At 40.3% G+C, this 288,358-nt stretch overlaps 1 protein-coding gene across 4 annotated transcripts; it reads left to right on the top strand.

The window, feature by feature from the left end:
- Positions 1-107,132: 107,132 nt before the first annotated feature.
- On the top strand, positions 107,133-273,960 carry EPHA7 (EPH receptor A7). 4 transcript variants are annotated; one of them, XM_083497506.1, is made up of 17 exons: positions 107,140-107,503; positions 113,062-113,126; positions 118,215-118,884; positions 165,631-165,786; positions 166,689-167,024; positions 238,327-238,451; positions 243,032-243,200; positions 245,948-246,056; positions 247,028-247,083; positions 253,812-253,937; positions 256,580-256,765; positions 257,357-257,418; positions 258,615-258,824; positions 261,491-261,640; positions 267,906-268,099; positions 270,023-270,178; positions 271,474-273,960. In XM_083497506.1, exons 1-17 carry the CDS (start codon positions 107,407-107,409, stop codon positions 271,586-271,588), a joined length of 2,982 nt encoding a protein of 993 aa, XP_083353632.1. In that variant the 5' UTR covers positions 107,140-107,406; the 3' UTR covers positions 271,589-273,960. The 4 variants fall into 4 exon arrangements, with proteins under 4 accessions (XP_083353635.1, XP_083353632.1, XP_083353633.1 ...); XM_083497507.1 differs by having other exon boundaries at positions 107,141-107,503; positions 253,824-253,937; XM_083497508.1 differs by lacking the exon at positions 107,140-107,503 and adding an exon at positions 111,997-112,399.
- The last annotated feature ends 14,398 nt before the right edge of the window (positions 273,961-288,358 follow it).

Raw genomic sequence — 288,358 nt, 5'->3', positions numbered from 1 at the left:
TCCTTCGTTTTCATGGACTTTGCTTCCTGCGTTGTCAGTTTTCTTGTTATCAGTATCCTGTTGTACCATGCAAGGGATTTCAAGTTGTTGCTGCCTAATTTTAAAAATGCTTTTAACAGCGGTATCAAACAAAGCCACAGTGGAGAACAGAAAATGAAAAAGGAACTGGGATATCCTGCTACTACATAAAATTGATAATAGCAACTGAAGAAGTTGAAAGCCTGCAACAATAGCAGTGATTGAATAACTGTACAGCAGGTATGACATTAACGAACAGCAAACACTAGTAAAATATCCCGTGTTCAATGTCTATTAAGCTGCAAGTACCCATCTATACAGTAAAATTATTCCTTCTCAGTCCTTTGATGGGCTCTTTTTTGTTTCTGCTCATGTCTTTACATAGAAATAGAAATCAATATAAAAATGTGCATTGTATGTCAAGGAGCTGTCACATCATACCTATGAAAATGCTTAATTTAATAACAGGCCTGCTTAACAAAACAAAACAAAAAGATGCTGTGACAAAGCTGCCTCCTTTTCTTTCAGCTAAAAGGATGTTTGCACTGGCATTCTGCCCCCACCTTCAAGATTGGTTGTGAATTGTGAATGGTATTACGCTGACCTCAGGAGACCACTATGGTCTAAAACTGAGGAAAAGTCCAAAGATCTTCACCAGGCTTCCTCAAACTCGGCCCTCCAGATGTTTTTAGCCTACAACTCCCATGATCCCTAGCTAGCAGGACCAGTGATCAAGGGTGATGGGAATTGTAGTCTCAAAACATCTGGAGGGCCAAGTTTGAGGAAGCCTGATCTTCATAGTGAGGCGATCTTTATTTAACCACCCACCACAAATCCCTGCAGCATCGTGGCCAGTAAATGTGCCACTACTAGAAGAATGCCCAATGTGAATGTTGACATTGGAGTGTACAATCTCACTCCTTGTTCAGACATTTACTGAACACATATCAAGTGGAGCCTCTGTCACTGATTTAATCACACCACTGCCTTCTGAGTTGTTTCTAAACTGGTGTTGGTGCAGTTGCCCCATGTTACTCTTGCTTTAAAAAATGGGTTTGGTAGGAGTATGCATATTTAAAAGGAGAAAAGTGTGAGTGTGGATTTTCATCCCTGGTTATTCTTGCTGAAAGCTCTTGCAAAGAGTGCACTGCAGTGATCCAACCTTGAAGTCAGCAATGCCTGAAGTCCTGCAGTCAAGCTCTCCCAGTCAAGGAATGGCAGTAGCCTTTGCACAAGATGCAGCTCGTCAGAGTAAAGGGAGGAAGGAGGAGCTGCTTCTAAAAAGGAGCCAATATGTCTCCAGTTCTTGCACAGTGTCACATGTTCTCATAAATTTACACTGCTGTCTTCAAGATAACCTGACTGTTATTCTTATAGGAGAAGCTAAATAGGTAAAACCAGCCATTGAATCCTCTGTCTGGCGTAAATTATTTTGGCATTGTGTGAATTATGAAAGTGTGGACTGTTTGCATGCTTTGTTTGTTATCATTTCCATCCACAGAGTCTGTGGTTATGTAATTTCACAATCCTACACCATCACTGTGACAGCTGCGGCAGCCAATTGTAATCATGTGACAAGTGCATAGCAAAGTCTCTTGATTAAATGAAGGTGCATGTGAATCTGTCATGGTCAAATGAAGCATTTCTTTATAATGAAATGAATGTAAACACCTACAAGTCAGCAGATAACTGCTTCCCCTGAACCATTAGAGGGGGTCCTTGCCATGAAAGGACAAATCTTGGCCGGCAGACTAATCACACAACATGAGGAAGCCCACATACCCCCACCACCATCTTTGACTCAAATGAGAGATTGGCAGCAAATGTTGAAATTTCATTTTCCCCTGATGCTAGCTGTGAATTGTTCTATCATGTTATTTTTGCTCTAAACTCCCCCCTCCCCGCTGCTATTCCTTGTTGTTTCTTAAATGTCAGTATCGTGAATATCTATTAAAATGCAGCACACCCAGCAATTCACTTGAGATAAAGGGGTGAGGGTGGAAAGGAGTGGGATGCTTTCAAATATTGACCGAAGCTATTGACACATATTCTCTACGTCTTAACTAACTAAATTGCAGGGTGAGGTATACAGTCTTAGGGCGGCTACACAGCATGAGCCTCTGCATAACATGACTGAGAAAAGTGGCCATGGGGTGTGTTATGCAGAGGTGTGCTTCTAAATATAGCCGTGGCATTCCCTTTCATGTATGCATCTCTCTGCATGGGAGAGAACCTTGCAAAAAAGAGAGAGAAAGAGGGAGAGAGAGGAAGAAAAGAGAAAGGAAGCCCAAAAATGCACATGCAATACAACTTTACACAAATCCACAAGATAGCTGCAATTATCACACACTGTAGGCAGAAAATATCTTCTGCCTCTGTCAAAGGGCTCCAAAATATATCCGCTGTTTCATGTCAAGAAGGTGCCATTTGAAAGCACATGCCATGCGGACAACGAAGACATACTTTAAATTAATTGGAGTTGTTAGTTAATCTAACAATTCAAAATCAATCGTCTCTGAGGTTCTGACTTAACATCAGGAAAAGCTTTCTGATGGAAAGAGCTGTATGACAGCAGAACAGACTCCCTCAGAAGGTGGTGGACTCTTCTTGCTTGGAGATTTTTAAACAGACGTTGGATGGCCATCTGTCATGGATGCTTTAGCTGACACTCCTGCACTGCAGGGGGTTAGACTAGATCCTCAGGGTTCCATCCAACTCTACAATTCTATTATACTACTCCTTAGCTCTCAGCTGCCTAACTCTCTGAAAAGGGCAAAAAACTGTCATTCCTCTCTGACCAGGTCCACTGCATCACTGGAACAGGTTATTACTAAGCCACCCCCTGCCACTTTCCATTCATCTCTTTGAATAACTCAGCTTTCCGAAGACCTTTTTCTTTCTCTCACTATTTCACTTCCTAGAAGGGAAACCTGGTCATCCAACTCTATGCTACAGTATAAAATGCATCAGCTAGAGCTCGTTTGCCCTGATAAATTCCAGAAATGGCTTTGTTGAGCCATAATTAGGATTGTTATTTTTATTTAGTTCACACACACTCATTTCTATGTACATATTTTTCCAGTCAAGATAAGGATGCCAGGTCTCCATTTTCTTCAAGAGAATCCCCCTCTGTCTGTTTTTCCCTTCTCCTTGGAGAAGGAGACTAGCTAACACCCAGTGGAAGGCAGGGGGCTGGAACCCACAGTAGGCTGCATCTATCTTGTATTGTGTCAGGCCTTTGGTCTATCTGTCTCAGCATTTTCTACACTTCCGTGCAATGGCTCTCCATGGTTTTGGACGAGACACAGTCCCAGTCCTACCACAAGATTCCATGAATTGAATTGAGGAACCTCTGCATGCAAAGCAGATGTTCTACCCTGAGTTATGGCATTTCAAACTCTCTCTCCATCCCTTATACTAGTTACTAATTTATCAAAAATTTATAAATGGATTGTCAAGTCAAACTGGTTTTTCTTCTTCAGCAAACATAGCATATATTATATACTATGTAAGAATGATGTGTAGATATTGATTCTTTTCTATCTAGGATTTCCCAGTTATATAGGGGGGGGTGTTTTTATTCCCTTGGACTATATTGAAATCTGTGTCCTATGTCACACTCCTCATCAACATGCCACACTGCATCATGTCATTTTATGCAGCACAAATGTGACAGATGCAGTTCCAAAATGATGCATCATCATATCCCTGGCCTTGAGGAAATATGAAAATAAATACATTTCCGAATTTGTTTTCTATATGCCAAAGTCAAGAAAAGAAATATAAATTTGTGTGGACTGATTTGGAATACAGGGCAGGGAGCTTCCTGGTGATGCAGGCCAATAACAAAACAGTTGCTAGCTATTAGTATTTATCTATATATTTATGTATTGAAGAAATTAACTTTAAGAAAGATGCATCTTTCCATGTGCACTGGCTTTCAACAACCTTTAAATAGCTAAGACAAGTTTGCCAGACATTCATATTGCAATGCAAGCACACGAAGAAAATCTAAGAAAGATGCACTGGAAAACTTCTGTTTTCTATTTAACATATAACAAATACCTTTTTGGAAATGGGTCTTTTCTCCATTCTTAGCCTACTCCGTAAGTAATTCAGGAAATTCTGATCATTTGGCCAAGCATCTGACAGAAACTCGGGAAATAATACAGCATCAAAATTAGGTTCAGAGTCGTTCCTATTCCTACCGCAGTACTTGCCACAAGCCCTTTCTATCATTCCTTTATTTAACTTATGGAGTTATGGTTTGGGGTGTGGGTGCAGAATATTAAGTAGGACTTGCATAGAACTAGTGTCTCTTATGTCTTGGAAGCTGCTGAGAGATGGTACCTGTAGGGAAGCTGGTTCCACGCATGGTGTGTATGAATGTGAGAGTGAGTGAGTGAGTGAGTGAGTGAGTGAGTAAAGGGGGGGGGGAGAGGTTGCATCCAGATGTCCTGTTCATTGACCAATCATACTGATGGTTTTGCATGGAGATTATTTCATGGAAATTAAATGTTATTCCGCATCTTCCAGAAGGCCCATTTCCCCATCACTTTCCTTTTCACAAAAAGTCTTATATTTGGGTGAGAGCAGGGTTGGTGTAAAGGATTTAGTCCAAGCCTCTGCATTTGTGCAACATGAGTTTTTCCAGGATGTGACCAAAAGTAGCAACCATCGGGACGTGCTCAGAAAGAGAGAGAGGAAGAGATTAAGGGGCCTCCAGTCTCTTATACAACATTTGGTTATGAAAACAATTCTTCCTCTATAGTAATAATAGAATGACTTAGAGGGAAAATACCTGAACTTCTTGAATCTCAAGAAGACCAGTTTGACTTTGTCTTTCCCAGGTGATGCTAATAGCCTGCATTTCTTTTACTTTAAGCCCTTCAGGAATGCATTTATTAGTAAATTCTTGTGTCATTCAGATTCTGGTGATCTCTCTTAGGACACCTGAGAAGGAGAAGAATTGGCTGTTTCTCAGTGGTGAATAAAGAAAAAGATATAAGCAATTCTAGGGAAGGAGGGTGCATTATTTTGTCTGACTTTGCACAAAACTATTGAAGAGCTTTCCTGAAATTGGGAGGTAGCCACTCCATACTCTGCCAAGATTCATATTTTCAGGGAAGGGGGAAATATGTCTGCTTTGAATATGGCTTTGTCAAAATGTTGTTGGGCTTCAGAAATGAGTGAAGAAGAGGAAATGCGGAGAGGGAGCTGATTTGGAAGAGGTCTTAATTAGGAACCCAGCACTATAAAGACTAATATTGCTTTCTGTTCCCATTCTGTTCATTCTGTTTGTAATAGGGAATAATGACATACCAATTGTATATCATTATGGAGAGCTATTTAGGGAACTGAATTTTGCCTCTACGCTTAATTATGCTTTCTATACTAGGTTAGAATTTGATTGCTACTGTGGTGCTTAAGCTATTTTTATTTCTCTCTCTCTCTCCTTTTTTCTTTTTTGTTAAGCCTCAAATTGATGGTTGCTTTATTCCTCATGGCTTCTGTCCATGGCTTTCTTCTGATGCATTAATATCTCTGATATCTAGTGACCAAACATGACCCACCCAAGGTCTTTGGGAATGAATGAACCACCAGCCACTAGAGCTGTATGGCATTGCCTTCCATGCGTCTTCTCCCAGAGACCTGTAAATAGGGCTTATGTGGCAGTGCTATTTGTTGAATTCCTGTCTGTTAACAAAACAGATTGGTTATAGACAATTTATTCCAAGCTAGTGGTGAAGAACCTTTTTCAGTCTGAGGGCCACTTTTCCTAATGGACAACCTTACAGAGGCCACATACCAAGAGTGGGCAAGACTAGAAACAAATTGGTTGGTGACATTCTTTAGCAGACCAAATTCTAGCCACACAAATCCCAGAGATTTCTACGTGCACCTCACCATTCTCCACCCAGGTAAGTAAGAGGTACCATCACAGTTCAAGAAAAAGTTCCAACAAGAACTGCAACATTACAGGCTTTTCACACTGCTTTTGATTCACACAAAAAGAGCTGCCACCGCCACCACGTGAAATTGCAGGCCAGCTCAAAGCACACACACACACACGACATGCACTGGTCATCTAAAAATTGATATGTTAGAGAATTCCATCAGAAACAGAAATTGCTGCAATTTGCAGGTACACCTCAGGTTAGGAATGGGAATTACACAAGTGAATATGAACAGTGTTTACACTATTTTTTTAGTAAACAGAAGTTGCACGAAGGAACACGAATCCAATATCCGAGATTCCAGGGGTTCCAAGCACTTACCCGAGGTTCATGTTTCCTTTTTAGACTGAGGCACAGCAGAGATTGTGGTAACTTTATGATATATGATTTATATACACATAACTGAGCCTACGAAGGAGGGGCTCACACCATTAACACCACAAGAGGTTGTTGCTTCCCCTTTGGTTGCAGCCTTGTATTCAAACAGAAATCAAACATCGCTTGATCTCTCGGTCTTCTCAGCTTGCTGCTTTTCTCCTAATTCACATCACTTCACACTCTGCTCTCAACTCTGTCACTGTCCTAACTTTTTGCAAGTTGAGCGAGCGGGCCCCACCCACTGGCTGTCTTGCACAGAGCCTCTTTCCCTTGTTCCCCTTGATGGCTTCCCCTTGAAGTCAGCCTGGCTATTCCAAGAACTAGAAAGGGGCCCGTGCATTCAGCCTACCCACCCCCCAAACTCATAACAATACTTTGCACTCGTTAGTTGAACCTGCTCCTCGGTCTTTACAATTTCTAGCACTTGGTTCTTTAATGCAAGGAGACATATAGCCAGGGAATGAGATCATATGCATGAAACTGTGCGTTAATTCATTTGATATAGTTACTGGAATAGTTGCTTCTACTTAATCAAGACTTTTTATGGTAATGAAGTTCTCTCTGTGTGCTTCATTTATGTTGATTATTTCTGTTTGCTGCCATAGCAGTAACCCATAAGGCTGGTGATTACCTAGCTTTCTGCAAAGCCTTTCTTTGCATGGTTCTGAATTATCTTCAAACTAGGTATTTTCTTTTCCCATGTCCCCAACTATTTCCCTAAAAATAAAAAAAATAAAAACTTACCCATGGCATTTATCAGAATAATAAACTTCAATAAAATGCACTGGGGAAACACAAAGATTACAGAGCTTTTAAGTTAGACGATATATATTATAGCCCTGTTCATTATCCAGTGCTCTGCTTCTGGAGCAAACAGAATCAAATTTAAAGTCCTTCCATTGGTATTAGACCACATACAAATGCATTACCATTTGCCACACACCTTTTCATTAGGATGCATCAAGAACTGTGGTACAAGTGTGTCAGATGGTTCCATTTACATAGATTCTATGAAGGTCAGAACTGGTGTTGGATAAGGCAGTGGCGTAGCGTGGGTTGTCAGCACCCGGGGCAAGGCAAGTAATTTGCGCCCCCTAACCCGTGGATTTGCGCCCCCTAACCCTAACCCCCAGATGTTGCGCCCGGTGCGGCCGGCCCCCCCTGCACCCCCCACGCTACGCCACTGGGATAAGGGTAGAGGCATAGGAATGGATAGCTGGGAGATACAAGGGTCCTGTTCAGTATAGGATGGCACTAAACAAAGCAAATACTAGTGATTCTCTTATGTGATTTGACGTGCACTGTGTATTGGTCCAACAGTTGCACAGTAGCAGCTAAAACAAAATTGGATCCATAGAATCAAGCTGTCCCAGGTCCATTTGCCACCAACATACTTCAGTTCATAGTTGCTCATAAACTCAGTGGGTAGTATCTGAAAAGATTTGGAAGAGTGTCTTAAAGTCTGGTCGTGGTTGTATGAGTGTCCCAACACCACAATTATATTATGATGGTGCAATTTTAGCATTATTGGAAGGCTGGGATTGGGAGGAAAGCAGAAATTGCCACCCCACGTGAGGAATCTTAGAAAATATCCATCCACCACTAGCTCCAGTGCAGTCTTCTCTGACAAATGTCTCATCAGAATGATTTTTAATTCCCTCAGAATTCTTTGGATATTTCACTGGACCCAATTCACTTCAAAATTTCTCTTTAGGAGAAATTCAGTAGCAATTTGGTCTCTGGTGTCTTCACTAGAAGTTGTATTAGGTCAATAGTTCTGAGATGGATCTGAAGAGATTGTGGAAGCAATGACTCCCACAGTGTGATATGCTACAAGACGATAATTTCTGCCACACTTCTGAGATGGATGCAGTGGAAAAATTCCTCTAGAGAACCCAGTAGCTTACTACGAATAGCTTATTGCCAACTAGCCTCAAGGTGCCTTTCAGTAAAAAATGCAAATAATAACTTTTAAAAGTCCGCTGGAAAAAACCAGATAAATAGCAGATAAGGCAATAATGACATCCCATAACATCCAGGATAAAGCATTACTACCACAAGAAATACTGGTGGCCACCAACTTGGATGGCTTTAAAGGGGGAGTTAGCCTTATCCTTCCTGAATTTGCCTATCAATGGCAACTAGGCACAATGCCTACATTTACAACCACTATCAGAGGATACACAGCTCTTAGTACCAGTTGCTGGGGGAAAGGAGTGAGAAAGTGCTATTGCATCTGTGTCCTGCTTGTTAGCTTCCCATAGGCATCTAACTGGCCAGGGTGAGGACACAATAGTTGTTTTAATCGAGCAGGGCTCTTTTTATCAATTTTTTAAAAAAATGGAAAGGCAATTAAAAGGGCCCTTTAAAAAACATTAAAAAGCATTTCAGGTGTGAACAGGACCGATTTCACCTGGTGCCTGAAGGAGGAGCAGGAAGATGGCCAGGGCAGATGTCTGGAGAGGTAGTTTCACATGGAAAGGCAAGGCACACAGAGAAGGATCTGTGAAGCTGATCTCAAGTGGCAGCTACATTCTTGTGAACAGAGCAGTCCCTTTTCATGACACGATGGCATTCACCTGCTAGGTTTCTGAACGCCACACTGTTGTGGGAGACAGAAAAAAGGGCCTCGGGCCTGGTTCAGCAATATATCTAAATATGTCATTTTTTCTTTGACTAGAAATAAAGCGTTCCAGAAACAATGTACATTATTTTTCATAGATATTTTACAGCACATTAATATCCGCAAATGATTTTTATTTATAGGGCCCTTGAGGAAAAGTATCTTCAGAATAAGTTAGGCCACTAAGTGTTTAATTATGGGCACCTTTGAAAACTGTATCAGTCTACTATATATGTATAATGAATACCTGTCCTTAATGCACTGAGATAAGTATTATTATTATTATTATTATTATTATTATTATTATTATTATTATTATTATCAGCACAACATTAATCTTGTTTCTGATGAGAGAAAGCTTTTTGTTCTCATTTTTATATGCTCACAAGCCCTTTGACAGGCATGAACTATGCCTCTTACAAGTATTTTGATGTATAAGCCAGTAAATAACTCTTGGTTTGGTATTCTGTCATCAGTGCAGAATGTATTGGAATCAATCATGTTTTAGATAGTCACACAACATGCACTGATATGTAAAGTCACATAGCACCCTTGTAAACTGCACACTGCGTTAAGCCATTTTGCTTCTATTATACAAAGTATCCCAGCTCTTTGTGATGAGGTTCATCACGCTACATGCAGTTTAGGACAGGCATAGGCAAACTTGGCCCTCCAGATGTTTTGGGACTACAATTCCCATCATCCCTGAGCACTGGTCCTGTTAGCTAGGGATGATGGGAGTTGTAGTCCCAAAACATCTGGAGGGCCGAGTTTGCCTATGCCTGGTTTAGGAAAACCAAGAGGGAGCTACAACCAAATGTTGCAGTGCAATCTCACCTCCTAACATAAGTGCTCCTTCCCAAGCAGTGCTTTCTCCAAGCTACTCCGTTCTATCCTTCCTTTCCGTTCTTCTTTAACAACCATCAATCAATATTCTTCTGTTGAATATGCTCAATCCTCATTAAGCTTCCTTTTTGGATGAAGGTACACCCTTAAGTTTTTTAATGCATGTTGTGACATAAAATATATTTATGTACAGTTTCCTGAGCATATTGATACCACCATCTTATTTCTCACTGGCCCTTTTTTGGTTTCAGTACTGTTGTCATTAACCACCTGAGTTTGCTATTGGAAAGATGGCTGCTTTTTTATTACTAGAAAAAAGTATGTGATTGATCACAGCATTTTTCAAGATGAGTGACACACAGAAATCTTAAGCCAAGGCCTTCATTTTCTACTTAGACCCCTACTCTTCTAAATTAAATCTGGTCACTGACACTTGAGCAAGTCATGCACACAATATGTTAGAATTCTTAAACCATGATATTCTGCCAACACATCAACCTCAGATGTGATAGGCTAGGCCTCCAAAGTGAAATTATGTCACCATCAGTCCCAGTGAGGTGATGAGAGTCCATCTCATTCTAGGTCTTTTTGACCTGAGAACCTTCTGTGAGAACACGAGCAAAACTCTAGCTGGGATGTATCATTTCAGGCTTCAAGTGGGAGACAGGATAATAGAGGAACACTTTCCACATAACTCCTTGTTACGCGCAAAAAGAAGGTTTCTAAGAGTACTGTGCTCCCTAGAAGGCCACTTGCCTGTTTTTCTAAGGGACGTCAAATATCCAATTCTGCACTTCCATGCTGAACGGATGCAGTTGAGAGATACCTGTACTGCATGGTTTTTCAGGTTGTATAGATTGTCTTAGATGTCATATAGGCAGGGGAATGAGGACTGAAGCACTGGGGGGGAAGGGCTATTCCTGAAAGCAGGCACAATCAGGTAAGGGAAGAAGTTTTGCAGCTTCTTAGGGGTTGTGAAAGCTCTTCTCTTCCTAACTACCTCCAGCAGTTCCAGGAAAACACAGCCAGAGAGTTTGTCGGCATTTATTTCAATGGTCTTTAGTTGTCCTCTCCCTTTTCCTGCACCGTCGGGCCAGTGGCGGGAGGGTGCTCTGACTCCCTCAGAGCATTGTGCCTTCCCCCATAAGCTGGGCACAAGCTTCCCAGGCCTTGGGAAGGGGGTTCCAGGACTCTGACAGGATCCAGGAGTCCTGCTGCCTCCTTTCTAAACCCGGGCAGGCTTTGGGAAGGTGGGCAACTAACCCTAACTGTTCCCCTATGAAAAATACCACTGCATGCTAAGTTTCTCCCCTCTTTTTTACAAGTCACGTGAATGCACCACTGTCCTCTCATTAACCCATTCGCAGCTGTTTCCCATCCCACCCAGGAAGAAGACTCAAGAGACAGAGTAATTGGTGGAAAGGTTATAATTATTTACAGTATAACTAGTCGATCTGCCAAAGAATAATGAGATGGTGCGAGTATGGACAGGTGGGTTGAATTACTATGTCCTGTAGGCATGTTAACACAGCCAGGTGATGTGGCTGCCCAGCCAAGAAATGAAAGAAAATTATCCCTCCTTACTAAAAAAAAAAGCCTTGCGTATGTGAACCTGACATCCGCACCCAGGTCCCACTGTCCAGCATTCACCAAGTCATGCACACCAGGCATAAGGGGCACTCATAATGTCCCCTAAGATGAAGGCTATGAAAAGTGACTCAATATCACCTTTTAACCCAATGCCGCCTCAATTTACCTGTGATAAAGGTCTTAATTTCCTCACCTACCTGCACTGTATTGCAAACAGGACAAATCATCAGAACAATAACAAAATAACACAGTGTGACGTAGGTGAAAAAGAGGAGTCTCTAAGGCCAATCAGGGGATTCCCCCTAATTCCTATATAGCCACACACACCCCACACAAAGAAAATGTGACTGGTCAAAATCTATTCTGTAGGGGGAGTGGGAAGGCATTATGGAAGAGAGGAAGGGTGCTGAAGAAGACTTCACGGTCTTAGAAAACCACCCAAATGCCTGCCTGTGACTAGGCACACCTGCCCACTTGAGACTAAGTCTCCATTCCCCCCTGGGAGAGGCCAAGTTGTGTATTCTCCTCAAATGAACCTTCTGTGGCTAAAGAGCTGGTATGGTATTCCCCCAACATTCTCCAAGCTTTCCTTGTCACATGAGATTAGGGAAATGACTGAAACAAGACTGCCACATCCGCTCTGCCTTCTGCCATTGGATATGATGCGATCTCATCATAGGGAAAACCTGCAGAAAATGTTTCATAACACCTGACTTCCACATGAAGGCACCTGCACAAAAGCATAATCTTTTAGTGGTGCTGTTAAAGCAAATCAGTTTAAACTCCCTACCCCACTTTTCAATATAATTCTATTCTATTTAATTTCAGAGTGAACGTTTTGAAATTAATCGGCTACACACCAATGTAATTATTTCAATGATTTCTTCCCATTAGTATCTACTGCTGTTTACTGTGTTGTGTATTAGTATCTCTGTCCATTATTTTAATAATGCTTAAATAGCTAAAGTGAGTTTAAGCTACTTATGATGAACATCTAGGGAAATTCACTAGATGAGGCCAGAATTGCCATGATGATAAATTGCAAAATAAATACAAAGGAAGTGGGCACAATTGCAAGCTATAAACACATAAATCTGGCCAGAGAAGTGGTGCTAAGGAGACTGACATACACCGAGTTCAACTGTCTTACTCCCAAGTAAATGAGTATAGCATTACAGTCTATTTACTCTGTAAACCAAGAACCCACCCATATCTGGGAAGCCATGCCCACCCGCTGCAGAGTGGACTAAATCTGCCAAGTTTCAGGCAAATAGGTCCAGGGATGTTTGAGAGGGAGGGGAAAGTAAGAGGTTTGTACTTTTCTTCATGTTTTTGAGGGGGAGAGCAAGTGTTTGTGTGTGTGTGTGTTGCTCTTTCTTACATCAAAATAATTAAGAAGTGGCTAAGTGGTGTATATTCTTGCTTGTATGTTGTTTGAAACTTTGCAGCTTGACATCTGAGTCTTTCTAGTGCTAGGCCAAGCTGTGGATGTCTAGAATGCTGTCCAAGGAGTTCTGAAGAGCTCTGAGCTTGTTGTTCTTGTTAGAAGAGAGCAAAATAGCATTTTTTAATTTTTAAAAAAATACTTAGCATTAAAATCTTTTTTTAAACAAACTTCCCCTTCTGTACCTTTGCTTCCTGGCCTTTTCTACTGTGGTTTTAACAACATCCTGCTAGCCAAACATTTAACAGGTGATGGTCAAGCCCCTGCCCAGCCCCAGTCGTGCACCCCTGTCATCTTGGACATAGGTTTCCTGGTATGGTGGTGAAAACTTCACCTGCTTCATTTTGGGGTTTCTGTCCATTCTTAAAGCCACATGAACAAACCTCATTAAAAAAAAGTTGTTGCTCTAGCTGATAGTTGACCTGACAAGCAGAATCATGACAGGGAGAAAATATTATACTTTTCCCACTGGTACTTGCTTTCCTCATTTGAAATCACAACAGCAAGAATAACTGGCATGTCAGCCATGAAACCAAGTTAAAACTATAGCGACAAAATTAAACTTCTAGTTAGGGAGAGTAATACCTGACGATCAGCAATATCTGCCAGTATGCAGACTCCGAGAAGAAAGTGCAGACTATTTTTTGACAAAAATCTCACTCCAGCTGTGTAGCCTTAGCACTTTTATATATATATAAAATGCTTTTGTAGGAAAAAGAAGATTTTCCCGCTTGAATTTCCCCTACCAAGTATTTTCATCAGATAATTTTGGCAGCTCGAGGAGTTTTCCCTTTCAGCGCAACAAAAGAAGCCAAACAGTCTAAGTAGCTTATTTTGTATATAAAGAGTTCCTGTCCAAGCCACACAGCTGGCATTTCTCAATCAAGTTGTCACCTACATAGCTCTTCAGCATAACCCACCACCACCCCACAAACATGCGCTTTGAAGATAATGGTGCAGCTAAATGCACATCTGCTGAAACAGTATGCATCGCACTGGAACATCTTTGTATGTGCTCGTTTGGAATCAAGCACTTTGCTCGAAGTATTTTATGGCCTGTCCTTCATCGGGAGGCTCAGAAATAATTTATAAGCCTTGCTGCTACAGCTAATGGAGTTTCTACTTTCCTTCATTTGATGAAGTCACTCCTTTTGGCTCCAAGGGGTCTTCAGTTCAGCAAGCGGAAGAGCCAGATTCCTCACATAACATGGCATGAGCCTTAAAGTATTCATGAGCTCTTAAAAGTGACAACAAAAGAGATTGTTTCTAAGTGTCTGCTGTTAGACAATTCATGCCAATCACAAATCCTTGAGAAAATATCATTTACTGCCCAGGGATATTCAAGAGCGTGAAACTCAGAAGCAGTACTATACAGGAGTTTGAGAAAGGTGATCAAAGCAAAGACAAATCCTCATTTTCAAGTTATGGCAAAGATAATTAAAGGTGGGAAGCACTGGCCATTTAACTGAGTCTACAATAAGCAGCCATTGTACAAGTGGTACTTTCAGTGGAAATGATGACATCAAGTTCTACTAGTTTATTCCAGTTTTCCAGGTGCCCAATATAAAGTTGGAGCAATTTAAATTTACTCACAAAAATTATATATGTAAACAATTACTAAATTGAGTAATGTCCACTCCAGGTTGACTGAACATTGCTGGGAAATAATAGGATTTTTTTTAATTATCATTTAGAATGTTCTATTTAGGTCACTCCACATGTCAACTTAATTATCAAATGCCAACTGAAATGGCCTCCTTCTGGAATTATCTTTCCACCACTTCCTTAATGTGGAGATCTGTATCTCATGCAGCACTTTTCATACCAATGTCATCTCTCCTCTGAAATGGGCAATGCTGGTGTATTTTAAATTTTTTTTTTTTATTGCGTTTCTTTTCATAGATTCACAAGTTTATTTACATGACAACATTCAAGAAACATTTTTTATATATGAAGAAAAATAGAAAAAGAAGAAAAAGTTGAATATGTTTCACATCATCTTTTGACGACTTACATTCTTTTGGACCTCCTCACATCCACCCAACATTGCATTCATCGTTCTGACCTAATCAGCAATTTGTTACCTTGTTTCACCACTTATTATATCTTTAAATTTATTATGTTACCAATTTCAAAAGTTTGTAGTTTGATTTTAGTGCCTTTGCAATAAACATAATATATTTGTTTCAAATTTGTTTCCTTTTCTTTTTTATCTAGACTTACTTTATCATTTACTTAAATGAGTTGCAGAAGCATAACGTTTCCTAATCTTGCACAGTCTTAACATTCAAACAACTTATAGTATTTTTGCAAGTATTCCTTGAATTTTTTCCAGTCCTCCTCTATTGTTTCTTCGCTCAGATCTCGGATTCTGCCAGTCATTTCTGCCAACTCCATGTAGTCCATCAACTGCGTCTGCCAGTCCTCCAGTGTGGGTAAATCTGGTGTCTTCCAGTACTTTGCGATAAGGATCCTTGCTGCTGTTGTTTGCTGGGCAATGCTGGTGTAGAACAGAGGTCACTAGGGAGTAGAATGACTGTAGGACTCAGGTGGAACACTTGGGAGCTGCTGCTGCTGGATCACATACATTCCAGCACCTGTAGGGATGGCCTTGGTGTTACAGGATTTGGGGATCCATATGAAGTATTATTAAACTCCCCCCCAAAAAATGTTTTGAGACACTTCTAGAAAGTTCTCAGCAAATATCAGTACCCATAATTCATAGTGTTAAAGGAAAAGATTCTTAAGTTCCATTGGTTTTCATTGGAGAGAAGTACAGTGGTACCTTGGTTCTCAAACTTAATCCGTTCTGGGAGTCTGTTCCACTCCCAAAACTGTTCGAAAACCAAGGCACAGCTTCCAATTGGTTGCAGGAGCTTCCTGCACTCAATTGGAAGCCATGTAAACTGTGTCGGACGTTCGGCTTCTGACAAACGTTCACAAACTGAAACACTTACTTCCAGGTTTGCGGCATTCGGGAGCCGATTTGTTTGGGAGCCAAGCCGTTTGAGTACCAAGGTACCACTGAAAGTGTTTAAGGCTAAAATCCAGCACACATGTACTTAGCAGCAGGTTAACTTGAACTCAATAGGGCTTCCTTGTCATGTACAGGATTGCCCTATAACTCTCCCACTAAAATCAATGGGACCAGAAAGTCCTTAATGTTGACTGGATTGTGCTCATTGCATTTTCTTACCAAGTTCCCACTCGGCGGTGGCAGGTGACTGTTTATAACAAATACAGCTGAAAAGGTTTTAATGGATTAAACAATAAATTTAATTCATTAATCAAGCAGCAGTTAAATTTATTAATCAGTGGGAGTGAATTTTAATCAATGGTGACAATTTTAATTGGTGTGGCTTAAGACTGAAGGGTATACTTATTTTGAAGCCATTTAGCCTCTGATGCGTTAACCACAAGAGGAAATGAAATGGGACCTAATAAAAGGGGCAGAAAGACGCACCAAAAGGCAACTTATTGCTTGTTTATTGTAGTAAATTATGCCCGACCATCACCAATAACTGCAAAAGGTGCCTGTATTGAGCTTCTCATAATGTGCAAATATATTTAAATTTGATTGGCTAATTACTGAATTAATTGGCTAAAAAGGTAGGTGGTTCATCAACACCACCAACAAAATCTTTAGGACATTGGCAGACCTAATGAGAAAGCTCACAGTTCATTGATAGTGTAGAAATATGATTTAAACGCTGCCTTATTTCAGCACCTAGGAAGTCAGTGCATTATTCTATATCACAATAAATACCATAAAGTAAAGGCGAGGTACGGCAGAACAGACAGAAGGAAAAGCATGTGGAAAATGAGATAATATAATGGGCAATAATAGGAGAGCATCAGATGTGCTCGTTAAAACCTTTCTCTGGCTTTGCTTATGGTTGGTCTTTCTCCTCCTCCCCCATCCTTTACGAGAGTCCCACGCTCCTTTCTGTCCTGGTTCCTCTTCTCTTTCATGCCAGCCCTGGGTTATCTTACTGGCTGCATGCCTTTCACACTCAAAGCCACACTAATGACTCACAAATCTTTTCACTTCCTGACCGGGCTCACTCAGTTGAATCCAGACACTTCCACGTTAAGGCGGCGATTTGTGGGTTAAGCTGCAATAAGCATACAAGCAGGTTCAGCTCAGGCAGAAGAGTGAGCTCAAAGGGAGAGGCACAAAGTTTTCCTGTGTAATTTGTGCCCCACAGCTAGACCGAGCCAAAGCCAGCATGTAAAAAAAAAAATCGGCAATTAAGCCCCAAAGCAAAAAATACCAATTAATTATGATGATTAGCTATGTCTTCATTAGCAGCCCATAAATAAATCATGTACTGCATCATGTAGCTACTATTACTGCCGCACCAAAAGAATGAAATAAAACTTTTAGCAGGATTGGTGGGGGGGGGGAGAAGTTGAATTAATTATACACAGTATCCTAACCTGGTATGCGCACTGCACTTTCAGCATGGGCTGTGTTCCATTCTGTATGTTGATTAGCATATGTTTGCCATTATATTTAAAATATGCTTCTCTGCCAAGCACAAAAAGAACATAAAGCCATAATGAAAACAAAAATAAATAATATATCAAAAGCGGGCTTTATAAATGATATAAATGTTTACATGGAACAAACCTTTTTTTTCCACCCTTCTGTAGCCACCCCTAAAGTTCTTTAATGTTTTTAGCACAATAGTTCTGCATTTGACAGTATCATGTAGAATATGAGAGGGCTGTATCCAGTGGTGTCCCCTGTATACAACCAAAGTGGTTCCAGAGTCTTGGGGGACCATTCAATGTGAGAAGTGACAAGGGGGACTGCAGTGCAGAGGGAGCTGGCAAAAACTGGATTCCTTCCCCCACCAGCTAATGAAAACCTCTACTGGTTCAAAGTGCCTTCCATCAGCAGATTATCTGAAATGAGATACGGATGCTAAACACAGAAACATACAATGTTTTTTTTCTTAATTAATCACCTTCCGTGCAAGTCCCAAGCCAATGTACAAAAGATTTTAAAAAAAAACAGCTAAAAACAAGAGAGTTTCAAAACAGAAGACAGGTTTAAAACTGAATGCTGGTAGACCATTCCCAAACACAAAACAGCTGTTTAGGTAAATACTGTAAAGGCAAGAATGTGTGAATCTGCTACCCAGATAAAGAAATGCTATAACAATTGTTGAGATTCTATATGGAAGTCCTGTGTTTTTTCAGCAGAGGTTACTCCCAAGTAAGTGTACACTCTCTCATTTACACTGCATCCAGTGTGCTCCTCCTGTTAATTTGAGAAGCGTTAGAGCTGTACACATTATGTTAGCCACAATCCATATCTGTCTGCATCTATTCTGTTGTTTCTTATGAAATAATGCATTTTGATACGTTTGTCCGTGATCCAGCTTTGATTCAAACTGAGGACAACAACCTAGCTGTGTTTTCATATTGCAATGTGTACACAGCCTAAGCATGCTCAAGTCTTCCTCCACATGCCCCAATGCTGCAGACAGTGCATGAATGGAATGAGCCTTCACTGTGCACTCCCTAGGCTGGATTCAGAGCCATCCATGACCAGTGGCAGAGCTTCATGCTCCAGCACCGGGGGGCGGAGAGCAGACGGGGGCAGGGCTGGTGAGCATCCCGGGGGTGTGGCACACCTTCCGCAGGGGCGTGATGCGCATCCTGGGGGCGGTGCACGCTGCCAGCGCGGGCAGAGGGGCAGCCGCAATGGCACCCCACTGGGATCACACTGCCAGGGGCGGTGCACTCCCCCCACACTCCTCTTCCTCCGCCAATGTCCATGACAAAGGGTTCCACACACGCATTCTCTAAGAGTAGTTCCCATTAGCCTCCCGAATGTTAGTGTGCTTTGCAAGATAAATTTGTAGAGGGCAGGTTACAAATAAACACAGGAAGAAATGTGGCAGCTAATACTAAATGCCCAGTGGTCCCAAAAAGTTCTTAAAGTCAGGGAACTTTTCAGTAGCAAGTGAGGCAGACCCTTCTTCACCTTTCTATTCTCCTACCTTAATCTTGGATTTTAAGCATTATAGGCTGTTTGCAGTGTTCTTATGTGCACTGATACATATTCTGAGGTTTGTGCAATGACCTCTCCCCTGGGGTGTGTCATGTACAAAGGTTATTGGCATTATGCCAACAAGTGAAGATTTCAGTGAGTCTCCTCTGGGTATGGCTAAGATTGTTTATCACCCACACAGAATGAGAAGTTCCCATCCAACTGCCTGTCTTTTACATATAGGTATTATCAGTGCTTTTTTCTAAAAATAAATAAATGCTTAGGGGTACTCTCATTTTTCTACTCATATTGAAATACTGCCCCTCAATGAGGCCAAACTTAGATTCACAAAATGTTTAGGGGTATGCATACCCCTGCCTCCCCCCCCCCCCCGAAAAAAGAGCACTGGGTATTATATTGAATGTTGCATTATGTTATTCCCCTTCCATTTAATCTTAATTATGCCAGATTCTAAGCAAGATGTTACATTTCTTGAAATACATTTAAATAATGCAAAGGTTTAATATGATTCACTTGGTGAGATTGTTTGAGGTTTGAATAGCGATAGTGTTCAGAAATCATAAATCTGACAATGAGACTTTTCCATACGGATTTAACTGTTTGATTTTATAGCAAACGTCCTCCATTCGCAGCTTGTAGTTTCAAACCAGCAATTGTGTGACTGTGTAATTGTGTGGTAATGTAGAATGACACAAAGCCAGTCTGAGTGGGTGCAATCCCAGAACCCAGGCAACCTACTAAATTCTGGTGCCTCCAGCAATGAGCAATTAAAAAAGTAAAAGGAAAAATGTTCCGTACACATATTCAGTTTGATGAGTGGGCCTACAGCATTCATTGACTCCCATGGGCTTTGCATTAGAAAATTTTGCCATATTTGTACCAAATACATACAGTGATATATTTGAAACTAAATTGATAGGTCCAGCCTGATAACCCTCTGGCCTGATCTTTAAGCTGCTTTGCTGTCAAACCAGCATATAGAGCTGGGGCTATACAGTAATTCTGAGGCCAAGCTGCTCACCCCCTTGCAAGAGCCTTGAGATCCAGCCTCCATCCCAAGACATTAGCACCTATCAGCCAAAGTTGTGTATGCCCTTGACTGCAAGGGAGGACAGCAGCGCCAAGCAATGACACAAGTTACTTTGCAAAGTGCCATGTACACTGTTGCTGCATATAATAAATAATAACAATGGAAATGACAACATAAATAACACGCCCCAAATGTAAGGCTGTACTTAACTTATAACTTTGATGGTTAAAAGAAGAAAAAATGCATTTGCATAATATTTGTTGTTCAAGCCATATATGCAATACATTAAAGCTGGATATACATCTGACATATAATCAATCCTCTAGAATGCTTTTCAGGTTAAAATGCTTTTTGAAAATTAAACAGTGAACTCTAAGGAAATGAAAACAGAGATCTAATTCAAAAATTCACTAAGGCATGTTTGAAGTAATTTAAGGGATGTACCATCTCAGGTATGCTCACGTGTTTCTGATTCCTGAAGATCACGGAGATTGGCAGGCTTTCCTACAGATCTCAATCAACCTTTGTTTTAATCTAGGCTATTATTATTTTTAAACAAACCAACCAACCTGTGCCTCACAACGTTCTGTGAATTAGTTTATCTTTCAGTTTCCAGTTTTTAAAGCTTGTGGATCTGGTAGTTTCTTTTATTAGTAATAAAGGTAAAGGGACCCCTGACCATTAGGTCCAGTTGTGGCGAACAAGAGCAGCGCACGGAAACGCCATTTACCTTCCCACCGGAGTGGTATCTATTTATCTACTTGCACTTTGACGTGCTTTCGAACTGCTAGGTTGGCAGGAGCAGAGACCAAGCAACGGGAGCTCACCCCGTCGCGCGGATTCGAACTGCCGACGTTCTGATCAGCAAGCCCTAGGCTCTGTGGTTTAACCCACAGTGCCAGCCGCGTCCCTTTCAAACTTCTAGATTGGTTCTAAACCTCAATTACCTCTCTATAAAATGGGAACACGGGTGCTCACCCCGTCGCGGGTATTCGAACCGCCAACCTTCTGATCAGCAAGTCCTAGGCTCTGTGGTTTAAGTAAGCACTTAATTATATTCTGATCTAGACATTCATATTGGCTGAAGGAACTGCAAAACATGTGTGCAGCTTCTTGCCATATATATAAAAAATGACTTCTCCATTCACTCCAGTGGACAGAAGCATTCCACACTTGCAAAGAGAAACCTGCTCCTTCTGTTGAAATGAATGGGAAACCAACTTTTGAAAAGAGCACTGTCCTCATCATGTGAGGAAAGCAGTCGGAAGTTCTCAAATAGCAAGACTTCATGCTCATTTGGCAGAAGCTGTTAATGTGCAATGTAGTGTATTTGAAATATATTGTGTAAATCCAAGACATAATTATGCACATTTTACAAGCCAAGATCAGCATTTCTTAATCCGACAGGTTGACCCTGTTTAAGGCTACTGAATTACGCCAAGGATGAAGTGTGCATTATTTCACAATCAAGCTGACCCTGCTACCTATTATTCTGGCTTCTTAGTGGCCAGGAGCTTGGAGGTCATTTTCCGAGCTAGTGATGTTCTTTTGATATTCAAGCAGAGATCTATATCATAAACTGTGAAAGTTGAGACAAAGATTTTTATCTTGAGGTGTTAAGGAGCCAGACCTCCTTTCTCCCTTAAATTGGCAGTTTGTGACAAGCAGGGAAGGGGGAAATTCTGAAGCTAACCGGGTCTCATTTCACAAATCCTTTCCAGTTAGTCTTCCGTCTTGCTCAACAGGCTAACAGAAGATGCAGTGTAACCTAAGGAGGCCTGTTGTCAAACCAATTGTTGACTTCTGCTGGTTTAGCCAGTGAGACCAGAAAGAGTTTAATTGGCTATCATATTGCAGAGCAGGAGAAAGCAGAATGAATCACCTATTGTTTGCAGATTCTATCTGACAATATGCTTTCCTATGTCTATGTATATGTGCAGGAGGGGAGAAAGCACAGGAAAAAAATCTATTCACATAAGAAAGAAATGTATTTTCTTCCTTAGATTGACAGGGTTTCCAGATGGGTACTGTGGGTGGGTGCTCCTCATGCATACATTCGTGTGTGTGGGTGAGTGGGTGGTATTGACACAGTGTTGTTTCCATTATTAGATTAGTCTGTATCCCCCACCCCAAATTTATTATTTTATAGCCTTTAAAAAATATTAGGGGTGTATTGTATTGTATTGTTTTGTTTTGTTTTCATTTTAACTATTTATTTTGTGTTTCTATCCTGTATTTTTATCTTCTGAATCACCCTGAGATCTTTGGATGAAGAGCAGTTTATAATTTTAATAATAATGGTGGTGGTGGTGTTATAAATATCTCCATACTCTTAAGTGTGCAGTCAAAAGCCTAGTTAAAATATGCTTCAGGTTTTCGTTTAATGATTAAAGTTTTATCTGTGTGGGAGACTAGGGGTGAGGGAGAAAGAAATATTTGGAATGGAACCACTGTAGAAAGCAAGTCCACTATCCTCCCCTGGACAGCTACGTCAAGAGTGATGAGAGAGTGAAGCATTCTGGGACATGGTTTCTGTTTCTTATATAAAACACATTCACAGCCTTGTTTATATAAGGTTTTGCATTATTTACCAGGGCATTCCACACTGCATGACAAATGAACATACAGAATGATACATATGCACACAAATGCAAAGTGTACCATAGCTTGTATTTTCTCTAAAGCTGCTGTGAATAAAATATCAGTCTTCATGTTTTTTATTACATACTTCCTTGTCCTTTTCCCGTAAAGTAAAAATATATAGAAATCAGGGGGGTGGGGTGTACCAAAGATGAAGAAATAGCGGTAGCAGTTTTGTGGATAGATATTAACATACTCTGCAAATTCATTTTCTCCTTGAAGTGCTTCCAGCAAAATACTGAGCAGGACCAGCGCTGCTTTGCTTACAAAATCTGACATGATCACAGCCCTTGGCAATTTAGTATTTTTTTGTTGTCGTTACATTTGTTGAAGCTCTAAGAATCAAATTAACAAAAAGCAAAATCCAGCCTAAATCTTCAGTGTGATATGAAAGAACACGACTTCACCAAGCTGTCTGATTACACAATGATTTAAATAATAATAAAAAGTTTTAAAATGATCATGCACAGATTTATATTGCCAATAATTTCCAGATGTAGTTTGAATTGTTCCTTTTCTGATGGTACCTATTCCAGGTTGTTCCTCTATGAAGTGTAGTTACCTATTTTGTGTTGTGGTGTAAAGCTGGGGGTAAAGAACTTCCAGCTCAGGGTTCCGATGCAGCCCTCCAAGCTTTTCTGTCTAGCCCTCAACCACCTGGTCTTTCCCCAGGCCACAGCTCTGCCCAGCCCTGCTTTGCACCCTCCTTGAGTGTTTTTGTCTGGCTTGAATATGTCACTGCCTGGCTAGAGGATAGAGAACAGAGGGTGAGTGTGTATAATAATAATCATCATCATCATCATCTATTATTGTATAAACTAGGCTGCTCTACATTCTTTGTTCCACCCACTTCTCCCTGGTGCAATCCTATGTGTGCCTACCCAGAAGTGTATAGGAGAGCAGTTTTACTGTGCAATCCTATGCCTGTCAACTTTGACTTCAGTGGAACTAGAATCATAGAATCATAGAGTTGGAAGAGACCACAAGGGCCATCGAGTCCAACCCCCTGCCAAGCAGGAAACACCACCAGAGCACTCCTGACATATGGTTGTCAAGCCTCTGCTTAAAGACCTCCAAAGAAGGAGACTCCACCACACTCCTTGGCAGCAAATTCCACTGTCGAACAGCTCTTACTGTCAGGAAGTTCTTCCTAATTCCCATCTAAGTGTGCAGAGACATTGGGAAGGGTGGGATAAATTCTAATACCCACTGGGTAGATATGTGAGGTTGTTATGTTGGCTGAGGAACCAGGGGATTTCAGTTTTCTTTTACTGAAAATCAGTTTTGCCATTGATTTAAATAGTGGAGGAACTACAATAATCCACAGACCAGCAGCATTCCTCACTGGTAATAGAACAGTCCAATAAAGGTGTTTCTGCAACCTGCTTAGAACTGGGAAAGAAGACTTTTCAGGCATGACTTATTGGGTTACATTCAGCTTGGTACCTCATGTTAGGCCCTACTGAATTACACAACTTATGGACATACATTAGTATGTAAGAATGCATTAATTTCCATTCTACCCTGTATTCATTGCATGCGGTACTGTTTCCATTCTGCTGCTGTTTTGCTTCTGTAAAAAAAATGATGTCATTCATTTCACTGTCTGCTGTAGTAAATTTTTAATGATATTATCATTACATTATTCCACACCATTCATTTCAATACAAAGGTAATTTATTTAAATGCAAAGGAAACCCAATTCAAAGTGGGGGTTGGCATCATCCATTACATATCATTTGCAGAATGAAAACAATATAGGTATGTGAAAGGATGCTAATTATTAATCCTAGAGACCCACATGTAGTGGTTAGCAAACAAAGAAATCAGCTTACCACCTGTATTCAAAAACACAGGTCTGATTGAATTTAGCAGAGTTTTAATCTCAAAATTATGCAGCAGTATAGCATCAATAATATGAGCTAATAAACTTTATTTGATCCTAATTTAGCTGCATGAAGCAACTGACCCTCTTTACACCCCTTCTACAACAAACAGACCAAACAAGTAATTTTAAAACTTTTACTTACATAATCCAAGGTCTTATTCGTGCATCATTCAATGCCACCAGAATAACTATTGCAGGCAAAATATTCTTGGGTAGCAATCACAGAAAGATAGATTCAGGCATGTGTCTGAAGCTGAAAGGTGTTTTTAGGCACATCCACCTCCATGGCTTGCAGAGCGAAAAGAGAGGGAAAGTGAAAAGAACAGGAAAGAGGGGATGTGACCTCACTAATCCTGCTCTATGGTCCTTAACCCCTTCATATACTAACTAGCAAAATATGTGTGCTAAACAGTGGGTGCTGATTGTATTTGCTGGATTAATTTCCGTTTCAGACACGGAATGAATAAGTGAACACTGGCAATTTCCACTGTTGCCCCCATTTCCATAGGAATTCTCTGACATCCCCAGACTCACCTCTCAGAAATTTAATCTAGCAGATCAATAGAACAAATATTGCTATTCCACCTAAAGTTAGATAAACTTTCCACCTGTGATTTCATTACCAAAACTAATATGTGGATCCGTAAGACGCACACAGTGCTTTTTCTTTTTTTAAAGGACAACCTATTATCCCACATCTTCATTCATCACTGAGGAATGATTAAAGTAACGCCCCTATGGAATTAAAGACAGGGCTCAACTTTATTATCTTCTCATTTTACTGAGATAAATTAGAGAGACATCCATTTAATCAATCAATCAGATTTCCTTTCCCTACAAGTTTCATCCAAAGTAATCCCACTCTTAGCTGAAAGGTAACTCTTACTTAGGAAGATATTAGGGAAAGCATCCCCTCAAATTTACTGAGATATCTTTCTGCCTGTTTTCTTGTTTTTCATTGAAGCGTTGAGAATTAGTTTAGAGCTGGCTGGTAATGCTTTCTGATTCCTGCTCTAACTTTCAGCACATTTCCTCAGCAAGTCATGGAACTTTCAGTGTGATCTGTCTTGTTCTTGAAGCCTTTGCTTCTCGTTCTAATGTCTGAGCAGGGAATGCAGGTCTTATTTGCAAACACCCAGCCTAGCCTTCTGTGACGAGTCACTCATTGTCAGTAGACCATTTACAAAATACAGAGTGAATATAAATCAGCGGTAATCTGGATGTATTCAGAGACATCTGTGGGCATTACAAAAACAGAACGGGAAGCAACGTGAGACTGCATAGTTCAGTCTTGGAGGCTAGTTCCCTGTTGATCTCAGGCTATTCCCTGTAGCATGAGAATCTAAAGATGTGGTTGAATGATTTTTATTTTATTTTTAAAATCTGACTAGATATATGAACTTCACATTCTATCTCCCAGTGGCTTAACAGAGAAGAGAGTACACTTACTCAACATCTTGTAAGTTTCTGAAGTTCTTACTGATTTCTTTCCTCTCCCTCCCTTTTATTTTTAGATTGTGTTTTATTGAACACCGTTTTTTTCCTGGTCTTGCTGAAACACTGTTAAAGGTTAATAACCCATAGTGTTTCCATGCACTTTCTCACCCTACTGTTTCCGAAATGGGAGTTTGCTGACCATGTCGTTATGTTTTTCTTCGTTTGCATTTTTATGTGCATGACTATAGCTCAAACTCAGAGGCAGCACTGTTGCTGTGACAGTGAATCATAGTGACGGAGAGTGTGGGTTTTGATCCACCAACACACAGAAATCTGTACCTTGCCAAATAACTTACTAGATAGTATTATTGGGTCTGTGGCTTATGTAGGACTGAGTGTTGGATGGATTAATAACAAAATTGATGTGATACACTTTGAATGGCCAAACCTATTGCAAATGCAAAGTATTATTCTGTAACCCAACTGGTGTTGGGGGCAACTGAAATGACAGGGGGCTAACAGATTCTGCCCAAAGAACTGCTGACAGTGTAACCTAAATGGTCTAATGATCTGACTTGGTATAAGGCAGCTTCCTGTTTGTTTTCAGGAGTGATTCAATTTAAGTTATAAAGCTGTGTATGATTTTAGGCCAGCATATTTTAAAGGTCACCTCCACTGAGGCGATTGAGACCACCATTTTCTTTCCAGAGTTTCAGCTATGAGAAAAGGGCACCTACCATATTTTTCACTCTATAAGACGCACCAGACCATAGGACGCACCTAGTTTTCGGAGGAGGAAAACAAGAAAAAAAATATATTCTGAATCCCAGAAGCCAGAACAGCAAGAGGGATCTGGCTTCTAGGATAGCCTCTTGATGTCTTGGCTTATGGGATAGCCACACACAGCCTCTCCCGGGCAGTGGGATGAAGGCAGGAGCCAGGACAGCAAGCGGGATCGCTGCGTGGTAGGCAGCCCATCTCCCTCCTTGGGGAAAAGCCCCACACCTTGGGGAAAAGCCATGCTCCACACGGCTCTTTAAAGGGAGTGCTGAGCAGAGCCACGCGCCTGCATTCGCTCCATAAGACGCACACACATTTCCCCTTACTTTTTAGGAGGGGAAAAGTGTGTCTTATAGAGTGAAAAATACAGTGCCTTCAGAAGCCTGATTTACCAAGGAAGCTGTTTGATAGGATTTCAGGAAATACTCTCCCCCCATAATGGTTAAGCCAATGCCACGTTTTGAAATATATATTATGTTGCATATATGTGTGTTTTACATGATTTGTATTAACTATATACATTCACACAGAGACCTGTTTGGGTAGCTGGTAGACCAGATCTTTGTTGTTAAGAGCTGCACTCTGAAAGTGACATTTCAGAAGCTTTCAAATGTGCTGTGAACGTTATGTCTTGCATGCTCAAGCACTGAAATGGAAGATCTGCCAAAGATCCACAACATGCCCCCAGGCAATGCCTCCAAAAGGAAATGCAGAAGAAGAGGATACAACTTTGCTGCCTAGCACATAGCACCTATTTGCCAGCTGTGGATGTTTAAAGTGTAAAGAGGGGAAGTCAGATCTGTGTTGTCCCTGTGTTTAACCTCACTGACCAGCAGGAAAATAAAACCACCTGGAACTGACTTAAGTGACTTTTTCCTGCTGGTGGTTGCCTAGTTGTCTCAGCCTATTATTTCACACTGCTAATGTTGCTTTACAAGATGCTCAGTGTGTGACAGATGGCATGCCCCAAGGGCTTCCACATGCTACCTAAAACCTGATTGTCCTATATCATGCATTTACTAGGACTGTTCTTCTCTGTGCCTTCAAACTCACTCTCAGATGTATAAAAAGAGCCTTTCCCTTGCTGGGAACCAGAGCTACCTTTATTCATTTATTTACTTCTAAAAATATTTATATACCACTGTTCATTAAGAAAAAACCAGAGCAGTTTACAAGTGTAAAACATAAAACCATATAATAAAAAACATCACATTTAAAATCTAATAACCACTTATTTATTTGTAAAAATATGCATGTACCGCTATTCATAAAGAAATATCAGGGCAGTTTACAACATTAAAATATCAAACCATACACTGTGTGTGTGTGTTTTGTGTGTGTGTGTGTACACACCCCTAGATCAGGACTTTCTTGCACATGCCTAATTTTGGATTGTAAATTTTGATATAAAGCATTATTTTTTTAGTTGTCTTTTTCCAGCAAAGTGTTTACAAACTTGTACCACTGTACCACCATGGACATTTGCTGCCTTGCTGTAAAAACCAGCAAGGAGAAACCTAGTGAGCTAGTAATAATAAGTTGGTGGTGGGCCATTTCCATGGATTTTCCTGGTTTCTAAATAAAACACTGCCTTCCAAATGAGCTATTCCTTCCTTTCCGTACAAGAATGGCAGGCCTTTCCAAGAGATATGATTCTAGACTATGCAGCTGGAAACATTGCTGAATGTGAGGTTGAAAAATATCAAGTGGGATACCATCGCTCCACCACCCTAAAGAGAAAGCTGGTACTGTCCCAGTTCATGTTGCTAAGCCATGACTCAATTGCTTTTGCTGATTTGATTGAAGATGCTGCTGCTTTCCTCCTAGGGACTGGTCTTGTTACTTTAGACACAACTGCAGCTAACTATCTTTTGTTAATCTTCAGCTGGCACTGTCCAAGTTCTTGCTGCCAATTCATAACGCAATTGCTCTTGCTGGTTGGAGATGCTCCTACTTTCTTCACGGTGACTAATTTTTGTCACTTTCCCTGTTCCTCTGGATGCAGAGTATTTGGCTTCTGGCCATAGCTGTCAACTTACAGATTTGAAAATAAGGGACCAGCAGCCTCAAAAATAAGGGATTAGCAGCCAAAATAAGGGATTTTCCAAGCACAGGTATGTTCAGCTTCTGAGCCCCTCCAGGCCAAAGGCAGAAAGCCCAGCCAGCACCCAAACGAAGCCTCAAGCGGTGGTTCTCACAGCACAGCAACCCGGCAAAGGGGATGCAGCAAGGAAAACCACTGTCACCTCTCAGCTGGGAAGCGCTGAGCAAAGGCGAGTCCCCAGGCAACACGGCCGATTTGATTGGCATAATAATAATAATAATAAATTTTATTTGTATCCCGCCCTCCCCAGCCGAAGCCGGGCTCAGGGCGGCTAACAACAATAAAACAGTACAACAGTACAACACAACACTCTAAAATCATTCATTATAAAATTAATTCAAATCAAACCAACGGCAACCATTGGGCCAGAGCTCCGCGAAGATTGCCGAAGGAGGGAGTCAGGCTGTGCCCCGGCCAAAGGCATGCAAGCTCCACCCCCCCAGTCGTTCTTGGCCGGCAGGGAGGGAGGGAGAGGAGCTGCTTCCTTTGAAACCCGGGAACTTTAAGGGACAGCAGCGGGACACAGCGCTGGGATAAGGGACTTTCCCGCCAAATAAGGGACGGTTTGACAGCTATGCTTCTGGCCATGTCTCTTTCCTCAACCTCTGTATTCATTGCAAACTGTAAACAAACCATATATCAGGGTTACTGACCCTTTTAGGCTCAAGGACCCATTTGGATTCTTGAGGTACAGGCACCACCCCTTGGGGTCACATCCTGCCCCCTCTCCTGGATCAGCCCCCATAGTGTGAGAGAAGGAACACACGCCCTTTTCCAAGGGATCTGTGTAAAGGTCAGATCCAGTAGTGTTAACATGAGCCTTGGAAAGCACATAGAGCTGAATGAAGTGGAAAAGATCACCACTCTTCTAACTTCCTGCTTTAGCTCCAGTCACCTTTTTCTCTCATGAAAAGTGCAAACAGTCACCACCTCATGACCAAGGAGGCAGTGACAGGGAGATGCTGAGAGGCTTTGAGAGTGCCAGCAGAAGACCTCAAGGGTGGCATGATGTCCCGGGGATCAACAATGGCGGCCTACTGATCAGGAATGCAACAGCTTTAGATGACTTATTACAGGGGGGAGCCTGCATCCAGCATTCTGACCCATCTGGGTCTAAGCATGCATTCTCTTTCAGTTATCATCTGAAATGAGTTACACAGTACAAGGAATGAAGCCATGGACCCACATGAAGTCACAACACCTTGCCATTTGTTTTCTTGGTGTCTGTCTGTTGATGCAGCGAGGCAGGTAAAGCCATTTTCACTGGAGCAATTTTTCAGATAGGTATTTGTATTATTAATTGTGTTGCAAAATAAGCACATCAAAATGACCTTGGGAAGCCAAGGAGACAAATTAAAAGAGGATTTGAAAACATTTCTCACTCCTTGTTACAGATATTCTATTTGCCTTCATTAATGGCAAACTTGCGGAGAAGATTTATTTTGTGTTATTTTGCTACCTAATCTTTTTCTTCCCTTTCTTTCCTCCCACCTATCCCTTTTATACATGATGTTCAGTCCAAACAAATGATCCCTGGGCACAGAAGCTTAGCAAAAGATGTTTGTCAGGTGAGTTGTCCCTCGCTCTCCCAGCTCCCATTCCATCAAATGATTGCAGCCACAAACCGCTGACAGAAAGTAGGAATTATCCAAATCAACAGAGGCCTCGCAGAGAAAGACTAAACATAAGAATAAAGCTTACAGATGCTTGGAAAATAATCATTAGCAATCAGAGGCTAATAAAGTAGCACTTTAAACAGCAGCTGTTGCCAGGGGAATAGATGACAAATATTAAATTCCCTTCAGCCCACACCTAAGTCACTTAAGCAATTAAGCATATTTCCACTTTTGGAGTTTTCATAGGTACTTATTAGTATTGTGGAAGAGTGTGCTAAGCAACCCACAGGATCTATCAGAGGCCTTTTTGTGTCAATTACTTAGTATTACTGTAAACTGCAGAGCTTCCAGCGATTATTGGAGCATTTCTTTCCCGTCCTTTCTTAGAACTGGAAGTGCATTGATTTATCCTACTTCGTAAAGGGCACGGGTGCATTTCTACCCAAACGACTTATGCAAAAATTGGCTACTCCCCCTGCTCTATGTGTAGGCAGCAAAGCTTCTCAAAATGTCACAGAGGTCAAAATGGGATGAGTGACTATCTAAAGAGGAAGGAAGTAAATGAAAATGGTACATGCAGCTGTTGTGTTTCCTTTCCTCATTCCTCCTCCAGCCTCCTTGATCACCCATGCCATGAAAGAAAATTAGGCATAGCACAGAGGGACACAAGAAGGAAAAGGGAAAGGGAGGGTGACTCTGTCAATTTCAGTTTCACATTTCTCAGTTTTTCCAGTATAAAGATCTATTCTTGACATTTCCACATCCATTGGGGATTTGGGTGCAAATTTCTACTAATACACATATTAGTATGCAATTTTCTGCCTGATATACACATTGCCACAAAGCCATTTGTCTTAATATAATGCTTTTTTGTTTATTTTGACCAACTTGTGCATTTTTATGCATACTTACTCTTAGCATATGCACTTGTGTACCCATTATTTGGGTCAGAGATCTGGATTACAAAATTTGGGGAAATGCAAATTTCAAAAGTCTGTTGTGTTTCAGCCTATGTATTGTTTCAGAAAGTGCAAAATTGACAGGCTCACAATGGGGATTGAGTGGAATTTATTCACCATTGCTATATAGGAATAAGAGCAGCGGTGGTTTCATTCTACTTCAGTCCCTCACAGCATTTGAAGGTACAGACAACACCGAAGGGGCTGAGAACTATGTTAAGTTTATATCAAAAAGAATACTCCAAATCACCTTGCTGTGCCTTGTTGCATTCTGAGCAAATTTACTGTTCTTCAGAGGCAATAGCATTTTGTTATTCTGTTCTCCGGCAAATCATAGTGGAGTACCCACTCAGTCCTGGACCAAGCTATGGTTTCTTGAACAAGGAAGATTCCATATGGTCCCATGCTCTGTTTTGTCCTTCCTCTTGCCTTCATTTCTTAAGCCACAGCTTTCTAATCCAGGCATCATGGGAAACAGGGATTTTAAAAAACCGAAAACAGCCAGATGCCAAAGGAAGGAAAAGAAAGCGTGAGAAGGGATTATATGGGCATAAGACCTATTCCATGGTTTATTGAACTAGCATTGTTTTGTCTGAACCGGGCCTGTGAGATACCTTACAAATCCCATATACTGTAACTCTATTCAGAAAGGGACAGATAACAAATAAATCTGTTTTGAATGTTAAGACTCAGCGTTGAAATTTGGCAGGCAGTAATGAAGAAGATGCCTCTCAACATGTCCAGAACGTTGTCTACATCTTGGTATCAGTAAGATCAGGTTCCTTGTTGGAGAACAACTCGAACCACTCTAGATCTCAATTGAAAATTAACCATTGCCTCCACCTGAGCAATGTAAATGCTGCCTAGAGTCCAAGTTGATATCAGATCCTTCAGCCCTCACTGCTGTCACCTTAAAAAAAAAAGAATCACCAGCCTTTGTTCACCCGTCTAGAACCAGCCTATAGAGAAATAATAGATGAAATCTGCAGAAAGTCATACTTTGTCCTACTCTCCAACCCCCTACCATTTCTTACATATAATACTTTTGTTGCTTGCTTGCTTTGTTTGTTTGTATGTTACTATTGTACTAAAATCATTGCTGGCTGGAGTTTTAAGAATTTCCTTTAATTATCCTAAATCCTTTTTTTGAAAATATACTGACACTTTTTGTTCCTGACAGATGTTGACAGATCTGTACACAATACAAGATTAATACTAGTTATTATGCATGGTTGGGATTTTAGACTTTCCAAAATGAGCACTTTCTGACACTGTGAGCGTGGATGGGGGGAAGAAAGGTAAAAGCAAACAATAAAGGTTCTAAAAACAGTCTCCTTTCATGTCTCTCTTTCAACTTAAGAATATTTAGCACAATATGAGCACCGCCTGCTGTTTGGGGACTATCCAGCTTTATACATATGGAAATTAAAAAGCTAAACAAAGCAGGCTTAATATACCACAAATCAATTCAGGTAATAGAACCAAACTGGTCAACAGTGTATGAAAAGAAAGTACATCCCCATCAAATTGCCTACGCTGGTTTTCCTCTGTGAATTGCCCTTTGGTGGATTTGTGCACTGACCAGGAAAGGGATACAACTGCAAATGATCTTTTCATGTCCTTTTAAAATGATAAAAATAAGATAGTCTCCAGGTGGTCTTTTTTCATAAATCTCTTTTAAGCTTCAGGGCTACCCTGTGTGGCATTCTGACAGGCCGACAATAAAGAAGTGCTTATGATGGTCTGGAGGGGGGTTGTTCCAAAGCTTCCCCCTACTGTTAAGCAGTAAATCGGGGACTGACAGGATTCCTCACCTGCCACCTCCTGCCAGGGTGACATTAAATCTACACTATATACTCTAATCTCCTTCTAACCACTAGAATCAGGAATATGGGGGAAAGTTAGATTGAGATATCTGGATTCCAAGGTGTTTCGGTAATGGTAAAATCTGCCCGTCCCAAGGCAATGTTCCAATATAAATGTGCTGGGGAAGTAAATAAAAGTTAAAACTCTTCTGAAGGATTTTATGTCTCGGCAGTCTTATCGCTCTCATTTATTTATATTATAATAATATATAATAAGAGAACAAGTCTCCTGAATGGGTCACTTGGCCCTAGTTTACCTGAGGAAGCAGGTGGACTTTACTTCTAATAGAATAAAAATGAAGGCATTTTTTTAATTTTTAAAAAAACCCAAAGCAATTATGCATGGCTGGTGATCCGAAACAAGGTAACGCCAAACGCTTCACATGTTTCAAGCAGGTGTGTATATGTGTGTGTGTGTGTGTGTGTGTGTGTGTGTGTGTGTGGTGTTGTTGTTTTTCTGTGTATATATCCTCTAACAATATTTCTCTAACAATTTTCCATATTTCCCCCCTTCCTCCCCTGGACTTCCCTCATATTCCCATTTTGTTTTATTTCCATATTACTCACCCTGCGTGTTGTTTCCCCAAAATTTCCCAATATATATAATCTTACTTTTTGTTATATACAATTGTGTTTGTTTATTCAAACCCTGCCAGTGAGTCAAATTCTTCATGTTGTTTCTTCATATATGTGTTTCAAGCAAGTTTAATGGGTATCTGTAATTTTTACATGGACTTTTATAGATTTCATGCACTGTCGTCACCATTAACACTCTACCATTCTTTTTCATGACCCTTTAGTTTATATGGAAGCAAGGTGTGCCATTGCGGTCAATGTGGCATCCTCCAGATGTTGATGGATTACAACTCCTACCATTTTGTGAGTCAGAAACTACAACAAATCCAGAATGCGGCAGCTAGACTGGTGACTCAGAGTGGCCACTGAGACCATATAACACCAGTACTGAAAGACCTACATTGGCTCCCAGTACGTTTCCAAGCACAATTCAGTGCTGACCTTTAAAGCCCTAAATGGCCTCAGTCCAGTAAACGTGAAGGACCTCGTTCAGCCTGGACACTGAGGTCCAGCACCGAGGGCCTTCTGGCAGTTCCCTCACTGCGAGAAGTGAAGTTAGAGGGAACCAGTCAGAGGGCCTTTTCGGTAGTGGCGCACGCCCTGTGGAATGCCCTCCCATCAGTTCATAAGGAAATAACCAGGCATATGAAACTTAGTAGGGTTGGTGCCTGCCTTGTTTCTCATAGGAGGCATTTCCATATAGTTGGGCCCACTACAATGAATGCACAGCATCTTATTGACATGAGTTACGCTTCTGGTCTATTGATGGGGGACTACAAATAGTGTTTGCCCAGATGATCTCAGCTTGGGATATACCAAGCCATTTCCTCCTTTGCCCCTTTAAAGTTTTAATCAGTAATGGATGATGTGATGTTATTTCCTGAGTCCTCACCCCTGTAGTCCGTGGCAGTTGATACTGTTGCTGTGGGGCTGGCCTAGTGATGTCACATCCCATGCTTCCTTACTAAATGCTACAGGGAGAAAAGGGGGAAACAAATAACATTTTCTGCAGTGAATCACATCACATCTGATTTCACTCAGACTAGTATACTTCAGTTTATTACTTGACCAAAGAAAATGGGAGATGCATTTCTGGTCTTTTCTCTGAAGTCTCTCAGCCCCACTCACCTCACAGAGTGTTTGTTGTAGGTGAGGAAGGGAAAGGAGAATGTTAGCCGCTTTGAGACTCCTTCGGGTAGTGATAAAGCGGGATATCAAATCCAAACTCTTCTTCTTCTTCTTCTTTTCAGCAGGTGGGTAAACAACTGACTTCTGCAACTGACTTCTGCAAGAAACATGCAAAAGCACATCATGTGGTGAGGAGAAAGGAGAAAAGGGCAAATTAATAATGGTAGATGACTGTTTCCATTTTTATTTGTTTTTGTTTTTGTCAAAGGCTAGCGTTCAGAGAGCATGATTCAGTTTAGACGACTTTCAGCAAGATATCCCCACTGCTAGAATTAAAGTGAGAAAGGGACGCTGACTCTTGGCTTTCCATGGGGCGTCTGGCAGGCTAAGGCACCAACGCTGCTTTAATAAACAGGAAGAACCTTAACGCTTCTCTTGAGTCCTACCAAAGCTGAGGATTTGCAACAATGAAGATGAAAGCACATTAGATCTGTTGTGTTTCTGTGTGATCCTGTCCAAAGCCCTTATAATCCTTTTGTTCCCCACTGAAGGAAGAAAGAAAGAAAAAAGAAAGAAAGAAAGAATCTTTATCCAGAGCCATTTTAACCCAGTCCAAAGAACGTCGTAAAGAGAGCCAGTGTGGAGTAGTGGTTAAGAGCAGTAGTCTTGTAATCTGGTGAACTGGGTTCGGGTCTCCGCTCCTCCACATGCAGCTGCTGGGTGACCTTGGTCTAGTCACGCTTCTTTGAAGTCTCTCGGCCCCACTCACCTCACAGAGTGTTTGTTGTGGGGGAGGAAGGGAAAGGAGAATGTTAGCCGCTTTGAGACTCCTTAAAGGGAGTGAAAGGCAGGATATCAAATCCAAACGCTTCTTCTTGCTGAACTGCTGCAGCCTTTAATTTGCTCTCAGGTGCAAATCCAATTTGTCAGTTGCGGCTCAATACCTTTCTCCCTAAAATCATCACATACAGTATTCATAGTAGTAAAATGAATCTAACAGGCATCCTTTCCAGTCTCTTTTTGTGAGGCAGGATCTTGCACATATGTATATATGAAATTTCCTGCATGTTCCTGTAATTTGATCATCTCTCCCCACTCCCCACCCCGTGTCCCCTTCCTCTGTGTATTCTGTGCTATATCTGCATTCCAGCTTCAGCTGCTATTGTAGATTGGTTAGTTAGCTAATGCCAGACTTCTTGGTCTGGCCTTCATAATCCCATTAAGTTCTGGAAATATCTTCTTTTTGAAAGCTGGGATGCCTTGCACTCATAGTTCAAGGGCATAAATCACTTAGCTAGAATTTCTACAAGTGCTAATGTAATTTAGCATCGAAGTAAAGACAACAGTTTGTGTAGCCCACCACATAGGGCTTGCAATCCCACCCACCAGTTCCTATGTTGGTGTAAATAAGGGACTGAACTAAAAGATGTGACAGAAATAGTGAGGGTCTGGTTGGGCAAGAAAATATGCTTTTCATTTATTTTGAGTTCCACCTGGGATTTCCTTTACCATTTCATGCATATAATAAATAGTAGCTGTCAGCTTTGCTGAATTTATTACTTATTCACAAAGGACTTATTTATAACCCTTCTAATTTCATAGTCACTCGTTAGGAAGACTAGCCAACCAACTTTCATCCTAAACCCAGTGGAATTAAGAAGGCCATTTGTTGCTTTGTTTGTTTTAACTTTTGTGTGTGTGTGAATTTAACATGCTTGCTGTTTTAAAATGCTCTTAGCTACTACAGGAGTTCTTGACTAAGAAATGAGATAGAAATAAGCAATCAAACAAATACTATGATCTAATCAAACTAACACCAGGTTGTGCTTTAAAATAGATCATGCAAACTACTTGGAAGTAAACAATGTTGAAATTTAATGCTGGTTCCTGGGTATGTGTTTGACAGAAGAATCCTGTTCATGTTTATTGTTTATTTTATTAAAAAATGTTTATCCCGATTCATGCATATTTCTCCAAAGAGACTGAAGATGGCAAACAAACAGTAAGAGAAATAGAATAAAACAAAACAATCCCTGAAAAACTCCAGTATGCATTCCAACAGATAAATTGACCTCCCGTTTAGCAAATTCAAGCAGCACAAAAGTAGCCCAGAACTGAGCCAGCAGGCAATTTCACAATTAACCAAAAGCCTTTATAAAAATTTATTTTAAAAAATTGTCAAGGCTTCATCTTCACCAGCTGCCTGAAGCAAAACAGTGATGGAGCTTGACAGACCTTGCTCAGTAAGATATTCCACAAAGTAGATGTCACAACAGAAAAGACCTCACTCCTGGTTAACACCAGGTTTTCCTCCCCAGTTTAATGGACTTGGAGTAGGGCACTGGATGACAGCAGCAAGAGCTGTTGTGCGTACACCTTAGCAAGATTGCAATCTGAGACTGGGATACCCCTAGTCATGAATAATATTACCAAAATCAATGTAATCAGTTGCAGACGGCGTGATGAGGTGCCTCTACTTACTTGACCTCCAGTCAGCTGTGTTGCTGCTGCTTACCAAGAGCTAGAGAGGGGTGGAGAAGGTGGTATAAAGGTTGCAAGGATATTTGTAAATGCACTGGCTGGAGTATCAGCTTGGCTCCACTGGTGGATTTACACCACACCAAACTCATTACTGGTGACCTCTCAGTAAACAGCAACAATGCAACCAGCCAGAGATGAGGTGAGCAGTTGCAGCTCACCATACCATCTGCTATGGAATGGAATTGAATGTATTAATGAACCACCATCACGTTGATCCTGACCAAAAAAATGGGCAAACATTTAATCACAGAGACAATAGGAGGTTAAAGATTTGATCCCTGGCATGCTATAATTTTTATGGAAGCAAATTAGTCAATTGGTGGAGAAAAGATACATTGATTTACCATGCTCTTAGGTTGCATTCCTATTCTTGTATTCGCTGATTGCAAATTCCTTTCTCAGCTCTGCCAGAGAGATGTAAACTTAATGAACTGAAGTGACAGGTTTTTGCATCCTAGGTTAGGCAACCTGACAGCAAAGTTGTGTTTATGTATATGCCTGCAGATTATATATGTGTGTGTGTGCCAGGAAGGCAAATAAAAATTTTGCGGCGCTGCTGGAGGTGCAATCAATAAAATCACAGATATGCTTCTTAATTCAATGAAATCCATAGGGAATTCTTTTTGATGCATGGTGCAGTTTAAAAGGAGAAAACAAAATAGCTCCCTAAAAATCTTGCATATATCTCAATTACCATCAGCATTGTGTTCTATTTGAATATGTTTTCAACAAATTGGTTAATAAATAAGGCAATTGGAGTGTGACTAAGAAATATCTCTGCAACCTATCTTGCCTTAAAGCAAGGAGAGGGGGAGTTTAACCCTAAAACTACTAAGCTAGGACAGAGAAAATGCTGAACTCACAGAACACACACACACATTGTTGTGAGATTCTAAAACACCAAAAATGTATTATGGCAGATATGCCATATAAAAGTGTTGGGGGCTATATTTTTCATTTTCTGGAGCAAATATGTTTGGCTTGCTTTTTTCAGGTGCAATCTAGATAAGGATATACTGTGATCCATAACACTAATAATTGTAATCTAGGCCTGACTTCTCCTTTTAGCAAGTACTGTCATAGGACAGGAGTCAGCTTTGCCTGCTGAACAACAGCCTGAAGTGGGAGAAGGTGGAGCGACTCCACCTGCAGCTGATCAACATACAAGGTTACAGAGGGGAAGGCACTGATGCGAACCAGCTGGCTTCAGCCTTCTTCAGCAGAGCTTCCAGCAGCAGTCAGGTCCTGGTAACAATGCTTATAGTTCCTGATATGACTCTGCTGCTTCCTGCTCATCTTGACCCAGATAGATAGATAGATAGATAGATAGATAGATAGATAGATAGATAGATTCTTTATTGTCATTACACTAGTGCAACATTGCACAAGTGCAACGAAATTGGATGCCATCCCTTAAAAACAACAAAAGCAAAACAACAGCAACAACCAAACAAACCACCTTCCAACCACACCCACACCCACACCCATCAAACTCCCAGGTCTCACTATCGAGTTACAGCATTCAAAAAGGCCACAGCTCTTGGATAGAAACTGTTTTTCAGTCTATTTGTCCTTGACTTGATGTTTCTATACCTCCTGCCAGAAGGCAGTAGTGCAAACAGACTGTATCCCGGGTGAGATGGATCCTGCAGGATGTTGTTTGCTTTCCTAAGGCAACGGGAACCGTACAGTTCTTCCAAAGGTGGGAGAGGGTGACCAATAATCTTTGGATTCCCTGACCCCTGGACCATCTGACCATGTGGATTGCTGTTCATCTGACCCTAGGACCTGACTTTGGATGCTGATTCCGCCTCCAGGCAAGTACACCTCAGGGACTCTTCTGGTTGGCTGGCCTCTCAGTCCACTGAGCTCTGAATGTGGTTGCTCAGCAATGAGACTATAACATGTAGACATCTGGATTTCTTCAGCGCCACACAATTCTATTTTCCATACATTCAGTGCATGCACATCTGGGCAGTGGTGGCATCACAGCAGCAGGCTTCAACTTCATTGTGCACATGTTCATTTGCATGTCTGCAATGTATCCACATGCATACACTTATATTACAAAGTACTAATTCATACAATTGGGAGCCCTGACTTTTTAGGGATCCTGATCACATGTATATGTTAAATATGCTACATATATGCCAATCAACAGTTGTGCCTGGTGGAATGGAATCTGCCAATCTCCAACCCTAACGTGTGTTCACTGTATGTGTCAGACAGTCTTTCAAATGCTTGGTGGTGGTGGTAGCTTGGGTGAAAGTGACTTCTTCATTGCTAAAGTTTTTGTTGATATCCCTTATGATGTCTGCCAACGTGGTCCTAACTTCAAGCTCCTCTTCACTTTTAGAATGCATTTTGCTTGCTTCATCTTATTGTCTACTTCCCTAGAAGTGGTTCAGCAATTTCCAGCAGTAGAAATATTACTTACTCCCAAGGAAACCTCAGTAGGATTGTACTGTAAGTCCCATTGTGTCAAGTGCAGCATACTCAGTAGCAAAACGTTTAGGACTGTTTCCCCCCTGGGTTGTGACTCATGCTATGTATTTGATCTTGGAATTCCCCAGCTGTTTCCTTCCTCCTTTTACACACTCAAGTAGCTGACACAAAGTGATCCTTTTTTTTCTTCTTCAATGGAACACGCATAAAAAAATAATAATCATCCATCCACAATTCTGAAAGGAAGGGGCGTATGGGCGAGAAACACATGAACAGCAGCTGCAGAACAAAATAACAAAATATGAGAGGGCCTGGATAATATAATTTCTTCAGATGTGTTTCTTGATTGGTATCTGCCCTAAATGTTTCAGCTTTCCTTTATGTCTTGTTTACCAGTTCTTTTCACTTCTTCCCTCAATTATACCGCATCCATTTTCTGACTGCTTGAAAGTTCTGCCAGTCCCTCTATCAAAGAGCAAGGGGAGAACTTGATCATTTAACTGCAAAATAGCAGAGAGAATGGGCTGGATCCGGAAAAGATGTACACAAAACAAAGCTGGCAGAAGCTGACTTCCCTGTCACCACAGACCACCGCTGACCACCGTATCTCTTGACGGTTGGGGTCTCTGCTGAATGGAACAGGCAATGGTAATTGGGGGGCCTGAGAGAGAAAGGGAGAGCTCACTTGAAGAGGTTGCTTCCCTCCACCCAACTTTCAGGGATCTCCCCTTCTTTCACAGCCTTTGCACCAAACTTCACTCAAGTCCCTCAATCCATTAGCTGCTGCTGCTTTACACCTGCATTTTCCTGGATCCAGCACCATCTAATGAAGTTTTGCTTGTGTGACAAAGAATACTCACCGATAATCCTGGGAGGTTGGCGACTGTGGACAGGCACAGCTGTGGCTGTTTGAGCCCTCATTCAATGAGATGCACATTGGAGAACGTCATCCTCCTCTGGGAGCTGTGTGGGCCCCCAGGAGCATGCACATTTTAATTGGCCAATCGCAAGCAGGCTGGGGGGGAGTGAAGCCTGGCTGACAGACCTGGGAGTACTACGCTTCACTCAGACCCATAGCTATCAACTTTTCCCTTTTCTTGCGAGGAATCCTATTCGGAATAAGGGAATTTCCCTTAAAAAAGGGGGAAAGTTGACAGCTATTCTCAGACCTGCTGGCTACCCATATATAGTGGCTTTTTCTTCCAATTTTTAAGTATTGGAATAATTCTAGGGAGCACATGAAAAACTGTAGCGAGAGAGCTCCTTTGCACAGAACTACTATATGCTTCCTTTTATGGAGAATAAAATAATTATATTAGGTTATATCTCAAAGAAATAAACAATGGGTGTAACGTTCAAAGTCCATGTCCAGCCAGCTTTCATTGTGAGAGGCTCTGAGTGAAGCCGGAAGTTTGTTTCTGTTGGTTCAATTCTGTGTGTCATTCCTGACAGGATAAGGACTTCACAAGCATGGCAAAGGCCAGACTCATTTTCTCTCCCTTTGCAGAGAGCTGTGAAGAGACGTTTGAAACAGAAAGTTGCCAAAGAATTCTAATTTGAGAAATCCCACAACAGGTTCAGTCGGTTTCTTTTTGTTTTAGTCTAATCTCCAGATACAAGAACTCGGAGCAGGCTTTGTAATAGGGTTAAGATTATGTGCAATATGGTATGCAAATGTTGCTGCTGCAGAGGGCATGGGATAATACCTAATCTGTGCTAATGATTATGTGACTAGAAAAGTACATTAAGCAAATGTTTTGCATGGAAATAATGTCATGGCTTTGCCAATTTACAGATATTAATGGATTATGCTTTGTACTTAGCTAGAAAATCAGACTAAGTACTTCTACATAAACTTTATTAGTAGCCTTTATTTAACAAAAGCCATGGGTCTAGCCTATTTATGTATCACACTTTTTCATGCAGCTATTTGCTTCTTGATCACTATGGGGGAAATGTGTCAGCTCATGGCCAGGCAGTTATATGCATCTACCACCATACAGAAGATCGTTTTTGTTCCCCCATGAGCATCAGCAAATGCAGTATTTGCAGCGGTATTCTAGTTGAGGCAGGTTTACAGCTATCGTGGTTTAGTTCTGCCCAGACCTAGAGTCTCCACAGCAAACAACAACACTTTAGACTTCACCATTCCAATTATAGGATTATATGTCTCCAAATAAGCTGTCCAGATTCCCCCCACCCTTCCAACCTACAGGGGACAGTGAGTTGGGTGCTTAAGGGCTGCTAGTGAAGTGCCCAGCTACTGGCATGAAACTACACCTTCATGTGATAGTACATGGGAAGAGAGAAGAAGCCCATACCTGTGCATTCCTGAACCAGGGTTCAGCTGTGGACCTAGAAGTAGAAGAACCTCTATCAATTGGGGCTCTCTGCTATGATCCAAATTTCAGTGCAGGCCCAGCCAGGTGTTATACCAGTGAGTATAATCAGAACAGAGGAAATGGACAATATATATAAGGTTTCATAGAAACACAGAGTTAGGAAACATCTATTTCACAGGCTCATATGTGTATTAACTCTAATCCTCTCTCATTTACAAGCTTTGCTTCATTTCATAATCTGAGTACAAAAATATAATCTTAGGAGAATAGCTTTCCTCAACCAATCAAAAGTTCACTTAGACTAGCTTTCTGTTTCCAACAAGAGTTAGCAGCCAGAAGTCTCTCAAACAGAAGACCAGGCCTGAAGGTGATTGCCATTCCCTGGCGTTTGTTCCCAGATAATAATCTGTTCATAGTCACTGAAAAATCAAATCCATTCAAATGTTCATAAAAATTGAGAAGCCCATGCACTATTTTCTGGTGAGGGGGATAGAATGAACAAGGCTTTCTGACATCCATTTATGTCTCTTGAAGTAGAATCAGAAGATGTTCCCTTTGATGTGATTTTTCTCTCACCTAAACATCATAGTTCTTTCTTCACAGGACTGACTTTCTAGATTCTTGGGTATCTTTGTTGCCAACAACCTGAACTGGATATAGTATCCTTTTCGATCCCTTTTGCCCGATTCTGGTGTATATGAAGTTGCAGTCTTACGGATTGATAGCATAAACTTTACAATGCATAGCTTGTCAGTGGAAAACTAAATTCTGTTAATTTTAAGAATACCCAGGGGCTGCTTCTGCCACAGTGAAGGGTGGATTACATGTTAATATTCAAAGGAACTGAAAGGTTTAATTTCCCATTTTTAAGGAACTATTAGTGTTTCCAAGCAACAGGTAAAGTTATCACATCCTTGAAATAGACTATGCAAAGCTTTCTTCTGCTAAATTACATTATTCCTACTTTATTCTTATAAGGCGTATTCTCTCTGAAGGGCAGCAGATGGTCATTATCTGAGGCAATGGATTTTTCATATAAGATGTGTACATGGACAACTAACCACAGTGCCGAAGCTACAGGATGGTTAGCTGCGGGTTTTTTGCCCTGAGTGAAGCCGCCAGAGACTCCCAGCCTGTGTGTGTGTGTGTGTGTGTGTGTGTGTGTGTGTGTGTGCAAATGCCTGAGGAGTGTGTGTGCTAAACAGGGTGAAATACAGCCTCGTTTTGCCGAATCTTCCCCTAATGCACTACATTTCTATTTGCAGGGGATGTTTTGTTTAAAAGAGCTTTCAAACTTGTGAAGTGGCACTACACAGACACTAACTTGCTCAGAATTAGGCTACAGATGCTGTTCTTTCTCTTTTTTTGTTATTTTTTATGTTTTGGAATCAAGCTGTGGTAATCACTACAATAAATATAAAAATAGCAAATTGGATGCCTTGTGTTTGAGGCGGCACTCCAGAAATAATACATTTTGAGGGTGTGGGGCATTTTTTAACAATCAAGTGGTGTATAAATTTTATGAAATTTTTGAAATAAATATATAAATACTAATTCCACTGAGAAAGTGTGCAACAAATACAACTGGGGAAAGTAACTCTTTATCAAATAATAGTAGGTTGATAGCCAGGAAACATGGTTCCCCCAGCAACTTTATTCAAAAGTCTCCATTTTGGCTGGAAGAATGAGAGCTAGCATTGGATTGGCCACAAAGAGGAAAAGGGTTCCATGCGTACCACTAACTGTTCTCTACTGAATGAGCTTTCCCCATCCTCTATTTAGCAGGTATAGAGCCTCTGAAATGTGTAGGTACCCTACCTGAGTTCCAATATAATGAACTCCCATTGCTCCTCTGTGATATTGGCTAAGAGAGTTCTCAGAGTCATAGAAGGCAAGATATATGCAGAAGGCCCTGGGGAAACCCACTGCTAGAACACTATCATGAATGCATTAGTTTAGAAACCTGCAGCAAAGAGGGAAAAGGTCAAGGTTTCCTTGGAAATAATTTCCCCCCAGAACACCATACCACTTGACCTAAATTTCCCCAAGCATTTGTGTTCTGGAAGGACTTATTCTCTGAACATGGAAAAGCAGTGTACATATATGTTTCAAAGCACTTGTCCTGAGCAACTGTGGTATCGGGAGATATGTGTAATTCAGAAGAAAAGGCAGTAGTCTGATCAGGGTTAAGCAGTGCTGCACAACTGATGACTCACCAAGCTGAACACAGACCATTAATCATGTATCTCCCCCCACCCCTGGACCTTGCTGTATCACCTTTTCCTCTGCCTGACACTGCAGGTACAACAGTGCTGTCAAGCACCTGGCAGTCGCATGGTCCTAAAGTTAAGAAACACCTTTCTACCTTGAGATCTGATTATTGTGTTCACCTGAAAGATGAGAGGTGGTTAGCTTCCTTCCACCTTCAGCTGTTGCCTTTTAAGGCTGTCTTGTAACTCTACATCTTTGGCATTTTATCTTAACACATCACCTCCATGCAATCTATCAAAAAAATGCCAGCCACAAAGCTCCATCTGTCTCCTTCTCCCACTTGCATGCATTTCTCCCCTCCTTTGCGCAAAAGATACTCTATTCATTCCTGCCTTCCACAAGAAATTCCTACATAAAGATTAAAAGGTGACTTCGCTGAGCAAATGGTAGGTTCAGTTTCTTCTCTCTTTTTTTAATGTCTTGGTAGCTCTTTGTTCCATTTCTAAAGTCAGAGAAGAATCCTGGTCAAAGTAAGGTTTCTGTTTTCTAACTTGTATGAAGTGAGTCTGAGGTTTATCTTCCTTTCTCCCACGCCCCACGCCATACTCCCAGGCATAAAGTGAGGCAGGACCAAAGCATTACTAAGTTTATCTGTACCCATGATTTCCCTGAATCTGTTATTCATGCCTAGAATGAAAGAAGCTCACTTATCTCTCATACTAGGTAGGAAAATGTTTGTTTGGCCTGGGCCAAGGTATAAGAAAGCCTCTCTCTGTCTTGGAAAAACAGTCTGGTTCCATGCCTACACTCCAACATACATAGTCATCCATTGATATGCAATGTATCTGATATTTTCAAACAGTTTTTTATTAGGAATATATTGTTATAGGTCTGTGGGTTCTAAATGCCTGGATATAATAAATGTTAGACTTTAATTAGAAATGGTATGTTAAAAAGGAATGTCAGAGCATTGTGTCTTAAGATAGATCTGAGTGTGTATTAGGTTGTGTGTGACACCCACTTCAAAACCGCTGGAATGAGCATGTGCAAAAGCTAATGAAGTTAGGCAGACTACATAAGTTGTGTATTAGACCCTGTCTATATTGTTACCATCCATCAGTCTTGGGGGACAATGGAAGAATGTGCCTTTGAGTTTGAAGGTTGCAGCGCCTGCTGTGGATGTAATGGGAAATGGGAGAGCTTGGCACAGATGAAGGCATCTGGTTGTGCTGCTGTAGATGCAACTCTATATCCACATGGTTTAAGTGGGAAGTGAGCCATTAAGCCAGGCTTCCTCAACCTCAGCCCTCCAGATGTTTTGAGACTACAATTCCCATCATCCCTGACCACTGATCCTGCTAGCTAGGGATCATGGGAGTTGTCCAGAGGGCCGAGTTTGAGGAAGCCTGCATTAAGGCAACAGAAGATTAACAAATCAACACATCACGGGAGTGGAGGCCACTCCCTGTGTTACAAATGTCTATGGCTTAGGCGGAGCAGGAATGCTGCTGCTTTTGGAAGGTGGTGCTACTTGCAGTGTGATGCTCAGAACCCCCTCCAAATTAGGCACAGGTTATATATATATATGTGTCGGTATGCCATACTTTGTAAAGACACCACAGGCTCCACTGTGCCTCGTTGTCCTAAAGGGAACACAGACCATGGCAAGCATGCCTGGTACCCCTGGAATCTCACACCACTCAGATTGGGATGGCATGTATCCATATGCTACATGTCAAATAAGCAGAAGTGTGGACAAAACTACACACAGATACAGCCACAGCTGGATACAGAAGGCTGTTTTTACCACACATTTTACCTATAGTTAGTCCTGATGTGTGTAAGAATTCTTAGTGCTTGGCAAGGCAATACAGACAGCTAAGTTACCAAGTGGCTGCATCCATTGCATGTTGACTTGGAATCTGGTAAATGGTTGTCTGAATCCACCCAGCAATTTCTATAATTGCGATGGCTGGAAAAGTTGCTGCTGTTGAAATCACTGAAATGTCTGCCAGCTGTATCTGTATACAATCCAGTTCACACTTATGTTTCCACATGATCAATAGAGAGTGGCTGAGATGTCTCTTATGGCTATTAGTCACTGCACACAGCTTGAGAAGAGCTAGATGGAAAAGTTGGTTGCAACCTGAGTTTCTTGCGTTCCTTTGTCAGCATTTCATGGTGAAATAAATAGGCTTTGCTGAATGACAAATTAATTGAGAATCAAATTAATGACCCAATCTTTCTCTTTAATTAACGGGAAGGCTTCCAGACCCTCTGGGGAGTTCAAACAAAGCAAAAAATATATAGGTACATCATCTCAGCATATCTCCAAATGTCTTCTGAGATTTTGACAGGTGCATACATGTGAAACCATTACCTCCTCCCTCCCTGCTTTTCCCCCTAGCTCCATGATTGCCTGAAGCCTATTTGAAGCTCTCTCCTCATGCCCCAAACATGGCAGAATATTTTCCTCAGAGTAATGATGCAAATTATGTCAGATTTAAAAACCTCAAAGCTGAGAGGGGCTAACCCCCCCCCCCGCACACACACAAAATGCTTGGTTTGGCTGTGCGAGGGAGAAAGGCTTGAGATGGGGGTTGCTGCAAAAGGAAGCAGAAAGTCAAATGAAGGTTAGTGATGGTCAATGAGAAGCTCTCATAGCTGATAGGCAGATAATTGGAGCACATGAGGACTTTAACTTATCAGAGCCCAACAGCCAGAGGAAGGCAAGGGTCCGTGCCAGCAATAGATCTAACACTTGACTGGGTGTGTTAGATACAGTACAATGATCACAGAATTGGGTGCAGTCAGCATTTAACACCCTGCAGCTGTGGAAACAGTAAAATGATCCCAACTTGTCATTGTGAGAAAAAGTAACGTTCCAACAGTCGTTCCTCTCGGCCTCCTTAGAAGAAACAAAACAATGCCTCTTGCACTTTGAGAGTACAGTTGGGTGGATTTTTTTTTAAAAAAGAAAAATCTACCCATACTTTTTAAGAATATTCTTCAAAGGCCAGTGCTCTATCAAAGCCTAGGCAATTGCATCACAAGAACAATAGGTTCTGGGAAGGCAGAACTTGTGCTAAAAGGCTAAAAACAATTTTGAAAGGCAGAGTTCCATATTTGAGGCTGAGAAAGAAGTCCCCAAGTTCAAGTGCAGTCTTTTCCTCATGTCTTCTCATAGGTAAAACACTAACTTTGGCTGCCTTGATTTCCTTTCACTACATATCTTACCCCTTGCTCACTTCCGCTCACATTCTACAATAAAACATTATATTATGTTGTTGCTGCTGCTGCTTTTTGCTTTTTTGAAGCACTCTGGGTTCCACAAGCACCATGATTAGATATATCTTTCTTCTCCTAAATCCTACATCACAAACCCTGTTTGGACTGAGACTGTAGTGCAAGCGGGCTTCCTCCAATCCATTTTCCCAATGCAAATTCTCTCTCTCCCCCCCTCCCCCTTTCTCTCTCCCCCCCCCCTTCTATTACGCAAGGAAGGGGTAATATAACTGGGATTTTTTGGTCTCTGCAAATTCCTTGCAGAGTTGTTATAGAGATAGTCAAGTAAAGGTAAGAGCATAAGAAGGTGAGCACTGCTGGATCAGACCAGTGGTTCATCTTGTCCCCCATCCAGTTTCCCACAGTGGCCATATGGATGCCACTGAAAGATTCAGGACAAAAGAAACTAGTTATTTACATGATGCATAACTGAACTATGGGATTCACTCCCTCAAGAAGCAGTGACAGCCATCGACTCGAATGGCTGTAAAATGCATGGATAAAGTTGGTGGCTATGTTCTAGAACCACTGTTAGAAGCAGTAAGCCTCTGCATGCCAGTTACTGGGATTCACAACCGAGGAGAGCGCTTTTGAGCTCAGGTCTTGCTTTGGAGCTTCCTTTAGGTATCTGGTTGGCCACTGAGAACAGGACACTGGGCTAGATGAGCCATTGTTCTTATACCTCTGGAAGCCCACAAACAGGTCTTGAAGGCAATAGCCCTCTCCTGTTGCTGCTCCCCACCAACTGGTGTTTAGGGTGCCTCATAAGTAGTAGCTACAGTCTTTCTCCAGGAGCTCATCTAACAGAGGGTTGCGCCCAGACCCTGTCAAGCTGATTCCCTGAATTTTACACACTTTTAAACCTGCCCTCTCTTTGCACAATGGCACCAATCCAAACTCTCCAACCATAGAATTCCCATGAAACCTGCAGTTTCACTCTTACAATAGCCCTTGTTAGATCTGACCATTTTAATAACACTGTAATCCAGGCAGGGATCTGAGGTTTGCCTATGGCCATCCAGTGAGCTCATAGCTGAGGTGAGACTTTATTTGGAGATTTTTCAATTACAAGAAAGTAATAGGGTGACCAACATTTCATTAAACAACATTTCATGAACCAGTCGTTTCAAATAGGAAAACCAATTTTCACTTACGTATTCTCTTTTCAGAGTTATCAAATATCAAATTAACAGAAAACATAACATACAATATCTTACAAATTTGTAATGCCGTCCCCAACATTTTTTCAATTCAGTTTATTATTTTTTTGTGTTTATCAATGTAAGTATCACAATATAAATGCATGACTGTGCCCAGCATAAAAAACTAAATACAGGAATTGAATCTTTTTCACCTTCTCCCTTTTGTGCAGTTTGACCCAGGCTCTTCCTGTTGTATGGCTTGTGCACACACTTATCTGTTATGACTCGTCAACTCTCTTAGGCACTAAGGGGCACAGTGAGCATGATGGGAGTGATTCATATTCAATTACAAAAGCATAGTACCAGAACTAAAATTTAATCATTCATTTCAAATATAAGAATCAATTTTCATTTACAGGACTCGGAATCAAATGGTCAGGAAGGATCCTTAGTCAGGATCTCCCAAAAGTGTGTTTTATTTGTTTATTTGTAGCAGCTGCCAGAGTGAATGTGGGTGGGAGTAAATCTGAACAAAACCTTCACACAAGAAGATGGTGAGAGGTAACACCTAACTTCAATGCTGCCTTTCTAATTATAGTCCATTTCCGAAGGTCCTATTTGCCCCTCGGGTGTCATGCTGCTTACATGCCACATTTAGATCTACCCTAACACCTGGATGGTTTGCAGTAATTGCAAAGGCTCTGTTCCAGACCCTCCAAGTATCCCTATTTTCCAGGGACAGTCCTGGATTTACAGAAGCAGTCCCAGATTCTGATATGATTCTGGAATTTCCCACTTTTCCTTAAGACGGCCCTATTTTCATATGCTGGATAAGATGGTAGGATGTTCCTAGTTTCATTGGAGAGAAATGTTGGAGGGTATGGAGTTATGTGACCCCCTGAGCCAAGGAGATAAGCAATTATACAGCCTTTAGAAGACATCTGAAGGTGGCCCTGTATAGGGAAGTTGTGTGTGTGTGTGTGTACATGTTTTATGTTTTTTTATGTTATGTTTCTTTATATGATGGAAGCCATCTAGAGTGGCTGCTGGGGCAACCCATTAAAATGGACAGGTATAAACAAGAAAATGGTGATGATAGAATAGGACGACCCTATTTTCATCAGAAAAATGCTGGAGGGTATGCTATTAATGTGTTACTCATGTGTAAAATGATGCTGTGGTTACCTTGGAGGTGGGCTGCACTTTCCCCCCTGCCCCCAGTGTTGGGGAAGACATCAAAATATTCCCAAATTAACATGGCAGGAAAAGGCTAGGCTAAAATCTTATTTCTAACATTATGGTTTTGCAGAGGTATAGTTCCCCCTCCCCAACATGGGGATTCATAATGTCAAGCATATGTTAAGTGTGGCATTCGCCATCCATTACACAGCAGGACTGCACAACTTGTGACTCGCTTTGACAACCACATCCCACCTACCATGAGATGGGTGGCCTATTAGGGCTTCTGTTTTTGCTGCCTGCCTGGAATTGCATAAAGATGAAGGTTGTCAAGCTCCTCGCAGACCACAAGGTAGGTGGGCTGCATTTGGCTTGGCAGGTCACATACAAGTTATGCAGGCCTACTCAACGGGTTATATTTGGAGCACATTTCCCCCCTGCCAATCTGCTCAGACTTAATACATTTTGTGCAAGGATCAGCAACACACCCTTTCCTGTACTGTTAGGATTAGCTTATGATAGGAATGCATTCTATTTGTTTGCTTTTTATTTTAGAAGTCATAGAACAGAACTAAGTATGATGAGCAATCAGCTGAAGAGATTTCTGAGAATTGTATAAAAGCAAAGAAAAGGCTGGCATTAAGTGGTCCAAGTAATTGGGTAGACTGCTGTTTACTTTCATGGGTTTGGAATTATACACCCTGAGTGAGCAAAGGAAATGATGATTGTAGCACTTCTACAAACAGAGGAGAGCAACTCTAACGTTGCTCTTGATCTAGATTTTGTTGCCCAAGAGACAATGATTACAGTTCATACACATTTTATATTTTAAAAAGAGCCTTTTCTTCCCTCTTAAATTAGTATTAATGATGCCCTACTTCACCATTAATATTTTGTCTCTCTGCAATAGATATTGAAGTGATGTTTTTCTGTAACTTGAAGAAATATGTTGGAAAATAGGACTGCTTTATGACTTATTATCAGGCTTCAAATCCTATTTTATTTCTTCAGTTCTAAACTCCCCTTCACCTGATATTCCAGGGCACTTTACAAACACAATCTTTACATAAAAACAATAACAATTAATACAGAATACTTAAAATTATAATGAAAATATTCTACAAAATACAGTCCAGTGAGTGAATCATCAACAAAAGTTCCAAACCTTAGTGCATCCATTTTCACCCAAGGCCTGGATGAAATTGTGTGTGTGTGTGTGTGTAGTCAGTGCAGAACTAAAAAATTAAAGTGTTTGGAAAGACTGTAAATTACAGTAAAAACAAGCTGCACTATAGCCAAATTTGGACCAATCCTTCAATATAGAAGTATAGAGTTTGTGAGCAAGCATAGCTACTGCAGTTTCTAGTTTAAGACCCTTAACCACTGCTTCCCAACAAGCTTGCTAGCATGGCCTTTGCTTTTCAAAGACTTCTCACAGTGTATGGAAGGTTTTCACTCTGTAGGCCCCTGTTGGAGCTGTGGTTTCATATATGATTTGTCTGGACCATGAGGCACCAGCTCATATTCTTTTTTTTCCATTCAGAGTGGATTTAACATTCCTTCTAATCAGGAACTCGGGTACTAAGATCTCACTGGCTTGGAACCAAAATGGGACTAAAGACAAATGAGAATCCTTAAGGGACACTGAGGTCTGTAAAGCTAAAAGCACACACACACGATTAAGAAAAGCCTAAAGGTGGCCAAAGCAGCCATAACTCCAAAGGAAAGTCCAATGATTAATTAATTAATATACTGCTTATATGTCGAAATGGCTTGTAAGTGGTTTACAACTATACATACATAATTGAAGTGCACAATAACAATTCTGCCAAAGTATTAAAGCTTCCCTAATTAAAATGCACAATAAAAGAAGCCAGTTAAAAAGCATGGCAATTAAAACAGTTAAAAGACAGCTAAATCATTCAGATCAGAAGGTCAGTTCAGGGCAATACTTGCCTTCAAGAGCTGGCAGATGGCCAATACTGATGAGGGTCTTTCATATTACAGCAGGGAAGGTATCCCATGACACTAGTCTGCCTTTTGTTACCACAAGCCAATCAGCATGCCATGGCAAAACTAAACAGGTGCTAATAGTGGAGTGCAATGCCCTTGGAGGGGAAGACAGCTTTTTGGTAACTTTTTTCAAAGTTATTCGGGGCTTTTTATGTGAGTTGCAGAAACAACAGCTAGTGCAGTTCCCTCAGCACTGGCATGATATACGCCCAATATGGAGCACCACTCATGATTTGGGCTTCAGAGTTCTGCACCTGCTATAGCCTCCAGATCAGCTGCAAGGGAAGCCCAACGGAGAGCATGTTCCAATAGTCCAGTTCTAAGGCTACCCACACATGTGTCACAGTGGCCAAATTTTTCCTGTTCAGGAAATAGGTGCTCTTCACCACAGCAGCCACTTGAACTCATGGACAAAAATTGTTGAAAGAGCATCCCTAAGCTGTGTACTTGTTATTTCAGAGGGAGGGCAACACCATCAAGAACAACGAGTCCTAATTTCTTGGACCCGGCAACCACTTGCTCAGTGTCTTTGTCTTAGCAGGATTCAACTTCAGTCTGTTTCCCCTTGTCCAGGCACTGATTCAGTTTACACAAGGCCTCTAGTCACCCAGATTTAATAGAAGAATAGAGCTGAATGTCATCAGCATTCTGATAAAATGCATATGTATCATGCACACCCATACACATATATGCCAATACCGTTTAATGTGTTGTTTCTTGGGAAAATTTCATTCCAGTAGGAGTCATTAAGCTGTTCTTAATTCAAATTTATCCAAGGTGTGAACATATTTGCAAAAGCCTTTCCTCTGGCTGGGGGTGGTCCTACACAGAGCTGTCTTAAGTATATTCGGCACCGAAATGCAAAGATCCGTCCGGCGCCCCCCCCCCCGGTTGCCCAGTCCCAGGCGCACAGGAGGGCGGAGCTGGCTGGCCAGCTCAGCATCTCACTGGCTCGGTTGCCCCTGAACTTGTGGAGCAGAGCTGCCCACAGCAGAAGAGCCCGCTGCAGCGCCCTGACTGACGGGAGGACTCTTCCCCGGGCTTAACTCTCAGGCCCTGGACTCTCAGCCTGGTGCCCCTGAGAAGCCAGTGCCTGGGTGCCCTGCACCCCTATCACCTATGGGTAAGACGGCCCTGGTTCTACATGGGTGATGCCAATGTGGGCATGTACAGAATTGGAGTCTCCTACTTCTGTTCCTCTCCCTTATGGGGACTGCTTGCTTGAGCCCTGATCAGAGCCAGCAGCTCAATTAACTCTGCCTCCATAGTTGGATTATTGGTGATTGGTGCTTAACCACTCAGATTAATTACTTTCCAACAGTGACTGTCTGCTATTAATCAAGTTTCCTCAGGAATGCATGTCATTTGATTCATTCTCAACCTGACACCTTTGAGTAGGAAAAGAGCCCTCTATGTGCAGCACCATTTGAGTTCCACATAATCTTCTGAAACATCACATACCTTTACTACAATTGATTGACTTGGCCCCTGCTTGATTACCTGCATTTTGAGTCATAAATATCTCCTTAATCCTGCCTCATTTTCAGGGCTAGCCACCCATGAGGCAGGCTGAATCAGCTAAACTCTGCGGGACAGGCACCCTGCCCACTCCTGCTGCCACCGACAGGGTTCCTTTTATAAACATAGTTGAATATTGGGAAGTTAGATATGGGTGGCCTCATGGAGGACTAGTGCCCTGCAAGTCTGAGACAATGGCAGTCAATAAGCAGTGCATAATATAAAAATGTAGATGAACAGCTAAAATATGCAAAATGATTACAAAACAGATATATATTATAATTATCATTAAAACTCATAAAGGCTTCATGTCCAAGAAATAAAAAGGTATCCATTATCAGAGTAACAAGCCCATCTGCATACCTCAAGAAGCTGTATGATGTCAGCAAATGTACAAGTGCCAGGTAGGCAAAGTGTGTCACCTATTTATGCAAGCAGCAATGACAACATTGTCACAGCTGTAGTACTTCATTGCACAAGAGGGCCAGCAACTCCTGTTGAAACATCCTTCGCATCCTCGTACAAACGGTCAGTGTTCCAACCCCGGTAGGTGTTTACACTATAAGCATTCACGGACTGCTCCGCTGCTAAAGGCTGCTTTCTGTTTTCCATGCCGTCATTTGGCTTGTAACTCTGATGTTAGACCAGGAGAACGGTTTGGTAACAGATCGTTAATTGAGCGTGGATTTAAGAAATGGAAAGAGTGCAACATACATTAAACCAGCCATAGCTGGGGGTGGCAACAACGAGGCACAGACATCCTCCAGCAAATTACTTTGCCTCCATGCTGGGGAGAGGAGATGTGTTCCAAATGTTCTCCCAGTTTCTTAGGCACAAATGTTTAGATGAGAGAGAGAGTGAAATTTTATATTTATGAATATCTAAGTGGTTAAATATTTGGTGCACGTAACAATGGCACAGCTGTGATGCAGTCGACATTCAGCATATCTAAATAACACTGCTCTTAACAAGCAATTTAACATATGCATAAAAGTGGTTAACTTTGGCTGGCTTCTATGGTGGTGGTTCTTGTTGTTTTTAACATGACACTTTCGAAAGCTCTGGGTGATACAATCCTGCAGGTTCCTTTTAATGGGCTTGTGGAGATGATTATAGAAGAGGTCGTTTTTCCACATAGCAACATATTTTGAAGTCTGTGGGTAAACTCATTATCACTATAAGAAAAGTAAAATCATATTGTATTGTGTTGCAAGTTGAGTCCCTATTACAAGCATCACACACACCCCAACACATTTTTAAGACAGCTGCCACAACCTACACCACTACATTGCTAAAAGAAATACATTGTAAATGGAGAGGAGTAGTTGATTCTCTCAGCGCATGAAGAAAAAATAATATTATTGGTAAACATCGTGTTGCAGGTTGCAGATTGGCATATAAAAATCAGGGTGTTGGCTTGCAGTGAGTCATGTGCAAAACTGCTGTATTGTTCCAAAATTAGAACAAGGAAAATATCTTCTTACTGCCTCTGACTGTTTTTCCACCTCTTCATTTATTATATGTATTGTCAATAAAGATCTAATATTGGACTACTAAGTCTTTAGTAAGTCTTCCTTGGACCTGGGCTGTACTACTTTGATCTGCATACAGAAGCCCACATTATATGCACAAAGATTTTCTGTACCTAGAAACCTTGGTGTGGCGTAGTGGTTAAGAGCGGTAGTCTTGCAATCTGGGGAACCGGGTTCGCGTCTCCGCTCCTCCACATGCAGCTGCTAGGTGACCTTGGGCCAGTCACACTTCTCTGAAGTCTCTCAGCCCCACTCACCTCACAGAGTGTTTGTTGTGGGGGAGGAAGGGAAAGGAGAATGTTAGCCACTTTGAGACTCCTTAGGGTAGTGATAAAGCGGGATATCAAATCCAAACTCTTCTTCTTCTTCTTGGTGTTGTGAGAAAGGTTCTAGCCTAGCCTTCTCCCTGACGTGCTCATTTTCTTATGTGCAGAATCTGTTGGATAGTGGAGGGAAACATTTCAACATCTGAAGCAGAACAGGAGCAGGTTTTGCCATCCCACTGAGATCCCAAGGCCAAAGACTATGGCAAGGTGGCAACAAGCCTTGCTTGTTAAAGGTAGCTTCTACAATGAAAATGGCGAGTGACACCTAGATTTTAAGAGGATATATTGTTAAGTAGGTCACAACATAAATTTTCAGTTTTGTGCTGCAGTGTGTCCATTGTTGTACTGTTTTCATGAGATTGGTTTATTATGTATTTTAATTATGTGTTTCTAATTATTCTGTATTTTAAGTTGTACAGTTGGTTTCTGTGTTTTGTAAGCCCATCAGAAGTCATTTGAGCATTAAGTGGTATATAAATTCAGAATATATCTATTTAAAGTGCCTCTGGATTTTACAATACAATCTTAGTATCCTTAGAAAACTGGAAAATGAAGAAAAGGCAACAAGACAAGCATATGAATGAAATCAGAGCAAGATGCATGAGTTTTCTAGCAAAGAGAAATATAGGAGTATATCACTCAGTATTTTGTTGTTTTTTTACATGGTGAGAGAGAACAAGGCAGGGAAGTGTTTTAGAGCATTTCAAAATCCATAACCCTATATCCTTTTAAATAAGTGTCTGGTGAAAGGAACTTCTCTTCTGAAACTGTATTTAATATTTCACTGTGGTTTTCACAAGATCAGTGGCTATTGGCTTTGTCCAAAATCTCCTGGAAGCTGGGGGAATAAGAGGTAGAGTAAACATTAAGAACAGGATTATTTTTTTATTAGCCTGCTACTTTACTTTGATGTGAAAACACAAATCTAGCCTTTCTGTGAATCATGTTGGCTTGAGTTGAGAATCCTGTTGGTTTGAATCTGTCTCACCGCCCTCATGTAGCTTGATCCAAATCAGGCCCTCCTCATCTGCCTTTTCCCCAATAAATGTGGCTGAGCTTCTCATAAACCTGCCGTCTCAAAGGAAGGTGCCTTATGCAAAATGAGACCATTTTGTTTGTTACATTTATATCTCACCTTTCTTCCAAGGCACAGTTCTTCTACGCCTTGTTTAATCCACACAACAACCCTGTGAAGTAGGTTTGGCTAAGAGGCAGTGACTGGTCCAAGATCACCCAGTGAGCTTCATGACTGGGTGGGGACTAGAATTCTGGTCTCCAGGGGACCTCATCTGACACTCTAACCACTACATCATACTGCTGGTCCATCTAGCTCAGCATTGTTCATACCTATTGGCAGTGGCTCTCCGGGATTTCAGATAGAATTTCAGCTCTACCTGGAGATTGAAACTAGGGCCTCCTGAATGGAAAACCGATGCTCTACCACAGAGATACATCTCCCTCAGTCCATTCCTTCTTGACTCATATTTATTTCCCTTTTCTCAGGGACGTACACAGACTGCCATCTCCCCATCACATCCAGTGTAATTTGCAGTCACATATTGGTGTGTGTCAATAAGTGCACATGGCAGAGAACGTGTGGGTGGCCCTGTCCACCCAAGGCACCAGCCATGGCAGATGGTATGTGGGTCCATGAGTGAATATGTGTGTGTGTCAGGGATTGGACTCAAGGGGACGAAATAGGAGGAGGAGTGGTGGGATTCACCCTACCCCCACCCCATTCTCCTGATGCTGCATTGATTTACAGCAGGGGTTTGGGGAGGATCACAGCTCAGAGATAGATGAACAGAAAAGTTGTGAAGTATTAGAAGGAGGAGGGGGGAGAGACACAGGCAGAGTAGTCAGCTGACACGTTGTCACTGGAGAGTATTTCTAGCCCCCCTTCTCCCAGAATTCAGTGTTAAGAGTACAGGAACAAAGGACTCGGAGACAAATGGCCATGAGTGGCCATCACAAGGGGAAATGCTGTTGCTGGGGGGGGGGAGCCCAGTTGGAGCAACGCCATTGTTAGGGCTTGCTGCGTTCTTTTGTTTCTCGCTATTATGAATGAATAAACAAGGACTCTACCTTGTTCTCTCTGCTTCTTGCTGTCACTGGGGGAGGAACAGACTTCCCAAAGCCTTGACAGTGTGTAGGATTGAGTGTGTGTGTGAGAGAGAGAGCGAAAGTGTGTGTGTGAGAGAGGAGGAGTGTGGGAGAGAGAGAATGAGTGAGTAAATCACCCTACCTACCAATGGCACCCGTCACAACCATCTTAAAACAAGGTACGTCATGGGATACTTTTCGTGGCTGAGATAGCCATTCTACAATTATGTAGATATCATTTCATATCTCAAGGTGATAATGAATGCAGAACCATAAGCATAGGAAAGAGCAGCTGCTTTTTCCTCTGGGCCCATAATTCCGTAATAGAGCACATGCTTGGACTGCAGAAGATCCCAAGTTCAACCCCTGCTATTTCCAACCCTTAAAAGCATCATGTAGCAGCTGATGTAAAGACTATCTCTGTTAGTATGGCAGACAATGCTGTCTATAGAGATGACCTGATAATAGGCACATTCCTGTAATTCTTTCTCCTCCCAGGACTGGGAGTTTCTGGCATTTCAAAGCAGTACTTATCAGGCAAGAAGCCCTTGTATTATGTTGCTGGCAACCCTTCCTTTTACGTTCTTGTGATCTGGATTACATTTTTGCATTTTGGAGCAAGTGGGAGGACCCTCCATTTACCAGGTAATTACACCTGCGATGTTTCCCCGCCAGCATTCCAGTCTATAGTTAGGTGTACATTTGCTGAGAATAGAAGGAAAGCACTTCCTTAAAAAAAGAGAACAGGCTAAAATGAAGAGCAGCTGAAGAAGTATGTATTATCCATAGTTCTTTTGTTATTGTCAGACTGCGAAATCTAGGACAGAAGGTTTTATCTCTGTGCCTCAGTTCCACCAACTGTATATTGCGGGTGGTGACATGTTCTCCTTGGAGTTATATCAGGGGTGGTGACATGTGCTCCTTTGATACGCACAGCTGAAAAGCCCGAAATTATGATACACTTATTAGAGCCTTAGAGCTCTCACCATTGCAGTAAAAGAGACCTCTGTTGTGTATTGATTGCATGAAAAGTCAGTTTGTTCTTGATGAAACTTCCAAGCTTTGTGAACAAGCAGATTGATTTTTTATTTTTTATTTTGCCCTTAGATTTCTTTGCAGAGGGATTCCCCTACCCATATACCATTCATTTCAAGTGCAACACATAGAGGTAGTTTTTCACTTCATTAGCGTTAATCTCTTTAGGCTTCAACGTTAAAACTGTGTGGGAGGTGCAGCATAAAAAACACTGGTTTCGGTTAGTTATCATTCTCAAAACCTTCTTGTTTTCTCTCCTGTGGTTTCAGCATTTCTGTAGCTGCTGTGAATCCAACCCTAGCTGGTAGCAGGAGCAAGCTACACTCTGACATGAGTACACAGACACATTTCAGAGAAGTGAGGCATACAAGTTCAGTTCATCAGCCTTGTGTCCTTAGATGCTATTGGATTGCAAGTACCATTATTCCTAGACTGCTTAGTCAATAGCCAGGGATGATGGGAGTTGTACTCCAGCAGAATCTGGGGACCCAAGGTCTATAGCCTCATTATAGAGTTTGATTTTACAAAGAGTTTTAGGTTCTTGGAAACTATGGAGGGAAAAGAAAGACCTGGACTTGGGGGCAGAAGTTGAAATCTTAGCTTGATTTATGTTGCAGTGGTGCCCCGCAAGACGAATGCCTCGCAAGACGGAAAACCCGCTAGACGAAAGGGTTTTCCATTTTTGAGCTGCTTCGCAAGACGATTTTCCCTATGGGCTTGCTATGCAAGACGAAAACGTCTTGCGAGTGTTCCGATTTTTTTCCGCTTTCCCCCCCTTTTTCTAAGCCGCTAAGCCGCTAATAGCCTTTTAGCCGCTAATCCGCTAAGCCTTTAATAGCCGCTAAGCCTTTAATAGCCACTAAGCTAATAGCCGCTAAGCCGCTAATAGGGTTGCTTCGCAAGACTAAAAAACCACTAGATGAAGAGACTCGCGGAACGGATTAATTTCGTCTTGCGAGGCACCACTGTACTAACAAAAGACCAGGAGCAAACTACCAAAGCTATTGTATGTCACAACTGAACTACACATTATGTCCAAACAGGGTTTAATTTGTAAAGCAAAACTGCTGCATCACTCAGTAACTTGGCCAAATCTTCTCCCTTTAACTATCTGTTTCCTGTGCCGCTGTCTCCCAGCATCTAATGGTGGAGCTATCCCTGCACAGCACTGTGATGTAGCATTAAAATATAACTATCATAACTAAATCTCTTCACTGCACTGCTTTGCTTAAATTTAACCTTGAATGTATCAACAAGCAGACCTTTAAATATTGCTTGGAATCTTGCCCCAAACCACTGAAATCTGAAATGGCATTCTGGAGGGAAAACATATAGGAAATAGAGAGCCAATGGATGCCTCTAGCCTTGCCGCTTCACTTTCCACAGAGCAGGCAGTCCAAATGCTCTGGGGAGGCTTGAGCCAGAAAACAAAATCTATTTTAAACCTCCATAGCCTGCTTTCAATAAATAATTTTAGTCCACGGTAGAATTTGCACCATCTGCTTTCTGAGAAGCATGAGTTCAAGTGATACAGTGGTACCTTGCAAGACGAATGCCTCGCAAGACGAAAAACGCGCAAGACGAAAGAGTTTTCCAATTTTTGAGTCGTTCCGCAAGATGAATTTCCCTATGGGCTTGCTTCGCAAGACGAAACGTCTTGCGAGTTCTTGCGAGTTTGTTTCCTTTTTCTTAAAGCCGCTAAGCCGTTAATAGCCGCTAAGCCGTTAATAGCCGCTAATAGCCACTTAGCCGCTAAGCCGCTAAGCCGCTAATAGCCGTGCTTCGCAAGACGAAAAAACCGCAAGACGAAGAGACTCACAGAACGGATTAATTTTGTCTTGTGGGGCACCACTGTATTTGATTGTAGATTCATTGGGCAGTGTGCTTCCCTTTTGTGAAAGGAAGGCACTTGCAAACCAGCAGCACCAAGCAGGATCAGAGAGCTGTTAACTAGGGGGATTCAATCCTGCATGGTGCTGGTACATCCCCTCCGGCCTTTTTTTAAACCCTATTTTAACTTTATTTTATTGCGTTGATATCCCACCTTTTTCTCTAATGAGCTCAAGGTGGCATGCAATTCCCTTCCAACTCTGCAATTCTATAAATCTATCTGTTTATAATCTATTTAATCCTCACAGCAATCTGTGAGGTAGGTTAGGCTGACAGACAGAGACTGGCCAAAGGTCACCCAGTGAGCTTCATGGCTGAGTGGAGATTTGAACCCTTATATCCCAGGTCCTAATCAAACACTTTGTGTTTAAAACTCCCTTTAAAAACACTTAAACCAACCACCAAATTGTTTCTGGGGTGGATTTGGAGTAGCACAGGGAAGATCTGCTGAATCCATGGGCCACAGGGCAGATGGGAGGCATGCACATTCCTAGCTTTGATGCTGCAAGCCGATGAACAGTGACAAAAATAACTATTTGATACCATTAAAGGCTAAAGTGAAGGGGGATACTTACAAGTGCCTGGTGACAAATTCTGTACTGTGTGTTCTGCCAACCTAGTGTAGCTGCAGGCACTGGGCTTTTCATAATTGGGACACCACACTAATGCATTAATGTCTGGAATTATATGGCAGTTATCACATTTTCAATTACATAGCGCATTTGGCAATTAACATTTTGTTAATCATCCAGTTCCCAATTTCATGTTACTTTTGAAAAGAAGTATCTTACCCTCCACCTATGTACAATTACTGTTTATCATCAAGGAATACATAATTAGAGTTGAAGTTTTGCACTTAGAGCAGCTTCTAGTATTTATTCCTCCAGTAGAATTCAATATACTTACTCCCATTCTTTCTTTGTTGTTTTTCTTTTGAGTTTAGCTCAATTTACAACCTGCAATTTCCTGCTCATGCATTGGGCAACATTGTGGCTATAGTCAACATGTAGTAAGAATGCAGGATTGCTCCTGTCCAGCCAGCTGCTGGCCTGACTTCCATCTGATAAACGTAATGTGTATGCATAGCCTAGGCCTGATTATACTCTTTGCACATACACAGCCTTTCTGGATGGGCATTGCATATGGGCCCACTTGAAGATCAGTATTACACGTTACAGGGACTTTCAGGAAAAATGAGAAGCCACCTTGAGTTCCTCAAAAATTAGGAGGGGTGCAAGTTTTTAAAATAAATGGCATGCAGGTCCTATCTTGAGTTATGGTAGTCTGATCAAGATAATTGGTGTTCATTGGTAGCCTTGGGAAAGTTTTTCCATCCTGATCTTAGTTACCACATGTAAAATGGGTCTCTGAGTAGCATACATCTCATGGTTGTGAAGAACAGAATAATAAAATGTGAGTCATTTCATGTACTAAAAATATAGTGCCACTTTCTGACTGAAAATATAATTAAGAGAAATAATTCTGGTTTATGTCCTTTTCTAAAGCAGGCAGCAAAAGGCTTAGATGGAACATTCTATAACAATAGAAGCATCTAGGTCTTACTCTGAGCGTCAGCCAAATGTATTTTTGAAGGAAACGTGGAACATGGCTTATCCATGAGATCTTAGATGATGAGAGGGTTCATACTAGGAGAGGCCTACCCTCAGATATGCTGTGTCTAGGCTATATAAGGCTTCAGAAGTCATAAGCAGTTATGCTGCTAATGTATTCCAACACCTAGCTTGACATCTACTTGTGGTAAATGGTACTGGACTTGCCATCAATGAAATCTCCATTACTGTAGGAGAATGAAAAAGTCAGATGGAATGAAATCATCTGAGAACTTTTTATTCTGATTCAGAGAGCAGTTGACATGCAGCTGCCTTTCCTGCAGGCAAACTTCAACATTCATTCTTTTCCAGCAGAACTGTCATCTGGTAGTTTCTGCTAATATAGAACCACATTGCACAGTACAGTTACTCATGTCAAACCAGGAGAGTATTTAATCATCAGTTAGGTCATTTAATTAACTGTGGCATACTTATGCCTAAGTTTTCAATGGATATTAAAGAAATGGATATTAAAGAATGATTATATGAAATGTGTGTCTAAACTCTCCTGGATTGTAATACTATACATTTCAAAAACAGAACAAGATCTGCATGCCCACCTGTCTCTTCATCTGAAATTGCAGTTATTTGAAAGCGTGGCAATGTGTTTGGTGGTCCTGAGCAAATTACCTGGCCACTTCACAGGAGGAAGGGACCAAGAAGGGAGAGCAATAGGATACTGCATGGTGGCAGAAGAAGCTGGAAGACGGCAAGTGTTGCACAATTCAGTCTATGCACATTCAGAATGACTAGCAGCTGACACACAGGCTGATTATATCATTGGGCACCGAGGGCCACACACTAGCACACTCAGTACCAATTAAGACCTGGTGTAGATATGTACATTCATCACTTAACCACTGCAGCATTCAGCAGTGACATGCATATGAGAATGAACCATCACACACACAATGGGACAAACAGAACATTTGTATCCTATGATACAGTTGTCCAAAAGAGTCAGTTGCACATACTGGCTTCCAGTCATCAAAGGTTTAGTTCATACATACATGTCCATCATTTTAGTTCATACATACATGTCCGTCACTTTAGTATCCAGTGGTAACTGCAATGTGTGAATGTGTAATTACAGATATAACATCCCAAAGATGAGACTTTCATATCAGTTCAACGAAAAGGGTTTACCTGTTTAGCTAATAGCAATTAACAATCCTTAACCATGTCTACTCAAAATTCAGTGCTGCTGTCTTCCAGGTAATTGGTGTTAGGACTGCAGCCTTAATTAATCAAATGTGGTAAAATCTAACGATGAACATGATTCTATGTACATTTGAACCAGCCATCCCTTTGAAAACAATGGACTGGGATCTAACCAGAGACCTTGTTAATACCACAACTTCTTTTATACAGTGGTACTTCGGGTTACAGACGCTTCAGGTTACGACTCCACTAACCCAGAAATAGTACCTCGGGTTAAGGACTTTACTTCAGGATGAGAACAGAAATCGCTTGGCAGCAGCGCGGCGGCAGCAGGAGACCCCATTAGCTAAAGTGGTACCTCAGGTTAAGAACAGTTTCAGGTTAAGAACGGACCTCCAGAACGAATTAAGTTATTAACCCGAGATACCACTGTACATGTATTTATTTCTTAGGTTTCTTACCTGCCTGTGTGAGTTACTATAAGAAAAACACTGGGGGCTAATTTGATGAGTTGGATGTCTGGCATCTGGTGGGCGGGGCTTTTGTGTTATGCTCCGGAATCAGCGCCTCCCTTCAGGTGTTCAGTTAAGTTAGAGAGACTAACTGTCATTCTTGCCTCATGTTGTTTTAGTTTCTCTCAGACATTACTGTATGTTATTGTGTTACATTACAGTTTTCTTTATTATTAAAGCTTTGTTTGACATATACGTGAGCCACTTACTTTGCTGAAAGAAAAGAAACTCTGCTGAAGAATGGTGGAATATTCTAAACTGGGTGAATAAGGGGATATTCCCAGTCTGACAAGAGGATTGATTTTTTTTTTTAAATCACCCCACCCTCCACAATAGTTACAACAACAACATGTACAACTGAAGAAGAAAAGACCACCACACAAACAGTCAAATGTAAAAACAATCAAAAGCCATTTTATATGTAAAACAATTCTCTCTTTTTAAAACCTTGTTTTGGGGGATTTTGCCCAGCACAACCTCTTTAATAAAACAGATTTACTTGACACACAACCCTTCAAGATTGATGCCAAACTTCTACCTACATACCTTTATCCCCAAATCCCCAAATGAAAGTAGACCCCCAAATGGAAGTAGAGCTACAGATCAACCCTGCCTGCTTGCCTGCCAGGTGCCTGAAAAATCCCAAAGCAAGTTGCAGTGTATTCAGTCTATTTTGTTAAAATTGCTTGATACAGAAGAATCTGTAAAGAAAAGCTATCTCGTTGAAGCAAGTGAACATGTGTGGAAGTGATTCTGCCTGCTAAGGTATCTTGCCATTTCAAGATTAATTTTGCAGTCCACGCTTGGTTGTCTAGTTAGTGAAGAAAGCTGTAGATATCCTGTACAATCCATCAGGATAGTAGAAATAAACTGTCACTACCAATCTAGGATGTGAATATGTTTATGTATGAGCTGTTCTGCTGAAACCAAAAGGAGCAGAGACCTAGAGAGTGATGGAAAAAACAGGGTATTTGATATGTTATATGTTAAACAGAAGCTAATAGAAAACATGGGAGGGAGACATTTTGAATCACTTTTCAATTACAAAGTTAAGCTTATTATCAAGAAGTTTGGGTCGTATATTTTACCTACGGAGAAAAAATGATACAATTGGCCATGGGTGGCACCTGAATTTGAAATGTGTATGTAGTGCATCTTATTGTTTTAAATTAAGCAACCCATTACAAGCAAAAGTATCACCCAATCTGTGACACAATGCTTGTTCTGCTTTTGCAGAGATAGCCATATTGCATATGTAGTTCTTAGATATACCGACATGCATATGATTTCATGTACTGGGGAAGAAAAATAATTTCCAAGCAGTACTCTAATGGGAAGAGTAAATCATGTTTTAAAAACACCTGAACATCTCCTATAGCGTGCTAATCAGAAGTGAGGCTGGAGGGGGTATCTAACACTGTCTACTCAGCATCACTATCATTTCTGATTACTAAACAGGTAAGTCAATAAAGCTACTTGAAATTTCAAGCCAATCCACAGTTTCGGATTCATTTATATTTGACTGTGTTTCTTTCATTTAAGTGAGCATTCTCAGATGGGGTAACTCTCCACCTCACAGGAAGTGATACAACCAGCTATGAAACAGGTACTTTGTGCTATGACTAATGAGAGTGAATTCAGGGCTAATTCCGAAAGGCTTACCCTCTGAGTGGGAAGTGGGAAGAGTATTTGCAGAAGCAGAGAGCCTGCATTGCTGCAACACATGGGAATGTGGATAGATGAATCCAGCAAAATGCAGATGCACAAATGGAAACACTGAATTGTCTCTACAGCAGTGTTTCCCAACCTTTTTTGGGCAAAGGCACACTTGTTTCATGAAAAAAATCTCGAGGCACACCACCATTACAGCCCTGTGACGTCAGCGCGCAGCGTCACGCCGGGAGGGACATGAATTGCTAGCAAATTACATAATCACCTCCTTGAGGGCTGGCTCATCTTCTCTGAAGGCAGAACCCCATTAATTAACAGCACAGATTCACACCATAGCCAAGACGAGGGGGGAAAACCTCAGTCATGCACAGTCATGCACATGTGGGGGCTAAATGAGGACGAAGACCGGGCAGAGAGCAGGGTTCAAATCACCCCACCTGGCCAGGACAATCCCTGGGTGCTCCCTTGGGCCACTCGCCTGACCCACCTCGCAGGGCTGTTGTTGCGAGGATAACACGGGGAGAACCACGCACGCCCCCGGGAGCTCCTTGGAGGAGAAAGCGGGTGATGAAACGTAGTTCGCGCACCCCGCACGGGCGCGGAGCCCAAGGGCGAGGGGACTACGGATCCCGGCAGCCCCCGTGCCGGGGACGGAGGGGGAGGGGCCGGGTGCAGGGATGGAGGGACGGGTGGGCGAGCGAGTGAGTGAGTGGCAGCCGCCAAGCCTTGGCCGAGAGCCAGGAAGGGCCTCCCCGGAGGAGGAGGAGGAGGGAGGCGCAGAGCGGGAGGGAGGGAGGGAACCCCAGGGGTCATCTAGTGACGGCGCCCCAATCGAAAATTTGACTTTAAAAAAAAAATCTTTCGAATTTTTTAATTTTTCCCGCGGCACACCAGGCAACATCTCGCGGCACACTAGTGTGCCGCGGAACAGTGGTTGGGAAACACTGCTCTACAGGTGTGTTTGCACCACACTGACCTTACCACCACCTCATCCTCTCCTCACTTTTCTGGACATGAGAGTTTCAAGAGGCTCAGTAGACCCAAAGTCATGCAGGCAGGATAACCCACCTGTGAAGGCTAGTGAGCTGTAGCCCCAGGATTTCCCTTTGAGTTGGTGGAGTAGCCAAATTTCATGAAATGGTTGGGAAAGCAAGAAGCTAGGGAATCAGGGACATTGTTTCAGAAGAGTAAGAGAAAGCCAGCATGGTGTAGTGGTTAGAGTGCTGCACTAGGACATGGAAGACCAGGGTTCAAATCCCCACTTGGCTATGGAGCTCACTGGGATGACCTTGGCCCAGTTACTGTCTCCTAGCCCAGTGTTTCCCAACCACTGTTCCGCGGCACACTAGTGTGCCGCGAGATGTTGCCTGGTATGCCGTGGGAAAAATTAAAAAATTCGAAAGATTTTTTTTTTAAAAAAAAGTCAAATTTTCGATTGGGGCGCCGTCACTAGATGACTCCTGGGGTTCCCTCCCTCCCTCCCGCTCTGCGCCTCCCTCCTCCTCCTCCGGGGAGGCCCTTCCTGGCTCTCGGCCAAGGCTTGGCGGCTGCCACTCACTCACTCGCTCGCCCACCCGTCCCTCCATCCCTGCACCCGGCCTCTCCCCCTCCGTCCCCGGTGCGGGGGCTGCCGGGATCTGTAGTCCCCTCGCCCTTGGGCTCCGCGCCCGCACGGGGTGCGCAAACTACGTTTCCCAGCGTGGCCTGGCGGGCCGGGCGTTTTGTTTGAAGCGCTCTTCTCCCGGCCATGGAATGAGCGCAGCGGCGGCGGCCGGGCAGGCAGGCAGGGGCTCTTCCGCGCAGACCCCGCGCAGCCTGCCTGCGCCCCCGCGGAGATCGGGCGGCAGGATGGAGCCCGGGGATCCCCGCGGAGGCGGAGCGGCGGAGGCGGAGGCTGCCCCCCAGGTAGGGCTGCGTCGGGGGGGGTTTATTTTTGCAATGCTGCATCCGCGCCGGAGGGGACGCATCGGACCGCGGGGAGACCCCTTGGCAGGCGTGCAAGGCAATGCATGCGTGCAGGTGTTGCATGGAGTGCAGTGCAATGCAATGGCAACGCAGCGCCCTGCATGCATGCATGCAACTTCCACCGGCGCTCCGGACTTGGCAAGTGAGGGGGGTCCCCAGTGGGCGGCAGAGAGAGCCGGGAGGGCGAAGGGGAGCCGGGGGGAGCAGCGCTGCTCCCCGAGCCGAGCCTGGGGGAAAACTTCGGCGTCGTTGCACCGGGTGTTGGAAGCGGAGGCTGGCGGGGGCCCCTCACCTGCAAAACCTGGTCGCCTCTCATATATTTCGTGCATTGCATTCATCGCCCGCTTTCTCCTCCAAGGAGCTCCCGGGGGCGCACGTGGTTCTCCCCGTGTTATCCTCGCAACAACAGCCCTGCGAGGTGGGTCAGGCGAGTGGCCCAAGGGAGCACCCAGGGATTGTCCTGGCCAGGTGGGGTGATTTGAACCCTGCTCTCTGCCCGGTCTTCGTCCTCATTTAGCCCCCACATGTGCATGACTGTGCATGACTGAGGTTTTCCCCCCTCGTCTTGGCTATGGTGTGAGTCTGTGCTGTTAATTAATGGGGTTCTGCCTTCGGAGAAGATGAGCCAGCCCTCAAGGAGGTGATTATGTAATTTGCTAGCAATTCATGTCCCTCCCGGTGTGACGCTGCGCGCTGACGTCACGGGGCTGTAATGGTGGTGTGCCTCGAGATTTTTTTCATGAAACAAGTGTGCCTTTGCCCAAAAAAGGTTGGGAAACACTGTCCTAGCCTAACCTACCTCACAGGGCTGTTGTGAGGATCAACTAATGAAGGGGAGAACCAACTTGAACTTCTTGAAGGAAAGGTGGACTATTAAATAAATCTTCTATCCTTCTGTGCTTCAGATCATAAGTGATTATTCAATAGGAGCATTGAAATTTAGCTACCTTTTCTCTTTTTGAGAACTATATCCATGCCACTTATATAGTGCTGTCAGTCAACAGAACTACATATCCTACATGAACTCAGAAGTACTTAATTCATTCTGTGTGCTTAGTCCCAAGTAAGTGTACATAGTTGTTTTAATAGAGTAGACTTTGAAGAGGAACGCATTTTCTTTTCTGTTGGAGCTTCAGACCCATCCATTACCTTCCCTCATCTCTATAGGGCTGCGAAACCAGAAGAGTCACAGCATGCTCCAAGGCTGAACTCCTCTGCCCAAGGCATAAATGGAATACATTAAAAACTGTATGCAACCCCAACAGAAAGAGACAGGAAATTATCAGCTGGATGAAGCCTTGTTTCCATAGAATAGAATGAGCACTGGTGCAGTACCGCATCTGAGTTGCATTCAAAAGGGTCCTGAGGGAGGTGGGGAGTAGATAAGGATTGTGATTCACATGGTGCTTCCAGAAAACTCATTTATTGAGTATTCATTCCAATTTTTTTCTGGGGATATTAGATGATGTTAGCTGTTTAAAGAGCATTCGTTCTGAGTTGTTTGTGGGTTAATTGATGTTGCATCATAGCAAGTGTCATTCCACACTTTCCAGCATATTTCTCCATTCTTTTCATTATCGCAAAAAGTTGTGATCTTTTTTGGGGGGGTGGAGAAGTGGGTTTGTTGCACAAGAACTCCCAATCACCTATAATTCTGGGACCTAAATTTGCCAGCATGTGATTTACTCCTACATGAAAATAGCAACAGTCTGGGAGCACCAGTAAACTAATGCACACTATAGATCCAGAATCATTTCAAAGGAGGTGGTATAAGTTGCAAGGATGCTTTCTCCAGAAAGACTGCCAAAGGGTAATTTCTAGAATTTAGTACTTTGCCTAAAAGCAATATAGAGCTCCACAAAAAAAAAGGTTGAAATACAGATGGTGACACTTGACCACCATCCAGAGACCAACCATACCAGAGAATTCTCTTGTCGGCCTGGTATTGAAAAAGGGACCAACTCCCACCACTCCTTCCTGATGGTGTTAAGCAACTCTTAAATCAATATGATGCAGCCATTATTTATTGATTTCCTTTTTTTTGTCCTTCTTCCTTGTCTGTCAGTATAGTGACAGTCCAAAAACAGATCCTATGCACTAAGACAGAGTAAAGCAAGTGCTGCATTAGCTCATTTATACACACTCTATTGAAGGACAGAGATGATGGCCATCTGTGAATGTTGTATTTACATCTTGTGAAGATGGTATCGCTTTCTGGGAGAGAGGGAAAAGAGGGAAGGGCAAATCTGACACTTTTGGTTTCTCTCGGTTTCTCATTTTTCCAATCATAAGTTTGGTTCTCCGTATCAGTTTGCAATTAAACAAGAAAGTTCTCAGGAAAATTCATCAGCATTTTAGTAGGGATTCTACCTAATGTATACAGTGGTACCTCGGGTTAAGTACTTAATTCGTTCCGGAGGTCCGTACTTAACATGAAACTGTTCTTAACCTGAAGCACCACTTTAGCTAATGGGGCCTCCTGCTGCTGCTGCACTGCCGGAGCACGATTTCTGTACTCATCCTGAAGCAAAGTTCTTAACCTGAAGCATTATGTCTGGGTTAGCGGAGTCTGTAACCTGAAGCGTATGTAACCTGAAGCGTATGTAACCCGAGGTACCACTGTACATTGTTATGTGCAATTTTGCCTAGCACACTTTTTTTTTTTACAAAGCAATTTTGCTTAACAAAACAATTTTGGTATGTCATTTTCGATAATATTTGCATTTCTATGTGCACTTTATCCCAGGATATATATATGTTTCTGTACACATTGCTTGGCTGGAGATCAGCACTGCAAAATTCAGGGAATTGGGTAAGCCGGCCTTTAAATGGAAACTCAAACAATTTTCTCCCCCATCTCTAGGGCTAGGAAGCATCAGGATCCTTGCTAAAGTGGTGGGATGAGATCAAAATATTAATCTATCAACATGAATGAGTTGTTATCTTTATTTCCAGCTGTCTCAAAACCTAAGTACTTCTTTAATCTCTTTCTATTTTACTCATGCAGCAAATCCAAAAGTCTCACTGAGTTCAATGAGACTTTCATCCTGCTGTGAGTGCTTGGAACCTTAAAACACTGGTAAAAACAGAGACCATGGGAGTGGCACTATTGCTCTAGACCAGGGATAAGCTAGCAGTCACCTGTAAGGTGGAACGATTTTCTCAGTCATTTGGTGTTTCTCTGTTCCAGAAGGGCAGAATAAGACAGCCTATGAGAATACAGAAGTTGTCCACTTATTCTTTACTACTATGACACAGTAATAGAGTGTCTCCTTTGCATAATAACCCAGAATACAGTTTGTTGATTCTACTATTAACTGAAATGCATTGTGCGCTCTGATGCATAATACTCATATCAGTATAACCCTTCAAAAACCAGAGCACCACCTTTTCCCAGTCTGTCATAGCAGATATCACAGTATAGCCAGCTTTAGTTCTCCTGGAATTGCCAACAATGGCTACTGATAATAATAGTAATTCATCTCCATAGGAACACAATGCATTCTGTTTTAATGGAAACAAGTCATAACCAATGGAAATGGTTTGTGACAAATTTATAAGAATTTGCAGAGCTACATAAATAAAAGCAATCATTGTGTTAAGAAAGGACACAGATTCAATTGAATTTTAGTAACTAATATTAGCATCATTCACAAGGCAGAATGTTTCATTTTTATTAAATAGAAAGAACATTAAATCATAAAACTAATGTTTGAGGTCAAAGGTTTATCTGAAGTTTGGGGAAAGTTCAATCTTTCATTCAAGGACATAACTGTAGTTAAAGGTTTTGTTTATCAATTAATGGTCAATAAATTTTAGGTTAAGGAATGTGTAATCATGATAAGCTGAATGTCATGGTAAGGATAGTTGTAAAACTTGATGTATTGATGTTAAAGGTCTGAGAATGTTTATAAATGATAAAATAGCTTAGAGTGGATTGTGAGCCTAATTTATGAGACAGTGAGCTATTATTTTCTCATGATAAGATTCTGAGAAACTTTATAAATATGCTCTAAAGTTTGAACTACCAATTTCCTACGATACAAAGCTCACTTGCCTAAGCCTATGCTTGCAGCATCTTACAAGAGATAGCAAGGCCAAGAAACTTGGACTGCTCTCCTACTTTGAACAATGGAATTCTTAAGATCTAGACTTTGGAACAAGAAATGTTTAAGTAGTACTATTGCTTACCTTAAGCTATATATAGATTCAAGTCTTTTGACGAAGGAGTCCTAGAATCATAGAACTGTAGAGTTGGAAGGGACCACCAGTCAATCAATCAATATTTATTGTATATAGCCAAAGAGAATACAATGGATGACAGAGAATAAAAGGAAACTTCCATCAAAAACCATACACGTAACCTGTAGCAGTTTACAATATAAAAGAAATTTACAACATTAAGACTTAAAATTGGAGTGCATTCACATAGCTGGAATGGAGCTTCTTGGCTGCCAGTGCAAATTTGATGTGTCATATATAGATATTTATCTGCTAGGAATTCAACTGTCACTTCCTGTGCGGATCGACCTGGAAGCCAATTAAGAACTCCCCTCTAAATATGTTGAGGGCATCTGTTGAAATCTTAGCTCTACAAAGTCCCCGCATAGTTATGAAAAGGTTAGAGTCTCAAGGTAATGGGGCCTTGAGTGATTGGTCTTAATTTCGGGGTACCAAGTAGAGTAGCAGGCAGCAGTGACGGATACACTGTCTTGGTTGGCATCCTGATCAAAAATCCAATTTCTGAGGTCACATGGGCTAAGGGCTAAGTAGTTCTCCATTTGGAGATTATAAGCCCTAAACTTATCTTGGCACTTTTGTGCCCAGCTCCATGTCCTTAGTTGCTCTAACCAGCAGAGCTTAGTAAGAGTATGATCTTCCAAGGCGTTTAGCCTGTGCCAGTATCTCAGGTAGACTAGATCAATTCTGGCTGCTAGCAAGGGAAGGCCCAACTAGGCTGTGAGGTGGGCTGCTGGTGTCCCACAGGGAAGCCCCCAAATCTGCCTCATAAATTTATTTTGTAGGACTTCCATTTCAGATTTGACACCAATTTCCCCTATCTCAGCCCCATAGAGCATTTGAGTGATGATTTTAGAGACAAAGATCTTGACAGCTGGGTTGGTTAACTGTCTACCCTTTGAATGGAAGAACCTATATAGCTGCCCAGTAGAATGGCCAAATATTAGCTTAATTGCTTCCAGATGGGATTTCCATGATGACTTCCCATTGATAAGTAATCCTAGATATTTAAATCTGGGTACTTGATAACGGTGTGACCGCCTAGAGTCTACCTGGACTTGGTAGTCTTCTTGCCAAATAAGAGTGAACTTGGTTTTATCGTAGTTAATTTTTGGGTGCTCTTTTTTACACAGCTGTCCAAACTTAACCATCAACCTTCTAAGTCCGCTTTTATTCTGGGATAACAAAGCTAAGTCATTGGTGTAGAGCAAAATTGGCACTTTACGATTCCCAAGGGTGGGAACAAAGAAGGATGGGGATGCCATCTCAGGAATGAGATTATTTATATAGTAATTAAATGGGAGGAATGCCAGTATACAGCCTTGCTTGACATCTCTGTTAATTAGAATTGCTTGTGAGAGGGTGCCTTGAAGGCCCAGTCTCACTTGCATGAGGTTCCCTCAAGGTAGTTGTTGGAAGAGCCAGAGAAGTCTTTTATTGATATTTGAATGGGCCAGTTTGTTCCACAGCTGTTCCCTGTCTATTAAATCAAAGGCTGAGGAGAAGTCAATGAAGGCAACATAGAGAGTCTTATGTGGGCTTTTGGTGAATTTACAGATTATGTGGTACAAAACAAAAACTTGGCCTATGGTGCACCTGCCCTTTTTAAATCCTGCTTGTTCTTCATGGATGAAGACTTGTCCCATTCCAGAATTTTATTTAGTAGATACTGTGAGTATAATTTGGAAGCCACATCTAGGAGACTAATGGGTCTACAGTTATGGGGATCTGATCTGTCTCCTTTGGGGGGGGGGCGTTGCCACGACTATGCTGCTGCGCCACCTCAAGGGGAAATCTCCAGTCATGTTTATGTGAGTAAATAGTTCAGCCAAAATTGGGGCCCACCAATTTACGTCTGAGGAGAATATCTCAGGAGGGATCATATTTTCACCCAGTGCTTTCCCAGGATGCAGTGACATAATCGGTTCTCCAATCTCTGTAGTGGAAACAGGTGGCCAGCCAGGGTGGTTTGAAGAGTTTTCTGACCTGAAAAGGATTAAGTTCATTTCACTGCCATTGATGTCACTAAAGTGGGTCACCCATGTTTCAGGTGTTATGAAGGGTACAAGGCAGAAAGGTTTATCTGATAGCCCTCCTTGAACTAGGCTCTAAAACTTAGTTTTGTTCCCCTTGATGAGAGCAAGGCCGAGACATTTTCAGCTATTTTCACAGTATGCCCTTTTCCCCTCCCTTATCAGAGTTTTGTACTCTCGTCATCTCCGTTGTAAGAGAGTAATGGCCTCGTCTGATTGAACAAACTGGACTTGTTGGGTCAATTTGGTCAGTTCTTTTTTCTGGGACCTACAGTCCCTGTTAAACCAGCTCCAAGCGCTAGCAGGAATTTTAAGTTGGGAGGTGGCAATCAGGAGTGGTCTGAACAACTCACAAATGTTCCTGGTCCCTTCTAGGGCTTGGAAACGTAGCCTTTGGAGTTTTTCCGTGACCATTCTCCGCTTGATGCTACAAGCAATTTGGTGGGACCATTACAGTAAGCCTCCTCTCTCCATGTAAGTGACCCGCCATTTTAGTTTCTGTTAAGGCTTTTGATCAAATGTGCTTCATTTGGAGCTATATATAGATGCTATATATGTATTATTAGAGGCATTTATTTTAAAAAGTGAACTTCAAGATTATCTAACACTGCAAAATACTGTTTTATGAAATCTAAACTGAACCCTCAACAATTCTATGTCTACACTTTCTTGAAGTGGATTAATCAGTTATAGGCAGTAACTGCAACCTAGGGCTGGTAATATAAATTGCTAACACTGATATTTTGATTCTGGAAAACAATGTCATCACATCCTGAGCTATATGCATGTATCTGAATTAAATGGTTCTATCTGCATATGGTGCTACCTTGCTGTTTTCATTTACTAATCGGCAATGTTTCAAACACTAGTCATATCCATCAAAATCTTAACACCTGAAAATATAAATATATTGTAAGTCGAGCACCAATGGACTTCACCTTCATCCTCCTCCTGACTGTAGGTCAAATTTATTTGTCGCTGTAAATTCTTGTGAGAATAACAGCTATGAGGAGCTAATTGTTATTAATGTGCTAATGTGCCTTATCTGAGCTAAGGTTTTACTATAACATATGCAGCATTTGCCTAAGCTGCTGGCCAACAATGTCATTTAAAGGTTCATTTTTATATGCTGCAAACAGTGGAATTAATTCCTTCATTATTAAAATATTATGTGCCCGATATTTCTCATGTTATATGACATGACAAATACAAAGAGGGCTTTAGAAGAATGTAACAGAGTAGGCCCTTGGCTTTCTGCCATTCAAAGCTAAAGGACTGTGGAAATCCAAAGAATGCAGTGACAGCAAGAGCTGAGATTTCCTGTGCAACAAAAGCGAAATATATTTTAGAACAGCAGCAGTCTTGGGCTGTTTGATCACTTAATTGCACTGATGCATTTGGAATGATGCCCCCATCACACCCAGAATCTATTGGAAGTAATAGAAGTATCATTTCTATTTACAGAAAAAGACTGGAGAGCTGCACTAGGAATAAAGCCCAGTGAATTTAATAGGAATAAATCCTTGGTTAGTATATTTAAGATTACACTCAATGCTGAATTTTAGAATATCCCCTATGTAGGATGGTCTATTGGGACACGGGTGGCGCTGTGGGTTAAACCACAGAGCCTAGGACTTGCCAATCAGAAGGTCAGCGGTTCGAATCCCCACGACGGGGTGAGCTCCCATTGCTCAGTCCCTGCTCCTGCCAACCTAGCAGTTCGAAAGCACATCAAAGTGCAAGTAGATAAATAGGTACCGCTCTGGTGGGAAGGTAAACGGTGTTTCCATGCACTGCTCTGGTTCGCCAGAAGCGGCTTAGTCATGCTGGCCACATGACCCGGAAGCTGTACGCTGGCTCCCTCAGCCAATAAAGCAAGATGAGCGCCGCAACCCCAGAGTCAGTCACAACTGGACCTAATGGTCAGGGGTCCCTTTACCTAGGATGGTCTATTGCTACCTTCATCACTGGCAAATGATTATTGAAAGAAAACAAAATCATACATATATTATTTATACATAATCTCTTTACTCCAATCAATAGGTTTACATTTATGCTAATGGGTTCAATTTTTCATCCCAATATAAATGTTTCACTTTCCTGTGTTTTTCCCCTTAACATTATCAAATGTAATATGAGAGGGTCCCACCCATCACAATACAAAATCCAAAGATATTGAGTTGGATCCAGGTTAAATTAACTGCATTTCCTATCCCACATACCTAGGAATAAGTCCATGTGAATTCAGTAAGACTTACTTCCAAGTAGACATGGTTAGTATCATGTTGCCAGTTCCCATTGAAGTTAATGAGACTTAAGTTAGAGCCTGGAACCTAAGTTAATGTACTTAGACTAGAGGCAACCCGTGCTTTTGTAAAACTTTGACTTTATAGAATGTACAATTTTACAGAGCAATTCAGAATATTTTCCCCAAGCACTGTTTTAACATTGGGCTCCTTTGGGAGGAAAGGCAAGACATAAGTTGAATAACTAAATAAAAATGTGATTATGAAATTATAGTAAATAATGAACATTACAGAGAGATATATTATTTCCTTTTCTTCCCAATACTAAATGTATGGGATTTGGCTGTCTAAGAACTATAGTGTTGATATTCACAACTTGGGGTGGCTTACAGAATTGCTGCTCATTGTGCACTGTTCTAGCAAATTTGGAATCCTAATGTTCAAACATATCCCCTGGACCTACACAAACAGATGGCGCTCACCAAATCACCTTGGCCGTTCCTCTCTGATGGATTAGTATGCTGAATCTGTCAAAAGCAATGGCCTTCAAGATATTATGTGCACAAGGCGCATAATGCAGTAAAGGAGAGGGGTTTTATGTGGTGTCAGTTTGAAAGACAGGTCCCCATTTGCCATTTTGCACACATTACATTTGATCCAGGATATTTGCATGCATCTGTTTTATATGCCACTTTGGCTTTTTGCATAAATGCATATACCAGCTTCATTATGAGTTTTCCAGGCAATCATGACACATGCTCATTTCTGTGGCAGTCAGCATGGAAGGACACATCAAACCAAGATATTCATTAATGTTATGTGTGCCTTTGTGAACTGGACAATCCTGTCTATGACTCTGGAGACATATATTCCATTTCATATGTATGGAAGGACATGTACACAATGGAGTTTGTTATTACACACACACACACACACACACACACACACACACACACACACACTTCAGCAGAGTGCAGAAACAAATAGTCTCATAAGACTGTTGGTTGAAAGAATAAAGAAACTTAAGGTTTATTATTCCTGGCAAAACAAAGCCATTCTGAGTACTAGTTCACTTGTGGTCATTACAGTGTCATGAGGCTAAACAAAATGGCTTTAACACCAGGATGTACAGAGAAAGACTGACTGGAGGAGGAGAAGGAGGAAGGAAGTAAAGCCTGAGATACAAACAATCTACAAGAAGAAATTAGCGAGGGAAGAACAGGTTGCCTTTCTGTTGGTTCCCTGCCCCCCCTGCCCCCCGCCCCCAAACTGGTTAAGGTAACTTATTGCAAGTGTTGCTGCTTTACTCCCAACAGTTTGAATCAAGGCGTATCTGTGATGTTAGGAATAGATGCATAAAGTAACTTATAAGTGTCAGCTTGGACAACCATTATTGTCTACATTATTATCTTGAGAAACACATGAGGTTTGTTATGTGAATTAGAGTGTCTGATGTTGCACTCTTCCTCACATATCAAACTTCACAAGACATTGCAAAATGGCACCCCACCACTATTGAAGATGTCTAGTACCTTCTTCCCCCACATGGAGTGGTCACAATACAACCTCCATCAAGGCAGCAGGCACCACCTCCTCATGCAAAAACACATTCACCACACCCTGGACTCACTCAACTATCACCTTCTAGAGGGGACCACCAACCCCAGGCAAGGTACAGAATTTGAATTCCTCATAAAATGCAATTTCCTATGATGGCTATGAAATAGTCGTGAGAGAGTTAGAGTGGGTGGAGTTGAGAGAAAGAGAGAGAGATTTGCTTCATAAAATTTATATACAGCTTGACTGTATAAAACCTTAAAGCAGTTTACAGAAGAGGCCAACAAAAGAGATGTTTGTTACCTCCTTGGCAATCACTGTTTCCCATATCCACCACCATTGTTGATCCTCCACCTCCCACTGTGTGTTACACTGCCAGTCACCACCTCTCTTGCTGCTTCACCCCACACACACATTTGTGCCTAATTATCCCTTTCCCATACCATCCCCACTGGGGCAATTAGTCCAGCCCACATATTGTACCCATTCAAGGAAGCAGCACACACAGAAGCATTATTTATTGAAAGCCTATATCTGTAGCTGTGCAGGTGTGCATTGAGAAGTAGTATTAGAAGAAGAAGACGACACCAATAAGACCATCATTAATAAGAAGTAGCATTTGAAATATGACTATTTGGTTGATGGGATGTAACAGAAGATAAAGCCCACAGATTCAATGTAAGGTTAAACTTCACATTTTTTTTTAGAGATTTCCCATTTAGTTTGAGTTTAGTTCTGATGAAGATATGGGAACAATCCTTGAATCCCATCTATGAGCTCAATCCCATGTGAGTCTAAATACCATCTGGGTGGCTATGAGGCATAGCATCCTTTGTTGATTTAAATGAGAGCTATGGGTTCTTTACATCCTATCGTAAATAGGGGATTTTCGTTAGCCTTACGGAATCAGCAAAACTATTGTTCTTCATGGCACTCTTCTCATGGTTTTTGGTCTACATGCTCTCTCACATTTCAGAACTGCTTCACCAGGAACATTCTCTTAGGTCTTTAATTTCAATTTGGTCTGAGACCACAAAACGCACTCTGTGCTATTTCTCACCTCAAACTAGACAGCAACTTGGCTGAAGAAAATACCCAGCCGCTGTTTTTTCACTCACCGTTCAATGCAGGCACCTATTAAAACCATTCACAGTGCAGTTTTATGAAACAAAAGGTGCATTATTGGCTGAGAGCCATCCAACATAAATATTCCTTGGTCAAGATCTCATAAAGTAGAACATCCTGACTAACGTTAAAAGAACCATGTAACAAGATTTGTATGTCAGATTACATAAAAGTGAAAGTTTAAAGCAGATTAATTGAAAATTATTGTAGCATATGAAGAGAATTTTGCTGATATATATAAAAGCAAACCACAGACATGCATGCAGGGAGATGCGTTATCGATTCCACATGTGCCTACAATTTCCTCGAGTGGAAAAAGCCTCTGTAGATTTCATGTTGACTTTTTCATAGGAGGGAAAAGGTGGTTTTCTGCACAAACACGATTTGTAAACATTTAGTAGCTAGTTTCATTTCTGCAGTCACCACCATTTTTGTCTGTGACACTGTGGGTACAAAATGTCAGCACACATGAGAAATTCTAGTTAGCTTGAGGTTCATACTTAAAGCAGAGCTTGCCTTGAGAGAAGCTGACGGGCCGGGAAGGAGGGAGATCTGTATTTTAAGCAAATTGGGAAATCACAAGACAAAGAAGAATGGAATATATCAGGCACTTCATCCATCAGCTGTCATCTGCCAGCAAATAGGAACTTCAAAGAAAAACAGGAGGTACTCTAGAGAAGAAATATTACAGGCCTTCTGTTATTGGTTTTGTGAGCTCCCTCTGCGCTGACCCTCCTCTCTGGCCTAGTCGTGATTAGCATGGGGACTGGCAGAGTTGTGTAGTGTATATACCTGGCTTCCATTATTCATGCAGCAGTGACCTGCAGGAGAGGTACCTGCTCATCTATGACCTTGGGTCCCTGGGTGACCTTGCTGGAGATGAGGGTGGCGTGACCTCATGGTAGTGATTATTTTGAATGGCTAAGCAGAGGAGATAGGCAGAAGCATCTAGGGAGCCTCTCAGTCAATGTAAATGTATTAATAATGTACAGTGGTACCTCGGGGTAAGAACTTAATTCGTTCTGGAGGTCCGTTCTTAACCTGAAACTGTTCTTAACCTGAAGCACCACTTTAGCTAATGGGGCCTCCTGCTGCCACCGTGCCGCCATTGTGCAATTTCTGTTCTCATCCTGAAGCAAAGTTCTTAAGCCGAGGTACTATTTCTGGGTTAGCAGAGTCTGTGACCTGAAGCGTCTGTAACCCGAGGTACCACTGTATTTGGGTGAAAACAGAAAGACTGGGCTATGACTGTGGAGGTTTGGGGCGGTTTCAGAATCTTGGGAGGACTGTGCCCCACTTTGCCCCACAGAGGAGCCTCCACTGGCTGTATCAGGTGGTGGATATATTCTGCTACATGTCATTGTTGCCATAATACAGTGGTACCTCTGGTTACAAACTTAATTCATTCCGGAGGTCCGTTCTTACCCTGAAACCATTCTTGACCTGAGGAGCTCCATAAACTGGGTGCTGTAATTGCCGAGGTTCCAGCCAACTCTGCTTCTGAAATAGTGGAACGCATAGCAGAACTTCCAATATTCAACACAGCAGATGAACAGGATCATACGGGAGGAGGCGGTTCCAAACTATTCAGGGTTTTGTAGTTAAAAAAAACAGCAACCAGGAACTTACTGGAAGCACATGGCAGCAGAATACTGCTATTACAGTGGTACCTCTGGTTACGAACTTAATTCATTCCGGAGCTCTGTTCTTAACCTGAAACCATTCTTAACCTGAGGTACCACTTTAGCTAATGGGGTCTCCCACTGCCACTGCCACGCAATTTCTGTGTTCATCCTGAGGTAAAGTTTTTAACCCGAGGTACTACTTCTGGGCTAGCGGAGTTTGTAAGCCGAAGTGTTTGTAACCCAAGGTGTTTGTAACCTGAGGTACCACTGTGGTGTATTAGTGGTGGAGTTATACTAGAACTTTCACACATCATGACAGGCCGGTGGCCCTGAGTTGGCATTGGGCTTGAATTCCCATAATTCCTGACCATTAGCCATGTTGCCTGGGACTGATGTGAGTTCAACAACATCTGTAGGGCCAGGGGTTCTCCATTCTTGAGCTAAATCATCATTTTTAAGGGGGGACCATCATTTTAGATACTTAGAGAAGAAAGCTTTAAACATACTGAGTGGAGTTCAACTTCAAGCTGTTCACTGAACTGTCCCAATGGAACAGTGACACAAGACAGTTCTTAACGTGACAGCTCAGAGCTGTCATGTAAGAGCAGTGAAACCAATTGCCAAATAATTTGTGACAAGCCTAAAGATATAAAAGAAGACCTGCCACTAAGGAACAAATCTTTCTTCTATGCCTAAATCCAATAACTTTCAGCAGAAGCTAGCTACCCAGGTGCTGAACAATACAAGCTTTAAGAAGTCAGCTATTAGTTTTTTAATGAATAATATTAACGCTGTACATAGCAAGTGCACGGCAGGCGGTTTCTGTGGAAAAGATGCATCTCGTTTATTATGCAGCAATGAAGGCAAAAGGGGGGGAACACTATAAGGTAGCCTATTTACCATATTCAATATGATTGCCATTGTGGAAGTAATCTGAGGTAACCTTTATAAGTAAAAGTAAAGGCAAAAAGGCATATGTTCCTCAATAGATAATGTTGGGGATATTGCTAAATGGATGGAAAGGGAAAGAACGTTCTGGGAATCAGTGAACTATATAATTAGAAGAAAGTAAGAATAATGGTTACAGTCCAGCCAAACTGAAGCACATTTAAGCCCCATTTGAGAAAGCTAAGTACACCCTGTTGCGATCTGGGTTTAACTTTGTTTTAGACCAAGAAACACTGTGTGGCACTGTGTGAGTTGCTCAGCCGAATGTGCCTCCACAGGTTTCTTGTAAGGATATAATGGGGAGAGGACTCCCTCTGTCTGTCACGATATACTGTATTATATGGTCTATACTAGGAATGGTGGAATACAGCCACAGTAACAATAATAGCTAAAGCATGTTGCTTTATTGAAATATTTATGGCATCCAAAACATCCCTCAAAAAATCTAAGCAGTGTATGAAAAGATAAAAAGGCATACAATACCAACAACCAAAACATAACAGGACAAAGCACAGTTCAAACTTCACAGAGAACATCAAGATATAATAAAATGCATGGCCAACAGCTTCATGGTAGAAGTAGTGAGATCAGGAGGTGATGAAACCCATGAAGAGCTACCTGTATATCAAGACTGTACACCAGGAATGGGGAGTCTCCAGCCTGCATGCTAAATTAGTCCTAGCATTTCGGCCCAGTCACACCCATCAGGCAAAGATGCAGCTGCAAAGGGAAACCTTCAGGTGTACTCTCAATTGTTCACTGGTTGACAGCGTTTGCATTTAGCAACATTAAATATGGCACCCATTGCAAGCTCTTCTGGGGTTGGTTCCACTTGGGAGCTACTGATTAGTTGCTTCTGAATGCAGGCGATCCCTGCTGAAACTGGGGACTGCAGGAGGCACTGAATTTAAATCTGGCACTGACTGCAAGCCCTGCTTTAGGAGGAATCTTTCCTTGCAGCCTGAAATGTTCCTTTGCAGATGCCGATAACAGTAACTTAGTAACTATAGTAACTTAGTAACAGTAACAGTAACTATAACTTAATAGCCATTATAGACTACTGTGCTGTAAGTATTTAAAGCTTGTACAAGATGATACAGTTGCTAAACCCTATACTGATTTATTGTATCATTTTCTGAACTGTTTGAGGTAAATGAATTTGATGCAATATCCCCATATCATTCATGGGTTGACAACTGATCTCATTTACCCATTTCAGGAATTTGTCAGTCAATGGTTTATAAAAGAATTACTTGATCCAGCTATGTATGTTTGTTTATAACACTTCTATACTGCCTTTCATGAAAACTTCCAAGGCAATTTTAGAGCCATAGAAGACAAAATGAAAATCAATACATTGAAACAATAGATACATGAGCATCCACAACAAGCTATAATACCATATTGGCCCGAATATAAGCCGCACCCACAAATAAGCCGTACCTTTAAAATTCAAGGGGAAGAAAAGAAAAAGACAATACCCAAATATAAGCTGCTCCCTTAAAATTGTGTCTTATGCTGGTGCTGGTGGTCCTGGGAGTTACACACTGCCATGGCTCCTGCCATCTTGCCTCACCAGAAGTCCCATAAAAGCCCATATTTGTAAGGTCACGAATTTAAGCCACACTTTTAACTTTTCACGGTTGGGATTTGGAAAAAAAAATTGTGGCTTATATTCAGACCAATATGATAATTACAACAAGCTAGGTATCAATGACCAGCAAACACTTGTGGTGAAAGGTAAGCTTTTAGTGACTGACAGAAACACTTCAAGGTTGGCACATGCCTTAGGCAATTCTGCAAGCTGGGTGCCACAATGGAAAAGGCCTTCTCCTGGGTTGCCACAAGATGGACTTTGACAGACTGGCACACCCAGGAAGGGTAAATCCAGGAAGATCACAATGAATGGATATCTCTATGCAGGAGAAGCTTAAGCCCCAAGTTAAGCTCATGTAACTACTGTACATTTCAAGGGGTATGTTAAATGCACACTTTATTCTACTGAAATCAACAGGGATTTTTGAAGTGTTTTAGTTTGGTGGATCATGCCCTAATTCGCTATCCTGAATATCGTAACAAGATAACAAACTGATACAATGTTATTCATATAATTGTTAAAGAGATATAGCCCACTCTTTGGTATTACTGCTTCTTAACGTTCTGTATGTACAGTAGCATACATGTGAGCTCATTCATGCACACTGAAGGGGAAAGAGCATTATATGTGATACACAACAACCATGTGCGGAGGAATTGTTGGTTATCTGTGGTAGATTCCCTCCCCTCAAAATTTATCTCCCTACAGTACTTGAGCAGGACCACTGACTATGCATAAAATAGCCTGTTCCTTTCTCAGGTCAGCTGCATATGATAGCATTTACAGTTAGCCACAACAGAAGGTTTAACTTAAGCCTGGTGTATTATTCGAACAATTAATGCAATCAACGTCCAAGCATTTAGGTAAAATGAAATGATCAAATAGCTAATTTGGGTTCATGGGTGGGATCCTTCACCCACTGAAGTCAATAGCAAAAACTGGGGCGATTTCAGCGGAGCAGGATTGCCACCGTAAGCCTCCAAGTTCCTACAAGTGGTCCCAATGACTTCAATAGGATTAATCATATGGCTCTAATGCAGTACATCTTGACATTTGGAAGACATTTGATATGGTTCTACATGACATTTTCACAGTGGTTTAGGAAGCTAATGCAAAATGCAAACAACATTATGCCTAGAAGCTGATGTAAAAATATGAAGAAGGTGGGGGAGGGGAGGACTTGAGTATTTCTCACTCAGAATGATTCTATGAGCCCAGTCAACTTTCCACATATATTTCTATCAACAATTTTTGTAACGGGGATATCCGCAGAATCAAGGAACTAATAATAGCAACAACAGAAACTCATGTTATTTATTTATTTAGCATCTGTAGACCTGGTTTTTCAGCCAAAAAAAAGCTCCCAGAGCAGCTTACAAATCAATAAAACACAAGACAGTTCCTGAGCTGGCCTAAAACTACCTAGCAATTTCATTCTGAAGACCCCAGGGGCATAAGGCATGTACAGGTATATCGGGGGGCAAGGTGATGTCTCAGACACGCTGGTTCCAAATTGTTAAGGGCATTGTATACCAGTCCTAAAACCTTTCACTTGGCCTGGTTACATATTGGTAGCCAGTGAAAATTGCCCGGCACAAGAATTATATGCTGGCAATATGTTGATCCAGTTAACCAACTGCATTTGCACCTGCTACAGCTTGTGGTCCAAGCCTAAGGCGAGCCTCACATAAAGTGCATTGTAGTAATCTAGCCTTGGGCACAATGGAACTTACTCCCAAGTCAATGTGCCTAGGATTGCAGCCTAAGTTTCTTACCTATTACACTCCCAGAACTATTTTTACAGAATAATTTTACATATGTCTGCTCAGAACTATGGGTTGTATCCAGTGCTCCCCCCCCCCTTTAAAAAGTGTTTAGGGATACTCTCATTTTGACTCAAGAAAATCACCATTTTATATTTCAAATTGGGAAAAATAAATACAGTAAATGAACAAAAGTACAAAGATTCACAAAATGTTTAGGCGTATGAATACCCCTGGGTCCCCCCAGAAAAAAGCACTGGTTGTATCCATTGCTATTGTTCCACATGCAACAGACTTCTGCTGGTGCAATGGAACTTCTTTTTCCTCTCCCCCATGATAGACCTTCAAAATCTACAAAATAGAATTGAGGGATCCTCTGGGATAGATTTTGGAAGTGTGCAAGGGAAGGATAGGAAGAGGAAGTCGCATTGCATAAGCAGAACTGAGCTTGCACTTGGCTACAACCATTGCTATTTTCCCAGAAAAAAGAGATGAACACCTCCCTCATTCTCTTAGAATGGCAATGGCGCCCACCTGAAAGATGCCAAAATTGAGTTCTGGCAAGTTCCAGTTCCAGCCCTGGATTCAATCATTGAATACAATGGTGCTTGTTCACAAGTGAGTGAATATAGAATTGATACCTTATAAGTATATTTCACATGCACTCTTGCTTAACAATATTGCTTAACAAATAACAAACAAGAACATGTCCTTTGGTTAAAAGACCACCGTTAAGGTTATTTTGCTTGAAGAAGAAATCTGTATACGGAATTTTCCCAGTGATTGCAAACCAGTAGATGCCCAAGTGATTATTCAGTGGATAACTCTAGATGACACTTTTATTTTTCTCACAAACAATTTGTAATGATAAAAAGGTAAAAGTCATCCTATAAATTACTCAGTGCAAATTATTCTCCCTCTCTAACTGCTAATGGCTGGTTGTCAAGTTGGCAGGAATTATTAAATGAGGTGTCTAAGAGAGGCCTACACCGGTGTTCAGATGATTCAATATTTTCAGTAATGGCTGGATGACTGGAGTGGAGAATATGCTAATGACATGTGTTGATTAAACAAAAGATGAAAAGAAACCAAAAAGCACTGTTTTGGAGATGAGGGTAAGAAATATACATGGCTATTAAACCATGTAGTTTTAAGCTAGTTTGTGTGCATACTTTTTTTTTTCTTTTGGAATTTTAAACAAGTATAATGCTGGCAAGGGCAATAGTGAGGGTCAGTAATGGCTATTGATGTTGCAGTGCAATCAAACTGGAATACATAACTAGGCTGCTGATCCCATGCCAGGATCTTGGATCCCTCCACATGGATTCTGCCTTATGCATGAATACATGAGGGTGGTACATGAATTGCTGGATGTACCAAGGCTGAGCATAGACGAGGCTCAAGTTAGTAGAGTTTGTGATGGCCTGGCTCCAAAGGGCAGCCTAAAAATCACTGAAATAAGCAAAACAGTTTCAAGTGAAATCTGGCACAATTATACATAAACATACAGTGGTACCTTGGGTTACATACGCTTCAGGTTACATATGCTTCAGGTTACAGACTCCACTAACCCAGAAATAGTACCTAAGGTTAAGAACTTTGCTTCAGGATGAGAACAGAAATCGCGCAGTGGCGGTGCAGTGGCAGCGGGAGGCCCCATTAGCTGAAGTGGTGCTTCAGGTTAAGAACAGTTTCAGGTTAAGAACGGACCTCCAGAATGAATTAAGTACTTAACCCGAGGTACCACTGTATTTTACTTTTAGCAGTTTTCAAATCCACATGCTTTCGCTAAACACATCTGGGACTGGTCCATGTTCAGATAAAGACGGTTGCAACATACCTAGCCATGTTTCCTTGGACATACATCCCACTAAAAATCAGTAAGACTAGACTTTGGGGGTGGGGGGTGGGAAGTATGATTAAGGTCAGGCTGTTTGCCCCACTGGAATTAAAGGGGGGGATTCAGCATAACTATAATATGATCATTTCATCATCGCAAGTATTTCTGCTTGCCAGACAGAACAATCCCTCCTATCCTCATCCCCCATTCACATTATTCTGGGAGTTCTCCCAACCCCTCCAGAATAGATTTGGGGGAGGGGTGGGGACCACAGGCAGCGGGGAGGGGAGGAAAGCTCTAGTGCACCAGTAGGAGCCCTTGCATTCACTTCTATTAGCGCACAGGTTTAGCTGAATTCAAGCTAAGGGACAAATTAGTTGTGTCTAACCTAACACTCCATTGCAATCAATAGGACTGGAAGCATGTGTTGTATGGGCTTACTCCCAGCGGAGGATAAGTGTTCTGCCTCTGTACAACTTCCTCACACAGCTACTTCTGCTGAATCAGCTTTGCACTTAAGCTCCATTCAGGCATTGACCTAGACACTCAGTGGAGAAGAAGGGCAGAGTCATATACACATGTGCCACACCAAATAACTCCATGAATGCTAGCCCTGACCTTCCTTGCTAAGCAAGAAAAGCATGCAAGGAGTTTAGAACCCCTGAACAAGCCTATTCTTTAGTTCTCTTAAATAATTTCATAACTGAATCCTTCTATGTATTACAAAGTGGTGGGTAAGCAATTTAAAAATGCCTGTGGTGTTTAGAGCCCCTCTTTCTGTACAGCTCAGATTCATTTTCATTTTGAGAGGGGAAAATAGCCTGAAAGCACCATTCTATTCTAACCTAAGTTCCTGCGGGGCTTACTCCCAAGTAAGTTTGCTCACAGATTGCCCTGTGAATACAACCAGGCCTTCTGTTCACCTACAACCGATAAATATGTTATGGGACTATAGCCCAGTTTCTAATTTGACCCTTAACTGCTAAGCCCAAGCCAATTTTTTTGCTTACATTAATTGTCATCATCCATCCTAATTTAACCACATTTGACTTTTTGCTTCAGCCTTAAATAGCATGTTGTCTGTACACAGCCTGTGTTCTCATTTTTGTAAATTACCCTGTAATAATTAGCACATAATCTATATATGTGTGTGTGTTCCCAAAGGGGCTGAAAGCTTTATGTGTGGTCGGATCCCAGTTCTCATGTGAAGTTGTGCTTACCTGGCCATTGTGGGTTATCCAAATATTAGCACTTTATAACAGTGTTTTAAAACTTAGTTCTTTAATGGAACGTGGGGTCTATAACTCAAAACAAAAATCCATAACAGATGGTGAGAAGGGACTTGTTCCTAGTCCAGATGAGTGCCTTCTTTTTATAAAACTAATTGGGAACACATTCCAAAAAAGCAAAAGATTTTTTTAAAAAAATCCTTATAGGTGTACAGATTGTTTCTCATGTGGAAATACACGCTCTGAACAACAAGCACATTTAACCATTGTTTCACTCAGCACCTTGAAATCACCCATAATAATAATAATAATAGGATCCACCCATGCTTACTCATAGGTAAGCTCCTTTACATGCAGTTGTGCCCACACCCAGCTCAGTATGCATAGGATTGCAGCCCAGCAGCCCAATCCTATGCACATTTGCTTAGAAGTAAGGACTTGCTGTATGGTAAATGTGCATTCTGAAACCATGCCAGTCCAATCTATAAATTTGTTAAAGTAGAATGCAGTCATTTCATTTGAGCCAATTTAGCCCCATCGGTTTGGATCATTCCGAGGCTCTTTTAATCAGACTGTTCAACTTAGTCTTCTGAATTTTACAACAACAAAACAATTTTTTTGATATACAGAATTAATTCAAAAATGCTTTATTTTATCAACTCCCCATAGCAAGACAAGCTACTAATCACATTACTGAGTGTAGATAGCAAGACTCTCTCTCTCTCTCTCTCTCTCTCTCTCTCTCTCTCTCTCTGTGTGTGTGTGTGTGTGTGTGTGTGTGAGAGAGAGAGAGAGAGAGAGAGAGAGAGAGAGAGAATGAAATGGGGGGTGTCTTTTTGCTTTGATTCTGCCTCTGCTCCTGATCCTTTCCTTGGCTTTGTAACACCCATTTAAACAAACAATATTTTCCCTTTTATGGTGGAAAACCTGGCCAATGACACAGCTGAAACTAAAACTGTTTGAAAGCTTTTGTTGGAGATCTGGCTGGAAGTCACTGCTTAGTGGAAGGCCGAGAGTGCTCCAGCTTTCACCACAAATACTTTACAAGGCAAGGAACTTTAAAGACGGATGACAGCAAAAACCATTAGAAGATTAATGAGGATCCCTGCAGCCTGGTCTTTTATGGATCGCCAGCTTCTCTTTCATCAGCTATATTTACTTGGGCAAGTAAATCTAATGCTAAGAAATATTAAAAGATCTCCCACAAGCCTGGTTAAAGGTAAAAGACCCTAAACAAAAGGCTGAACACCATTCTACCAATAATACAAAGGCTTCTAGTGTAATGGAAGTAGAAAAAGAAGCAACAACACGTAAGCAGGAAAAGCTTCCTTGTTTGTCAATAAGTCACATTTTGCCACCCCTGGTCATGTGGCTGTTGAGCTGTCTTTCCTCATTAGCCGAAATCATATAACATAAGGTAGCTAATCATGTTATAGCATTGATCCTTTATTATACAGTATGTTAAACCTACACGATCATTAATAAAACTATAATGTTTTTTATGATGTACAGTCTTTAAATGGAGACTTTACAACTCCACAGCATCTAACCACAGTCACACAGGAGGTGAGCTGAATCTGTTTCTTTAAAAAAAAAGAACTTTACACATATTAGAGGGTAATAAAAGCATGCTATGCACTTATAATAATGGGGCCTAAATAGCAATAAACTTCTCTAGTAATGAAGTACAATACAGGTGCAGCCTAAACGTGGTTAATAGGCTTCTTTTAAACTCTGTTTGAAACCTCCATTGAATTCTCCATCTCTACTTAGAGGAGGGTAAGCTCCCTCTGGAATATTTTAGATTGGAACCAAAAATTAAAACAGTGGCAAATGCTTGGAGAAAAAGTTCTTTGCAGCAGAATAATTTTAATTTTGCCCCTCAATGCTGCTGCCTCCCTCACCTAGTACAGTTACAGAAGCAGAGATGTCTAGGTCTCCTCCTCTCTGTCTGCATTCTCCCAATCCTGGCACCTGAAGTGCTGGACGTTTCAGTTTTCCCAAGGCACCCCTGGCAACATCTGGTGCCCTGGAAACATTACATTCCCTAACATACCAGGTGCGGCTGTTAGTAAGGAAGGATGGAAACAAGAAAAGCCAGTCAGCTAGACAGACAGATAGGTCTGACCACCCTTCTCGTGCTGGATCCTTCCCATCACCAAAGCCAGAGCAGAGGCTGTAAAATGCTAGCTGGAGAAAAACTCAGGGCTTCAGGTATTCACTTCAGCCAAGGAGTCATGCAATCCACCAACATCTGTAGTTTCATTCTATGACCAAGTATTTATTAGAAATCTACAGCTGGAAACATAAAGAATATGTCAAGGGTGGGTGTTACACAAAAGTATTATGCACGTCCTTTTTATATGATGGCTCACAGAATTATAGCATTGGAAGGAACCCCAAGAATCATGTAGTCCAATCCCCTTCAATGCAGAACTATGTAGCTGTCCTGTAGGGATCAAACCTGCAACCTTGGTGTTATCAGCACCATGCTCTAACCAACAGAGATATACAGATTGCCTTTATGCTTAATATACATACTGTATTTTGGTGTCACTGCACATAAAAAAGTAAGATGGAGGCTACTATACTAATATTTATGATCAAACTGTTAGATTTTATTCTTAATTTTCCCCCTCCTCCAGGTTTGGAGTTGGCTCATGGTGATAGAATTATTATAGGCACTGGCATTGTCAAATCCAGTTTTTTTGTGAATCCCTGCGCCATCCATGCTAGAAACATATAGTATCTTCTACAGAACATGGCATCCACTTGATGCGCAACAATGCAAAATAATTGGCTTGTGCATTTTCGTGCAAGATATACTGAAACAACCAGGAAAGCAAAATTATAAATCCAGTACACACACGGAAAGTGTTACTTTTTTATTCCCACCATTACATACAACATCCATAACCCTGGATTATCATGTCATCAGTGCTGAGTTATAGCATGGATATCCTGCAAGTGTTCAAGTATACAAGTCTGGGAGTGAGAGATCAGATACGTTACCATTCCCATCCAGTAGCTTTCCCAAATATATACCGTAACTTTTGGCCGAAGAGTAATAATGCCATCAATATGTTTAAAAACATATTATTTTAAACTTCCTAGCAGCAGAAGTTGGTATATGTGTGTGTGGCTTTTCTTGTTTGGTCGTCAACGGATTCCATACTGCTCAAACCCTAATAAATAGTCAGCTTGTAGTCTTATCATGAAAGGTGTGGCTTTATTTGTTTTTTTAAAAAATAATAGCCATACACAAATATAGATAAACCATAAGGTATGGAGTTCCCGTTTTTCCCATGGATAAACAAAACAAAACTCTGTTTGTATAGTAATAATAATAAATAATAATAATAAAATAATAATAATAATAATAATAATAATAATAATAATAATAATAATAATAATAATGCAGAAAACCTGTGTATCAGAGAGGTTGGGGGAGCCCCTAGATTTAAAGCCTCTTTTTCTGACATAGCTTTATGTGGACTTGAAGGTAGTATGCATTCAAACACAGTAGCAATCTAAACAGGTTCACTCCCATTAATTATGTACTATATTGCCTACCTCAATTTATAGATCAGCTGTAAGTTTTGTCTTTTACTATTTTCAGAACAAAAAGCCCTCTCAACGCAGCTCACCAGCAAAAAAGATTTTAAACTAAAACACTAGTGTAAAATGCACCCCAACACCTATCAAAGTGAATGCAACAACACAAATCTTTATTTATCTCAGATACCTGTGCAATCAGAGTAAGACTGCAGTTCTAGACCTACTTAGCTGGGAGAAAGCTCCACTGAACACAAGGGGATTTGCTTCTGACATGTATAGGATTTCACCGCCAACGTAACAGAATCAACACAGAGCGTAGATCGTGTGTTATTAAATCCAAATTTGGGCAAAGAACTACGGTACTCAAAAACATTTGTGCTCTTGCTAGTACTTTTTACTTCATTTCACTCTCCATGTGTGTAAATCCATACCTCCATCTGACTGATTCATATAGGGATACTTACACATTTGTTATCTTCACTCTGCGTAGATCTCTGCCCAATCCACTTCTGCCCCAGCAACCACTATTATATATGACTGACAGTTCCTCTCAATGGGCCATATTCCTTTCACCTGCAATAGCCTGCCCTGCACTGGCTTTTAAAGCAGGGCACATAACCAGGCTGGCCGTAACAGGTTCGTTTTTTGGAAAACTTAAGAATTTTAACAGAATATTAAATTTCACAATGGATCTGGTTTTATTTATTGCAGAACAGCTGCAACCCAAGTAGTCAGCAACATTTACCAAGTATCTGGATAAGCCGTTAACAAGCAGCAGGGTGTGTAAGAGAAGCTAGTGCACTCTAGTACGTATTTGTATACATGTTCACCATTTTGAAAGGTAAACTAGAGATGGTTATTTGCAGAAAAGGGGGGAGAAACTGCTCTCGGTAAATAGGAATAGGTGGAACATAGGCAAATCAACTCTAAGTATCTCTAATTCTAAGTGGTGGGAGCCATTCAATTGCCCTTCTGGTCTCCGTAGCCTTTAGAGGACCAGCTGAGTCAAAGAGGAGGCATACCAGCTAAAATTCTGGAAGGTACACTCTAGGAAAGATGCATTGTGTGTACTAATCTCAGCTGTAGACTTTCTGCCTAAACTGGAATAGTCTGACTATATGAAATCTTATGAAAGGCCAGCAGGGGTGGCTGCATAGAAGTTTTCTGTTTGCTAAATGTAAAACTGCAAGATACTTGAAATCTCAATCTCTTTCAGACATTTATTGTGGCTTGGGAAAGACTGGGGTTTTTTTAGCAGGTAGAGGGGCAGGGATCTTCTCAATATAAAAATATGTGGATTTAAAATGCAGTGATTTCCACATGTTCTTCTCCATTTTGATTTTCCTCCCAATGTTTCCATCAACCTCTGTTGTAACGGAAAGCTGTGGTGGAAGCAGCTGGCTATAGAAGTTTGTTTATAACTGTTGCAGTCAAGTAAATTAGTATTCTCACCTGTGGTAAGGCCTAGCAACAGAAGACTCCAACCGCTATTAATCACACAATCACTACCAAGGCCAACAAATTAACAGTAACACCCTGTAATGTGCAAAGCACATAAAACCAATTAACACACAGCAGTACAAGTAAATCATACAGGAGAACAAAAAAAAATCCTCATTTACAACAAGATGGAGAACCTATGGTTGTCTAAAGACTGTTAGATTACCCAGAAAACCCAGACAGTATGGCTAGTGGTTATCTATTAAAGGAGATATAAGGAAGATGTGCCCCTTTCTTGATTTACAAAATTCTCCAGGACAAGGAGGAAGAAAGATTTCCAGAATACCAATGATGAGTTTGGATGACTATAAATACTATACATGTCCACTCAGAAGTCCCATTGCAGTCAGTTGGGCTTAGTCCAAAATATAGGATTGCAGCCTTATGTACTGATATTCCTACTATATGTACTGATATTCCTCCTACTATAATACTGCAAAGAATGCTGCTGCAGGAAGGGGAAGATTTTTATCAGGAATATGGTAGATGAGAAAAGAACTTGCACCCCTTGACACTCTGCTTTGAATTGCCCCCTTCCAAAACAGCTTTTCAAAAGAATAAAAGGACCATCAGGCTCCTGGTATACAGTTTTGTATACAATGCGTACCGTAATTTATCCCTAACTCCTTGCATTGAGTCAGACACTGCAACATTGTTTCATTGTTTGAAAAGAATATTTAATTCAATTTTTAATATGCATTAATGAGCCACACTGATCTTTTAGGACAGGTTGTTCTTGAAAACGTTTATGTGAAAGCTTTCTTAAAAGCCTTATTGTTCATTTTAAATCCCTATAACTTCATACTGTAAAAGTAAGTAGCTTGATTCTATCAAGAGTTTGAAGCATTCTTGTTTTCCATTAGCAGCTGTTCCAATTTCCGACACTTAACAATTTGCGACATGTTGCTCCCATCAAACTGAATTTCCTGGAAAAAATAATAATGAAATGCTGGGGTGGCTTAATGTGTCACCCTGTCGCTAATCCATAAAACAGACCCAGACTCAACATGGCTGGAAAGTTAATTGCATAATTAATATAAGTATGCAAAATATACTTGTCTGAAGAACTAAACATGTTATTCATGCTGAGGAAATGCTGCTTTGCTGGTAGAATTAACAGTGCAATCCTATCTATGTGTGTTAGCTCAGAAGTTAGTATCGCTGTACTCATTAGGACTTACTGCCCGGTAAGTGTCTATAGGATTGAAGCTTGAAAGCACAATCCTGTCAATATTTAGTCAAAAGAAATTCTGATTGAGTTCATTGAGGCTTATTTGCAGGCAAGTAGACCTAGGATTGTCGGCTCAGTCTGTCTTCATGTAAACAAACCTGCTTACTTGTGTTTCTCAAAGAAAATGTCATCAGGCTGAAATGAATATTGGTTAAGTCCCGTATTCATTCCCAGGGAAATGTTTTAGTTATTTATTTCCATTACTCTTCTCCTATTCATCTGCCAAATCATTCTTTGCAGAAGAAAAAGAGAGGTTTTTATACAACTATACAACCAATGACAATTCTGAGCATATTTTGCTTGAAGGTAAGTCCAATTGAATTAATGCAATATACTTCCAAGTAGATCTGTTAAGGATGGGGTTGCATTTTTATTTTATTTTTTTAAATGAGCTTGCACTTTATTTTTTAGCTTGTTTCCTTTTATTAGTGATGTGGGCTGCTTATTAATCAGTGTTTAACAATGTAATTACAGCTGTTTTTAGTCACACTAGATAACACAGATGAATAAATGATCCGCAAGTAGCAGTGTGTGTAAAAAGGGTAATGAATTCTTTTCAGAAGCCCATTAATTTACTAGTAATAAATAAATAGTATGATGAATTAGGAAAACTTGTATACTTCCTGAATATTGCAACAAAAGTTTCCAAGCATTTAATCATCCTGTTTTCCTTCATTTACTTCTCTTCCTGTGTCATCATGGGCTGAGACGTGCCTTTATGATCTGAATTAAGCAGTCCCTCTAATGCTGTACAGCTCATGCAGGTTTGCACTGGGATTGCTGTACATGAGCTTTACCTACCACTGGTTATGGCATCACTTTGAGGCAAGCTAATGATATGCCTTCTGTTGGGGAGACCAGCTTGAACGCAGCTCTTTCAAGCCTGGCAGAATTAGCCTTGCTTTCAAAGTGATTACAGTGGTAGCTTGGTCCTTGAACTTAATCCATTCTGGAAGTTGTTTGACTCCCGAAACCGTTCAAAAACCAAGGCATGGCTTCCGATTGGCTGCAGGAGCTTCCTGCACTCAAGTGGAAGCCGCGTTGGATGTTCGGTTTCCAAAAAACATGCAAAAACTGGAACACTTACTTCCAGGTTTTTGGTGTTTGGGAGCCAATTTGTTTGACAACTAAGCCATTTGAGTGCCAAGGTACCACTGAATTTATTTATTTTTATTTATTACATTTGTATACTGCTACATACCCATAGATCTCAGGGTGGCTCACAACATAAAATTACAATATAAAAACAAAACAAAATGCATAACAAAATTAAAAACAAAGACAACACAATAATTCGCCCTTCTGCAACACCTTTGAAAGGGCAATAGATGTTGATCAGCCAAAGGCCTGGTTAAAGATGTTGTGGTATCCTTTCTATGAACCTGGCTGGCATCCATTTTGGTAAATATTCCAAATATATGTGGACTCATAAGCTTTGAAAACCTGTATGGGGAGACCATTTTAGCCTGTCAGAAATAGGCAAAATTTGGAGGAATGGTCAACTTTTACTTGGTGGTTTCTTTGTTTTTAAAGAAAGACTAAGCCTGCAACTTGTGGTATAGTGGGTGGAATATTGGACTAGGACCTGGGAGACCAGGTTCAAATCCCCACTCAGCCATGAAGCTTACTGGGTGACCTTGGACCAGTCACTGCCTCTCAGCCTCACAGGGGTGTTGTGAAGAGGAGAACAATGCAGGCCACCTTTAGCACCTTAGAGGAAAAGTGAGATTTAGGAACAAAAAACAAACAAACAAATATTAACCACCTTGATCAAAGATCCCAAATGCAGCTCACAAAATATGGCCAACAACCATTCAATATAAAAATGGAGAGAAGATGCAAAACCAGCAAGAAAACCAACATAGGTGGGTGGCGGTTTTGAATTATGGAGGCTTTTAAAAGGCCTCCAAGAATAAAGTGGTTTTCACTTGGTGGGAAATGGGAGCAATTGTATAGGCAACACAACCAAGAGTGGCCTCTCTTCATTTGCCACCTCCATCTCTGGCAGCTGAGACATTTGGACAAAGACATTGATAGATTATCTTCTCTTTTTCCTCCTAATTCCAGGTGGATAGAAAGCATTCAAAACAATTTAGTGTACAACAAGGCAGTGTACAACATCCTTCACATCTCCAGGCAGGGCTAGCAAAGACTCCAGTCTGAAACCCTGGATAGCCATTTCCAGTTAGTGTTTTGACTCCTATATACATGTGTGAATGTACACACACACACACACACACACACACACACACACACACTATACATCACTTTGGGATTTGGGATTTTCCCACAGTGCTTGGTTATACTGTCTTAAACAATCTGGAGTGCTGTTGCTATTTCAAACAACAGGCAGACATCTTGGGCAGTTGAAAACTTTATCTCATTCATACAAATGCAAAGGGTATATCTCACAAGTGAAGTGAAGTGAAGTGAAGTCCAAAGGCCCTGATCTTTGACTCCAGACTCTTGTGCCGGTGGCAGAGCAAATTGTTCCAAATTAATGGTAGGTAGGGGAACTGTGGCAAGTTTCCTGGAACTGTTACTCAAATGGGATTTTAAAGGTAGTTCCATGTTCTGAATGAGACCATACTTGTGTGGGGAGAAGACAGGTGTTGGCTCTCTTTTTTTAAAAAAAGCCTCTCACAAATATAATTTGTATACATAGAATCATATAATTATAGAGTTGGAAGGGAGCCTGAGGACCATCTAGTCCAACCCATTCAATGCAGGAATCTCAATATGTGGTCCCCCACCCAATTTGAAACCATACTGGACCCTGCTTAGCTTTCCAAATGTGCTTGCTGCTTTATTGCTGCATCATCTTCAATCATAGATCAAACTTCCTTTCCACTTGTGACTATGTATAATCTATTTATAAAAACAGATCTATAGATTGCTTTTGCTGGGGGGGGGACCCCCAGAGCAATTTGCACAATACACAAACTAAAATCATTTTTAAAACCACATTTCAAAAGAGCACAAAACCTACAATAAACTGGCATATCTTGACCACGATGAAACCACACAGCACCAATTGTATGTAAGAATAGCTGCTGAAAGTCTTTAAGACCCATTTAAAGGGACAGTGACTGTATAACTTTACACAGAATTGAATTCTATAGAAAAACAGTTCTTAAGCACTATTTTACAAACATACAAAGATTTCCAGAAAGATCATTTCCTAAATGAAAGTGCCAAGACTACTCTCCCAAAGTTTGATTATGCGCCAACAAGATAGTGGTAAAGGGAAGTAGCGCAGTCGTAGAGCACTTGCCATCAAAGCATAAGGTCCCAGATTCAATCCCTCATATTCCAGGTAGGGCTGGAGATATTTCCTGTCTGAAACCCTGGAAAACAACTGCCAGTCAGTGTAGACAATATTGAGCTAGATGGACAGACCAAGACAGCTTCCTATGTTCCAAACATAAGCTCTTGCCCAAAATGGCTCCTGCCCACCCTACTTGTGCAGAATTCACCAGCCTTTCCCTTCTCTAGGCCTTATGAGGTGGTCACTGCTGGGCTATATCCTGCTTCCCACTCACTCTGTGTGTGGGTAGTCATAAGCATCGTAAAATATTGTCAACTACCTTTCACATACATCTGCCTTCTGGTTGTCACACATTATCATTCCAATACAAAGTATCACAGTGGTACCTCGGGTTAAGAACTTAATTCGTTCCGGAGGTCCATTCTTAACTGAAACTGTTCTTAACCTGAGGTACCACTTTAGCTAATGGGGCCTCCCACTGCCGCCACACGATTTCTGTTCTCATCCTGAAGCAAAGTTCTTAACCTGAGGTACTATTTTTGGGTTAGCGGAGTCTAACCTGAAGCGTCTGTAACCTGAAGCATCTGTAACCCGAGGTACCACTGCAGTCTGTATGTGTCGCACAATCATGGCATCTTTAGCACATATTGGTATACCTGTACAAATGTGAAATATCATGTGAAAAGGGTGGGGGACATTAGAAAGCAAGGGAAGGCAGCATTTGAAAGTAACAGACAATGCACAAAAATACTACTATGCTGGAGAAGCAAACGAATGAGTGTGACATCACATTTCTGTTACTGTCCCCTCCCATCATGATCACAACAAATTGCCACAATGTTACTACCGCTTCCCTTCACCTTGATGCATGACTTGCTTTATGAACGACCCCCCTGCCCCCACCCCACCCCTGTGTAGCTTGCTTATATATTCGCAATTTGTAGCAATACTGTAAACAGTAGCCATACTGGGCTTGCTTGGGAAGCAAATGTGACAGCTTTGTAAAGATGTACTGAATGCTTAAAACCTACGAAAAGTTAGAATCCGAGAGACAAAAATGTGCTTATATCTGATTCTGAATTGCTACCAATTTTTTTTAAAAAATGCTGCATCTGGTTATGAAAAGGAACTATATCTGATTGTTTTTACATAACAAACAAAAACAAAATTAAAATAGGGAGAAAATTGCCAGTCCCAAAAGGAAGCTTGCTATCTTTCATTAGGCTTGCTAAATGCTCTACAATGACCTCCTTGTTTGCTTAATGTATGACAAGTTTATGTTTTTATCTGACAAATGTCGGATGGTATGTAGGTGGAAGTGTGAAAGGGATATCATAATTCAAATGTATATGCGCGCACACACACACACAATTAACTGCTTGAGGATATATGGAGGTAATCTTATATGTGTAATTGTAATCTACGTATCTAAGCAAAAGTGATTACACATATTTAGAGGAAGGAACATGAATTGGTTTTGTGGAGGAGGACAGAGCTCACTGTGTGTGGCTTCTGTGGGAGTGATTTGAAGAAAGGGAGTGAAGGAGTTGTGTAATGGGATGATTTGCTTGGGGGAGCTCATTCACAAATCATTACTAAGAAAAGAAGAAGTGAAAAAGGATTTGCTTTAGCATGTAGCAGGAAAGGAATTACATGAGCAGGGATTGTACAATGTAAATGAAGAGAAGCAAATGGAGGGGAATGAGTCATCTATAAGGAAACAAAAGTACCCAGAATATGAAAATATTATGTACACCTTTTGTCATTTGGTCCATACATTTTAGTAGACTACGTTGGTGCAAAAAGGAAAAGGTGAAATAATCACCCCAAAGGAATATAGAGATTTTATAAATGTACTCATACATTTGAATTAAATAGAATAAGGCAATACACCACAGTGTATGAGGAAGGAATTTTGACTTTCTGTTGTTAAAACAAGCAACCTTTTTTTGACAGAAGAATTTCTAGCCTGTTTGCCTACATCTGCATTCTGTGGTGGATGTTTTCAGACCTGCTTTTGCTGCTCCCTCCATCAGTAACATTTGTTTGATTTTTACATATTGCCATGTAATTGAGAGCTGGGTGACTTAGGAGTTTCTTCCAACATGGTGATTCTATGACTGTTACACTAGAGTCTGCTAAAGTGACTGGACCAACAAGGCTGCTGGGAATTACCTTAATGGTCTTTGCAACTGTCTATTTTGTTATGGAATTTAAAGGTTGAAAGCTCTCAACAGCCTTAGGGATAGTCCATGAAATATCTGGAAGGGTGATGACTCGCTCTCTCTGCCACCCCAAGTTGGTGTTAATGTAAACAAGAAGACATTTGTGGAAAGCAGATGGACAGTTTTGATGCTAAGAAAAAAATATACAGAGAGTGAAGTTTGGACTGTATAAGAATCTTTAAAGCGACGTCTGTCTTCCTGAAGACCTGATGCGGGAGCAATGGATGTTCCTGTCTGTCAGTGTGTTTCAGCTGGTCCTCCCCCTAGGCCAAACTTGTATATTTGTAAATAAACTCAAGTACACCTCCAATGACCTCACTGCAAAGGAAACCAAATTGCTGTCCAAGTTCAGGGGACAGGAGTACATGCAGCAATATTTCATTCTATTAGTGAGTACACATATAAATATACATAAAACCAGAAGCAAGCATGGAGCTCTCTTCCTATTGTGTAAGTCTGACCTCTCAACACCTTTGCTATTCCAGTGACACAACAGACAAGATTCTTGCCAGTTTGGACTCCTCTATTTTTCCGTCTTTAAGTATTGTTTCTTCAATTACACATTTAATCAATATTATGGCATCCATTTGTTTAGATTTTTTTTTATTCCAAACATTTGGCTGAAAATCTCAGAGTGATGTCAGAGGTTCCCATTCTGTCCATAATATGCATAAGACTGGTAGAATTTGTTTCCCCACAACTCAGCCATTGGTTGAAAGAAATGTACATATGACAATACTGTGATCAGTGTGTGTCAAACCACTATTAGTAGTGTGATATGTCTAGAGACTTTCCTTTGGTGGTTTAAGACATTCAAGCAATATAGCCAGGATGGTAATTCTTGTAAATTCCACGTACTTTGGAAATGGAACCATAAAGAAACTGAGGAATTATAATCGCTTCTGGGAGAGTTCAGGGAACCATTTTTGCTAGTCACAAATGATAGCAGTCAATGGCATTGATTTACTCATCTGTGACAAGCATGTTCGACTAACAGGTTAGGATAAATATCCAAATACTCACTAGAGTAATTTAGGAAGCAATCAATCTCCTGAAAGCCAGATTTTTCTGAGACTTGCTCAGTCAGAAGAGCGGACCTGAACTTCGTGTCTATCTGTGTGTGTTTACTCAGAAGTTAGCCCCTTTGTGTTCGTTAGAAATCTTATCCCAAGTACGTTTTGGGCTTTCAAAATACAGCAATGAAATACGCTAGCGCTCAAGGCTCAGTCTAAGCCTTATTTGTGTAGGTGGAAGTGCCTGGTATTCAAGATATTCTTCCCAATCCATGGTCAAATCTTATTCTTCAGCACACTTTGAAAAACAGTCCTGATCTAAGTAAGACCCAATTCATCCATCATTATGTGTGATCCTTGTGACCCCACACAATTCTGTCTTTCAAATGTCCAGACAGCCACAGGGAAGTGGCAGCCATGCTGTTCTATTAAAACATGAATTGGGCCACAGTCTGGAGGGATTGTGTTTGGCAAGCTCTCTTGGAAAGGATTCTATCAGGGAAGGTGCCATCAGCGAGAGTGCTCTTGTTCAGTAGTTGTCAATCTAGCTTCTGTAAATGATGCCACTGCCAGATTCTACATGTGACTTGCTTCCACACCAGCGTAAGCCTTTCTAGTTTTGGAGTTCAGTTCTGAAGCAAACAGATAGATAAACAAGCAATTTGCATGCTTGAACACAATGTTTTATGAATTTCCCCATAGGAATTCAAGCATGAGAGTCAGGAAAGATTCCACGAGTGGGAAATGTAACACATGAATCAGTCACTGTTAACAAGGTGGACCTGGATTCAGGCCATTTTGAACTGTGCAGAAAGTTGCCTAGGGAGTGCAAATGTTCACTTACTAAAAATACCAGTTTCAGAAAGCAGCCTTCTGATTTTATTGTTGCGGTTAAACTTTTAATTTGATGGTTTTTGAGCTGTAACCTACTGAGTTGTATGGAGCCTCCAGTGGCTTTTTGGCATGGAATTTTATGGGGAAATTGATGGTTATAGTTTATTCCCCATAGGTTTTTGAGTTTACTTGTAAGTAACATTTTCTTTCCTTTTTTCTATCTGTTCTTCTTCACAGAAGGTAAATAGCACCTACCCAGCAGGATGAGTCAGGGTAGATTCAATAATGTACCACTGCAGAAAAAACAAAAAGTGTTAAGAAATATTACCAAAAGGTACTGGAAAAGAAAACAACACGGTCAGTTGAAATAAAAAAAGATTTCAACTTAGGTGTGTATCCCAGTAGGGAATGTAGATATACCAAAACCAGAATTAATTAATTAATTAATTAATTAATTAATTAATTAATTACAGCCTTAGGTACGTTAATGTTACTTGTGCAACATTTTGTTGTATCTATAACAACACCTAGAACGCTTATCCCTACCAGAGGAGCAGTGAACAGAGTGGAAGCCTTTGATGCTGAAGAGCTGCTGAACTGAAGCCAATGCAGACTTGGTCAGTAACCTAAGTAGCAGATAACTAGGCACAAGGTATATGTTATTAAATAAATCTTTGGAAAAAGTGCTTACCTCTGTCAGGCTCTTACAATTAAAGCAATTTCCATGATATGTACAGAAATTCTATACAGCACTGGGATCACTGTGGTACATTGTTGGTGCAGCTCCAGTAACAGCAAGTTTTTATTCTGTCCCCTTCTTTCATTTTATATATTTTGGGAGAGTGACATTGCTAAGGACAGCAACCCACTACTAATCATGAGTGAAGTGTACAGCTAATTAAAATCAATGGGGCTGTGGCTTGCTGTATGGTCGGCAAATTGACGATTGGAATGGAGCTTTATTAGAATAATGCACAGCATCATAGGGAATGAATCTAGTGAAGTTTCATTGCTGTTATAAGAAGTTATACTTGATCAAACAGTGTTTCTCAAACTGTCCTGAACTCAGGCTCCTTCTAAGTTTATCTGATGCACCAAGGAAACCAGTCTCTGCTGCTTAGTAGAAAGTGTATCTAGCTCTACCTGCTGTAAGATCCTTTCTAGGGGATATATCAATATATTGTCCAAAACCAGTTTGAAGTTCATATCGTGATACTGGTTTAATAATTTTTGACCTGGCAATATATCATGAATCATGATGTGTGTGTATGCTATGCAACAATGACAACATGAGGAAAACCGTGAAGCCAGCCAAGGCCTCTACATAGCTTCATCCTTATTTCAGACACTGATATATTGGTATATCATGATGTTTAGCTGGCGATACATCACAATGTTGAAAACCAGATACTGTGGTACCTTGGGTTATAGACTCTTCAGGTTACAGATGCTTCAGGTTACAGACTCCACTAACCCAGAAATAGTACCTAAGGTTAAGAACTTTGCTTCAGGCTGAGAACAGAAATTGTGCGGTGGCAGCAGCAGAAGGCCCCATTAGCTAAAGTGGTACCTCAGGTTAAGAACAGTTTCAGGTTAAGAACGGACCTCCAGAATGAATTAAGTTCTTAACCCGAGGTACCATTGTATTGCCCAGTCCTACTGTTCGCCTCTACATCGTTCAATTCTTATTTCAGACAACTTGATATACTGTATCAATATATCACAGTGTTTAGCTGGCGATACATCACGATGTTGAAAACCACATATTGCCCAGCCCTAAGATTCCTTCCCCTCTTTAGGACAAGGTGCTTCTCCCACCAATGTTGGAGTCACTGCTACTATAATACCAAACATACTATGAAAAGGATGTAAAATAACAAAATGGTGCCTTAAATTGTGCAAAATTACTTGCCCCAGGACTCCTTTCAACCCAAGGGCCCCATTGTCTCGTGAGTATATATCTGGGGCCAAATGCTGGTGGTGGGTGGGGCCAGAGGTAAAGTGGGTGGAGCAACAAGTGTGACTCTTTACCTTTGTACCATAGGCTACATTCCAATCGTGCAAAAGTCAGATGATTCTAAACACATAAGCCCTCTGTGCCCAGGCAAACCAAAATAATTGTCACAGTTCAAGAACACACACCAATCAAAACCACTTAAGGAAGGCATAGAACAGGCCAGTAAGTGATGTAGCCTGGAGGAAGGGGAAGGTCCAAAGTCCAGACAGAGAAGTCTGGAGAGTTGTATTGGACCTGAGGTTCTCCACCAAATTTACACTTAAACCGAAACCCTAACCATGCTCACTCAGGAGTAAGAAATATTGATTACATTGGGAATCACTTCCTGATAAGAATGCTTAGTTAGGGCAGGGATTAGGCCAGTTCAGTGTTGTTTTTTCTCCTCCACAAATACATATGCACACACAGAGGAGATAAAGAGCAATATAAAGCAGTAATTCTACTCGTGCCTGTGATTCTGCTTGTGCTATCCTATTTCAACATATGTAGTCTCCAATTTAATGGGAGAAAGTATTTATAGTATTCTTAATGTGTCTTAAGTTATCCAGCAGCTATAAGGCAGGTACAACACTTTGAACTTTCTATTTGTATTAATTTAAACATAACTGCAGTAATTGAAAAGTTTGTAAACGGAGATTTTGTTTGAAATCTGTAAACAGTTATATAAGTAAGCACATTTAAGTCCCATTGAATTCAGTGGGAGAGTTAAGCATGTGGACTTAAAAGTGACTGGATTGTATTTTATATTGTTATATCCTATACACACTAAAAGGCATATTTCTAGTATGCCTGTGTATAATAGTAAAAACGCAGCCTATGGTTGTATCCCACTAAATTATACTGTTACTGATGCCCATTAATTTCAATGGGTCTACTCTGAGTATGGCTAACATTGTCTATATACCAATAATTGTTTACTTCTCCAGCCACAGTGTGAAGGTATATTACAGTTAGAGAAAACTGCAATTCTAGTTTACACAAGTTGACTACATTTGTTTCAAAGATATAAACATGTATGCCATTTAGTATCTTTTAAAAGGGCACAGACTGAAGGTTGGGTTTCATAGCAAAATGCAACAATAAATCCTTTTAAATGTAGAAACATATTTCTTCTAAAAATCATTACTAGTAATTCATTACTAAGTTTCACATTTCAGTTACATATAATCGTCTCTGGTTTCAAACTTTTTTCCAAAGTGGAAAACAACTATTCTTTAACTTTTTGCAATTCTTGACAAAAATAATAATTAATTTTGTTATATATTCCATTCCTACAAAGGGCACTGCTAAGATCCCCAATACAATCAGATTTTGCAGAGTAAGCATGCTTTTCATCACTGGAGTGAACTTTTAAAAACTGACAACTTTATTTTCCTTTGTAAACAACAAAATTACTTTTATCCGATTAGTTCTTGTTTCTGGTTGTGTGTTAGGGGGTGGGGAGCCAAACAGCAAGTAGATTTATGTTGTCTGACTGGTTTCTTCATAACTGCTGTGGAAAGGCGTAAAGGGGCAATGTAATAAAACTGAAAAGGTTGCCAATGTTAATAATTTTACTTTTTAAAGAATTGCAAAGTATACAAAGGTTTTGAATTACATACAATCAAAAGAGGTTGTTTTATATTTGCAATGGCTGCTTCAGAAACAAAACCAAATGTTTTATTGCAGATGTTTTTAGCCAGCAGATCAAACGGATGCGGTATCGTGTTACATAGTTTTTTCTTATCACTTTTTTTAAAAAGAAAGAAAAACCACCAGAATATTTCATTTGTATGTTCTTGTTCTTTTATTCTGTATGCCAAAAAGGACACTGCAATCTGCAAAGACTAAAATTAGAAAAACTGGTGATTCTTTTTTTAAACTATATGCACATAGTACTGTACACATACACTTCCACTAGTTTCAAAGCTGTGAGTTTGACCCAGATCCACAGAAAAGTCTTAAATTGAGCCAAATCCACATATCAAACAATATAAATAATCTTTTTTTCCCTTTTCTTTTTTTGAGAAGCTGAAATTGAAGGGAGTGGAGAGTTCTTCTTGGGAAAGTTCAGGAAAGTGGGGAGATAGGGAGAGTTAGGGTATGCTACAAGAGTTTGCTTATGTAAGTTGTTTTCTAGATAATTCAAGGAACTTTATTTAAAGCCGTTTCAGTGGCTTTAACTTGGGAACAAAATCCGCTCAAATCTCACTCTATCAGCTTAAAAAAATTGAACACCAGATTGTGTCTATTATTTGCTGGGAAAAGTCCTTCCATGTTTGCTGCAGCAGCAGCAAACAACACACATTGCATTATAGTGTGCATGCTTTTTAGAAAACATGCTTAACATTGCCACTTTTACTTTGAAGGAAAAGCAGCCCATCAGCAGCTGTTGCTAGTAAGGAGTGAAGATTAAGCAGCAACAGCAACCTGGCCTCCCTCCTCCTGCCCTGCAACAGAAGCTGGAAAGGAGGAAGAGAGATTCCCTGCTGTCAGGAACACCCACTCCTACCCGACAAGGCATCTCCTCCTCTGAAGTCTGCTGGGGAAGCATTCAAGGTAGAGAAACTGGAGGCTGCTCTTACCTCTGCTCTCTTTGGAGAACCTGTCAGCACAAACTTGGCCCATGGTGCTGCCTAGAGAGAAAATGTAAGCAGCCACCTCTGCCAGTTCACACACCCTCTCCAAATCCTCCTCTGGGCAGCACAGTGGTGGAGAGTGAACCTTATCTTTCCTTCTGTGCTTCAGTGAGACAGGAGGTCGTGGCTATTTCTGGCAGAAGCAGCTCCTGTCTCCACAACTGCTCATTTTCTGTTTCTCAGTAGCAAGGATTGGACAAATGCTGGCTGCTGCTGCCCGTGATAATTCAGCCGCCTTCTTGCTCTGAACCTGCCCATTCACCCTTGCAAGTTTGGACTGGCTGCTGCTACAGCAGCAGCAGGAAGGATTGGGACCGCCAGAGCCACTCAGAGAGGAACAAGGGAACACAACAGGGCACTGACTGTTCACTGGAGGACCAGCCACCATCTTTGCCTGCTCACTCAACTTTTGTGTGGCCATTAAGGCCATGCAGAGGGAGGCAGCCAAGAAAATAAGATGGCCCTTTATAGGAGTAGCCCATTCATCCTCCCATTCGCAGGGAAGGTTGGGCCTTTTGGGACCCAATCACTGCCCCACCAAGAGTGCAGGTGAGCCAGCCAGAGGTTCAGCTGGCTGCTCTTTCCACGCCCAACCCTGCCTGGGGCACCTCCTGGAGGGGTAGGGAGCGGGGCTGGCAGAGGTGACTGGTTGCATTTTGTTTCTAGGCAGCCCCATGGGCCGAGTTGTCCCTGCCACAGTGCCCAGAGGGGATGCGGAAGAACGAGGAGCTCGGGATGGCACCGCACCCCAGGCAAAGCGGCGGAGTTCAGAAGAGGAGGCGCTCCGCTTTCTGCCAGGTCTCCTTTCCAACTCTGCTGCAAGCGCAAAGCAAGGGGAAGGGAAGACGGGGAGGCTGCTCCTTGCAGTTTGATCTCCTCCCTTGTAACAGCTGCTCATCAGCTGCTATTCCTTTTTTTAAAAAAAGTGCCAGCTCCAGCCTCGCACTTTTAAAGTCCGCTTAACTTAAATGTGCAGCTTGACCCTCAGACAGACCCACGCCCGCCTCCCGCCAGCGAGCGCTAAGAATACGAGCACCAGAAGGGGAATCCGGGACTAGCTGCAACCTGACACCTTCCGCCGCTGAATGGCTGAGACGCCTCGCTCCGCCTCCGCCGTCCGAGCGACTCATTGCCCAGCCGTGCCTCCAGAACTCGGAATCCGGCTTTCTCGTAGGCTGGGCTCTCCTGCCAGTCATTCTGAAGGACGGGCTCTTCTCCCCGGCTTTGGCCCGGCCCCCTTTCCTCCTCCTCCTCCTCCTCCCACCCACCCCCCCGCGCCTATTGATATTATTGGAGTGTGGTGCGAGCGGCCGGTCTGCAGTCGGAGACTCGCAGGCAGCAAATACGGAGAGAAAAAGCGAGTAGGGCAAGGGGAAGAAGGCAGCCGGGGAGAGAGAGCGAGCTCTGGGCAAGAGCGCTGCGAAATAAAACACGTTACAGAACAAGCTCTTTAATCCCCACCGAGTGGCAGCAGCGGGAGCAACAGCAACCAGCGCACAGTCTCTCTCTCTCGAATATATATGTAATTAGATATATTTTAAACACCTCATGCACCATGGTTTTTCAAAGTAGGCTCCCTTCATGGATTATTTTGTGTTGCGTCTGGCTGCTTCGCTTTGCACACACGGGGGAGGCACAGGCTGCGAAAGAAGGTAAGGCGATGCCGAAAACAAAAGTTTATCTCGTTGCAAGGGCTTCCTGGAGTGTTTATTCTTGCTCCCCGAGATTGCAACTGCATGCAGCCCCTTCTCCCCTCTCCCTCTCGAGCCCAGCAGAGATGAAAGGGGCAGCGCTGGGCACCCGCAGCCCCGTGCCGAGTCCTGGGCAAGGGAGCGAGCACCTCATTCATAGATGATAATGGATCCCCATTGCACCCCGATTGTGTCTGCGTGACTGTAAAGAAGGGCGCGTTTCCTATCAGGATTTAGGGCTGTAAGGTGTGCACGTGATGCAAAGCCCTGGGATGGTTTCAGGTCTGTGCAGGGCTGGCGAGGGGGTGGGGGCGCATATCGGTAGGACCGCTGGGGAGTTTCTTCTATCGCGATTAGGGGGCAACTTAAAAGGTGGCTGATAGCATAAGCAGTGCAATTCTACCCCGCCTCGATGCCCCACCACCGACATAATAAAATATGAAAAGATTCCGCCCCCCCCCCGCCGGAGTTTGTGGAGGAATGAAGCTACTCCATGACTGCAGGGGAGTTTGGGGACGGAGGATGTGATCCCTTGGGGTGGGGAGCGAGGGCGCTTCTTTGGAGTCGCCCGTGTCACCTAGAGCAGCTCCTCCGAAAGTCTTACTTGTCCGCTTCGTATCGAGAGCGGGATCTGCAGCTCTCGGAGCGGCGGCGTTCAGTCCGAGAGGGAGCAGGCGGAGCAGCAGCAGCCTCATGTAGAACTATTTGCATCACATACGCAGTCTCCGTGCGTGTGTGTATTAGCTGTGTGCACATTTTCACGAGATGTGCTTTGCCTCCCCCCCCCCCACCCGCGCCCTCTGTTGTGCATAATCCATAGGCTGCTTCTGTGTATGGCAGGGAGCTAATCTGTTTCCTCGGCGTCTTCCCTCTTGAATGGCAACCGGGGGCTTCGAAAACCTGCTCCGTGGTTTACAAACCGTAGTTTTGCAGACCTGCGAAAGGAAACGGTTCCCCACGAGATGTAAAATACATCTCTTGCCTTGCCTCGCGGGAAATGTGAGGTTCTGTGAACATATATGTTCGAGGGGGTATAATGTCTTTTGGGGGGAGAGGACGCCCCCCCCCCACCATACATCCTCGCTTTTTGAGTTTATAGGCATGAGGTAAAATGCATGGCTTAGCCTATAGTCGGAGCTAGGAAGGACGGGTCCTCCTCTTCCCGGTGGAAACGTGCCCTGTACCTAGGCAGGAGGGAGAGCGGGCGGAGAGAGGGCGAAATCAGGCGCTCTCGCTCGGCAGGCTGTGGAAAGTTTATCCGGAAGGCGGAAAACGCCGAGGGAAACCTGGCGAAGGGATAAGGAGGGGAGGGGAGGCGGCGGGCAGCGGTGCCCCGGCTCCCGAGAGGGAGGCATCTGGGGTGGGAAAGAAGCCCGCATCTCCTCACGCGGTGCCCTATTGGAGGGGCGGAGGGAGGGACACCGGACAGACCGAAGCCGGTGTCACTTCAGCCACCCCGTTGTGTCCAGAAGGGCGTCATGATTTATGAATTGACTGGAGGGGGGGGGGAGAGAGAAAAAACCCAACGCGTGTGTGTGGTGTGATCTCTGGAGTTCACCTGGGGCAGCCTCGCAAAACTCCTCTCCAACTTTGGAGACCCTGCTCAGTCCCCCTTCTGGTCCGAGAAGAACGGGGGGGGAGGATCGCCGGCCACTAAAAAAAAAAAAAGGTTTCATCGTCCACGGTGGTGTGTATGAAGGCCACCTTTAAAAGAAGGGGGGCCTCGTGGGGTTTGAGGGGGGGGCAAGAGAAAAACAATCCTGTGGGGAGGAGGGGGGAAGGCACAGCCAGCCCCACGACTTCCTGACGCTCGTTTGCAAGGGGGACTCGGGTTCAGCGGCTATGGAGATGAGGGAGGGAGAGCCAGGGTCGCAGCCTCCCCCTCGGCCAGCGGACGGGGGTTTCTTCTCCGCTCCCTGGAAACAAATCCCGCCGCCTCAGCTCGGCTGCCCGCCTGGGAACTCCGCGTAAAAGGCTAAAGGGGGCGCTTGCGAAGGCGCTCGCTGAGGAGGAAGAGAAGCGCGGGAACGGGCTGCCCCCGCCGCGTCACTTCATTAGCTGAGCGGGGACGGCTGCGTGAGGTGCAAGTCTTGCTCGCCTCCTGAGCCCGGGAGGGAGGCGGCATTCTCCTGGGTGCTCGGAGCAGAGATGCCTCTTCTGTTTCAGTCGCCTGAGGGAAGGATGGAGCCCCGAGGAGATGCTCCGCTTCCCTTTTCCTTCCTCCGGGCCAGACGAGTTCCCCGGGCTGAGTTCCAAAACATAACTCGCTTGTGCTCGGGGCTTGTTTGGCTCTGAGGCTTCGGCTGCGCTTGTTACTCGAGGCTAAGCTGCACTGAACCAGATGGGGCTTGCTTCTGAGTAAAGGCTTCGGCTGTTTTCCAGGCCTGGTGCGGGAAAAGTAGCAAGCAAGCGCCTCTGAGCATGTGCAAAGTGACACACAGTCCCCGCTGGCAATGCCAAAGGGGCTCTTGGTTAGATTGTTAAAAGATATTGCAGAAAGGAGTCTTGTGGCACATTCAGGCTTTGGGTAGGATGCACTGGTCACTGGCGAGAACAAAAAATTATTGGGACACCTTAAAAATGTTTAATAGATTCGCACTATTGAAGGTGTCCCAAGTCTTCTTTCCTTTCCTCCTGATCACAGTGTGTGACCCCCATAGGGCCAAGGATCGATCCAAACCAGATGCTATGGCTCCCAGTCAGACTTGTGTCCTAAACTGAACAGTGTGTTTACAGCAGTAGGGGGTGGGGAGATATATTTTTATTTTATTTTTTAAGCTGGGGGGATGAGTTGATCAACCATTCAGAGAATAGCTATCAGGTGTGAAAATGTGTTGAGTAATTTCTTTGGCACTCACTTCAGTGTACTGTTATCTGGTTGCGAGAGAGGGGAGAAGAACTTCAGAAAATAGCATAATAAAATAACATGCAAAAGCTATATACCTATATAACAGAGCTTTCCAAACTGTGTCGCGACATATAATTGTGTAGGGTGCAGTGTGTAGGTGTGTCATGCAAACGCTCCCCATGCTCTTACAAGGGGTTGGTTTAACCTCCGGTTTGCTAATAAAACTGAATTACGGTGTCATGAAATGCTGCATGTCTTAAAAGTGTGTCACTAACATGAAAAGTTTGGAAAGCTCTGCTTTATGGGTACCAAAGGTTATAATTGACCCCCCCCCAAAAAAGTAGCTCCATTAGGTACAGCTAGTTTTATATAGTAGCACCACCGTTCATGAAATAGTTTTCTATCTGGCAAGTTACACTGGCTGTCCTTTATTTTTGAGCTGTTGATCTGACTACTGCAGCAAAGCTGGAATTGGCCGATGTGTGGGCTACAGATTTCATTAGAGGCCTTTCTCTAACAGAATCTAAAATGTATTTCATTTTCTGTTGTTATTGACCTGGTTTGAGTTGGTTGGTTTGTTGGAGGGACTTATTTCTTTGGAAAAGAAAAACCTCTGTTTTGAGCACTTGGCAAAACTTAAGGGAAGTTTGCTTGTGAAACTTGAATAAAGGGTCCCTCAGCACCTGTGAAAGTATTTCTTTTTTCTCTCCCCAAAAAGTTGTTGTTTCTTTAAAAGTCAGTATCATAAAATAGGATTATTCTCATAACTTTGAAAAATCAAGTTAACGCACACTAAGCACTTTAAAACTTGTATTCTGTGTACTCCAGACACAGAAGAGAGATACCCCTTTCACTATAATTTTGTGTACAATACATGTTTAGGTTGTTTGAGTACCACTGGGAATGTTTAGTGCAATTAAAGAATTACAACCTGTTTTCAATAGATGTACTGATGGCGACATGGAGGGTTAAACCTGCACTATGACTTTTTTTAGCTAAGCTTATCAGCATGGTCTTTAATTAGCAACAGCAATACACAGAACTCTATTAACTCCTAGTTAGAGACCATTAATAGCTGAAGTCCCTTAGATACCTGGCTTAATTAAATAAATAATTAAATGAAAAGTGAAGCTATTTAAAGTTTGAGTAGGGCCTGAACTTCATTGAGAAGGCACGATGTAAGGATACAAAAAGATTCTTTAAAGCAATATGCTTTCCACAATATACTTAAGTGTAGGGCTGCAACCGTTGGTGCATATTTATTTCAGAGTAAGCACCTAAGTGGGACTCCCATTTGTGAGCATAGATGATCAGGTTGGAAGGCTGCATTCCTCTTTGGAAGTAATTTGAATTAAAATCAATAGTGATTACTCCCATTACACATGGTTAACACTGGATTACAAAATTAGACAATGCCTGAATATATTCCACAAAGTTCTATTTTTTATGATGGGAAGTTTATTTTTGCTTATTTCTCAAAATATGTCAACGTGCATGGATAGATTTCAAATGGTACTCATGGCAATAAGTACTTTTAAATCTAAGACTGCAGCCAGCTACACACTTGGGCAGGGATTTCAATATAATTTACTGCTAATTAACTGTGTAGAGAACTGCAGGCTGTATATTGATTTATATTAATTGGTTATTTTAAACTGAAAGGTGCTTTTGTTAACAGTCGATTAGTAAAATGTACTCTTGACTAAAACATGTCAATGTAAAAAAGAAAAAAAGAAACACCAAGTTTGTATCTGCAGTTAGCAGAATGATGCTATTTGAAATAATATTTCATTATTTGAAGTTTAAATACTGACCAACAGTTTTAAGAGGTGGTGTGGAACTAAATGCACTAATGTGTCAGTAAAGCTTTATGATAATACTCAATAGTACTCATATTCAGCAAATTATAAATAAATTTATATTACTACCCATGTATAAGCCCTTTTCTATTTTTATTTTGTTTATTGGACTGAGCACTACTGTAAAATAACAGTACTTCTAAGTAGCAGGTAAGTTTACAGTACTTGCAATTTATAACAAATTTTATAGGAAAAAATAGAAGTGTAGTCTCTGTTTTGCTGAAATGGCAACCCCCCCCACTCCAATTGCATCCAACATCTGTCAGTTTCATCTTTGTCTTTTTGAAATATATTTTCTGGATCTCAGTATGCGTATGTGCATTTTAATAATTTATTGTATAATGAAGAATTGTAAAGCTAAGATATATGTATATTTTTGATGATGAAAAGTTCCAAATTAACTGGATTTATTATTTTTGACATCTCGGTATAATATATTGTTTTATATACACACGTAAACATTATTGTCACTCTTCTCTAATACATCTTTGACTAGTACAGATCACAATAGGTTATTACATAGTTAAAAAATTAAAAAGTAACTTAATGTTAATGTATATAAATGCATGTTGCATAATAAATGTACTTTAATGAAAATGAATTTTTTTTTGGTATTTTCTGTCATTTCCCGATAGAATTTTGTTTTATATAATAAATTATACCTGAAAAATTAGTCATCTGCACTTGAGGAAGTTCATCCAGCTGCTCTGTGTTAATACTTTTTGAACTGATTTTTTAGGGAAAGATAATTTAATAAATGAAACTTGATTCTTAAAATAATTTTAACACAAATATTTTTTTCTCTCTTTCAGTAATATTGTTGGATTCTAAAGCACAACAGACAGAGTTGGAATGGATTTCTTCTCCTCCTAATGGGGTAAGTATACCACAAGAACAAGGGAAAATAAATTGCACCAAAAAAATCACACACACACAGTTTAAATTAAAAATTTTCCCAAAATGTTTTGTCAGTGTAACGTTTTTCCTGGGAAAGGAGGTATAGTTCAAACCTGTGTTCTATAATTTAACAATACGAGTGTTTTCAAGACATGAGAAACATTTCAAGCATTTAATTTTTTTAATAGAACTTAAAGATCAAGATACAGAAATTGCTGCCATTAAAGCAGAAATTTTATGTACTTATTTTCAGAACTTTACTTAACTTATCCTGATGTAGTTTGACATTACTTATATAATTAAGTCATTCCTATTTAGACTTCCTTCCCCCCCCCCCCCGTTCATTTGATCATATGAGAAATGCCCATCTCACATCTGTTTAGAAACAATATGATGGAATGAAAGAATCTAGATTCTTCTAAAAATGAAACACTCTAGAAACTATATCACATGGGCAGTTTAAATAAGTAAGCGTCCTTAATAATTTTCCTCTGATGAAATTTTGATTTAATTAAAAGGGTTTCTGCTGCCTCAGCACTTTGAGGATTGGGTTGCCCACCATTTAGAGTAGTTCTTAAATCACACAGTCTCTTTGAGTGCCTGTGAATAAAGGTTTGCGCAATCAATCCTTTAATCCAAAGCTTATAAAGAAATGTGGAACTGAAAGAGCATGAACTGTGAGTGGGGATACAAAAGTGTAACAAATCCCGTGTATAAGAAGAATGAAAACCTGTTAAGTGTCTTAGTTGAAAAGCAAGATCGTAAACTCAATCCAACATCGGGTGAAAGTAAGTTTGAAGGCTTTCGAAATGTAATGTGAGCTGAAAGTTTAAGACGAATAATAACTTCATATGTGTGTTGGAAAGAACAATTTTAGGTAGACTGCATAAAGGCATGGTCACATGTTTGGGGGCTGGGGATATAAAATGCTTCAGGAAAGGTGATGGGAATACACTTCAGTGGTAGTCCATGCTGCAAGTGTCATATTTAAGATACTGATTAAAAGAAAAGCATTGTACCCCTGACAAAGAAAAAAATACTGGTGTCATCTAGCAAATAAAAAGGCACAAAGTCTGCATTTATTATGCTTATTTGTTGTATGCGCTAGAGTCCAAGCATTGCCAAGTGAACTTATTAACACATTTTCAAGGAGAGGTTGATGGCTCTTGAGGAAAAAATAGTTTCAGTGTTCTTAGTGCATTTCTGAAACCAAAGAAAATCAAACCAAAGTCTCCATTATTAATGGCAAAAAAGGCAATAATGTGTTTTATTATATGTAATTCTAGAAAGTACCAGTAGCATACTTCTGATAATCAGGACGTTTCTGCAGTTGTTTATATACACATTAAAGCTGGGAGATTAATATAATATATCGAAACATTTTATTTCAAGGTGATTGTCTCTTATGTCCCTACTTTAAGCTAAATACAAGCATCAGTTCCGGCTTAGATTGAGTTTTCAAATTAAGAAAAGGTAATTGCAGTTACCTACTGGTACTCAAACCAAGGAAAGAAAGTAAATATGTACACTTAACTTGCATATACATAATTTGTTTGAATTTTCAGTATGAAAATGTCTTCAGATGGTTTCCTTTCTCACAGTTATGACAGATAACATATTTCCCACATAATGCCAAACCTGGTATTATGTACTGTTCAAAGCAGTGAGATGAGAAGAGACCATTGCTCAGTATACAAAGCATGTGCTGTACCACTGAAGATTGCAAACTTTATCCCCATTTAAAAAGAACTTTGGTTCTTTTTAAAAGGGCGGGGCAGCCATTTGCCTGCCAGTCAGTTGGCAGTTCTGTGCTATGTAGACCATTGGTCTGACTTAATATAATGTAGCTTCACATGATTCCTTTCTTAAAGGGGATATTAAGTTTCAGTGGGCAATTAGTTCAGCTCACTAAAGCAACAGTGTGCATTTCATTAAGCTAACATGTCATATCATGCGTATTGTGACATAAATACTGCAGTGCTTTGAAAATACAGTTTTATATTTACAACTTCTGTGCGTTTCAACATTTACAACCATCATATATTTTGTGGTAATAAGTTCCAGCATCAGTTCATCAATGTCTGCTTTTCTTAGAGCAGTGGACTAACACTAAAATGATCTCATTTGCTGTCAAATAGGCTTGTGAACTATTGTGTGATACATGGCTTTGAGCATGGTAGGCCAGTCTTCCTTAGTGCTTGCCTTCCATGAGTCATTAATAGTGATGACTTGGGTAGATATAATGCTGAGCAGCCCCTTAACCATGGTTAAAATGGCAGGGATTTCAAGGTCACGTTTCTCTCAGGGGGTGATTGCAATATCCCCCACTCAGCCCCTTCTGTCACCTGGTAAAAATTTCACCTGCTCATTACCTATTGGCGTTGACTACAATTAAGCACTCCGTGAGCACAAAACAAAAGGAGTGGCTGATGCTGACCAGGGTTTGAAAGTGGTTAGTAAAACCTGAATAAGTGTTACTGTTAACTTCACCTAATGTGAATACTGATCTAGCACTTAACTGCAAATAATAAGAGAAAGGAGAAAAACAGTTTCTTTTTAGGAGGGCGCATGCATATGAGCTGTTCTTAATCATTAACTGTTACAGATAACTGGTCCTGAGTAATGAATTGTTCCCACAAGAAGATGAGTGATTGTGACCCAACCTGATTCACACTCCAAGGCCTGTTCAATGTTAAGGAAATAATACTGCCAAAAAAATAATAAAAATCATTGGGTTGAATCCAGACCTGCTTTTCCATTTTTGGAAACGCTCTTTCTGTTCTTAGAATAAAATTGCATCTGACAGGGGTTACTGCTCCACAAACGTCATGTTTTCTTGTGTGGAAGTGAGGAGACGACTCTCACTTGTTCTTCCTCTCCCCTGCAGCCCACAATGCCATCTCCCACACGCTTCTGAAGGGTCTCCCAAACTTCTTGAGTAGATTTGTAGAGGCATGGGGACTACAAGGGGCGGGGGGGTGGGAGGGATATGCAAAAATAGCCTTGACCTTTTGCCTGAAGGAGCATACTGTATGCCACTACTAACTTTTATATATTCCTTCGTTTTCAAAAACAAAATCTGAAAAGTTATACCGAGATAGTTTCCAATATAGATGTAAGCTTTATCTAATATCAGTTTCAATAGATAAGCCAAATTTAAATGTCATTATTTTACTCCAAAGGGTTAATTCAGATTGCATTTTGGATATAATTGCAGTCATAACTTGATTATACGAAGCAATATAATCATGTGGTAATTCATCAAAGATAATTGTCTTGTATCACCTCATGCAATTCCAGGATCAAAGCTGTAAGGTGATAAGCCTGTCAGCGATAAGCTGTATGCCATATGATGTTTCCCACATGGAATGTGGTAATTTTTCTTCATTTGTTAGATTTGGAAATATATTTTTGGACTAGCCCTTTGGCCTTCCCATTGAACTATGTTCAATCACCTATTTTTTCATCGACCGACGAACCACCTCAGTCTTCGCTCAAAACAGCTTTATTCATTACCTGCAGGAGAAAATATTATTATTTTCCTTCCTTCAGAAGAAAACACATTGAAATAAAGATAATCTGGACTAGACTAGCATAGCTGAATGACTTTTACGAGTCAAGAATTTAGGGGCCTGAATTGTTACAGTGAACCAAGTAGAATATTGGGTTAAATTAAAAAATGATTTTCTTGAGTTTTTGCAGTTCATGTAAAATAGTAGTAGAAGAAAAAATAGTAGTTTTGGTTTCAAACAATTAGAATTGATAACAGTTGATTTCTAATGTAAACTTTTTGTTCTGATTTCTAATATTCAAGGAAGTAGAAATCGAAGGATTCAGTCCCTAAATATTAGAATGCTACCATGCTTCACTGGATACCATATGCATACCTTTGTAACATAGAGACTTTTTACCTACTCTAAATTCCACATAGCATACTTTTTTACTCTTAGACAGCTGCAGAGAGGCTGCATAGCAGATTGTAGCCCCGATATTGCAGCCTTTGTTTGTAGATTTACATCTTTCTAAAGGCATTTTGTTTATTTTGATACCCCTGAAGTTTTGATTGATTTTGTAGAATGGAAAGCCCATAACTCAGCAGTAGCCCCATGGACCTGCCTGCCATTTCTCTGTATCAAATGTGTTGTGAATCTGTGCCTGTTGAATAATACAATTCAGAGACTATGGCTGGGATCCAGTGTGGTTGTGTAGGAAGCTTTAGTGAATCCAGCAGGGCTTCTAATTGCAGCCTCCCTGAGCTGTCTGAGAAAGTGATCTGGAAAAATCTGCCATGTCAGACACAAACTCTTTAGATCTTGGCCCACAAAATTTGTGTGTTTTGTTTATTTATTTATGACAGTATTCATATACCACCCTTTCCTAAAATACCAGTCCTGTGTACAGCAATATAAAAACATAGCCTTTCTCTTTCATTAAAAGTAGTACAGAACATCATTAAAATGACCATCTACTCCAGAAAATGGTAAACAACTGTATATGCCTAGTGCCATAAAATCTTCAAGAGATGCATGGAGGTCAAAAGGGAGGATGTCTGCCGAATCACAGTTGGAAGAGTGTTCCTCTATAATCTTAGTTTTCTCCTTTAATTATTAAGATTGCAGACCATAGTCCATGGAATCGGTGACAAAATTTTCCCGGTGTTTCTGTCAGATCTAGAGTACCCATTTAATGCAAGATGAAGTAAATGGTTAGAAAATCATTTATATAGCAATTTAGTGTGTCCAAATTGTTTCACTTAAAATATCTTGTAATCCTTGTAACAAACTTGCAAAGTAGTTTGTTATTATTCACAATCTGAATCTTAGATAGGACAGAGGTTAAAATGTAACTTGCATAGTTCAGGTAAGATTGAGAACCAGGGCTGCTCACTCCTTTGGCTACTACAGTATACTAGCTCTCCATGTAAATGCTTTTGATATTGCTAGGGTTTGGATCAGATTCATCACCACAGTTCAATCCCCCCCCCCCATATTTTGAGAAAGATGCTTTATTGTTAAGTATGCTAAAATGTCCTATTTTAATATGAATAATTATTTCTTTTATGTTTTAGTGGGAAGAAATTAGTGGGCTGGATGAAAACTACACGCCTATACGAACGTACCAGGTATGCCAAGTCATGGAACCTAACCAAAATAACTGGCTTCGGACTAACTGGATCGCAAAAGGCAATGCACAAAGGATTTTTGTAGAACTAAAATTTACTCTGAGGGATTGTAATAGCCTTCCTGGAGTCCTGGGAACATGTAAAGAAACTTTCAACTTGCATTATTACGAAACAGACTATGACACTGGCAGGAGTATCAGAGAAAACCTGTATGTAAAAATAGATACTATTGCAGCTGATGAAAGCTTTACCCAAGGTGACCTTGGGGAGAGAAAGATGAAACTTAACACAGAGGTGAGAGAGATTGGACCTCTGTCCAAAAAAGGATTCTACCTTGCATTTCAGGATGTAGGTGCCTGCATTGCTTTGGTTTCTGTCAAAGTATACTACAAGAAGTGCTGGTCCATTATTGAGAACTTAGCTATTTTTCCAGATACAGTGACTGGGTCAGAGTTCTCCTCCTTAGTTGAGGTACGAGGAACCTGTGTCAGCAGCGCAGAAGAAGAGGCTGAGAACTCTCCTAGAATGCATTGTAGTGCAGAGGGAGAATGGTTAGTACCTATTGGAAAGTGTATCTGCAAAGCTGGTTTCCAGCAAAAAGGGGACACGTGTGAACGTAAGTAGAAAAAAAATACTTTTATGTATTCCCCTACTGAATATTTTACTGTGTCTCTCTCTTTTTTTTTAAATGACTTTTGAATGAAAGTGTTCCGTTATTTAGTTCAGATACCATGAGCCTTGGAATTGTTATGCTTCACACTAGCTGGCGTAGATCAATTGCATTCAAGGGTGGAAGTCAACAATTGAATGTTGCATTTTGAAAAGGCTGTTAAACTGACTATGCAGAGCACGGTTCATCTTTACTAATGGTGTTGCACAAACACTGTAAATGCAGTTACATAATGCAATTTTATAAGAAATAGGCCAAGGAGGACATTCTTCAGAATACCCTTGAAGAAATCACAACTTGCAGAAAAGATACCATGAACAATCTTGTGTGTGATGAATGCTTGCTGCTTATTCTGAGTAGCTTATTTGTAGGAAACTATACAGAAACTAAAAGTAACAGTATAATGCACTTGTGATTAATTAGCCACTGAAAAGCTTTTTGGGGCTGCATTAGGGTCCTAGGGGTGGCTGTAGGAAAGTTGCTATTCAGAAAGGGAAGCGAGTCACAGCATGCATGGTTTCCTCTGCACCCATATCAGATCTGGTTCCTAAAGGTTTGATTCATTACACAGGATTCTAAAATGCAAACACGTTTTATTTCTGCAAGTTTCCCACAGGTGGATTTTATACAGTGTGATATTGACTTTAGATCTTTGCAGGACTGAACAAATCTTCCAGTATTGAAGATGCAGAGAATAAGAACCTGTGCATTAAACTTGGGAGATAGCGTTAAGAATTGTAATATGAAACTACCCATGCAAATCTGTTAGAAGTATCATAAATACTGCTAACTTTGACTTTAATAATAATAATAATAATAATAATAATAATAATAAGTGACTTGGGATGAACAAAGGTTTATCATAATAGTAATGGTAAACACTTCTTTAGTATTTGCTTGGTTTTTCCCAACTTTTAATTATCACTGTTGTTTCTGAAGATAAACATATCTTCCATAAAAGTGAGAATATTGATAAAAATGAAATGTTGAGACCAGTGTCTAGACATTAGAATTCTACTAATTAAACAGTCTTCTTGATTTTAGACATCAATGGTATTTTTGGTTGAGGAATTAAATGATAACTTGTTTTTAAATTTCTCTGTGTTCATTTTGCAAGAATACTTCTCATATCTGGCCGGCTGCCAATGAAACTGCTAAGACAATATGCTACCCTGGAGGTGATCCAGGTTTCATTTTGTGCGGGGTTTTCTGGCCTTCCTCTCCATCTCTTTGTTCAAAAATAATCCTGATAAGTTTCAAAATAAGCCCATGTATATTAGATAGCTACTAACCCTATTTATTTATTTATTTATTTAAATCTATATACCACTTGATTGTAAAAACAAAACAAAACTCAAAGCTGTATACAAAAGATAAAAGCTGTCAGCTCTTTTATGTCGGAAGGACATGAGGTGTCTTAAATGCCTTTAGTCAGCTGCCTCATTCCGATACTAGTTAGAATTTTCTGCTTTAAGAACATTAATGATAAACTTCGTAGTAACTTATCATGTAGCTGGAAGAATGGTACATTCACTTTGAAGGAAACTGAACACAACATTAATGCAATTTGTTCTTCTTACTGTCAAGTTTTGTAGTATATGAAGCAGAATCAGGCTTTAACTGATCTTTAAGGTCTGCATCCTGCAATCACTTTGGATGTATTAGCAATTAATAATTAACCTCATTGGGTCAAGTGAGTAAAATAGTGAATGTTTGCGTTGCAGTCCAGACTCGGTCACCCTAGCTTTGAATACATTGAATACATTGCCCCCCCCCCCCTATGTGCAGCAAGGTCTTCGTGTGCAAAGCTTAAAAAAATAATTACCTGTTTTTTTGGGAAATGGTAGGGTCTGAATTTATCTCCGCTCCCTATAACACCATCTCTTTGGTTCTATGAATGGGTCTGATCTATCAAAGGAAAAGTCCTAGCTTCTGAATGAGAGGATCTAGCAAAGGGCACTGCCCATTTTCCCTTTGTATACAGAAAATGATTTTCACAAGAAAAACCTCCTTCTGTGTGCACCTTCCCTTTACTAAATTAAAGTGATTATGTGCATAGAAATCTGATTTTAATGGAATTTACATAGGCCTCTGTGTTTTGGGGGTTGTTATGTACATAGTTTACATTTTGTTTAGATACATCCATTATACTACTAAAATATTTTGAGAGAATTATTAATATTCCATAACTACAATCACAAACACATTTTCTGGGAGTATGATTCATTGAACACAGTGAGACTTACTCTTGAGGAAATATGCTCAGCATTGTGATATTAAGGCGGACATTGCAATTCTTGCTAACAGACACCCACCAAAGAAAAAAAAGCTGTGTTGCTGTGTTCTTCCTCCAGTCATAGCACAACCTTTGTGGAAAATTTATATAAATTCCAGCATATATGTTGTGGTTTTTTATTCTGTGTCCAATTAACCAATAGGATTTAGCCATTTGTGTGGCCAGATCTGTACAGTTTCCTAATATGTTTTGTTGTTATGGTGTTTTAATTAGTATTTTGAAATTGAATATATTTGCACATTGCCAATATAGATAGATATCTTTGTGTACTTTCATGCATATGCATATACTCTGCAATAAAGAAGCCAATTCAAACTTAAAGGAATACCTAAGAAAAGACTTTTTCACTGACTATATTTTCAGTGTGGTGCATAATATGTTTTTTCTTTAGACAGAAACTATCTTCAGGTTGAAATGAGGCTTTTTTCTGGGTGGGAAACTTTGAGAAGTGCTGATATAATCCATATTCCATATGTTCTGTGTTATTTAAAAAGGAAAATAATACTCATTTGCTCACACATGGCTATATAATATTTCATATGCTAGGAAGCACTTCTCAGTGTGCATGAAATATATATGAAAATTAATTTGGCATTGTGTCTGAAAAGTCAGACTTCCAATAAAAGCAAAACTGATCTACTCTTCAGTTCAACTGCTTCATAACATGATGAAATAGTTGTCTAAAACATGTGAAAGAAGTATGGTCTTTTTTGTGTCGCACGGCTTATGTGCTGAAACAGCGTTCAGTGCAATGTGACACTGCTATTCTGAATAGTTTTTAAAATAAATTTAAAAACCTGATTTACCCATAAAATGCTTTAAATATGGCCAGGTCTTGTGATGTCCATTTGTTTCTAGGTAATGTAGATATTATTAAATTGAGAACTGCTTGATATTACAGGTATAAGGATATCACTGTCATTTGGTTCCCACACTTACATATATGTACAGTGTTATAATTTGTGTGATGGAGAAGACGGCGCACTGTACCTTCTTCCTTCCACCACATGCAGAATATATAGTAGTGAGAAAGGTGGTCCTGGTGGAGGCTAGTAATGCATGGAGCCATGATCTGTGTGGTTCTTCCCCTAAAAAGAGGAGGACTCTACAGTGAAATGAAAGAAAGTGAAATGTATATGAAGGAATACGTTGGACAAATTTGAACAGCATATGAGATGCCTTTCTGGTGTACTTTGACTATAACAACATTTTCCCCAAACAACAGCTGCTAATATCACCTGGGAATCTCACTCCTTGCCCAGATGGCATACATAAATTTTCGCCCCATCCTCTTCTTCCCACTTGCTTCTCCTTCATCTGGTTGCCTTCCCTTTCCTCTTATCTTGATTGAAGACATAAGACTGGGTTTTCAATTATTTTGCAGAATCCAAAGACTGTAATACAGGGACATAATTTAATTATCAAAAGCTCCCCATCCCCCACCCCACCGATAATTACGTACCGCACAAAGAGTTGGTTTGTATCTGTGCTTTACACTTTTACATTATGCTCGGATTTTAGTTATAATTATTCTCCTTTATTTCAGTTATTTATTGTCAATGAAAAATCCCAGCAAATAAGTAAACAAAGCCACACTACTCCTCTGAGGGATGAACAGCGCATTATCTTTGTGATAGTATGTTGACAAACCTGAGTTTGCTGTGATAGCATTTGTGTGTAGGAGAAGGTGATTATAGAGATGGACTGAGAGGCTGGAGGATTGTTTTACCGTGCCTGCATCTGTCAGTTCTCGATAATACTGGCCTACCTTCCAGTTGTTATAAGGATTACTAAAATAACACATGTAAAGTGCTTTGCAGTGTTCAACGTGAATGCTAAGTGAGTAAGCGGGAAGTGAGCTATACTAGTGCATAATCTCATATCATGACCATTGAACTGGATAGTGGTTTCAGTGCTGAAATTTGGTTTTAAGAAAGCAGTAATCTAGAAGTGAGCAGAGGTGCTGGAGATTCAGAGACTTCATATACCTTCTAGTGTGCATTTGGTATGCAAAAATCTGTATCTTTTGTGTGCTGCATTTCCCACTGCGCAGAGCAGTGGGTGTCCAATATATATGTTTCCAATGAGAGCAGGGCCCTTTTCATGCTGTAGCAAGAGAAACAACCCGAAACATGTACTTTGAAGTTGCATCCATATGTGTAGTGAGGAACATTAATGTCCTGGAACAGGAGAAACAGGAAGCTTGCTGTGAAAGGTCAGACACCAGAGAAACAATTCTTTTTATTCTCAAGTGATGAAGAAGTTTAATTGTCATATATCAATGTTACAATGCTTTCAAAGTTCATTCATTATTTCGTTTTATTTGTACACTGCTTTTCCACACAAAAATATGCTCAAGGCAGTTTGCAACAAAGAAAACAGGAAAGCACTTCAAAGAAACACTACAAAAGCAATTTCATAATAATATAGCAAAACAATAGCAGATTTAACAACTTGCCAAAAACAAACAAACACATTTTGATACTAAGGCTATAAAAAGATTACGTAAACAAAATGCAGCACCCAGTAGCAAAAATAACAAGAGAGCTTCATTCATAGCTTCACCTCATTCCTAGAGACCCCCCTCCCATTATGTTGCTCACCGACCCTTTCCTTCAGCAGCTTTTTATAAGTTCTGGTACGATTGTGTGCATTCTTAGGTGCAGTGTACATACTGTTCTGTATCTGCGCGTGTTTCCATTGCTATAAACATTGGAAAAGGCATGACTGGAATAAGAAATGCCAGAACACAAGCATTCAGAAGCTGAAATTAAGGTGGAAGGAGGAACTGGAAAGGGGTGGGGGGGTTAAGAAAACCCAGTCAGGGCACATGCATGAAACAAGTGGAAGAAAAAAGATTTATGTGATGAATATTTGCATGAAGGGGCAAAACATTCCAAACCTGATGCGCTACTGAAAGATGGAATCATGCACTCACTTTCACCCAGCTGTCAGTCCATTTGTATTGATTAGCTCAGGAATTCTAATACAAGTCTCCTTTTACCTGAGAAACCATGGAAATTGTGCTCTCTTTGATCTTTATCTGGGCCTGAAGCTACTCTTATATTTATTGCCACTTAAGACTGTAGTGTAAAAATCAATTATTGCTCCCTCACTTTTAGCATTAATAATACATGTGCTTAATGTTTTCCCTCCATTGTGCAAGCCCCACATTCAAATGGTAGTCTAGTTTATTAAAACCAATAATATGTTCATAGAATGTGGACATGTAGTCATTAAGTCTGAAAGGTTATGAATTAAACTGTTTCAATTTAATGTGCTGTAGCAGACCAAAAAGAATTTCTGTAAGTGGCTTACTTATTGCATGGTTGTAGAAATTGAGACTATTTTTTATTTTTTATGAACTTTTATTCCTTCAACAGGGAAACTTGTGATTTTACAATATTTTTTCTTGGTCTTTTTAAAATTAATCAAGCCAGACTGAAACTGGGATTGGAGCAAAAATACATGCAAAATATCATATTTCAAGGAACTGGGTTTTTTTAAAGCCAGTTGTTTGAAGAAACTCTGTTGTAAGCTGTATAAGCTGTAATTTCATTTCATTCAAGAAACCAAATGGTCAAAATAGATGCAGTTCACAGCATTTACTATTAATGCAGGAGTTACATCAGTGCATATTTTATAGGAAGAAATTAACTGGTATTGATCTTTCCTTGTTTGAGCTAGTGCAATTCTGATAGCTTCATAGGGCCCTGTATTGCCAAACTTCTGCATATGAGGTTCTGATGTAGTGTGAAATCACATATCTCTGAAAGCACTACATGGCTATATGTGGCAAATGAGAGATGGGCCTTGTCATTACAGATAAATTTGGTTGTGGCAGCGAGTAGCCTGGTTCACACAGTGCAAACCCTGTGCCTGTGGGTTTACTTAACAAATGCGAGCAGAGGCCCTGGAATATGGATCCACAGCAATGCCAGTTGCCAGTCGTGAGGCCAAGTAATACTTTCAGCCCCCTGAAAGTTACTACTCCAGCGTCTCGGCCTTCTGTCTTTTAAATTGCAAGTTCCTAGGGCCAGATACTTGTTTTTCTTCCCTGTAAGTTCCATATATCTAGCTTTAAAATAGTTCCATATATCTTGCTTTGAAAGTAATTCTTAAGCAGCTTACCAGAAAGTAAGTTTGATTCCAAAGGCCCAGGTTTCAAAAATATATGCTGAGGAATGTAAGCTTCCACAGCCTTTTAGTTTCAACCATTCTACTGGCCTTTGTTAAAAAAATTACTACATTGTGAATCAAAACTTTTGAGTCAGAATACGTAAATGCAATCTGATAAAATCTCTGGAGTACAAGAGTAGGCACAATTGTGGATTTAATTCACTGTGGCTGGCAGATGGTTGGCTACAAGTTTAAGGCTGCAACCATAAGTACATTAATAGTGACGAAACTTGTATAGGATGTCACTGCATATAAGTCTTGCAGTGATATGACTGGATGGGCAAGTTATCTAGGTTGCCTAAATCACACGTCTCCTCTTAGGTATTATAGCTATATGGGATATTTGAACCATTAGTGAGGATTGAAAACCATAAACCTTGCCCTAGTAGATAGCAGGTACAATGTATATACAAGTAGTTGTGACATGGTACCATTTTCTTGTTTTCAGCTGCAGTGCTCACATACGCTTAAGAAAGCACAATAGCAGTCATTAAAATTCAGTAGATACCAGTCTTACTGCTTGTTACCAGTCCACAAAATGGAGTCTAGGAAAACAGTGAGGTTGATTGATGGTGATATTCTGAGAAAATGTACACAAACAAGCTGCTTAGGTAACTTGAGCACATGAAACCAATGTAGCATAAGCTCAAAGATCCTCTCAGCAAGATCTGATTCTTAATCTAATAAAGTTGCAGCCCATTAAACCTCATTTATGGTCTCTACATCTTCTTTCTGACTCCTGGGGCAAAATGCAGAAGCCATTTGATAATTTTTATTCAGCGACCATCCAGAGTAAATGAAGTAGCTACTGCAAAGGCCAAGTAATTTAATATGTCAGAATATCCTTAAAAAACATTACCGCCATGTTTAGAAATCACAGGGCTCTTGTGCACATTTAAGAGTACACCTCCTTAAAAAAGAAATAACATAAAGCAAATTCAGCATTCCATAGTGCCAGCTAATAATTAACTGGCTGATGGGATTTATAGCCATAGTCCACCTGCTGGCTTGATGTCTGGAGGCTTGATATGTCCAAAAGCCTTAAGTGAGATATCAAATATCAACCCAGTCTCTTCTGTTATGGATCAAGTATTCCATTGTCAGACCCTTAATCCTTGCACTCAAGTCTGTATATTTGCTTTTATTCATTTTGGATTTGTGTGTGTGCAGAAAAGGGGCTTGTATCTTCTTTTTCACTTATCACCCCTACTTGGGACAGCTACACTCCAGAGAACCCAGTCTTGAATCTCCAGCACTGCCAGTTCCGGCACAGCTTGGATGTCATTGCTGATTCGCACTGTCTTCAAGCTCCACGTTCCCCAAGAAATTAAGCATTGTCCCCATGTTACCCCAAGAGATGTCTAGGCATATTACCTATTTGGCAGCACATGATCAGCCACTTTTATAAGAGATTAAACTAAATGCTTACATTGGATTACGGCCTAAATAACAGATTTAGGGGACAAACACATTCAAAGCTATCAAATACAATTTGTACAGTGTGACTCTGTACAGACAGACTGTCACAAAATGAAAGTTATTTTCCCCTTACTTGGTTTCTGGATGGTCCAAATAAAAAGTCCCTTTAGGCATAAACAGCTTGCTTTGCCTTAAGATCAAAATCAACCCAACACAAATTTCATGCTCACCATTTGTTGTTTTGTTTCCTTCTGGACTAAGCCATGTATAAAGGAGCCCCCCAAATGGACTTCAGATGGGAAGCCCAGGGCAGGCAGGCATGATGCACTTTTCTACCACTTCACAAAATTTCCTGTTTGTGGGAGGGGGGGGAAGAGCTCACATCCTTTTTGAAACACAGAACTCTAGTTCCATTAAAAGGCATATAGGGCCAAGGGGATGGAGAAGGGTTTTTCCGCTCACACTTTAGGGACATCAAGGTATATAGGGTGGGAAGAAAGTGCACTGCAATTTCATATTCTGAACCCCACCCCATCTGTGTATGGGGTTGCTTTGTACCTCCTCGTTCAGTCATTCTTGCTTTTATTGCTGATGATTTGAAGAGGCCGCTGCTGGCTAGGAGTTCATATGGAGGAAAGAGTCAGAGGAGTGTTACTGAGTGCAGTGAGTAACTATTGGGTAGAAGTTAGAAGGAATCTGATGCTTAGCCAGTCTCAGGTTTGCACAGCAACAGGCAGCTTGAAATGTATGGTGAGCGCAAAATGTAAGATTGCTGCAGTAACAAAGGCACAACCAGGGACATGTCTCTCTGCGTGAGGAGAAAAGGAAAGCCAAGGGCAGAGGAGGGGGAGGGAAAAACCTTGAAGTGAAACTTAGCTAGCATAGAATAACTTGTTGCCTACAGACATGTAAACAAGTTTTAGAAACCAAAACCAAAATCATCAGTCCTATGAAAGAACAGGAAAGAACCGGACAGCCTTTGTTACCCTAATAGAGACAGCTGCTTTCTGTCTTTGGAGCACCCCTACCTGGCCTGCTTAGACCTATTTAATTGGAAAGAAAGCTATGCAGTGTGTTTGGAAATGCTCAGAGGAGGAAGAAAGTATGGAATTCTGATTACCAGACTTAAATGTATGGTTGTCTTGGTAACTGGATGGCACATTTGAGTTTATCTTCACAAGTTGTCTGATACATAAAAAGAATCATTTGTAATTAGATTGCTAATGAATTTTCTTGTCCTTTTCTACCAGGAAATTATTTGCGTTTAGGGCAACTTCTGCACATGGTTTATGTTGCTGGATCAGGAACTGCGTATACACAGCTAGCAGCAGACACTGATCTGCACTGTAAAACACATTTGGATGTTAGGCGTTTAGCACAGCCCACATTCACAGTACATGCATGTCTCCGAACACAGTCTTGTTTCATTTTTGCGGACATAATCTGATGCGGTGTTTTATGTTACACCTCGCCTTCTGAGTGTTTCCAAAGCCCTTTATAGATGTTATCTTGCCTAGCCTTACAACAACCCTAGAAGTTCAGTACAGTGGTATCTCGGGTTACATACGCTTCAGGTTACAGACGCTTCAGGTTACAGACGCTTCAGGTTACAGACTCCGCTAACCCAGAAATAGTGCTTTAGGTGAAGAACTTTGCTTCAGGATGAGAACAGAAATCGTGCTCTGGCGGCGCTTCAGCAGCAGGAGGCCCCATTAGCTAAAGTGGTGCTTCAGGTTAAGAACAGTTTCAGGTTAAGAACGAACCTCAGAGCTTATTGTCATGACCACTTTACTACACCCACTCTCAAATTTGGAAACATAAGAACAAATTTAGTGGACAGAGCTAAGCGCATGCTACATAAATCAGTGCATCTTAAAAGCAATTAACTTCATTATATTAATTAATTAATATTATATTAATTCAATAGATTTTATTATTCAAATAACACTATCGGTGTACATAATTTTTATAGAGGAGCTGTGCAAGGAGTTAGTATACAGTGGACATCTACACCTTTCAGAGGCATGGTGGAGGCAGAGTTGGGCCACCCAAGAGAAGTCTAGCATCTCTACTGAGCCAGCCTAAAGGTAGCACAGCAAAAAAAATGTAGATTTTATTGCTCCTCCCACCTTTTGTGCTTGCTGGCATGAATGGCAGGGCTCATCTGATCTGTTTCACCCCACTAAGAGCCCAGAGTTAGTATTACTCTGTAACAAAGAGAAGGAAAGGAGATATGGAATCAATGAAGGTGACCAGTTTACATTATCCCACTTCTGGTTCTTCTCTCCAGCCAAAATGGTGCCTGAATGTGTATAACTGCATTTTTATGCATAACATGCAGTCATACAGGTTTAGGCACCATTTTGATTCGAGATAAGAATTAAAAGGGGTGCAAGCTGGCCACCTTGATTTTGCAGAAAAAGAAGCTGCAGGGTATCACTCCAGAATATGTTCATAATAAAGATTTCCCCTGCCATTACCAAAACTCCCATCCCCACTTCCTTTCTCCTTCACAGGTGCTATTTACACCTGTGGCAAGTAGCAGCTAGGGTGGGCAATTTTCATCAGGAAACCAGCCTGGGCCCCCAAGCTACATCAGGAGAACCCATCGCTGCTTTTTCGAAAAATAAATGTGACCAATTTAATCATATTTATTGATAAAAACACATGAATTACCTAAACTGAAGGATTTATGTTGCTTAACTTTATGCAGCTTTGTATCCATTGTTGTTAGTTTCAAGTCCAATGATTTTCTGTCGCATGTATTTAATAGTATGGGTGCGTGGTGTGTTAGAACTATAAGCAATTGCACACTAATGAAGTTTGGTTTGAGTTGGTCTGGTGTGTTGTTAAGGAATAAATATTGAATTTCAACAGACATTCAAACATTCAGCAGAGAACTTTTTAAAAAAGAAAACTTCTAATGCACAGTATATATGAAAAATGCACAGTCTCCGCTTTCACATCAGATCTTCACAATTCTGTAGTTTAAGATATTTATTTGTATTTAATTTTAGGAAAGAACTACCATTCATTTTTCATTAACGTTGAGGAGATAACGTACTGTTAGCTGCCAGTCAAAAATGGAGTATAGGAGAATACTGACATTGATTGATGGACATGTTCTGACACTACACACATACAGTCTATTTAGGTCATTTGAGCATGAGGCCAGTGCAGCATAGCTCCAAAGATTAGAAAATAATCCTTTGCTTGAGTTATTCCAGGATATGTGAAAATTCACTTGACACCAGAGTTTTCTAAACCATTTCCTCCCATTAAGAACTGTGTCTACTTTGATATGGCAAATACAGTCAAGGTGGTTCTTCCACAAACTAAGACAAACATAAGATTTTCTGTATAAATTCTATTAGTGGCATATCACTTTACAATGGGCATTTTCAATTTCTATCATGTTCCTTTTTAACTGAAAATACATTGAAAATCAGATACTAAGGGTGAAAATAAGATGCTAAGGCTGTGTACAGCATATATTCAAGGTTGAACTTCAATGTAATTTATTTATTTATTTTAAACAGAGTTTCCACTGCTGCCTTTGAAAAGGAAGAAGTTTATAGGCACCCTGCTGTCATCATGGAACTTTCCTTTCCTTGTATCACTGTGGGTGGCTTTGGGCATGTTAACCTGTCAATTAAGGATCCCTCAGGAGCAATTTATGGTGCCTTGAAAGAAGTTGCACCTCTTGAGACTGCTGCACTCTGGGGCTGATCATTATATGAACATAGGCAGAAATCATCCAGTGACAGCCTGCAGCTGGTCATTCAATTGCATGCTCATCGAGGAGCAACTGCTTCCATATATCAGAGGCATGGTTAACAGAACCCCTCCTGGGCTGCTCTGGGATTGAAATTCCTCACTGCCATAGGTTTAGGGATTTTGGGACATCAATTTTCCATAGTAGACCAAGAACTGTTTTATGAACATGCTAGAGATTTAGAGGCTATAATTTACATTTTCCTGTGTGGATATTTAATCTTCAGTGAATCTACACGGCTCAGATTATTGTATTTTTCGCTCTATAAGATGCAACAGACCACAAGACGCACCTAGTTTTTGGAGGAGGAAAACAAGGAAAAAAAAATATTCTGAATCTCAGAAGCCAGAACAGCAAGAGGGATCGCTGCGCAGTGAAAGCAGCAATCCCTCTTGCTGTTCTGGCTTCTGGGATAGCTGCACAGCCTGCATTCGCTTCATAAGATGCACACACATTTCCCCTTACTTTTTAGAAAGGAAAAAGTGAGTATTATAGATCAAAAAATACGGTACTTTCTCCTTCCCCAGTCAGGTCAGTTCTTCATGCATTCTACAGTGAAATCAGAACAGTGTTCTGGGGTGGTAATTTCAAATGCTTTATTTGGTTTTATTAATTATACTTCTGGGCAGATTGTCAGTGGTCTTTGTGCTTTGGAATGTGCCAGAATTTTCCCATCTTTCTGCCTTCAGCTATTAGTGCAACATAGTACTGAGCAACCTAAGCCAGTAACCTCTTCTTTTCCCCTCCCACCGGAATTTCCTTGGAATCTACTGGTAGGCTTTGATCTGCCATTTGGAAGCTATTTTGCTAACGTCTCAGGAGGGTGTGTGATAGTAACCCCATGATGTCACCTTTTCCCTGTTTGATCCTAGGAAGTAAAAGCCAGCCTTAACTTCCAGGAGTTAGGCTTTGGCTTACTCATTTTATGTATACAAAATGTTTGGATTTTGAATGCTTTCCTCAGTTTCGAAAATAGTTTGGTATGCAACATGGGGAGTTGTTAAGAGAACAACTTCTAAAGCCTCATTGGAATCATGGAACAAGTTTCATTTTTCTTTGGATCCTGGTATTGGGCATCATCCCTGCATTGGCATTCATGTGAGCAGTTTGTGCGAGCTGATAGCTCATGAGTGTCATCACCATAATATGGAGGGTTATAGAAAATGTAGGTCTTGTAAGATATTTATTAAAGAAAGATATCAGAAGCTGCTTTATCCTAGGTTCAGCTCATCTCTGTAGTTTTTAACTGCCCACCCTGAGCTCCTTAGGGTCTGAGGGATAAAGTGCTTCCTAGCTCTGCTTCAATAGATCTTTTGTGCAGCAATGTCTGGATTGAATTGGGGGTTGTTACGCTTGCAAGGCATGTATTCAAACACTGAGTTACCACCTTCCTTTTCATTACATTTGAGAAAGTAATGCTTATGAATTGCCTACCTCACCAGGTCTGTTTGAATTATTCATGCAAATGATAATCCCCTGGTTTAGTAAGGAGTTGGCACCTTTATGCTAATTATATGTCAGTTGATAAAAGTGTGAGGACCTGATCTTGCAACTTTTTATCAAACAAAAATGTCAAGAAGCTGGGGGAGTGCTGCATTAGACGTTTTAAAAAAGTGACCTTTATGGTTTTAAAATGTAACTATAGGTTTGTATTCTGCATTTTGTTCTCTGAAATTGTTTTATAAAGCAAGAGTACCAGGGATCATTGCATGCACTCTTAGGCACTTTGTGCAGTTCAAATAACAAAGTATGTGGGGTGTTTCTTTCGGGGGGTGGCTTTTTCCTCCCTCCGTGAATCAAAGCACTATGTAACTAACAACACCTCCAAATCAGATCAGGCCCCCTCACAAAGCCTTGTGTCACTCTGCTGTTTCTGTACAGAATAGCTATGTTTTCCTATATAGTTCTGTTTCTCCAGGTCCAGGGGATTTGCAAGAAGCTGTCCAAAATACTGCCTGTGGGCTTTTAAAATTTGTTTTAAGGCACCGCAGTGGATGGTTTAAGAAAAGAAAAGTTTGAAACTTAGGTGGGTTTAAAACAAAAAACCCTAAGTTCTGCTTTGACATAAACAGCTCACAGGTCTTCAGAACTCTGCAGGCAGTATTCTAAGCACCCTCACATTGTAAGTTGCTTTGGTTTGCCTTGGGCAGGATAAAGTGACTAACAAATCTAATAAATAATACCAGTAATAAAGTGTTTTAGAGGCCTGTAAGGCTTAGTACTCAAAAGGCTGGTGTGGAGTTTCATTTTTTAAAAAATAAAATAAAAATAAAACGAAGTAAAATGTACAAGCAAGAATGCACACCATTCGGTCACTTGCAAATTATGTTAAGGTTAAAAAGGGTATACAAAATCCCCCACTATTTCCCTTGAAAGTATGACACTACTACAGATTATGGAAATGTGTTAACCCCTGTTACTTCAACCACAAAAAGTCCCTTATCATACTTTTCTGCAAATTTGCAAGCTTAATCTGTTTTGCAGTTGGGGCCCCTATGTCTGCAAATTTTATCCACTTTGACCAAAAGGAGGAGAGGTTATATGTATTCTTCAGTATTCAACTCAGATCCTGAAACATAAAGCAGAGAGAGTGCAGAGCTACTCGGAAACAAATTGAACTTCAAAGATGCAAAGAGAACTTTGGGACCCATGAACACCTCTGATAAATACTGAAATTGAGATGCCTTGCTGTGTCTAAACTGCATATAGTTTATTCATCTAAATCAAAGCTAAGAATTTGATTTTGTGAAAGCTTTGCAGAATAAATAACTCAGTGGTGAGGATTGCATATATGCAATTAACCATTAGCACAGTATTAATTAATAATTAACGAAAACTTGCAAAAGATTGTGCAGTTCAGGAGAGAAGAAGCGAGAAAAATTACCCATCCACTATGTCTTGTGTGACTAACTCCAGTAACTTCTATCTCTTTGGTTCTGAGAATATAGAGTAATCATGTGGTTCAGTCCTTTACATATGTTAGCATTAACTACGTGGCCCAAAGTCACTGTTCTATGGACCTTTGGACCACAATAAAGATTTATTTATTTTTAAGTAGATGGCCCAGAATCACTGTAGCATATCTTAGAATAAAAAAAAATCTTTGTGTTACATTGAATTTAACACTGTCTCTATACTATATATAGCAACAAAGATAAAAATATATCCAGTTAGCCTAATAATTTATCTGTGTTACCTGTGACTAAGGGCCACATGTGATTTGTGTTCCATCAGTTCCAAATCATTTCATTTTGTTTTGCTATGCCTCCCCCTTTTTTTGAATGCTCATTACAATTGTTTCTATTGCAACAGAATCCTCATACAGTGGTACCTTGGGTTAAGTATTTAATTCGTTCCGGAGGTCCGTACTTAACCTGAAACTGTTCTTAACCTGAAGCACCACTTTAGCTAATGGGGCCTCCTGCTGCTGGCGCACTGCCGGAGCATGATTTCTGTTCTTATCCTGAAGCAAAGTTCTTAATCTGAAGCACTATTTCTGGGTTAGCGGAGTCTGTAACCTGAAGCGTATGTAACCTGAAGTGTATGTAACCCGAGGTACCACTGTATAGAATTGAGGGTAATATTGGTGGGTTAAGAATTTCAACTTATCCCTGTTACATAGTGGAACCTTTCACTGAATCATTGGGCCTGTGAAGCAGTCATCAACAAAAGAAAACAGTTGCTTTTTTTCAGGGTTTCGTATGGAGGTTGTGCAATCCCTAACCTAGCTTTATATTATGACCAATTTTGGGAAAGCTCTGCCAATTTCATGCGATAGCCTCAAATGCTCGAGCAGAGAAAATGTCTCAGATTCTGCACTGAAAATGTTTTTGTTTAGTTTTTTGTGCCGGATTGGGGAGGGTAATTTTTAAAAAATAAATAAATACATTTAGGAATATAGGAAACATTGTTTCTAACCTAGGCTTCTACATAAGAAAAACAAATTCCAAAACTATATGAATAGTTTTGGGCTCACTCATTCAGCGATATACCTGAAGGCTTTAATTTCATTTTACCATGTTTATCATAATTAGGTATTCTCAGCACACAGATGTTTGAATCCAGCTTTAGATTTCTAATTTATCATGGATATGATTGAGTTCCTCCACTGAATTAAGTTCTATGTCAAAGCCGTGTTTTAGTATTTTACGTGAGTGTTTCTTTACCTGAACACTAGGGAAATAACATTGTTCTTCTATATACAGTGGTACCTCGGGTTAAGAACTTAATTCATTCCGGAGGTCTGTTCTTAACCTGAAACCATTCTTAACGTAAGGTACCACTTTAACTAATGGGGCCTGCTGCTGCCGCTGTGCCGCTGTTGTGCGATTTCTGTTCTCATACTGAAGCAAAGTTCTTAACCCGAGGTACTATTTCTGGGTTAGCGAAGTTTGTAACCTGAAGTGTCTATAACCTGAAGCGCCTGTACCACTGTACAATATAAGATTATAACCCAGATCTATCTCTTTACAGTCTCTAGGCTCTCCAAGCACGGTTGTTCCAGGGTGCATAGTAGTATTAATATTAATAATTATTTGTCACTGCTTCTGTTTTTTTTAAAAAAATGTCTTAGCAAAAAAATGTCTATTTAGGCACACACACACTTCCTTCGATGAGTTATAAAATGGTTAAACTCTGCAGTCAAGCCACATATCAGTTTCCTCAAAATGCCATTAGGAAACTGAGATAAATGGTGCAGCATTTTCTGTGTTGACATGATGTTTGCCTGTCCGATTGCATCCTTCCCAACAGACAGCAGTGAAGCAATTACAAAATAAAAAGACATCTGTGCCAAGGTTTGGCTAGCCAAAGAGGGCAAACTCTTGTGTTTAAGAGGTATAGAATCCAATCGATGAAAATGTCTGGACCTGTTAGTACCAATAAAGCTGAAGGCCACTGGGAAGCTCAGAGAGGGTCTTTTGTTGTGGAGATAGAAAAGAGGCCCAAACGGTGACACTTAGGGAGGAATGAGGTCAGCCAGTACGATCATCCATCTTCCTCAGTGGCAGCTTTCTGTCAGCTTCTAACCCTGCTCAGCAGAGGATCTAAACCTCTATTGTTGACACCAGCCAATTCTCAGCCAAGTGTAAATGAAGTTAATATTCACTGACCTTATGCATAGCCAATGAAGGCCCTCAGTGTCATCTTGGAAATAATGTTATCTGACACTTCAAAAGCAAATGCTGGCAGGTTGTTTGTGTATTTTTTCCTTGGGTAGGTTTTTGTGTGTGTGCTGCACAAGTAAGCAGAGCTCCATTGTTCAGCTATCACACTATTCCCCCTCCCTTTCTTTATATTATGTGCCCAGAGGATATTTTTACTTTAAATCATCCTAAGTATGTCTTGGTTTTTCGTATAACAATGCCTTAATGATAAGTGTGCACTGACTGTCGTTTAAAGATACAGCTCCCAGTAAAGTACATTTCAGCAGTTATAAACATTAAACATGTTAAATGAATACAATAAGTAGGTATACAAGACTTATATACGGCTCAATCAGAAACACATACCTCTAAGTAGTTTATGTAAAATGATAGAAAATACCAATAAAGTAACAGACATTTAAAACAAGTAGACATGATAGAAATATCAACATTTATCAACAGTTTAAAAATGAAAATACATTTGAAAAAAATCTATATACACATAAAAACAAAACAAACACAGCTCGGGTAACATGAGCAAGGCAAGATATACCAGTGAAATAGTTTTCCCTTCCAACAAAACCCCATTGAAAGGTAGTGGCAAGGGTGATTTTACATTTAGTAATAAATTTCTTTTGCTGTTACCTTAAAAATATGTATCCAGTGAAAACTGATAAGAAATTCTCAACTGGAAAGAGCAAGAATTACCAAAAGTCCAGACATCTGGGGAAAGCCTTGGAATAAATAAAAACTAGATGTAAGAAGTGATATTATTAGTAGACTCAGTGTTCTGGTTTGTATGTTGCAGAAAGCCAATCTTGCAGCTTCCCATATTAGAGATTGTGTGTGGTTTGTTCCTCCTCGGTTGTTCTGCTGCTGCTTCCCACTGAGTGAGATCATAATTTGGCCTTGTGTGTCATTTGAACCCAGGCTTAAGATTTTATTTTCTCCATGTGAACCATGAGATGTAAGTAAAGTTGAGCTATGGTTTACAGCGGTTGGTTTGTCACAAAAAGCATGTAGGAAGTGATCCAAGTGATTGATAATTTTGGCATGGAGTGAAAAGTAATTGTTTGATCTGGGAGCGCCAAAACTAGTGAGAAGGCTGATAAGTGATTATTTGACATGCTTGATAATATGCTGAGAATAACCAGAACAGATCTGCATCTAATTCACATCATTCATATTAGATGTGGCTGTAAACAGTCCATAGAAATTTTGGAAAGTCTGTATTGATTTTTCTTCACTTCGTCAAACTTGTTTATTTATACTTATTAAAGACATGAACATGTTTTCTGGAACTGCAAATTTATTCAGACAGTAAATGATCACCTGCTTTTCCCATTAAATTAATTTAAGTCAGATGTGATAGACTGGGCCTGATCATGTTCCTGTGCCAAAGGATATGAAATAAACAAGAATTTAAAAGGAAAAAAAAGATTCATAGCTGTGTTTTATTAGTCTTTGTTTGCCATCTGTGGATGATCAAAAAAGTCCATTCAATAATTGCTGAATTCAGTTGATAACTAGATGGGATTATAATTGTACAACACTAATATTCTTATATAGCACTAATCCTATACATAGTATTAAAAGCACCATGAATATTTTACAAACTATAAAATAGCAATCACAGGGGCTGGTTCGAATCATGGTGCTTGAGAAAGGGATCTTATATTTACCTTTTTACACCACAATATTCCAGTGAAATATTTCTGCATATTATCTTCAGAAACGAAGTAATGCTTCCCATTAAGACATTGGTACATGCATGTTGTGTGTAGCCATGCCTTGGTCGGGTGTTAAATTACCCCTGGAAAATGCAGGAATAATTTCCATGAAAACATAAACAAGGTGCAAAAGTATTTATGGAGAAATTTATTCTCCCCTACCCCCAGCCAGTTAAGTAGAAATCCTTCAAAAACATAGCATCTTCCATACTCTGTTTTTAACAGAGTCTTAGATCACCTCAACGACTAACAAACTTACTGTTATAGCATAAACTATCACAGACTATACAAAGGCTAATGTGTTATATAACAATTGTGGTTCAGTCCTCACAGAGTAGTCAAATTAGTATACACTATAATCCCACCTACAGGAAATGTATTTGGGATTTGGATACTAGTATGAAATCCGACAGGGCAGGGCCCATGTTCTTTCTGTGTGTGTCGTTCTGCATATTGTTGCTGCTAAATGCCTCTGCTACCATAAACCTGCCCCATACCCTACGAGCAACATCAAGGCCCTTTCCTGGATGTCACCTCTGAGAGTGGTTTGGTTCTGCTCTCCCCTTATGGAATGCTTTTCCCAGCAAGGTCCAGCTGGAGTGAATGATACTATCCCTTAGGTGCCTGGATAACAGTTTCTTCAGCGCTCAGGCATTTGCTGGCACACAGCAGGCTGCTTATTATTAATTGATTTCTGTCAGTCTTTGGTTATTGACTGTATATTGTAGGGCACTGCAGTGGAATACAAAAGCCCAGAGCATTATTTTTTAATCTGAAGAGTGATTTCTTTTTCTGTGTGAAAAGGAGAGAAAGTTCTTGAATTCATTCACAGGACATTCCTTTCGTTTCCTGCTTTCAATATTGAATAGGTATTTTGCCTTTTAGGTTCCGTAGGCCAGGAACTAAACAAGTGATCCTCAAATAATCTAAATGAGAAGTGTTTGGTTAAAAGTACACTTCTGTTTGTTTTCCCTGTAAAGAAAAGAAGTAAAGAAAAGTCAGAAGACAGGTTCTTTGTACTAAATGTCAGCAGAAGATTCATTACGCCAGTAGTGACATCTCTGGCTGTGAATTGTGGGTTTCTGAGAAGGTGGCTGCTTTTTCTTTGTAGCTGTCCGAGGGAAAAATAATCCTTGCATTACCAACAGCTGTTTTTATGTTGTCACTCTGTTCAGCTTTAACACAGTAATTCTGTCTCTGCGAAGAATGTCAGAGTAAGTAAGTAAGTAAATAAATAAATAAATAAATAATCATGTAGGAAGATAAAATCTCAGGAGGCGTTAGTATGATTTTTCTCCTGATTAATGTTATTTTTAGTGGTGCAAGATTGTAAGGAGCAAACTTTTGACCCGCTTCTGTTATTCAGAGTAATAGGTAACTTTCACCTTCTCTTTGTCTGGGTCTCTGTAGAGAAGGTATGTATGGATTGGAGTTCACTGTGTATTGCATTGTCAGCATAGCTGTGATTTTTCCTGACAGTTACATCAGTAGGGATAAGGAAGGAGGGGTGAAATGGAATTAAAGCATGAAAAATTACTTTTTTCTCTTGGGTTCTAGAAAACAGGTTTTGATGGCCTTCTATGCAATCTTCAGCACATCTGCTGGTAATTAAATTTATAAAGAATAAACATCAAAATTGTGTTTGAAAAATTTAATATTGCAAGGGGGGAAAGGCAAAACAAAATCAATTGAAAGTGTAAATAGAATATTTTATGGTCAACATTCTGCATTGTTCAATAAATAAAGAGTAAAATTACATGACTGATAGAAAACCATATTGAAGGCCAGCAATTAAACTGTGTATATGTACCAGTTTGCTATAAGCATGAGAAGTAAACATTGTTGTTGGCATACCTCTTTCTTGAGAGATTATGCCCCGGGGTGTGTGTGTGTGTGTGTGTGTGTGTGTGTGTGTGAAGTCAAATCACCTGGGACGCGGGTGGCGCTGTAGTCTAAACCACTGAGCCTTTTGAGCTTGCCGATCAGAAGGTCGGTGGTACGAATCCCTACGACAGGGTGGGCTCCCATTGCTCTGTCCCAGCTCCTGCCAGCCTAGCAGTTCAAAAGCATACCATGCAAGTAGATAAATAGGTACCGCTGTGGCGGGAAGGTAAACGGCATTTCCGTACGCTCTGGTTTCTGTCACAGTGTCCCATTGCACCAGAAGTGGTTTAGTCAAGCTGGCCACATGACCCAGAAAGCTGTCTGTGGACAAACGCAGGCTCCCTTGGCCTGAAAGCGAGATGAGTGCCACAGCCCCGTACTCTCCTTTGACTGGACTTAACCGTGCAGGGGTCCAGTCAGACCTTTACCTACTGAAGTCAAACCGCTGCATTAGTAGCACCCAAGTGACCTCCCTGGGGCAGAAGCTTGGGCATGTGCATGGAGATCCTGGGCTGCCCAGACCCCACACATCAAGACTCCGCTCATGGTCTCACTGATGTGGTCCAAAGGAAAGCAGAGCAATATGTTTGGTACCAGCATGGCTGCAGGAGTTGCAGGAAGGAGGCATACAAGGCAATATCCAACTATCTTAGGGAGTCCAATCCAGATTTGTGTAGTGTTTACCCTTTAGCCCTTTCTTCTCCCAAAGTTATCCCACAAGGCAGCAGAGGTTTCGGATAAGAGGTTTCCTTCTCTAAGATGGGCTACCTTCTCAGGTTCATGAGCCTCATCTGCCCCTCACTTCCACCCTACAGCATGTGCAGAAACCGCCTTCTTGACCGATAGATAACACATAACACCGTGATCAAAATGCCAGCCTGTATGTAGTTTTGTTTTTTAATTTTTATTTTATTAAAATGAGACTTCGATCATAGTACAAAATCGTCACAGAAAGCAGACGTGATATATCAAAGAAGAGACAAAGACCAGGAATGAGACATCAGCAATACATTCCAGACTTTTGATATAATAGAAATTGTAACAATTCTATAAGAATAAACAAATTTAAAAATTTTAAAAATGTCAAGTAGCACCTTAGAGACCAACTAAGTTTGTTCTGGGTATAAGCTTTTGGGTGCATGCACACTTCTTCAGATACACTTAAACAGAAGTCACCAGACCCTTATATATAGTGGGAGGGTGGGGTGGGGTTTTTCTCAGAAGGGTAGTAGGAGATGGGTGTTTGACTCAAAGGGTATGGTAAACCTGTTGACGACTGTTAATGACTGCAATTAGTTCTACAGGAAAAAGCAAGGGATAGTATGCAGATGACCAAAAATAGCTTTAGCATATGTAATGAGACAAGAATCCAATATCTCTATTCAGACCAGGTCTCTGCATAGTTTTCAGTTTAGTAATAAGTTGTAATTTTTTAATTTATTTCAACTGCGTCAGACCAACACAGCTACCTACCTGAATCTATAAGAATAAAAACATCCTTGGTGTGGATAAGAGATATCCACGTCAATTGAACTTGTTTACATTGGGTAACATCCAGCTCTACTTTACTCAGAGTAGAGCCATTGACTCATACTCAGTGTAGGCCTATTTATCTGGCTTTCATTATACATTGCAATTGCTATGGAGGTGTGTTACTGCATCTCTCGTAAGTTTCTTTTAGTTGGTGGCTTGTTAGATGTGTGGTGATGTCTCTGAGTCATTATCATCACACCTCTACATCCTTTTGCTCCTTGCCTGAGTACAACATAACAACTTTCTTGCTGGCAGCTTAAAAAATATAAATATAAATGGGGGGGGGAATTATTTTGGAAACTGTAATCATAGTACATACACTGGAATGTACACCACAAACAAATATTGTGCCAAACCTGAATATCAGAATTTTAATATAGGTAAACAATAGTCTTGCCCAATATCCTTCTACAGTGGTGCCTCGCAAGACGAAAAGAATCCATTCTGTGATTCTCTTCGTCTAGCGGTTTTTTGATCTTGCGAAGCAAGCCCATTGACGGATTGGCGCTTTTAGCGGCTTTTAGCGGCTTTTAGCGGATTATCTGCTGATCGGATCAGCTGATAAGCGGCTTAGCGGCTTAGAAAAAGGGGGGGAAAGGGGAAAAAAACCCAGCAGGAACTCGCAAGACATTGTCGTCTTGCGAAGCAAGCCCATAGGAAATTCGTTTTGTGAAGCACCTCCAAAACAGAAAACTCTTTCGTCTAGCGAGTTTTCCGTCTTGCGAGGCATTCGTCTTGCGGGGCACCACTGTATTAAAACAAAACAAGAACAAATGAAAATGAACGTTGCCCACACCCAAAAGCCCAAGTTTCCACCTTGAAATATAATGAAGGGCTGGTAACATTTCTTATTGCTCACTGCTGGGGGAAGAAATATCTGTCCAGAAACATCGGTCTAGAATGGGGATAGATTGTGGAGGGCAGGGAATACTACCGGTACTTGTGGGGAGAAACCAGAAAATGCAACACACAAACTTTCCATCAAGGACCATCCACAGGTTTGGATGGGAAGCAGTAAACACCTACAGAAAAATGAAGGCTAAAATATATTTCGTGTGGATGCTTCTGTGGCAATCACACACAGAGAAAAATTCAATCTGAAAGACCCATTTGCAGCATAAATCTCCTGTATGGAAGCACTCTAAGAAGCTTGATTGCTGTGCAACTATATGACCTATAAAGCCAGCTGTTTTATACATCCATGCACAGTTGTTCTTTAATGTTAATGGTCCCATTCTTGGATCACACTCTTTTGATGGTTGAGAAGCGTGGGACTATACCTCCATTTAATAGCAGATAGTCACTTTCTCTCTCTCTCTTTTTGCAGAAAGCAGAACTTGGAGGGCATTGTATCAATAAATGGGCATAGCCAGGATTTTTGTTAGGGAGGCAGGCCTTTTGTTGGGTGAGGCAGAACCTCAGTTTGCTATGTATTTTTATTGATATTTATTTTTTCATTTGGGGGAATAGCTGCCCCTCCCTGCCGTCCCTTGTCTACACCCTTGTAGCAATGTTTTAACTGTAAGTTTTCCTTATGTAATTTGAGAAATTGTTCTGTGATTATTAGTTAAAATGTATTATTTTACTGTTTACTCTTTTGTGTTGTTTCTACATTTAAAACCTAAATAATAAATCCAAACCTACTGCTAGCATCCCTTTGTGGAATGGTGAGGCCACATCCACATCCATTCTCTACTGTTCACAGGGGCCATGATGAAAGCTGGCGGGGAACCGGGTAATTAGGCATGAGGGCAGTGTGACAGGCCAGTTCAGCCCTGCCCTTGGAATTCCTCGTTCCAGGGCTTTCTCCTCGCTCCCATTGGTAGGGATCCTCCTGGGAGGCTGCCTGAATAGAGGTAATTGTGTTCTGAAGGCAAAAGGTGGGTGCTGGGAGGCTAGCTTAGCCAGGAGAGCGATGTGGAGGGACACCTCCTCTTAATCCACAACCACCACCAAGCCTGATGTAAGGCTTTCCTGTGAAACTTGTAAATAAAAGCCTTTACATTATCAATACAGTGGTACCTCCGGTTGCGAACGGGATCTGTTCCAGAGCTCCGGTCGCATCCTGAGGAATTTGCAACTGGACATGCCGCTTCCGCACATGTGCATAGCACATAGAGTGCGTCTGTGCATGCGCACACGGCGAAATCCGGAAAAATACTTCTGGGTTTACCGCATACGTATCCCGAAGGATACGTAACCGGAGGTGAACACAACTAGAGGTACCACTGTACTTTGACCCTTTTTTATCACATTATTGCCACTTTGACCCTACTATTTTTTTTTGTATTTCTACAGATATACTAATTTTACCTTTTTTAAAAAAACTGATATTGAAACAAATCTATATCTACATAAGTACAACATATTCACTGAAACTTTCAGCATGTGGAGTTGGGAGAGAAACTGTGAAAACTTAAATATGCTAGGCTATCATGGACTGAGAAGAGGAGGAATGGTGGAGACTCCCTCCCCATGCTGACCCTTCCATGGAGGAGGAAAAGGAAGACAGTATAGATTTACAACAGGGGTTTGAGGGAGGTCGCAGCTCAGAGGCAGATGAGGGGAATAGTTGGGAAATAATGGGAGAGGAGGAGGAAGTGGGGTGACAGCTGATGGACACAGTGTCTTTAGAAAGCATTCCAGACCCCTCTTCTCCCAGAACCCAGCAAGCCTTGAAAGTAGGAGAGCAAAGACAGAGGGCACTTGTCAGCACCCGTAGAGGAGATGATGATGAATGAGGAAGTGGGAGAGATGAGGGGAGGGGGTGGAGATTCACTTGGGACAACATCATTATCTAAGAGGCTGGGTTCTACAGCCTCTTTTTGTAAAGTTTTAAATAAAAAAGGACTGTAAGAAACATTTCCTTGTTTTTATACTATCCTGGGCCACCAGCTGGGAGCCGCTGACAGCACCCTTCAGGCATCCTTTTTAGTTTGCATTCACAAACTTATTTATGATTGTGATGCTACCAGGGCACTCATATTACAATCCCATTTTTCATACTGTTTGTGCCAGAAAAAGGTTTGGGGTGGTCACATTGCTTAGATTCCAATCGGTTCACATCCCATATCTTTCTGAACCATAAATGTTCTTGTTATTCCCCTTGGATCTCACCGCTTTTGTTACATGATAGCCCCCTACAGACAGCAATAATTTGGTACCATTGTAGGAGTATCACAGAATAAACTAAAGCAGAACATATCCACTACTAGGTCAAGAATATGTTGCATAATACACCCACAATAAAGCACCTACCTGGAGAGGTATCTGGTCTGCTTCGCAACTGAACCTATAACTCCAAAGTCAGTTTGCCACCACAGCATGTTTTTAATATAGTATGTTTAAAGTTGTACCCATCTCCTCTAATCCCCCCCCCCCCCACTTCTACCAAATAGGATTTGTGTGCCCGGATGTTTTTATCTGCTTATTCTTTTCTTTTTTGTACCGTTAACTTCCAAAAAGCCATTTCATCTCAAAAACAGGCAGAAGAAGAGTCAATTAAATCCAATTTATTGTTCGCAGGAATGTTTACACAGTACCAATACCTGCGGAAATTCATTAAAAATTGGGTACTGAATATAGTAGGATTGCTATTTTTGAGCAACAGAATATATATACATGGCCCGCAGAAGCTCCTTCGTAAGTGATAATATACAAAATGGAAAGAAATCAGCTAGGCTCTTAGATTCTCAAGTTAGACTGAGGTTGCAAGCGTATATAAATATATTTGCTAACAGACTACAAGAGCTTGCAGAAAATTGCACTTTGTAAAACGGCGAAAGATATTTGAGTGCAGTCAGTAAGCAAAGTGGTCTGCCGAGTGGTCTGCCTGGCTCGGACATACCATATTTTTCCATGTATAAGACACCCCCATGTATAAGACGCCCCCTATTTTGGGGGACTCCAAATTAAGAAAACACCCCTCAGCATTACCTGTGTATAGGACGAGCCCCAATTCTAAACCACTAGTCTTATACATGTAAAAAAAAAGCACTGCTAAAGTATGATTTTGTATTACACAGACAGGTGTAACTTTTGCGTTCCTCCTGTTATAGCTGTGGGAAAGAGATCTAAAGCTTTCACTTCTGTTTTCAATTAACAAAAGTTTAGTGGTGCCTTCCCCAACTTATTGCCTCCCCAATATTTTGGACTATTAACTTCCATCAACCCCAGCCAGCATGGCCAGTTGTTAGGAGTAACATTCATTTATCTATCTATCTATCTATCTATCTATCTATCTATCTATCTATCTATCTATCTATCATCTATCATCTATCTTATTTATTTATTTATTTATTTTATTTTATTTTATTTTATTTTATTTTATTTTATTTTATTTTATTTTATTTTATTTATTTATCAAATTTGTTTACTGCCTTTAATCCGAAGATCACAGGGGGGTTCACAACATAAAAATACAAAATGAAAACACGAAATACACAATAAAACAAACGCAAAAGCAAAGCAAACCAATAACCCACCTCTCACAGACACATTGAAAAGACCACAGAATGTTAATCAGACAAACACCAGCATTGTTTTTTATTTCTTAAATTTGATGGTAAGAGCTTTTTGATGGTAAGTGGTTCTTGACTGTGGAACAGACTCCCTTGGAAGGTGGCGGACTCTCATTCATTGGAGGTTTCTAAGCACAGGTTGGATGGTCATCTGTCATGGATGCTTTAGTTGAGATTCCTGAATTGCAGGGGTTGGACTAAATGACCCTCAGGTTCCCTTCCAACTCAACAGTTCTATGATGGGATGTGTAGCCAAACAGCAGAGGTCACTAGGCTGAGGAAGGCCAGTTTGCAAATATCTGAAATAAATAGTAATGTCACATTATGCTTGTGCTTTGAATTTTGGTTTATCTTAGTAATGGTGGGTTGCTGTTGTTGTTTGGAAAGAAACCAGTTTCATAAACAATAGTTGGACATTGTCTTCTTTCAGTAAATCATAGTTAACACGTGTACAGTTTGTCTTCATTCTGGCATGACATTAAGATCCTCCTACTCATTGAAGAAGGAAAGGGGAGCAAGGAACTGATGATGCTTAAAGGGACGCGGGTGGCGCTGTGGGTTAAACCACAGAGCCTAGGACTTGCCGATCAGAAGGTTAGCAGTTCGAATCCCCATGACGGGGTGAGCTCCCATTGCTCGGTCCCTGCTCCTGCCAACCTAGCAGTTTGAAAGCACCTCAAAGCGCAAGTAAATAAATAGGTACCGCTCTGGCAGGAAGGTAAACGCCGTTTCCGTGCGCTGCTCTGGTTCGCCAGAAGCGGCTTAGTCATGCTGGCCACATGACCCGGAAGCTGTACACCGGCTCCCTCGGCCAATAAAGCGAGATGAGCGCCGCAACCTCAGAGTTGGTCACGACTGGACCTAATGGTCAGGGGTCCCTTTACTCACTGAAGGAAAGGGGAGCAAGGAACTGATGATGCTTAAAGTTTGAAGAAAATTTGAAGTTATATCTGAATGAGACCTACCGTATATAGATTGTAGTGCTTTATCTCCTATTTGGAAAAGCAGCAATATTTTACATGAATGTGATATAGTTGGGGATTTGTCAGTAAATTCTATCAACATTGGTGTGCGAGGGTCAAATTGGATAATTGCAAACTATGATGTGAGTGCTCCCCCCCCCAAAAAAAATCTGTTTCATTAGTTCATTAGGAATGATGAATTTGTACCAATTGCAAATACAATATTTGGCATGCTCGACAGTTTTAGAGTTACTAGCATTGTTTACTAAGTACAAGTAAAATAATCATGCACTCATTAGGGCATCAGAAAGTTTTCCAGTGCCAATTACCCTATGCAAATTATCCTATTTTTCAAAAGATTCCCCCCCCCCTCAAAATCTCCACCAATGATTATGCACAGATGTCCTCATAATCCACTTCAAGAAAATGTGGTTCTAAGTGGAAGACTAGTGGGAGAATACTGGGTGTCTAATAGTTTGCCTAGTTTTTCCTCTTAAAATGACACTGAGATTTCTTCTATCTCAAGCCCAGGTTACTAGAAACATCAACCTGGGAGGTGAGCAGCTTAAGGGAAATTTTAAGCAGGTATTTTTGTGTCTTTCCAGGTCCTTAAGTTTGATAACATTTGGGCATTAGAATGTGAGGCATGGGGGGGGGGTGTTTTTTTCCAATAGTTGCATTTATTTTTTTTGCTTGTGACAGTCTGGAAAGATGTAGAAACAATCTTTATAAATTTAAGTATTAAAAATAGAACAACTTTTTTAATGTACCGCCTGTTTGAAAATGAAGAACATTCCTGATGCTGCAGAAAGGTAACCCATTTTAAACTCATTAAAAACACATTGAATGTTTATTCTCACTACGATGTGCTAATAGCACTTTGAGCTATTAGTGAGTGTCTGTTGTGCATTTGCAATAAGTTGCATTGCTGGGTCAGCATGTGTGTTGCCATTTTGTGATAAATGAGTGGTATTAACATAGCTGGGCATAAGTAGATTAAAAATAGCTTAGGATATCAGCTTTTATTGTATATTTCAGCTATTTCCTCCTGCTGCTAAAATTATGAGCCAAGTGTTAAATAATTTATGACTTCACGTTTACAAATAGGGTTACATCATATTGATTTTGTGCTACAATCTGGAGTTTTAATATGGACGGATAAAATTCACTTCCACTTTAGTCTTCTTGTCGGTGTGATGTACCTGAGGTTCTTAGGACCCTTCTTTTATTGCATAGAGATATACATGGGGGTGGAAAGAAAAAAAGAAAAGAAAAATGTCTTTATCCCTTATCAAGCTTGAATAGAATAATTGTAAATGTTGGGTGAGCTGGTGAAAAACAAGAACAAAGCCCTATACACACACACACACACATCTATATATCTATATATATGAATGATGGAGGGGGAAATATTTGTAAAACACTATTTTAAAAGCAATATTTCTATGCAGCCACTTCATGCTACTACAAATCTTTTAGATCTAAGATTATATCAATGATGCTTTGTGATTACGTATAGTCTTGCTGTCATATGTGGCTGGAATACTAATGGATTGAGTGGAAGAGGGAAATTTTCCCACTCCACGTTGCATAGACACACCTACTGGGAATGGGAGCTCTACTCACAAAATTTGCCAACACCAGAATTTTAGGCATAATCCCCTGGGCCACAGCCGACCCCATTTAGCAGCACTGCCTTTAAACCAGGGGTTTGAGGGACTCATCAGGGCCATGCTCTGGTGGAGGAGAATTTCACTCATTTCATTCTGTGCTGGTTTCCCAGTGTTGCTGCTGACTTCCCAGTATTTATAATCCCTGATCCACACTAGTGGAGCCTGAATAAACCCACTATATCCGGAGCCCCCAACACGATGTCCACAAACCAAGACTTTCTGTCTCTTCTGTGATTTTATTTTATTTTTTGGCTGTTGAGGGTTTCCTTTGTTTGAGGGTTGTGGGGCAGGGGTTATTACCTGCTTTTTGCGTCCATGTTCTGTTTGACTTTGGTCAGTGTGTAGGTGTTTTACCAGTTTTGAGCGCTGTCCTGAACGCCACCAGATTTTATTCTGTGAAATAGGTGTTTTGTGGTGCCCACAACAGTTCCTTAGATTTCCAGATGTGCCTGCAGGCCCAAAAGAGTTGGGGGCCCTTGCACTATGTAGACAAAGCAACTCACGTACTGTAACTAACATGCATACAAAAAATAATGTAGGAATGAATGTGGCCATACAGCATTGCCAAAAGAGTTTCTGTTAAAACAGAACACACACAGACTTCTACAGTCTTTTTGCCTGTGTGTTATAATTTTACATATATTGCCTGAGATTCAGAGCAGGTCAGTGCTTAAGTTCCATGAACTTGAGAGGGGCTTGTCTAACTTTTTTGGACTGGGACAATTGTGCTTCATCACATATCTTCTATCTTGATGATGGGCATTCTCTTGCTCCCACCTAAGTCAAGCAAGAATTCAGTTTGATTCAGCTTGCAGAGCCGTTGTTGTTGTTTAAAAAAACCCCACAGGATATTTCTCTTGTAACTTTCAGCTTTCCCAACAACAAACTTTGATGCCAGAAGGGGATTGTTGCTTGAGGTGAGGAATAGCAGCAGTAACTAATCATCCAAGCATTGCTGATCCCGTTTATGCAAATTCATTTATAGCATCTTTGAAAATGGGGACCTGTGGGGAGGGGGGGATTTATGCAATATATCCATCTCTAAATTTTCAAGGGGGTAAATAAATAAATAAGCTACTTTTAACTGTTGCAAGATGTTTAGCGATTTGAAGGGGGGAAAGCATTATACACACAGCCTAATATGCCATGTTCGATTTTGTAGACATGAACAATGCATCGAGCACTTGCCAATGCATGCATGAGCCAGTCTTTATTTCCAAAGAGTTTTCCATAGAAACAGGAGAAGCGAACTTAATAAGAGCCATAGCTTTGCTTTGCTGCTGTGGAAGAAGTTTATCTATTGTGAAGGGTGGGCTTCTGAATGAAACATTTGTCTCCAGCTTCCTTGTAATTGGCAGTATGGCCAACCTTGTCAGCTGGATTGGAATAATATGCTGATTTTCATCCTCTGTTCCACTTTTTAAAATTGATATAAGTTTCTTTAGATGTTATGATACCTAGCTGGTTCCAGTCGTTCTGATTTTAGCCTATCACTTTCCTTGTACAAGCCAATAACGCTATGCTCTCTGAGGGAAATGTAGTCCAGGGATGAGAGAAGTTTAAGTAGCAGTGTAGGGTGCATTCTTTTTGCCATTTTCTAAGTTTTATCTTTCAAATATTTGTCAGCTGCTCTCCGTTCTCGTGCAGATTAAAGGTTCTTGTTATGGCCTACAAAGCCCCAACCTACTTGGGAACAAACTACTTGAAGGTCTGTCTCATTTTAAGTGAATTTTGTGGCCCTCTTACATGTGCCCTTGCCTTCTTAACATGTGAGAAAACTTCCTCTGTGGTGGTGCTCTGAATGTGAAGCTCCCTGCTCCAAGAGGTTAGGTGATCTTCTTCATTTATTTGTGTCTGTCTGGCAGTAAAAACATTAAATTTTGAACTAGTGTTTGATTCTCTGAGTGCAGCTCTGTGTGTGTGTGTGGGTGTGGTGCTGTTTTGGTTTGGTAATTTGTCTTCTAATGGTTGGATTATTGCTTTTAACTGTTTTTTCGTTTTTCTTTTCTGTTTATAAGCTACTTTGAGCCGTTACTTTGGAGGGGAAAAGCAGGGCACAATTCTTTCAGTTCATAATAAAATCCAGGGATGCTCAGGAAATAGGTTTTGCATTGAAACAAGGTTTTTCAAGGAAACATAGTAATTGTGTATCATCCTTGGCAAATTTTGAACCTTAAAACAAATCCTAGTATTGTGTAACAATGTTTTAGAACAGGGCAGTTGCAACACATGGCCCAAGGGCCGCATGCGGCCCTCAAGGCCTTTTTTGGTGGCCCTCGGCAACATTTGATGCCTCCCAGCTCAACAGCCCTAGCAGTACCTTCCATACCCAGCTAAGTGAGTCACTGGACTTTGGGAAGGAGGCACGGCATCTCTGACAGTGTCCTAGAATCTTTCCACCTCCTTCACAAAGCCTAGTGGGTTCCCTGTCAAGGTACCCCTTTCTATGAAAGGCTGGACTGCCCAGTTTTAGAAGGGCTGATATGTGAAGCACCAAGCTGTTCAAGTTTGTTTTCAGGTAAATAGGAAATGCTGATAAATAAACAATAGCAACACTAAGGCCAGCCAATACAATAAACAAAGAAGCAAGCAAATATCCTTTTAGGCTATTGAATAAACCGTGGGCTGTTAGAAGCTTTGCAGAAAAATGTTAGATGTGTATTTGTGTTATTCCCCTTCCCCTCCCATTTAATTTCACATATCAAGATTTATAGGTATAATAAGCATTCAGGGCACAGCAATTCTTGGGATAATTAGGGAGCTTGCTGAGATTCTGTTTTTCATGCTTTCCGTCAACATTGGGACTGTGAAATCTCCAGCTTTAAATTAGAGTGGTATGTGGGTAGAACCTAGTAAAGAATTTGTGCCAAGTGATTCTGCCTTCTCCTACGTATAGATTAAATCTGGATCTCCAGTAGCAGTGGAATTAGATGGTAATGAGAAGGCAGAATTCTCATGTGATAGAATTGACTCCCATCACTTCAAATTGCTGGTGGAGGAAATATTTCTCTGAAAGATTCTCTTGTGGAAAACTCCTCTGGAAGTAGGAAAGTCAGAGTGGTAGGCTGTTTTTTTCTCCGTCATACTTTTCTACACAGAGAGTTTATACTGGGGGACATTAAAAAATGGTATCTATTTTATGGTATCTGCCTAATTATTTGCAGTGTGTAGATACAATCAACTTGTCAGTTTCTACTTGATTGTCCTCCATTGCTATGTCTTTTTATATTCTTTCGAGTACAGTGTCTTGAACAACTTGCTCTGACTTGGTTCTACACTTAAAATAACATTTCTAGCATCACATCTGTTCAGTTAGTCAAATACAGATTTCAGTTTCTCAGGAAGACAGAGCTGCCTTGAGTACAGGGCTGCCTGTTCAGTGCTCCTGCCTACATATTATATTATGGCCTGGGGACCTTCGCAACATGTGGCATGTGGTTCTATGTGGCAGTGTTTCTGCTGGTGTGTGGAGGTCATGTATGTGTTTGACTGTAGCTGTTATTAGAGGATGTTGCATGACAGCATCACCATGCAGCGGATGCAGTCGACCTGCTCTGTGCACATGCTAATGTGGATACCACCCAATATGGGGTGTTGGAGTTGCTTTTGGATAGTGATTGTTTCACTGCTAGTTAATATATGAATGCACCAGTTACAAGTACAATAAATGGCCATGCTATAGACGCGGGTGGTGCTGTGGGTTAAACTGCAGAGCCTAGGACTTGCTGATCAGAAGGTCGGCGGTTCGAATCCCCATGACAGGCTGAGCTCCCATTGCTCGGTCTCTGCTCCTGCCAACCTAGCAGCTCGAAAGCACGAAGTGCAAGTAGATAAATAGGTACCGCTCCGGGGGGGAAGGTAAACGACATTTCCGTGAGCTGCTCTGGTTTCGCCAGAAGTGGCTTAGTCATGCTGACCACATGACCCTGAAGCTGTACGCCTGCTCCCTCGGCCAATAAAGCGAGATGAGCGCCTCAACCCCAGAGTCAGTCATGACTGGACCTAATGGTCAGGGGTCCCTTTGCCTTTTTATATGGTTACCAGCTAGTTGGAGGGCTCTGAGAAACAATGTATTTAGATAATCTGGAAGAAATGGGGCAGATCCCTGTAAAACCTTTAACTTGGATCTAATGTCCAGCCCCAGACTTCTCTGAAATTTGACCTTCCCAAGGTAGTAAAACCAAGGTAGAAATCTGAGCTAGACTTAATTGGGCAAATTTGCACAAATACTTCATTTCTGAGGTGCATTTCCACCAGAGCCTACACAGATAATCTTGCAAGTGTCTGATTAGCCTGGGGCTAGTTTTCTGTGTAGTTGTTCCTCAGGTCTTGCTTCTGTAAAATATCTCTGTAATTCCTGTTCAGCAAGAGCTCGTCTCTTCTGTGTAATAGTTGCTTTTAGAGAGACTCAGTGCCTGTGAATTATCTGCCGGCCTACAATTGAGTTGGGATGAGTGTGAGTCAGTCTCAGTGAAGTGGTTATGGGACGTAACAATGTTTGAGATACAGAAGAATTCAGATATAGAAGGTAACAGCACCAGAGTATCTTTGATACACATTGTTAAGCAAAGTGGTACTGAACCTTTAATCATGCAAGGTATGGTGCAAACTAACCATGAACTTCAGCTCCACTTGTTAGCTAGTGGGATCTCCAGAAACTTTTTAAATGGTAACAAGTTCTCTGGGGAATTTGAGACTGCTTTGCCAGCCCTTAAGAAACCTGCTCAGGATACACCAGTATCTCATCTCTGCTTTAGCCTAGTCTTAGTGGCTGCAGGTGAGCCCTGGTAAAGTATAGCTGTTTGCAGCTGTGCAGGAAGGTTCAATTTCAACATGTGCAGCTGTTACTAATCCCAATGCTTGAAGCATGTACTTCAGTCTTTTCACTCATTGTGTTTTGTCAGCACATCCCTTTTAAATCAGTGTTGTTTATATGTGTTATTCTAGATTTCAGGCTATTACTAATAGTGTTTCATGTTGAACACACCACTGGTTTGTACCATCGGTTTGTACCAACCATCCTTTGGTACAGATAACAGGCTTTTACGGTGCCTTGAGGGCATATATATGTATATGTGTATATATATGCATAATTTTTCATAGACTACAGTCCACGTCAAGAGCATGGAGTACAGGGTTTTTTTCCGGCCGGAACACAAGGGAACAAGGGAGGCATTGATGGTGAGTTCCAGCACATCTTTTTCTAGAAAAATAGCACTGATGAAGTCTTCTCCCGAATAACAGGTATTTATATTGGTTTGCGGATATTTACATAATTATCACTGTCTCTAAGCTTCAGTATTTCATTTCCCTCTTACTTCACTGTTTACAACCCCACTCCCCCAAATATGTGTATAACTTGGGGAAACACTTTATGCCTTTGAAGTAATTAATAAAGTAGTTGATAACTCAGACATCCTGAGTTAAGGCAGTTGAAAATTGATGAATTGTAATTCAGTGGTTTCATGTTGCAGTTTCCTTTTTGAAGTTCTCATGTTCAGTCATGGCCACTTTAAGGTAATCTACCAAGCGTCCTGAGAGGCTGAAGTGTTCTGCTACTGGTTTTTGAATATGCCATTTTGGATGTCTATTTATTTGTGTCCATTTGTTCTTTTGCATAGAGGCGTGCCTGTTGTCCTATGGACATTGATGGCAGATGATGACATATATCACATTAGAAGATGAACAGGTGAATAACCCCCTGGTGTTGTGGATGACATTATTAGGTTCTGTGTTGCTGGAGTTGTCATCTGGGTCTGCTACAGGGTGTGGTGCTTGTGTTTGTGTATGGCGTGTTGTAGCTGGTGAGTAGCTGTTTTAGGTTTTGGAGGCTGTTGTGCATGCTGTTGGAGTCCATGAATACTGTAGATTCCTTTCATGGAGAAATCCATGGCAATCCAGATTTAGTTGTATTACCCCTTCAATCAGATGTAGTTTGCAGAGCCCATGATCGTTAGTTAGAAGAACCAGTGTTACATTCTGTGTTACATACTGTGTTACAGTCTTCGCAATGTACTCTTCCCCTGTTCCCAAGCATTCCACTAACAAGTTCAAAATTCATTCAAGTCTTTAAATGAAATCTCCAAATAGGAAAGCCAGTATTGTGACTAGTCTATTGGAATTGAATCCAGGAAATGCGAGTTCAAATCCCTCCAAATTATGAAGCACACAAGTGTGTGCTTCAGCCTAGCTTATTTTATGGGAATAACTAGGAGTATAAAATGGAACATCCAATGTATCCTGAACTCTATAAGTCATATTTATGATAACATGAAATGTGATAATAAACATGGCTGTAATTCTTTTTAAAAAAATGTTTTTATTGAAAGATTTTCTATAAGTAACAAAAGTACATTCAGTGTCTCGATGTTTTTAAGTAGTAGAATCCTTCATACCAGTCAATTACAGTCAGCTAGGGACATTTTTTGTTCTAGGCAATGTGGGGTTGAAGGGGGAAAGAGAAGTGGGGAGAGAGGGGGGAGATAACATAGGATCACTATCAAACTTTGTTTCGGTCACAGACCACCATAAGATAAAACATATGGATAAACTGAACACATAAGGTAAGGGATAAAAACTATTAATTAAAAGGTGATTTTACCATACATAGTTTAAAAGGATATAAACAAGGACAAATGGTTAAAAGTGACTATAAGGGAAGGAGCATAAAGGAGCACAGGTCTTTCATAACATAGAAAAAGAAAAAATAGGAGCAGGGGAAAAGAGGGGGAAGTGAATGAGACATTAAACTTTAATTATTTGCATAGTATATGTGGATCTTTTTTGTCAGCATCACATGGATAGGTATCTTATTTTTGCTGGTTGAGCGAGAGATCAGAGGGCTCAAGGTATGGTTGGTTGCAATTCTAAGCATATTATGTACTAGGGAGTAAATGTCATTGTGCACAGCGACACATGCCTCTCAGTAAATCTGCATAAGATAGTTCTGTACAATAAGAGGGCATGTAAAAAGACAGCTATAAGTGGAAGGCCTTATTATCCAGAAACCATTTAGAACTTGGGGGGTAAAAAGCAGATATGCAGCTAACTGTACTATAATTTATTTTTCTTTTACTGTGCAATTGCTTCTATCATGTTGTCAGGATTCCCTCCCCCATTCCAGTTGTTCAGCTCCATGACTTTGCATTTGCTTTAGTCTTTAAACAATTCCAAAGGCTATGGATTTGGACTGTATTTATTTATATACGTTCCCTATCCCTGCACATTATTTCTTTGCTATTTGTGGCTAAACCCCACTTGAGTATAATACATTTTGCTTGTTCAGACACATTTACAAATACATTTTCTTATCAGATCCTTGTTGAACATTTACACACCAGGGCATGGTTTTAAGAATGAAAATAAACGAAATTTGAAAATCTTACTTGACCTCTTCCACCTGGTCTCCATCTGTGATTATTCTGTCTCCACAATCTGTCATCTGTTTTTCCTCTGTGTGTTCTTTATCATTTCAGATGGGTGCGTTACTCTGCCCCCCTTTCCCCTTTCTGTATTACACTTAGTGGAAAGTGACATTGCCAAATCCTCAAGTTCAGCCAGGCAGATTTGATACACTATCAGCTGAGATACAGTTCTGATGATCAGGGTGTGCAATTAGCAGAGACAGCTTCATTTCACAGTGCAGTGGCTCCTGCTATACTACTACGAACTGCAGAGTTATGAGTTTCTGGGAATAACCCCTCCTAGGAAAAACTTCCAGAAAATAAACCTGTCACACAGCTATCAGAATTTCTCTTACTACAACTATACAGAACCTCCTTCTCTTCTTGGTTTATTTAGCCACGTTCCAGCCATTTCCATGCTAAGTTATTTCATTTCCAAATTTCTTTTAAACAAGGACTAATATATATAAACCATACAGCGCCGCCACTCCCTCCAACCCATTCACAATTGTATTTCATGTTAAATTGCATTATGAGTTTGCCTTTTTTTTTTAATTGTTTCTCTGTTTTCAGTTTAAAAATTTAGTAGGAAGATGTAGCCGTTCTGTTGATTTGATTTATTATATTTCTATGCCTCTTTTCATTAAAATGAATCCCAAAGTGGCTTACAAACACCAAATAACAGTAACATGATAGAACATAAGGTAAAGTCACAAAAAATCATATAGAATAATTAACAGATCATCAGCAAAGCAACTGCAATCTATAAAACACTGTTAACAAAGCTACAAAAAAAAAAGCTAAACATCACAATTACATCAAAAGATACACTTCTTTTTGGTGGCATGTAAAGCAGCTTGGAATACAAGAATTATACAAATAAGAAATGGATGAAAAACCCTCTTTTTCTGGAGTTATCAGGCAAATTAGCCCCACTAATGGAAGCCTGAGTAAGGACTTCCACTATCACAATAGGGCTCTCCCATGGGCGTAGCCAGGATTTTTTTTAGGGGGGTCAGGACTTTGTTGGGGGTCAAGAATGTGGTTAGGGGGGCAGAACCAATGTGATTGGTCCATTAGTTAAGTATTTCTATTGTTTTACTTGATTGGGGGTGGGGGAGAGCTGCCTCCCTGCCCCCCATTGGCTACACTCATGGCTTCTCCCACTCTCCTCGTCCCCCAACTTTGTGTTAGGGAGCGGGAGAATCCCCAGAACAGTGTTTTGGGGGGATAAGAGGGGAGAATGTTCTGTTGGGCAAGTTGAAAACGACTATGAGCATTCATTAGAAAATCCTGATGTAAGGGGAAGTTGTTTTAAATTTCATTTTAATGAAGTATTTTTTTAAAAAAATAAGTGCTTGTGAATCAAATTGTTTTGTGTAAATTCTATCTCTAGGTCTTGAAACTTACACAAACATATGTACCTACTTAACTTTCAGCACAGGAAGACTTCAGCTGAAGCTTGTGATGCACATATAGGCATCCTGGGTAGCTACAGAAACCCTTAAATTTTTGATGGCTGTATAACAGTCTTTCTCTTATCTGATTGTCCTTTGAGTACTGTTTTATTGATGGCTCTATAGTCAAACTCAGGTTTATGTCCCCCGCCTCCCCTCCCCTTTTGAATAAAAGCTTGCTGGAACACTTAGAGCAAGTCACTACCCAAAGAAAACACGAATCTGATATTAAATTATTTTAATTACATTTCAATTGGAAAGCCTATAGACATGTCTGCTTCTGTTTATTATTATGCATAAGCCCTCCAGATTTATTTCTTGCTGGCTTGCCATTAAGGCTTACTAGAGAAAAATTAAATTAAAAAACTAATTCAAATGCACTGTGACAAAGCCTCTTGAAACACCACCTTACCTTATTGCTTTCTTTATTCAGCAGTTTATATCTGAGCAGGCCATTTTTGGGACTGATTCACTCAGTTGCAATTGTTGCATCATAATTAAAATGTTATCATGCGATAACATAGTAACATGCAATACTTGTCTTTTATATACTTAGTTTGGGTGTAACATCTATATCTCAGTTGAGCCCCTGGGACTGAGATTTGGTCTCACTGTTTAGTAAATTTCCAGTTCTAGTTTGGAGGTAAACTCTGGTTTGTGAAAGCCATAGTTTGAGTTGGATTTTATAGCCTGGTTTGCATGTCAAAGTAAGCCAAACTATGGCTTAGCAAGAATGTGTCACAGTCATTCTTTCCTACTGTCATAGACCAAGGCTTGGTTTAGCAGGTGATCCAAACCTAGGCTTCTAGTTAAGCCAAGATTTATTATTGATTACAGCTTGTGGGTAGTGAAGAGAGAACATAACTACAAGCCAAGGACAAAATCAGAGTGTGCAGACTGAGGAGGGGTGGTATGCAAACAGTGGTTTGACTGTTTCAGTTACATGTGAGCTGAACCTTATTTTAGTGCAGAGATTTTGAGCCATTGTTATATGAACCAAGTATAATCATTTTTTTGCGGGAGGAGACTGGTATATGCTGAATTTGTCACCGCTTGGTGCTTTGATTTACATATTAGTATATGCACTATTTGATGTATGACTGAACAAAAAAGCAATATTCAGTAAAATAGAATATTTTGTTGAAAAATGGACGTACTCTGCAATATTAAACCAATATATTTACTAGGTTCAGCTTTAAAAAAATGAAAATGCCTTTTCAAGTTTGGGCACTTCTCTTTTGTGAGAACAATAGACAGCGAGCAAATCTTGAAAGATGTTAGAAATACATATGACAGCCAGGGTATTATTGGGTGGAGGGGAATAACGAGTCTGAGAGATTCTTGACAAGCAACAGCAAACATTGAGCTGGTGATGGTATGCAGCTAGAGGACAGTCTTATTTGGAGATGTCATTCACACTATTGCTGAGGAGCCATTAAAAGTCTCGTGTTTACTTTGGCTAACCATACAATGTAATTCTTTGATGGAAGCACACATAGACTTTAGACACTATTGCTGTTTAAAAGAAACATTTGCAAGATAAAGTAAACATATTTTAAAGCTAGGCATTTATCACTGCATAGTGTGAGACACATAAAATACAACAGCTTATATATATATATATATATATATCCCACAAGCATGTATTAGGTGCCATGAAAAACATAACAGATGACATCTTTGGCTATTAAAAAAAATACTGTTTAACATATTATGAGAACTATAATAGAAAAAGTGGTCTATGATAATAAAATCTCCCTTTCCTGTTGCCTTCTCTCCTCTATTAAATGCTGATTTGTTATATTAGATGCTTTGATTTCAGTTACTTCCTTCTTTACATACATATTTTGAATATGTGTTGGTTCTTAATATGTCTTTGCTAGTGTAAAATGATACTTCTTTATTTACTGCCTTTATCAAAAAGAAAGCTTAAGGCAACAGAATATAATTAAAATGTGTAAAAGCAGATATTTAAAAACTTACTGAAAAAACCCCATCAATAAGAATAGAAAAAATAGCATCACTAAAATCAAAATATACCTAATTAATTAATCACAGTTAAAGCTGTGAACTCCCACAATATGCTTTTGAAAAGAAGCATATATCCTGGAACCGTGTGTTCAATGTCTAATCAAAAATTTGCATTCCTGGATTCTCCTGTGTCATGGGTTGCAAAATAATTGCACTGGATTACTGCCTTAGAATACTCACAAATCTTTATTCATTGCACCATGTTGTTTCCATCCACCTCATATGCTGCTCATTTTCAGTATTAGAAAATGGTTATATATCAATGACAGGAGGTCTGAATTTGAGGCTATTGTAATTATTCCCACTGAGACACTGTCAATAGGATTAAAATGAAGATTCTGGATCTGTCCTTCCAAGATGAGGTCACAACATTAGCAGTAAGATTCCTGTTTTGGCAAACTGCATTTTCAATTCTGAATTACAGAACATTAATATGACATAAATATCTAAAAGTTGCAGTGATGAGAATAAAAGAACTCAAACCCTCCCAAATCTACATTAAAAAAAAAACCCCAAGGACATAGCAGCAATGTATCCTGACCTAGGTTTATGTAGCTCTTTTAGAAAGCCAGAGGCTCATAGGTTTCTTGTTACAGAACTGTCTTATTTTCATTTTATTACTAATCTTTTAGCAGCTGTATAACTTCAGTAATGAAACTTCTGAATAAACCCAACCACTTTAAAAAAAATTGAAAATGGAAGATATATAGGGACAGGCAGACAAACAAGGAAGAAAAATCCAAGTAAAATTCACTTAACAATATACAGTTTGCTCTTATATTGAAACAAAACAAAGATTTATTCGCTGTTTAACAGAGGGAAGAAAAATAAACCAAAGTCCTAACTTTAATACCAAGTAAATTTCCTCTTTGCTCAGTTTAATAATCTGATTGTGAGCAACTGGTATCAGAATATGGTATCAGAATTTACCCTGCTCTGAGCAGCACTTCCTACCTTCCTCCCACCAAAAAATACTTTATATTAATTTCAATATTACTCTTTTCTAGATGCCTTGAAAAGTGACTGATAAATAACTAGAATAAATAAAAAGAAAGGTAAGTTCAAACTGAAATACTAAGAATATTGGAAGAGCCTGCTAGATTGGACCAACGGCCCATCTGGTCCCACAGGCTTGTGGGAAACCCTCAAGCATGGCCTGAGTGCAACGACACGTTCCCTTCCTGCAGCTTCCAGCAATTGGTATTCAGAAGCAACAAGGCACTGATTCGGCAAGCTAGAAGTCCCAAAGGAGCCAGACTGCTTCACAGAATTGCTGTGGGTGGTGTTACTGGGCCCCATAGATTTTCTGTTCAGAGAGAACCTTGTCCTACTGGTTTTCTCCATTCCACAAGGTTTCTCTTATACCCACTATATCAGCACTTTCTTCTAAGTCCAAGCACTCCCAATTTGCCCATATTGGCTCAGAAGCCGTGTAAATGCTTCCATGCAGTTTCTCTCTTCGCCACTTGCATTTTGGCCTGTGATTATTTGGTATCTCTGAATTGCTGTCCTATGCACAATGCCTACTTCTATGCCTCCACCATTTCCATTTCCATTAGTTTTTCCATCTTCACCTCAGCAGGTTGATCTGACCCAAACTGGACCCTCACCAGCTCCTGTCGGCTTTCACCTCAAAATCAGTTCACAAAAGCTGCTCTGCCACCCTGCTCTGTTCCCAGCTCACGTGGGTCCCTTCCCTTCTGTACAAGCCTGGCTTGTCCCAGAATGTTCCTCAGTGCCAAACAAATCCCAACCTTCATTCCAACATCACCATCATCTCATCCATGCATTGAGACTACAAAACTGCCTAGTTGGCCATATTAATATCTACATTTCCTCAAATCTGTCTAGAAATATATCTCAATCTACATGCCTTCTGCTGTAGCTCTTCTTTTGTCTCCGCTGCTCTGCCGGCACTGGAAACAGCTCACTTGCTTTCCAATTTTTTATTTTTGTGGTGAAGTGTAATTGAGTTTCTCATACCCTGCATACGTGGGGAGAGAACTGTTGCATAGGTCCTGCTTGCGAGGTTCTCATAGGTATGTGTTTGGTCATTGTGAGATTAGGATACTGGACTAGATGGGTGTTTGGCCTGATCCATCAGAACTTTTCTTATATTCTTAGAATTGCATTTGTGTATAGGAGGGGGGAGTTGTGTGATGGCACTCAACTAAGTTTCATTCACAGTAGACCTACTAAACTTAATGAACCTGACCAGTGCTATTTTTCTACAAAAAGAGGTCACAATGAATGCCTCCTTCTTTCTCTTAGAATGATAGTGGCACCTACCTGAAAGGTGTTGGAACTGAGTTCCAATGAGTTACCCATGAAAAAAGCCCTGAACCTCACTAAGCTAGGTCCATTAATATCAATATGATTGCTCTGAGTAGAACTTAGTTGAATGCCATCCTTTGCTTTTTGTATGTTACCCAGTTATCTTCTTATTTCAAACATGGGCAATAAGCGTCACTTTGCTGCTGTAAAGTGTCTTTTCTGTGTGTGAGAAAGATTGGATTTAGAAGGGTGCACATTTCTAAGCAGTATTCCTTTTACTTGGGATATATTCCGTGGTAAAGGGACAGCCCCCATTCCTTGCCAAAATAATATTTATGCTCTGGAAGAGGATTACAACACAGAAATAAGCTTAAACCTTCTGTGTTTGCCTCTTTTCAAAGCAAGTGATAGCTACTTGAGTCCACAGTGATTTCATTTGTGAATGTGACTTGTGTTACAAGCCTTCCATGAAATTTTGTTGTGCTACTCAGTTCTGATTTTACATGAGATTTTTCTTTGCAAAGCAAACAGTTCAATAATCACAGCCTCACTGGTCCTAAGGGACACATTCTCCGAGGCATTAGAAATATCACCAGAGATACTGAATATACAATAGGTGTCTAAATGACATTTTTACCTTTGCTAATCTAACCCCAGAGTGCTTTCACATGCTGCATTCTAAAGCAGATTAAAATGACCAAACTTGTCACTTGAAAGGGCCAAGGGAGCTATTTACATAGGGTTCCCTTGAGATGGCTGCCCAGTGCATTTCAGAGATTGCTGATCCAGTCTGGGATCCTGGATGTAAAATGTGCAATGTGCTAATAACAGTGCAATGTTCTTTTTAAACCATGGGCACTCTAGGTTATTGCCACTCAAATCAAAGTTGCATTTCTGCCCACAAAAAAAAGAGAGAAGGGGAAAGATCATTTACTCTATCTTAGTCTTGTATGATGTGACAAAAGACTCTCCTTTTCAGATTCAAGAAATGGCTTCTGTTTAGGTGACACAAATATATAACTCCATCTCTGTATCTTTGGCTCCATCTTTGTCACACAGCAAATGGCAAAGATTTGTTCTCTACTTCCCCAGAGGTCAGGGAAAGTTCTAATGGATTTCAGCTACAGAAGGGTGGATTTCAGTGAAGGTGCTTATTAATTTTAAGAGCAGTTCGACAATGGAACCAATTACATTTCGCTGTTGCTTTCTGGAAGTCTTCAAGCAAAGTCAGCTGTTTGTTGGTGATGTTATAGGAGGTGAGATGAGGTCCCCTACAAAGCACTCTATGACTCTCCAAGGCACGCACAGGCAAACTCGGCCCTCCAGATGTTTTGGAACTACAACTCCCATCACCCCTAGTTAACAGGACCAGTGCTCAGGGATGGTGGGAATTGTAGTCCCAAAACATCTGGAGGGCCGAGTTTGTCTATGCCTGTGCTTGCTCTATGGCAACTGTATGTTGGCACCGGAACTAGTTCTAACTGGGGGCGGGGCACACACTCCAAAGGTTAAGTTAAATTAACTTCCACAGCTTCTGTATTTTCTAATTCTAATTCTAATCTACAGCAACAACCAATACTTTTTCATATTTTTTTTGCAACAACAACAAACAAACAAACACCAAAATGAATAGATCTTTTCATGTTTGAACCATTTTAGCTTCCCATCTCTTCTCTTTTTCTGCTTTTTTGGTGGTAGTAGCCATTTTGTGTTAGGGTGCACCTCTAGCGCTCGCCATTTTCTGACTGGTCCTCTCATCTTCTTCTTAAAATTCCAAATGTGCCCCTCGGCCCAAAAAGATTGGCGACTACTGCGTTAAATTTATATATTGTTGCTTAATTTTAGGGCAAATTGCTGCAGTAGAAGAAACCTTCTGTTAAACAAGTAGTAAAAAGTGACATACCACCACAAATGTTTAGGATACAAGTGTCTCTTCCCTTTGGCTGTGATTTCTGAACACACGTATGTGTACGCATTTGACCGAGGTAGAACTTTGGGGCAGGTGGAACAGAGGGAGAGGGAGTAGTAATCATACCCAGGGAATACCCACAGTGGTATCCATTGACTTACAGGATATTATTGTGAAACGGGTTCCTAGAAAATGCCTGTGATGAATATTTTATTAAGTAAAAAAAAAAAATGCCTGTGATGGTTACAACTGATCTAGTGTATGCACCACAGCCACTATTATATGACTTCCATTTTGGAGCCATATTTGTCTGTGACTGACAACTTTCAGTATCCGTGACACTGAATAAATACAAGATGTTAGTTTGATTGTGTTACTATTTGTGTTCAGCAATACAAATTTGAATTCATGCCAGTTCAGATCTCCTATCTCATTACTTTAGACATGTTTTTTCTGTGATTCACTTCCAGTTTGCTGGGCTTACATAAATTGTTTGCTCCCAGATGCACTTTTATATGCTTTTATAGCATTGCCTGAGTTTGTTTTACAATTGATTTAACAACTTAAATGATCATAAAATTTGCAGGCTTCAGTGAGAAGTGGATTTTCTGTTAAAGGTGAAGAGGGTAAGTTCCCAATTGGTTTTCTGCTCCTTCTCAAAAGTATCATGGAGAAAGTATGGGCAGGTAGAGAGCATGGGCAGCACATCCTTTACAATTTGTGGTATAAGCTTACCATATTTGTTGTCCTCTGTACTAGTCAGTTCCATGCGGTGGGGTGGGGGGACGACGATGGACGGACATAAATTACTATAAACACTGATATTCACTACATTGTGGAAAGCCAGTGCTGAAAAAAGGACTCTGTATGAGATGAAGGCATGCGTGTCTATAAAGCTGCTTGCATACGTATTTATTGGTTTTGACCTATAAAGTTATAAACAACTTACCTGCTCACTTACAACCCTGCTCCATGGCTGTGATTGCCTGTTGAAGCCCTCTTGGTTGTGCTGCAACCTAAGGATGTTTTTTAACAGCAGCTAGGGAGAGGACTTTTTCTATGGTGGTGCCTTCTCTAAGGAATCACCTGCCCTCCAAGCTTAGGCAAGTTCTAGCATTAGTGGCATTTCAGCACTTATTTTAAAATGTATTTATGTTTCCATGTTTTTGCGGTGCTTACTTCCAGTGAGTTGTTGTGATATAATCCTGCCCTAGATTATTAGCAGCATTTTATTTCTTTGTAAGTTTGATGTTTAAATTGAAAATCTGTTGTATTAACTTTCAACTATGTGTGAAAGGCTGTTATAAATATGTTTCAATAAATAAAATTTTGCACACACACATGATTGGAAATTTGCATATTTATATATGCAAAAGAATGGCTAACATTGTTGATGTTTTGCTTTTATTTTTTACTAGATTTACGTCTCTAAAAATAATTGTTTGATGGCATTTATGTAGTACGTGCTGTTGAAGAATATTTTATAAGTGTCACTGCATAGCCTTCTATATAGAACTACCCGAGACTAATTGAGAGACCACACAAGGGGCTTTGGGCTGGAACAGTCAGTTCATTTCTTATGCACTTTCCTCATAGCCTGATAAGCTCAGCTATGGCAGAAAACAATGGTTTTGTCATTTGGCTGTTTTGATAGATTTGGCTGAAAGTGAATCAAATATATATATAGGTTAACATTCAAAGTCTGATTAGATTTTATTGCATATATATATAGGTTTAGTGCTATTTTTGAGACAGCATGGCTGACCTTTACTTCAGTTAACAGCAAAGATAACTATGGTTCAGTTACTGTGGTTTAGATAGAGCCTCTACCCCAGGAAAAAACTCACAACACAAAAACAATGATCATATGTAATATGAGCGTAATATGATGGGAACAATTATAACTATCTGATTGGGGGAAATGAAGGGTGATTTCTTCCATACTGATACAAGATGTTCCCTGTTACAGCAGCAGTGTACTCTAAAAAGTGTGCTCTAAAAGTCAACTCCTGTCCCCCACGGATGTACTGAGGGAAGGATATGGTACTGTTGATCATTAGGCAAAATATTCCTGCATTCCAAGGGGTTGGACTGGATGACCCTTGGTATCCCTTGCAATTCTATTATTTTATGATTATACATAATAGTTTGATACATATTTTTTTCCTAACTGCAGAAAGGCCTTATTTTGGTAGTCCTTATGGAAACTGGAATTATTATGTAGCTGAGAGGGGATAGGTTTTCTAATGAAAGCTGTAGTGTGTAAGTTCAGCTGATGTTAGAAACCAGAAACTTCCAGTTCCTAATTTATGCTTTTAACCGCTACCTTTTGCTGGGAGTGAAGTGTGGGACCTTTTCACAATACGAAAGAGGAGTAAAAGTGCATTTTGAGAACATTTTAACACGGTATGTTTTCACACGCCCGAAGCCATATATCCCTTTAAAACGCATGGTTTTTTTTTTTAAAAAAATAATGGTATCTGTTTGTTTCATTATCTTTTAGCCTGCGGCCGTGGATTCTATAAGTCATCTTCGCAAGATCTGCAGTGCTCCCGCTGTCCTATGCACAGTTTCTCAGACAGGGAAGGATCTTCGCGATGTGATTGTGAGGACAGCTATTACAGAGCACCTACTGATCCACCATATGTTGCATGCACAAGTGAGTTATTCATGTAGATAATCACAAAGAATGTTATCTTGCCAGCCCCAGGCACACATCTATTTGTTAAGATGGGCTCTCTCTTTCTCTCTGGTGCACAGTATTGGCCTTTAGTCTATCTGAGTTAGAAGTGTTTGAAACTGAAAGTTCTGGCTGAGCAGCAAAGTGGGCAAAGTAAACAGAGTAGGAACTACATAAATCTAATTTCCCTGTTGCCCCCAACATAACCCAGAGAACACACTATGCAAATATATGTCATATTGTGACGAGGATGAAAATATGGTTCTCCTACATATATTTGCATTGTCATATAAGCCTAATGTGTTACTGCACCAAATGAGTGACATGTGAAATGAAAAGTAACCTGTGTAGATAAGGAGTCTGGTTGAAATGTAATGGGATTTGGCTTGGCATTTCACCTACAAATAGACTTACCTATGTAGACTGGTGATTCAAGGAACGAATTTGTGCAGTTTGCTCAAAGACAAAACCACCCAAATAAAGCTGTAAATTGCATCAAAACCGGGTAAAGAGGATCTAAATGTATTCTGTTTAATGCATTTTAAAAGGACACAAGAATTCAACTGGAGGCATTTTGTATGAGTCAGCTTCAGAGGTGCATTAACTTATCCCTTTAATTGCACAGAAGAAAAGCTGCTAAAGCTAGGTGTAGTAAATACACAGAGAACAGCTATCCTGTTTCCTTAATGGAAAATAAATAAAGCTTCTTGTCAAGTGAGTTCAAGCAGGCTTTTTGGTAGCTTGTAGTAAATATAATGAAAAGTTTATGTTCTGGCAAGCTTTTGCCTAGGTAATTAAAACATGAGCTAAATTCCCCCCTGCTGGTTTCTGTGTTAACTCCTCCCTCCCATTTGTTTTTGTGTGTTTTGTGTTCAATAAAGGACCTCCATCTGCACCACAGAACCTTATTTTCAATATTAACCAAACTACTGTGAGTTTGGAGTGGAGCCCTCCTGCTGATAACGGAGGAAGAAACGACGTGACCTACAGGGTATTGTGCAAGAGGTGCAGCTGGGAGCAGGGCGAATGTGTTCCCTGTGGGAGCAATGTTGGATATATGCCCCAGCAAACTGGATTAGCAGACAACTATGTCACCGTCTTGGACCTGTTAGCTCACGCTAACTACACTTTTGAAGTTGAAGCTGTCAATGGCGTTTCTGATTTGAGCCGCTCCCAGAGGCTTTTTGCAGCTGTTACTGTTACCACTGGTCAAGCAGGTAAGTAAACAAACTCTAGGATTTTTTAAGCGCATGCAGCAGGAGTTGTTGCACACTATATTTGTCAGCAGCTAAAGCGAGGCACATATTGCGCATGCCTGTAGTAAGCTCCTACAAGGCCCGCCCCCCTTTTTTGCTAGTTTAACATTGTTTTGATTCTAGTGGCACATGTGGCTTTTAGGATGGATCACATGGGGCTATTTGTGGCCTACTTGCAGAGTGCCACACGGTTGTCAGTGCTAACCACTACCCCGTTGGCAAGGCGTAAGACTGGATTGTAATGCTAGTCAAAGACAAGAACTGCTCTGTTGTGCCAGAACTGACTCTTTTGCCTGATCTTGACATTTGTTGCTGTGTGCTACCTTGCATAGGATCAAGCTGTTAGCTGTTTATGTCATAAGGGTATGAAGTCAAGCACTTTCAGACCCATTGATTTCAATGAATGCATTAAGGATATGTTTAAATTTTCTTCAGTGGGTGGTTTGTTGGTTCAGTATGTTGGTTTATTAGTGCCTAATACTACTCTATATGTTCTTAGTGCAATAAGAAACATAAAAAATCATTTGTATTGATAAAATGGGTTTCTGTGCATGCATTGGCTTCTTTGTAGCAATACCCTAGTATTTTCAAACTCTTAAAAGAGTTTGTTTATATTTCATTCTGAAACAGTTTAAATCCTCTGCCGGAATCTGAGTTAAGGATAAATGCCTTCGGTATTCACATCCTTCCCCCAAGATTATCCTTCCAGCTTAATACTTCCAGATATTTGATGATGAGATCCAGTGAGAATGTGACAATTATTCTTTGTTTCTTATATTTATGATAATCTGACAGGTGAAATGTCAGGAAAAATAAAATCAAACTAGCATATCACCCAAGGGGCAAAATGTGTTTTAGTGATCTTTGCATGTCGAAATAGGAAGTCTCCTATTCAGGAATGTAAAATGATGAATTGCTTGTTGATAAAAATGATGTTCTAGCAGGTCTGTGCTGCATTTGTGTTGATGGTAGAAACAGGGGTAGACTAACGGCAACAGGCCAGCTGAGTTTTAAGCAAAAAATAAAATAAAAAATAAGTATTTTCGATATTCTGGGGTTCAGATGAATAACTCTGGAGCAGGGAAATTAGTGAATGTCTAGAAGTTGCTTCTTGAATACTCATTGCTAAGGGACATGTACAACAGGCCCAGTATACTTCCTACTGCATGAGCAGGACCAGTATCTGCATTGGGCTCTCCTGGGCTCCCTTCGCTCCATCCCTTTTCTTCCTCAGCCCTTGCTCAGGTGCATGTGACTTGCAGCATGCCAGATATTGTAAGTATTAAGTGATCCAGATGTAGACACATCTGGACAGCTCCACCCTAAGGACACATGAATAGGACATGGATTTTGTCCGTGTTTTCAATACTTTTTATATTTTTATATCACATTCTATAGATAATTGCAATGAATATTTTTGTTAAAATATTTATTATGCTAAAAAAAACATTTTCCATCCATGTATTCATTATATTTACATTATTTTTCTCCTTTAAGAACACAGGACAGTATTTTGTAAAGGGACGATTCACATGGCAGCAGTAATCTTATTTCATGGAATTATCAACAATTTGGAGATACTAATTTTTCATGTCTCCTCTTCCAGACACCTCCTAGGGTTCTTGGTCATTTTCTTCAATTTCAACTAGAATAATTTTATAAATAGTTTTAAGTATGTTTTTCCTTGCTTTCCTTTTTAATATCAGGGCATCATCCATCCAAATGAGGAGCAGCCTGTATCATGCCTGAAGTTTATAGATTCGGATTGTGGTAGATTCTGAAAGCTCCTTTGCAGTGTTTTTCTTGTTTCCCAAAACATGATTTCTCAGTTTGTTGGTATGGAGAGGAGAGCTCTGACTTGGGCTGAGAGCAGGACTGTCTGTGCATTGCAGTGCCTTAGGAGTGTCTAAAGCATGTTGCTGTCCTATTCTGCTATGACATCCTGCTGACTGCCATGGGGAATGTAATCCTCACAGCATTATTTAATCTAGAGGTGCAGCTAGATAGTCTCTGGATTTGCTGCACCAAGTAACAATTACTGGGTGAGGCACAAGTACAGCTTTCAGAAGGAAACATGGAAGGTTCAAACTCCCCTATCTTACTGTGAATTTACATAGTTACCTATGTAACTATTAAACCATTAAACTCAGTGTATCCCTTCACCTACTGAAAAGATAGGGAAAAATATTATTGTTGTTATTTGACAACAGCTTGCACATATTTTAATCCATTAACATGCTTCAGAGAGTAGTGTTATTGTGTAAAAAAAGAAGGCTAAGCTTCAAGTATTAATTTGTTTAATGACTTTCACAGAATCAAATACAGGACCCAGAATAGTTGTGTATATTTGCAAAAGCCCTTTCCTTATGGAACTGCCAGGCTCAGCTACATCTGTGATGTGAAAGAACCTACTAGTGTCTTGGCAAACAAAACTGCTAAAGCTCAGCTTCAAACAGCCTTTTTCTTTTCCATTCTTCCACCAGTATGGCTGTGGCTAATGCTAGCCTCTAAGTTTATAAATCTTCTAAAATGTGTAGAGCATTTAATGCTCCAATTCCTTTTCCAAGGATTATGAATAAGCCTTGATCTACAGAAAAGAAGTGATGATTTTTGTTGGTAAGAAAATGATTTCACATAAAAGAAAGAAATTGGTTATGATACTGAATATGCTTTCTAAATCTCCTTCCTGTAATTAAAGTTTCTACAGAGCACTACAAATCGTCCAATATCTCAATATTCACTTTTATAAAATTATTCTTAAGTTGCCTGTTGGTCCCAAAAGGGCAACCGAAATGACTTATAATTGAAAAACTTTAACATAAGAACTTTAAAACAGTATCATAACAAACCAGTTAAGAACAAGAGGAGAAAACACATTTTAAAACAGAAAGTGTGATTAGTCACATTTAAAATTGGGCAAAAGCCTTGCAGAATGGAAAAAAAGGGTTTCACTTACCCGCTAAAGCTAAATATAGATGAAGCAAATTTGATGTTCGCAGGAAGGGTGTTCATTCCACTAAAGAAAAGGCCTTGTCCCATGGTTCCATCCATGTTACCTCCTTTGGTGAGGATATACAGCAGAAACTTTCTTAAACTACGGGCAGGTTCATAAAGGAAGACACAGCTTTTCAAATACCCTGGCTCTGTAGTGTTTAAAGCTTTATAGGTAAGAACCAGCAATTTGAATTGTACCCGGAAACAAAATGGAAGCCAGTGCAATTTGTACAAGACTGGTGCAATACAGTAGTGTCAGCAAAGCACGCAGAACAAAGCAAATTGGCCATGACATTTTGCACAAGCTTCAATTTCCAAACATTCTTCACAGCTGTTGCTGTGTACATTTTTAAGTGGAAAGTGATTAAGGGATAGCTCACCATGGACAGATCCGCTTTTTCCAGGAAGAGGCACATCTGTCCTCCTCCAAGCTGGGCAAAGTTGGACCTAGCCACAACAGCCATGGAACCTTCTTGGAGCAATGCTGGGTCTAAAAGAAACCCCCACATCAGACTGGATGACCTGCCCCAGTGGCTTCATTCAGATCTTTAAAGCGTTAGGGGATAAAATAGAGTCCTGAGGAAACCCATAGGTAAGAGACCAAGCAATGGTCCTCTACTTTCTGAGGGACAGAGTTGTCAAATCCCATACTGGTGAAAAGCCCCAGAAGTTGATGGTATCAAATTATTATTACTGCCTCAAGGTGATTTACACATAAGGTAATTAAAAACAACCAAAAACACATAAACAGCAAATACTTTTAAAGCAAGACTAAAATCCTAAAAAAAGGAGACACTCATGGTTAAGACCCATTTATCCAACTGAGAAATCCTGCCAGAACAAAAATATCTTAAATTGTTTCTGGGAAGTGTGGTTGGTGGGCTGCTGTCGTATCTTCATAGGAACGCTGTTCCACATTGCAGGGGCAGCCATACTAAAAGCCAAGCTCTGAGAAACTCTCCCACAGACTACAACAATTCACTGGGTGTGTAAGGGATTTGGTGGTCTCTCATATAGCATAATCCTGAGTTTTATAGTGCCTTGTATGTTTATATGAACACCTTGAATTTGGCCCAGTAGCAGACCAGTGAAAATCCAATAAGCAGGGTGTTATGTGCTGCCTGTAATTTGCCCCCACAAGCAAGCTAGCTACTGTGTTCAAAACTAGCTGCCGCTTCCAGACCAGCACATTGCCATAATCAAACCCTATCACTGAGAGGTCTAACAAATGCTTAACCAACAGGGATATACACCCTCTGTATAGTTACCGTAGTTCCTGAGATACGTCTTCCATCAAGATGACAAAGGCTACTGTTCATTGGAACATATCCAAATAATTCGCTTAATCCAAGAAAGCCTGGATATTTATTTTTGAGCTGAAATTATTAATATGGAGATGGCATCAACAGCACAATCCTATGCAGTGTTGCTCAGAAAGAAGTCCCACTGTGTTCTGTGATGCATACTCCAGGCAAGTGTGCATAGGATTGCAGTAACAGATGACACATTTTGTTGTGTAGTCATCATTTGCACTGAACATAACTCAAAAGTTAGAGCTTACAGTGTAGTTTAGAGCTTCTTATCTGCTTTCATTTTCTATTTGCTGAAAATTCCGGTGTCTAGATCCGGGTTCTCTAGTCACAACTACAACCATTGTGTTTTTTATTCAGGTATCATGTTATACCAGAGATAGAAGAAACTTTAGCTTTTCAACTATGCTTCCCTCCCCCCTCCACCTTCTCTTTCTGGTTTGATAGTGGTCACAAACCATAGTTTGTCAATTGAAACATCACATTAAGCCATAGTTAAGCTTCCTGAAACATGGTGTAGCTTGATGACTGAATTGAGTCCTTTTTTTCTTTCTCTGTAAATTGCCACCACTTTAATTAAATGGTTGGCGAAGAGATGGGCAGCACTCAATGGCTTATATAAATCCATGCTGTCAATGCCTTAGATTGCCATATGGTGAAAAGTATTTGAGTTCTCAACGAATTAAGCTAATCAAAAGGACTGCATTATGCAGCAGCTCCTTGGCACGTACCTTGATATCTAGAGACAGCATGGTATATTAAATAAGAATTAGATTTGATGGGGGTTGGGAATTTATTTTATTTTCCTACTTGTTTAGCTTAATTATTGTGCCACAGGAAACTTGCTTTTCATACATTAAAGGAAATAGATAGAAGTAACAATGTAGGGCTTGGTGGGAGAGGCGAAATAACCTAGGCTTCATATATTGCAAAACTGCAGACATATCCTACCACAATAGCACACAATATGCAAGTTACCTACCATATTTCTTCTTGGGTCTTGTTCCACAAGATAAAAGCTAGGCAAAATGCAATACTTTTAAAGCAGATTTGAAGCACATCTTCCCCTGTAAAAGAATTTTGTTTACAGAGTAAACAGTACTATAATTCCCAGCAACCTTTAACAAGCCAGAATATATTTGGGGGGGCGGGACGGAGGAGAAATGTACTTCAATTGTTCTTTACAGGAATAGTATGGCAGCTTGTTCACAGCCACAGGTGAGCAAGGGTGGTCTCAGTGGAAGAGCTGTTGTTTGTCTGCATTTTGCATCTTCCCTTCTGCTCATGACCAAGGTGGTCTGTAGGAAAGGCAAGTCATACTTTAAACTGTGTGAATGGATGACAATTGTTCATTCTTTGCCGCTCATTTGTTCTCATGAATTAGGCTTTTTAAAGATTTTCTCTCAGCCCAGTGTTTGCGAGAACAAGCTTTTTTGTGTGCAGGGAACAGGCCCTTAGAAAATTATAATCATTTTTTATTTTTATATTTTTTCCCATTTCCCATTTTCCCCACCTGTATTATCAAATACTGAGCATTTCTACTAAGTATTTTGATATATAAATGCATTCTATCACAGTTTTTTCCCCTTTAAAAAATACAAGATTTTTTTCCGTTTAAAAAACATTATTAAGACCCAAAGAATAAAAACTGTTTTATTGTGTAACACAAAGCAGTTTTGTCATATAATTGGTAGCCTCTACAGTTCAGAGAACAGGAAATATTTTAGGAAAATGATTGATAACTATAATTGAGTATAAAAAAAGGCTTGGAACACAACAGAAAGAGTCTTGCTTCTGTTCCTTTATTTGAAAAAAAAAGTTTACTATGGAGCGAAGAAACCTTCTTTATAGCTGCGTAAACTGGAATTCATGCAGTTCTTATTTGTGGCTATGATTGTTCTGTGCTTCATGCAAAAATGGTTATTTTATGTAGTCAGATTTGTGTGTATATAGGAATAAGGGACGTGGGTGGCTCCTAGGGCTTGCCGATCAGAAGGTTGGAGGTTCGAATCCCTGCGACGGGGTGAGCTCCCATTGCTCGGTCCCTGCTCCTGCCAACCTAGCAGTTTGAAAGCAAGTTAGTGCAAGTAGATAAATAGGTACCGCTCCGGCAGGAAGGTAAACGTGTTTCCGTGCACTGCTCTGGTTCGCCAGAAGCGGCTTGGTCATCCTGCCCACATGACCCAGAAGCTGTACGCCAGCTCCCTTGGCCAGTAAAGCGAGATGAGCACTGCAACCCCAGAGTTGTCCGCGACTGGACCTAATGTTTAGGGGTCCCTTTACCTTTACCTTAGGAATAATATAGTATAGATGTGAGAATGCTTGTGATCTATGCACTTGCTGCTGTTCCATCACATTAGGTGGACACATTCAATAACCTGGCACTCACCACGCAACAAAGTTGTCCTCCGCCTTCCAAAAAATTATTCTTTCAGGTTTTTGTTCTAGCGCATTCACTCTTAGAGGCTGCATTCACAAAATGCAAATCATTATGTAAAGATAACATCAACTTAATTGAGAAAAGAAGTGGGAGGGGCCATAGAATATGTACAACTCACTACTCCTCTTTTGTTCTGTCTTACCCCCGAGGAGAAAAAATGTCAAAAAGGGAAAAGAGATGCCAAATCAGCTGGGAATTGGCGGGCAGGTGGCAGATGATTAAGATCAAATTATTTGTCATATTGGAATAATATGGAGGAGGTGTATGTAACAAGATAATTGACACAGCAGGGCTCAGGCTTCATTATATTATTTTGTGTTGTGATATAATTAAAGTTGAAATTGGGATGTAACGTGCAAGGGTTTCAGCAAAAGGTCACACCAATATTGCTCATTTATTAGGAATCTTTTCTCCAAAATTTGAAAGACTGCAGCCAGGAGCACAAATGAAAAATATTATTTATTTGTTATTTTAAGCCGGCCCAAGAGAAACGTTGCACCTTGCTTCTAAAAATTTAGGCTAGTTTTGTATACTCAGTGTTCTTAAATACCCAAAGACAGGAAACCGGCAATTGGTTGGTTGGCAACCAAAAACCAACAAGCTGGACTGGAAAGTGCTGTTGTGCTCATGTTCTGCTTGTAGGATTCTCATAAGTATCTGTCTGGCTACTATAAGATCAGAATCCTAGACTCATAAGCCTTTGGCCTTATTGAGCTGAGCTCTTCTGAGGGAGAAAGGTTGTTTTCTGCTGCTCCAGAGAAGCGGACACGGAGCAATGGATCCAAACTACAAGAAAGAAGATTCCACCTAAACATTAGGAAGAACTTCCTGACAGTAAGAGCTGTTCGACAGTGGAATTTGCTGCCAAGGAGTGTGGTGGAGTCTCCTCCTTTGGAGGTCTTTAAGCAGAGGCTTGACAACCATATGTCAGGAGTGCTCTGATGGTGTTTCCTGCTTGGCAGGGGGTTGGACTCGATGGCCCTTGTGGTCTATTCCAACTCTATGATTCTATGATTCTTAATATGCATATTCATGATTGGTCCCAGTGATATAACAAGGGCAATGGTTGACATCACCACATGTCTGCAAACACTGTAGGTAGAGGGGAACTTACATCCAGCAGTGAGGTGTCACAGTCTCTGCTTTTGCTGCATATGGTATATGCAACCACTGAACAGATGACTGTACCTCTGAAATGGAGTGTTCATAATAACCATCAGTTTATTTGTATGCTGCTTTTCCATGGGAAACAATGCTTGAAGCTACTCATAGCAACACCAGAAATAAGATACATTTCAAGATAATTCACGAACAATCACAAAACACAGTATTTGAACAAATAGTCCAGGCAAAAGATTAAGCAACTCGCAGAAGCACCATCCAAATAGCACAAAAAGCTGTACATCATATCCATAACTAAATGTTGACCCCAGCAACAGTGCCGAAGTCTGTCAAGTTACCTCCCTTCTTCCCTGCCAGGTGGAAATGAGCCAGACAGAGAAGGAGAAACCTGCTCTTGCAGGAGTCACTAGTGGTCTTTTCACATCCGAAGTGCCCTGCTGGATCAGTCCAAGGGCACATATAGTTCCCGTATCTTGTTCTCAATGTGACTTATGAGAATCCCGCAAGCGGGACCTGAGTACAACAGCACAATTTCCACTTGAAATCCCTGCACCTCATACTCAGGGCCATATTCCCTCCAGCATTGGAGAGTAGAACACAGTCATATGACTGCATCTTCTTTTGAAGCTGGCCAAGTTGGTGGGCACTGCTACATCTTGTGGTAGTGAATTCAACAGTATAATTATGTGGTGTGTGGAAAAGTACTTCCATTTGTCTATCTCGAGTCTTCATTCAGCCTCATTGATTCATCCCTGAGGATGGGGTAGCGGGGAAATTTCTCTAGTGGCTACTTTCTCTGCATCCTGCATAATCTTATACTTGTTCTGTAACTAACAAAGCTCAGCTAATAGTAGGGCAGGCTTTCAGGTTACTAAGCAACATTTTAAATATAACAACAAAATAACAACAATTTATTAAAATGTTATCTCAGATTATGAGTCAGTACTGTTCTTTCCCTTCAGCTTCTGAATTTGCACATATTAAGCTGATGTCCTTCAAAGGTGAAGGGCAGTTTATTTGTCTCTACATTGGATGTAAATATCTTACGTTTCACATGCAAATAATGTCATTACTGTATAATTACTTGACCACAACCTTTCTATTCTTCTCATGCTATTAACCATTTAGACATTTAAAAATATTAGGACCAAGTTAAAAGTATTTCCGCTCTGAGTTACAGTGTTCTTTGAGTCTATTCTGTAACCATTTTATAAAAATGATTCATTGACTGTTTTTCACTGGTGTAGCCCAAATAAACTTAATTGCCCCCTGCCTCAGATTAATATGTCAAGTATCTGACAGGATTTAGTAATTGGTTTTATGTCTGAATAAAATCTAGATACAATGGCTGTCTTGTTTGCATGAAACATGGATCAGGTGAAAAATAAGAAGCCTAGCCATTCAAGTGGCTATAGCAACTATCATTTTAACATCTTAAGATGCAACAAGCTAGATTGCTGTATTTTCTAAACAAAAGTGGCATTGTACTGTTGGTATGAGGTGGGGGTAGCTAGACACACTATGAAGGGAAAATGGCTTTTAGCCCACTTTCAGCTCCCTGAAAAAAGGCTATTTCTTGCTTTTTACATTGACACACACCCATTAAACCTTTGAAATATAAATAACTCTTAACTAGTGAAACAGAAGTACTCATGAGCATAGGTTTTAATCTATAACTTGGGAATTCAGAATTCTATTTTAGTTGTTGTATTTTTAAAATGATGGTTTCTAATCATCGTGGTTTGGGGTGGGGTGGACCGCGACTGCTTTTTAGTCAATGTTTGCCATTTACTGAGACATATTGGCTCATTTGGATGTTGCTGTCGGGTAACTAGGTATGCAAAAATTTCCTAAGTGTCACTACTTCTTCTCAGTTCATCTCCTAAATACAGATTTGTCATATTCTCAGTGCTTTGTTCTATTCCTCTTAGAGCTCATCTTTCTACTAAATTAGTTAACCTACCAGTGTTACAGGAAGTAAAAGGTACAAAAGTTAACTAGAACTGTGGTTGACATTCATTGTGGTGAGCTTTAAACAAGCCAACTTCATAAGCCACACTTTGAAGTCACTTCAAATGCTGGTTTCTCAAGCTCCTTTAAAATTAACTATAGTCAGCGTTAACTACAGTTTTGTCAATCCAGATGAGATGACAATCCATGATTGACCAGAAGTGAAAGTGAAAGCTTTCAAACTATTCATCTTGGCTGTACAAGAGGAGAGGGGAACACATGAGCCAAGAGGAGCTTGGGTTTGTTCATGTCATGCTAAAACATAGCTTGCAGGCGGTTGTTTAATTTGCATAATTTATCATAGTCACAAATTTGGATTGTTTGCATGGAACACTGACTCCCTTACTATTTATCCTCCTCAATTTATCATACAATAATGCACAAGGTCAAGTGGAAGAGGAACTGAGTTTTCACATCCCATTCTTAAGCATGTGAAGATAAACCATGGCATGGCATCTTGTAATTTCTGTGATATAATCTCTATCAGACACTGGAGGTCTATCTCATTCAAAATAACAACAATGCATTTCCTTTTAAATGATGATACATTATTTTTGTAAATAATCCAAGCTATAATCCAAACAAAGTTAAGCACTTACAAATCCCAATGACTCCAATGAAATAATTTTAAATGTATTCCATTGGAATAAATGGGACTTTAAAGCGGTTAACTTTGGCAAAGTCATGCTCCATAAATAGAACAACATTTGTCAGTATTTTGCTTTGCGTAAACAAACCCTTCGGGAGATTTGTTGTACTTGCAACTAAGCATTGCTTACTTTTCACATTGCAATGTTTGGTGCTGGAGGATATAACAATGGCTTGGAAGCTGTTAGAAATAACAGCTTAGCTGACTGTGGTTGCACACACTGGAAAGACAAACAGAACAGTTCTAGCTGACTGATCTCCTCTTTTTTATTACTATTGACATGAAAGTTATTACACTGTTTCCATAGTTCCAACTCAGAAAAGAAGCTCACAGTTCCTCCTCTGCCAGCACTCAGCTGGATAGTGGTTTTGGTGTTTTTCTGCAGGCTGCAAACCTATGGGGTCTTATTTGCAAGACTATGTTAGCCCTACAGTTAATCTCTAAACTGAATGCATGCCGTCTTCCAGATATGTTAAGATGAAGTAGGCTTTCCATGTGAATGAATAACCAACTCGATAATTTCTCAAATGTGAATATATGTCAGCCACTTACCTAGCAGAGACATTTCATCGTCACCTGATAAAAATAGGCCTGCTTTGATCTGTCAATCACATTTTTGTTTGCTACTTTTTGTGGGGGTAGGGCTGGGCAAACTTTAGAGGAGCAACTTTAGAAAGAGGGGATGGAAGACAAATAGTGCAGGTTCCTGCAAGTGGGTCCTGTACCCACTTACTTGGAAGAAAGCTCCATTGAAACCAAGTACACTTACTTCTGAGTAAATAGGAGGCTATTATTTGCAAACCCTCATGCCTGCTTCTTGTACGGGCAATCCTATATAAGGATATTTCGAAGATACTCCTACAGAAGAAAGGAAGGCATGAAATACACATTCTGTACAGTCTGAGTAAGATATGCAAGGCTTGATTATAACAATGAAATGGTAGTATAAATAATACTTTGTTTAGTGTAAATTAACATGGCTTAGTGGTCATATTTTGGTCACCATTGAAGAAGTATCAGCGGGAAGGGTGATGTAAGTCAATTATTTAAATTGGCTCCTTTTCACCTTGATTAAAATCATGATTTCAATCATCTTGATTTAAATAAACGAACCTGCATTTAAGCTAGCAGTTTGAGAAGCTGCCCTTGAAGGAGGAGCGGTAACACAGTGTGGAAGAGCTCAGTGTTAGCATAACTCTTGCTGGTTTGCAACCTATGCCCACCTTGTTGATATAGCAGTGACTCTTGCTTTTGGTTCAGATAAGTGTCTGCCTGGTATGAGCAGATGACATGGTGTTGAAGTACAGTTATTTTATTTTTATTTTTGTTTTTGTTATTAAAATTATTATCATTCACCAGCAGGTCCCAGGGCAGGTTTACAAACCATTTTAAATTCAATATCCAAAAGGTTAAGACAAATTACAGTCAAAGGAATAGGGTAGGTCCGGTTGGTACATATGTCTTCTGAAAATAAATCCAAAAAATGGAAATATTTGATAATTTTATTGGGGACAAGCTTCTCTAATTCATGATTGTTTACTAATTGAAAAAACAAGATGACATTGTAGTTGTAATAACACAACCCAAAGAAACAAGTGAAGGGTAGTATTTCTACTCTGTCCTATTTTTGTATCCTTATGTAAAATCCTTGGCATTATTCCTGTATAGTTTGATAAATAGCACACAGCTGCTTTTAGATACGCAGACAGGCAATTCAGCAATGAAATCTACAAGAATAAATGAATTAAGTTCCATGATATCTAAGGTCCTAAGTAGCTGCTCTTAAAGACCAAATTAAAAAACCATAAATATAGGATTGAGAGCTTGATGCTGAAAGGCAATATGTACTGATATCCCACTGATATTTGATTATTTGTAATGGTAGAAATTTGGGCTCCAAATCAAATTATTAGAAGCAAAAACATGTTCCCTGTGCCATCATAATGTATTTAAGGATGCTGGCTGACCTGGACTGGTATTTTCCCCCACTCTATTTAAAAGACTAGCATGCAAAAGTCAGGTTCCAAAGAGGCTTGTGCACAACATAGCACTTCTAAGTTCACATGGTTGTTGCTATTTTTCCTTTCTGGTAACAGATTCTACTGCCTTAAAGAAAGTTGATTTGCAAGGTTCCAGATGCTAGGGGGAAGCAAAACAGTTCTTTAAATCCCATCCATTATGCTTTTTTCTTGAGCTTCGTTTGGAAAGCACCAACTCAGACAACTTTCAGCCCATTCTTGAATATGCTTTCCTTTCCTCCCTTCATTTTGCCTCCATTACTTCCTACAAAATACATATCTATTTCATCACACAAAACAATGTTAGTTTCTGCAGAGTCTAATCAAAGTAGTGTAGATATACTCAGTATGGTTTCTCTGCCTTTTTAAACACGTATTTTTATCGGACAGTGCTGTGAAGCCTGCACTCCTAAATGGTTATTTCTGTGCAGTGTACCATATTAATCACCTATTGATGAAGTCACAAAGTATATCAATATAGTATATTTCTGCAGAAGACAACTCCCTCACGCTAAAGATTAAAAAAAAGCCCTATGGGCAATTTGCTGAGGTAGCTGTAAATTGCCAGTAGTATTGGGTATCCTGTGTTCCGTATTTAATGCTAACATAGTAAATGTTGATTATCTTATTTTTTGCTTCGTTAGTGATGAATGAGAGCAAATTTGAGGTAGACAAGCAGTCTGGTGGAATGATGCAGAGCCATCTATGAAAACATCTGTACAACTCCACCAGTGCAGTAAATTATTGCTGCAAGCCAAAGACATTGATCCAAAAGGATCATTAACAGCTTTAGCCAACTGATCCAAGTAATAGGGCAAATGAAAGAACATTATCAAGATCTAAACTTTTTAAAAGCTGTCAGTTATAATTGCTAAATCATTGTCACTACTTTGTATCAATATGCTACGTTATGACTTAAATTCACTTTCTTCTATTGCGAGCAGAAAATAAATATCAATTAAGTGGTAAAATCCACAGGATAAAAAATTATCCAGCCCTCCTGCACTCCATTTTCTAGGAGGTCACCCACAAAGGGAGAGATAATTGCTGCAAGGCAGCAAAATTAATCCAGTATGAGCAAGAAAGGATGATATATGTTCTGTGACAAACTACGTGACAGAGATGTACGTATAAAACAGTGGGTTCTTCTTTTGGAGAGGATGCAAGGGCAAGAGAAGGAGACCTGTGAAAAACAATTAGCATGGCTTCAGAGTGAGCAATTCTTAATTATCCATAGCATGTCGACACAAGATAATTACTGTCCAAATTTTAACAATATTTGGTGATTAACTAGTAGAACAGGAAAGAGCAAGAATACAGCCAGTTGTTTTGTATTGCAAAACGACATCCCATATATTAACATGAATCAAGTAACTCACGGCAATAATGTGACATGGCAATTCTGCTGTTGTTTGACTGACTCACATGTATAGGAGGTAAGGAATCTGTATGGCAGCAATCCAGCAATACACAAGCTGCTTTCTTGTATGCATTGAGAAGTCATGGTGGGCAAATTAAACTGATCTCCTTTCTGGCAGCACCTGTGCCTCATGAAATTGCCACCCCAGAAGCTGTCTCAACTTTTTTAAGAGCCTTGCAAGTGCATTTGGATGCTGCTGCCTGAAGAGAGTGCCGAATTACTTTCATATGTGTGCGTGGTTTTATTCCTGGTCTAATGTACTTTGTGTAGGCTAGCAAGATTACCGTATTTTTTGCTCTATAAGACTCACTTTTTCCCTCCTAAAAAGTAAGGGGAAACGTGTGTGCGTCTTATGGAGCGAATGCAGGCTGTGCAGCTATCCCAGAAGCCAGAACAGCAAAAGGGATTGCTGCTTTCACTGCACAGCGATCCCTCTTGCTGTTCTGACTTCTGAGATTCAGAATATTTTTTTTCTTGTTTTCCTCCTCCAAAAACTAGGTGCGTCTTGCGGTCTCATGCATCTTATAGAGCGAAAAATACGGTAAGCATATGGTGAAGCGAAGGAAAATCCCAATTTGGAGCCTCTAAACTTAAGTATAAATGTACAGGTACACTTATAAAGATGAAATTATATGGCTTCTTGGACTGACTCACATATACATTTGTTAGATTGACCTGTGCAGTCCTTGAAAATATTAAGCAGCTTTCAAGTTTGTATTTTGTGAACAAATATTCATTCATACAGTGATCTTGTTTGGTAAGAATCTTGAATCCTATTGTTGTTCATGTTGAATTCCAAGAAGTAAACCAGGAAACACATCTCTGGGTGGGCTTTTACTTACAAATTGTGGCACTGTAATGTTAGTGTAAAGGGTCTTTGAAGTCTTGATATCTCCTTTTGTGAAACAGTCAAAACAGCTGAAGTGTTAAATGTAATTGAACACAGTTGGCTATGTGGCAATGCAACTGAACAAATTGACTATAAAGTTCAGTGACACACATCAATTTGTACTGAAATGTTTATTATCCAGTTTGTTAAAGTGCTCAGTGTGTGTGCTTCCAAAGGTTATATTTTTGTGGCCTTTCCAGCATACAGCAAACAACAAAAGCCAAGTTTTATTTGTTCACAAGTTCTCCAATACCCAGACTTTTCCCTCCCTGAAGTTGATTTTGGGTTGCTATTCTGAAGTAGGAATTCCTTTGCAGAGGCAGGATAGAGCTGCACTGATATTCCTGTGACAGTTAAAGAGATCGGGAGCAGATGGTGAGATAGTGTGTACCACCTTACCATCCGGCCTTCTCTCCAGCATGAATTCCCATTTCTCCACAGGATATGTCAACACCAGTGGCTCAACACCAGTTACCTGATTTAAAGGGACACTGCCTGCCCCCTTCTCAGTAGTCCACAACAGCTTGCTCCTCCTATTGCATTATGTAATAGGCACTGACTACTGTAGTTAAATAGATCTTTATGCATTTTAAAGGGAGAAAGAGAAAATTGTAATGTAGGAGGCAATCTAAAAGGTACAGGCAGGGCTTTTTTTCCCAGAAAGAGGTGCCAGAACTCCCCCCTTTTTAGTGGGGACACCCACCCAAAGTTGTTGAGCTTTTTTTTCTTAGAAAGCACCCACCGAGTCTCAATTTTATTGTATATAACCAAAGGCCTTTAGAATAGACGATAGAGAATAAAAGGAAACTTTCATCTAAAATCATACAATGTAACCTATAGCAGTTTATAACATAAAAAAGAAATTTACAACATTAAAACTTAAGATTGGAGTGCATTCACATAGCTGGAATAGAGCTTCTTGGCTGCCGGCGCAAATTTGGCTTCCTGGTGTGTAATATATAGACATTTATCTGCTAGGAGTGGTGATATAATTTTTCCTCTGGGCATTGTGTACAGTGTGGCAAATCAGCAGAAAGTGTGTGATGTCCTCTACCTGATTGCATCCATATACAGTGGTACCTCAGGTTACAGACGCTTCAGGTTACAGACTCTGCTAACCCAGAAATAGTACCTCTGGTTAAGAACTTTGCTTCAGGATAAGAACAGAAATCGTGCGGTGGCAGCAGGAGGCCCCATTAGCTAAAGTGGTACCTCAGGTTAAGAACAGTTTCAGGTTAAGAACGGACCTCCAGAACGAATTAAGGTCTTAACCTGAGGTACCACTGTATACATTTGCAATCTATACAAGAAATTCCCCAACATCTCCCCTCTAAATATGTTGAGGGCATCTGTTGAAATCTTAGTCCTGCAAAGACCCTGCTTAGTTGTGGGAAGGTTAAGATAATGGGGCCTTGAGTGATTGGTCTTAATTTGTGGGTACCAAGTAGAGTAATGGGCAGCAAAGATGGATACTCTGTCTTGATTGGAATCCTGATCAAAGATCCAGAACTTTGTAGAGCTCCCCCCGCCCAACCTCTTGTTTGCCTGCTCGACCTAACACCACAGGGAAACCATAAAAAGCTTCACCCTCCACCATGCAGCCCAGAGTGCCGTGCAGGGGGACGAAACTGCAACACTACAGACCTTCCGGAATGCACCAATGAGGTGCTGGAACTCAGTTCCAGTGAGTTCTGGCTGAAAAAAAAGCCATGGGTATAGGACGGGTATTCCATCTGAAGGAGCAAATAGCTTATCTAAGTGCTTTGTGTAACAAATTGTTGCAGTATGAAGTGTTCCAGAAAGACTGTGTGATTTCCCATCACATTCTGCAAATTCATTAGCATTTGCGCAATCACAAACCCTTGCCATTGCTTGGAAAACATATTCTGTTGTATGACATCCAGCGACTGCCTGGTCACTGAAGCTACCAAGGCTAGGAAGAATGATTTCTCCCCTTTGTTTTTCCATACATTGTCATAGCAAGATGTGAAGGCTGTCTTGTTTTAACGAAAGCAAGATATGTTCAGGCCAGTTTTAATTTGAAGTGCTGCTAACCAGTCCTGCATCTCATTATTCCGCATAACTGTTTGACACAGTGACATCCTTGAGTGTGACAGAGCAGTGCTCAGGGGTTTCTAGCTTCCAGTTTCTGTTTCATTTCTTGGTTGATCAAAACTTCAGTGGAATTTGGAATAGGGTGAATCCAAGTTCAAAACTGGAATAGGGAGGAGGGTTAGAATCAACCATAACATCTACTTCTCATGTTTATTCAAGTTGCTTTTCCCCCTGCTTTGCTAAGGCTTGATTGACAGCACACTGAAACGAGATTCCCTAAGAATGTATTGTTGTTGTTTTAAAAAACCTGCATACCACACATCCAAACTGTATACTACTGTGACAGTTTTATTTTTAAATGGGAAGCTAGTAGCAGATAAAAACACGACAACCATCAAGGGAAGCTACAACCAGAGACAGCTGAAGCAATTGGGTGTAGAATGCGTTCCTTTGAGAGGCTGCTTATTTCCCCATTTTTGTTTCTGCAAACCTGTTAAGTCTAGGGATGGGAGATGAAAGCTCAGTGCATGGGATACCATGGCATTTTGGCAAATGTTTGTTCAGGTGTGTGTAAATGTATGTATGGGAAGAAGTGATCATTCTTGGGGATTTGGTGTTTTGAGTTCAAACCCAAGAGTCATCTTGCACTTGGTTTGTCGTCTTGCACGTTGGTTTCTCACTTTAACTAGTTTGCCTTCTGTAAAATCAACATTGCATTACAGCAGCAAATGTTTTGTCAAGACAGTAGCTTTGTTGGGCTCTATATAGTTCCAGCACTTTGTTTTTCTAACTGAACAGTCTAAAGCCTCTGGAATATTTAGAACCAGAGGTGGAGAATCTCAGGTCTAGGGACTTTGGGGCCTCTTCATCTGGACCCAGGACTTTCTTAGCCCCTCCTCCTGGGTCATTCACCTTCTTCCCAGGTTGTACCCCTAATTGGCTGGAATGTACCCTACTTGAACAAAAGTTAAGAGCCACAACCATTGCTCTAACTACTTTTGCCTCTGAGTACAGTATATGAAGAATTCTAAGTCCTCCGTTTGGTATATCAAAATTCAGAGTGATCATGAAAGTGCTACTTATCTACAAGAATTCATTTCCCTCCATTAGACATGTGCTTACTCTGCTCAGATTTCAAGCTACATCCACAGAATATTTGGCTGGTGAATTATTTAATAGGCCAACAAATGACTTTAGGCTTGACCAAAGACAATGTGTATTATATCCTGTATTAACATTATACAGTATTATACAGCCCACCTAGGTCTATCAGATTATTTCATAACTAGATGGTTGCCTATAGAATAGGTATCTATGCACCATCAGTGAGAAAGGCTCTTTTTCTTTTACCCCCAAGTACTGCTGTGAGCTGAAGGGATTTTGAAATCTAAATGATTTTGGAAACTCTTGGATTTTCTGAACTTAGTATTTGTGAGTTGTATTCTAATGGCCTTTGGCTGCACTTCCACTGGCACGAGTCTTCTGAAAGGTGGACCAAGAGCCCTTGGGGCCTGAAAAGGTTCCCCATCACTGGCCTAGGAAACAGTGATATCACTGTGTTGTTCTCCCATTATCTGAGATTCAGCAGTTTATTTCTGAACATCAAGCTGGTTGGAAAAGTTTTGTATGGGTGGAACTGAGGGGGGTGGGAAAGAATTAAAGGAGATCCTGCTGGATCAGACCAACAGTCCATCTTGTGCAGCATCCTGTTCTCACAGTGGCCAGCCAGATTCCCAAGGGGAGCCCACAACCAGGACCTGAGCACAAGAGCCTTCTCCCCTCTTTTGGTTTTCAGCAACAGGTATCCAGAAGCATTACTGATCTTGGAGGCAGAACAGATGTGATAGTAGCTTGGCAAGGTGATGTTGCAGCACCTTTGCTTTTTCTTTGGAGGCACCAGCTGCCCCTGCTGAGAATAAGGAATTAACACTGACTGCAGGGAGATATATTAAGTAATAATGACAATGTGAGGTTCATGTGCCCTTTTAAACCTAATTTATAACCCTGGTGGATTACTGCAGCATGGCTTTCATCTGTAAAAACTTCACCCAAGAGACTACTTTATTAATTCATCATGTTGACTTCCTTTGGCGCATTTGCCGTAATATATATATATTAAAATATATGGGAAGACAAGTCTGAAAAAGCTGCCAGCCCGTTTGTTCCACCTTGGATGTTTTCATTTTTCAGGCGTTTGTTTTCTCTTCCTTGGAAGTAAAATTGCAACTTTCTATTTTGCCTTCCAGTACTACAGAAGGAGGAAGATAGCAAAATATCATCCAATAGCTACAGTTACTATAGTTTCTAAAGAGGCAAGGCCTGTATCAAGTTAACCTGTAGCTTTTTTTTTAAAGCCTTTTGATTTATCTGTCACCTGATCCATCAGCAATGAATAATTTTCATGGAAGGTGCACTTTAATTACATTCCCATTTGACTTGCATTATCATGCCCTATCTAGGTAATTAATCTCACCAAGTATCCAATTTCGGCCTTTATTGCTGGCAGGCAGGCCTCTTGAATTATGTGTGCTTGAATGGGTATTTGGTCTATTTTAAGCTAAACACACCATGAGACAATTTTTAGGGTCTCCAGTTCTTCCCTCCCCCCATTAAAATGTGACCCTTACTTTGGAGTGATTTGGTTGATTTGCTTATTTTGCTTGACTGTCTTAGCATTTTTAGACTTAAGTGGCCAAGGGCAGTAGTTCACAGAGTTGCAGAACAGTAGATATGCCAAATTAACCAAGATCCTGATTATGGTACGCACTTAAAAAAAAAAAAAGTAGTTGGAAGATGAGTCAAGATATGGGGAGGCAGGCAGGAATTTTTGTTATGTAGTTTCATGGTATGATTCACGAAAGAGCGCAGTCTCCCATTCCTTTTCATGGGTCTTTTGCAGGAGAACCTCTCTCTACTGTGGCCCAAGTCATGTTCCTGCTATCACTCTGAAATTAGAAATTGCAATTACGTTAAATTTAGTTCCATTTACCCTGTGGGATCATGCTTTATTTTTTATATATACAAAAAATAATAATGTACAATTGAACCCACATATTAGCTTGCATATTAAGAGTCTTGTAGAGAAGATTATTCTTATTTCTTATTCTGTACCCTCTTAAAAGGATTCCAGCTAAGGTCTGCAGTAATTAAGCTTATAGCATAAGGGATACTGTGGAGAAAGTAAAGAACTGTATGGTAGAAAAATTAGAAACATAATTAGAGCCTTCATGTACTTTAAGAGAAGGAAAATATATGTGTGCATTGAAAGAAAAATTTCATGTTTCTGAAGGTGTTTGGTTCCTTTGAAATAATAACAGTGAGAGAGTGACTTTAACTACTTAGCTAAGATATAGTTCTTTGCTTCCCAAAGACTTTTTTCATATACTATTAATTTGCTGCTTTTTTTTTACTCATTAGATCTCTGAACAACATTGTGGCATTTATTTTCACTTTTCTTAAATAAAATAAGTTTGTATCTGTAACCATGTTGATAGTTATATTTACATCCAGACATGTTCTTTCGTCTACCATTAATTATCTGATAAATGTTTTTAATTACTTGTTTTTAACTGTTTTATGGATAATTTAATATTTCTTGTGAACCGCTTAGAGGTTTTATTATAATCAAACAATGTATATTTTTTATATTTATATTGTTAAATATATAAAATAAAAAGTAAGGTGAGATAAACATAATCATTAGTGGTGCCTTTGTATCAGTAGAAAAGGAGAAATGCAAAATTAAATACATTTGGTCTTGTAGAACTTTCTTTATGGAAATGGAGAATCAGTTAGTAAATGTTGAAAGTGCCTGAATTGGCTTGTACTTTCCTGTCTGACTGGGCAGCCAAGGGCTTGCAATGACACCATACCACCACTTTGCTGTCTCCTTGGAAAAGAATGGTTCAGCAATCTCCTTTCCTCTCACCTAGGCATCTACCATGAGACGCCATGTAGAAAATATTCCTATAACTTGGTATATAGTGCTGATTTTTAAAAAATTGTTTGCAGATTTATAAGCCATTTCACAATCAAAAGCTCCACACTCAAAATTTTAAAAAAGGATAAAATTCAAAAGTGGTTTTTTCTTTATGTCTTTAAAATGTGCATTGATTTTGTTTGCAAGCCTCCCTGGAAGGATTTGTTTCCTAAAAGGTGGAATATATTCTTCCTGATACCAAATAATAACATAACTTTCTCATAACTCCCTGGCTCACAGCTGATACTTTCAGCAACTACACTCGTCTTCGATAATTGCTGCAAAATCTCTTGTCTCTCCGCTATAGAATTTTACTGAGCTTTGCTCACCAGAACCCAAAATCATCATGCCAACTGGAACTTTTTCTTACAAGAATAAAGCATGCCTCTTTCCATATCACGAACACAAACACCTGCTGTCTCATATGCACACTATTTGGAACCCTTCTTGACATGGAGAGGCAGTTTTAGGAATCTTTATTATTCCATAGGACTATAGTCAGCAAAAAATAGCTCTGGTAGAAGGGCATTTTAAGAAGGGAATGGGGGAAGTGATGAACCATCCCTTCATTTCCATTCTAGTGGACTGCTTTGCTGTCATGTTCCATTTCCTACGGATAAAGCTTATTTACACCTTGCTATTGGTAGAGGATACAAAGGGGTGAGGTCATATTTGGTCTAGCACTCTGCCGTTGCAAGCCACCGCTCTATAAGTCAGATCATCTTTGTCCTGAGCTTCAGTGTCCTTGTTTAAAGGACACATCAGTGGTTGTTCATGTGAGTTGGTGCAGGAGTTGGAAATTTCATATCCTTTTCAGTTTTTCTATCTACAGCTTTTGCATGAGATCCCAGCTTGTAAACGTAGCTATTCAAGCCACTGCAAAATTTGAGTTCAGTTTAGTGATCATTACTTTTGTCAGAAGCCCCATCAAAGGCATCTGTAGTGCCGCTAACAGATGCTTGGAGAATCAAACTCATATGCAGCTGAACGACACAGTGCTCACAAAATCTTGGTGTTTGCTTAACAATTCAGCAAAGCATATGCTAGTGCAGTAAGCCCTAAAAGTAATAGTGTAGGCTGAGGGTGTGCGAAACAGCCAGGACTTTATTGCATACCTTATGCCATTGTCATGTGCACAGTGAATAACGGAGAGCAAGATTTGACTTGGAGCAGAGTTTTAAACAATCTGAGTATAGTTTAGAAAAACTGAAGCATATTCAGAAATGAGTTTCAAACTTTCAACTCTCTAGTTCAGGTATGGGGAACATTGGGCCCTCCAGGTGTTGCTGATCTGCAACTCCCATCAGACCCAATCAGCGAAGCCAATGGCCAGGGATGATGGGAGTTATAGTTCAGCAGGATCTGGAGCGCTCCCCACACCCGTTCTAGTGGTTTTATATTGATAATAATACTTGTGCCATTTGTAATGCAATAATTTGTAATGTAATAACGTAATAGCTAAAAGCTTGCAACCCTGAAAAATACGCCTACAATATTAACAGTATTTAAAAATGATTAATCAATTTATGCATTCATTATTTAAACATAGTTCAGTTAGGGTACATTAAAGAGTGCATTGTTACGGAGTGCAAAACAACAACAACACACCTCTAATATTAGTATATATTTCCTGCAATGAGCAGAAACTTAAGTTTTCACTTCAGTTAAATCCATGATTCAGTAAGTGTGTTATGTAAGAGTATTCGGACTTCCTAATAAATGTAAAGTGCCGTTTTCCACTTGGTATTAAAAGAAACAATAGCCAAATGTCAACATACCGTATTTTTCACTCTATAAGACACACTTTTTCCCTCCTAAAAAGTAAGGGGAAATGTGTGTGCATCTTATGGAGAGAATGCAGGCTGTGCAGCTATCAATGATAGCCGCGCAAAACCTCTTCAGCGCAGCGGGAGCGTTTCTCCTGCTGCGCTAAAGAGGCTTCGCGTTGCTTTCGCTGAAGCCAGAACAGCAAGAGGGATTGCTACGCAAAGCCTCTTCAACAACATTTGATTCAGAATATTTTTTTTCTTGTTTTCCTCCTCTAAAAACTAGGCGCGTCTTATGGTCGGGTGCGTCTTATAGAGCAAAAAATATTTTGCCACTCAAGTAAAGATGCTGAATGAGATTATGATAATAGACCACTTGGTTTGAAATATGCAAATACTAATTGTACATTTCACAACTTTGGAGAGAATGCTTTGTTGTGTTCTGTGTAACATGAATATTTTGCACTACACAGTACTGGTAGATGATTAAGACCCACGAACTGAGAAATATAGATAAAGTATATTAATAAAGTATTTTAACTCTTTCTTGGATTAAGATACGAGTTCATAGTCAGAGCATATGGAAACATATTAATGAAATCCAAGGATGTGAAACCTGATTGTTACAAAGGATAAAACAGTATGTTTCATTTTTAAATATGATGTAGTTGTAAGAGCTCTGCAGCAAAATTTAGAAGTGGCTTTCTTGTTAACAGATTGTACATTAAACTTGAACCTCTTGATTGTCTGTGGCTCATACAGCATCTATTCTGATTGTATATAGATGGCAGTGAAGCTCCAAATATATATGAATTGATTTGGTTCAAATATTATATAGTTCTCTCTAGCTATTAATCTGTTGAGAACAGTGAGAATAAACAAGACTTGGTTTCCATTAGTTTGATAAAGTGTGGATAAATTTGTTGCTTGTTGCTTGTTTTGAGATCTATAGATTGTCTTTTTGAAACTGGATATTTGAATGTTACCAATGGGCATTTTAAGATTATGGTTACATTTCATCATTGCACTTAACTCTGCAGTGGCATGTAAAACTGCTGGGATATTTTAAAAACATTGTCCTTGACACCAAGTGTTAATATAAATAAGGGGCATTATAGCTGGTAAATGGCTTAATTAACTTTTACAGTTACTGTTGTTTTTGCACTATCAATTTGGAAAGAATAATACTAAGGCATCCAGTTCTTTTTTTTTAAATAGAAAAATAGGTGCCAGTACTCACCATAAATTTGTTAAGATAAGTTCCACACTTTTTAAGAAAGAAGAGGTGTGGGTACTGCTTACCCTTTAGTATCCTCTGAAAAAAAGCACTGAGAGCATCTTAGGGCAAGTGATGCAGCCCACCCATTTAAACTGGCTCAATAGGATGAGCTTTCTCTGCACATTGATCTAATGAGTGCCTGTTTTTGCTCTGTTAAGTCAACAAACACCATGAGCATCGTCATAATGTTGTGTGAGATCCCCAGCCCTCACTTACCAGCTTTCACTGCTACTAGGTGGGGCTACAGAAACAAACTCTGTGATGCCATAGCATCACATGGTGTGTGTAGACATTGGATGGAATTCAGTTGATGTTCTTGCACTCACAGCAACCTTTGGTCCAGTGGGAGCATCTGCTAACAGAATATGGGAGTGGGTGATCTTTGCTAGGTACCACTGTATACCTCATGCCACCTTCTTGGCACATTTCCAAGCATAATTCAAAGTGTTGGTGCAGATCTTTAAAGCCATAAATGGCCTTGACCCTGTATACCTGAAGGAGTGTTTCCAACCCCATTGTTCATCTCAGACACTGAGGCCTAGCTCCAAGGGCCTTCTGGCAGTTCCCTCACTGTGAGAAGTGAAGTGACAGGGAACCAGGCATAAGGACCTTCTTAATAGCCCACCCTGTGGAACATGCTCCCATCAGATTGTAGGTGTTTGTTTGTTTTTAAAAAAGGTTCTGACCTCCCTTTGTTGCCTCAGCCTGGTCCTTGGACCCTTGTCGGCATAAAAGAGTCCACGAGAAAAGTATCTTTCCAGAGTACTTTCTGCTTTTTATTCTTAAAAGTCTTTCTGCAAAAGCGACTGACCAACTATACACACATCACCACTACCAGCTTCCACTAACCAACCAACCAACCAACCAACCAACCAGCCCAACCTAACATTTCTCACTCTCTATGTACAACTCGGTACAGGCCGCTGACTCATGCTGACCCAGCTTTCTAAGCATTAAAGAAACAGTGGCCAATTTTTAGCCATGACACAGATATCAAAAAAATAAACAACTATATGACTATATGACTTTTAGAAAACATCTGAAGGCAGCTCTGTATGGGGTATTTTTTTACTGTTTTATGTTTATTGTGTTTTTATATTTTGCTGGAAGCTGCCCAGAGTGGCTGGGGCAACCTAGTCAAATGGGTGGATGATGATGATTCCATTCTGGAGGGTCCTGCAACTTTCTGGAGTCAGTTATTGTGGAACACTGTTTGATTGCAAGGGGGAGGAGGAAGAGCAAAATTTCCCTCCCCATATCTTCCATCAGTGGATGACCTCTTGATCAAGATCCCCTCCATGAATGCAAGGGCTATAACTGAATGCCACCTTAAATGCAAAACTCAAGCTTATTATATGGTAGCAGCTCAGATGCAGGTAAATTAATTCCTGAGCAGCTTAAAAGGATGGGCTGCATGGAAGCATCACTTGGTGTCTTATGCTCTCCTCATGCTGTGTCTGTATCTAATAAAGGGTAGCCTAGGGTTGTTTAACTATTAAACCGCAACATGTTATTCATTCTTTATTTTTAGCTGAAACAAGCCAATGAGTTTGATACAATTTTGTTTTTAATTTAAGCTCAGGGGCGGGGGGGGGGGGAGGGAGGGACTGTGGAAGAAGAGACCTACAAAATTACTGTGCATTTTTATGGAGCTGCAATATTTTGAAATTAAGTTCACCAAATTACCTACCCTACTTGCAGGCCTGTGAGCTCTACATAGTCTAACTTTTATAGGCCAGCTGTTGGCCAACCGCTGCTTCTTGTTGAAGTGGGTCTGCAAAGCCATGCACCAGTGAAGCTACCAAGTGAAATCTTTGCTTCCTTCTGTTCGGCTGCACATGCCACCCCCTTAAATGGCAGGCTTTTCGTTTCCTTATTTTTATTCTTTGCTATGAGTTTCCAGCTATGCTATGGAGAAGTGCTTTAAAATCCGTTTTTCCAATTCAGCAGATATGGCATATCACCAGTATCATGAAATGATTTTGCAACAGCTTGAAAATATCAAGCTCATGCCGTTTGAATGACTAGCTGTATTAAGCAAGGTGATAGACTTAGCACTTAATTTGTCATATGTGCAGGTTTTCTATATGTAAAGAAAAACAGTGAAATGCATATTGGAATTGGAAAAGGTAGCACATAGTTCACATAGATGCAGCCAAGAAATTAAAGGCAAAACCTGATACAAGCAAAGATACTTTTGTGTTTTATTTGTTTTCATCCTAGCAAATTCGTAACCAAAGTAAATGTTACATATGTTTTGGAGGGCAATTGGAAATGGGAAAATGGCTATCAGGAGAAAGGGTTAAGCATGTGGAGGAGGAATAAGTTCTAAAATGATTTTTGCATGGAATCTGGTGGTTCCAATGTGATCGAACTTAGGAATACCTATTCTATCTAGTGCTTGTTCGTGTTTGAGTCTCTGGTGCGTTGTTGTTGGTTTAAAAAACAAACCAACAAACCCTGATTAATTATTTGTGGAGGTTGGGATGGAGGGGTCTGTCTTGTTCTGCCAGCTGGTCTGGAGAGTGCCATGGTTCCTCCCCTGGCTTGGGAGGTGTTTGAAGACTAGATCCTGCCTTTTCTCATACAGAGATCAACAGGACCGCCTTCCATGTGCCACTGGGAACAGAAGTTCAAGATAAGTAAACTTCCTCTATCCTCACATACTTCTAGTTTGGTGCTAAAGCGACAAGCAAGGAATAAGAGAATTATCTTTGCAGATGTGCCTTACACGTGCCCTGAACAAATACTGCGTTTGTGGCATTCCCATTATAGTTATCAATTACATCCTTCCTTTGCTCTGTTTTCCCCCAATTGAATATATATATATATATATATATATATATATATATATATATATATGCAAAATGCAAATTTAAAATGACTTGAGTTGAGTCAGTCAGTCAGTTTTGTTTTGTTTTAGTTTTGTATTAGCTATAGCCATATAGTCAAAAGAGCCACAAGGGTCCTAGAATCCTAGAATCATAGAGTTGGAAGAGACCACAAGGGCCATCGAGTCCAACCCCCTGCCAAGCAGGAAACACCATCAGAGCACTCCTGACATATGGTTGTCAAGCCTCTGCTTAAAGACCTCCAAAGAAGGAGACGCCACCACACTCCTTGGCAGCAAATTCCACTGTCGAACAGCTCTTACTGTCAGGAAGTTCTTCCTAATGTTTAGGTGGAATCTTCTTTCTTGTAGTTTGGATCCATTGCTCCGTGTACGCTTATCTGGAGCAGCAGAAAACAACCTTTCTCCCTCCTCTATGTGACATCCTTTTATATATTTGAACATGGCTATCATATCACCCCTTAACCTCCTCTTCTCCAGGCTAAGCATGCCCAGTTCCCTTAGCCGTTCCTCATAAGGCATCGTTTCCAGGCCTTTGACCATTTTGGTTGCCCTCCTCTGGACACGTTCCAGTTTGTCAGTGTCCTTCTTGAATTGTGGTGCCCAGAACTGGACACAGTACTCCAGGTGAGGTCTGACCAGAGCAGAATACAGTGGCACTATTACTTCCCTTGATCTAGATGCTATACTCCTATTGATGCAGCCCAGAATTGCATTGGCTTTTTTAGCTGCCGCGTCACACTGTTGGCTCATGTCAAGTTTGTGGTCAACCAAGACTCCTAGATCCTTTTCACATGTACTGCTCTCAAGCCAGGTGTCACCCATCTTGTATTTGTGCCTCTCATTTTTTTTGCCCAAGTGCAATACTTTACATTTCTCCCTGTTAAAATTCATCTTGTTTGTTTTGGCCCAGTTCTCTAATCTGTCAAGGTCGTTTTGAAGTGTGATCCTGTCCTCTGGGGTGTTAGCCACCCCTCCCAGTTTGGTGTCATCTGCAAATTTGATCAGGATGCCCTTGAGTCCATCATCCAAGTCGTTGATAAAGATGTTGAATAAGACCGGGCCCAAGACAGAACCCTGTGGCACCCCACTAGTCACTCTTCTCCAGGATGAAGAGGAACCATTGATGAGCACCCTTTGGGTTCGGTCAGTCAGCCAGTTACAAATCCACTGAGTGGTAGCATAGTCAAGACCGCAATTTACCAGCTTCTTTACAAGAATATCATGGGGCACCTTGTCAAATGCCTTGCTGAAATCAAGGTAGGCTACATCCACTATGTTCCCTTTATCTACCAGGCTTGTAATTCTGTCAAAAAACGAGATCAGGTTAGTCTGACACGACTTATTTTTCAGAAATCCATGCTGACTATTGGTGATCACAGCATTCCTTTCTAGGTGCTCACAGACTGTTTGCTTAATGATCTGCTCCAGAATCTTCCCTGGTATTGATGTCAGACTGACTGGGCGGTAATTATTTGGGTCCTCTCTTTTCCCCTTTTTGAAAATAGGGACAACATTTGCCCTCCTCCAGTCTGCCGGGACTTCGCCTGTTCTCCAGGAATTCTCAAAGATGACTGCCAGTGGTTCTGAGATCACATCTGCCAGTTCTTTTAATACTCTTGGATGCAGTTCATCTGGCCCTGGAGACTTGAATACATCTAAACTAGCCAAGTATTCTTGTACTATCTCCTTAGTTATTCTGGGCTGTGTTTCCTTTGCTGAATCATTTGCTCCAAATTCTTCAGGTCGGGCATTGTTTTCTTTGTCGGAGAAGACTGAGGGTCAGAATCATATATTCAGCTGTTCTAAACGGGAACAGTAATAACAGCTTCATTGTCACCTTTTCAGCCAATGTAAATCTCTCTTGTTTGACATTGTTTGGTCTTGATGCTTTATGATTTTTCTCCCTACTCCCATCAATAAAGGATGCTTAGGCTTGCTGATATGTATAGAGGTAAACAAAGAAAGGTCTGCAATGAAGTGATATCCTGGCCCAACTACACTGGCTGCCAATTAGTTTCTGGGCCCAATTCAAAGTGCTTGTTTTGACTTATAAAGACTTAATTGGCTCAGGACCGCAATATCTCAAGGACTGCCTGTCTCCAGATGACCCTATACAGGCCCTGAAATCATCCTCTGAGGCCCTTCTTCATGTGCCTCTTCCATGAGAGGTCCAAATGGAGGCAATACAGTGGTACCTCAGGTTACAGACACTTCAGGTTACAGACTCTGTTAACCCAGAAATAGTGCCTTGGGTTAAGAACTTTACTTCAGGATGAGAACAGAAATTGCGTGGCGGCGGCAGCGGGAGGTTCCATTAGCTAAAGTGGTGCTTCAGGTTAAGAACAGTTTCAGGTTAAGGACAGACCTCCAGAACGAATTAAGTTCTTAACCCGAGGTACCACTGTACAAGAACGGGCCTTTTCTGAAGTTGCCCCCCATTTGTGGAATGCTCTTCCCAGGGAGGTTCAGTTGGCGCCTTCATTATAAAGCTTCAGGTGCCAGGTGAAAAGGTTCCTCTTCAATGAGGCTTTTGGCTACATCCAATACCTTTTTAAATGTGTTGTGTTAGGGGGATGAGGGGTTATTGGTTTGTATTTGTTCTTATTATGTATTTTGTATGTTTTTCTATCTTGCATTTTTATGTTGTGCCCTGAAATCTACATTTTTTTTCTTATAATGATTTAATTTTTGATTTATTTATAGAGGTTTTTCCCTGTGGGTAGATCCACTCTTGGTTGCTTGAGTTCTCTGCTCAGATGGCTAGCAGCACATGTTCAATACAATTCCACTAGAAAGTTCATTGTGTTTCAGGTGCTGTGACACCTATGCTGGTTCATTCACACATATGCATCCCTACTTGCCATTTCAGTCATTGGAAGATAAATATGTGAATTTGAATCCCTCCTAGTTTTGTGAAATTTCCCCTTTTGACACAAAGCATACACATTTTTTGAATGTGTATTACTGTATATTGTGTGGAGTATGTAATTGCATAACAACTAGCTTTATTCACAATTCTGGATCTCTCTAAATGTAGAATCGACTGAACCTCTTGACTGTCATAGTATGAAAAGGAAGACACTTGCCTTTCAGGCAGAAATACATTTAGCTGTTTTACAATAAGAGATCAAACAAGACTTAACTGTTGGATACAATTGCGTTCAAGGATGGCTTTCTTCGTATGTCACATTAAACCATAGTTGGTTTTTAACTGTTATTTAATGCAGACAAGCAGCTCAAAAGGCCATGCTTTGTTCCTGCTATGCTCCTGGTAGCACTGCTCCAAGAGCAACAAACCACAAGCCTTGACTTGCTGTGGCATCAGAACCTGGACTTGTGGTTTGTTTCTCCTTAGCAAACTACAAGGAGTAGCCAAGGTTTGTTCCTGGCTTGCTACTCGAGGTTTGTTTGAGGAAAACAAACATTGAGCCGAAATTCCAAGAATACAACAGGCAAGGCTTATGGATTGTTGCTTTTGGGATGGCACAGCCAGGAGTGAGTGCATGCAGCAAGGCGCTTCTTTTTTGTGTTTAAACCATAGTTAAACAAGAGCCAGTATAGTTATAGTGTTGGACAAGAACTCAGGAGATCAGAGTTCACATCCCTACTCAGCCATGAAACTTATGGAGTGACCTTGGGCCAGTCACTGCCTCTTGGTCTAACCTACCTCACAGGTTCAGGTAGGCAGCCATGTTGGTCTGAGGCAGTCAAAATATATATAAAAATTGTCCAGTAGCACCTTAGAGACCAACTAAGTTTGTTCTTGGTATAAGCTTTCATGTGCATGCACACTTCTTCAGATACGTACACTGAAACAGAACCCTGCCTCACAGGGTTATTGTGGGGTTAAATGAAGAGAGAGAGGGAACCATGTAACACATTGCAGAAATACAGCCAGCAGCTCCTTGATTATCATACCCAAGATATTGAATCTTGAAAGATATTGATTGAAAAGCATCAGAATAGGTAACCCACATATATTTTCCTGAAGTTTTATGGCAGTTGGAGTGCCTGCGCCGGCAAATTCTGAGTAGGCAGCACCTGCAGTATTGATTACATCTCTGTTGACTTGCCAAGTGTGCCCTGTGTTTAAGTGGCTATGGGAAGACTGTGATTCCATATGCAAATGTTGTATGGATTGGCATAGAACTACAAGAGTATTTGTGAAAACATTAAAAAGGCTGATGTGGGCCAAGTTTTATACATGACACTGGTGTTCACAGAACTGTTTCAGCACATGGCACCATGGCTTAAAGTCGAATAGACATACAATGGTAACTCGGGTTACAGACGCTTCAGGTTACAGACTCCGCTAACCCAGAAATAGTACCTCAGGTTAAGAACTTTGCTTCAGGATGAGAACAGAAATTGTGTGGTGGCAGCGCGGCACCAGGAGGCCCCATTAGCTAAAGTGGTACTTCAGGTTAAGAACAGTTTCAGGTTAAGAACGGACCTCTAGAACGAATTAAGTTCGTAACCAGAGGTATCACTGTATTTGGTACTACAGACCATGCACACACACACGCACATGCACTAGTGAATCTTGAAATAGACAAGCTTTATTAAGCCAAGTCTTGCTATAGGACACATATGTATACATTTACCTTGCTGAAATTTTATGCATAAGGCAGAAATAATAGAATGTCCTCTTCATTCCCTGGGATTTCACTAGACTAGGGCATAAAAGGACCTTAACATCCCATCCCAGCTGGTCATTTACAATTGTTGCTATTTGACTTAAATAAGGAATGCCTAACTTTCCCCCCTTCTTTTCCCTCTCCATCCAGTTTTTCCTCATGTGTTATATCTTTTAGATTGTAAAATCGGTGGGTAGAACTGTCTTGTTTTTATGGATCATATGTTAGCTACTCTAAGAGCCTTTACAGCTGAAAAGTGGAGTATAAATTCTTATAAATCAATCAATTATGTGTAGTTCTTACCAAAGCGATAAACCTGTGTCTGAAGTTGGGAGTTCACATTACTGAATGCTGCTGTACAAAAAAATACTAATAAACAAATTCTTTGTCTCATGATATTTGGCGTTTAAGGCACACTATGCAAATAATAAGGTAGATTTATTTAAACATATATTTCTAAGAGACAGAACTCTCTAAGAGCACCGAAGGGTCATAATTTATCATATCTTTTCATTTAATCTGCTGAAAGCTACTTCTGAAACCATGTGTGTGTTAATTTCCCCCAGTAGATGTGTAGTTTTAGTGTGAAAATGGACAGATGGAGCTACAGCTGGCAATGTATATGTTTTAACAGGTTAGCTGGCATTTATCTGCATAAAACCAAACAAAAATACAACTTTAAAACTGCCAGATTAAAGGACGCTAAAAAGCAGTCATGACTGGAGAGTAATTCCATTTGGTTGTTAACTAAGAAATTCTGTAACTTTTTCCATGATTCAAGTAAATAAAAGTACCATTTTACTGTAGTGAAAATACTAGAATTCTAAGTGTTTTCCAGAGTCTGGAAAGGGTAACATTACTCCATGTTTTGTAGATACACTAAAATCAAGGTATGGTACAAAATGAAATTGTACTGTGGAACTCACTGTCACATGATATTATTATAGGAAAGAATGTTAATGGATTTTCAAAAGTCTCAGACAGAAACATTTGTAAAGAGAAAAGTAGATTAAAAATTATTGATGCATTTGTATTCTGTTCTTCTCTCAAGGAGTACAGAGTGGGATGCATGATTTTCTAGTTAGTCTTTAAACCAGATTTGGTTTTTTAAAGACTGATTTTTGGTTAGCCTACATTACTGAGTAACCTGGTACTGACACTGACACCAAAGCGCAGTCTGCATCGGATTCAAAGTGACATATATATCTCCAAAGTACATGGCAAACATCATAGCAGGTTACTGAGCACCAACATCATCAGCTAACAAACCAATACTATGCTAAATACTACTCTGGACAACACAAAGTAATGGTGTCATATCTTCCACAGAAGAGGCTCTAATATGAGGTCATGTATGTGTTGTATGGATTCAGCTCTTTTCTCCATTTCCCCTCTAGCCATCATCCCATCTGTTTCATCTCTGTGTAACAAGCTGTGGCATGGACTCTTAAACATTGGGACTTAGCCCCATCTGTGCCAATCACCTGTGTGAGGTCCCCATTCCAGAAATTTATTAGGAGGGCAAAGGAGTAGCCATAATACCAACCCATGAATTCCCAAGGGTATTCTGTAAGCAAGTACAGTGGTACCTCGGGTTATAGACACTTCAGGTTACATACACTTCAGGTTACAGACTCCTCTAACCCAGAAATAGTACCTTGGGTTAAGAACTTTGTTTCAGGATAAGAACAGAAATTGCGCAGTGGCAGCGGGAGGCCCCATTAACCTCTGGTTAAGAACAGTTTCAGGTTAAGAATGGACTTCCAGAATGAATTAAGTTCTTAACCCGAGGTACCACTGTAGTTGCTAAGATTAGACCATACATACAGCATTTAGAGACTACAAAAATTCTATACTTGACCTTGTCCAAGTCAAAAGAATGATTTAAAATTTGCCCTTTGTAGACAAGAAAGCTGGAGTAATCCCATGGTTGTCATGGCAACCATGCTCCTGAGATGCTCCCTGCCAAGAATATTTGATGTGGATATTGAAGTGCCCAAGTGTCCAACTTGAAACCAAAGTCCACCTCTGTCTGCTCAGACAGACTTTTCTATGAGGACCTCTTATTTCTCTGAAAAGCCCAAGACTTTTGAACACTTCGTATATAGAAAATGTCAAGAGTATGGAGCAAAAAGTTCAAGAGAAGGCAGAGGAAAAGAGGGGAAAGGGGAAAGCATTTCTCAGTCAGTGATTTGCAGCCAATGCCTTATTACCGTGTTCTTATTTTATCAGGGCTCTCTTTTGAATTGCAGTATCCCAATAGCACCCACAGGTTTAGGTCTTACCCAGACTATGAAAAATTCCAGATGAGCCCTGGGGAAATTATATATCCATGCAACAGAAGTGCTACCTTGAAGGAAGACTGTAACTAATGACTAAACACCAAACTTCTATTGTGATAACAATGATAATCTGGAAATGCCCCAAGCTTTGTTCAATTTGTGCTACTTTCTTGCATAGTCTGTAGTGCAAAGGTCGAATGCCTTCCGTGCCAGCTTGATTCATCTTGATGTAAAAGCTTGGAGACTGCTTTCATGTAACACTATAGTCAATCTAAGCAGGGATATTGATTTAGCCACAATTATCTACATGTGTCTTGTCGCCACTGCAATGGTACATCTTGATAGCTATCTCAGGTGAGCAGTCGTATTGTAAAACCTCACGTCTCTGTTGTCGTTCTTCCACATGTTGCCACAAGTGGAAGTGACAAAGACGAGTGACTCTCCTGGCACCTAAAAAGGCAATATCATAAAGGACTGATTGTAAATCTGATATACAGCTTGAAGTTGGATGACCAGGCAACATCTTTCCTGTTCTGCCACTTTGTAAATCACACCTTGGCATGGGTGTAATTCAAGCACACCGAGACCTTAACCTCTTCTGCCCCCCCCCCCAGTTATAAAAGGCACATATACAAAGTACACAATACAGCTTTGAAAGCCTTACATTATGATTCTGACAAGGATTAATTGAAACTAATTGAATGAAGTCCCATTTAAAATTCTCTAGGCAAGGCCTGAGTGTGGAGGCCAGGACATGTTGCAGTTTTAACCTAAATACACCACCTTTACAAAGACAAGTCTTTTCCCTACAACTGTTTACTTTTTGATCTTCAGGCCACTTCGCATTTATTATATCTGTATCCCAACCAAAGAGCTCCAAATAGCAGTTTAGCTTCACAATGATAAGATGTGGTAGATCAGGCTGATACACAGGGACTTGTCCAGGCCTACCCAGTGAGCTACAAAGACATGTGGTGATTTGAACCTTGATTTTCCGCATCTAGTCCTAACAGTGTAGAAACGGTATCACACTAGCATTTGTATGTAGCAGGCTTCTTCATTTCCTTTTACAATAAACCAAACTGTACAGTTTCCTGCAGAAATAAATGTGCTGTTTGCCCTAGAGCATAGCCTTGTTTATCTAAGTGGCCTTAGGACATCCAGTTTTAATAGGGTTCTATTGACATAAACCTTTATCTAGCAGGGACAGTGGTGAATTTGAGTATTTTAAGCATGGACTGTTTCAAGTTTGGCTCCTGTGAGGGAGCTGTCAGCTTCCTGTTCAAGCTAATGTCAAATCTCTCATTAATTGTATTGGTTCTTGCAGCTGCTTTGTCACTAATTCATTCCCCACTGTCAACCAAACAGGACCCACTAGGAAGGCAGGGACAAGCAGATATTCCTGGGCAGTATTTCAGTAGAGATGGTAGCCTGTGTTGAAATGAGGACTCAGAAAGAAGCAGGAGCTAGAATATTTGGGATGTAAATCTATTCTGTGAAAATAGAGATGAAGCCCAGGAACAACTATATCTTAGATGTACTCATCTTGCTGAACGGTGGCCAAGGCAAAACCTTGGAGAAGCATAGAGAAAGGGCTTTTGATTGCTATCTCAGGGATTTATTAATTGCTTTTGCATTCCAGAACTGGTGGTGTAGCCTAAATATTTATATATACATTGAATAAGATTATTTCGAAGCTAATATGTATGCAGTTATTTAGCATATCTACAGTTAACTATGATAAACAACAGGTGATACTGTGTATTTAGAAAGTCTTCCTGTCCATGCCAAAATTTAAAATCTTACATAAAATTGAACAATATCATTATATGAAGACCTCATAAGGGCTTTTATTATGAAAATGGCATTCTATGGAATATAAATATATATTTGTGGAATATGAACAAAAATTGTTTCTCCCCAGTCTCATACAATTGTAGTTGAAATCTTTGTGTTCCAATAGCTGTGTTGCTTGAAAGTGGTCCGTAGCAGCATTTTATATTATAGTGAACCAATATTCACATTCTATAATACTTCCATAAATTGCAAGAAAGGGATTGTTAATGGTATATGAATCGGGGACACATTGAACAAGTTGTCATCACAATACTGCATAGGAATTTTGGGTCTGCACCAAAACACAGGGAGCAAAATTAATATCCTCTTCCCTACACATCATCGTCCTGATTGGATCCTTTGTTTTCATGTTTCATGTTTTTGTTTTAAGCAGGTATATGAAATATAATCACATTTCACATATCTTCTATTTTGTTGCTTAGAGATGATCAACAGCAAAACATAATTGCAAGATTGTGGTTCATAGTACCTGCATGCATATACACAAAGGGGAAATAAGAGTTATGTAGTACAACCTATCTAAGCACAGTGGGATTCATGGGGTATAAACCTTTATTCCTCCATTTAAAGTGAACAGAATTACTAATGAGTACAACATAAAGGCTATTTAATCTTCCCTGGGCCTACAACATTCGTGTTTGGAAAACTGTGCTAAGTATAAATAAACAGAATTTTGACAAAAGAGTTTTTGGGGATTTGCCCAAGTTTTCACAGTAAGGTAAAATGATGAATAGGGATTAAACCTGAGAATAATCCCATTTCTTAATTCTTGAACTATACAGCCAGTTTTAGATAGTGCTGAATCTGTTCTTGCATGTAATAGAATAACTCTTTGGGGAAGGATAACCTTATCCCTGTATTGGTTTTCATTCATAACGCTTCTTAAAGGACACATTGTTTCCTGTTCCATGTATGCGCTTTGCTTTCAAGCAGGCAGCTAGAAGTATTCCATGCCTTCTTTAGAAAAGCAGCAGTCTATTTCTTATTTTTCTTGTTCAAACTTACTTGTTCTTTTGCCTCCTCTACTTTCTGGTCATACCTTTATGGTAAGAGACATGAAAAAAATCAAGAGGGGGGAAACTACCAGTGTTGTCTGAGCAGCAACCTTCAGCGTATTCACAAAATACGAATGTTTGCTCTGTACCTCTGAGCTATCCCATTTGCAGTTAGAATTTAGAATAAGCCATCCAAGAGTTTTATTGCCTCATCTGTACAGAAGGCAAGTGTGTCTGGGACACTCCCCTCGGCACCCTATCCCTTCAGGGATGTTAGTATACAGGCACTATAGTAATCACCTCCCTCTCAATTACTTCTAACGCAAGCCAAGGAATCGAAGACTTACACATGAAAGTCTGAAAAATCAATCTCCTGCTCATAGTTGAAATTTCTTTTCTTTTACAGTATTAATTCCCCTGTTTGCAATCATGACCATTGCATTGAATTTCCTGAAGTACACATGCCTAAACTTCTTTTTTTTGGGGGGGGGGGATGTGAAAAAGGAAAATGATCAAAGCTTTCCACAGCACCATGGTTGTGTTGCAGCTTTGAATAGACATCTATTAAAGTTATAGCACATGGGGAAAATACTTTATGCTGTAATTGAAAAGAATGCAAGGCGGGACTGATCCTGCATGCAAAAGGAGACAAATAAAAAAGCGATTCTTCAGGCTTGTGTGAAGCTGCTTCTCAGGGTAGATCTACCTGCTGTGAGGCAAATGCTAATGTTGGAAGGAGGGAAGAATTTTCAGAGGAGAATCAGCAAATGGGAGGAAACACCTTTAAAAAAACAAAAGGTCCATGCCCAGTCTCTTCTTAGCAGACAGAGCTTGCCTTGGAAAAAGTTTGGTGCTGCTCCCATACTCCCCACAATGCTCCAGGTTTTATTTACTCTCATATTGTGCTTAGCCCCTTCCCCCAAATCAAGCTGATAATTGGAAAAAAAATATGATGGGAAGGTGAACAGAGGGGAGGGCTAATTTGTAGGACAGAGTCAGCCAGGCAAATGGGAAGGGTTAGTATGAGTGGCCCCTCCAACTGGCTGCATTTACTTTGAGCTAGGTATGGAGGCAATGTTTGTGAAAAGCAAGCAGAAGGGCAGGCTTTGGCAGAACTCTCACACTCATGCATGAAGCAGTTTCCCTGCACAGAGACATAGCAGAGAGTCCCATCCCTAATTTGAACAAATGCAGATTTGGGAACACACATTTGACAGAGTAACATGGCATTCTTCCTTAACTGTGAGTGTCCAAGCAAGAGCTTCCAATATTTGTGATTTGGTGCTGTAGTTTACCTGAATAAGTAAATCAAGTGTCCTGAAAAGTTCAGATATTTTACATGAATAAATCACGATTTGGATTAAGTAACAAAATAAGTTGTGAAATTTCCCATTTTAACTAGGACTTGTAGTTAGTAGATAAATCAACTAAAACTTTAGCCAATTAATTGCTGATGACAAATTTAATCTGTGATGAGATAAATCAATGGTACTGCCTATTTTTGTGTTCTGTTTTGGTCTGAGTGTTGTAACTTGGAACAAATAGAAGAAAAATACAACTTTTCCTTATAACAATGGTAGCTTTTCAATTCAATTAAATTAGAAAACATCCTGAATCAACTAAGAATTCTTTGGTCCCTTGACAGCCTTGATTTTAATATTCTGAATGTACCTTGAATTTCAAAGAGGTTTAGTTACATGAAAGCCATGCTTGGCTTTTCAAATGAGTTCCCTTTAAATCTAAATCATTTTAAGATATAAAATTCTTCAGCATTCTTCATGTTTGCATATGGAAAGAAATAACAGGAAGCATATTCTTTATGTATCCTTTTTTCTTAACTGTAACGTGTTTAACGGGCCTTTTACTGTACATTACAGTTTTTATGTTTCTTTAATGTATAATCTTTCACCCATTAACCATTCACTGCAAACTAATTTTATATACAACAATATCTGGCATATGCTGTTCAGAAGTAGCATAGTGATAAGCAAAACAATTTTGCTTTTAAACTCATTTGTCCATCATTGTGAGGCAAATACAGCAATTTAATGGGCGGAACAGCATGATTACTTCTCAAATTGTTTGCAGTATGTTGAACTTTCCATTAGGAAAGGGCTCTTGCAACCCCCAGTTAAATTAACTGACTATTCTGTAAACTTTCACAGCTTGTGTTCTGTTGAGTTGACTCTCTTAAGACCTCCATGCCGTATTATCTATGTGCCACTTCATCTTTTACCCTTGCATCTACCAGCCAGCCAATCTGATTGCAAGTGGAGAAAAGAAATGTGTTATGTATACTACCTCCATCTGGAAAACTGTAAATTATGAAGCAGCCTTTGTTCATTATGGGGAAATAGCCTTCCAGTTTTACAGTCTGGAAAAGGAATCCATATGCAGATTAGGTAACTTTGTCTATATCAGAGAGTAGATGTACAAGTAGAAGATCTCAATACTTAGGAGATTTACCTTGGGAGCATCTTCAAAATGTTCTTGTGGGTACTCAGTATGTGGGGTGGGGAATACTTATCTCATTCAAGGAAATTCTTTGCAAGAGACAGGGAAGTGGGGAGATTAGTGGTTCTTTTGTCACAACAAGCACCAGAAGATCTAGGAATTTATTGGTGGTAGTAGTTTATGAAACAGAGAGAATATTACAGGCTGATGCAGTGTCAACAGTAAGAAAGCAAGTCTTACTTGGGAAGAGTCAATGCTTAATGCCTTGATGGATCTCGGCTGATGTGCAGGTATGGGGTGTGCTGTATCCTAGCACTGGGATTCATATGCTTAAACCTGATACAGTGTTCCAGAAAATGGGATCAAGATGTTATTGAAACAAGCTTTCATAAATAGGTTCATGTTGGGATAGTAATAGTATTACCATCTGGTTATATACCTAAACTTCATGATACTGTACAAACCCAACAGGTTGGTTTCAAGCAAACCAGGAGTGCCTATTCGGTCTTTTGAGCTGGCGAAAATGAATTGGTTTCAAGTCACACCTTCAGGCTCCTACAACTGTGCATCTTAACAAGCTGCTAATGGTTTGAATAGTTCATTAGAGTCAATAGCATCTCATCTTTCTGATTATGCAGCTCATAAAATACATTGGGAAGCGCAAAAATTGAAGTAATAAGTATCTGAATATAGATAGAACATTAATTTTGCTACCATTTTCAGAAAATCACTCCTATTCAGAAGGCACAGAACTATTTGCTTAACATTAAGTGTTTTCCCCCCTCCATAGGGAATAGATTAAGCAACAGGCATAAGTGATTTGCTGAACTGGCGCATTTAAATGCCAAGCTGAAAGCTCAATCCTAAATCAGTTCCACTGAAATCAGTGGGGTTAGCAGATAAGAAGTGTAGTGACTGTATGTATTTGTATCTTGATAGTGCATTGTACTTATCTTCATAATATTGTAGGGCTAGAAGAGATCTTAGTAGCTACCCAGGCAGTGTTTACTATGTCTTGATCAAGAAGAACTCAATGCTGCTTTAGGCTAGGCCAGTGTTTGTATGAGAAGCACATGCTTTGAATCTTGTAGCCATTTTCAATGTTATGCATAGTTCAATTTGTTCCGTCCACAATTATACCCATAGACCGAGAACAGTAAGCACAAGCCTCATGGTGTCATCACAGTGTGTTCACCTTTAAACCATTGTTAAGCTTAACTCTAATTTAAGTGAACCAGGCCATTCTTGGAAATCATTCGCCTCTTTAAACTAAAGCAAAGCAGAAAATGGTGCTTCCAAAAATAATCATGGCAAAACTCCTTATTTGTACACTTTCATACTCTTGCTCATCCGTTGCAACATGGTCCTAAATCTACTTATTGTTCCGGCAGCCTATCTGTGAGCATTGTAATCTCTGGCAGGAGGGAAAAGATATTGCCAAGTGTTCATCTTATTAAAGGGTGACTGACTGAGTTATAAAGCAACATTCAGACTGGTTTCATTGATGAATTTGGAACAGATCACATTCTTCTGAATTTATTGCAGATTAAGCTTGATTAATCCGTGGCCCACCATTTTACCAGCTGTGAGCTTTGTGGCTTTCTTTGCTCTTAGAGACGGATTAGTTTTGATTTAGTTTGTAGGGGGAATGGAAGTCACATTTTTCTTTCTAAAACACACTGTTAATAAACGGCAGTCCTTTGACAGGTCTTTTGCTGGGCTTATTGAACCCTCTTGCACTCACCAGAGCAGGTGATAAAGGGAACCTTTTGAGCACAGTCCTGAAAGCCTCTGAGATGGTACTTTTGAGCTGCATTAAAAGCTTGGTTGGGTTAGATGGAGCTTTTGAGTTATCAGGTAGCACATCACTCAGTTGTGATTAATCCTCAAAGACTTCGACAAGGTGACCATTTTCATGTGAAATAAAGAGTACTTTCTTTGTATGGACCCCTTCAACTGTTTGTGTGTGTCTCCAAACCTACATTCTCATCAGTCTACTAAAACATTGCAATTAGAGGGCTCCTGTTTCTTTTTTAAAAGTACAAATGGCAATAGACAACAGAAAAGAGCTCATCCATAAAAATACTGAATTATAAAAACAGGGGCTCATTTTCATATGAAAGCTTCTCTTCTGCTAAAGTATTTGCCCTTAACCACTTTCTCAAAATACATAAATCAACACTTTAAATAGGTTCTTATAAATGATAGGGTCTGTGGGTTAGCATGAATTGTGCCCATAGAAGGAGACACATTACACCACATACTCAAGAGTTACTAGCACTGCATTCAGTTTACCCTGAAGATCTTGAAATGAGAAATAGGAGAAACATGGACTAGATAACTGCAAAGTTTTCCTAAGTTTTGTCTGCTTGACACTTTACTGTAATAATTTATTTAACTATTGAGATGTGCTCATAATAGTAACAGTTTCATTCAATAGTACCGTGGTACCTCGGGTTACATAGACTTCGGGTTACATAGGCTTCAGTTTACATACGCTTTAGGTTACAGACTCCGCTAACCCAGAAATATTGCTTCAGGTTAAGAACTTTGCTTCAGGATGAGAACATAAATTGTGCTCTGGCGGTGCGGCAGCAGCAGGAGGCCCCATTAGCTAAAGTGGTGCTTCAGGTTAAGAACAGACCTCCAAAACGAATTAAGTACTTAACCCGAGGTACCACTGTAGTGGGAGCTGTTTCCACCCATCCTCTTTTCCCTGAATTGTTAAGCTGTGATGTGACGAAAGTCCCAAGACTTTCATCAGGAATGTTTAAAAAATCTTTGTAGAAAAATGTGCCCTTGCTTAAGGCTTTTCAAAATGAAGTATTGAATCAAACCACGGCTTAAAGGTTCAAACACACACCACCTTTAGTAATGTGATATAGTTATCAGGTGTTCCCTATTTCTCTTTTGAAAACTACCAGGGAAATTTTTATTTAGTGCCAATTACTTTCAGTTGCAATTTACCATCTCTGCTTTGTTGGGTTTTGGGTTTTTTTTGTGGCTAGCGTTCATATAATTGTACTGGATGGAATGTGTTGGAAAAGTATCAAATTTTGTGTCAATAAGCAACCTATCTGGAATCTAAATCATGTTCCACTGTTTGTGTCACATCCAAGCTCAGTACAGTTCACCAGCCAAATAGTTTGCAGTATTTTCTGACTGATGGTTTTTACTTTTTTATTCTGTGAATCGCTCTGAGATCATGTGATGATGGACAGAATAGATGATAGATAGATAGATAGATAGATAGATAGATAGATAGATAGATAGATAGATAGATGATAGCAACAATGGAAAACATAAGAAAACTAACACAAGCCATCTCATGCACACAACAACTGATCCTATGCATACTGAGATTGTGAGAAAGTTATGAGTGTTCAAATTCCAGGATGCAATATCATTAGCAGCTTGATCCAAACACCTGAACAGAAATGGATCTGTGCTGTTGTCAGAGATGATGGAATTGCAGTGAATTTGCTGGACTGCATGGGTGTAAATGAGGAGTGATTAGTAGTGCTGGAGCATTGAGAACAGAACTTGTAACAATAACAAGTTTAAATTGTTATTTAACTCTTTTTTAAAAAATGTGTGTCAACCACCCAAGCAAAAAATAAAGATGTTACTGAAGTGCAGCACTTTAAGGAGAATACTTAAGGCTTTTCCCCCAAATGAATTTGACTGAAGATTTAAAAAATCAAAATTTGGTGGATACATAGTGGTCTTATGTTTCTGTCTGGTTGGTTTTGAGGAAATTGAGCAACATTTACCTTTAAAGCTGCATATGATAATTTAGATCAAGAATTCCATATTGCTGCTTACATGGCAAAGAGAACATGTACTGTGTATCAGTTAAAGAATACAGTAATAATATAATATAATATAATATAATATAATTAATATAATATAATATGATATAATATAATATAAATATATTATATTATATTATATTATATTATATTATATTATATTATATTATATTGACTTGGCATGGGTTGGGAGAATTCCCAGAACAGCATGCTTTGTGACAAAATATTTGTCATAGCATGACATTGAATTCCACTCTGAGTCCACTACTCCAACCCATTGGTGCCAATGTGCAAGATTACAAATGGGTTTATTTAGGTTACTGTTTATTTGCTAATTTTAATGCTTTTATTTTCTTCTTTTTAAAACTAGTACTCAGTGCAGTGCACATACAGTTCCTAGGTGGACTTGTCCAGACAGTGATAAATGAAACTTACTTCATTTTAGCAAGGTTGCTATATTAAGTGCCTTCAGACCATAGTCCTGGTCATGGCCCTGATTTAAACTGTGTAGATATTAATGGACGGCCACCTGTCATCAATACTTCACTTGAGATTCCTGCATTTTAGAAGGTTGGACTAGATGATCCTTAGGGTCTCTTTCAACTCCACAGTTCTATGATTATGACTCATAATGGTTACAGGCACGACAGTTCCTGTCCACAGTTCTGCAATTCAGCTAATTATTCTTTCCTCCTTTGCATTCATAGTTTAATTGCATTCTTCTTCACTAATTATCCTTTCAAACTCACATTTACATTATATTTTATTACGGAAATTAATTAATAAGTGATGGGATTACATTTCTTTATAGACATCTTTAAGGAAGTTGTTGGCTAGATGCTGCCTCTGCCTGAATATGCAGTGTAATAGCTGTTCTTTTCTATAATGTTGTTAGTTTTTAATCACATGCACCTACATGCCAGGGGCTTAGGGGAGTTTGCATATATTTCCTAGGTAATTTCTGATCCTTTCAGTTTAGATGTCTAGACTGAGCCCTCTAAATGTCACGGGTAGAAATGTATAAGACCCATTCAGAACATTGTGAGGCAAATATGAGGCCACACTTTCCAACTTCACGAAGTGATTTAAGCAACACAAAAATACATTTTATGTACATTTTATGTTAAATTCGCCACAGGATTTGGCACTCCGCATTAGCATCATTATTTGTGGCTATATGGCATCAGCTTAAACATGTTATGGACTCATTAGCATGTTGCCCAGAAATAAACATAATACACAACAACAAAGTTGATTATGTGCAATTTTTAAAATTATTTTTTAAAGTATTTATTTAAATCTCTGAGAGTGTCAATATTAAACATACTAGGGAATTTTTGTTGTTGTTGTTTTGTGTGTGTGTGTGTGTGTGTGTGTGTGTGTTTGACAGTGCTGAGGATTCTCAGACACTGAATCCAAATGCGATTATTAATCCCTGCCTACCAAACACAATTGCTCTAGGCATTGTACATTGTATCTGGTTGCATCCCAAGACATTTTAACTGAAGTAGTCAAGATGTATTTCCTTATTGACATACCAGAGGCAGGTCTGCAACTCATGTATCAGTGTCACAAGATAAGTTGCTCTGTTATTATGAGTTATTATGTATCTTGCATAAATTGGATTCCACCTATGTCAGGGTCAAGGTCCCACCAATATCCACTAGCTTTGGGCATATGCTCATTTTTCTCCTTTTCCACATATATATGACCAATTTTAGGCAGCTCTTTAAAATAATAGCCATTCTTGATTTTGAGAAATGTAGTGGGGAGAAGCCTGCATTGATTGCAAGAAGGGCAGAAAGTGGTTATCTGAATCATCTCTGAGATAATCAGAGGAATGTGGAAAAGGTGACATGACATAAATTAGGATGCATTAGCCCAATGACACTGCTGCCATCAATAGATCTGCTTGAAAAACAGCCTGATAATGAAATACCAGCCACTGGAATTGTGCATTGAAAAGAGAAAATATAACTTAATATGCCAAGCAATTTCATTTTGATACAAAAGCAACTCATTTGTTTCAGGATAGAAACCTTTCTGAGATTTAGTTCCTCATTTGTATTTTCTATATTTTCGACCTTTATTCAATTACAAAAGAGTTGAACTTTCCTGCAACAGAAAATTTCCATTTAACAGCTGTAGTGATCACATATCATTGTTGTGAAGATTTTGGATCAGAACAGCTTTATTTAATATGATCTCTAGGGTAGCTGCAGTGTGTTGTTGGAAACCTTAAACTACCAGGTTTGAGGATAACAACTTCTTAGGTTAGGCCACAGAAATAATCTTGGACTCTTTTACTGGTAAAGTCACCAATGTTTATTGCAGAAGTAACTTACCAGTGGAATATTCTTATAATAATTGCTCATTATTTTCCTCCAAACTAGGCCATTAGAAGAATACATTGTTATTGCTTGTGCCTATACTTTTTGGAGGCAACAGAAAAAACAGAATTTAAGCAGAAACATCTTTTGGAATGTTTATTTTGGCTCTTGATGGCTCATTGTGATGTGCAACTTTACTACAAAAGTTTTCATATTTTTAATGGCACATAATAAATATATTTATTACCATTACCATTATAGTGCTAGTAATTATGATTATCTTCTGTAACAGAAAGAGGAATTAGTGTTTCTGTAATTCAGCAGCTTGCAACAACCAGTATGAGCACAATTCAGCCACCGATATTCACTTTTAAACCCTGTTGATTTTAGTGGGACATATTTAGGCTGTAATCCTCTACGTGTCCATGACTTAAAATTGACTCACTGGGACTTTCTTCGGAGTAGAAAGGTATAGGTCTGCACTGTCAAATACATGCTTGGTTCTGCCATTGTAACCAATAGGGCTTAAAAGTCCTTGACATTGATGGGTTCATGCCCTGATTTAGGACATTGCAGGTGTGCAGGGCAGCCTGATGTAACCGTAGAGACAGTTTCCATGCTTATTTATTCAAGACAGCAACCCCTGGTTTGTTAGCATTTTTAGTATATTCATCAGAAATCAAAAGTAAATCAAAAGGGGTTTTCAGTTTGCCTATTTCTCAAATCAGGATACATGTTTATGTTAGCAGGCTTATTCCCTCTGGTAGCTGACATTTACAATCCCATAAAACAATTATCTATGAGGGCCACATTAATTTTTAATGTTTAAACAGGACCTGGGAGACTCGGGATCACTGGGCATGGGGAAAGGGCTTTGCAACCTATCCCTGCCATAGCCATCCTATTGAAAAGAGTTAGACCTCCTTCAACAATGCAGTGGCTGTAATCCTGGCACGCATATCCCCGTATGCTATTAAAGCACTAAAGTTAAGAATGCTTATTGTATTGACATAATCTGTGTAATATGTAATTGATTGTTTGTGTACAAGAATAGCCATCAGAAGGGTCTCTCAGAGCAATTTACCAAAATCAGTTCTAAGATGCTCCCTGCCCTTAAACCCACAATGTTAAAAGACATGAAACACTAGGAAGAGGAAATGGCAAGGAGGAGGGGAAAGTAAGCTCAAACACAAGTTCTTGGAGTAACAGTTCTGAAAGTTTCAGCAGATGACATCAATGGTGGTTCGGAATGTCCTGCCCTGGATAAAAAGCAGACCCTACTCTGAAGCATTCTCTGCCCCTCCCTCACAATCAGATCCAGGAATGGACCTGGAGGCAACATCCAGGCCTGAAGAATAGGTCAAATCCTAGGTCTTCCCTCGCACAGCTGATTTGACATCAGGTAGAATTCTTACATTTCCCTCCCTACCCAGAAACTCTCCCCTTGCTCCCGCTCCACAAATCAGATCCAGGAGCAAAGCAAATTACAATGTCCAGGCTGGGAGAGGGCAGTACAGGTGGTGTGTGGCACAACACCTACTGTTTCAATATAGAGGTAGCTCCACTTTGTGTGGGCACTTGCAGTGGGACTTGGTCTTGCTCATGTATCTTATTGATTGCTACCTGAACTGAGTCAACCATATTTTGCATGTTAGTAGCTTTCCAAGCTTATGGGAAAGCAACCTTAAGGAGACATCAGGATGTTGTATCTCCTGAAGCAAGTTTAAGACCATGTCCTTGGGAAGGAGTTGCTAGTTCTCTAACTGGTTGAGTTGCCATTGTGATAGAAATCTAAGCATTTTAAGGACTTTGAATGCCTTATCTTCTGGGAGGTATGGGGTATACCTTGCCCTTAGGTACCTTGCCCTTTTGGTAGCTTAAAAACATGTAAAGATTGCTGTAGAGCATGAGTGCACACACGCATGTGCACATACACACACAGCAGCTTCCATAAATTTCCTTTCTAGTTTTATAGTTTTAAAGGACAGAGTATACATGACTTCCAAATATCAGATCAGACTGTGTAATAAAACACTGGACAGTCAGGGGATGTTTTATCTGATAAGCCTGAACTAAAATTAGATCAGAACCATTGGGGTTTGCCCATGCCTACTTTCCTTTTTCTACTGCTTACTATGTTAAAAAGTGAGTGAATATGAGTGCTTTTGATTTCTCTAGAATTACTTTTGCCATTTTAACTATTGTAGTCCAAGCTGAAATGCTTTGTTTGTGTTGCCTCTTCTTTCTTTATGCCTTATTGCCAAAGGTGGCATTGTGTCCTTTGAAAAGCAAGTCTTTTGCTATCATGCCCGGCAAATTCCTTTACTTAAAAGGAGCTAATTGAAAGGAGTATTCAGGTTTCTGCACCACATATTATTGGAACACTGTGGCTAACCCAGCAGGTACTGCTTTTAGCTGTTTAAAAGTACTGTATCTGATTGGTCCAAAGGTTCCATTGTTTCCACAAGGGACTTAAGATATCATCTCCATTGTAATGCAGTCAGGACTGTGAATATAGATCTTTCACCTGCCGATATTGTGGCAGTACTGTTTTGTTAGCTTCATGCTGCAGTCTGGAATCCCTTTTCTCAATGTTTACTGTGGAAAAGCCTTCATTTCTAATGTTAGTGCTAGCATCTTTGCCCTAGTTCCCCACATTTGCAATATTATAATTTATTAATAATTCCTCCTGGAATTATGGAGCCCTGTCTTGTGAACAGCATGAAGCCAGCCCATGGGCTGTTACTTCAGCTATACATTCTCTTAAATTGTCACTTTCAAATTGCTGTAATAGAATCCCTGTGCAATATATTTAATATAAGAGAGAAACTTTGAACCAACACTCAGATTCCATAATCTCACAATTGTGGCTCCCTCTATCTGAGCTGCCATGGCATAGTCATCCTTTGAGCCCCCAGGAATTCCTGTAATTGGCTTTGAGCCATCTTTCACCATGCACATTGCACACTAGAACTCTTTTGGCTCCATGGAAGGAAATTAGCTATTTGCCAAGTAGGGCACGGGTGGGTGAAGGCATGCCACAAGGGAAGCCACAACCTTCCTGGAGTAGTCTTCAATATCTAGCTCTGTTGTGGTCTAGATGTGAGCAAGTCCTGTCTTCGGAGATGCCAAGAAGCCACCCTTAACTATTGCATGACTAGGTAACAGCAGTCATTCCACAGGGGGGGAAAGGAAGTTCCCAGGGCTTGAACCCACAGTGCAAACTCTACAAAGGAGCTCCCTAGTCACTCCACCACAATAGGAGAGACATTATGGGGTGTCAGATCCTGGCTGTCATACTGAAGACCATGCTAGAAGCAACACACTGGTTGCAGAAGGAGCACTAGGCTGTGGCATAATAGCTCATGTGCCTCGATTCCAAAATCCTCCTAGGAAAGGTCCTCTCACATACAGGCACATCTGAAAGATTGTAGTTTCTGAGTCATTCAGGGAAAATACTCTGTGGGCTTGGCCAGATAGACCCCTGTTTGAAGAGTTGTCCATTCCAATATCACTTTAAAGTTAAAGAACCAGAAGAAGAGAGAGCAGGGACTTGGAGTTGTCCACCAGGAGTCAGTGCCCCCTAGATAGTAGACTGACACAGGTCACTTGGTCTCCACTACAGCAATATGTATTTTTACAGAAATTATAGTACTTCTCTCAATTTTTTCATGTGTTAAGCACATTTTATGCAATGTGGTGGTGCACAAATGGCCAGCCTTTTCCCCATCAGAGACTCACCTGAAATGAGTTCAAGCCAGATGGACCTAGTGGGTGGAATAGGAATCCCTGTTTGACAAACCCTAGCAACAAAGAAACAACATGTCTGCCAACGTTTATTTACTAGCATCAAGGGTAGAATGTCATAGTCAACAGGCACATATTTAGATATGCTGTAAGCTGCCTAGAGTTGCTGGGGAAACCCAGTCAGATAGGCAGAGTATTTATTATTATTATTAATTTAATAATAATGATGGTGGTGATGGTGATGTTGCTCCTTTATTTCCCTTGGATACAGCTCATCAGGCCCTGGAGATCTGAATTCATTTAAAGTAGTCAGGTGTTCCCTTACTACAGACTTCCTCAAACTCGGCCCTCCAGATGTTTTGAGACAATTCCCATCATCCCTGACCACTGGTTCTGCTAGCTAGGGATCATGGGAGTTGTAGGCCAAACACATCTGGAGGGCCAAGTTTGAGGAAGCCTGCCTTACTACCTCTTTTCCTATCTTGGGCTGCAGAATCCCTCCTTACATCATTTATTATGTTATCACCAGGTTGGGCATCGCTTTCCTCCTGGATGAAGCCAGAGGCAAAGTAGGTGTTGAGTAGTTCCGCCTCTTCTCTGTCACCCAATAGCATTTCTCCGTGTTCCCCATGCAGAGGACCTACCACTTGCTTGTTCTTCCTCTTACTTCGGACATGGCTGAAGAAACCTTTCTTCTTCTTCTTCTTCTTCTTCTTCTTCTTCTTCTTCTTCTTCTTCTTCTTCTTCACCTCTTGCAAGCCTGAGCTTTAGCCTTCTGAGCTTTAGCCAGCCTGACTTGCCCCCTGCAACTGTTGGCTACTTCTTTGTGATATCCTCTTTCTTCCATTTCTTATACATGCCCTTCTTAACTCTCAGCTAATCTGTAAGTTCCTTATGCAGCTATACCAGTTTCCTTAAATGCCTCCCACTTTTCTTTCTTGATGGTATTGTCTGCATATGGGCCTTCAATATTTATCCTTTTACAAACTCCCATCCTTAATAGAATAGACAGAATTCTTTATTTTTTCCTCTTCTGCATTGAGTTCAAAGGAATGAATTTTCCTTAAACCAGGTCTGTTAGTATAAGGTGTTCCATAGTTTCCTTCAATTAGAAGGAAACAACACTCTGACAATAGCTTGTGCTGTGTTTGTGTTAGATAAACTGGCCCAATCTAGTAAGAGCTGCACTTTATTCCACCCTCTTCAGATACATCCATTGTGTTCAGTGGAGACTCAGGTGACCATTGCAATGTCCATTGTTCTGTAATGTTTTAAGAACCAATGAGCTCATATGCAATGGTTTTGCCTTCGGTACCATAGCCTCTATTTTGTCTGTTCCTTCAAATGGAGAATGTGAGCTATAGCTTTCTGACAAGTATTATCAGAGGGCAGTAGTTCTGTGATTCTGAGAAGAATTGAGTTGATATGGCACTTCTCTTTTTTGTTGAAGTAATTGATACATTAAATGTGTAATATTTCCAGGTTACCTCCTGAGGAAAAATGACTGTATTGTGAAAGAAAACTACACAACTGTCCTATATCTGTAATTAATTTTAGCAAAGCTAGTTTGTTTGATGTTTTTATTCACTGTCTTTTGACTCCCAAACTTAAGCAATGTATTTTTTACAGTAAATGCTCAAATATGAATAATAAAATCAGAGAATTGTTGACTTGGAAGGGACCACAAAGGTCATCTAGTCCACACCACAGCAATGCATGATTTTTTACTCAATTTGGGGCTCAGACCCACAACACTGAGATTAGAGTTTCATGCTCTACTGTGCTGTATGGTGACAATCATACATGAATACTGAAAATTCCAGCTGAATTTTGTGACAACCTGAAAACTATTTTTTAGTGCCTTTACCTACACAAGCAAGTGCTATTAATTCCATTTAGTTCACTGTCAAGTACATCTCTGAATTTTTGTCCAGTCGCAAAATTAATCTGAAATTGTTGAAATAGGTTCCTGATGAAATATGTAGCTTTTGTCTAGTAAAAACAATCCTCTCGTTATATTAATAAACAGTGAAAGGTCTAGGAATCATTAATTTTACACCTTTCTTGTTCCTTGTGAGACTCTGAAAGACTCCATATTAGTTGTTACGATTTTGTTTTCGTTATAAGAACAATTTAGAACAAAATGGATGAAAAGCATTCCATTCATGGCTGAAGTTTATCAGATTGGCAAACAAACAAGGTCTGAAACAAAATGAGCCAATTCGTACTGGATAGGAGCACATTTCACTATCACCACCGCACAGGATGTCTGGATTAAATAATATGCCGGTACTTCTGTGGTTTTGTCAGACAAGGCCAGAGCTATTGAAAACCCAAACACAAAACAGGGATAACAGAACATTTTTTAAAAGAAGAAAGCTGGACTGGCTAAATCCATACATAAAAGGCATGCCTTAAAGAAATAGAGAAAGGGTGGTGGTTGGAAGGGGGAGTATACCACTTTAAAGTTTGTTAAAGAAAGTTGTTAAAGAAAGGAGAGAGAAAACAAAGACTTCAGGCCTCTGGACAACTGCCAAAGATAGAGAACGCAACAAAATGAAGTTAAATGGATTGATAAAGAGGGTGCTCGAAAAGCAATGAAAAAATCAAGCTGCATGTTGTTGAAGCATTATGGGCACAATCCAGGCAAAGTTAAGTACTTCTGCATTCTATTTAGTTCAATGAAAAAGTTAAGTTAGTGGTTAAATCTTTCTCACTGAAATCAGGGGGACTTAAAAAGTGCTTAACTTTGCCTGGATCATGGCTTTTTAATTTGATTTATCTTATCCAAATCCAGTTATTCGTTTCTGACGAAGAAAAGAAGCTCACACTATCTTTCTCACAGTGTTCCCATAAGGTTACCAATATGAATCTTGCCATTTTCTTTCTTCATATTTTAAAAATGGATTTTATAACAACATATCAAAATAATTTTATGTAAACAATTAAGCTTACATTGACAAGCCTTAAGGTCCAGAAGTTCTGTGCCGTTCTCAGAGTTCTGCATTTTATTTGGTGTATCTCTTCATGGGAGCTAATAGGAAGTCTCTAATTTGACAAATGGTCCTTGTGGAATTTTTTACCACTAAGGTTGTAGTCCAATGTACACTTACCTGGGAGTAATCCCCACTGAAGTTTCTCTTGGGTAAATATTCGTAGGATTGTGGTGCAGTTCACTAACTGAAAGTGAGACACTTTGCTATAAAATTCAGAGTTGGTAGCTCCATTTAGATCACATTTAAACTTCAAGAAATGGAGGAGATTTAGCCATATGCTTTAGTTTTTCTCTCTAAAACGTTTCATCGCAGCGGTCTGGACTGTTAAAGTTGTTTGTCCATTTACAATGTTTTATATACTTTTCAATTTTAAAAATCCTCAAAGCTGTTACTGAAACATAAAATTTCATTTAAAACATTGATCGGATTAAAACAATAACATTAATTAAGTTCTGAAAAGAGACAAAATATTATAAGTGATGCAGCAAAGAAACAGGTGGCAACCACTTCACCAGAATCATTCTCAAATCCTGACAGAGAAGGAAGATGTTTAACTGATGTCAAAAATTAAACCAAAGAAGGTGACTGGCAGAGTTCCCAAGGAAGAGCATTTCAATTCCTCAGCACGACAGAGAGGAGACCCTGCTTTAGATTATTTGTTATTTTCACCCCATAACATTGATATACCACTTGATTGTTTGTTTTTAAAAAAAACCTCTCCTTTATTCTGCCCAGAGATCTTTTGATGAAGGGCAGAGTGTGTGTGGTTTTTTAAAAAGATGAAGACCAGACTCACTTACCTTAAGACTGGATGTATGGTTATATCCACCAATATTTAGGATTCAGCATTTGTGATGTGACATTGGGACAATATAATACTGGGCCGCTTTATCCTAGTCCACTTACTTAATTCCAGCCTCAATGCAAACCTATAAAACCCTAGCTGCTTTGGGATGAGGCTTGCTGAAGGACTGGCTTCTTTTACATAAACCTGCCTGCACATTGGGCTTGTCATCAGAGGCAGTGCTCCACATCCTGTTGCTATAAGAAGTTTGTTTGGCTGGGACTTGAAGCAGACGTCTTTCATTTGTGCACTATCTTTTCTTTGCCTTTTTTATTACCATGAGAAGGAACTTTTCACAGGGTAGAGGTTTTTCATTCTTATTACTTGGGGCATTTATCTTTTCCATTAATAATTGGACTAAGACTAACGTAGTTAAGTAATGGGACACATGACACAGTCAGGAATATAAACCAAAGTTCTTAGAAGAATTGTAGGAATGAGGGGAAAGGCAGGGGGAGCCAGGCTGGTCATTCAGCGTATCTTGTTTTCATTTGAAAGGGAGAGAAATCCTGAACAGATTCTTCATCCCGTTTCCACAGAAAGACTCCCACTACATTACAACTGGATTTAGATCAGACATTTTTCAGTGATGACGTTAAAAAGATTGATTATTTTCCCTGAAACGTTCCTTCAGTTTGTTGTAGCTCCATTTACTAGGATGCTGAGAAGAGAAAAGGAGATTTAGTGGTTGGATTAGAAAGTGTGGTGCAACGTTAATCGAAAATAGAATTGCTGCCATGGCACGGATAACTAGTGAGACTTTGGCAGTGATGAGCTCCTTCCTTCTTAAGAAATTGTAACCCTTTTGAGCCTCCCTTCACTTTCATGATTAATGGACTCATTAGAAGAGTGGTTTGTTCTATTTGTTATATCTAAGATTTACAGGGTTGTGGTGCAAAAGTGTCATTAAATAGATTATTCTCCATTCCAGCTTTTAAGACCATTGCTTTAAAAAAAAAAAAATGAAATAGTGTTTGCCTTTGCTTTATTGACCCTTTCTTCTTCCTGTGACTTGTGGGTATGCTTTAAAATTTAACTGTTCATAACTATTGTGTTAAATACTTAACCTAATCAGAAGTTCTTGGGAGAAGGAAGCAACCTAACAAAACTTGAAATGCCTAAATGTTATAAATGAAGTAGGGCAACAGAAAGTTCATGCCGTAGAAAAAGAAAACAGATTTCCTGTGAACTGAGGTGAAATAATTCATAAAAGCTGGGTGTTAAGTAAAAGATGGTTTGCTTGCTTGCGTATTTATACATATGATGCCATCAGTGTAAGAGGAACTTTACCATGTTTCCCAAGCGGGAAAGACAGGTTCCTTTTTGAAAGAGCATAGAATCCAACTTTTACTGAGGAGAGACAGCATTGGGAGAATTAAGGCAATCAAGGAATAGCTAAAAATACGTAAGCTTAGTTACAGATTCAGGATGAGGCTTAAGGAATTTAACCAAGGTTTAATGATAAACCTATGATGTTCATACCAGTACTAATTCCTGCTTCCGGCGAACTTTGTATACTAAGCTCTCTAATGCTACTACCACCTTAGTCATGAAACAGAACTAGTGCTTCAAAGAAATTCTCTTCTTTGAACATTCATAATTTATTTTCTTAAATGATTAAAACTGCACACAAGGATCATTGTGATAAATGTCAAACTATATTGGTAAAGAGAACCAATCCATGCATTTACATGTTATGTAGCTATTGTAATGCTTCCTGTAATGGTTCTAGGGGTTGCTCGTGCCTGAGTGAACCCTTTCTGTCCGGACAGCCACTCTCTCGTGGCTGTCTCAATCGCTGGCAGAATCCGTCAGTGGGCGTTTCTTAAACTTTTTCCAGCAAAGAAGCTCTTTGGTGCCTAGTCTCCTCCTACTCTCTCTGCGCGGAAGCCTTCTGCGCAAGGAGGGCGTAGGCAGCGGAGGTCCTCTACTCTCCCCGCTGGTCCCCGGCAAGGAGTCATGGGACCGCCTCGCCGCTTCCCCCATCTGCCCCCCTTCTCCACTGGTGCTACGCTGATTCTCTTCCCCAGAAGATGGGCTGCCTCTCCCCCTCCCGGGACGCTCTCTGGAATCCCTTTGGATTTTGCTCTCTCCCTCCGGCACTGATAGCAGTTCCCTGACACTTCCATTTTTCATTATTATGTCTCGGAAATCTTTAAAAATCCTATGGTAGTTTCAGACCACAAAAGTTTCAGATAGAGAGATGGGAGAAGAATGGAATCCAGATAAATCAGAGAACCCAATAAAGACGTATAAACATTGTAAATTTTAAGTAGTTAGAAGCTGATTTAATAGGCTCCTTTTCACCCTGCATACATGCATGTTTCTGTATCTTCACAGGCTGCATTCAATCAATGTTAGGGCTGTACTAAGATGCTGTATTTGTGGATCCTTTCTCTATTTTCAGGAAGAGGTATGAACTGGGCTGTGTTCATTACGTATTGGGTAGTGGAGGCAGTTTCTTGTGCCAGCCAGGCAACAGTGTAGTTCTACTCATGGCAGACTGGCCACCATTTTCTTAATTCCAAAATGACCACCATGTAGCATGATTTTGGGAGAAGAAACTTGTTAAGTATCATAAAAAGGTAGATGCAACAAATTCAGATGCTCCTTCCTCTACCACCACGTCAGATAACACAGCCCAGCAATGAGTTATGTAACCCCTTCCCTCAGATATCAATAAATTCATTGCCACCACCTGTTTGGTAGCCTAAATTAGCTTCCCCAGTAACTGGTAAGTCCAGCAGGTTTCCTACTAAGATTTGCATCCTAGTCTTAAATTCTAGTTCCTATAGTATACAATAGGGAATAAATTTAATCAGGCAATGGTAGAAAAAGAAAGGTAAGGTCAAGTATGCAGGAGGATTATTTCCCAGTGTTTTTCATTCCCAAGCTGCCACTAAGGGCCCCCATAAATCCAAAACATAAATGAATTATTTTTCTTCACCCAGGTGTCAGAATTCCTTGATGCTGTGTAAGGGCTTCTGGTTTACTCTTGTGGCTGCGTTTAGCAATTATTCAATCCATTCTTCATTTTTGCAGTGTATAGCTTTGAAAGGTGACAATATGAAGTGTTACTATGTAGTAATGGTTTTAATACAAACTAGCAAAAGTATTTGGGGTGACCAAGGAGCTGTTATGTTTCCCAGTTTTGCATTGTTGAAGGCTAATATTCTGGATGCTTAAAGAAAAAGAAAAACTTACATAAGTACTAATCTCTTCTGACAAAAAAGAGGAAATTGCTGTTTAAATTTATTTTCCTTTTCGGACTATGAAACTAATTAAAAACAGAATGGTTGGTTAAACCCATGGATAAACATGACATGTTAGGGAACAGTCAATATAGATTTTGTAAATAGAGATTTATAAAGAAAACAAATATTTAAGTGTCGATCAATACTATTTCAGCCAAATCTGTCCCAGTGCCTTCAAATGAAATAATCTCTAGAGCAGAATGTACCTGACTTTGTAAAAAAAAAAAGCTGTTTGCACATACTCATTTTATACAAATCATGCTTATTAGATATATTCCAATGAGCTTGTTTCTTAGCACTGAATTAAAGGTGGCTCATGAAACAGGTAAATAAACCAACTGAGTACCACAGAATGACATTGCATAGCCTGTAGAATTCAAAGATGACTAAATATGAATCCACACAGTACACCTTTCTCCAACATCACTACTGCCCACCTCTGACTAGCCAGGTGTAATTTATGAGCCAGCGAAGAGAACAGAAGGGAGAGGTTTACCATGAGCGCTGTGTCAATCCCTTCTGCAGCTACAACTGCATAAGTGGTGGAAAAAATGGTACCCTCAATAGCTAGCCAGTTGAAGTGATTGACATGGAAGAGAATGTAGCAAACACAGTTTTAAGCTCCCCACATTATTTGAGAGAATTTTTTATTCATATATATGATTTGCTTAACCCCCACCCAGCTTTAAGCACTTGTAGGTTTTGAGCCCTATCAATATTTTGTTTTCAATAGAGCACAAGACATCAGCACAAGACAGCATTGCTAATGGTGAGGAATGCTGACAATTTAGTCCATTGACATCTGGTGGGCCACAAATTCCCCATCCCTGCAATAGAAGTTCAGTTGAATTTATACTGAATTTATAACATCATTATTGTGTTACTTTGAAAGCCAGAGTGGTGTAGTGGTTAGAGTGTTGAACAAGAACCTAGGAGACTTTGGTTCGATTCCCTGCTCAGCCATGAAGCTCACTGAGTGGCCTTGTGTGACCTTAATGGGGGCGGGAGGCAGAAGCCCTCCCTGACATCTCTGTATACATCTGCACATCCCACCTTCTTGTGTTAAAAGAAAAGATGTGAAGAAGGATTCTAAGTGCATTGAGTTTTTACACAGTGCAGAAATATTTGAAGTGGAGCCAGCATTACATGAGGATTGGCAGGAGCGAAAGAGCTCTTGTGCAAACCCTCCCCACTTTAAGCCCACATTTGTAAGCCTCAGATGCCCGAATGGGTCTTTTGTCAACAATAGTTCCCTCTGCTTTGTGGGGAGCAGGGAAATGAATTCATATTCTAGCACATGGATGTGCACATATGTGCACACAATTTGAACTATAATACTCTTTATTTCATTTGTTGCCTAGTAAAATGGTGGGAGTTGCTTTGTTCAGATACCTAGCTCTCAAAACTGCATATGCAGTGCTGTACTTTTTTATCCTGTACCTGATCCAGGAGGAGATGCACACATACTATTTGTTTTTGATTGAGGTGAAAGGAGTTGAATCTAGGGCACATGCTGCTTTTATCTTCTGCTTGTGCACCTTCCTTGCCTAGTCTCCCAGTCTGTCAAAATAATACATTTTCTTCACATGTGCCATTCCTCTATTTTTGTACATATTCAAGAACACAAAGAACTGGGTTTTAAATGCTTCAGTGTCTGGAAACACTGAGAACAGTGGCTCTGTGTGGGAGGTAAGCTAAGGCTGTTTAAACTAGTTATCCTTTACATCTTCTATATTTGTGAATTCTAGACAGTCTGTGAAAGTTGTAGACAAAATTACTTACAAAAATAGCATAACCATTTACTGATAAAGTTTTAATATGATTTTGAAAAATGGTTGAGTAGGAGTATTAATGATGAGTGCTTTATGATTGGTTACAATAATTAATTTTTTTAATGATGTGGAAATGCTTCGCAAGTCATGCATTAGTGAGAGCTAAAACTACATATGGAAATAGCGTTCCACATGCCAGATTCTATTCTGATGTGCTGCTGTTACTCCACTGCCGTCCATGAGATTACATGATGTAATACTGAAAATCAGAATCTACCCCCTCTCTTTAAGAGAACTAATCAGAAAACAAAATGATTTCTAAATGTTTCCAACTTATGCATTCTTTAATAATGCATTCAGCTGCAGCTTTGATTTGAAGTACTTACACAATAAATTAACCTTTGGGTAGATATTGTGCAGTTGCCTTCATATCCATGTTAGGCTTCATTGCCGCTGTGAAAGGACTATAGGCAATAAGATGTCTGTATAATTTTCAAGTAGGACAAATCACTTTGATCACAATCCAGTACACAATTGGATAGAGAGAGAGAGAGCTATAATCCTACGCATGCTTACTTTCAAATAAGTCTGATGGGACTTGATTAGGAGCAGGCTGACTAATTTGATTGAAATGACGAGGAATTGCCTAGGAAGCACCATTTCAGTGGGCTGGGTTCCAGCACTCATAACAGTTTCTAAGAGAGTGTCCAGATGCAAAAGATGACAGGGTTCATGTGCCTTTAATAGTTGTGTAGAAGACAAGTTGTTGCTGTTTAAATTCCCCTTTTCAATACAAGTATTAAAGGTGCAGTAGCCCTGTCCTTTCTTGCATTTGGCCACCCTCACTAGGAAGGACAAAAGACGGGGCAGCTCCAATGGAAATCAATGAAGTATTCCTTGCTATGTCAGTCCAAGGTCTATCTAGTCCAGCATTTCTTATTCTCTTCCCTATTAACTATTTGCTTCTAGAAGTTCACAGGCAGGGCATGAAGGTGATAATTAGGACTGGGCGATATCTGCTTTCCAACATTGCAATGTATCGCCAGCTAAACCTTGCAATATACGGATATATCATGATGTCAGAAAGGAGGGAAGAAGGCAGTTGCCCGCAGCCTACCTGGAGTCTACCAGCTGTGGCTCACACCGACGATCACCTCTCAAAGTAATAAATGGCTATATAGGATAGTATTGTTGAGTAACTGTGTATACTATGAGTATACTATGTATACTGAGTATTTATACTGTATACTATGTATACTAAGTATACTATGAGTAACTGTGTTACTCATAGTATATCCATTGAAAGTAATCAGCATGATGATGTTAGACCCATTAATTTCAATACATCTACTTTGAGTAATACCTATTTAAATACCATATATGTTCCATATTGATACAATTGTACAGTGGAACCTCAGGTTCTGGACGTAATCCATGACAGAAGCACATCCGCAACCCGCAGCGTTTGCATTCTGAAGTGCTGCATCTGCGCAGGCGCCGGCACGATTTGGCACTTCTGCACCGGTGCGAGCGGCGAAACCCAGAAGTAACCACTTCCGGGTTTCCCACTGTCTGCAACCCAAAAACACTTAACCTGAAGTGGCTGTATTATGAGGTATGACTGTACTGCCAAAAGAAGAAGAAGAGGGGAGTTGACCCCCCACCCCCATGTGTGGAAATACAAGATGGCAAACAAGTTGGGGGGGGGGGGAGAAATGGTGAAGATTCAAGGTTATGCATGTTGGCTTGGGTGTGTGGCCAGTATGTGTGTGTGTGGGGGGGTGGTACTGGATGATTAAGAGGGGTTAATTGTTTGCTCAGTTGCAGCTGTAAAGAAAATTTGCACACTTCTTCATATACATCAACAATAGCCACAAGCAGAAATACGAGTACCTAATATCAGATTCTTTCTGTTTCTTTATTTTGATCTGTCTCATTTTTGGAAGGAAGAGTGATACAATCCAATTGGTGTAAGCTCTGAAATTGCTTTTGTGAAACTGTTCTACAGGTACCATGTGTGAAAGTTTTGCAGGCTGCTATCAGCAGTTTTACAGGAAATAAAGGATATGATTGGCAGTGTAGTGAGCACATAGGCCTTGATCTTTAAAAATAAGTTTAGAATAAAACGTTTGAACAATGCCATTGGTTTTTATGCCATTGCCAAGTAGGGTTAAGGTGTGTTTATCTGATCTGTAAGATCTGTGGGAAGTGCTGCATCTATGAACCCCTGATTAAATTTCACAGGTATTTGGAAACAATTTAGGAACGTTCATACTAAGTGATGTTGTAGTTCCTGCCACAAAATTACATCCTTGAACATGGCAATTTTAACAACTCTGCAGCACAGCACTAATTATTGCTTTCTGTTGACACCTGGATGGACTATTTATACAATTTGCACTTAATATTTGACTCTATATTTGTCTTGCTGTTAATTTGCTTTTCCTGTTACTCAGCTCTAGTTTATTTCAGGCTCACCCGACAAGAATAAATAACTAAGTACACTTTCTCACGAGACTGAAATATATTAAAGTGTCCCTTGGGCATCTCTCTGTAATAAGCTAATCACTGCAGTGTGCAACCCATAAAAGCTGTGGTTTTATGCACTGAGAATAATATTTTAATGCACCAAATTGTGACCATGCTGGTAGACAAGTTTAAGACCAGATGGCATGGCCAAAAGGCCAGTAAAATTGTGGCATAAATTAAGATTTCCCACCACCACCAACATGCCTAACACCCTTGAAGTTGACATCCTTGTGTGACTGAATAGATAGGAGCAACAAATTCAATTACAGAAAGCAGTTTCTGTCATTACACCTGTCTGCTTCCCCAAGAAATGATTTGTAAATTGTGCTTTATCTTTCCATCCCATAAATCTTGTGGCCATAATTGACACTTGTCATGGAAGATGGATAGTGAAAGAAAAAGGATAAAACGTAAGTGAGTAAACTCAAAAGGGGAAAGTATCTCTGATGCAGGGGTGAGAGGTGCTTAGAAACTTCTGTTCCTATGGGAAAGACTGAATTCTGAGTTAAAGAAATGTACAAAATGTAAATTGGACGCTCACATATGGTGCACACAATTGTCTCTTGATAAGTTTGTTTACTGAATCTCTGAGTTTATGCTTAACAGGTCAGAATTCATTTATGATTCTACCTGTTTTCCCCGTTTAAATTTACAACTCTTTAAACTGAAACGCTTCTTTGATGTGTCTCAATCCAGCCCATGACAGCTATTACTTTCACGCATAATGCTTTTATTCTTTTTTTTTTTTTTTTTTTTTTTGGTAATGTTTTCTCTCAAACTTGGAAATTGAAATAATGGCACACAATTGATTCCTACTTCCCACTTAAAGAGGTGTTTAACAGAAACTCGAAATGAATATGACAGAATATATAATAGGGGAAATTAGCATATATAAAATTCAACCCTGAGTAGTTTTTACATGCACAGTTAACAAGGTGTATGCTAAAATGATCCAATTAACCAAATGAAATGGAAACAGCAAGTGCCATTTTTGGTCCAGATTTTACAACAGTTCAGTTCTAACCTTGTGTTTTTCCTCACTTGATTTGGAAATGTATTCAAACAGCTATAGTTACCAATGCTCCCCTAGGAAAAGCAGGTAATTTAAGGGCCTTTTAGCCACCAAAAATAAAACAGTGATCGAAATCTGTAATGAGCAGTCAAGTGTCCCTGAAGTAGGTTCTGTCTTGCCTCCTAATGCTTTAGTCTCCCTGTGTTTAGCTACGAAGAGGCTGCCTTTCTGCCAAGACACCCAAGAAGACTTGAGACAAGAAATATGGCAACGGGTGATATTTATTTTAAAAAATAACAAGAATCTTCCAATCAGAATAATTCAACCAAATTAAGCAAAACCAATGAGGTTCGGGTGGTGATGTGATTGATGACAAGGCCCTCTGAAGTACAGACAGGATACTGTGTAAGTGGACTGATACACATGAATTAAGAAGGGGTCACCGCCCACAGGCAGAGTCTACGAGTATCCCTTAGTGGCTGATACTGGACAAAGACAGGGGTATAGGCAACTGACCAACTAAACAGTAGCCCCCAAGTCCCTTTGGTCAGTCTTAGACTGCCTTCAATATAATTGCACCCTCTATGGGTGCAATCTACCACGTCTCCAAAATGCAGCACTCTGCCAGAGACATCAGACTGGTGGCTCACCATCAATGGGGCTCCATAAAATGCCAATAAAGATGCAGCGTAAAACAATAAGCTAGATGAATGCATCTCCTGGAACTGCAGGAGCAGGATTAATAACAGGTGTAATAGGTTTATACCTATCTATGGTGGAACCCATGGGACGCGGGTGGCGCTATGGGTTAAACCACAGAGCCTAGGACTTGCCGATCAGACGCGGGTGGCGCTATGGGTTAAACCACAGAGCCTAGGACTTGCCGATCAGAAGGTCGGCGGTTCAAATCCCCACGACGGGGTGAGCTCCCGTTGCTTGGTCCCTGCTCCTGCCAACCTAGCAGTTCAAAAGCACGTCAAAGAGCAAGTAGATAAATAGGTACTGCTCCGGCGGTAAGGTAAACGGCGTTTCCGTGCACTGCTCTGATTTTCCAGAAGCGGCTCAGTCATGCTGGCCACATGACCCGGAAGCTCTACGCTGGCTCCCTCGGCTAATAAAGCGAGATGAGCGCTGCAACCCCAGAGTTGGTCACAACTGGGCCTAATGGTCAGGGGTCCCTTTACCTTTACCTTTTATGGTGGGACCCGACTTCCTGGCTCAACCTTCTAGCACCTTACATAATCAGAAGCTGGGTGTGAAGTCTTTCACCTCTCCAGCTTGAGCAAAAAATGCCAAGACCTGGTGCTCATAGCCTGTTCCTAATCAAGGAAACCAAGACATTGCATTAAATGGGAAGTTTAAAGCTCCACTGAAGTCCTGAAATTCCTTGTGGCTCCACTGATCAGCCCTCCTACTGCTAGGTGCCAAGGCAGAGAGTATAGTACTATTGGTGTCCATCTGTACAATAGAAATTTCCTCTAGGAAACCTTTGGATCTGAGCAGACCCAGAAATGTCTAAAAGATAATTCTCAGAACCTCACCATACTACAATACAGTGGTACCTCGGGTTACATACGCTTCAGGTTACAGATGCTTCAGGTTACAGACTCCGCTAACCCAGAAATAGTACCTCGGGTTAAGAACTTTGCTTCAGGATGAGAACAGAAATTGTGCTCCAGCGGTGCGACGGCAGCAGGAGGCCCCATTAGCTAAAGTGGTACCTCAAGTAAAGAACAGTTTCAGGTTAAGAATGGACCTCCGGAACAAATTAAGTACTTATCCCGAGGTACCACTGTACAAAGGATTCATTGGGGGGTGCTCACTGGTCTAGAATTAATATAGTATGGTTGAGCAACTCTGAAATAAGAGAAGCTCACTTATTTGAGCTTGATATTCTGGAATACATGATACATGATTTAAAAGTTCAAGATCACAGGGAAGGTTCTCAGTGAATGGTTGAGCACTATGTTGATAAGCTATGTCCCTTCTGCCATGACCAGGAGGAACACTTAAGTCAAGCTTAGTTTCACGTTTAAAGATTCTGAAATTAAGGACAGTGTTTACTTTCTAAATCAGCCAACTTGGAAGTCATGAGTAACACATCTGGCTTGTTTAACTAATCATTTTTTTAATTAAGAAAACCAGGATTCCTAAACCGGGATTCTTTAAAGGCCAACTAAACTTGGCATAAGCATTCATCCCAGCTGTGTGTAAAGATGAAGGTGGCTCACAGAAGCCTGATGCTTCCCTCAGGTCCATGGAGGCTCAAGGCTACACCATGCCTTATCCTTGGTTGTAAATATAGCCATTGTTTTGTTGTGGATTGATTCTTAGATTTTGAGCAGAAGCTCCTAGTTTCATACTAGAGTAAATGAATTATTTTTGCTTCAGTTTACTGACAGGATGAGGCAGGAAATACATTGTTGTGCTTGTTCATGTCCTATCTTCCCAACAAAGAGCTCAAGATGGCATACGTACATAGCTCTCTTGCCTCCATTGTACTTTCACACAGTCTGTGTCTGGCAGGTCAGGGTGAGAGAGAACAACTGGCCCATGTCACCCAGCAAGCAAGTTATTAATTTACAGGCTTTTAGCTCAAAGCGATATAGGAGAAAATGGCTGAGTAATTTTGTTTTGTTCAAGCCTTTTAAAAAAGTAAAAAAAAATCTTACATTAAACTTCTTTTAGTGCCAGAAACAGCTCTCTTCACTTGCTGATAGATTGGAAATAAACTCTCACTTCTCTTTTCAATTTCCTTGCTTTCATTGGTATGTTTTATTCTAGACTTGGGTTAAATTAAAGTGAAAAGCATTTCATTTCACATAAGGCTCTTCACTTCATATACTTCATTTTGTACTGAGAAATAATATGGGACTCTGAGTTGCTGTGAGCACCTCATACATTTTATTTTGCTTCCCTCCTGCCCCAGTGAGTATAAGAAAGATGGGCTAATATTTTTTTAAAAAAAATTCCACACATTTTAGAGAAAACTAAGCTCAATTTCAAGAAATTTATCTTTCTGTGTATTCATGTTTACTCATCTATGTTTATGAGTATTTTGGGAGGTGACTGGCTTTAAAAAGTTGCTACATCTTCCTACCTTCTTAGGAAACACTGCTGATTTTGCCTGAAGCTTGATGTGAAAAGGGTGATGAGTTTGGGAGGAAATCCAGAGACGTTATATGTACCTTTGTTATCCATGAAAATCTTCCAATAAAAACAAATAAATAGAAAAATAAGCTTCGATCAGTGCAAGTCCAACAGATTTTTCTATGGCTATTTATCTGTGGCTAAGATACTTAAATATTCAGTTTCTCCATGTACTAAATGTTTCTTTGACATTAATATGAATCATTCCCAAGTTAATTTAGAATGCAGTACCACTGATACATTTAGTGCTCTCTGTTTGATTGGAGTCATTAAAAAAGTGGAGTGGCCATAGTTCTGTGAGAGCACACATGGTTTTCCTGGGGAAGGGTTTTGGTTGGATCTCATGTTAAAATAATTAATGGAAATGAATGGAAAAATATCTCTGCCTGACACCTTAGAGAACCACAACCAGTTTAGAATACATCCCAATCCTAAGAATACTTTCTGGGAATAAGATCCCTTTTATTTCAGAGGCCTGGTAAGCATTCTAAAGCCAGCCTCAATTTCAGTATTACGCTAATAAGTCAATGCATAGACCATAGTCTCTTTTTCAGTTTTTCATGCATAAGTTGGAGAGTGGTAGAATGGGCATTTCCTGCCCCCACCCTGTATGTGAAGGTTAAGAATTATATTTTGATCCCTTTGAAGCAGTCTGGCAAATATCAAACAGTCTATTTAAACTATTCTAATCCATGGAGGAAGTGTGAAGTTTTCTCATGTTGTTTGGCAATCACATCCAAGGACAGTGTAATCCTCCAAGCTTCCCTTTGCCAGATGGATTAAATTATTTCATTTGTTGAGTGGAGAAACCAGCCAAGCGGGAATTTCCTTTGCGATTTCAGCCTGTATTGTCACAGCAATACACAAAATACTGGGTGAGAAGATGAAAAGTCAGGTCAGATTGTAAGTACCGTATTTTTCGCTCTATAACACGCACCTGACCATAACACGCACGTAGTTTTTAGAGGAGGAAAACAAGAAAAAATATTCTAAACAAAACAGTGGATGTATGATTTTTGTGGTTCATGCTGTGGCCACAGACGTGATCTGACGGTGAGTTTGGGGTAGCCCAATGCAAAAATCCTGAGGATCCATGTGGGTCCATGCTTTGTAACCACGTTTTTGCGCCATTGCGGCCCCATGAAACAGTGGGTGCGTGTGTGTTTTTTGTGCAGGCTGTAGCCATGGACATGCTATGTGATCTGATGGTGAATTTGGGGTGACCGAGTGCAAAAATCCTGAGGATCCATGTGGATCCGTGCTTTGTAACCATGTTTTAAGTGGGGAGGGAAGGAAAAGCACTCAAGGGACAAGGAGCACACGTGGGGGGGGGTGGAGAAGGATACTGCTAATAATACAGAAGAGGCTCCTCTCCGGCTTTGCTCCTTTAGAACAAGCAGGCTCTGCGTCTCTCCCTCCTCCCCAGCAAAGGAAACCACGATAGTAACCACTCTGAGACAAATCAAGAAAAAGTGCGACCAACACTCTCCCCCAACAAGCACAGTGAGGTCAAAACACACACACACAGAGAGAGAGAGAGAACTGGCCCTAAAGTTGCAGGGCGCTGGAAGTTGCAGGACCCTGGGGGAGTGAATGGGAAGCAAGAGAAGGAGAACGATCCCTCACACACACACAGAGTGTGGATTCTAAAGTCGCAGGGAGAGTGAAGGGGAAGCAAGAGAAGGAGAAGGAGCCCTCACACACAGAGAGACACACAGAGTGTCGATTCTAAAGTCGCAGGGAGAGTGAAGGGGAAGCAGAGAAGGAGAACGATTTCTCTCACACACAGAGAGACACAGAGTGTGGATTCTAAAGTCGCAGGGAGAGTGAAGGGGAAGCAGAGAAGGAGAACGATCTCTCACACACACACACACACACACAGAGAGACACACACAGAGTGTGGATTCTAAAGTCGCAGGGAGAGTGAAGGGGAAGCAGAGAAGGAGAACGATCTCTCTCTCACACACAGAGAGACACAGAGTGTGGATTCTAAAGTCGCAGGGAGAGTGAAGGGGAAGCAGAGAAGGAGAACAATCTCTCTCACACACACAGAGAGACACAGAGTGTGGATTCTAAAGTCGCAGGGAGAGTGAAGGGGAAGCAGAGAAGGAGAACGATCTCTCTCACACACAGAGAGACACAGAGTGTGGATTCTAAAGTCGCAGGGAGAGTGAAGGGGAAGCAGAGAAGGAGAACGATCTCTCTCTCACACACAGAGAGACACAGAGTGTGGATTCTAAAGTCGCAGGGAGAGTGAAGGGGAAGCAGAGAAGGAGAACGATCTCTCTCACACACACAGAGAGACACAGAGTGTGGATTCTAAAGTCGCAGGGAGAGTGAAGGGGAAGCAGAGAAGGAGAACGATCTCTCTCACACACAGAGAGAGACACAGAGTGTGGATTCTAAAGTCGCAGGGAGAGTGAAGGGGAAGCAGAGAAGGAGAACGATCTCTCTCACACACAGAGAGACACAGAGTGTCGATTCTAAAGTCGCAGGGGCGCAGGGAGAGTGAAGGGGAAGCAGGAGGAGGAGAACGATAGCTCAAGCACACACACACACAGCCCCTACAGTGGCTAATCCAAAATCGGACAGCAAAAAACTGCAGGCAGGGACAGAGAGCAGGGGTTGTTTTAAAGCAGCCAACTCCCGCTCTGCTTCTCTCCCTCCTTCCCGGCTCCGCTAGCTGACAGGAGCCGCTTACACCCGCTTTGCTGTTTCAAAGCGAGCCATGGACTGCTCACGACTGCATCAGATTCCCCCGCCATCTGTAGGCATTCGCTCCATAACACGCACAGACATTTCCCCTTACTTTCTAGGAGGAAAAATCTGCGTGTTATGGAGCGAAATTTACGGTATGTGCCTTGTACATATTTTGCTGTCTTTTTCAAGAAGAAAACAACAGCACTGGATAGGGTAGCTTTCGGAACAGTGACTTCTAAATTCCAGCTAATGATTATGAACACAGGACCAGGGGATAATACTTGTTCCAGCCTGGAACTGGCACATAACTCTTGAGGGAAAAGGTTTCTATGGTCAGACTTGGCGGTAGCACCCAATATGTTGTGGAAAATGTTACAGTCAAAGGGCTCCAGAGAGCCTGCCATGGCTGATACCAGGATTTATTTATTTATTTTTATTTGAAAGAATCATCAGCTGGTGATGAAGCAAATGAAAGGGGGGAAATTGGAGGTTGAAGAATGGGGGGAAGAAGGAGAGGTTCATTATGAGTGACTGGTCTACCTTGTAATCTGAGTGGGTGAGTTCAGGGCCGTCTTTAGCATATGCACCGCTGGGGTGCAAAGAGCCACCCAGCACCCCCAAATTTAGTTTAGCCCCCGAATTAACTTTTATTATGCTTATGTCAGACACCATGCTTATGCCTTATCTCTTGTTTACGAAAGAAGGGAGGAAAAAGAAACTACAACTTATTCATTTGCTCATTTATTTACAATACACTTATACTTAAGTATACAACACCACCACACTTAAACTTATAGGTATTGTTTAGGCACCTACTTAGGAGAAACATCAGTCATGTCAAAGGTGCCGCTGATCCCTCTGCTGCGTAGCAGCTCAATACAATACATAACATAATATTTTGATGTAAGAGTTAATTTTGTGTGCATGGCGCTGTTGTGACTGACAAGCGTCGCTGCTGGCACAACACATCTTTGGTAAATGAGCACACAAAGTTGAAAGTTCTTTAGTGAAACAATAGATATACATTTTGATAATACCTAGGTATATATGTATTTCGTGTTTCTAGCTTGATCAAAATTATTTATTATTTCATAACAGGTAGATAGTTAAGAGCTTCAGCGGCCGGTGCCTGGCGTCCCCCAGAATTTGGCGCCCGGGTGCCCCGCACCCCTTGCATCCCCGGGTAAAGACGGCCCTGAGTGAGTTTACCAGGGCCAAACCAAAGTAAATAAGTAGTCTTAGCCTCACATATTTCTTGATCCTTTGCAAGTTCAGTCTCTCAAGAGTTATTCAGAGAGAGAGTTCTGTTGGAGTAGCTGAAGAGTCTTTTATTTTGCTTAAGTCCAACTCAGAATGCCTTCCTTTATCTACCCTTCCCTTTCAAATTGTACAAATACTAATCAAATTCTAATTCAAATCATATTCCTTTTCTATTTAAACTTGCTGTTGTTTCTGTTTGAATCTTGTATTGCTTGGTTGTTCTTATTAAAGTCAGAACAACTGTAGAAGGAACTTTGACGTAAATTCAGTCTGTTTGTCTCAAGTTTTGTTATTTAGCTATACTTTGTCTTAAGTTGTTAATTGATTTGAATGTTCGTTTGTGCGTGCGTTTCATACCCGTAGCTTTGTCCCAAGTGATTTTTATAGCTGTGGTCTGCCTTATTCAGCCATTGTTATTACTGCTCTTCCTCTTCCTGCTAGCATTCACTGCTGAAAGCAGCAAAGCATCACACGATACACATTTGGTCTTTTAGCATCATTGCTAAAAGTCATACCCCTGTTGTTAGCAGTTTATTATTTGTCTGACCATGAGGCATGTCCAAGGTGCTGGCCGCAAACCATGATGGCTGATGCACTGGCCACCCCCCCCCTTCACCAAGCTCAAGTACAGCTTCATGGTTACAGGCAGGAGCAGTGCACAGCGTTGAGTTGCCAGTGGATCCTAGCTATTGCAAGTGGCGGCTGGGTAAGCAGAAAATTCCAGGGCACTACACACCAGCAGCCCACTCATGCTCTTGCACAGGGAGCACCAGTTGCTCTTACTCAAGAAAGAGGCAGAGTTAGAGAAATCAGACAGGAAGGGCAAGAGACACATGGAGCAGAGTAAGAACTCCCCCTCTTCCTCTCAGGCTTCCATGTTCCACTCCCCCAAAATGTGGAAACAGTTTAAGCAGGTAACTATGGAGGATTCGAGGTGAAGAAGGTATGGATTCACAAGATCTAACTTTCCGGTGGCAACTCCAGCCTTCTCCTCATATCAAAATACTTTGCTTGCTCTGTGCAGTACCACCTATGTACCTTCCTTAATACCATTTGTACCTTCCTTAATACCATTTGATCAGTGCTCACAAACAAAACCATAGGGAGGAACATGAATCCATTTTAGTTGTTCCTCCACCCTACCTGACCCTCCCTGCCCCCACAGTGTAGATGCCTAGCACAAAAGCGCTGGATCTATTTGTCTGATTTCCCATATCACTTATTTTCAGACTAATGGAGAGGGGGGACCTGCTATGTAGGCCAGGCTTCCTCAACCTCAGCCCTCCAGATGTTTTTGGCCTACAACTCCTATGATCCCTAGCTAGCAGGACCAGTGGTCAGGAATGATGGGAATTGTAGTCTCCGAGGTTGAGGAAGTCTGATGTAGGCTAAGGGATTTTTCTTCTCTTTTCCTTTTAAGTGTCCCCAAACTGTAAGAGAAACCTTTGGGGAAACCCACTGGAGGCCTCCTTCTGAAATTTGGTAGGATCCATCCCCTCAGAAAGGCTTACCAAGCCCCTAAATTTCATCAAATTATGCTTCTATATAGACATTTATTTTTTTAAAAAAACACACACACCATACTTTAATGGTGTGCAACACACATACAAATGGTGGACATAACGGCCTGCAATTTGACATGCTTTATCCATTATGGAGGGGCAAATTCCATCTTCTTCCATAAAAAAGAAAGTTACAGACTTTAAAAAAAAATTCGAACAGTGAATTGGAAAGATTACAAAGCAGATTTTTCCAAAGCAGGTCCCAAGCCGAATTAGGCAGTCTTCAAAGCAGGGTCCAAATCAAATATTGTGGTTTAGTACACCCCCCCTAATATAAACACAATATTTTTCTCTCTTCAAAAGTATTTTTAGCATATTCAATTTTAGTTTCATCTATTAAAACTAATTTGATAAACTGAGTATGATTTCTATATCTATGTGACAGACTTAAGAAATTTGCTATAATGATAGCATTGATAGGGCACCTTCCATTGTCAGGTAATGTTTATGTCAATCTGCTGGAGAAAGAGAAAGCACAGCAGGTGTTAACCGTGCATCGGTGTTTTGGTGAATGAGTTCACATTGACATTGTAAGGGTGCACCCTCTTCCCAGTGTCCAGCTGAAAACTCAGGAGTCTCTCTTCAAGCATCATCTCGTCACAGAGATGCTGACAATGACAGTGGGCTAGTGTGTCCCCTAGTCTAGATAAATGTCTTCTTAGTGACAGTTAAATAAACTTGGCTCATTTAAAAAATGATTATTCAAGCAAGCAAGCTTCTCAAAAGAAAAATGCTACCAGATCTGCAACTAAAGCAGATCTCTTTTTCAGCGATGCATGCTCTTTGCTTTCAAACTGCATGCATAATTGGAAGAATATGATGGGACTGAACTTGAGCTGGAATTACACACAATATGGGTCTAAAGTATGACCTCATCTTTGCCTCCTTATTTGTTCATTTGTCTTACAAGTGTTGTCGAAACGTTTGTAACAAATATATGGTCTGGTGGTTTACCACCGGAGATTAATCTGGAAGCATATTTTCCCGGTTTAATTAGAATTCATTTGCTTAATTGTCATTCTGATCCCATCAGTTGCTGCCTTGCACTAACTTGAACAATGCTGTCTTTTGCTGTTTACACTTTAATTTAGATTTCTATTATGGTTTATGAGCAGTAATAAGGCTCTGCTTGAATATTCATTAGCTTCTGAATTGTGAACTATGGAAAGGTGCTTTCTCTTACCTTAATGACAGCAACGCAGCAGGGGACTGATCAGTGGTGACACTTGATTGGAGACTTCCAGCGCATTTGCTTATTGTTTATTGACATGTCTCCTCCAAACAGCTCCCTCGCAAGTTAGCGGCGTAATGAAAGAGAAAGTGTTGCAGAGGAGTGTGGAGCTCTCCTGGCAGGAACCTGAGCATCCCAATGGAGTCATCACAGAATATGAAATCAAGTATTACGAGAAAGTAAGCACCACTCTGAAATATACTACTCTTCCTTCTGCCACGGGCAATGTTTTGTACAGACTGGGATTGCTTTACTTTTATCACTCGTGATTCTTCCTTACTGTTTTCTTTATTGTCATCATTTCTATATTATGCATGGTTTATTTTGTCTTTTAAAGTATTTGAGGAAATAGAACAATAACAGTTAATCACCAGATCAATCAATCAAAATTCATTCATCAATGATGGCAAATTTAATTGTTAGGACTGTGAGTTCAGGGCACACTTGTACTTCCTCTTGTTTACTGTAACATAGGGAAGGAACAAAAGAAGTCTTAAGATTGCATTTCCTTCTAGAAATGAACGAGAACTTATCAATTATTTCACAATGCCTTCAAAATTCAAGAACGGACCTATGTTTTTTAACATAGTTTGCAAAGTAATGTACATCCAATTGCTTTATAAGTTAAAATGTAGGTGATTAATCCACTAAAATTATTTAATTGGTGACAGCCCTAATTATAATAGGCAGACTTACGATCTCATCTGCGGGATTTTGTGTTCCAGTATAAATATTACTACTTGTGCAAGAAAAGCATTACATTGGAGCAAACTTCATATACCCTTTTATTCTTCTAAATTTATCTTCCAAATTTATTAACAGCATAAGTTCTGGCCTTGGTGGGGTTACTTGGAAAAATTGGATCTGATGACCTACCTAGCTTTTCTATTTTCCTTCCAGTTTGAGTGGAATAAATTATTTTCCTCAGTTACATTTGCCAGCTTTTAGCTCTCAGTGCTCTCAGGATCCCAAGCTTTTTTATAAATCTCATTGTGAGCATACATGTGTTAGAATGATTTCCCAGTGATATATAGTATATCTACTGTCATAATAAAGAGATCAATATCTAATATAAATATATGAGATATATAAAAATAATGTAATGAACCCTAATAGCAATTATAAATAAATGATTTATTTCTATTTCTACCAAAGCAAAAGAATACAAACACAGTCTGTATTGTCATAATATCAACACACTAAAAAAAATGTAGCTCATAAAATATCACATAGCACAAAAAGGTCAACAAACCTTTTTGTTAATTTTGAAACAACAAACTTGGTAAAAATATAATACACACAGGTATCACAAGTTAACAAAATCACCCCTTCACAGTATGTCACTAGTTTAAAGTTTTAAAAAACTAAACATTCCCAGTTAGAATATACACGTAAATAAAAACATACTTTGTAACTATTTTCTGATCAAAATCTTTTTCTTGCTCCTCCATTTTTGTTGGGATTTCTTTTTTTCTTTTGTACCACAGTAATATCTAGCAGGCAGTTTTACTTGGTAGCATTGAATTGCTCTAGCAGTTTGTATCTCACATATAGTAGAATAGCAAGTCTTTTCAGGTCTTAAATAAAGTGACAAATGTTATTTAAAGTGTTTTAATACAATTTTGACAAGGAGAAATGGAAGTGTGGAAATCTTTTATGTCTCCAAATCAGAGGTTTCTGGCCCAGTTTGTAAACTTAGGAAACTGTACAGTTCACGGAAACTTCAGGGTTTTTTTTTAGTGAAGTCATCTTTTTAGATATAAAACACGTTCACAGCTGAAGTCATGATATATTGTTTTTCACAAATTAGCACTTTCCTTTCCACCCCTTCCTTTTTTCCCTATTTTTGAAATAATTGATTAATTAAAAGAAGTATAACAATTCTTTTCTTAAACCTGCGCACACAAAAACATATTTTAACTCACTTTGTGCTAAACTATAATTAAAATCTGGCAAATCTCTGTGGTTTAAAGGCCAGGTTTCTGTTGTCATCATCTGTTAATGTATAAAAAATACCCCAGCAAATAGTTAGCTTTGTAATCGTTTGTATTTAAAATACTTCAAAAGATAAAATTAGTATTTAAATAGGAAACATTTCCCCCCAACAAATACGCATGTCTTTCCTTGAGAGGAGATCTACACAACATACCTGTATCAGTTCTATTTTTTTTATAAGATATTTATTAAGATTTTTTCACACATTACAATAAAAATGGAAAAAGAAAAAGAAAAATGCAAAAGAAAAACAGTTAAAAACACATTAATTTTCCGTTTCTTATTTTCCTTAAGCTTATTTCCCCGGACCTCCTCATACCTCCCTTTTTTGTATTCCACTTAAATTTATTAGTTCAGCAAATCCTTACCATTAAGCTTTTACCCATTTGTAGACCTTTGTTTCATATTCTCGTAAAGCATTACAGCTAGAAACCACTTAATTTCTATCCAACATCATTCTAACATTCATTAATTTTACAATATTTCTGTAAGTAATCTTTAAATTTCTTCCAGTCTTCTTCCACCGACTCTTCTTCCTGGTCCCGGATTCTGCCAGTCATTTCTGCCAATTCCATATAGTCTATCACCTTCATCGACATACCTGTATCAGTTCTATACCATGTTGCCATAGAATAATCCTGGGAGTTGTAGTTTGGTGATGTGCGGAGAATTTTCTACCAGTGATTCCTACTCTACCACAAACTACAATTCCCAGGATTTATTTGAGAGGATAACTGTTAAACCGATTTCAAGCACTAGTGTAGAAATGGCTGAAGTTTTCATGTGAAGGTGCTGGTCAAATAGTGACAAAACAAAGTGTGATCACTCTTTGATTACTTTAGGCACAACTCATGGCAATGACCGCTCCCCACATCAAATGGGGGGTGCCTTTTGCATGGTCGCATGCAGTCCCCCGGATCCCAGTGCGGCTCCCAGTAGTTCAGGCTGGCTTCATCCTCCCCAGGTTGGATACCTGGAGGTCTCCGCTTACCTCAGCCAATCGCCCAATCCCGCCTGGGGAGGCGTTGCCAGGGGATCAGCCAGGTAAGGGGAGGGACCACCCAGCCCACACAACAGAAGGAGAATCTTACCTGCGAAGCGTCAGTTGGCTCCAGGGCTTCTCCCACCCTGCCCTCCTTCAGTTCTTCTTTTGCAGGTTAACTTCTTTTCCACAGGTACACAACGTTAGGGTCACTGTTGAAGGGCCGGAAAGGGATTTTTCTGCATTGGCAGATTTTGCCTTTCCCGTAGCAAAACGTCACAACTTTGGCGGTTTCAGGCCTTGGGCGGAATCCTTTAGTCTATCTTCCTAAATGGGGGGGGGGGTGAAGCGGTGACCCAAGCCCCCTTGCGGCGGTGATCCCAGGGTTCCCCGTTAAAGGGGTCTTGAGGGGAGGCATTGGCCTTACACCAAGAGGCTGTCATTGCTCTCCCCTCCAACAGTGTCAAAACATATGTTCTCCAGAGCCAGCCCAATCCCCACACATTCTGGATAACCCTGATGTCTCCCAGATCCCCGGCTGGGGACTGGGAAGGATAAACGCCCAATGCCTGAGCCAAGGTCTCCCTACATCTGAAACTTAATAAAGTTGTGGCCAATTTTAATCCCATAGCACGTTGTCTTGAGTCATTATTCTGTTCAGGGGTCACCTGAGGTTGGGGGGGCTCCGTCTGTCCACACAAAGTTCTCTGTGAGCCCCACTGAAATTGATGAAAAGTAGGAGCTGAGAAGTGCTCCAGTGAAGCTTGCACAGAGAAACTTCCAAATGGGCTCTATCCTAGAATAGGTTCAGGTAATTTATGGTTTATTCCAACCTTAGGTTTTTCCATGTGTATATACACATGGAAGTTGAATGCACTGACCAGCAGTTCACTACATGCAGATCCATGCGTGTGCACAGTTGTCCACCCATAGAGCTCTTCTTTATTATTTTTAACATTTTAACAATATGCCCTCTAGGTGGATCATTTTAAAAAGAAATAAATCATAAAACATAAACAAAGAATTTAAAGCACTAAGACTGATAGGGGGAGAACCATGCAACCAAAACCATTCACAAGCAGCATAAAATAATTTTCACGCACCATTAAAACTCGACTTATTTTTTTGTTTTGCTCCAAATTGATTTTCTTTGTCCCTTGCAAAGCAGTGCACACACATATCTCCTGTAGCTCATGGACAGCTGTTACAGTCAGAGGACCTCCTTTTCCACATTGAATCTTCACCCAGAAGACACAGCAGGGTCATGCAGAATGACTTACTCTTTATCTGCCTAAATGAAAGTAAAAAATTATATGAAGGAACAATAAAATACCCCATTTTCAGAGCTCCAGGGCAAGGCGGTGGGGAAGAAATAAATTGTGTGGAGATATGGCTTGCTGTGTTACTTAAAACCTGACTTAATACACTATTTGAGCCAATTGATGATCAGCCAACAGAAACTAAAGCATCATACAATGAAATACAAAAAGGCAATGGCATTTCCAGAGCCCAGTAAGTAAGGCTTTGAGAGGGAAGTGTGAGCCCTGGCGGCTTCTTCCAAAAGCTGAATTTCTGGGTGGGCAGAAATAAATAAATGAAGAGCAGGGGAGTCCATTTACCCCCCCCCCCCCGGGATAGTCTTGGGAGTGGCGGGGAGGAGATGCTCTTTGTAGCAAACTGAAATAAAGTGCCAGGACCAGGGGCTGTTATATAGCCATTGGTGTAATGGAGCAAATTTGAAATCTCTGGTTTAAATACTATCCACTCATTTATCTTTTCCAGGACCAAAGGGAGAGAACTTACTCAACAGTGAAAACCAGAGCCACCTCTGTATCGGTGAATAATCTGAAACCAGGAACAGTTTATGTTTTCCAGATTCGTGCGTTTACTGCTGCTGGCTATGGGAATTATAGCCCTAGGCTAGATGTTGCTACACTAGAGGAAGCCACAGGTAAAAATTAATTGCATCTTCTTTTTAAAAATAATTTTTATTAATATTACATTATGACACTTTCCTCCTTCATATTTCTTTTTTCTTTTCCCTTTCTACTTCCCTTGTTTTCTTTTTCCTTGAGAAGCAAGCTTGTTTGATGTATGCCAAGTGTAAAACTTTAATTATATCTTATGCCAATTAAGAGCATCAATAGAAATGAAAACACCGTGTCTTGGTAAGAAAGGTTGGAACGGTACTTGGGGAGACAACAGTTGCCCTGTGAAAACAGCCCCTGGTTGAGTATGTATATGTCTTATTTTAATGAGCATCTGAATTTGTGGACCCCTCATTTCTTTCTTGATAGCACGTCAGTGGCACTTGTTTTCTGCCTCTCACCTGAAGTCTCAAGTCTGTCATTAGATGTCAGGCTACCTCAGTGCCTAAGCCTGCAGGTGAGACCCAGATTAGTTATACCTCTCAACTTTCAACTCATAGTCACCCCCACACCCTGAAAACTGTGCCACAAGAACAGAGTGGCCTTACGCTTTGAATTCTCCACTGGAAAACTGCATGGATTAGAGATTTATTTATTTTAATTTTTATTGATATATCATAAACATATGGGCAAACTAACACATATACGATAACATATTCAGTATAAAAAAAGCTAATTACAGAGATATTGTTACATATAGCCAAGTTTTTAAGATGAGTCTATATAGCCCAACCACAATGAGGAATGAGTCATGGGAGGAGTATTTCTATGAATCTCCCTATATATATAATCAAAAAAGGGAGACTATTCCACATCAAAACTATCCAGTTCGGCTTCTCTCCAGACTACATGTCTGACCAGATGTTCATATAAAGCAACGTTATTTATTTTGTAAAGTATACATAATACACAATAATTCATTGTCTGGTGGGTTTATTTATTTAACACAAAAAAAGTTAATATTAAACTTCTCACCTCTTTGTTCCTAGTTAGCTATTGTCTCCCTATGACTCATGCTTCTTAAGGGTTTTTCATCTTCTTCTGACATAAGTGACATGGCTTCTGGGGCCAGAACTCTTGTTATTGGAGTTTAGCGCAGTAAATAATTTACTGATACTGTAGATCTTCATTCAGTTTTCAGATCTTATTTATGTAACTTCAGTATGGACCATTCTTCTCAAAATCAGAAGAAAACAAGTGAAAAGTCTGAATTAATGTCAGTTTTAGAAAAAGTTGCTAACATGTGAGTGTTTGTAAAACATACACTCATCACTATTGCTTTTATTACTTTTATTAATATGTAACAATTCTTAGGAGTGGTGAGACAATGTGACACTTCTCAAGCCTGCCAGCTTGCACCTGTCAGGGCAGGAAGTAACAGGAGGCAACACATTTTCCTGCCTCTCAAGTAGTTGTTCTAAAAAAATAATAATCATCACCCCTCTAAAATCACTTGAGGAATTAAGACAGCTCCAGAATGAAGTAGATAACAGGCCCAATCATGGAGTCCCTTGAGGAAACATAGGGGCTTTTGGAGCCAATGGATTTAAGGCTGCCCTAGTCCCACTCTCAAGGGATGCGGGTGGCGCTGTGGGTTAAACCACAGAGCCTAGGACTTGCCGATCCGAAGGTCGGCAGTTCGAATCCCTGCAACGGGGTGAGCTCCCGTCGCTCAGTCCCTGCTCCTGCCAACCTAGCAGTTCAAAAGCACAAAGTGCAAGTAGATAAATAGGCGGGAAGGTAAATGGCGTTTCCGTGTGCTGCTCTGGTTCGCCAGAAGCGGCTTAGTTATGCTGGCCACATGACCCGGAAGCTGTACGCCTGCTCCCTCAGCCAATAAAGTGAGATGAGCGCTGCAATCCCAGGTCACGACTGGACCTAATGGTCAGGGGTCCCTTTACCTAGTCCCACTCTCAGAACACTCTATTTTGGAATGTAATTCTAGTCACCGACAGCAGTAGATCTGCACCTGCAGCGTTCTCCACAGGCACATCGGGCAGGCTCTGTGATGGGCATAGCCACCCCTACCTCATAAACCCTCTCCAGCCACTGAATCTGGGCGTTGAGATATCTGCGCCTATTCTGAGTTTATTTAATCCACAGCAATTGCTAATGGAAGTTACCGTATTAAAGGTGATGGAAATAGATCTAAATCCATAATTGTTTAGTGCAGTTTTGAAATACTTGTAACTGGCAGTAGAATCCTCTGCATGTCTTTCATAAAATCAAGTCTGTTTTGTTCAGTGGGACTTATTCACTGGTGAATATGATTACAGTCTAACAATGCAACCCCATGTGTGTCTGTTAAAAAGAAAGTTCAGTGGTACTTTCTGTTGTGTTATTGTGTATAGGATTGCAGCCTTCGTCTGTAACTATCAACCTTCATAAATATTTCAATATTCTCCTATCCCATGCTGAGATTGCTGCTTCCCCACCCCACCCCCCACAGATATCCTTGTGTGTCTTTAACAGCTTGGAAAAACCCAGTAGGCACCTTTTCCTAATATAGACATGTAGCGAGGGCAAAACTGCACATGTTGAATTTCTGTGCCTGTCAAACTGTAGTTAGATTCAGGACCTTTGTCAGGATAATGCAGCAGACCTGATCGTAGCTAAGACATAAAATGTGTATCCTGCCTTTTGGGGTTAAAAAAGATAACCTGTATACCCTCAATAGTCTCGAAAGTTGTAGAATCGTGCCAGAATCTGTTTCAGAATGGCATACTGGATTCATGTTTAACATTTTCTCTCTTCTTTTTCTTGTTGGCAGCCACTGCTGTCTCCAGTGAACAGAATCCTGTAATAATCATAGCTGTGGTAGCTGTGGCAGGCACTATCATTCTGGTCTTCATGGTTTTTGGTTTCATCATTGGACGAAGGTACTGCTTATGGATATTAAGAGAGTTGTTAATAGCTAGTTTATATGAATTATATTTTAAGAAATTTTTCTTCGGCCACGCATTGGCATCTGTAGGGTTTTCAACTTAAATATTGTAATATTTTCCACTCAAAGCATGGTTTGGCTAAAAGCTTTGTTTTATTGATAGCTATTTCGCAAAAACATGACAGGGACGTTCCATGAACTTAAGCAACTAGAGTGATTGGTTATTTGAATTTGTTCATTGACTCTTCCGTAATATTCGTGACAAAGGCCAAAATCCCAAGGGCCTAACCCTAACCTTTGGGGACCAAAACACCTCTGAGATACATGAAAAAGTATAGGAAATAATAGAACTGTAGATATCTAGTCCAACCCCCTGCAATGCAAGAATCTCAACTATAGCATCCATGACAGATGCCCCCACAACTTGTTTAAAACCTCCAATGAGAGTCTACTACCTTCCAAGGGAGTCCATTTCCATTGTCAGAACAGCTCTTACCCTGAGAAAGTTCATCCTGATGTTTCATTAGAATCTCCTTTCTTGTAACTTGAAGCCATTGGTATTGGTCCTAGCCTCAGGAGCAGGAGAAAACAAGCTTGTTCCATCTTTCATGTGACAGCCCTCTAGATATTTGAAAAGGAACGCATTAGGTGGGTTGCTGTGTGGAATCAACAATTCTTAATGTGTGTGCTGAAGTACTTTTCACCTATGGATCGGAAGGCAAATTCACTAAGTGGTTACTGAAACGCACCACTCCTCATACATGCACACTTTCCAACAAATTTTTGTGTGAGCCATAGCAGTATATGGGTTGTAATTAAGGATGAGTTTAAAACATACAAGGATTTTATATTTATACGTCCTCTTATATCCATTTCATAGCTAGTTTTCACAATGGGGGAAGGGGAAAATCAACCTGTAGTTATATATTATTTTTGTGAAAAGGCCCTTCTCTCTCTTTTTTACAGGCACTGTGGCTATAGCAAAGCTGATCAAGAAGGAGATGAAGAACTTTACTTTCATTGTAAGTGTTTTGCTGTTATTTCCCCCAAGAATTTCCAGGCCAATTATAATGCATTGGGACTGGCAGTAATAGAATAGACACAATACAAAAACAACATTCTTGCAGAGGAACAACTATAATAAATTTTAAAATGCTGTGTAAACGGCAAGTGTGAAGTTAAAAACTGTAAAAGAAGTATGACCTCTTCCAAAAGTACATAGAATAAAATCAACACTGTTCACATGGCAGATTTTATTGCTGTACATTTGGATGATATATAGTTGTCTCCAATCCACATTTTTCCTTTGGTTGCTTTTGAATAAGTGTTTCATAATATCCTAATGGTTCCCTCTGAGATACTGTGATTGATTGCTGTTGGCCCAATAGCTATTTGATTTATTTTTATTATTTGTGCAGGAAAGTTAGGATTCATCCATTGCCCAAGGCTAAAGGCAATTCAGTAAAAACTATATTTCTAAATTTGTCTCAGTGATTAGCCAACATAATACTTATATAACTTAGAATAACTGGTGAAGAAAATAGGCCAATCAACCAATTAGTACGGCAGTAAAATCTTGAGTTTTATCGATATATATATTTTTAAAAACCTCTAATAAAATCAGCATTACATAGAAGAGGATCAGAAATAGTTGTGTGTAATATCATACTTGCTCTCCAGCTGCTATGCTTAGTGAACTCAGAGCTGCCTAGATCCTATTAAAGTTGATCTCTGTTGATAACATCACTTACATTTCAGCAGAAACATCTTGTAGTCACCTCTGTCTACTCAATAAAGGTTTTCCTCCCATAACAATACAGTGGTCCTTGCAAGACGAAATTAATGCGTTCCGCGAGTTTTTTCATTAGTGAATTTTTCGTTTTGCGAAGCACGAAATCCCATAGGAATGCATTGAAATCCAATTAATGCATTCCTATGGTCAAAAAAAGTCCAAACAAAGCCAAATTTGGTACAACAAGAGTTTATTAAGTGCTCTTTAAAGTCATACATACTGTAAAGAGCATTTCAAAAATTGAAGGAACAATAAATTAAGTTTTTAAACATGACAGAAAAACATTTAAAAATCAACAAAGTGTACAGTACATTTTCTAAGACTCTGGGGGACAACTCGAAGAAGGTTCCTCTTCCACTCTTTGCTTCTTGCTGAAGAACCCCCTCCTCAACTGTTCCCCCAGCCACCCACCACACAGAAATTCAAATCCAGAATTTTTTTTAAAAAAAACAGCAGAGTGGCCCAATGGTCACAGAAAATCATAAAAATGCAGAAAAAATACACACAAGCTTCCAGATTCTTGCAAACCCCTCCTCAACTGTTTCTCTAGCCACCCACCACACAGAAATTCAAATCCAGAATTTTTTTTTAAAAAACAGCAGAGTGGCCCAATGGGCACAGAAAATCATAAAAATGCAGGGGGGAAGAACAAGCTTCCAGATTCTTGCAACCCCCCCCCCCCCAACACCAAGTCCTTGAATTCGAAACACCCCAACCCAAAATCCAAAAAAACCCCAAAAAGGTTTTAAAAGTTTAAAAGAAGTTTTGGAAAAGCTTCAAAAATCACCAAAGTCTTCAAAAACCTCAAAAAAGGCTACCACACCGTGTTCTATGAGTTGCTCTTCGAAGTCAAGTCGCAACTGTATTAACGGTGTTAAGAAAAAGGAAACAAACTTGCAAGACGTTTTCGTTTTTCGTCTTGCGAAGCAAGCCCATATGGAAATTCGTCTTGTGAAGCAGCTCAAATACCGCAAAACCCTTTCGTCTAGCGAGTTTTTCGTCTTGCGAGGCATTCGTCTTGTGGGGCACCACTGTATTTCGGGTATGATCAGATCCCAAGTGATTGTCTGCATATAAAAACTAGCTGTTGATGAATTACATTGTTCTGCAATCAGAATGTGTAATTGATTGAAGAATTATAGCATACATTTTGGAGGGGAGAATAATTTTGAAATACACACCAAAAGTTCCAACATACTTTTGTTTTCTTTTGGGTTGTCCATCAGTTCCCACAGCGCTTTCTGATGCTTTCTGGTGGTGATTCAATGAAAATTGATTGCAAGTTGCCTTTCCCATGGATTTCAATTTAAATCAATTCAAATCTCCTTTTTAAATCTGGTTACTTAATTAACAAATAGATTGAGCAGTGCAAATTAGACTGATATAGGTTATTCAAACATGACTTGGTAAAAATTAAACTTTTATTTTTCCATTGTGCAGTGGAGGCTGGTCTTTTCAGGGTAATGGGGCACTGCCCTACCCACCTCTGTCCTCATCCAACCATCACCTGCCTGTCTTCATCTGCCCAGTCCATGGGATGGCAGTCTCTGCTAGCTCCCTTATCTGTCTCAGTGTAGCCCTTGCAGAACTTGACAGGCTCCACTGCCATTGTGCCTCCAAAGAAGCTGTTCACTTGTGAAAATAAGTCTTAAATTTGTTCCCTTCACATTAAATGGAAAAAAGATGCAGGATTAATTAACAGTCTGTAGCCACCATCGTGGTACTGGTTCATACACTGCGTAGATTATTCACTCTAGTATTCACTCTAATCAAGAATTTCCTCTATTAAGAGGCAAGCTATTTGTATGATTGATAAAGTCATGAATTTCGGTGGAGCATCTAGAGTTATGATACACAAATTAATATTTTAGGCTTCATCCAAAAAATCATTCCTGTGGGTACATCTAATTAATATTTCAGATACAGCCCAACAATCTTCCCCAGCATGTGTACTAGGTCTATGGTGATTCTAACTTTCCACTAGAGCCTCTTCCACTGCTTTGAATGCTCCTTGAGAGGGTTCCCTGACTTTCAGCAGTGCAGTAGAAATAAAGGGCCTGAAAAATCCCTTTGGTTGTCTAGATGTTGAGTCGCTGCCCTTTGGTCTTTACTCTTCCTTTTTATGTTGCAATGTAATTCTTTATTTAAAAAATTTGCAACCTGTCTTTCAGAGCATCCTGCTCTCACAAAGCAGTTTATGAAAGCATTATAAAATATGGTGATGATGCTGACGAGGATGATGATGATAATAATAATAATAATAATAATAATACTCAAGGCACACTGCCCTTACAAAACAGTTTAAAAACACACAAACTGCAATAACTAGAAAAGCAACAAAATGCCTACAACAACAAAAATACCTCCCAAGTAAGAAAAGAGAGACAATAAAGCATTGAAAAAGCACAACACATTTAAATCAGCCAAACAGAATTTGGCAAAGTTTTACTCACAGTAGACCAGTTGAAATTAATGAACATGAGTAAATTTGCTCCATTAATTTGAATAGGGCCACTCTGAATAAAACTTGGTGTTTAGCAACCACTGGAAGACCAGCCGTGATAAGACCATGCATATTTTCTGAAGAAATGGATCTCAGCTTGTAGTTAGTGCTAGGCCATTTTTTTTACAGTTAGGTTCATAATACTTCCCTTACAACCTGGGTGCTATGAATTCATGTTTTGCACTTGTGCTTCCTGAAGCAAATGACTGATTCATCAAAGGAGATATAGTAAATTAAGAATCAGAGTGGCTGATAATAACATCTGGATGAATACAGGGTCATTCTACAATTCAACAAAAAAGTCATTCACTCAAGGGAAAGTTATTGTGAAGTCTAAATACAACCTTTCTGATTTATAATTTTCTTATCTATCAATAAGTTTAGGAGTTATTTTTTGCCTTGTAGATGAAGGTGGAGATATTTTAGCAATTTTTTTGCCGCCATATCACCAGAGTAGTTTTAATGTAACAAAGTGGCTGGTTATCAGTATTCTGTTTGTAATAGTTTATTACTATGTGGAATTTGTTGCTAACATAAATTTTAATACTCGGGAGTAAATGAAACAGCATTGAAAACAGTAGCCAAATAAGTGCTGTTCTGGTGGTATTTGGTAATGCTATCTCCAGAGACTCAAGTCAAAGTCACATCAAGTTTTCTCTTTCACTTTCCTCCTTCCATAAAATTTGATCAGCCTGAGTTCATTCATTCTCTCTAAGTCTAGATATGTCAATAGTTAAATCACTTCATTAAACTACGGATTGAAACCATTCCTGCCTCATTCAAGCCTTGCAGGGCACTTTACCTAATAAATGGAAAATAGTAATAGCAATCAGGGTTATCACGCTCTGACTGCATGTTGTTGTTCTAAAAATGAAGCATTTGCAAATATCCCACTGTTGAAATGAAGCTCCTCTGAAGGATTAGAATCTTAGTAACACCATCTTATTTTAGTGAGGCTCTTCATAGCCTAAAAATACTTTAAGGTCTTTTCAATATTCCCTACCGAGTGATGTCTGAGAAAGAAATGAAATTAAGCATTTTTTCCCCTTTACATGTGTCTACAGGGAAAGTGAAAGTGCTAGCTGGAGAATGCTTTCCCCCAGCATGCACTATTTTTAGATGATATGTTTTAGGGAAAGAAAATGTAAATAGGTTAACAGCCTAGTCTTAATAGTCAGAAACTGAAATTGAAAATAACACTTCATTCCTTCATTGTATCCCTTTCAAGAAATCTAGTTATCCAATATCTGGGGAAGCTTACAGTCTGTCAGAAAAGATTACCAACCATGAAGCCAACCCGAAAGTCTTATGATTTTCATCTTTACTTGACTACATTTTTAGAGCCTTTTGATAAAAAGCATAGTATTTAATTTGATATGATCATTGTTTCTGGGGAGAAACAAAACACAGTCTTGAAGTCACTGATGATTTCCAATTTTGCATCCTTTTGTTCCTGTGGTATACAGACAATTTTCTTATATGCTAAAACATCAGACTGGATTTTCAGAGTAACCTGAAATAGCAATCCTTTTAACTAGCTTTCAGATCAGTGAATTTAATAGAATGTCCAGTCTTCCCATTCAATTCCCCTCAACTTTGAATGATCCCAAGTGCTACGTTTTTAAAGGTATAACACAATGGAAGAGTTTAGTCAACCAATTGCAATTTACATTTTGTTTCCTCCTACCATTTTCTTTTAACAATGTCTTTGAATCTGAGGGAGCACTATTTCACGTTGGTATGCCAAGAAAGCGTTGGCCTGTCAAAATGTTTTATGACAGCTTGAATAAAGTACCATCAGAGACCCATTTACGATTCACAAGGTTACCTCCAATCCAGGCTCCTTATCGCAAGCACAAGAAGATGGCTCATTCTCCATCTGCTTGCTTGAGAGCACAATATAGGCAGTTAACCTATTGTTTTCTGCTCTCTTTCCCTTCTGGTTGGGGACGTAAATAAAAAATGAGCCCTTATCAGCTCCAGAAGCTGAGCCATTATTATTATGATTAGCACTAAACCTATTGAAAAATACAGTGCAGCAAAAGTAACCTCTGGGGAAGATGTGAAATAATTTCTTGCAGATCCTCAGTATGCCTATTCAGCTCCATGGATGACCTCCACATCACTAGCATTCTTTTCCCATGGCATTATTTTTAATAATATAGCTGCTACAGTTTGAAACATGTGATACCTGCTGAATATGTCGCCCATGACTATTTCATTAGGACCTTTCTCAAAATTGATGGAATCTGTGCCTGAAAACTTCTTTTCTCAACCCCATATCTTGGTGATTAGGCCATTGTACTGTCTAGGAGAGAGCATTCTGCTTCTTGTATTTCATCCCATAAACTCCCTACCACCACACCACCACAAACAAACAAACAAACAAACAAACAAACAAACAAACCAGTGTGCTCAAACTACAGATGTAACTGTGTCCCAAAGAAACAATGTAAACACAACTCTTGCCCTATATTATTCATTTACTAATTAAATTTATATATCACCCTTTGTCCCAAAGGAGTTCAGAGCAGCAATTTATGGCTATCCAACATTTGGTCGGGAAGATCAATGTGAAATTCTGAAGGGTGGGGAAACTTTGCATTCACTTTCTACAATACTGATCTGCACATTTTCCTACTCTCCAGTACACTCACAGTTGGGGAAGATATGACAGAATCTTGTGGATAAATAAAACAAGAGAGAGCCCAAGAAGGTGTATCATTTATATGTCAGAGACAGATAAGACTGTCAAAATGTGATGCCACTTTGTGTTAGGGGGAAAAGGAGGTTGGCACCGGTTATATTTCATCTCAGAATAGTCACCTTTCTGATCTCTGCCCTTACAGTATCTTCCCCCTCTTGCTTGGCAAGCCTACCAAAAGCAGGCCAACACCAGCAGCATGAAAATAGGTTGTGAGAAGGCACAGAGGTATCCCACTGCCCCTCCAGCAAGCCACTTACCTCCCTTCAGGAAGATTCAGTTGGGTGGAGGTCTCAGTATATTTTTCAGAACACAGGATGTGGATAAAGGACAGATACTCAAAACAATAAACTTGTTAGAAACATTCACTCCATTCACTCAGGACAATGTAAGTGTAAGGTACTAGAACTTCCAGGGCCAAATCCGTATCGTCTTTTGGCTGTCCCAATTGCCAGTCCACAGTTAATGGTGTGAATAGTGACTGTAGCAGAAGAGCTTGCAGCTTCTACTGGGGAAGAAAGAATTGGGTTTTCACCTTTCACCCCATCTCAGATGGGTTATCCTGCAAAGTTGCTTGCTGGCCACAAAAGTAAGGAATGGGGAGGTGCTGGGAAACACCCATTTGCTTTGCCTAGCTGGCTCGACAGGAGCCTCACTGTTCTAGGGTGCGCTCTGCTTAATGAAATTCCGGGATTGGCTGCACAATAAGTGCTTTGCTTCATCACAGTCATGCTTTCTTACATCATTACAGTTAAATTTCCAGGCACCAAAACCTACATTGACCCTGAAACCTATGAGGATCCAAATAGAGCTGTCCATCAATTCGCCAAGGAGTTAGATGCCTCCTGTATTAAAATAGAGCGTGTGATTGGTGCAGGTAAGCTCGCTGTGGCTTCCTTATACAATTCTTCCATTTAGCTCGGATTGAAACTCATACATCATGATGACAGGCAAATAATTATATCTTGCGCATGGAGCTTTTTGCCTATACCAGAGTGGTTAAAAGCACTGGAGCTGCATTTGCTTATAAACGTAAAATAAATAAATAACCAGTCCAGTGGTCCCAAACATGTGTGTGTATTTCTATTTCCTTTTAGGAAAATGAAATGAAAATTGTGTTTTACAAATGCAAATAATGTCATTCCTCCTCGCACATTGTTGAGAGAAGGTGGTGCATTTGAGTTAAACACCTGATGGCTATATTTGCATCAATATTTCCATTAAACTCCAAGAGAGGCTTACTTGTGTGTGTCTATATAAAGAACAACATTTGTGTTTGTTATAACTAAAAGCTGGCTTTACAAAACAAGTTTTTCTTTGGGGAATGTCATTGGTGCCATTTTTAAAGTATTTTATTGCTATAAGGAGTCCTCATCTTAGCTCTTGTGAGTGATGGTAATTGTGCTGTCATTACATTGCTTTTCTTCCTTTTCCCACATACTTAGGCAGTGGTGTTCATGCTCTGGGAAACCTGTTTCCATTTGTTTGCATTAATAAGATATGTGACACTTTTATTATTATACTGGTTCATGTAGTGAAATTAAGTATCCATGGGCAAGAAAAATATCAAATACCTGGGACTCCTGGAGGAAACATTCTTTGATTTCCTGTTGTTTTATGCAGCACTTTTAAGTCCTCTTTTTCCCCTCTTTAAATCACTCCTGCAGCAGTGTGACAAGTGCTGTAAATTACAGATAATAGCTCTTTGTTGTTGTTTTTTAAAAGGGGAGGCGGACTCACTTAACTTAATGTGAAAACAGATGAAACCTATGCATGCTATGTCAGTGTATATAGGACTGCAGCCTTAGAAGATGTTAATGATGACATTAACTAAAACTAAATTCATGTACACTCCTGATTCAGAATATTAAGTCATGCAGCAGTCTGTCCCACTGAAATTCAATGGATGCTCCAACCTTGTTTTTGAATATCTGCTTTCAGTGCCAGCATAACCACATGCTTTCACTGTAAGCACTTATTTGCAGGCACAGAGGTGAGTAATAACTTTCAAGTCCCAGTTCTTAAATTCAGCAGAGGCATCATTATAACATTTTGGAGCAGATTTGACACAACAACTTCATTTTCACCATGCAGATAACCTTCCCGCATGAGTTGAAGCCTCCAGGCAAAACAGTTGTTCCTATTGATTGATTGATTGATTGATTGATTGAATTTATATACTGACCTATACCCGGAGGTCTTAGGGCGGTTCACAGAACAAAATCAAAATATAAAACCACACTATATATAATCAAAATAAAAATAACAACCCCCCCAAAAAAGAACCACATTTTAAAAGGGCATAGGATGCTTTGCCAAGTTAGCTGCATTGAAGGCCTGCTTCCAGGAAAACTGGGTCACCCTTTCTCCATATCCATTCCAGTGATTTTACAGAAGTCAAAGCAGCCCCCTTATACAAAGTCTGCCTCTGGGGGAAAAAAGTTAGCAAGTTTAGATAGGTTCAGAAATTAACCATGGCATTTCCCAAATTAAGAGAAGGCTCATTTCTGAGCCAGTCCAACAACACAAAGCAGGGGTGAGCTTGCCCATCTGTAGACAATAAAAATCAATAGCACCTTGGTAGACTAAAGTTGTATAAAACCCTTAATTCACAGCAAGCGCTCACTGGCTTAGAACTTGACTGAGATCATAGATAAGGGTCTGTGGTTAAATAAGCTTGAGACAGCACAAAACAACAATCTTACTTTCCTGTTCTTGTGGAATTCTGATTCAATTTGGTTTTTTAAAAGGAAAATTAATTTTCTGATTGATTTTGTGACTACAAACTCAGAACTCCGCTGACAAACTGAAAGGCAAATATGGAAATGTCAGTCCTTTTAGTGGTGAAGTGTTAAGTGTAGTTGCCTTATTTATATTTCAATTCATGGATCATACTTAGCAAAGAATGCGAGGAAAATGACTGTTGCAACAGCCTGATGATAAAGCAGAAAAATATATGCACGGTTTATATCAAGTAAACATATGCAGTATCAGTGTGACAGACAACAGGCAGCATCAAAGATTTTAGCATGTTTCTCTGCTAATGTGGTACACTCAACTGTGGAGTAAAGGTTCTCAGTTCTGTGAGTGGTTGATTTTGATGAGGGCACTATAATCTTCTGTTCCTTGCCAACATGTTTATGATACTCCCGTTGTGCACAACCATTGTGTGCTATACTATTGTCTGTACTATACTACTGACTGTGCCATCATAGTCCTTCGCTTTTATAGCTTCCTCACGTTGCTATAGAATAGGCTAAAATTTGCTCATTTAGGGCCTGATCTTGCCAAAGCTCTTTTATATTGCTTTGATTTCAACCATGTGCTTAAATATTTTCCCTTGAAATTACTGCAGATTGGAGGCATTTAACCTTGGTTGGGTTATGCCCTTGTTGATTTGATTCAAATCTAGCATAACATTAAGTGGGAGTGTTCAGTTGACATCTAAATGCATTGGACATAAGTAATTCTGGTCCTGTATCAGTGATTTCCTAACAGACGATATGTTTTCCATTTCAGGAGAGTTTGGAGAAGTATGCAGTGGGCGCCTAAAGCTTCCAGGCAAGAGAGATGTTGCCGTGGCCATTAAAACCTTAAAAGTAGGCTTCACTGAAAAGCAAAGAAGGGATTTTCTTTGTGAGGCGAGCATCATGGGACAGTTTGATCACCCCAATGTTGTTCATTTAGAAGGGGTGGTTACCAGAGGTAATTAACTACCAGATCTGACCTTTAGACAACATGCTAAAAGGCAATACATTGTTACAAAGTTTTCATAGTCAGCAATTCAAAAGACAGAGATGTGCTGCATAGATTAACAGATTTTCTTCTGATGTGTAACTAACTAAGGGAATGCTTAGTTTATGCAACAACATTAGAGAGAGAGAGAAATAAGATCAGTGGATGATGAAAAGATGAAGAACTTTGGAATATTTATTTTTCCTAGTCCCATTTAGCCTCAAATACCATGTAGGAAGATAAGGTTTTTTATGTCCTTTCGTATTATCTGAAGTGCCATTTCCCCAGAATTCTCTTCACACAGCGGGAGTCAGGAGAACACACTGACATTTTGATTTGTACGGTTTAACTTTTGCGAATCATGACCATATTCTGCACACAGACATTTAAGGGCCTTTTAGATCTCAGTAACAGTTTTGGAAGCTTCAGGAGCACTCATGCCTCAACTATTCAGCCCTTCAAAGGAACAACATATGTTTTATCAGGAGTGGAAGGAACCACTCTGCTCAGATTATGATTGCTTTAAACAAAATGTGTCCCCCTTTCTTCTTTCTTTTTTAGGGAAACCAGTCATGATTGTAATAGAATACATGGAGAATGGAGCTCTGGATGCATTTCTCAGGGTGAGTGAATGCTAGAGGGAAACATACATAGCACTTCAAAAATAAAATATATATGCTACCAATTTAGCATAATAAAACATTTTCAGTGTAAAATGAGAACACGCCAAACATTAAGAGATCTCTGAATGGTCTCTGAAAAATCAGATTAGAAATTAGAAGAGCAGACGGGATCAAACGAAAACATTTTTGGCCATCTAAGTGATCCAATGTGGGACAGATATTGTGGTTTTGATTACCATCATCGAAAGGGACCTGAAGCCATATTGTGGGAACACATGCTTCAAAATCATATTTGTATCTTTTCAACATTGTAGAAAAGAAAGAGTCCTTAAATTAAGTGCAGCAGTAATTCAGAAACGAAGGAAGCATTCCCTCCCCCCAGTCCTAAGAGAGATTTTACAACTTTTTGTGACTGTTTACCATTTATGGTAGACAACTTGCTAAACACTACGAAGTCCAAAAAGGAAAGTACCGGTACATAACTGTTAGCATGAGTAAGCTAAATCTGCTGCATGGATCCCAAAGTATAATATTGGTAATCATGGACGTAGCCAGAGGGGCGGGGGGGGGGGGGCAGCTGCCCTCCCGTAGAGCAAGTAAAACAATAGAAATACTTAACTAACTGACCAATCACATCAGTTCTGCCACCCCTAACAAAAATCCTGGCTACGCCCATGATTGGTATCATAATGTTTCTTCCCATACTCGCAACAGCTACTTTCCTATTATGTTGTTCACACTTTAGGAGCATGGATGCCAAAATAAATGCCATGTAATATATACTCTTGCCCTCAAAATACATTTTTACATAAAGCTAAGGACCAGTATATTCATAGCTCTCATGGAGTAACCTATTCCTCTACCCTTTGGAAAAGGTTTAATGAAAATCAGGATTTACACATATCTATTAATATACTAAGAGGGTTGCTCTTATGATTGATCTGCTGCTAGGGTGGGGGGTGGGGGTTGAAGGACTGCACATGTGAAGCCCAGAGCGACACTTCATGTCTTACATGTGGGCTGTGGGAAGCAAGTCATGCATGAGATGGAGGCACTAATGACATATTACATGTGGAATTTGCAGACACAGGGCTGTGGGAAGCCTGGCCTTAAAGCACCAGGATTTTAACAATGTTTTTATCCTTCCCTCTCAGCTGCTTTAAGACGCATTTCTCTGCTTCTTTCTTTTACTTCAGAAACATGATGGGCAATTTACAGTAATTCAGCTGGTGGGGATGTTGAGAGGAATTGCTGCTGGAATGAGATACTTGGCTGATATGGGATACGTGCACAGGGACTTAGCAGCACGCAACATTCTGGTCAACAGCAATCTTGTTTGCAAAGTGTCAGACTTTGGCCTCTCCAGAGTTATAGAAGATGACCCAGAAGCTGTCTACACTACAACAGTGAGTTGCACATTAAACGAAAAAGAGCACAGTTCGCTCAAGTCTATTGTTGCCCATTCCCTACTCCCTTGAGTGGTGAGAATTTCCAAGGGCTGTGCCCCACAAGTGAAGTGACCTTTAGATGAAAAAACACTGGTGACCTGTGACATTTTTGCATTATTTGTGTTATTTCCAAATACATGTGTAGAGCACAGGTGGAGGCAGGTGGCATGCACATTCTTACAAGACGGTAGCACCACTATCCCACATCAGATCTTCAGGGGTGCCCTTATCCAATTCTCTGTTCTTCCTCCCTACCTCCTGTTTTTGTTTCTCACACACAAACTTATTTAGAGAAGTAGGTATCTGACTTCTCCAAGATCTGATTGCTTTCCAGTATAAAAGTCTCTATCTGCCAGACATTAGCTCCCATTGATGAAACATCATCACTCCAGTATCCTGGGCTAGTAACAAGCAGGGTCTTTTAACAAAGGAATTGCCAGCCGATCATAGCAATTTTATTAACTGTGAGAGTTAATATTAAGAGTAATAATGCAATAGAACTCCACGCAAGACTCAGTAGAAATGGGGGGTGGAGACAGGGATTGAGAGGGCAAGCCAGGAGCACGTGGTAGAGATGGCGCAACTAAAATAAAATGTGAATCCCACCTCACTAATTTCAAAAGATTAAAAATCCCATTAATCTCAAACTCCTTGAAAAATAGCTTTCTCTTGAGTTCAGCAGGTGGCCACCCTCCTTTGATACACACCTGTTCTAGTAGTATACATTTTCCAATCCACATGCATTGAAAGTTCTCTTTCACATGTGAGACTAGTGCTGAAAAGTGGCAGCATGGAATATAGGTGGGAGCTACGGATAACAGGTTGCAGTTGGGAGACTATTCTGCCACCATCCACACCAATGCTGATTACCAAGACAGACCAAAATGTACCTGTTAGGAACAAGGGCAGAGTCTCACCAAGACTCAGTAAACTGTTAATGTTGGGGGTGGTAAAGTTTTTTCAGGCCAAGTCCGAGGGCTACATTCCCTCATGAAAAAAATTTCAGTGGCCAGCTGTCAGTAATAACAGAGGACAAAGCCAAAGCATTCACATCCCCCACCCATCCACTAAACCGTCTCTTCTGTCCTGCTTCTGATTCCCCATGCAGCACTTAAGAGTTTAAAACATGCTCCTATTGGCACAAATGAAAGCCTAAGTGCTGCTTTGGGGTGACTTTCACGTGGGTTGCAGCTCATGGGGAGGTGGGAGTTAGGCTTCCCTCCACAGATGCAAACCTCCCCCCCCCCAAAAAAAAAGATTCCATCCTGCATAACATTTCTGCTTTTAAAAGCCTGCATTGGTATCAGTGAAAGTGTTTTGTTTTTAAGTATAATTGCTGCAGATATTGCAGCACAGAGGGAGGGTTACTCCTAGCACCTAACCACCCCTCCCTTCCCGGCAGAAATGCAAGCTTTTTAAAAGCCTAAATGCTATGGGGCAGGGTGAAGAGAGGAGGCTGTGCGTTGGATGAAGAGGCCCTACAGGCCACATTTAGTCCATGGGCCAGAGGCTCCTCACCAATGGGTTTAACTAATCAAGTAAACATGTTAGCACATGCAGCAGTGGACCTAGCCACTCAGGCACCTGGGGAGCAGGGGGAGCCACCCAGGGGGAGTGATCAGCACCAATTGGGGCAAATTGGCATCCAGGGGTGGTGGTGCAGCAATCCGCACAGGAGTGAATTTGTCACACACACACACCCTCAGGGATGACACTCGACCGCCCCCCCCCTTCCTACACCCCTGAGCACATGCTAACAGCAGCTCTAACTATTCAATTTGGGACAATCGGCTTGAAGTAATTCCTGTTAATAATCCTAAACTGTCTCAGAATAAAGGTGCCAGTAAAAAAGGGGGGGAGTGAAAATTCATGCTCATTAGCAAGCTCATTACAATACAACAGGTGTGGTAAGTCAGGTGTCCTCCACAATAATTTCCATCAACACTGACCATTCTGGCATGAGGGCAGTTGGAGCTGAAGAACATCTGGAGTGCCACAGGTTCCCCTACCCTAAAATACAGTACCTGTGGAGCTTTCACCAGTGCTCAAGGAAGGTGCGTATTAATGTCATCAGCCCGCAGGTGCAATGATTGCTGCTGTCCTCTGCCAAATGCTGGATTATGGCATCTGCACACCGCTCTCCCAGCCCAGTCCTCTAATGGATGTTTGTATATTCTCTTGAGCTCCCTGAATGATGGAAAACCAACATGTTAAGAAGGAGAAAGTGCATTTTTAATTGTGGAGGTTCTCAGTACATTACAAACTAGTGTATCGGGAAGATGTCAAGAATAAGAAAAAGTTTCTTCCTGATATTCTGATTTTCCATGTATAATAAACATTTATATCTAGTTATATTTAACCATGTCATCCTTGCAATGATCTGAAGTTGTGCAGCCCAGTAGTAGCTGATCTGTATATCGTATAGGTTGACTCTGTAGGAGGGAGGAATGGCTATAATCTGTGAGATGATGCAAGATTTAAAGAAGCACAGGCATAATTTACTTCCTTAGTTTTAATTTTCTTTTGTGATTGCAAGAAGATCTAACAAGCTGCCTATCAGCTAATGCTTTCATAAATAGATGCTGTTACTGTAAGTTTGTTTCAGAAACTTTCTTTATCCATAGGGTGGGAAAATACCAGTAAGATGGACAGCTCCTGAAGCCATACAGTACCGCAAGTTTACATCAGCAAGTGACGTATGGAGTTATGGAATAGTAATGTGGGAAGTCATGTCTTACGGAGAGAGGCCATACTGGGATATGTCAAATCAAGATGTAAGTTCCAAAAATGCATGTTCTGTTTCTTATAATGCACAGTGCTGGATAATAGAATTTGCAAATGATATATGGATTAGGGTTTTCTCTCTAGCAACATACCCAAAGACTTGACTAATATTTATATTATAAAAGGGAAATAGAAACTTATTTTGGAAAGGTATAAATTTATTAGCACTAGCCAGCCAGTGGGAAGCCAGCTCAAGGGTGCACTGGAGTTTGACCACTTCCTCCTCCAAATCCACTCCGGAGTGTGTGTGAGGAAGGGGCAATTATTCTGTCCAGCAAATAGAAATGCTTGCGCTGACAGAACAATTGCATTAACATCATGCTGAATTCCACATATTGTTTTAATTATCTTTTTAGCTACATCTATATTATTTTATCATAAATACTGGTGCTAGCTGTTTCATTATTTTATAGTTCATTAAGAGGGCATAGCAAGCAGCATACACAGAAAGAGACTACATAGCACATAACTTGTAGGCAAATAGCACAATCCTGCACGTCTACTCTGAAGTAAGACCCATTGAGTTCACAGGTAAGTGTGTAAAGGACTGAGCCAAAAGCTGGGATAAGGATCAGTTATGATATTCAGGCTTTTCCAGCCATTGTTGCCTTTAGACATCTTAAAAAGTCACTCTTGGTGTTTGAAGACCTCTGAAAGCAAGTTGGCAAGGACATGCAAGGGCACTTTGGATCCTAGACAGTTTTTGGGTTTTTGTTAAAGCCCACAAATTCTGTAACTTTCAATAACACCATTACAAAACCCCCAAAACACTACCCCATTAATCATCCTCTTCTAAAACTTAGAGAGAAGGAGTAATGAATAACTATTCATCCATAATAGCTGATTTCTTCTCAACATTTTACAACTGAACCTTTATTCCATGTCATCTTCAGTGAAAATAATATAATCCTACAATGAGAAAAGAAACCCTTTTCATAACAGTATATGCATCCTCATTCTAGGTAGGACTTAGGCTGTCACTTTTTTCCCTTACAAAACAGGAAAAATGAAAACATGTAGTCATCTCCACACCCTTGATCTTGGCCTCAGGCTTGTTTACACAGGTGCAGATTGAGGGCTTGTTTACATGGCACCCAATCTAGCCCTACAAGAGCATTTTAGAGCAGATTCATGTGCACGGAAGTTCCCTGTGACTAACCCTTTTGAAGAGGATTATTCCTTGAACAGGGTAGCCATTTTCACAAGCAAGCGGGGAGGGGACTTGGCGTTACCAAGCTTTAATTTTGAGCACAAAGGTCCGTGGATGTGGAACAGAGCTTTATCTATCTAAATTAGTTCTTTATTTGGACACAAAATATTTCATCAAATCAATAGACGGTACAGTTTGGCCTAAGTTACAAACTTACTTACAATTGTCATCTGAGCTTCTCGTGACAATGCTACCAAGGGGAGCATCCCCAAGCTGTTCTTTTGGCAGGAATGCAACTCCATTCAGAACAGGCCATCTCCCTGGCTCCTAGACCCTGGTGCTGCCCACTATTCCTGCCTCCAGCTAGTAGGAATTCAGTCTCAGTTTATAAGACCTTATACAGCTCAACACCCCCAGTACTGGTCCAACATCTAAAGAGCTTCTCCTTATTCTCTGGATGACTTCTCCCAGTGCCTTCATATAAATGTTAAAAGGTATGAGAGGCAAGATGGAACTCTTGCCGAAATCCTCAGGTACATGAGAGGTTAAATGCATGGCTGACCACAAGCTTTGACATTGATTCAACAAGCAAGACACCTCCGTTTGAAGAGAACACAGCAAGCACAGCTGTTCGTATGTCCCAAGACTGGACAGACATATGGGCATATTTCTCTGTGTGGGCTGGCTCTCTGAAGTTTGTCTTCACCAGTGCTGGCATCTCCATGTCCAAAGAGATGGAGGTGAAGTTAGGGCTGCTTTAGCATCATGCTAAATCTCTAAATCTGCTCTGCAGAGTAGAGAGACACTGCCCCGTCCCCTGAAACAGCAGGCAGGGGAAGGAGAGGGGGACAAGTAGAATGCTTGTGCCAAGATAGGGTTGGCACAGTACAAATGTGCTGGTGATGCCAATATGGTGCTCTTCCCAGGGCATTTCCACCATGCCAACCTCGCCACTGCTGCCTCCCTCTTCCTCTCCATCCCAGTATGCTGCAGTGACTCAGCTGAACAGAAGTCAAAGGAGCAGTGCAGCCCCACCACATGGCCTACTGCTGTGAAAAACAAAGGACTAAGGAGAATTTCTCAATACAGGGAGGCCAATATTTGATGCAGTGTGTGCTCTTTCCCTAAGTATAGTACTATTAGCTATTCTGGTTTCAAGTTTATTGCCATTTTATAAAATATGGGAATCAAACTGCAGATACCAAGGGAAGTTTCATTTTGTCATAGAAATAAGTGTGTTTGTAAATAAATGATGAGGAAAAAAATGTTATTTCCCTGTTGTTGTTTTTTTAAGAATGATCGACATCAGAGAGTACTTTTTTGGTGCATTTTTTTTTCTAATCTACCATATAAAATCTAAATGATGAGTCAGTTTGGCAGAGAGCAAAGTTGTTAATATTTGACAGGTCTCAGTGTCAGAGATTTCATGGACTGTCAAAATATGGGCAAACAAGTCCTTGGGGCAGGGAGAGAGAAATATTTACATTCCCTCGACACCCAGTCGAGTTTCATTCCTTTTGACACCTTCCTTCTGTACTAGATTCAAACATAAAAGGTGTCTGACAGGAATATAAGATGCCTCAAAGGCAAAGCTTACCTATCTTTCAAAAAAGACATAAGGAAAGAACTGTTAGGAGAAGGGAAAGCAACAGACAAAATCAGTATTTTCATACTTCTTGCTGAAATTTTGCATTGGGCTTAATGTATGGGCTCAATTTGTAAATAGGTAAACAGAGCAATTGTCTAACAGTGAGAACAACGTACCAGTTTTATTCTAGTTAGCATTTAATTTAATTTAATTTAATTTATTTATTTCCTGCTCAGCTGAAATGAGGTTTTCAGTGCAATCTTGCACATGTCTGTTCAGAAGTAAGTCCCATTCACTTCAGTAGGGCTTACTTCCAGGCAAGTGCATTCAAGAATGCAGCTTAAAATTTTTAAGCCTGGTATGATGGGATGGGATGAGGATGTGTTGAACTACTGCTCTACAAACTAAGCAAATCAGAAAAGAAATGAAAAACAAGCACAATGGATAGTTGTGACATAGAATAATAGAATTGTGGACCCCAAGAATCATCTAGTCCAACCCCCTCCCCTGCAATGCAGGAATCTTAGCTAAAGCATCCCTGACAGATGGCCATCCAACCTCTGTTTAAAAACCCCCAAGGAAGGAGTGTCTACCACCTTCCAAGGGTTCCACTGCCAAGCAGATCTTACCATGAGAAAGTTCTTCCTGATGTTTAGTGAGAATCTCCTTCCTTGTAACTTGAAGCCATTGGTTCACGTCCTACACTCCAGAGCAGGCGAGGCAAGTGGTACCTAAATAAAGGATGTAGTGTTCTCATTAATTTAGACTAAAGCTACACTTTTACAATCAGGTTTCACACAATCATGTTAACTGCATTTTGTGTCATTTGTATTCACCAGTACAGTATGTAAAGTAGAGTACGTCAGATGAGAGGGACTAATTTATTTAATCTGGTTTCGTATGGCAAGACAAAGATGGGTTGGAACCTATTTCCTTACTGAAATAGCTAGTGTTCTTATCCAGGTTACATGGCTATAAATTCATTTAAATATATATTCACTACTTAAAATAGAGTATGTGCTGGAACTAAGCCAAATAATGTGAAAAATTGACCTCATACCGTTTGTTGTGGTGGTGGGTTTAGTGCATTTTGTCGGTCCCCATCATTATGCTTTGACTTTAAATCTTAGAATCACTTACCTTATTTCTCTCATTCAGAATGGTCTTAAACAAAAACTATTTGAATTTCTGGTTTTATTTGTCCAGCGTTCATGTGTAAAAGAAGTATAAGCTTTTTCTTTTTTCTTTTTAAAAAGGTGAACCATTAACCTTTGCTGTTAGTCATTTCTCATCACCATGGAATTTTCTACAATCAAGAAAATATATTTGCCATCATGCCTGCTAATGCATATTTTGTTGCACTTTCTTCTTTCGTTGCTTCGCTTTTGCTGTCTAGGTGATATGTTCTGCCATGGTCATGTTTTGGATTTCTAGATCAATTGACCGCAATCAGTCAAATAATTGTGTTCCAATTACTGTGAGAGATTGGCAAGGCATGTCGTATTTGTATTTCTCTCATCTCTAATTCCTTTGGAAATTCTGCGGAGTACTCACATTTTATTAATAAGTGTCTGAGTTGAATTTTCATCATAAACACATTTTTAGTTTGAAGAGCATAATTACTACATCATCATTTTGTATAATTACACACACAGAGAGAGAGAGAGAGACAGAGAGAGAGAGAGACTGACTTTCCACATGTATACCTTACACAGTTCTGACCTCTGCAAATTTCAGATTTGAAAATTTCAAATTTGAAAAATTTGATGTTTAGCCCAAGCTAAACATCAGAGCTCCAGGAATCTCTGCATGTTTTATCCACACTCACCCATTACCATGCATAATAGAATCATAGAATCAGAAAACACAAAATTACAGCCATTGAAATGCTTGTGGCATGAGAATGAACACGTTAGATAACGTTAAGGATATTATTTGAAGTAAAGCTGCAACCACAAAAGTGGTTTGTGACCTTTCAGTTTGAATGTGGAGTACCCTCCAACTTTGCAAGTGTATGAGAGCTCTGGATTCAGCTGTAGGTTTCCACTCAGAAGAGGGAAGGTGATATTGACTATTTTCTTCTCTCCCTGGCAGCTACCACAGCTTCCAAAAAAATCTCTTCTAGAGGATCCCACAATCTATTAAAAAATTTTTTTTGCAGGTGGGGAGGTGCTGGTGTCTGCAGCCGAGGGAGAATCACACAAACACAATTTCTTTCCCCCTCTTATGCGAGTGGATGCTTCCTTTGGCACAAAAGTGATAGGAGCGCTAAGTGACAATCACCCTGTGTTTTCAAACGTTTACAATATTTGCAGCCTGCATCCAATAGGATTGTGGCTTCCTCTGTTCATATATATGTCATTGATGCCTGTGTATATGGCATTACACGTTGTTATACTTTTCTGCAGTGCACTGGGAGATTTTGAAAATTCTTGGAGTCTACTTTTCATTCTTTAAAATCCTCCTTCAATTCACATTCCAACATGCGTATATAACATATATTGAACAAAAGCTTTCAATTCTCACCAGCTTTTATTTATCATGACAGCTTTATATCCTAGGGTTAACCCCAGAAGAAAGCCCCAAGGTTGGCTTTCTCTGTGGACTGCTGAAAGGAAGAGAGCCTGTGCTACTTACTCCTGAGGAACAAGCACTCTTCCTTAGCAATTCTAACACAGTTATGTTTGTCGGTATTTGAAATACCCACCCCACCCTGAAACAATATTTTAACGCTTTATATAACTTTTTTTTAATCAGCTCATTGCTTCCCATCATGGTTTCTTATCCTGTCCTAGGGGCATTTAGCAGTTTCCTATAATTATTTTCCCCTCCCTCTTTTACTTAAACCTCAAATGAGTTTTGCTAGAAAATCAAGCAGTGGGTGTAACTCTTCCTACAGACATTAACTGCCCTGCACCATATCACAACATGCCACATTTTATTAATAATGGACTTTCCTTCTCCTGATTCATTAAGATATTACCCAGCCAAGCTATGCTTATACATGTCACATTGCATTCAGATCCAGTTGTGCCCACTGTAAGGGTGAGTATTAAGGGAAAGTGCTTTTTTAGAAAGTACCTTTTATGTATAGTGATTTCCAGATACTTTTCTTGCATAGCATGCACCGATGCCTAAACCTCTGTTCATTTAAATGCTGTGTGTATTCCTGGAGGGGAAATGAAGGAGGGGGGAGCTTTTGGGCAAATGCTATTGCCTTCAAAGAGCATCTCCATGTATCAATTTATCAGCTGCACCCTTGGTGAATTTAATTGCTGTTTCCTGCTGCTGATTTGACTAGGTAATGCAACCATGTTCTCAGCATACACCACAGAATAATCTGTTTAATAAGCATGGAAAATAAAAACAAGTTTATTATACAGCAACATGAATGCATGTGTCAAAACAACAGGCTCTGTTTGAAAGATACATTTCATAAAGCTTTGATTGCTTAATTTGGCTGCTTGATTCTTCATGGGCCGTAAAAAAATCAAAACAACGTTGTTTTGTCTTTTAGGTTATAAAAGCAATTGAAGAAGGCTATCGCTTGCCAGCACCCATGGACTGCCCAGCAGGCCTTCACCAGCTGATGCTAGATTGCTGGCAGAAAGAGCGTGCGGAAAGGCCAAAGTTTGAGCAAATAGTGGGCATTCTGGACAAGATGATTCGGAACCCAAACAGCTTGAAAACCCCTCTGGGAACCTGTAGCAGGTAAGTTACTGGTGCTGTTTCTAAGTCGTAGGCCAGGTTTTTAGGCTGTATTTCTTCATTCAGTTCAGCTGCTGTTATCCGCTGCAGGGTGTACAGAAACATCCCCTGTTCAGGCGGCCTTTACAAAGATAAACCAGCAGATACTCTAGACTGTGCTGTGTGTTGCTTGTCATAAAACTAGCAGGAACTGAACAGAGGAACCTGAACAGCTTCCATGTTTTGAAAGAAGCAGAAAGGCCACAGTTTGATTTGAATTTCCCTGATTTGCTACAGTTTGTTTACTAAAAAGGTTTTAGCACAAAGCAGCTTCCAACAAAATTGCTGTAAAATAATTTACAAAAACATGAAGTTTTAACTGCTGCTCTTTACTGCAGTGGCGTAGCGTGGGGGGTCCAGGGGGGGCCGGCCGCACCGGGCGCAACATCTGGGGGTTAGGGGGCACAAATCCACGGGTTAGGGGGCGCAAATCCACGGGTTAGGGGGCACAAATTACTTGCCTTGCCCCGGGTGCTGTCAACCCACACTACGCCACTGCTTTACTGTTTTATTGTTGCTCTGTTGATAGAAATATGCAGCAGCTACAAAGGCCTAGCCTCCATATGAAATGTATTTATTCATTTACTGTATTTAGAGCCCATTCGTCACCAAATGATCCAAGGCCAGAAATTCAACAAAAAAATTAAGAGATACTTTCTAAAATATTGTGTGTGGGTGTGTATGTATGTACATACACACACACATACATACACTACACACAAGCACTAGATGCTGTGTTGGCTATATTTTATTCCATGTTAATTTTTGTCAAATCCAGAAATACTCACTTAAAACCACAATGTATAATCTTCAAAATTCCAGCATATTTCTACTGAAGTAAATGGAGCTGTTCTTTGGTTTGCATATATCAGACCTATTTATCTTCAGATCTCTTTTTATTTATAATAATTAATCTCGGATTCATTTTATTTTTATGTTTTTTTAAAAATTGCATTGCACGTTTGTGTATTTGGAAGGAAGTCTCTGTGCTCAGTGAGGCTTCCTCCCACATAAGTGTGCATTCTAGAAGGAAGGTTTTCTGGGTGTCAGGTGGGCACAAGCTACACAAGGACTACAATTTTACCTACAACAATGTGGGTCATGCAAAAAGGCTATCAGAATTAGCACAGGTTGTACAGCCAAAAGGAGTTGATATCACAGGCATAAAAGAAAACCTGCGTCTTGGTGTCTCTTTTCCCAGACATCGCATTCTAAATGACCTCAACAAGAAACAAAGCCAGCCTTCAGAGAAGCTATTTAGCTAGACCCAGTGCCAGAAGTCAGATCATAGTTGCCACATTTCTCTGTCTTTTCTCCTCTTTGACCAATCTTCATTTGATCACAAATGTTTGGAGCGAGGCTTTCCTCTTGTGTGAATTTTTATAGAGTCAAATCTCCATTGTGTGTATAAGACATAGCACACTAATTCAAATAAGAAACAATAATACAGTCAAACCTCGGTTCCCAAATGCCTCTGTTACTGTATGTTTTGGCTCCCAAATGCCGAAAACCCAGAAGTAAATGTTTTGGTTTCCGAACATTTTTTGGAACCCGAACGTCTGACACATCTTCCACTTGAGTGCAAGAAGCTCTTGCAACCAATCGGAAGCCGCGCCTCAGTTGTCAAATGTTTTGGAAGATGAACGGTCTTTGGGAACGGATTACGTTCTACAACCAAGGTATGACAGTAACCCTAGTAGATAACTAGTGAAAAAGAAGGGGGATTGCTGTTGGAATTGAACAATGTGGACAAGGCCTTATGTGCTTGCTGTGCCTTTAACCCAATTGGATATGATTTGTTCCTACTCCTATCAGGCAATATAAATGCTCTCTATTGTTGTAATATATCTTAAAATATAATAACTTTCTGTTTCCCTTCCGATCTAGGCCAATCAGTCCTCTTCTGGACCAGAATACACCTGATTTCACTACATTTTGTTCTGTAGGAGAATGGTTGCAAGCCATCAAGATGGAAAGATATAAGGATAACTTTTCAGCTGCAGGTTACAACAACCTTGAGACAGTAGCCAGGATGACTATTGAGTAAGTGATTTGATTTTCATGTGATTATGATGGCTGATGTTTTAAATACCGTATTTTTCGCACCATAGGACGCACCGGACAATAGGACGCACTTTGTTTTAGAGGGGGGAGAACAAGAAAAAAAAAATTCTCCCCCTCTCTGCCCAGCGCCCCTTCAGTGAAGCGGCAGGAGGCGCTGCACAGAGAGGGGGAGAACTTTCCCCCTCTTGTTTTCCCGCTCTAAAACAAGGTGCCGTTTAAGGCGGCTACCTTGGAAGCCTGGAGAGCGAGAGGGGTCAGTGTGCACTGACCCCTCTCGCTCTCCAGGCTTCAGGTTCCTTTTGACCTGCTCTTTGGGACGGGGGAAGCCCACCACCAGCCCCAAAGAGCAGGTCAGGGAGCAGCGGAAAGGCGCAGCGAAGAGGCTCCTGCCATAGCCACGCGTCACCTCTCCAGCCGGGAGAGGGTCGCGGGGGGCTGCTTTAGCCCTGCACGTGCTCTCCCGGCTGGGGAGGTGACGCGCGGCTATAGAGGATCCTGCCATAGCTGCGCGTCACCTCTCCAGCCAGGAGAGGGTCGCGGGGCTATGGCGTCTTCTCTCCATAGGACGCACACACATTTCCCCTTCATTTTTGAAGGGGAAAAAGTGCGTCCTATAGTGCAAAAAATACGGTAGGTGTTACCACAATAGCTTTCACCATGGCCCAAGCTATCATCATTTCCTCACCAAGTCTGGAATGAGGAATAGAGACATTTTTCTCCTAGAGGTCCTTTCCCTACCACCACTATCAGTTCACACAAATTGCTCTAATTATTAAAACACGTTGTTTAAAAATAGAGGAACGGTAAGTGCACAAAAGAGGAGCCAATAAGAACCCTAAAAACATATTGTAGCAGAGACAACTTGCATAAAAACATTGGGATCTCCAGACATGTCCACCACTCACTCTTTAGGCTCAAACCCACAACCCTGAGATTTAGAGTCTCTTGCTCTACCAACTGAGGTCCTCCAGATATTGCTGGAGTACAACTTCCATCATCCCAAACAATTTTATATCAATTTTCTATATTTTTATTAGAATTGGAGATTGCTCACTGCTTAGATACTCTATGATGAAGTGGTATATAAATTCATAAAATAAACCAATATAAACCATAAAACAACCACCAGAAAAATCAAGCCTAGGCATCATACTGACATCCCGGATGTACAAAATATCATTCAGTTCTGTGAATTGTACTAATGTTTCTTTTTTGTCTTCATACACTGACAGTCAAATGCCTAACCTTGAACCTTTCTCTTCCCTTTCCACCAGCGATATTATGAGCTTAGGCATCACGTTGGTTGGCCATCAAAAGAAAATCATGAGCAGCATTCAGACTATGAGAGCACAAATGTTACATTTGCATGGCACTGGCATCCAAGTGTGATAAACGCTTCTCCCTTACGAGGGAGGTGACAGACTTGAGAGAACAGTGCCGGCCTTCGATCTACATGAAGAGCTGCTAGAAGACACATGATTTTCTGGGTCCTTCCTGCAGACCACAGAAGGCCCACAAGAAGCACCTACAGACTTGAACTCCTAAGTGCCACCAGAAACTTACTTAAAAAGGGAATATGGATCCACTGATGGCAGCAACGAAAGCAGTGACAATAAACAAAGTACTACCTGAAACACCTACGAACACCTTGAACTCTCTAACCTCCTTTTTATCTAATGGACTTTTTAAATTGTACATAAGGGATTTTGAAAAAGAAAGAATATATTTGTCAGATAAAAATCATATTATTGCTAAAGTCAACAAAATATTTTCCTTAAACCTTTCATTTCAAACTTTCCCCCCCCCCAAAAAAAAAGAGGGGGGGAAAGGAATCAGTTGTGTTGCTTTGTCATATAGACCTTCTTTTAATGTAACATTTATATCTTTGGACCTTCTTAGTGCTAAGCATATGACGCATTATTACACTGGGGACTTTTGAAAGATTGTATGAATTTCTACAGACACAAGAGGTGTAACTGAGAAATGTGGATCTGACCGCTGGGTTGGGTGAAATGGAGTTGCGGGGTAGGGTTTGCTTTATGAAGTTTACTTCGGTCTGTTAATTCCGCACCACATTTATGTGGTTTGCTAATTGGCAGGAAATCAGGAAGGGGGAAAAAAGACATTGCCAAGAGTTCTGATATTTTTGAAAATAATTTTGTATGATAAATCACATGGTCTCTTTAAACAGGAAATGAATAAAACGGAGAACCTAGCAATAATGTTCCCTTAAAATGCCCAGGCACTTTAAAAGAAAAGGCTTGAAAGATGACTTTAGGAAGTTGCCTGGGTTAAATATAAGCTGTACATCTGCAACTTTAAACTTGTTAAGACCTCTTTTGCTGAATAATTGATTGTAGTAGGTGTGTCAAAACAAAAACAAAACAAAACAGGTACAGTACTGTAGTGTTGCCTAGCCTTTTAATCAGAGCACATTGGTGTCTATTGCTGTTGTTTCTTTCTTTAATTTTTCAATATTCCACATTAGAAGGTCTAAGAAAAATAACTGGCATATGGTTAATATGAGATTAAGTTGAATGTAGTCCCTCCTGCAAAAATAAACATCTGGGGGTGCAATCCAGAGAACAGAAGGCATACCTACATCCCACTGAACTCAGCATTTAATTGAGACTAATTTTTACTGGTTTCAATTGGGACATAGTCTCAAAAAGATGTTACCACATTCTGTATGGAGTCCCAGCAATTTCAGTGGGGCCCGAGTGCCACTAACTTTCTCTGGATTGCACTCCTCTAGTGTAAGCCCTAATACAAGTGAATGAGAGGTGAACAGCAGCTGTGAGGCTTGCACAGGAGATGTTCCTATCAGATGGTGCCTTTGGATTTTCTATTAGAACCGCTGAGTGTAAGGCAAGTGGCAGTTCGAAAATTTTCAAGTTTTTTGTTTTTTTTTACAAGCTGCTCTATACATACACAAAAACAGTCATTTGAGACTTCTGACTGAAAAGTAGCTGTTGAATGAGAGAACTCTCTTTTTTTAGGGAAAAAAAAAACAATTTTAATTTAATATATGCGTACTTGAGTTGAATGAAATGTAGAACTACCATAAGCAATAACAGTGCGTTGCAGGAATATATACAAAACAGGTGATAAAATGCTGTCAAAAAAATATCATGAAAATCACGAGCTACCCCAGCAGTGAATAGCTGTACTTCCAAAGAGAACTGGGCTGCTCCCGTTGGTTTTCATAGAGAAAGATCCCAGGGATCAGTCATAAATTAAGTCTTGTTTGATAATGTGGGCATCCACACAAAAAAGTATAACCCTGTAAATGTTCCTTTGTAAAACTTGTACATTTTATTTATACTGTCTTGTTTTGTACACACATTTCTGTGCGGTGAGCTCTGAATACATTGAAAATGCACTATATTTTTCTATTTTACTTACAGAGCATCACAAAAAAAGAAAATGTTTTTCAGTGCTACATAATGTGTTTTCCCACATTTAGGACCAAAGATAGCTACAGAAAACTTAAATAGATCATTTACCCCTCCCCCCGCCCTAATCTTCCACTTTTAGTTCACTGTACAGTGTTATATTTGTCATTTTATTTATTTGTTTGGTTAGAAAAAAAATCACTTTGATTATGCTATTTTTTTTCTTATTTCCCCTTTGTTAAAGAAATCTGTAAAAAAAATGAGAGAAACAAAACAACCAATCTTTGAATTAACATAATCTCATTACATAGACACTTCCATTTGTAATCTTTGTAATAGACTGTAAATATATTTTTGGAAATATAACTGTGCATAAGGGTTATTTTTCATTGTCTGTCTTATAGCAGTCACAACACACCATAGTAAAATGGCAAAAGTGTAATTCCCCCTTGATATTTGGAAAGTACAGGCGAATTCATTAATTTCATTTTAAGTTATGAGTTCGATAGAAATGGTTATCTTTAGCTACAGAGGTGATTCCACCACCACCAGCCGCTCACCAATTTGTCAAAGTGCAAAGATTTCTTAAGGCGGTGTATCAAACTTTTCATTATGCAGACTTATCACCCTATCTAAGACATGTTTACTTGGATTTAAGTACTATTGATTCCAGTGCCCTTATTTCATGGTATGCTTAAGATAGGCTAATGTATGATCCAGACAGGGCCTAGACACACACAAGCAAGCTTTTCTACATGCATCCCTAGCTGCATGAGAAAGCTCATGGAAACAGATGTTCTGGGTACATTCCTTAAGCATAAAAAGACTTATCTGGGTAACAGTTAAATGTTCAGGTGCATGTGATATTTTTATCCCACCATCCCCCGTCGCCAAGAAGTGGCTTACAGGATTCTCCCCAAACCCATTTTATTGTCACCTCGGTCCTGTGAGGTAGGTTAGGCTGATTCAGAGAGACTGGCCCAAGATCATCCAGCAAGTCAACACCAAGTGGGAATATTAAACTAGGCAGGAATAGAGGACATGGTATCATCCCAAACAGGTGATTTTGCTAGTGTTGACAGCAAGATAATGGAGCATTTCATCCACTGCTCTTCTCATGCATAGTTGGACAACCACCAACGGCTGTAGCTCTTAATCGGATGGAATTTGCTTGCAACACTTACATTGACTTTCATTGCTGTTTTCTTGTGCTGTTAACTTCTAAATGTACATCCATAGTTATCTCCTCATCATATCATTCAGAGATTTAGGAGCTGTGTTTGTTTTTGTACAAGCAAATCATGTGGGCTCAGCTTGGTGAATATAGCTACATTTACTCACTTTTAAGATATACACAAGTTTGAATGTTAATGTGTATTGAACACTTTATCTTTCTGAACCAGTGATCAGATGCAAGTAAATGGGACAAACTTCTGCATGCACTCAACTTTCCAATGGGTGTAATGAATAGAGGTCCCAGAACTGGATCTCTGTACAAACCCTCATCACCCAAACTAATTACCAGCCACATACATAATGTGCTTCTGGATGCTGGGAAGTGTGGGAGGTCATAATTATCAAATGGCATAGAACTACACATTTTTATTTGTATGTCACCTTTCCATCATTAAAACCATGCTCAAGGTGGCTTACGACATGAAAAAAATACATAATTATAAAAGTAGTCGTAAACAATAAATAAAACACATCAAAAAGTACACAGCCTACTTAAACTATTTCCACACTTAAATCATAGTAATAGCCTGTTTGTGTTGTAAAATGTAATGTTGAAAAGGTTCTTACTACTAGGTCCATTCCCTCGCATACAGCATAAAAAGGGATTTGTGCACACAATCTATCAGAACTGAAAGTCTTAACATTCACTGTTAAACCATATTTACTGATTTCATCAGAATCCTTTTCGTCTTCCAGGGTGTAGTATCTTATGATACAGCCCTCTGCATGTCTGCTCAGAAGTAAGTCCCATTGGGTTCCATAGGATTTGACTCCCAGGTAAGTGAGCACAGAATTTGGATTAGCCTCACAGCAAGTCATTTGAGAATGGGTAGGATGACAGCTAGAGATTTCTTAAATCTACCTTTTGCATCTATTGATTTATTTAAAACTTTTCTATACCACCCTTCAGTTCAAAAGTGCGGAGTACAATAACTTTTCATAATCACGAGGATTAAAACCAGAGGTGGTTGTTTGTTTGTTTGTTTTGTGGGCTGGCGGGACAATTATTATATCCTTACTGTGCAATTTCTGCATGCAACTGATTGGCTTGATGGACAGATTCTTACAGGCATATGGCATATACAGAGTATTTGACCCCTCTGTCCACTCCAGGAGGCACTTACTAAAACTATTAGATCATGATTTTATGATAGCCTTTCCCCAATCTGGTGCCATCCAGAGGTTCTTGGATTCCAGTTGCCATTATCCCTAACAACTGATGAGACTAATGGGGAGCTAGAATCCAACAATGTCTGCAGGGCACTAAGTTGGGGAAGGCTAGGGTTATTAGCTACCCTGAGATGAAGGGATATTTCACACAACGCCAGCCTCATCCCAGAGTTAGTACCTGGACTTTGGCAGATGTCTAGCCTGGGGAGTGCCTAACCCATGGTCCTCCAGGTGTAGTTAGATTCAATTACCATCAACCTATTTAGCATGGCCAACATTTGGATGGTAACAGGTTAGCCAACTCAGCCAGGGATGAAATACACGTGGTCATTCAGTTGTTTGAGGCTCCCATCAAACCCAGCCAACACAGTAACGGGTGATGGGAAGCCACTAGAAATGTTCTGCCAGCTGCTGTCAAACCATAAGTATGGGTGGCAAAGAGGGCACTTCCAGGGAAATTAAATATATCAATGGTAACATAGGAGAGGCAGCAGTCTTTCAGGTTACAGTTTAAAGGTTTACAGGTCAAAACCTGGTTGAACTGAGCCCATCAGACAATAGTGAGCCAGTACAGAAAGCAATAGCAGTGTAATATACAACCTGTGGCCTAGCCTTGGCAGGACCAGAGCCATAGCATTCAGTTAACAGTTCATGGTTCCAGACTCTCCCAAGTGTTGCTATTTTCCAGGGACAGTATTGGATTTAGAGAAGCCATCCCAGTTTCTCATTTAATCCCAGAGTATCCCACTTTTCCTTAGGACATCCTTATTTTCATTGGAAAAATGTTGGAGGGTATGGAGTTATATGACATCCAAGCCAAGGAGATAAATAACTATACAACCTTTAAAGGACATCTGAAGGCTGCCCTGTATAGGGAAGGTTTTTTTAAAAATAAATAAATTAATGTTTTATTATGTTTTTATGTGTTGGAAGCTGCCCAGAGTGGCTGGAGCAACCCAGTCAGATGGGCAAGTTACAAATAATTGCTGTTATTGTTAATATTTATTTATTTTTTAATTATTATTATTATTATTTATTATTATTGAGACGGACATTCCTATTTTCATCGGGGGGAAATTGGAGGGTATGTGGTTCTGAATTACCATGACAGGCAGCCCCACAAATATTATGTTCCAGTAGTCTAGCTTCAGGTTTATGTAGGTATGAATGACAATACCAAGGTGTGAGTCTGAGAGAAAAAACCTGCAGATTGAGTCGATGACTTTGTTCCAGTCATGCTGGAAAACAAATGTGCAAGAAGCAGCAGCAGCTTGAAGCATTTAGTACTTTGGGGGAGAGGCAGGGACAGGTCAACACTGATATAAGAACACCAACTGTAACAAAATATTTATAGCTCCATCAGACATTTAGGATCTCAGTGTCTGAAAGATTTCATCACATGCACGCTTGACTGCTAGACAGTTTAATTGGATGCAGGAAGGAAAGAAACAATATATGGTTTATGGCAAAACCTTCAATATCTTTCAAATTTTTAAAGCAACAGTAATTGCCTTTGAAGAAGTGGCTTTCAGTAATTCACTAGCATGAGCTGCAAACCCACCCCACCCCCCAAAAATAAGCATGCCTCAATCCCATGGAAATCAATCACATAAATCCCATTGGTGTATGGGGGACTAAAATGCACTTAATGGTTTATGGGCTGCATCCACTATTATCCAACAGGCCCAGTGGTAGTTTTCCAATGTCTCATGGAAGTGTAATGGAAATAATAGCTCTGGAGAGGCTGGAGTGCCCAGACTATTCATACATTGTGTCAAGTACTACTTCAGTTTTTTCATAGACAAGGAACAAAGAGCAACCAACTTGGCAGCGTACTAGAAAAGCAAGTCACAGGACTCAGTCTTTATTTTTCTGTAATTTTTCTCGGCTTTTTCAAGCCAAATCACCCAGTGTTGCTCTTGGCTGGCTATTACTTTTTGTTAATGTCCACACACACAAACACACAGCCCTGGGACATTCTTTTCCTATGTGCCTGATTGCCTATATTTTTCACCAAGCACATTCACGATCACTCCTGTAATATAAATAAATACATGAACAATGAGGGCATTTAATCAACCTACTGCAGAAGTCATTCCCTTTATTGCATCGGTGGGGCTATTGCATGGGCTGCCATTGAGCCAGTAAAGGTAATTGGTTCACTTCAAAAATGCATGTCTACATGCCATTTGCAGCATGGCAAAGGCTACCATCCAATGGGACTTAGCATTTGAATAGAAAGTTGCCTGTACAGGATCATCTCCCTTCCTGGGAATTTATTCACCACTATCAGCACCTACATGTGCAATGCACACACAGCAGGAACCCCCTACATATAGCAAGGTGTGGTTCATTAATGTGATCTATCATTACTTAAGTATTACAATTATTTAAAGGTGGTACACATTGTGTACACTGAATATATGCAGAGGAAAGAGAATGGCTGCCTGTGTGTCCTGGCCCTAGCCCACATTATATGCACACGGCGTAATTCCTAAATAAGCCTCTGCTTTCTGCAACTAGGGATCCTCCTTTTTAGTATGGCCTGCAAGTGCACAGGCTTTTAAAGAAGTTGTTCTGAATATATACAGGGAGTCCCCCCCGCCCATGGGTGTAATCTTACTCCAGTTTATTTGTTTGTGAAGTGTGCACACTGTCAACTGAACTTGTGAATTATCTCCAGAGAAAAGAATTGTGTCTGAGCTAGCATCTGAAGATATTAATATGTCCTGATTAATCTTTGATGGCTCATTCACTTTTGGAAGTCATAGCTTGATGTCATGATCAGCTGGTAACAAACATGCCCATAAAAACTATCTCCTTAAAAGGTCTAAGGATTTTCATTTTTCAACATATGCATACACTGACTATAGAATAACATGTGATGTCCCAATTGGACACTGACCCAAGCGAGCCTGTTCAGCTTCAGTGAGGTGACTACATCATATGCATTCAGACTATGCGCTAGGACTTACATGCTGGATTTGTGTGTATGTACGCTGTGTATATCAGCAGTGAACACCAAAACAGCAAATTGAGCAAGGTTATGAATTCCAGCATGGGCACATGCTGTAACCCACACTAAATCAAACTACAGTGAGCTTATGTTAACTTTCATAGAATCACAGAATTGTGCGCTGGAAGGGACACCAAGGGTCATCTAGTCCAACCTCCTGCAATGCACACATGACAAATGGCCATCCAACCTCTGCTGATAAATCTCCAAGGAAGGAAAGTTCACCACTTCCCAAGGGACTCTGTTCCACTGTCAAACAGTAGTCAGACTCTCCTTTCTTGTAACTTGAAGCCATTGGTTCAGGTCCTAGCCTCCAGAGCAGGAGAAAACATGCTTGCTCTGTCTTCCATGTGGCAGCCCTTTAGATATTTGAAGTTGGCTGTCATATCTCCTCTTAGTCTCTTCTTTACCAGGCTAGACATACCCAACTCCCTCAACCATTCCTTATAAGGCTTGGTTTCCAAAACCTTGAACATCTTGGTTCCCCCCGTCTGCACACATTCCAGCTTGTCAACATCTTTCTTAAAACGTGGTGCCCAGAATTGGACATAGTACTCCAGGTATGGTCTGGCCAATACAGAATAATGTGGTACTATGACTTCCCTTGATCTAGACACTAGGCTTCTGTTGATGCAGCCTAGAATAGCATTAGCTTTTTTTTTGCTGCTGCATCAAACTGTTGACTCAAGTTAAGCATGTCGTTTACTAAGACCCTGAGATCCTTTTCACATGTACTATTGGCAATCCAGGTGTCCCTCCCTTTTTTTTAACATTTGTACAGCTGGTTCTTTCTGACTTTTCACAGCAGTTGTTATAGGTTACCTGGACTGTTCAGTCTCCCAAACTAAGCATGACTGAGGTTTTCAGGACAATGGCTGCCACAAGTTTCTGTGCACTTTACAGATTGACAGTGGGCTATGCTGGACCTGGATCAGGGAGCTTTGTATAAGGATATCATCATGGAAAATTATGCAGAATAGTTTGTTTAGGATTTCTGCTGTGCAAGCTGGACCTTATTGCCTGGATGGAATGAGGGGGGAAGCTGTGGGTGCCAGACTCTGGGATTTCCAGCTGACAAGCCTGACCTTGTTGCCTACCTGAAATGAGGGGCCAAGCCTTGGGTGCCAAACGCTCAAGGTTCAGATGAAATGCAGACTCCTGGCCCCAGTTCAGTGGACTTTATAATCCGACAAGGAGCCAGGAACTTAGTGGCAGGGCTAGTCTTGCATACTTCTTTATTAAAGTGACAAAGGAACTGAAAACTGCTGTCCACGGTGCTCCTGGCTGTTGATTGGATGTTGATTGGAAAAGTCCAGACAAAAGAAAACCTACAGAGAGACTCTAAAATGATCCAGCAGAAGTCAGCTTCCTCAGCAAGGGAGTGCAAAGAAGGGAGAAAGAGCCTTGCCTTCCCCACTCTCAGTCAAGTCCAGCCGAGCAATAGCCTCTCCCAGGCCATGACTTTAGCAGCTGGGAAGTGAGAAGAGGATTTGAGGGTTTGTTTGTTTGTTTTAAAAAAATATTAAGTTGTGTGTCTCTGTTTCTCAATTTGATCTTTTTACATGGTTTTGAATATATTGTGGTATTTTACACATTGTGACTTGCAGTTATAGTTTAGTAATTTTTTAATTGTAATTGAGAAGAGTGAATTTCTGTTTCATTATTATTTGCTGATGTGTTCAGAGTTAATATCATTGCACACTATTATATTCTATTGGATTATTGAATATTACTTTATTTGATAGAAGTTGTTTCCATTTTAAAATTATGTTTTACTATGACTTTTTTGTATTGATTATTATAAGGTGCGTGATCTTTGTTGTATATTTTTTTGCTGCAAACTGCCTTGTGTATAGTAATATACAAAGGCGGTCTACAAATTAAAAGTGAAATGAAATGATAAATGGCATGAAGAGAAGGGTTGCATCCTGTGGCAATGGGGATAATGACTCGCCTCAGTGGCGTAGCTAGCCGCTCGGGTGCCCGCTGCATCGCGTGTGTCCTGCAGCCAGGAGTGGGGCAAGCCAACCATGGGGGTGGGGGGCGCTACGTGGAGCCTCTCCGCAGCCTCCCCCTCAGCAGTAGGGCAGCTGAGAGAAAGGCGGTGGGCAGACGCAAGCTCCATGCTGCCGTTTCAGGCAGCGCAAAGCCTGCAGGCGCCCAAGCCACCACGTCACTCCCAGAAGAGACACATGGCTCGGGCATGCTGCAGGCCCCACAGTAAGTGCCGACCCCTGTGGTGTGGCGCCCAGTGCCAGCCATGTTTCATTGTGTTTGTTGACTGAACTAATAAGTTTCGTGAGCCCAATTTTATTATTCATTTTTTAATAACCTCATATTTTTGTTATTTTGACACACACCTCAGTGATGACACCCGGGGCACCACACCCACCGCACCCCCCCTTACTTCACTACTGACTGGCCTCTCAATGGCTTCATGGTTGTGCTGATATGCAGACCTAGGTGCCTCACACACATTCTGAGCCATGCAACACACTAGCACACAACATGGGCTGTAACATTTTGCATACAGAACGGCTGGTACTGAAGCACACGTCACAATTTAAGAATATATTTTTATTTTAAAAAACCCAGTCTTGATCAGAAATTAGCAACAGCATAACTATTCTGGTGAACTTAACATTAACTGAAGAGTGGTAAATCTGGGCAGTTGCATACTTTTGGATCAAGGAGTCATAAAAAGCTAGCCAACAATTACATTCAAGCAAGAATGGTTATTTACCTTGTGCAGTCTTGCATTCAGTTAGGAATATAAGCACTTGTAATGACATTTCCCTTGGAAAACAATGGTTTGGCCAATTCCTTTCATAATGAGTCTGATGAAATTTGGAAGCGTTTGCAGAAATCCAAAGCATACAGAGTAAGTGAATTAGATGAAACGCAAAGAAAAATGCCCAACCTCAGTCCTCAGTAGTAAAATTGTGTAATGACCACAATTAGATGAATGGAAGAAGAAATCTGAATCCTGAAACAGAATGCTACCTTAAATTGCTGGATGGCTAACTCCACGTTTCACACACAGAAACAAATGAGGCTTGATGCTGTGTTGTTGTCAATAAAACCTGACTAGGGATGGCAAAATCTGTTGTATTTGGATTCTCACTTTTCTAATCTGAAATTCAGTTCTCTGTTTCACTGCAGCAACTTGAACATTTTTTTTAAAAAGCTCCTCATGAAAATTCTCATCATTGAGCAGGTTTCTCCTAATAAACACATTTTTGGATGCAAGACTGACTAATATGCACAATTTTGCAAGCAATTTCCTTTAATAACATGCATTTTTGTGTTATTTTCACAAGTAAATATAAGTATATATATATGTGTGTGTGTGTGTGTGTGTGTGTGTGTGTGTGTGTAGATGTGTGTGTGTGTGTGTGTGTGTGTGTGTGTGTGTGTGTGTGTGTGCATTCCCAAGTATATGAATTTTCAGCTGGAGAACTGCCTTGCAAAATTCAGAAAAGAGCAATTTTTGAAGGTTTACATATTGGTTCAAGCAGTGCAAACTAGGTTGTTTCTCAATAAAATGCAAACAAAATCAAATACCCCTCACAGGGCAGTATTCAGACACACACACACACACACACACACACACACAGAGTGAGAAAAAACACTTGCTCATTATTTCTTGTTGGCTCCAAGTGGCTTGGCTTTGCTTTGCTTGAGCAAACATGATATTGGAGGCAAGAAATGGGAAGGAAAGGGCTAAGCACACCTCCACTGTCCTTTGCTGATTCTCTGCTCTACATCTCCTGTCCCAGAAACATCACACGCACACACAAGAGTATCAGAACTGAGTTAAATGTATCCCAGAACAGATTGCAGCCTACTGGGTTTTTGAAATGCAAGAACAAATCTAAAATGATGAATTCGAGACGAGAGTTTGCACCTAACTTAGGCACTCTGAAGCCTGTCATAACTGAAGAGGCAAAACTGAAAATGCTTCACATCCTGCAAGCACCAGCTGAGCATTTAGCACAAATAAATGCACGCTGTCTAAAAGTGAAGGGCACTCTTGGAGAGGTTATGAGATGATGAGACCTTGTAGCCAATGTCACCAAAAGCCTTAAAAAGCTGAAAAGCGAACACATTTCCCACTTAGTAACGGACATGAGTAAGAACTGATATAGTTTGCAGGAGACAGAAAGAGAATGTGAAAGTATCTCTAACGTTGACAGGATGTTCCATTGCAGAATTTTAACAAGAGTTTCTAACGCAAAGGGGGGGGGGGGAGAAATCTTTCCCCCTTGTTGGCATCCTTCCAGAGATCTATGCCAGTGCTGGGTAGGGACAGAGGCAAAATCAAGCATGGCAATGAATACAAAGCTTATTGTCGTGCAGAAGGCAACATTTCACCCACCCCAAATCCAAATATTTCTATGCTTGACTACCCCATACCAGCAACATCCACAAATCTCTCTATCCAAGCAAGCAAAAAGCATTATCAAGGAGACCTTCTAGGCAGACTAAAGCACTCAAGGGAGGTTCAGAAGAGGCTGGTCAGAAAGTCCTTGGCTTACAGACCACTGTTCTAAAGCTGTTCAAAAAGTTTCTGTGGGATTCGATAGGGGAAAGGGAGAGGAAGGGATGCGTTAAATAAAGCACCATTGTAAATAAAATATGGCTAATAACTTATATAAGTGAAGCTGATTTGGTATTATGATTTTATTCCTTATGCCAGAATGTAATTTGTCAAAGAGACTAAATTGAGACAGATGGGAGAGCAACTGGTAATGTATAGCTTATTCAAGTGGATTTGAAAAGACATGAAAGGAAAATACTTTTTACGGTAAAAAGCATGAAAGTAAAATGCTAGCTGTGATTATGTTTGCTCTTAGTGGCACATAGATGGGATTTTGGACAACTTGTCTTCACAAGAGCAGATCTGTATGCTAATAGTATGCAAAGCAACTTCTTGATTAGAATGGTCAAAAGTTCAAAATGAGATAGAGTTAGCATGCTTTAGAGACATTCCCCCCACTTTTTTAAAAAATAAAATAAAGGGGATTTTGAAAGGGCCATGCCTTGCCCACATAGCTAAAGACAAGAAGGGTAAACAAAACAGAGTGGATATCAAATCCAGTCAACTAAACAACATGAATGGTGAATGTGATCTCTTTCTCCCCCCCCCCTTTTTTTCATTCTTCCAAGTGTGTGGGTTCTGCTGAGCTAAATCCCGGCTGAAGAAATAGGCTAGCTAATCATGCATTGATTTGTGCATTGATTTATGCATTTATGGAGGCTTTTAGCCTTTACTTTTTGTGGCAAACGTGTCCTATCTGGAACCTAAATCTGGAGTTGGACCAATATACCAAAATAGAAGCTAAAGAAGTTAGAGCTAAAGCTCAGGGGTTGAAACCAGGACTTTCAAAGGGGCTGGATGGGCTGTGATTGATGGGATGATGTTTCCTCCTCTGAACAGGTCTAGAAATACTCTTCTCCCCTGCACTACTTTTTATTAAAGACACAGCTGCAATATATTTTCCCCACCCATCATATCTATTGCACACCACCACTTACTGGATAGTGTGCATCTTCTCACACTGATCACACCTTTGCGACTTTCAGGCTTGTTGTCGCTGACATGTTCTGTGCTGGAGCTGCTCCTTGACAGCTTCTGGCAGTGCCATGGGGAAGTTTGGACAGACCATGTTGTGTTTTCTCACAGTGCCTGCCACTATCCAAGAGGAATTCAAGGTGACTTTTGAAGGCCTTCATAGTGTGGGGAAACCTCAATATTTTAGAGGCTGCCTTTGCCCTGCATGCCGCCACCCCGCTTCCTACATTCTTCCATGCAGGCAGGCACCTACTATAAGGCGTTTCCATCATAAATTCAACGTGCACATTCGTACTGGTACCTGGTGTCAGTATACAGAGAGCAGAAGTCATTGTGTGCTCTGTTACTGCTCTGATGGCACTGAGAATGAGTCCAAGGTTAACTGGTAACAACAAAAAAGCAGGTTTGGCCTGAAAACCATTTTAACAATTCCAATTTTTTATTTACCTAACTATATTTACTACTTCATGAAACTGAAAAAGAAAAAAAAAATGTGATACAAAGTAGGTAACACAATCGACAAACATGAAGAATGAAAAGTAAACTGGTATTTTGACCCAAAATAGTGAAGCACTATGATGCTCCAATAAATGACACACTTTAAAAACACAACTTTTGGCTATTGGCAGGGCTTTTTTAAAGCCACGGATCAAAAGGCACAACCCATAAAGCAATAACTCAATTCTGGAGCATTTTGAAATTGCAGTAAAGAGTCCTGCTTCTGATTATATGCAGCACATCATTTCCTAAACTCTTAATAGCTGTCATCCATTCACATACTGATACTTCTAGGATTAAGAGTCAAGTGCTTTAGGTCGAGAAACATAGAAGGCTGAGCCACCTCAGTTTTCTGTTCAGCCATTTGCCTCTAGTTACTCCTTTTCCAATGAAAATTGACCCATGCAGCATTTTAACAGCTGTTTGTTGATTTAAGGAAGCTGATGGATATTGTATGTATTTCCATAGAAAATTCTTCAATGTGTGGTCATGAGAAACCCCCTGTTAGAAACAGACAAATCTATCAATTTCAGTTTCTCCCAGTTTCTCATTTCCCAGCCTTAAGTTCTGTGCACATTTCTGCAACAATTTGTGATTTAAAAAAAAAATCCTAATGAATATTCATCAGTGTTCCAGTGCAGGGTTTTTTCTTTTTCTTTTGTTTTTTGGAAATATGCACATTTTGGTATGCATTTTTGTGTATTATACACAGTAATATATACATTTTTCTGCAACCTTCCCCCAATTATACACATTTTTGCATATATTGCTTGGCTGTAGAACTGTACTACAAAATTTGGAGAAGTGCAAATTCTGAAGGATAGTTGCTTTTAGGATCACTTATTGTTTAGGAAACTGCAAATGAAGCAGTTTACTTACTTACACTCCATGCAGACTTTAGGAATTGTAAAAATTGTGCTGTTAAACTGTTGAACTTCACTTTTTTGTTCTTATTAATGTCAAAGCCTAATGATTACCCCCCCCCTTTTTTACTAAAAACAAACAAATATTGCCTCACTATATACTTACACAGTGAGACTTACAAATGTGTGAGTGGTAAGGAAAACAAATGAAAATGAATGATCTGCTACCACATGACTGATAAATGGTCTTGCTGACATTTTTTAAATCTGTCTTCCAGTTTTCATTTTAAAAAGATCTGGTTTTTTTTAAATTGTACAGGAAGTAAAATTAGATTAAATGTAGGGGAAAATGTTTAAAGAGGAGGAAGTGGCAGAATATTAACTTCTTAACTTCTTGCCCCCCACTTTACCCATACAGCGCAGCATCTTCCAAGTTTGCTTTTCATCTATCATTTATTTTTATGTCCCTGACAAGTGCTTAATCCAGTTTCATGTCTCTGTCTGCGTGTGTGTGTGTGCGCGCGTGTGCATGTGTATGTGTAGGGAGAGAGAGAGAGAGAGAGAATTATGCTACCCAATTGCTGAGTGGTGTGAGATTTTAGGGGTCCAGGAGTGTTCATGTTTCCTTTGGCATGAGGTACAATGGAGACTGTGGTGTCTTTATGATATATGGTTTATTTACACATGTATGAGCCTACGATGGAGGGGTTCACAGCAACACCACAAAAGGATATTGCCTCTTCCTTAGCCATAGCTAGAAGAAATCAAACATGGCTCTGAATTTCTGCCTTCCCAGCCTGCTGCCTTGCTTCCAGCTTCTAGTTTCTGCCTTCTAGCTCACATAATTCCACTCTCCACTCTGGCCTTTGTCTTTCTAACTACCAGTGACTTTGCTATCTGGCACAGAGCCACTCCCTTTGTTTCCCCAATGGCCCATGACCTCACCAGGAAGCTAGTCTGGCTATTCCAGGAATTAGAAGGGTCTCTGCACACAGTTTAACCCCCAGACTCCAAAATCATAACAATATATGTATTTATGGCCAGATTAATAAAAACCCTGGATGTAGTCTAACTCTTTCACAGTGGTATCTATTTTTTGATTATTTCATGAAGACTGCATTTGCACAAAAATTGCATTTCTAGCTAAGAGAGAACCATTAAAATGCTGTAAGGTAGCATATCTGTGTCAGCCAGTCCACAGCCAATGTCTCTGTTTGAGGCAATTTAGCCTCATTGAAAAGAAAGAGGTTTAAATCAACTTAACTGACCTGTGGATCAGGCTGTAAAAATGATGATAAACGTAATAAACAACCACTGTCTAGTAAGCTAAGCCTATGGGCTACCGATTGCCTTTCTTGCTTCAATGTGTAAAACTACAGAGAAGTGTGTTTATGTGGAGGGTTTTGGGGTGGAAGAGACGAAGGAAATACTGAATAATTTCTTAACAGCAGGACATATATATTACTTTGCTGAAATTCGCTATAAACCTATAGCAATTCCCTGTCTCCACACATTAAGAAATCATTTGTCTTTGAGTGTGCCTATGTAGCATGGCATGCAGATTGGTTTTAAACTTTTCTGTCTGCAAGCAAACATTTATGCTGAGTTAAGCATTAATATGCTTTCTTTTATAGATAGGGCTATGGCATAGTTATGCGCTTTGGCCGGGGGGGATCTCCCCCCCCCCCAAAAAAGGTACTTGGCAATTTGGATATGTACTCAAAAGATTTATAGTATTAAAATCAATTCAGTCCCTTCCTTTGTGCTACTTAATGAAGGCAACTCTATTGTGAGTTAAAGTAAAAGCTCCAACTCAGAAGCTATTTGCAAATGGGAGAGCTTCATTAAGCAGGCATGGGCAGTCATTAGGAGAGACACCCATTTTCACCCCCGTCTGGGCATTTAACTCATTTTCATCAACCCTAGAGGGCAACTGATGTGTACAAGGCAGCAAGTGCACCATTTCAAATTTCAGTGTGTTGCTGGAACATGGGATCTGGTGTTAAACCAAGACAGTCCATTGGTCAGTCCAGCTCAGGACTGCCTGGGTGGGCTGGGTGGCAGTATCTCTCTGGGGTTTCTGACTTTCTTGGATCTACCAGGAGATGCCAGGGATTGTTCCTTCATGCAAAATGGGTATTATATTCTACTGAATTATATGACCCTTCCCCAAAGGAACAGGTTGAGTTTTGTGGCAGACACAAAGAGTTTTCAGAAGGCGACACATATAATTTTGTTTAGATGTAAGCAAATAACATTGTTAAGATGGATATATTCAAGATTACATGGGTGGGGATTAAGAGCATTTGCGGTGGCTATTTTTATACTTCATAACACATTTAGCAATGTCATACCTTCCAACATTTCTCCGATGAAAATAATATTTTTACTATTTATAGACACACA

Source organism: Podarcis liolepis (genome assembly GCF_965112155.1).
Source record: "Podarcis liolepis genome assembly, chromosome: 3".
NCBI lineage: Eukaryota > Metazoa > Chordata > Lepidosauria > Squamata > Lacertidae > Podarcis > Podarcis liolepis.
This window is presented reverse-complemented; position numbering and strand designations above follow the sequence as displayed.

Bases quoted from the DNA above. Each gene is read 5' to 3' on its own strand.
- EPHA7 (XM_083497506.1), top strand. From the start codon at position 107,407: ATGGTTTTTCAAAGTAGGCTCCCTTCATGGATTATTTTGTGTTGCGTC. The intron at 113,127-118,214 runs GTAAGTATACCA...TTTATGTTTTAG, and splicing joins TTTCTTCTCCTCCTAATGGG to TGGGAAGAAATTAGTGGGCT. The intron at 247,084-253,811 runs GTAAGTGTTTTG...ACATCATTACAG, and splicing joins TGAAGAACTTTACTTTCATT to TTAAATTTCCAGGCACCAAA.